Source organism: Onychomys torridus, chromosome 1 (genome assembly GCF_903995425.1).
Source record: "Onychomys torridus chromosome 1, mOncTor1.1, whole genome shotgun sequence".
NCBI classification, from domain to species: Eukaryota; Metazoa; Chordata; class Mammalia; order Rodentia; family Cricetidae; genus Onychomys; species Onychomys torridus.
In genome coordinates, this window is record NC_050443.1 from 180,497,228 (window position 1) to 180,768,006 (window position 270,779).

Sequence of the window (270,779 nt, forward strand, 5' to 3'; positions counted from 1 at the left end):
GCTTCCAGGATCACTCAGTATCACAAGTACCTGTGGTTCTTTTCCTCCTGTCCCCTACCCTCAACTTCTTTAGTTCATGGACTTCTCTACCCCAGCTTATTACTTATGACCCTCCTATTTCGACTTTCTCTTTTGTCTTCCTCTCTTGGGCCCCTCTCTCTTGGTTTCCTTTGTCCATACTGTCTTCCTCTCTCCCTCCCCCACCCCCAACCATGGCCCACTCCAATCTGCTGGCCATGTTAAATCTACCACTTTCTTTTCCTGTCCTAGACTCTTCCAGATTCCTCTGGATGAACTCTCTCTCATATATACAATAAAAACATTCCTCTCAACCATACCTTGGAGCAGTCATAACCTCTGCTTATAGACGATTGATACTAGGGAGTGGACTATTTTGCTGTGACAGACTTGACTTTTTTTTTTTTTTTTTTTTTTTTTTTCTTAAGAGTAATGTGGAAGACTTTAGGACTTATGGCTGACCATGTATGCTGGACTTAATTCATCATCCTAGTAGGAGCTTGGAAGACAAAAGTGCTAAGAGCAATATGGATTATAGAGGCTCAGCTCAAGCTGTCAGAGGGAAACAATGCAAGCCCCTGGGCTAGAGATCATTCTTTGATACTTTGGCAAAGAATGTGGCTACTTTTTGCCCTTGTCCTAAAAATCTGCCTGAGGCTGAATTTAAGAGTTTTGGACTAATTTTGTTGGCAGAGATTTCAAGGAAGCCTAATATTTACTCAGTTGTATGGGCATTAGTGATCACTTTTTTTTTTTCCCCCACGACAGGGTTTCTTTTCTGTGTTGTCCTGGCTGTCCTGGAACTTGCTCTTTGGACCAGGCTGGCCTTGAACTAAGAGATCCACTTATCTCTGTGTGGTGGTATTGTGTTCCCCGAAATATTGTGTGTTCCCCAAAATAAACTTATCTGGGGTCAGAGAACAGGACGGCCACAATATTAAACATGAGGATAGGCAGTGGTAGCACACGCCTTTAATCCTAGCACACTCAGAGGCAGAACCAGGCGGATCTCTGTGAGTTCAAGACCACATTGGAAACAGCTAGGCATGGTGACACACGCCTTTAGTCCCATGGAATGGAGGCAGAAAGAGAAAGATTATATAAGGCATGAAGACCAGAAACTAGAAGCATTTGGCTGGTTCAGCATTTGGCTGGTTAAGCTTTCAGGCTTTGGAGCAGCACAGTTCAGCTAAGAGCCATTGGGATGAGGACACAGAAGTTTGTAGTCTGAGGAAACAAGACCAGCTGAGGAACTGGTGAGGTGAGGAAGCTGTGGCTTGTTCTGCTTCTCTGACCTTCCAGCATTCACCCCAATAACTGGCCTCAGGTTTGATTTTATTAATAAGACATTTTAAGACTCATGCTACATCTCTGCCTCTCAAGTGCTGGGATTAAAGGCATGCACCACCATCGCCTAGTGATCTACAATAAAAAGAGCAATTGGAACAAAAAGAAATACAAGATATACAGTTTGTGGAGAAAGATGAACACCAGGAAATTTAATGTTGTTGCCATGGTTGTGTTGAAATAAAAAGAAATGGAATAAAGTGAGTGATGCCCTCTGGGCAGTGCCATAGCCAGCTAATCCTGCAATTTGTAAAAAGGTCTAAGGGATTAGGCCTGTTCCTAAATAGCATAGACTAATCAAAGTTTTCTTTCTTTCTTTTTTTTTTTCCAAAGACAGGGTTTCTCTGTAGCTTTGCACCTTTTTCCTGGAGCTCACTCTGTAGCCCAGGCTGGCCTCGAACTCACAGAGATCCACCTGGCTCTGCCTCCCAAGTGCTGGGATTAAAGGCATGCGCCACCACCACCCGGCTTGACTAATCAAAGTTTATGCAAATATAATTCAGTAAGGGGCAAGTGAGCAGCCAAACTTGGCAGCATTTGCCACAAGGTTCTGGCTTTGGAGTCCTGAAGGATATAGGGTTAAAAGGGTAATGGAATCTTCCTCCATTGTTAAAGATACCCACTGAAACCAGACCTGTGGCAGTAGAATTCCTGCATGGAAGCCCAGAGAGGTCATCATGTGAAACTATGAAAGTCAAATCTAATTTTGTTGGAGAACATAGGATGTTGGAAATGATGAATCCATAGAATGTCTACCAGGCAGAGCTGAAGAGAGCCCAAGAGAATGAACTATGTTGCAGTCAACAATGCAGAAAGGAGTGAGAGATCCAAACTACCATCTAAGCCCTTTGACCTCAGACCTGGAGCTATAGGATTTAGGAGTTTGCCCTGATGAGGTTTTGCTCAGTGTTTCCTTAATATGCTCACAATTCTTTTTTTGTTATGGTAATGTACATTTTGTGCCATTGTATGTTGGTGTTATGTTGTAGATGTAACTGTCTTGTTAAATAAGAAACACAGAGCCAAATACAGAGTTTATAACCAAGAGGTCAGAGCAATAGCTGAGAGCTGAAGACCTTACCCTTCACTGCTGTTGCTGTCTTTCCTCTCCACAAGAGACCTACTTCTGTGTGTCCTGTCTTTTTTATTGACTTTCTGTTCTGTTTTCTCATTGGTTGTAAACCCAGCCACATGACCTCCTTGTCACTGCCTGTCTGTATAGACCTCCAGGTCTTCTATGGTTGGTATTGAGATTAAAGGCGTGTGTCTGCCATGCTGGCTGTGTCCTTGAACACACAGAGATCTGCCTAGCTCTGCCTCCCAAGTGCCGGGATTAAAGGCGCGCACCACCACCACCCAGCTTCTGCTCTGGCTTGCTCTGACCCCAAGGCAACTTTATTAACATAAAAATAAAATCACATTTAAATACAAATAAAATATCACTATACTATGTAATTTGCTTTTTCATTTTACAGGGGTTATAATTAAGAGATTACCTTGAGTCTCAAAGGAGACTTTAGACTTTGTAACTGTATTGAGACTGAAAGGCTATAGGAACTTTAATTTGAACTAATTGTATCTTTAAATTATGATATGGGCACAAGCCTATAGGAGGCAGGGTGTGAAATGTGTTTGAATGAGAATGACTCCAGCTCATGTATTTGAATGCTTGTCCCCAGTTGGTGGAGCTGTGTGGAAGAATCAGGAGGTGTGGACTAAGGTGGGCGGGCTTTGAGGTTTCAACAGCCCATACCATTCCCAGTTAGACTTCTGTTTTGTGCTTGTGGAACAGATATAAGCTCTCAGCTCTGCTATGCAAGGCATGGACTGCTCCTATGAAACCTTGAGCCTCCAATTAAATTCTTTCTTCTATAAGTTGTCTTGCTCATATGTTTTGTCACAGCAACAGAAAGGTCACTAAGACACTTGCTAACTCCCTTTTCTACATGTTTTCTCTCATTCGATTTATATAAAAACCCCAGCCAGGTGGTGGCGCATGCCTTTAGTCCCAGTACTTGGGAGGCAGAGGCAGGTGGATCTCTGTGAGTTCCAGCCTGGTCTATAGAGCGAGATCCAGAACAGGCACCAAAGCTACACAGAGAAACCCTGTCTCGGAAAAAAACAAAACAAAACAAAAAAACCAAAAAAACAACCAACCAACCAAACAAACAAAAAAACCCCAAAAACCCCAAGATAGACATAATTACCTTCATTTCACAGATGAGAAAATAGATCCAGTCTCTTCTAAGGACTAAGGACTTTCCTGAAAACCTTACTCAGAACTCTGCTCCAACCCTGCAACTACTTGATTCCTACTGTATATTATTGGGCTTCTCCTCTAGAATCAAGAGCATGAAGTTGAGGGTTTGTTTTAATTTATTCCAATGCCTCCAAAGGCCAATCTGGCACATGTTTGGCATTCCAGGTGCTACCAAAATAATGGATAAAAGTTTACGTATTAGTCTTGCCTGCTAAATTTCAGATTCCTGAGAATGGAGCCAGCATTATCTTGTGTGGCTACAGAGCCAAATGCCCAATAAATAAATATTTGTTGACCTAAGTCATCAAAGGAATAGGAGTGCCCCAGAATAAACTGACCCAACAGTTAATGAAGTCAAAAATGCAAATATTTTAATGTCCATTTTTATACTACACTTTACATTCAGGACTTGAAGAAAATGATTATGGTGTTTTAAAAATGCAACTATCAGGTTAGACATAGTCCTACATGATTATACCTCATCAATACCTAAGAACACTGTAAGTTAATGAATACAATAAGAAAAAGAATGGGGGGAAAAAAAGAAAAAGAATGGGGAAATTCAGTTTAACACACAGAAATTCAAGAGGAGCCGGGCGGTGGTGGCGCACGCCTGTAATCCCAGTACTCGGGAGGCAGAGGCAGGAGGATCTCTGTGAGTTCGAGGCCAGCCTGGGCTACCAAGTGAGTTCCAGGAAAGGTACAAAGCTACACAGGGGAACCCTGTCTCGAAAAACCAAAAACAAAACCAAAAACAAAACCAAAAAACCAAAAAACCAAAACCAAAACAAACAGAAATTTAAGAGGAAATTTCAAGACTTTGATCAGAAGCTTTCAGTGCTGGTGCTATGTGCTACTGCATTGTAGACCATTGTAATGTACACAGCAGGCTAAGGAGAAGAATGCTTACCCTCTGAAGACATGATCTAAGAAATGGGGGACAAAAAAAAGAAGAAAAGAAAAAAGAAAAAGAAATGGGGGAACAAGCATTCTGTGGGAACTAGTTAGCCATCAACAAGTCCCTAGTAATGACAACTATGGAAGCAGCTATTGGGAGCCTGAGCCTGTCTTACAAAACAAAGCTGTGGGACAGTACTCATAAACAAGCATGATGAGGTTTTGCCATCTATAAATAATTTTCACGTTGTTGATGTTGTTGAAAGGGTTCCTGCTATGGCTCTTTTCTGGCATGAGAAGCTCTGGGTGAACATCAGCCATGGGATGACCTACTGATGGACCTTCTCAAAGTACTCTTTGGAAGCTGTTGGACTTGGCTTGATCTGAAAATTAAAATTAAATTGGGTAAGAGAGACATCATGATAGTAGTCTCAACAGTGAGCTTAGAGCTCCAGTTTTAAACTAAAATTTCTTCACTTTTGAAGATTAGCCTATTTTTTTTCAAAACCCATAGATGAAAGCTAACTAGCAGCCTGCGTAGGAACTGTCCACCTCAGTGTCACCCACCCACATGCATCCAACACCTCTGTTGGCTCCCTAGATAGATTATTCTTGAGGCAGAGAAGACTTGGAATTGGGGCCTGGTGCTCTGAGGAAAACAACATACCGTAGGGGACTCTGGTGTCCAGTTGGCAGGACAGACTTCTCCATGGGTCTCCACAAACTGGAAAGCCTTTACCAAACGGAGGGTTTCTTCCACACTGCGGCCCACCGGGAGGTCATTGACACTCAGATGCTTGATGACACCATTAGGGTCAATAATGAAGAGGCCTCTGCACAGAATTTATCCTCGTCAGTGCTAACAGAACTAGGGCCAACAACTCTCATTTCTATCCTTTTATGTCTTTGATTCTCTTTTAGTAAATTCATTAAGCTGTCAAATGCTTAAAAATGGGAGTTTTAGGGACTGAAGAGACTGCTTAGCAATTAATAGCTTGTAATGTCTATACAGAGGACCTGAGTTCAGTTTGTAGAACCCATGAAGGGCAGCACACAACTGCCTGGAACTCCTGCTCCAGGGGACTTGACATCCTCTTACAACCTCCAAGAGCAAGTTTACCAGCATGCACATACTTCCACACAGTCACATATACATAAGTAAAATTAAACCTTAAAAAGAGAAACTAGTGCTGGAAAGATGGCTCAGAGGTCAAGAACACTGGCTACTCTTTCAGAGGTCCTGAGTTCAATTCCCAGCAACCATATATGGTAGCTCACAACTATCTATAACGAGATCTGGTGCCCTCCTCTAGTGTACAGGCATACATGCAGACAGAACACTGCATATAATAAATAAATAAATCTTTAAAAAAAGAAAGAAAAACCAACCTGGAATTAGTACTATACAAAAAGTTTGTCACCTTTCAGTAATGACAGATGCTTTGATAATGTCAGGCTACCATGTAAAGCATATGTTAAGGAACATTGCAAAACTGTACCCACAATATGATGTATGTAAAAGGAACAAACTAGAAACAATAAAGACTTTTATTCAGTGACCTAGAAAACATTCTTTAGATTCCTATATCAGACTCTGGTAAAGTAACCACATAAATGTAAGAAGAAAAGATTATGTTATCTACATCCAGTGAATATTTAAAACTTTCCCTTTTGATTTATTTGTGTGTGTTGTATATGCATGCATGCAAATACCTATGGAATCCAGTAGACGGTGTTGGATTCCCCGGAGTAGGAGTTATAAGTGGCTGTAAGCGGTGCGATGTGGGCCCTGAAATTGAACTCTGTTCTCTGCAACAGCAGTAAGTATCCATAACCGCTGAGTCATCTTTCCAGCACCTCACAATTTCTTTTTTTTTTTCCTCCCCCTAATGAGACAAGGTCTCTCTACACAGTCCTAGCACTCACTAGTTAGACCAGGATGGCCTAGAACTCACAGAGATCTGCTTTTCTCTGCTTCCATAGTGCTGGGGTTAAAGGTGTATACTACCATACCTAGCTTCAAAATCCCTCCCTCTTAAAGGGATACAAGGACTTCAGTTGTCAACTACATAGGGAAAGGGCAAAGTATAGAGGAGCTTCTTCTTCTCCTGTCTGAATCCAGGCTTTGGGCCTGATCTTATTCTTCTTGTGCCTGATCTCTGAGGGAGCCAGCTACAGTTCCTAGAAAGTAGTAGAGGCAGACCTAGGAAAGAACAGAGGCCACAAACTCTAGAATCTAGAGAGAAGACTAACTTGTCAGCTTTCTCTGTTAGCCCCAGAAAGAAAATAGTAATAGTCACTACAAAACTAGAAGATCCACAGTGTGGTAGTTTGAATGTAATTCATTGGGACTGGCACTATTAGGAGGCGTGGCTTGTTGGAGTAGGTATGGACTTTTTGGAGGAAGTGTGTCACTGTGAGGGTGGGCTTTGAGGTCTGATATATGCTTAAGTCACACCCAGGTTCTCAGTTCACTTCTGTGTTCAAGAAGATAAACAGATTAAAGGGAGAGGGTGACACAGGGCAAGAGCCCACCCAGCTAAGTTTCCAACTTGTGTAAAGGAATTAAAGAAAAGCTTAGTGCTGGGTGTGGTGATGCACACCTTTAATCCCAGGACTCCAGAAGCAGAGGCTGGTGGATCTCTGAGTTTGGGGCCAGCCTAGTCTACAGATCCAGTTTCAGGACAGCCAAGCTTAGACAGTGAAGGACACCACCAAAACCAGAAAGTTGGTAAAGATGTAATTGAATGAGGGGGCCATGTTCCAGCACTAGTAAGCAGCAGAGCTTGGAAGCTTTGGCCATGGGATTCCAGTTTTAAGGATAGAAGGGTTATGGAATCTGCCTCCATGGCTAAGGGAAGCCGCATCAGACATCAGACATGGAGATACAGAGTTTGGAGTTTGTCCAGCTAGGTTTTGGTCTTGCTTTGGTCCAGTATTTCCTCACCATGCTCCCTTCCCTATGTTTTGAAATGGTAATGATTTGATTTTATAGGGGATCACAGTTAAGAGACTGCATGAATCTCACTAGAGACTTTGAACTTTGGACTTTTAAACATTGTTGAGATTGTGATAGACTATGGGGACTTTTGAAGTTGGACTAAATACATTTTGCATTATGATATTGCTACAAACTTATGGGGGCCAGGGAATGGAATGTGGTAGTTTGAATGTAATTGGCCCCTGTAAGCTCATTGGGAATGGCACTATTACGAGATGTAGCTTTGTTGGAGTAGGTATGGCCTTGTTGGAGGAAGTATGTCAATGTAGGGGTGGTCTGTCTCTGAGGTCTCATATATGTTCAAGCCACACCCAGTGTCTCAGTTCACTTTCTGTTGCCTGCAGATCAAAGATGTAGAATTCTTAGCTCCTTCTCTAGCACCATGTCTGCCTGCATGCTGCCATGTCCCACCATGATGATAATGGACTGAACCTCTGAACTGTATGTAAGCCACCCAATTAAATGTTTTCTTTTATAAGAGTTGCCATGGTTATGATGTCTCTTCATGGCAACAGAAACCCTAACTAAGACATACAGGAAGAAAACATAACAGACTACGCTTTCTCCTGCCACTGCTAACTATGGAGGAGCTTGGCTTTGGTTTACTAAGGAAAACAGTAATCTTGAAGTCAACAAGGCTGAGTTCCAAAAGGCTGCCAGCACTGAGTTTCAAGATGAGTTGGGTTCAGCTAACAGCCAGCCCTCAGGGCAACTGCGTGGTATCCCAAGGTGTAGCTCTTTTCTCCTTCATGAAGTTAGTTCCTGGGTCCCTCCTTCATTCCTGTTCTCGGAGACATCAAGATGACAGCTAAAGCCTGTGTTCTCATGAAGGAACACTCAAGAAGGCTGCATGTGAACATGGGATGGTTTAAGACAACTTTTCCCAGTCCCATCAAATGAAAGAACATAGAAAGCACAGGCTACAACTGCCTGGAGCTGTTCTCTAAACTACCTCATCAGGTTATTCCTGTATACCTACCGGAGACTCACCTTCATTTTATCTATGAGAAAACTGAGGCACAAAAAGGCAAATAACTTGCCCCAAATCACAAAGCCTAAGAAGCCAAGTTTAAAAAGAAATCAAACCCTGTCTTGTTTGGTTCCAAGGCTTATACAACACCATCTCCACTGAGAGAGAGAGAGACAGATAGTCAGATCTTCAAAAAGCCTTTCTCCCAAACAGTTCAATTGCTTCAGTGCCAGGAATAGCCATTATTGAAGGGCTCCTGGACTGTTAAAGAGAATGATCAGTGGGGCCATCAAGACACTGGCATTCTTCCCTAAAAGAAGAGCCAGGTAGTGGACTGAGCACACATCTTGGCCATTTCTGAAGACTTACAACCCTCACAGAAGCTATTTTTCATCAGTGCCTAAGTATAAAAAAAAAAAAAAAAAAAAAAAAAAAAAGGCTTTTTCAGGGGGCAGGGAGGTGGCTCAAAAGCTAACTCCTACAGAAGACTTAGGTTAGATTCCCAACATCCATATGGTAGCTAACAACCATTTATAACTCTAGTTCCAGGGGATATGACCTCCAAGGGGAGTGCTTGCATATTATGCATAGACATATATGCAGACAAAACACACCCATACACATAAAATAAAATAAATTTGTGATGTCTATTTTTGTATGTCAACCTGACTATATCTGGATTTAACTAAAACCCAAATGACTGGTTATACCCGTGAGGTTTTTTTTTTTTTTTTTTCCTTTTCTTTTCCAGACAGATTTCTCTGTGCCCTGGCTGTCCAGTAGTTTACTCTGTAGACCAGGCTAGCCTCTAACTCAGAGATCCACCCACCTCTGCCTCCAAAGTGCTGGGATCAAAGATGTGCCCTAATACTACTGAGCAATTTTTTCTAATTAAATCATTTTAAGTGGGAAGACCCACTTCTAATTCAGATCCTTGAAGTGGGAAGATACACCTTTAATCTGGACTACACCTTCTGCTGTCATCCTATATAAAGGACAAGAAAGAAGAAAGCTTGCTCTCTCTTTGCCTGCTTGTTCACTCTTGATAGCAAGTTAATTCCTTCACTGGCATTAGAGCCACTTCTTGATTCTGGAGTATACTGAAGACCAGCTGAGACAACCAACCTCATGGACTGAACAAATACTGGATTCTTAGACCTTTCATTAGTAGACAGTCATTGTTAGACTAGTTAGACTAGTTACAGACCACAGCCTATAGAACATTCTAATAAACATCCTGTAAATAACACACACACACACACACACACACACACACACACACACTGTTAAATTCTGAACTCTAATACAAAATCTAAATTAAAGAAAAAAAAGCTTCTGCTTCTGACAACGTTTTACCATCCAGGTATAGGTGGAACCAAAATGAATGCAAATTAAAGGATAGTGTGGGGCTATATATCCAAACCCTGTCTCAAAAAATCAAAACCAACAAGAAACCAAACCTGTATTCCTTCCTGAGAGTTTTACCAAAACTGACAAGCATTTCTTAGAATCTTTATAAATCCTCAAGAATTAAGATGACACTAAAATACGCAAAACCATCCCGTCTCTAAGGTACAGCTCTTACCTGAGTGCAATACCAGCACCTTCCAACAGCACTCCGTAGTCTCGGGCTATTTGCTTAGTTAAATCCGACAACAGCGTAATGTTCATGTGGCCCAAACCACCACTCTAATAAAAAGGCAAACAGGACTGGTTTTCTCAGATGGTTCTACAAGGTCTGAACCATATACCAATGTTTAAATGTAACAATGATGGTGGTTAAGTAACAGTAAACGCACATTAGAGAGTTCCGTTTAACTTCCTCCTGCAACCTGCCTAAAGTAGATACAATTATATTTGCCATTATATATATTTTTTAAGTTTACTTTTATTTTATATGTCTGGAATATTTTACCTGCATACCATGAGCATGAAGTGTCTGAAGAGGCCAGGAGAGGGCATCAGATACCCTGGAACTGGAGTTAAAACATGTTGTGAGCTGCCATATGGATACCGGGAACTGAACCTGGGTCCTCTTAAAGAACAGCAGCGTTCTTAACTGATGAACCATCTCTCCAGTTCCTATTATTTTCTTGTATTAACTGATGTGTGTGTGTGGGGGGAGGGTGTGCACATGTGTGGAGGTGAAGACAACTTTGTGGAGCTGCTCTGTCCTTCCACTTTATGTGAGTTCCAATGATAGAATTCAGGTTGTCAGGTTTGCTCAGCAAGCACTTTACCTGCAGAATCACCTCCATGGCCCATCTCCACTACTTTAATGATGAGGAAACTGAAGTGCAAAACAACTAAGGACTATTTTTCTTCAGGACTCTGCTATAGAGTCTGACTGACCTTTATCTTTTTGAGACAGAGTCTCATGCAGCCAGACTGGCCTCCAATTTACTATGTAGCCAATGATGACCTTGAACTTTTGATCTTCCTGCCTTTACCTTGGAATTCTGGGATCATAGGCTATGCAAACCCACCTAGTTTATATGGTACTGGGGACTGAACCCAAGGCTTCTTGGCATATTAAGTAAAAGCTCTAAGCACACCCTGCTCTCTTTTTCCAATTGTTAAAGCAGTTGTTGAGATGAAAACTAATTTCTCAAATATAAAAATAAAGGAGTGACAAATTACTCAAGTCATTGTTGTTAGTCCGGGATCATACCTAGTGAAATTTTGATTCTTTTTCTAGCAGATTTCTAGACAACATCACACAGAACAGTATAGCAAGCTATATGGGTTCAAAGTACAGGCCTAAGGAGGCAATATAACTAGCCATGTTCCCTGTCTTACTGAGCCTGTCTCCATTACTATTTGAACCTTGGAAAATATACATGGAATGAGCAGTAAAGACAATACAATGTCCAGGGAGTTGTTACTACAACAGTTTACAGACTGCTAAAAGGCAAGGATCTATAAATGGCCTACTTCAGGAGGATATGGCTCACCTGGTACAGAGCTTATCTAGCATGCATGAAGCCCTGGATTTGATCCCCAGGAAGACATAAACCAGGTTCTGATCCTAGCACTTGGAAGTGGAGGCTGCAGAATCAATGTCATCTGAGCTAATACATCCAGTTAAGAGGCCAGCCTGAAATACATGAGACACTGTTTTTGAAAGGAAGAAAGGGGGGGGGGGGGAAGGCAGGCAGGTAGGCAAGAAACTCACTCCAGACTGGCTATGCTCTGACAATCTCTAGGCTTTCTCTTAAATCTCTTATGTTAGTACAGGGGTCAGGGGTAGCTAGAGAATGAGGAAGAGACACTGGTCAATGATTAGTTAGATAAGAGGAATAAGTTCTGTTCTTCCGGTTGGGGATTTAGCTCAGTGATAGAAAGCGCAAGGCCCTGGGTTTGATCCTCAGCTCAAAAAAAAAAAAAGTTCTGTTCTTCTGTATAGTAGGTGATATAGTTAGAACATATTGTATTTTTTAAACTAGCTAAAAGAGGATTTTTGTTTTGTTTTTTGAGATAGGGTCTCACCATGTGGCTCTGGCTGCCCTGGAACTCACTAGGTAGACCATGTTAGCTTAAAACGCACAAAGATCCTCCTGCTTCTGCAGGAGGGCTAGGATTAAAGGTATGAACCACCCTGTCCAGCTAAAAAAGGATTTTGAATGTCATGGCCACAAAGAAATGACTGAGGAAATAGAGTACTGAAAAGCCTATTTTAATCCTTGCACAATATATACATGTATCAAAACATCACATTGTTACCCATAAATATATATAATATTTTTATTGTGTGGTCTGTATTATTTGTGATTGAGAAATGAAACCAAAGAATAATAAAATAAAACCAAGGAAAGGTGACTGTCAACCAACCTACCTTCCTTGGTGTATTGATCCAGGCAAGATGGCTAAAGTGGGAATCCACCGAAACAGCAACCACTTCACAGTTTACATCATGAAATTCGTTGGCTTTGTCACTGAAAGCAACGATTTCTGTAGGACACACAAATGTGCTTGGGGAAAAAAGAAAGTTTCATCAGATCATGTAAAGACAAAAATTTAAGACATAAACATTAAGTTGTCTAAAAACTAAATTGATTTGCTTAAGGGGTGAAAAAAGTGAAATGGGCTGGGTTGGGGGCACATACCTTTAATCCCAGAACTCAGAAGGTAGAGGCAGGAGAGTATTTGTTCAGCTTGGTTTACACATAGAGACCATGCTGCCACTTTTCCTCAACCCCCCCCCCCCAAAAAAAAAAGCAAGCTTCCTTCTTTCTAGTTGCTGGGCATAGTGGTGTGTATTTTTAATCCAAGCACTAGGGAGGCAGAGGCAGGCTGATCTCTGTGAGTTGAGGCTAGCCTGGTCTACAGTGAGTTCCAAGACAGCCAGGGCTATGGAGAGATACCCTGCCTCAATCAGTCAGTCAATCAATCAATCAATCAATCTTCAGGGATTGGGGAGGCATACTTTGAAGACTTAAAAAGGAAACCTGTACTTAAATAAAGCAGCTTTATGAAAAACTCATTTCTTATACTACTTTCTCATTTTTCCAACCAGACTGGTATAAAGTTTAAACTGGCTTAGAGAACCATTAATCAAAAGCTTGTAATACAGAACTGTGCTGTGGGATGTTCTGTATGTCAAATGTGTTGCTCTGATTGGTTAAAATAAATAAAGTGCTGATTGGCCAGTAGCCAGGCAGGAAGGATAGGGTAGGCGGGACAAGGAAGAGGAGGAGGCTGGGAACAGGAAGGCTGGGGGAGACACCACCAGCCGCAGCCATGAGAAGCAACATGTAAAGACACTGGTAAGCCATAAGCCATGTGGCAAAGTATAAACTAACAGAAATGGGTTAATTTAAGATAGAAGAAGTAGATAACAAGAAGCCTGCCACGGCCATACAGTTTATAAGTCATATAAGTCTCTGTGTGCTTACTTGGTTGGGTCTGAGAGACTGTGGGACTGGTGGGTGAGGGAGATTTGTCCTGACTCTGGGCCAGGTAGGAAAACTCTAACTACAGAACTGTATTAAACGTTGAGAGCATAATCCAGTGATGAAGTGCTTGCCTAGCATGCCCAAGGCCTGGGGTTTGATCCCTAGGACCACCAGAAAAAGAAACAGAACTATATTAAAACTCCTCCATGAGAGTCAGCAGTGGTGGTGCACGCCTTTAATCCCAGCACTCAGAAGGCTGAGGCAGGCAGATCTCTTTGAGTTTGAGGCCAGCTTGGTCTACAGAGTGAGATCCAGGACAGGCAACAAAAAACTACACAGAGAAACCCTGTCTTGAAAAACAAAAACAAAAACAAAACAAAAAACCCGTCCATTAGAAGAAAGGTCATTTCTCTCATTAAGTTCATCCCATGAGCTATAGATAGTCAAGGTCAGTGGACAAAAATCAGAAAGAATCTTCCTCTTCACTAGAAGAAAATTTCAGCGTGGGTTAGAAAACAACACCAGTTGGACATGAAAGCATTATAGAATCATACTTACAAATCCAAAGGGTAGAAGAAAAGCACCAAGTATTTCCCCTTAAAGTCGTCCAGACTCAGCTCTTTGAACTCTCCATTGACAACAGCTGTACCCTTAAAATAGGGTGCATGCTGTGTGACTGCAGGGGTGTGAAATGTGGAACCTAAAAGAGACCACACCCTTGTATGTAGCTTGTCATCCACCACATCAAGCACTGCATTTTATTTAAACTTCTTTCATTGAAACTTATCAAATAAATTAATTATGTATCAGAACTGGTGATATGTTATTAATACAACTCAACGACATGGTTCACTGCAATTGTACATCTTAGGTCAGTAATTTTCTCTTCAACAAAGTTCTAAATTATATACAAATCCAACTCAGTGGCAGGTAGAAGTGTGTGTGCACAAACACATATGAGCATGAATATGGAGAATGGAAGACACCCTCCGGTATTGATTCTCAGAAGCCATATACCACTTTTTTTTTTTTAAAAAAAAACATTTTCTTTCTCACAAACTTAGAGATCACCAAGTAGGCTAGCTGGACACAAGTGCATACTACCATGTTTGGTTATATGTGGGTTCTAATGGTCAAACTGGAGTTCTTGTGCTAGCTTACTGCCTGATTTAGCTATCACTCCAGCAATGAAGAAAAATTAAAAACAACAACAACCAACAAAAAACAAACAAACCCCCCCCCCCAAAAAAAAAAAAACCACCCTTAGTATCAAGCAGCAGGGTTGGCTCTTAACCTCAATAGAGAGAATGGAGTCTGGGTGGTTCTGATGCAGGAAGACAGCTGTTTTAAAAAAGATTAGGCTATCAGGAAGGCAATGACTATAGTTATCTCAGTGAGAAGCACTGAGGTGTGGCAGAAAGAACATCAAGAACAGATAGATGCAGGACATATTTCAAAGCTGGAGTGGGGTGGGGTACAGGCATAGCTTAGTGGTGTTTTGTGTATTCATTTTATCCAGTGATCTTTTTATTACTGAGTTGTAATTTAGGTATCTTAGAGGAATATCTTTTTTTTTTAATTTTCCAAAATATTTTTAAAAAAATTTTTATAATTTAATTTTACATATCAGCCACGGATTCCCCTGTCCTCCCTCCTTCCCCCCCCCCCCCCCATTCCCATCTCCTCCAGGGCAAGGACTCCCCTGGGGATTCAGCTCAACCTGGTAGATTCCAGTCCCCTCCTCCCAGGTTGAGCAAAGTGTCCCCGCCTATGCCCCATGTCCCAAACAGCCAGCTCATGCACAAAGGACAGGTCCCAGTCCCACTGCCTGGGAGCCACCCAAACAGTTCAAGCTAATCAACTGTCTCACTTATCTAGAGGGCCTGATCCAGTTGGGGGCTCCTCAGCTATTGGTTCATGTGTTTCCACTAGTTTGGTTATTTGTCCCTGTGATTTTTCCAATCTTGGTCTCAACAATTCTCAATCATACAATCCCTCCTCATTCTTGCCAATTGGACTCCTGGAGCTCCACCTGGGGCCTGGCCATGGATCTCTGCATCCACTTCCATCAGTCACTGGATGAGAGTTCTAGCATGACAGTTAGGGTGTTTGGCCATCCGGATCACCAGAGTAGGTCAGTTAAGGCTTTCTCTCAACCATTGCCAGCAGTCTATTGTGGAGGTATTTTGTGGATTTCTGGGGACCTCTCTAGTACTTTGCTTCTTCCTATTCCCATGGGGTCTTCATTTATCATGATCTCTTTTTTATTAAGTATATTATACAAGTTTTTCCTTTTTCCTTGACTATGGTTTTCTCTACTCATTTCCTTTCTTTCCTTGTTTTTTTCTTTCTTTTTGTTTGTTTGTTTGTTTCCATACAGGGTCTCACACTAAGGCGGCCCTATTGGCCTCAAACTTGTGGCAATCCCCTTGTGAGTACCTCCCCATTGCTGAGGTTACAGATATGCACTAACCACATCTGGCCGCCCTTTTCTTTTTTCTCTGACACAGGGCCTTCCTATTTAACCCAGGCTGGCCTCAAACTTGTGTTGATACTCTAACTGCCTGCCTCATCCACCCAAGGCCTGAAATTTCAATTGTGTACTACTACGCCTGACTTTCTCCATTTCCTTCTTTTTTTCCCCCACTGAGAAAGGGTTTCTCTGTGTACTCCTGGCTGTTCTGAAACTTACTCTATAGACCAGGCTGGTCTAGAATTCAGAGATCCACTTGCCTTTGTCTCTTGAGTGCTGGGATTAAAGGTGTGTGCCAACACCAACAGCTTCCATTCATTTTCTTCATGTTCCTTAAAGGTAGGTCTTAAATTTTTGATACTGCCAATTACTCACTGTTCCTAAACAATTCCTTATGGATCTGGCCATCTCTACACATTCTCATACTGCATTTTTAAAAGCTCTAAGGACAAGTCTCATGCACAGCCAAGGTCCAGAGTTGTTGGCATGGGTTCTCTTTGCTTGGGTGCAACTAGAACACAGTAACACTTACTGGTGCTAAAGGCAAACTTTGCTTGGGCAGAGGTAGACCACAGTATGTCTGTCAAGCAGGTTCTTCTAGAAGCAACAGGCCTAAGAACTGCTGAGGCAGAAATACCCCTGGAAATGGCACTCACATGCTGAGCAACCTGGAAAGAGAAATGCTTTCTATTAGGAAGACTTTCTGGAAGGGTGACTAAAGTCTGACCTTGCTGCTGTGGCCCTTTGTCAATGGTAGCCTTAGCTGTTCGTTTTCCCTGTGAACCAAATACCAAATCAAATTAAAAGCACATTTCCTTTTTCCTTCTTCTTCCTTAAAGACTGCAAGGCCGAGGGAATCGTAAGAACACAGCCTCAAGAATAAAAATCTCCAGATGACTCCAAAAATTCAGTAAGGCTAGGCCAGGCTGAGAAGTTAGTTAAGCGTCCCCCCTTCCCCACCCCCTCCAAATCTGCTGCACACGTGGCCCTATCAAGGTTTTTCTCAGAAAAGGTCCTTTCCAGGCTCTCAAGCAAAAAAATAGGAGAAAGTTCATGCCCTGGGAGAGTTTGGCCAGTGCTCAAGGGAAGTGTTGGCTCAACTCTGATGCCCAGCATGGCTACGGGAGAAGGTAGATACTGCCTTGAGGGGAGGATGGTTCCCAAGGGGGTAAGTAGTAGCCTGCAGTCACCAGAGAACAGCAGGTAACTGGGCAGAGTCCGGCCTGAAGTGGGAGTAGAAAGCAGCTCCGGTTACTGTAGCACTTTGTTCACATTCAGATTTAAGTGTGAGCCCACAGCTACGTCAAAATGTGGCATCACTCATTCCATGGTAAAGAAAGGAAAGCAAACTGAGGTTCAGAAATGAGAAGTTATGCCAGGCGTTGGTGCCGCACACCTTTGATCCCAGCATTCGGGAGGCAGAGGCATGCGTATCTCTATGAGTTCGTGGTCTACAAAGAGAGTTGCAGGACAGCCTGGGAGGGAAAGGAATAAGTCTCTTGCCCAAGGTCATATTTAATGACAGACCCTAGAACACGGGACCCAAAACGCTGGCCTACAAAGCCAGACCTGGCTGCTTTAGTGAGTGAAGAAGCAGCAAGGGGACCCTCGACTCAGAGAACCAAAAGACTCCGGAGGTGGGGTGGGGGGCGCACCACCCGCTGGAACTAGTGGGACAAGCTGTTCTGCGCAGGCGCAGGGGCCTCGCGGGCCTCAGGAAGCCTCTCAGTGCGTGAGGTCAGTGTAGAAGCCAGTAGACCCAAGAGGGCGTGATCCGGTCCAGGAAGAAGGTCCCGGGGTCGCAGCTGTGTCATGCATCTGCCCAGCTGGCAGCCACTCACCGAGGACCAGAGCAACCTTCCTGCAGCGGCCGCCATCTTCAACGCTGGAAGAGAGTTAGCCGGAAAAGCCTGCGAGCAGCGGGTCCACGAAGAGTGTGAGTCTTCTACGTAGGGCGTGGTTTCTGAGCGGGGCTTCCCGTCTGGGGGCGGGGCCTCGGTGGGCGGGGTTGGGTTTACAGGGTGGGGCCGAGGCGGGAAGGGTGTAGCTTAGTGGTTGAGTGAACTGGCTTAAGGTAGAAGGCTGAGAAGGACCCCTTCCTGCTCAGGGCCACATTCCCTCTTGGCCTCTTGAGTAGCTGAATGCTTGTTTTCCTATTGGTTGTACCAACCTATAAAGACCTAATGAAAGTTATCAAGTAGATACTTATTTCCCTATTTCCTGTTTATTTTGTTTTCTTAACTTTGTGTGGTGGAAACTATGTCTGTGAGAAGATCCAGTTCCCTTTCTACCTCAGGTAGAATCTTCTGGCTTCTGCATTAAATGGAATGAATTTAGTTGTTTGAGTTCTATAATAAGCTAAGTGACTTAGAGACATCAAAGCTTACAGTGCTTGTAAACCTTTGGGATTGTGTGGGGGCTTCCATTTTGGCCTGTCCTCAAAACTGGGATAATTGGGACACATTTTAAATCAATTTATTTGTTAACCGATACTGAGTGGAGGGCACGGTTTTGAAGCTGCACATCAGTCACATGGTATTCACAGTGAATGCCATCTCTCAGCTGGTATTTTCCAAACACTGTTCTGTTACTACTTTAGTTTCTCAAATCTGCATATCATCTAAGTAATATTTAATATTTTCTTTAAACTAGCTCACTTTATTAAAAAGCACAAATGATCTTATTTGACAAGAAATGTTAAACAGGAAAAACTTATAACAGTTTAAATAGAAAATAATTAATACAGTAATAAGCCTCAAGCTCCACATGGTGTAGTCTGCACGCCTTTAATCCTCCCAAGTGCTGGGATTAAAGGCCCAGCAAATCTTGTATTTTTAAGGACTCAGTTTTTTCTTTCCTTTCATTCATCCATTTTTTTCTTACTTCTTGGAAAAGAAAAGAATACTTAAAAAGTCTGTAATGATGGCACTATTCTATATGTCAGTGCATATGTCTAAACTCATAGAACTAAACACCAGGAAGAGTAAATTTTATTTTGTATTTATTATTTATGCCGGGTCTTGCTATGTATCCCTGGCAAGCCTGTAACTGGCTATACATATATAGTCAGGCTGACCTCAAACTTGCAGCAATTCTCCTGCCCCTGCCTTTGTAATGCTGAGATTAGAAGTCAGATACTGAACACACAGGATTGTAAAGTTTGAGCTATAAGCAACAGACACCTCCTATGGCCCAAGAAGTACCCCAGGAGCAAATGTCCCTCTATAATAAGTTGGAACTGGCTCCACAGATTTATGAATCCATACAAACTACACCATTTGGAGCTTGAGGCTTATTACTGCTATTCCCAAAGTATCTGCTAGATGGCATCTTCTGTTCACAGAGGAAACTCCTCCAAGGAATGGGCTCTCCAGTCACATCTGCCTGTCTAAACCTTGGGTTTGGGATATCACTCTGGCAGGGACAGATGCACAAGCCTGTAGCCTATGTATTCTACATTACTGTAAAGAAAAATGTCACTCTGTGTAAAGCTTTGTGTTTTTCAATATCTCAGATATTCAACGATTTTATTTAGAATTAACTAGCTAGCTGAGACTTCAATGAAGGAAGAAGCAGGTTCTCTTTTCTGAGAAAAAATAAAATATCCACATACCAATGGTGGCTCACTTTAGATGTGTAAAAGCTTTTTTCTAAGGTTTCTAAGATCATTAGGCCCAGAGTCTGGAGCAAGAGAAAGTTTATGTTATTGTACTATTAAGGTTGCCTTTCCACCTTGCTTCTCCTATGAGTCACTAAGGGCTTAGCCTAAGGTTCCTTTCAGTTTAGCTTGTCTCTTTCTCTTTTAGAAGCAGTTCTTTACCAGGCATGGTAGTACCTGTCTGGAATCTCAGTACATAGAAGGAAGGATGTGGCAGGAGGGTCACCACAAGTTAGAGGACAGTCTGGTCTGTATAGTGAATCCTGGATAGCTAGAGCTATATAGCCAGACCCTGTCTGTAAAAAAAGAAGACATGGGGGCTGAAGACATAGCTCAGAGGTTAAGGGCACTGGCTGCTCTTTCAGAGGCCCTGAGTTCAGTTCTCAGCAACCACATGATGGCTCACAACCATCTATAATGAGATCTGGTGCTCTCTTCTGGTGTGCAGGCATACATGCAGGTGGAACAGTGTATACAAAATCACAAATCTTGAAAAAAAAAAAAAAAAGAAGAACATAGAGCTATCAAGGTGGCTCAGCAGGTAAAGGCACTTGCTGCCAAGCAGGACCACCTTAATTTGATTCCTGAAACTCAACTGGTGGAGGGAGAGAAGACTCCTGAAAGTTGTCTTTTGACTTCCACATGCATGCACATCCATCTGTTAAAAGTATTTGGTACTACAAATAACAAGTGGACTGGTTTTGGTGAGACTAGCTCTGGTCTGATGCTGATCATAAAAAGATAATCTTTTGACAGATGATGGTCATAAAATGAGCCAGGATGATGTCTTAGATTCTTATCTACATTAACAACAACAACAACAACAACAAAAAACCCTTTTCTTTAAAAAAAAAAAAAAAAAGTAAATTACTAGAGTAAAGCACATTTTCTGCCCTGATTCTGAAAGTGCAGAATTAAGGACTATGCTTCTACTGTGTGATATGAGTATTTTGTCTCCACCAAAATGTGTTGATTGTCCAGCACTTAATGAGGTAAAAAATACTTAACTTTCTATAAACAATTTGGGGGTGAGGATCTTATGTTTCTCTCAGGTTGAAATTTGAGTTAAAACCAGCTTGTCTTGTTTCCTAGTTTTAAAGTTGGGTGACCACAGAACTACTGGGTTGATAGCAAGAGACAGCTCTGAGAACAGGGTCCAGTTGGAGAGCTGGAAGTCTGAAGAGATTGGCTTTGGCTTTCTAGACAATACAGACATTTCTATAACATTGGGAGGCTTCACTAAGCCCCACTCTTCTCCTTTAAAGTTTGATCTCACAGGGAGGTGGAGATTTAGATAGATACTTAGCATGATCTAGCTAGTCTCTCAGGCCTCTGAGAGGGCAGAAACTTATCTATATTGGTGCTTCTTACACTTTTCCACTTGGCTCCTTTTGCCCAAGAAATCTTTGGGTGACATGGGCATAAATGAATGTAAAACAGTTATATAAATCAAATATTTGCTGATAAAAATCATAATGAAGTTTCTTATGCATGTTTCAAAGCTGCCATTAGTTACTATGACATTATGATTTATCACCTTCATATTTCCTAGTGAGGACTGGATATCATAGCTCAGATGGTAGAGTGCTTGCCCCACATGTGCAACATCCTGGGGTTTTGTTTTTGTTTTTCTTTCTTTCTTTCTTTCTTTCTTTTTTTTTGTGACATGGTTTCTCTGTGTAGCCCTGGTTGTCCTGGAACTTGATTTATAGACCAGCCTGGCCCCTGCTTCTGACTACTGAATGCTGGGATTAAAGGTGTGTACCACCACCACCTGTCCAAGACCCTGGGTTCTATTCCTAGTGTCATGTAAACTGGGCATGGTGGCAGACACCTGTAATCTAAGAATTTGAGGGGTGGAGGCTGGAGGATCAGAAGTTCAAGATTATCCTGTGCTACACAATGAATCCAAGGCCAATTTGGGCTACATGATAAAAACAACAAAAAACAAAACAGAAAACAACCCACAAACAAAATGTCACAATTTAAAAAAAGTCACAATGAAACTCATACTTGGTACAACTAATAAAAAATGATAATAAAAAAGTGAGCCTACTTCAAAGAAAGGTATTAATAGAAAAACATGATGTTGCACAGCATGGCAACATTTTACATGTGAAATTTGGTGACCATGAGGTCCTTTCAGAATGAGAAAGATGTTAATGGGAAGCCTTGGATTTCCAAGATCCCTTTCAATTCTTGGAATTGTCGTGAAGCCTAAGACCATGTCTTCCTCTACTGGCACAGTCCTCTGTATATCTGTATATATCTCTACAATAACTTTTTTTTCAAGACAGGGTTTTTCCGTGTAACAGCTCTGGCTGTCCTGGAACTCACTCTGTAGAGCAAGCTGGCCTCAAACTCACAGAAATCCGCCTGCTTCTGCCTCCTGAGTGCTAGGATTAAAGGCATGTACCACCACTGCCCAGAAATCTCTACAATAAATCTTATTCCACAGAGTTTGTAGCCCAACTTGCTTTCCTGCTGGTGAAGGAAGTTCCCTGTACTCCATGCAGTGCTTGGCAAATTAGTAAACATTGAAAGGAGAGACTAAAAAAATGGAATATTTCCAGCTGTTTCCTGAGGACCTGGAAGTTGAGAGGCCATAAGGATGAGGACTCTAACTCTAGTAGGATCCAGAAAGCCTATGTAATTACTGAGGCACAAGGAATGTATACTTTAGAATGAAAATAGATTGTTGTCTTCCAGGATAGCAAATTTCTATTTACAAAAACTTTGACCCAACAGCTTTATCCATGGGAGACAGGTATCCCTGGAAGAATGAGAGTCCCTGATGCAATCCAATGTTTGTTTATTTCACTGACATTTTTTCACTGTTTTTTTTTTTTTTTTCATTTTTAGCTCAGCTGATCCTGTGTGCAGTTTGTCAGCTTTTGTCTTTCCCATTCCTTGCATCCTCACAGAAACCTCATTTGGATTTCCATTTTTGCTCTCAGCTGGCTATCAACAATTCCCTTGTTAGTTATTGAAACTTAATAGATGACTCTTCCTCAAAACAAATCAATTTTTCAAGGGGGAGACTGTGAGTTATTATTGCAGCTAATTGAAAGGAATGAAATGATCCCAGTGGAATTATAGATAGGAATAGAAAACTCCCTAAAGTCTTAACCATTTAGTCAACACCTGCTTTGTCTTCTTACAAGTTCACTCTGGCAACAAAATAGAACATTCAGAACCAAGTTGATGTGTCTAGTCTGTGCCAGGCAGAGATCAATGCACAAACTCTGATCTGTCTGCCAGGTTCAAATCTTAGGACTTTTACTTACTAGTGTGTAATCCAAGCAAATAATAAAACCTCAGCTATGTTTCCTATCTCATCCGGATGTTGTGTTCAAGTTGATAATCATGTCAAACAGCTAGCACAGGCCTGATCCCCCACTGGGTAACTGCTATCATTGTTCCATTCTTGCATTGGAATGTCCTAATTTCCTCACAAAGGCACAGATAACTTGACCTACAACCATTTATTTTGTAGGAAGGATGCATCACCCTGTAGTGGACAGAGAACTGGACAGGCTAAGACCTACTTGCTGTGTCTACTGGGACTCACTCTTCCTGGATCTGTTTCATATATGTAGAATGGAGACAGGCAGGGCTTTGCACAGCTGCAAACCAGGAATGTTTCTATCTATCAGAGAGGCAAAACCCTGGCTGACTGGGGCTGGATATAAGAAAGTACAGACTGGTGGGGTTTACAGTTAACAGAGCTTTGCTACTCAAGAGGGTGGTTTTCTTGCAGGATTGATAGAACACTGGAGTCTGTCAAAAATAGAATTTCAGGATCTGCCATAGACTCACTGATATGAAGTCACAACATGCCCACACGGTTGGGCTTGCCTGGCGGACCACCTAGTTATTTCCGGTTCAAAATAGCCATTTCCAGGTCAAAACATCTCGTGTGACTAGGACTCCGTGGCTTGGCATGGTTACGTAAAGCACACGCAGCTATGTAATCTATGCGCATGCATGAAGTAGCCACATGCGTTCCTGTACGCATGCGCGGCCCACTCTTTAAAAAGCCGGCGCCATTTTGCACAGGTCTCCTCTCTTCTCTCTCTTGTCCTTTTAATCATGTGTGTTTCACACAGGCCTGTCATGTCTTCTAGCCTCTCTCAATAAAAACTCTTCTGTGGTCTTGTCCTGTTCGGGACCTTTCCTCGCAGGGTAAGAACGCCGCCAAATAACTAACACATCTTAATTTTAATCAGAATCTGCATTATTAAAACATTTCTAGGACTGGTAAACACAGGAAGTTTGTGAACAGGTTACTATGTGAAAGCATTTAAATTTAGTTATTAAAAAAATGTTATGGAGCCAGGCAGTGATGGCACACACCTTTAATCTCAGCACTGGAGAAGCAGAGGTAGGCAGATCTCTGTAAATTCAAGGCCAGCCTGCGCTGTGGATATCGCTCTGTGTAAATAAAGTTCTGATTGGCCAGTGGCCAGGCAGGAAGTATAGGCGGGACAAGAGAGAAGAGAATTCTGGGAAGTAGAAGGCTGGAGAGAGACACTACCAGCTGTCGCCATGAGAAGTAACATGTAAAGACACTGGTAAGCCACAAGTCATGTGGCAAAGTATAGACTAACAGAAATGTGTTAACTTAAGATAGAAGAAGTAGATAACAAGAAGCCTACCACAGCCATACAGTTTGTAAGCAATATAAGTTTCTGTGTGTTTTCTTGGTTGGGTCTGAGCGTCTATGGGCCTGGTGGGTGAGAGATTTGTCCTGACTCTGGGCTAGGTAGGAAAACTCTAACTACAAATGGCGCCCAACGTGTTGGCAAGAATTTCCACCTAAAACCTGAGAAAAAAGATTCTAAAACGGAGCTAAAAACAGCTTCCTAGTTGTCTCTCTCAAGTTAGCTGCAGCCTGCCGGTTTGAGCTACTATGGTGGGTTCCTGGCGTGTGCATCTGACCTGCCGTGTGGCAGGAATGAGGAGTCTAACAAGCGGTACTTTACTCTGCTGCATGGTGGATTTAGCCTTTGCGAGTTAAAAAAAAAAAAAAAAAAAAGGGGTTTCTGGGCTATGTGCTGCTTTGATAGAACTGCTTCTGATAGTTGATGGCTCCAGACCCAGAGCTGGCGGTAAACTGTGACTCCGCCATGTTGGGAAGCAGAGGAGGGCAGAGCCAGCAGCCACAGTGGCGTTTCAGTCTTACAAAGATGGATATTACACAGAGAATCTGGTTTATGTTGTTTTTGGGATTTTTAACTGCAGAAAAAGATTTGATCATAAAAGCTGTTGAGTTAAACAAGTATGTAAATTTTAAAGGTACCGTGACTTCAAAATTTGGATATAAGGATATGTTGCTTTGGAAAGGAGTCTCTGCTTTTGTTTCCACAGAAAGCCAGAGGCTATGGATTTGTTCCAGATTAAGATACATCAGGTTTGATCAGCCAAGACCACCTGAAAGGTCTCCGATGACACCATGGCCCAGATGATCCAGAATGGTTTCAAGGCAACTGGATCAGAGGTTCACCCTAATGGATTACTCCATAATCCTAAAATTTTCTTTGTGTCCCCATAAGATACAGTGCCCCTCTCCAGCAGGAAGTAGTAAGAGAAACTATGCCCACATTCCCAAAATTATCGAGCTGGCTTTGGAGATGGAATTGGCTCACTCCTTCTCTAAACCCAGACATATTGCTAAAAGAAAAGGTTAAGAGATTCTTGTGTCCCAAATCAGAAGAGCCCTCTGGTGTGGGACAGAAAAAAACCAATATTTTTATTTAAATTGGGTTGATTATAAATGCAATCTCTTTCTAAAGAAGAAAAGGGGATAGGATATAGATATAATAGGATAAAAGGGTAGACTAAGGAACTTACTTCTAAAGAGCAACAATTTGTTTAAAATGTTTTACATTGGTATAGACTTTAGTCTGTTGATACAAACTTAAAGTTAATTTTGTTATACTGTGTGCATATTTCTAATCATGTTTAAGGTATTATGTTTATATAGCTCATTTTAAATTGTAATGGATAATTAAAAGTAGATTAATAATTAGTCATCTATGATAATCATACTCGTAGCCATGTTACTTAAATCTTCTACATATACATAGAGATATTTCAGATAGATAGGTAATCTTCAACTACTTCAAAGACCTACAGAATATGGCATTTATAATACTTTTAAAATTTAGACTTTCTGGTCAGTGAGACATGTCTGCTCCTGGCAGCACCGTTTTACATCAGAGAGGAGGATGGGCATTGAAGACACTTCATATGGAGTTTATCTTCACCTTGGCAAAAATAGCCATTTGGACATGAAACTGTTCTTGCCTGGACTGCTTGATCAACTGGACATGCAGGACCCATAGAAAGGTGACCACTAAACTTTGCTTGACAAAATGGTCCTTCAGGTTCCTGCTTCGCAGAGGAAACTGCCAGACATTCTACAGGACACTGAGAGAAGTGACCGAGAGACTCTAACCCTGTGGGCTGAAGACAAATGCCCCAACTTTACAAAGGAACATTAGGTGACTGTCCAGGCTGCCAGCTGTCTCTGTCTACTCTTGCAAGACTCCTGAAAAATGCTTTTACATCCTTCTCCCGGTTCTCAGGTAATATTATATCCTTCTGAGGTCTTTGATGTAGTTGAAGACTAGATAGTTATAATTTCCTCAGTTATGATAAAAGATAAGTTAGATATAAAACCTTAGACTCACAAATATAAGATAGATAGGATATCTTCTTTAATATTGTAACTATAATTCTTGCTTGATAATTGTTTTGTTATATGTAATTGTACTATGTAAAAGTTAAAACCTTCCTTAACAAAAAAGAAAAGGGGAAGTGCTGTGGATATTGCTCTGTGTAAATAAAGTTCTGATTGGCCAGTGGCCAGGCAGGAAGTATAGGCGGGACAAGAGAGAAGAGAATTCTGGGAAGTAGAAGGCTGGAGAGAGACACTACCAGCCGCTGCCATGAGAAGCAACATGTAAAGACACTGGTAAGCCACAAGCCATGTGGCAAAGTATAGACTAACAGAAATGTGTTAACTTAAGATAGAAGAAGTAGATAACAAGAAGCCTGCCACAGCCATACAGTTTGTAAGCAATATAAGTTTCTGTGTGCTTTCTTGGTTGGGTCTGAGCGTCTATAGGCCTGGTGGGTGAGAGAGATTTGTCCTGACTCTGGGCCAGGTAGGAAAACCCTAACTACAAGCCTGGTCTGCAGAGCTAGTTCCAGGACAACCAGGGCCACACAAAGAAACCATAGAAAAACAAAACAAGATGTTATGGAGATGAAGAGATGGCTTAGTGGTTAACAGCACCTACTGCTCTTACAGAGGACCCAGGTAGCAGGACTAGAAGTTCCAGGCCAGCCTGGGTTTTGTGAGACCTCATTTTAAAAAAAAGTGAAAAAATGTCAGTGAAATAAACAAACATTGGATTGCATCAGGTCTAGGCTCCTGACAAATGGCCACTGTAGTTGGGCTCTATGGTGATGCCCACTTTAAGAGTTTCTTTTCTTTTTGAGAGAGACCCTTTCATCACAGGTTAGGGTTCTGGGCATGAGAGTATGTAGCAAAGACTAAGCTTGGTTTACTTAGAACAGTAATTCCTGTTGTGCTTGTTGCTCAAGTTTGCTCAACTCTCTGCCTTCTGGCAAGCACTTATTAATTCTTGCAGACAATCGAGGCCCACTGACCCAAATCCAGACAATAGGAAGTGTTCATGGCAGGTATACCCACCAGGAAAGAAGACTATCATGGGCAGTTAGAACCCATGAACACATTCTGGAAATGCAGTTAGTTCCTTTACATTCTCCAGTGCTTAATGACTGTTCTCTATTCCTCTCAGCACCTCCCTACTACTTCCTGGCAGCTCTGGGAGCAGGCAGTTTTTCCTTCTTTTGGACACAGAAGCCTCAGACCTGGTTTCAGAACGGATATCCGGCCCTTAAGGCCCAAAGGAGGCAAAGGCCTCATTGTTCCCTGGAGCCTGGCAGCCCCGCCCCCAGCCTTTAGGACTCTCATTGCAAGACCCCCAGGTGACCGGAGAGGCAGTTTCCCAGGATTAGGGAGCCTTTGAGTGTAGAGGAGCCGGGACCACATCTGGAGTGCGACGTTCTTAAAGTGTAAATTTAGAGCCAAGTGCTCCAAGATAAACAAGCCTGGAATTTGAGTGCTTTTCCACTCCGGCTCTGCGCTGGCCTGGCTTGTCACTTATTAACGCGCCCACCGAGGCCTCAGAAGGTTCCTTGTGTGTTTTTAGTAATTCGAACACAATGAGTTTGGTTATAATGAGAATCATAGTGTTGCGGGCCCCGCAGGCTTGCAAAGCTGTTCTGTACTGGGGATTCCCGGAATCGCAGCCGCCTGGGTTTTGGTTCTTCTAGACACGGCGCCGCCAGGGGGCGCTCAGACTACGCGGCCAAAGACGGGCCTCCGCTGGGACGCCCAGGCGGGCGAACCCCTTCCTGCCCGGAAACAAAGTGCACCTTTGTCAGCGACCAGGCGCATGTGAGCCGCAGACGGCGGGCAGCGCGGAACCCTAGGGGCATATCTTCGCCCGGGTCTCAGTTCACACCTGGGCCTCCCACACCAGCGTCCCGCCGTCGTGGCTTGTGCTCTCCGCTTTCTGGGATCTTGGCGGGACAGGAAAGGGACCTTCCGTTCTGCCTCGGCTGAGTCGTCTTTGACTCTCCTGCTAGCAAGGTTGGGCTGCCTGGTCTCAGCGCCATACCGGCTGCACTCTCGCCCCATAGTCTCTGCTCAAAAGCGCCCTTGCCTCGTCAGGCCCCGGACTACAACTCCCATCTATCTTGCGCCCAGAGCGCGTCGTGGGCGGTGCCTCTGAGCAGGCGCCTGCGTAGTCCGGCGGCTGGAGCCTAGAGTACCACACCCCCGGGAGGGGAACGAGGGGAGGTTGAAGCATCCGAGGCATTAAAGCGTCCCCGGGAGCCGGAGGGGAGGAGAATGGAGTGACAGAGACGCGCAGAGGGTGGGGGGTGGGGGGGGAGAGTGTTGAGGGAGGGGGGGGGGGGGACACAGAGGGAGGAAGAAGCAGCGGCGGCGGCTCCTCGGTGCAGAGGGGGGAACTCCGCGGGCTCCGAGCAAGAATAATGCGGTAGCAAGGCGGGCTGCTTGCTCCCGGCTCTGGCATTAAGCGGCGTCAGCCCGAGCAGCGGCAGCGGCATCACTCCAGGCGCTGACAGCCCCGGCAGGCTCCCTCGCTGACTGCCGACTGTCAATGGAGCTGGAAAACATCGTGGCCAACACGGTGTTGCTGAAAGCCCGGGAAGGTAAGCTCGGGTGGTCCGGTGTGTGCTTGGCGCATTCGCCGCGGGCCGGGGTGCGGATGTCGAGTGGGTAGCGGTCGTGCAAGGATGCTCGCGGTGAGTTGGTGCGAGCGGTACAGCTCAGAGATCTGTTTGCAAATGTTGGGGCGCGGGGGGGGGTGGCTTCTGCGCTTGAACTCAGTAGATTAGGATTGGGGCAGAGACGGTTGCAGGGACGAGTTAAGATGCTAAAATATCCTCTAGTTTCCAGCTGAATCTTAGAGATCGTGCCATCTCCGCAGCTGTTGAAAGGCCAGTTGGAAAAGCATTTTTTTTTTCAGGAGAGAGAGAGGCAAGAAAATGTGCTAATAAAATAGCCTCTCGAGTTGGTCCGGGATGGTTTTGGGAGTGTGAACTAACCCTCACACACACCTGTGTGTGTATGTGTGTGTGTGTGTGTGTGTGTGTGTGTGTGTGTAATTAGCAGAAGCCAAGTCTTTGCTTGCACAGGCTGAGTTGATAGACTATTGGTGGGAATCATCCTCTGGGAAAATTTCTTAGGGAAATCCCACCGTTGTGTGGAAGAAAGCCTTTTAAAGGCAAAGTAAGATGTTGAGGAATTAGCCAGTTTTTAGAATAATGAAAAAGTGGCTTTGCAAATCACTGAGAAAAAAATAAAAAAAATTTCAGGGTGAATTGTTATTAACCCCATAATAGGTAATTGTTCCGTTTTGGCTCAACTAAAGGCAAGTGTGCTGCTGTTAAATGCGTTTTGTATGCAACTTACTAAATCTCCTGCATTTAACTGTTAGGAAATATCATCTAAGTGAAGTGAGTAAGGTCTTTAGTAATACCTGTTACTATGTATTTTGACTCTTTCTTGAGCTGAAAAAGTGTGTGTGTAGGGGGGTGGGGCAGAAACTTAGATGTCCTAAAAGGTTTGTGTTCCATGAATGTAGACATACGTATTTAGGAAAACTTGGGATTTATGTAACATCTCATTTGCCAATATTTAGACTCTGGTGTGCAACCTTTTTGTAAGAAGGGGAAATTTTTTTCCCTTTCCTGAGAAGAGGCTGTATTTGATATCCAGGGCAGACTGAATAAGGTTTTTTTCCTTCAAAAGGACTCTCAGTAAGCAGCCATGCCATCCCTACTTCTTAATATTTTCATTCACCCATTTTGATGAATGAAGGAAAACTTTCTGGTCAGCAATAAAATGCTTCATGTTTATCCAGCCAGTTCCATCACATTCTGGCTTCGTACATGGTGTGTGGCCAGTAATTTACAACCTTCCTTGGCCTAGGTTTCAGCAGATCATCTTGGCCTCCATGTTGCACTTTCAAGTCACTTGTCACCCTAAAGCAGCCACCTGGAAGGCTTGTTTTGGAAGTCCCCAAAGGAGGCAATGCTCTGAAAACTGAGTAGAGTTTCAAATATGCAGGTCTCTCTTCTACAGCCCTTCACTCAACTTTTTAGAGGGAGGACTATTATTACTATTACTATTATTAAGGTGACTGTAGGGTTTTTTCTTTTCTTTTTCTTTCTTTCTTTTTTTTTTTTTTTCCAGAGCTGAGGACTGAACCCAGGGCCTTGCTACCACTGAGTTAAATCCCCAACCCTGACTTTAGGTTTAAGACCCTAGATTTTGTTTTTGTTTTGTTTCCTCACCTCCACTAACTTGACATTTTTAGTGAAGTAGAGCTAGGTGTGGGGTGGAGGCTCTTCGCTGGGCCTAGAGGTAGAGCCTGGAAGCCTTTGCAGCCTGCCACCTCATGGTGGGATATGATGGCACATCTCAGGACAGGGGTTGGGCAAATTGATTATTTTGAAATTATTTTGATCATTGACACCTCTATTGATTCTAAAATCATTTCTTGGGGGAATCCCTGGGTATGATGGTACTGAGGCCTTTGCATGTTCTCCTGATTGCTCCTGTTGCTAAGGGAGTCAGCTTCCTGATTTGGTAGGTTACATATTTGTTTGTTCTTCTCTCAGGACTGACTCCTTTATATATGTTTCACTTTAAGTTGGGAAGTTTTCCCTCCTCCCCAGTTATTATTCCCCGTGTTTTTACTGAAATGAATTTACTGGCTGGTATTTTTGTGTGTCAGGTTAGAATATAGGTTTTCCTGGGATCTTAGGGAGGAGAACTGTATTTGATATCCATGACTGAAAATATATGTAGAATGATGGACTCCCATTGGGACTGAATTAATGTGATTAGAAGTGTTCAGGATTGTGCATTTGCTTTTTCCTTTTAAAGTCTTTCAGTTTTCTGTGGAGAGTTTTATAGACATCTCCTGGTGAGAAACAGCTCTTGAGAATGCCTTCCAAATGAGGCTTTGCCTGCAAGGAAACAGAGAGATTGACATGTGAATTATAAATTAATCATGCACATGGAAGCTTCATTTTAAAATTTGTATCTACTCCCCCTTTCTGTCTAAAGAGAATCTATAATTTTAAGTGCTTCTATTCAATAAAGGCTGGGATTTTATTAAAGTTTTGAGCTTATCCTAATTAACATGGAGAAATCCAGAAATATACATATATTCTCTTAAGTTTTCTGTTTAAAGTCGTCATATTGCATTTAGTAACTCTCCAAATAACTCTATTATCTAGATATTCAGAAGTGAATGTTTCAAGACATAGAATTCTTGCCTAGCATGCAAAAGACCTTGATTTGGTCCCTAGCACTCTCTCTCCATTCACAAAAAGGGAAGGAGGAAAGGAATGAAAGAAAGGGAGGGAAAGAGGTAGAGGATGGAGAAAGGGAGGAAGGAAAAGATAAAAGAGAAAGAAAAGAAAGGCAAGGATATATATACACACACATACATACACATATTGCTTAGCATGCACCAAGCCAGGGGTTAGATTCCTAGCATGGAATAAACTGGACATGGTTGTATATGCCTGGTCTCTGAGTTTGAGGTCTCTCTGGTGTACATGGAGGGTACTAGGCCAGCAAGGACTTTGCCTAGTGAGACCAGCCAACCCACAAAATAAACAAATGAACTTGCTTGTTTTCTTTTCTTTTTCTTCTTCTTCCTCCTCCTCCTTTTATTCTTTTCTTTTTAAAATTCTTTTAAGACACAGTCTCACTGTGTATCCCTGCTAATTGACTGTGTAGCCCAGGCTGGCCTCACAGAGAACTGCCTGCCTCTAATTTCCACCCTTGTGACAGTTGTTTCAAAATAACAAAATATGGAGATGTAAGTTCAAAATGCTAAACCTATTGTATTATGTTGTGTGATTTGTTTATTTGTCCTGCTTGTGTGAGAAAGTATTAAGTTGGTTTTGATCTCTCTTAAGAACTTTAGCTTTCTAGTACCAAGCTGTTTTTATTACTGTAGCTCTATAGTAGAGCTTGAGGTCGGGGATAGTGATGCCTGCAGAAGTTATTTTATTGTACAGGATTCTTTTGGCTATCCTGGGTTTTTTGTTTTTCCATATGAAGTTTCCAGGTCTGTGAAGAATTGTGTTGGTAATTTGATGGGGATTGCGTTGAATCTGTAGATTGCTTTTGGTAAGATTGCCATTTTTACTATGTTAATCCTGCCTATCCATGAGCATGGGAGATCTTTCCATTTTCTGACATCTTCTTCAATTTCTTTTTTCAGGGACTTAAAGCTCTTGTCATATAGGGCCTTCACATGCTTAGTTAGAGTAACCCCAAGGTATTTTATATCATTTGTGGCTATTGTAAAGGGTGATGTATCTCTGATTTCCTTCTCAGCCTGTTTGTCTATTGTATATAGGAGGGCTACTGATTTTTTTGAGTTGATCTTGTATCCTGCTATGTTGCTGAAGGTTTTTATTAGCTGTATCAGTTCCTTGGTTGAATTTTTGGGGTCACTCATGTATATTATCATGTCATCTGCAAATAGGGAGAGCTTGACTTCTTCCTTTCCAATTTGTATCCCCTTAATCTCCTTATGTTGTCTTATAGCTCTGGCTAGAACTTCAAGTACTATATTGAATAAGTATGGGGAGAGGGGACAGCCTTGCCTTGTTCCTGATTTTAGTGGTATTGCTTTGAGTTTCTCTCCATTTAATTTGATGTTGGCTGTTGGCTTACTGTATATTGCCTTTATTATGTTTAGGTATGTTCCCTGTATTCCTGATTGCTCCAAGACCTTTATCATGAAGGGGGATGACAGTGGGAGTAATGAAGGGCAAGGTTCGAGGGAAAGAGAGCTTAGGGGAGCAGGAGATCCCAGCTGGATCAAGAACAGAAAGGGAGAACAAGGAATAACAGACCATGATAAATGAAGACCACATGAGAACAGGAAGAAGCAAAGTGCTAGAGAGGTCCCCAGAAATCCACAATGATATATCCACTATAGACTACTGACAATGGTCGAGAGAAAGCCTGATCTGACCTAGTCTGGTGATCAGATGGCCAAACACCCTAATTGTTGTGCTGGAAGTCTCATCCAATAACTGATGGAAGTGGATGCGGAGATCCTCGGCCAGGCCCCAGGTGGAGCTCCAGGAGTCCAATTGTCGAGAATGAGGAGGGACTGTAAGAGTGTGAATTGTTGACACCAAGATTGGAAAAGCACAGGGACAAATAGCCAAACTAATGGAAACACATGAATTATGAACCAAAAGCTGTGGAGCCCCCAACTGGATCAGGCCCTCTGGATAAGTGAGACAATTGAATAGCTTGAACTGTTTGGGAGGCATCCAGGCAGTGGGACCTGGACCTATCCTTAGTGCATGAGCTGGCTGTTTGGAATCTTGGGCTTACACAGGGACACTTTGCTCAGCCTGGAAGGAGGGGACTGGACCCACCTGTACTGAATCCACCAGGTAGAATTGAATTCCCAGGGGAGTCTTGGCCCTGGAGGAGATGGGAATGGAGGGGAGGGGATTGGGGAAAAGTGGGGGCGGGGGTGGGAGTGGGGAGGACAGGGGAACCCATGGCTGATGTGTAAAATTTAAACATAAATATAATAAATAAAAAAAGGAGGAAGAAAAAGAACTTTAGCATTCCTAAGGAATGGTTAAGTAACAAAGAAATAAATTGAGACAGAATTTATGCCAATTTATGAAAATAAGCTAAGCGATTAAGCGTTTAATGAAAAAGGGACCCAGATCAAGTCTTCTATCTATTTATATATCAGAATCTTGGAAAATTGGCAGGCAAACTCCTGTTGAAATACTGGTAGAGTGAGAGTGTTTGCAGAATGCCTTTTGTGTATTTCTTTTTGGTTTATTATTGCAGTAAAAGTTCTCTCCCCACCCCCACCACTACCTACAATCTAGATCTAAACAGTACTGGGTGAGAGTAACATTTGCAAGGAATTACCTTTCCTTTCTTCCCAGACTATTGGTCATAGTCCTATCTGATCAATAAAGACCTTGATTTGGTCTTTATTGAATATATGTTTTTTTTCTTGAGTTCCTGGCAAGTGCTGGAATGTCATGACTCTGCTGTTTGTCATAATTTCTGAAAACCAGAATGTACAAGAAACCTTTCCTAGATAAGGCTGTGACTTTTTACCTGTATCTGCCTCATGATCAAGATTAGGGACCTGGGAGAAGGTAAACCTTGGGGCTGGGAGATGCCTGGGAGGAAATGAGCCAACATCTAGAGCTGGGAGAAGTAGGCCTTGCTTTTGATAGGCTTGGCATTCTATGGCAAACCAGAAGCCTACTTTCCCCTTGTGTCCTTAGTTCCTGTGAAACATGGTTGGTTGGGTTAAGTTGTCAGAAGTCTGGGTATTTCTGAAGCTTGTAGTCCACAAGCACAGTTCTTCTACCCAAAGCTTCTTTCTTTAATCTGAGGATGCAGAAGAGTGACAGCTTTCTCCCCGGTAGTTGGCATGTGTGAAAGCAGTCTGGCCTATTAAACACAACACTGTTAAGCTGTTAAATGAAACTGCCTCTTCATTTAGTTTCTTTTTCAATACCTACAACATAGAGATAGAGAAACCAAAAGCAACATTCAGAAGGCCTGCCTTTCCAACAGAAGACTTTCAAATGATGATTATGCTTCATCTAGCTGCCTATTTTACCAAGCATCAGATAAAGGCCCACAAGACTCTCATCTTTCAGTTGTTTAGTTGCTGCTTGTCAGATCCAAACTATAAAAGATCGTAACCTTTCAGTGCCCAAACTAATACTTGCTTAAGTTATGTCTTCAAAGCCAGAGCTATTGTAGTAGCTTGGTAAATGATGGCCTTTGGGCCTGCACTGTAGGCTTTAAGAAAGCCCAGGTGGATTTCAGAAATGAGTTCTACATAAGACCGACCACATTTGCCTTTTCCATGCATTGTTCAACTCTCAACCCATGCCTGGGGATTGTTAACATTATGAAACTATCTAGGCCTTTAGGCATATTTAAAGTCAAGGCAATATTTATTTTCAAAAATTTTGTGGCTCAAGATAAAACATAATATCTAGACTTTTTTTTTTTTTTTTACAGATTTCCCTGCAATTCCCTTTGAGCCCAGGCTGGCCTCAACCTTTCGGTAGTCTTGCCTTAGCCTCTCAAGTGCTGAAATTACAAGTGTGAACCACCATACCTGGTTATAACACCTAGCTATTTCTAGTGAAAAAGTGCTATGTTTGAGATTTATTTTTAGACAAATGAAGACAATGTTGTTTCTTTAACTATTATTCAGATACCAGAGGGCACATTCCATTTGTATAAATCATACTACTTTTTAAAAAAGAAAGCAATCACTTCTCGGTTGAATCTTGCTCCCATACTCATTCTTAAGAATACGTTTTTGAATTGTCTTCCGAACACTTATAAGAGTTACATTGCTGTGTACATTCATTCATGAATTATTATTTTAAGGATGCTTGGCAGAAGTGATGTTTTGGATATCAGCCTTGGATAAATACAATTAGAGATGGGTTAAAAGAGATAGTTGGCTCAAAGGTAGTGTGCATGTTTTTAATCTCAGCACTCTGGAGGCAGAGGCAGGCAGATCTCTGAGTTAGGCCATCTTAGTCTATGTAGTGAGTTTCAGGCCAGCTGTATAGTGAGACACTGTCTCACAAAAAAAAAAAAAAAAAAAAAAAAGACAATTTGAGCATTTGGTTTATTTTGGTTGTGCTTGGGATTGAACTCGGGGCCTTGTGCTTAGGCATGTACTTACTCTACCACCGAGATACATCTCAAACCTTTTTAGGCTCTTTAAACTAGAAAACTAGAAATGAGCAGGACTGGATGTTTTCTTTCCCCCAAAGAACTGAATGTAGTGGGTAGCCATTCCAGCTTTGACCTGGAAGTTCCAACCCCCATTGAGGCTTTGGTAATGGTCACGCCTACAAGGTGGGGCTGAGAGAGGACGCTGAAGACCCTGAAGACCCAGGATCCAGATGTGCAGACTCTCTTAGTTCCTGGACCCTGGATGCTGGAGGTAGACCGAGCAGAGTTCTCCAGAGAACACTGCTGGACTGCGCCACACCTTTCCCAGACCCTGTAAAGTGTCTCTTCACTTCTAAGTTACCCCACAAAATAAACCTCCCTTTTAACTACGTGGAGTGGCCTTAATAATTTCACCAATAGTTGAAGGTGATTAGAGTGCCAACTGCAGCTGAGTAGACTGTATGGACTCTGTTGTGTTTAGACTTTAAACAATGTCCAGAAGGACCTATATGTAATTTAAAGATGAATTTAACACCAGGTGAGGCTCATGTCTGTAAGAGAATTACCATGAATTGGACCAGCCTACACTCCTCAGTGAGATTCTGTCTCAAAAAAACAAAAACAAAATCCAAGTTTATGCTTGAAGGATGGTCTTGAAACTGGAAGGAAACTGCTGATTTTTCTAGGATGTAGTGTTTTCATCAGGATCAGTGGTGGTGCATGTCTTTAATTTACTACTGGTCTACATAGAGAGTTCCAGGGCTACACAGAGAAAGCCTATTTCAAACAAGCAAACAACAACCAAAATCAAAACAAAAGAGTAGTTCTTTCAGATAGATACCACCAAAAACAAAACAGGAAAACCTTTTGGTAGAGGATGGACAAGGTCTTGTGGATATGCTGTTTGCAGTTCTAGACTGAAAAGGTAGAGGCTGCCCTCCTTTCTGGATTTCTGTTGGGATTAAGTTGTGTGCTCTGACTTGATACTGAAAGGGAAACAAAGGAGAGAGTGGACTGGCCTTCATCCAGGTAGATGTGTGGAGCTTAGGACTGACTCAGTTTATTTAGTTCAGGAATGGAGATAATGGTAGTGGTGAGCCACCATATTCCCCCAACCCTCTTCATATCTTGTTGGGAAATTTATCTAAATTGAGCAACTGTCTTTCCTGATTTAAATGAAGAGTATGGTATAAACACATATAGAACCCCATGTTCCTTTAAAGATTTTTAGTTTATTTTCATTATTGTGATAATATCTTACTATGTAGCTCAGGCTGACCTCAAACTCGTGATCTCCCTTCCTCAGCTTCCCAAGTGCTGGGCTTCCTGTGCCATACCCGACTCCATGTACTTTCTTGAAATTTCTAATTTAAAAAAAAGAGGAAAGCCGGGTGGTGGTGGTGCACGCCTGTAATCCCAGCACTCGGGAGGCAGAGGCAGGTGGATCTCTGTGAGTTAGAGGCCAGCCTGGGCTACCAAAAGAGTTCCAGGAATGGTGCAAAGCTACACAGAGAAACCCTGTCTCGAAAAACAAACAAACCCCCCCCCAAAAAAAGAGGAAAAAATACATTGTGTAAAGTGTCTTAGTTATTGTTCTATTACTGTGAATTGACACTGTGACCAAAGCAGCTTATAAAAGCATTTAATTGGTAGCTTGCTTACAGTCTTAGAGTGTAAGTCACTGACTGTTATTGTGGGTAGTATAGTGGCAGCAGGTAAGCATGGCACTGAAGCAGTACCTAAGAGGTTTTGTTTGTTTGTTTTTAAATTGAGGAAGGGTCTCACTATATAGCTCTGAATGTCCGGGAACTCACTATGTAGACCAGCCTGGCCTCATACTCATAGAGATCCGCCTGTCTCTGCGTCCCAAGAGTTGGGAGGTGTGTACCACTATACCTGGCAAGAGCTTACATTTTTTCCACAAACAGCAGGCAGAGAGACTGGGTCTGGCATGGGTTTTTGAAACCTCAAAGATACCCCCAGGGACACACCTTTTCCAACAAGGCCACATCTCCTAATCCTTCCTAAGCAGTCCAGCAACTGAGGACCAAGCATTCAAATATATGAGCCTATGGGGGCCAGTCTCATTCAGACCACTATGCAAGGACAGAAGGGAAAAAAGGGAAACTTACATAGATTTCAAAGAAGTGATCTAAAATGAGGGTGAAAATGGGGCAAAGCAATTGAAGGGTTTCTACTTCTTCCTAACAGTCTAGACTGAGAAAATATAGAAGATAAAGATGTTAAAGTCAGCTGGGTGGTGATGGTGAACACCTTTAGTCCTAGCACTTGGGAGGCTGAGGCAGGTTGATTTCAGTGAATTCAAGGCTAGCCTGATCTACAGAGTGAGTTCCAGGACACAAAATGGCCTACTGGGCAAAGAACTGCCATTGCCTCAACTGCTGACAGTATGAATGTTGTCCTTTCTGGACAAGAGGGACACAAGGAAAGCAACCACTGTACTCTGCCGAGACAGGGTAAGATGGTCTTTCAGAATTCCTGCTTCTGAAAATGGTCTGTCAGATACTCTAGGCCTGTAGCCAATTTGAATGCACCAATGATGCTGAGAAACATTAGGTGGCTGTCCAGGCTGCCAGCTGTCTCTGTCTACTCTTGCAAGACTCCTGAAAGTTGCTTGTGTCCTTCTCCCATTTCTCAGGTCCTTGATGAGATTGAAGACTAGCAGTTATAGTTACAACTTTATATGTATATATATATATATATATATATATATATATATATATATATATAATCTTAGATAGAATATATTAAGTATTAGACTCAGGTTCTTTAGGATAGGACACCTTTTGGAATGATCTTTGTAACATGCTACCTACCCACGCTCTAGACTTCCTTGGATTTTAGTATGTGTTTCTTGCTTGATATTGTTTGCATTGACTGTAGTTCCATCTTATCTAGGTCATTATCCCTCATTACTCCTGGACAATATTTGATAACTATTTCTTTGTATATAGTCTTGTATTAGGTTAGAACCTTCTTACGTAGACAAAAAGGGGAGATGTAGTGGGTAGCCATTCCAGCCTTGGCCTGGAAGTTCCAACCCCCATTGAGGCTTTGGTAATGCCTAAAAGGCGGGGCCAAGAGAGGATGCTGAAGACCCAGGATCCAAATGAGAAGGATTTCTTGGTGTCTGGACCCTGGACACTGGAGGTAGACTAAGCAGAGTTCTCCAGAGAACACGGCCGGACTGCACCATACCTTTGACAGACCCTACAACCTACTTATCCCTTCATTTGTAAGTTATGCCACAAAATAAACCTCTCTTTTATCTACGTGGAGTGTCCTTAATTTTACCAATAGCCAGGACTACAGAGGGAAACCCTGTCTGAAAAACAAAACAAAAAGGATGTCAAAATCAGCTTGTGCTTGTAACTACTTCACAGTGATTTCTCCCTAAAGACTGTTTTTGAAACCTGTTTAACAATGACTCAGTTGGGGCATACTTGCAAAGGAAGGAAAGCATTTGAAACAATAAAACAATTAGTTACTTTTTCTCTCTTATCTGAAGCAAGGAACTCTATTTGAAATGGTGCCAGAGTTAGCCGGAAGATCCTCCTGACAGAGACACTCATAAATGTGGCCACTTTTGATAGGGCTCTCTATGGCTCTAGGAACTTATACTCTGTGGAAAAATCAATATTTTTTAAAAAGACAAGGATGAGATAAACCTCTGAGGACAGCTTCCAGGACCTGTTCAGAAAGCAAAAGGAAAGAAACAGTAAGAACATTCCAGCTTGGGTGTTAGAGACTGTCTTCTGTCTGCCTGTTTCCAAAGAGAGGTTACTCCTGGCTTTATCTTTGAGTAAACCAAGAGGCAAGAAAGGGCATTACTGGTCCAGAGTCACTTGACCTGCAAGTGTACCCACCATATTATTCCAAACAAATCTTTCTTCTCTTCTATGAAGTAAAGCCAGACTAATTTCTTAGGGTGGTATGTTTCCTGTTTGCTCCCTCTTCTCCCCACACCCAAATGGTAGTGAAAGCTGGCCTTGAACTCAGATATCCACCTGCCTCTGCTTCCTGAGTGCTGGGATTAGAGGTGTACACCACCACCACCTGGCTGCTTGGTTTTTTTAAAGAAGCTCATGCTTGGCTTCATTGATTGAAGAAATTAAAAACAAAATTACACTTCCTATGTGTGTGTGTGTGTGTGTGTGTGTGTGTGTGTGTAAGTGTGTAAGTCAGAATCAGTTCTTTCCTTTTACTATGTGGGCCCTGGTGATTAAACTCAGGTTGACGGGCTTGGTGGCAAATGCCTTTACTGGCTAAGCCATCTTGATAACTCAGAGTTTTTTGTTGTTTGTTTTTTGTTTGTTTTTTGAGACATGGTTTCTCTGTAGTTCTGGTTGTCCTGGAACTCACTTTGTAGATCAGTCTGGCCTCTAATTTAGAGATCCACCTGCCTGTGCTTCCTGAGTGCTGGGATTAAAGGTGTGTGCCTCCACTGCCCGACGTTTTTTGTTTTTGTTTTTTAATTCTTATTTTATGTACATGGATGTTTTCCCTGCATGTATGTCTGTATATCATGTGTCATGCCTGGTGCCCAAAGAAGCCAGAAGAGGGCATAAGATCCCTTGGAACTGGAGTTACAGATGATTGTGAGCCACTATATGGATGCTGAGAATTAAGCCCAGGTCCTCTGGAAGAGCAGCTAGTGCTCTTAACTGCTGAGCCATCTCTCTAGCCCCTAAGGTATGTTTTTAAAATGTAAATGCCCACAAGGTTGCAATGGTAACAAAAGTAGGTCTTGCTGAAGAAAGGGACAAATGGGAACCATAACTTCCCACCTAGACTTTGATGTCAGTCAAGTGCCAATTTGAGATTACCTAGGTCGAGTTATTCATTTTAGGTGTTGAATGGCCAATGGGGGAATCTTTGAAGTAGGTGATTCTAGCTGAAATGTATAACTGAATGTTAGAAAGGTGATCCTGTCATGAAAGTGCTTCCTTCATATGCATGAGTACTAGAGTTCAATACTAGAACCCACATGACATTGTCATGTGTGAAGACATGCACTTCTAATGTCAGAGCTGGGGAGATACAGACAGGGGAAACCCTGGGGCCTGCTAGCCAGCCAGTCTAGCCTAATTGATTAGCTCCAGGCTTAGTGAGACCCTGTCTCAAAGGAGATGGATATTGTTCTAGGGATGATACCCAAGGCTGTCCTCTGGCCTCTATATACACAGGCACATACATGTACATGCATTTGTAAACACAGATGCTAGCACATAAATAACCAGTAAAAGTATAACTCTATCACCTTGCCAGGGGTAGTATCTGTGGTTGAAGAGTGGGTGGGATATGTATAAGTATCTACATGTTCATACATGTATATGTCTATGTCTATGACTCTACCTATGTTTTTCCTCAGCCTGTGTCCTGCCTAGTCACACTTGAAGTTATCAAATATAGCCACTTCGTATTTTTCTTTCTCCCGGTGGGACTAGTTGTGAAAATTGTCCCTAAAGAACAGGGTATCAAAGCAGATGGGGGCAGTGATAAGAGGGCTACATCACTGGCAGTAGCATATCCTTAGCAGAGCTGGGAGGTGGGCAGTTAGCTAGTTAGCTGGTGTGGGCCTACCCCAGTTCTGCACCTGCCCTGCACACCTTTACTACTTTTTAGGTCATGCTTGTCTGTAGACTCTGCTCGAGGGTGACATCTTAGGCACATGCTTAGGTTCCTGCAGTTTTCTCTAATACTGCAGAAGTGGAAGCTGAGTTGGGGAGGTGAGTACCCACTCTCATTCCTGAAACTGGAGCATGATGTGGCCTTTCCCTCAGCAGAGTTATTGCAGGGTTAAGCCCTTTTACTCTTCATCACTAACTTTATGAGTGCATACAGAGTCTTTGTCAATCTTCCTCCTTCCTTCCCTCCCTCCCTCCCTCCCTCCCTCCCTCCCTCCCTCCCTCCCTCCTTCCGTGTGTGTGTGTGTGTGTGTGTGTGTGTGTGTGTGTGTGTGTGTACTCTTTGTTGCCATCCTTGGGGGTAGCTAGCTACCAGATTTAGAATCCTAGCCAGAAGAAGTATGATGTCACTGCTTAATAATGAGTAACAGGAAGCCTTGTATTTACCTTTGATTTGCTATGGAGGTGTAGCTCTGAATTTACGCACCTCAGGCATGGGAGAGGAGAGGGATTACCCAAGTATAGGACAAAGGGAGCCTGGCCAATGTACTTGGCCTGGCTAGTTGATAAAAGATACTGTGAAACATCATATGAAATGGAATTCTATCTTGGTGGAATCTTGGCAGCACTTTTGAAGTGGAAACAGGCTGAGAAGAGTCACCAAGTGGCCCGGAAAAGCAGCTTTCAAGGACTGGTACTGAAATATGTTCTGCTTTGTCCTAATGCTGTCATTAATGTGCCCAGAACAAGTTCATTCGGTCATGCAAACAACATCTGTGAGAAGGAACCAAGCTCTAGGAATAGTGGGGAAATGGAGTGAGCACAAAGAATTGAGATGTTGACTTGATTAGCATAGGTTACTTCAGTGTCTTCCGTATTCCTGGCCTGAGTGTGGATAGATGCACATAGGCCTGCATTCATGTTTGTGTGTGTGTGTGTGTGTGTGTGTGTGTGTGTGTGTGTGTGTGGTATTAAATGAGGCTGTGCCTGCATTGTTATTGGTGTTCAAAAGAATTTCCAGAATAAGTTATGGTGCTGTGCTTCTGTTGTGGGAAGGAAAACCAGAGAGCAAAGCCCCTAAAGGAAGTAGGTGCTAGGGTTGGGGGGATAGTTTGCTGTGCAAGATGAGGATTGGATTCTCAACCAAGAACCCATGTGAAAAATGGTGAAAACCTAGGTGAGTAGTGCTAGAGAGCAGAGACAGGCAGGTCTTGGGCTCACTGGCCAGCCTGAGCTTAACCCTGTCTCAAAAAAACAAGGTGGACAGTCTAGGCATGGTGACACACTCCTTTAATCCCAGCATTTGGGATGTAGAGGCAAGCAGATCTCTAGGAGTTGCTGGTGGCTAGCCTATTCTTCATAAAGAGTTCCAGGGCTGTAGTGAGATAATGTCTTAAAAACAACAACAAGGCTTGTTGGTGGTGGTAGCACCATTAATCTCAGCACTCAAAAGGTAGAGGCGGGCAGATCTCTGTGAGTTCGAGGCCAGCATGCTCTGCAGAACTAGTTCCAAGACAACTAGGGCTATTACATAGAGAAACTCTATCTGGAAAAACAAACAAACAAACAAACAAACGTAGTTGGAAGGTTTCTCTGATCCCACCCAGCCCTATCACGGTCTGCATTCCTCCAGTCATACCTGGTCTTGTGATCCCTTAGCCACTTATAAAATAATCATTCAGAGGCTTAATATTAATTATCAACTGTATGGCCTATGGAAGGCTTCTTGCTGTCTTTTATAACTTAACCCATTTCTCTTAATTTGTAAGTTGCCACATGGTCGTGGCTTACTGGTACTTTCACATGTTGCTTCTTCTGGCAGCAGCTGATGTCTCCCTAGACTCTGCCTTTCTCTTTCCTGTCTCTCTTCTTGGATTTCCCACCTGCCTCTAAGCTGCCTTGCCATAGGCCAAAGCAGCTTATTTATTAAACAATGGGAACAACATATATTCACAGCATACAGAAAGATATCCCCAGCACATCCTCTTTTCTATCTAATCAAAAAGGAAGGTTTTAGCTTTAATATAGTAAAATTATATATAACAAACAGTTATCAAGTAAGAATTATAGTTACAATATCTAGTCTATTTGTATTTGGCAAAATTAAAGAAAATATTTTATTATCTATCCTATATTTGTGAGTCTAAAGCTTCATATCTAATTTACCTTTTATCATAACCAAGGAAAATTGTAACTAGTCTTCAGTTACATCAAAGACCTCAGAAGGATAAAATATTAACTAAGTAAACAGGAAGAGCATTGTAAGCAACTTCCAGAAATCTAGAATGACAGACAGCTGGCTGCCTGGACAGTCCAAAGTTCCTCTGCAATGTTAGGGCATCCATCTTCAGCTTATAGGAGGCCTAGAGTTTCTCAGTTGTTTCTCCCTATGTCCTGCAGAATAGGTGTTTGTGAGGTGAGGTTTGCTTGTGGCTTTTCCTATTTCCCTGATCTCTCAGGTTTTCACCCTCATATCTGGCTCCATGTTTTTTTATTTAATAAGACCATTTGGCAATTTGTGTACAAATAACACCCCAAAACAACAGTAACAACAACAACAAAAACCAAAACAAAAAACAAAGTAGATGGCACCTGATGTTGACCTCTGGTCTACACATACACACACACACACACACACACACACACACACACACAGAGATATACATACACACACACACTAAAAGACTCCATGTCACAGTATAGTAGATGATAAATTAGTAAATGCTTCACCATGGCAAAGAAAGATTATATAAGGGTAGAAGGCCAATAGGAAAATGTTTTCCAAATGTTTGTCTTAACTGTGAAAAATGTTTGGCAAGCTCACCCTTCCCCCTGAGTTGGAAGTGGTTTGTTTTCGTTGTTTTCACAGAAATAAATATTTGCATTCGACCAAATGTTCAGGGCAAATAGTTGTCCCTGGTTCTGAGCTGTGTTAATTGAAGGAGTTGCTTCATGCTGACAATCTCATCTCTCTTTTGGCCAGATCAAAGGTAACCTAGGATGGATCTTTACATGCTTTTCATGTCACTGCTAGAATGAGACTGAACAGAAAGGAAAGAAAATAGGAAGCTAGGCAGTGATTCTGCTAGAGATAGGGTGTCTGAGACCTGGTATTTGAAGGATGGCTTTCTGCTCACGGGCAGCAAGGCTGGATCCAATTAAGACAGGGAAATGTATGCTAACTCAGAGGAAAAGTTTCTAAACAGTCAATTCTGTAATTTCTCTGAAGAGGAGGCCAGCATGATGGAGCTTTATGGATGATGCCAAACCCTGTGATATATAATAATTAGTAACCACCAGTTATTCCACCACATACTCATTCCTCAAACCACTAACCATTGCCTGGGATGGAGTGCACTGGCCCTAGATACTTGCTCCAGATGTCTTCCCATCAGTAGTATTCAATTAGAGGGAATAAACAAACAAACAAAAAACAAAGCTGGGTTTAGCTTTTTAATCTCAGCACTTGGGAGGCAGAGAGAAGCAGGCAGATCTCTGTAAGTCTGAGACCAGCTTGGTCTACATAGTGAGTTCTAGGACAGCAAAACTATATAGTGAGAGCCTTGTCTTAAACAGACAAACAAATGGAAAATCCAAACCCAAAACAAAACACAGAAAAACAAAGCTTAGTTCTCTACAACAGATAGCAAAATGTCAATTCAGGAAGGAAAAGCTGGATGTCCTCAAATGACTGAATGTGTTACTAAGGTGAGGATGAGTCTTTGGATACTATTGAAGCACATTTCTTGGGTTACTCTTTAGTAATTGAAGGGGAGCTGATGATTTTATATCATGGTGTTTGGTGTTCTTGCTAATTATTTTCTTTTTTGTCAGTTTAAAAACATTTCAGGAATGATTGCCAAGGAGATAGGGTTTGAGGGGCTCAAGTCCTTCCTTATTAAGTACTGATAAGTGAACCTTGGCTGTTGTGGGTGGGCCTATGTACACTAAGTACCTTCCTAGGATAAAAAAGCAGGAGGGTAGTGGAAGCAGAGTTCTGTGCACTAGGCATCATTATAGCTTCCGAGGGAAGGAAAGAGTGGACAATGGAATTGGCTTTTTTTTTTTTTTTTTTTTTGGGCCGGAGCTGAGGACCGAACCCAGGGTCCTGCGCTTGCTAGGCAAGTACTCTACCACTGAGCTAAATCCCCAACCCATGGACTTGGCCTTTCTAAGACGTCAACCCACACATATTTATTGGTTTTATTATTATTATTATTATTATTATTATTATTAATTAGTAGTAGTAGTACACCATGTGGAAGTCAGAGGACAACTTAGGGAAGTTCTTTCCTTCTACTCTGTGGGTCTGGTATTTGAACTTTGTTGTCAGGCTTGGTGACCAGTGCCTTTATCCTCGGAGCCTTCTTGAGAGTCTAGGGTATCTTCCTTCTAAAGCAACTTGTGAGAATCTAGAATCATCTAGGAGACAAATCTCTAGGAATGTCTGTAAGGAGGGTTCTAGGTTAGATTAATTGAGGTGGGAAGACCTGCCTACTTGGGGTGGTACCTTGCCATGGGCTGGAGAAAGCGAGCTAAGTACCAGCATTCCTCTCTCTCTGTTCTTTGACTGCAATGCATTTTGATCAGTTGCTTCATAGTCACGACTTACCTACTGATATACTACTGAACTATGAACCAAAGTGAACCCTTTCTTGGGCTGAGAGTGTAGCTCAGTCAGAGTGCTTGCCTTGCATACACAAAGCTCTGGGTTTAATCCCCAGCACTGTATAAAACTGAATGTGGTAGCACACACCTGTAATCTTCCACTGAGGAGGTAGAGGCAAGAGGATTGGAAGTTCGATGTCACTCTTAGTTACACAGCAAGTTTGAAACTAACTTGGACTATTGTAAGGTCCTCAAATTTGAGACCAACTTGGGCTATGTATGACCCTCTTTTAATAAACAAGCAAACAAGAACAAACTCAACCTACCAACATCAATAAACCACCAAACCCTCCTACATTAAGTTACTTTTGTCAGGTATTTTTGATAACAGCAATGAGAAAATAATTAAGATTCTATTATTTGGGTGGTGGTGGTGGCACATGCTTTTAATTGCAGCACTAGGGGTCATGAGTAGACAGTTGGTTCTCTGAGTACGAGGCCAGCTTGATCTACAGAGTGAGTTCTAGAATAGCCAGGGCTATACAGAGAAACCCTGTCTTGAAAAACAAAAAACAAACAAACAAAAAACCCAACTCAAACCAAACAAAATTACCAAGGCCTTTTTGACCACTGTTTTTGTTCATCTTTTCTGTTTCATGAATCTTGTGATTTACTTTTCTCCATTCTTACAGATGAAGACTCAGGCTCAAGAGGTAAATTATTTATACCAGAACACCTAGCTAGTTCATAGCCTGGAGTCTGTGCCTTCATGTCTGATTCTCTTTCTGTATTGTCACAGCTGCTGTTCTCAGTCACCTGTCTAGCTGTTCAGGACATCAGCGCTACCCTAAATGGGACATTAAACATTGAATCGGAGTATATAGTTGTGACTCACTGTGTAATAGCCATTCCAACTCATTTTTAAGGTTTTAGACAATACTTGCTTTCTTATGAAAATTTAAATGAGGCAAAACATCAATGAGGAATTAAAACTTATCCTATGTGCACCTGCTGTCAGTCCCACCACTCAGGCCACTCAGAGGTGATATGAGGTAGCTTTTATTTTTAAAAAATGTGTTTTTTGAGATAGGGCTTCCCTGTGTAGCTTTGGAACCTGTCCTGGAACTCACTTTGTAGACAGGCTAGCTTTGAACTCACAGAGATCTGCCTGCCTCTGCCTCCTAAGTGCTGAGATTAAAGGCATGTGCCACCACAGCCCAGTCTTATTTAAAACATTTTTTGATTGAATATATATTTATATATGTCAGGTCAGCCTTGGGTGTCATTCCTCAGGCATCATCCACCTTGGTTTTTGGAACAGGGTATCTCACTAGTTTGGGACTCACTAAGGTAGGCTGGCTGGCCAGAGAAGAATCCTGGTTATTCTCTTGACTCTTCCTCCCCAGCCCTGGAATTACAAGTGTTTGTCACTGTTGTTAGCTTCTTTCTCCCTCCCCTCCCCACTCCCTTTCCCTCCCTTCCTTTCTTCTTTATTTCTTTATTTATTGAGACAGGGTCTCTCTATATGGCCCTAGCTGTCCTGGAATTTGCTGGCTTCAAGCTCACAGGAATCTACCTGCCTCTGCCTCCACCTCCTCAGTGCTGGGATTAAAGGCAGGAGCCACCATGCATGGCCTTTACTGGCTTTTTAAATGATGGGATCTGGGGATTGAATGCCAGTCCTCATGTTTACAAGGTAAGTACTTTATAGATGAAATTATCTCTCTAGATCCCCTCCCCCAAAGACAGATTTTTAGATGGTCATGTTCTCAGCTCTCTGTACATAGACACATAGAAGCATTCAGTAAGAATATTGAGATATTTTTCATGCAAATGGTTTCTCCCATTCATGCTGTTCTGTAGCTGTTTTCAGTAAACAGCATGTTGCAGAGACTTCTCATTCTGTGTTTACAATTCCTCATGAAATGAGTGGGTGTTGGGAAAAACTGTCTTCAGAATCTGAGTGTTTCAATGGTGCTGGGTATTTTATGACAGACCCTTTAGGGGTTATCCATTTTTAAAGAAGTGTCTTTGGTTGCCTTTGACTGGTTTTGTATCTAAACCCCCATTTGGGTTTTTCAAATTTCAGTATCAGTAGTGTAGGAATAGCCTACCTATTGTATCTTTCAGCATTTATTTTAAAGATTTATTTCCCTCTCCATGGGAATTCCTGTCTAGTATCATCCTCTCCTATGGGAAGAATAGTTATAATTTCTGTAATGGAGTTAAGTGACCTGAGAGTTGTTCACAGCACATTTTCTTATGAGAAAGGGGAGTGATACCTGTGATGTCACATTTTTGAGAGCTTTGGGATTTAACATACCTTACCTCTATATAATTAGTCATCTTTCCTTACAGTATTCAAAGCTTGGATTAGAGAAGTCAAGGTTAAGTCAAAAGACTATTTGCCCATGTCTTTGAACATGTAAACAGACAGGAAATGCAAGCTTGGACAACAGACCCACAGCTTTCATTATTTCATTTTATTTGTGTGTGTGTGTGTGTGTGTGTGTGTGTGTGTGTGTGTGTGTGTGTGTGTGTAGGAGAGAGGGAGGGAGGGGGGGAGGGAGGGAGGGAGGGAAAGAGAGACTGACTGAGACTGAGACTGACTGCCACAGTGTGTTCATAGAAGAGGCAGGGTGTAGTTGGAGTTTTCCTGCCTGGCCCACAGTCAGGACAAATCTCTCTCACCCGCCAGGCCCATAGACACTCAGAACCAACCAAGTAAACACACAGAAACTTACATTGTTTAGAAACTGTATGGCTTATCTACTTTTTCTATCTTAAATTAATCCATTTCTATTTCTCTATACTTTGCCACATGGCTCGTGGCTTACCAGTACCTTACATCTTGTCATGGCCGGCGGCTGGCGGTGTCTTTCTCCACCCAGCCTTCCATCTCCCAGAATTCTCTTCTCTCTTGTCCTGCCTATACTTCCTTCCTGGCCACTGGCCAATCAGAACTTTATTTACACAGAGCGATATCCACAGCACTTCCCCTTTTCTTTTTTTTTTTTAAAAGGAAGGTTTTAACTTTTACATAGTACAATTACATATAACAAAACAATTATCAAGCAAGAATTACAGTTACAATATTAAAGAAGATATCCTATCTATCTTATATTTGTGAGTCTAAGGTTTTATATCTTTTATCATAATTGAGGAAATTAAAACTATCTAGCCTTCAACCACATCAAAGACCTCAGAAGGATATAATATTACCTGAGAACCAGGAGAAGGATGTAAGCATTTTTCAGGAGTCTTGCAAGAGTAGACAGAGACAGCTGGCAGCCTGGACAGTCACCTAATGTTCCTTTGTAAAGTTGGGGCATTTGTCTTCAGCCCACAGGGCTAGAGTCTCTCGGTCACTTCTCTCAGTGTCCTGTAGAATGTCTGGCAGTTTCCTCTGCTAAGCAGGAACCTGAAGGACCATTTTGTCAAGCAAAGTTTAGTGGTCACCTTTCTATGGGTCCTGCATGTCCAGTTGATCAAGCAGTCCAGGCAAGAACAGTTTCATGTCCAAATGGCTATTTTTGCCAAGGTGAAGATAAACTCCATATGAAGTGTCTTCAATGCCCATCCTCCTCTCTGATGTAAAACGGTGCTGCCAGGAGCAGACATGTCTCAATGTTCAGAAAGTCTAAATTTTAAAAATATTTTAAATGCCATATTCTGTAGGTCTTTGAAGTAGTTGAAGATTACCTATCTATCTGAAATATCTCTATGTATATATAGAAGACTTAAGTAACATGACTACGAGTATGATTATCATAGATCATAGATGACTGATTAATCTATTTTTAATTATCCATTACAATTTAAAATGAGCTATATAAACATAATACCTTAAACATGATTAGAAATATGCACACAGTATAACAAAATTAACTTTAAGTTTGTATCAATAGACTAAAGTCTATACCAATGTAAAACATCTTAAACAAGTTGTTGCTCTTTAGAAGTAAGTTCCTTAATCTACCCTTTTATCCATATTATATCCTATCCCCTTTTCTTCTTTAGAAAGAGATTGCATTTATAATCAACCTGCTTTAAAGAAAAGTATTGGTTTTTTTCTGTCCCACACCAGAGGGCTCTTCTGATTTGGGACACAAAAATCTCTTAACCTTTTCTTTTAGCAATGTGTTTGGGTTTAGAGAAAGAGTGAGCCAATTCCATCTCCAAAGCCAGCTTGATAATTTTGGGAAATTGGGCGTAGTTTTTCTTACTACTTCATGCTGGAGGGGCGCTGTATCTTAAGGGGACACAAAGAAAATTTTAGGATTATGGAGTAGTCCATGAGGGTAAACCTCTGATCCAGTTGCCTTGAAACCATTGTGGATGTCGGATCATCTGGGCCATTGTGTCATCGGAGACCTCTCAGGTGGTCTTGGCTGATCAAACCTGATGTATCTTAATCTGGAACAAACCCACAGCCTCTGGCTTTCTGTGGAAACAAAAGCAGAGACTCTTTTCCAAAGCAACATATCCTTATATCCAAATTTTGAAGTCAAGGTACCTTTAAAATTTACATATTTGTTTAACTCAACAGCTTTTATGAGCAAATATTTTTCTGTAGTTAAAAATCCCAAAGACAACATAAACCAGATTCTCTGTGTAATATCCATCTTTTTAAGACTGAAACGCCACTGTGGCTGCTGGTTCTGCCCTCCTCAGCTTCCCAACATGGCGGTGGTACAGTTTACTGGCAGCTCTGGGTCTGGAGCCATGTATACCATGAACTATCAGAAACAGTTCTATCAAAGCAGCGCATAGCCCAGAAACCTTTTTTTTTTTTTTTTAAACTAGCAAAGGCTAAATCTACCATGCAGCAGAATAAAGTGTTGCTTGTAGACTCCTCATTCCCGCCATACTACAGGTCAAACGCACACGCCAGGAACCCGCCATAGTATCTCAAACTGGCAGGCTGCCGCTAACTTGAGAGAGACAACTAGGAAGCTGTTTTTGGCTCTGTCTTAGAATCTTTTTTCTCAGGTTTTAGGTGGAAACTCTTGCCAACACGTTGGGCGCCATTTGTAGTTAGAGTTTTCCTGCCTGGCCCACAGTCAGGACAAATCTCTCTCACCCGCCAGGCTCATAGACGCTCAGAACCAACCAAGTTTATAAACACACAGAAACTTACACTGTATGGCTGTGGCAGGCTTCTTGTTATCTACTTTTTCTATCTTAAATTAATCCATTTCTATTTCTCTATACTTTGCCACATGGCTCGTGGCTTACCAGTACCTTACATTTTGTCTTGGCCGGCGGCTGGTGGTGTCTTTCTCCACCCAGCCTTCCACCTCCCAGAATTCTCTTCTCTCTTGTCCCACCTATACTTCCTGCCTGGCCACTGGCCAATCAGAACTTTATTTACACAGAGTGATATCCACAGCAGCAGGGCCTCTTGTTTCTGCAGCACTGTGTTCTCTAGCCTACCGGGCCCATGAAATTCTGCCAAGTCTCTTGCCTTGACTCTTATCTTGCAGTAGGAATACAGGGGTTATAGGTGTGTGCACATTATCTTTTTTAAGGAGGTTTTGAGGATTTGATTGAGATTGTCAGACTTGTGTTACCTGGTAAGTCATCTCCCTGACCCTGGTCCCACATCTTTTCATGGTGGTCCAACATACATCCCTTGTTTATTTATTTAGACAGAGTTTTACTGTGTAGCCCAGGTGGCCTTGAATTCTACATAACCTCAAACTTGAGATGTTCTTGCTCTAGCCTCCACCTGCTAGAATTATAGGCATAAGCTACCATATCCAATTTGTTTATCTCAGTGTTGATCATCACTACCATCCTGTGAAGTATACCTGGGAGCTGTGGTTGGTGTTAAAATTCCAAGCTGAAAGCCAGGTGTGGTGGCACGCCTTTAATCCCAGCTCTTGGAAGGCCAAGACAGGTGGATCTCTGTGAGTTCAAGGCCAGCCTGGTCTACAGAGTGAGTAGGCAGGGCAATCAGGGCTACACAAAGAAGCCCTGTCTCAAAAAAACCAAAACCAAACCAAACCAACCACCAAACAAAAAGCAAGTTGGGCTGGGTGGTAGTGCATGCCTTTAATCCCAGCACCTGTGGGGAGGGGAGGAGGCCGGGCAGAGGCAGGCAGATCTCTGAATTTGAGGCCAACCTGATCTACAGAGCAAGTTTCAGGACAGCCAGGGCGGCACAAAGAAACCCTGTCTTGAAAAACAAAAAATAAAAGAAACAAAAAAATTTTTTTCCAAGTAGGGAAGGAAATTAAGCTCAGAGAGGTGAAATGATTTTCTAGGATTACACAACTAGGGTGTCCCCTTCTTCCTCCAGTGCAGTGGTTCTTCTTTGAGGGTCGAACAACCTTTTCACAGGGGTTACCTAAGACCATTGGAAAATACAGATATTTACATTACAATTCATAACAGTAGCAAAACTACAGTTATGAAATAGCAACGAAAATAATTTTATGGTTGGTATCACCACAACATGAGGAACTGTATTAAAGGGTTGCAACATTAGGAAGGTTGAGAACCACTGCTCTAGTCCTAACCCACTTCATGGTTCCCACCTCACAACCCTTGTTTTCCCTGTGTGGTTCGCAAAATAAAAGTATCATACCTGGGATTAGAAACTGTCTCAAGGATTGGGTGCCTTTTCCTAATCCTCTCTGAGATGTTCATGGGCCTGGTGTAAGCTCCACTTACATCTTTTATGCCTGACTTAATTTGTATAGTATTTTCTTCTCTGGGATTTTATGGCTGTTCCATTGCTTGTTACTACTTTGGTTGAAAGTTTGCAGGCAAGGGTGATAAGATTCCCACCCGGAGAATTAAAAGCTTGGCATGAGGCAGAGGCTAAAGCCTAGGTCTTTGATAACTCTGTAGCTGTTGGCAGGAGTGACACTTTTTTCCCAGAAGCATTTGTTGGCATGTGAGTTAGCACTCTGGCACTCAGTAGACTATGTGGAGAAAGGCCATGGATGTGGTGTAGACCTAATGTCACCATTGAATGCAAGAAGGAGCCCAGCATTGCAGCCAGCACCTTTTCTCCCTAGAGAGGGATCTGAGGTACAAAGCAGCCCATTAAGGTGGCAATGCCAAGACAGAAGCAATCTCAGCCAGGTTCTAAAGCTCAGTGTCTGCCACCTAACCAATTCCTGGGCTAGGTTGGTCCCCCTGGAGCTTCTGTGACAATGGATATGAACAGGCAAGTTAGAACAACAGAAATGTATTCCTGCACAGCTCTAGAGACCAGAAGTCTAGTATCAAGTATAGGCAGGCCAGCCTTCCCTGGAAGGTGCTAGAAGGATCTGATCCAGGCTTCTCTCCTTAGCTTGTAGATGGCCATCTTTTCCTTGTGACTCTTCCTATGACCTTCCTGTCTATCCAGGTATCCCCCTTTTGTAAGGATACCAGTCATATTGAATCACAGCATATCCTGAATGTAGTTAGAGTTTTCCTGCCTGGCCCAGTCAGGACAAATCTCTCTTACCCACCAGTCCCACAGTCGCTCAGACCCAACCAAGAAAGCACACAGAGACTTACATTGTTTAGAAACTGTATGGCCATGGCAGGCTTCTTGTTATCTGCTTTTTCTATCTTAAATTAACCCGTTTCTGTTAGTCTGTACTTTGCCACATGGCTTGTGGCTTACCAGTGTCTTTACATGTTGCTTTTCATGGCGGCGGCTGGCGGTGTCTCTCTCCACCCAGCCTTCCACCTCCCAGAATTCTTTTCTCTCTTGTCCCGCCTATACTTCCTGCCTGGCCACTGGCCAATCAGAACTTTATTTACACAGAGCAATATCCACAGCACCTGAAGACTTCATTGGGACTGCTGGTCTCTGTAAAGGCTATAAAGACATTGTTGGTCTCTGTAAAGGCTCAATTTCCAAATAAGGAAACATTCTAAGGTTCTAGGGGTTAGGAATCCAACACATGACTCTTGTAGGAACATAGTTGAATCCTTAACACAGGTCTTGCTCATGTACTATGTTAGAAGCTATTGGAGAAACCAGGTACCTGTGTTTGACCCCTCTTCCCCCAGGGTGGTTCTGTGAGGAGCCACTACCAGGGAACCTCACAGCTTGTCACTCTGTGACTATTACCTGAGACCCTCCTAGAGCTTCTGATCCAGCCTGGTCCTATAGCATGACTCTGCTGTGCACTGAGAGGGCAGCTGGTGCCTGCTGTCTGCTTATACCTTTCCAGTGATGTGAACTACACCCTCTCCCAGCAGACTATCCCTTTGTGAGCTCCTGGATTAAAAAAATAAAAAACCTAATGCTTTACCCAGGAAATTGCAAAAAATTCCCTGAAGGCTGGGACTGAGGCTTTACAAAGTATTTATCTCTTTTGGCCTTACTAGGTACTAAAGATGTTCTGCCTGTGAAGTCTGCCTGTGAAGGTCAGTTATATACCAGGCACAGCATCAACCATTAGGTTTTGATTCTGTTCTTTGGCAACATGGCAGGTGGCGCTCTATCTACCCTTTACTGAGGATACCTTCTAAGAGCAGACACCTGCCATGTCTGCTGCAGGGAAGACTGAATAAATTACTTGTTGTCATGACAAAAATATCTGATAGAAGCAATGCAAAGGGTAAAAGTCTTTATTTTGGTTCAGGGTTTGACTTAGGGTACAATTTGTTATGATGGGAAAGCTGTGACAGAGATGGTTGAGTGTATGGCAGGGATTATACATCCTGATGCTGACACTTATTTAGCTACCTCCTTTCCCCTTTTTTATTCAGTCTGGGCCTCAACTCATCGAATGATGCCACCAACATTCAAGGCAGATCTCCATACCTGTTCAGTTAATCCTCTTTGGAAATAACCTCACAGAGGCTCCATAGGTGTGCCCTTAATCCTCAGGCCATTTCTTTTAAAGTTTTTATTTCTTTTTATCTATCTATCTATCTATCTATCTATCTATCTATCTATCTTTTAAAGTTTATTTAGTATGTATAGTGTTCTTCCTGCATGTACACCTACACGCCAGAAGAGGGCACCAGATCTCATTACAGATGGTTTGTGAGCCACCATGTGGTTGCTGGGAATTGAACTCAGGACCTCTGGAAGAGCAGCCAGTGCTCTTAACCTCTAAGCCATCTCTCCAGTCCCAAGGTTTTATTTTTTTATTGATATGTGTGTGTGTGTGTGTGTGTGTGTGTGTGTGTGTGTGTGTGTGTGTGTGTCTGAGAGAGAGAGAGAGTATGAATATGAATATGAATATGTATGTGGGTGCCTGCAGAGGCCTGAAGAGGGCATTGGATTTTCAGGAGTTGGAGTTATAGTTGGTATTAAGCCACCTAATGTGGGTTCTGGGAATCAAACCCTGATCTGTAAGAGTAGCAAGTATTTTTGTTGTTGTTGTTTGTTTTGTTTTTTCAAGACAGGGTTTCTCTGTGTAGTCCTGGCTGTCCTGGAACTCACTCTGTAGATCAGTCTTGCTTCAAACTCAGAGATTCACCTGCCTCTGCCTTCTGACTGTTGGGATTAATGGTGCCACCACACCTGTACCGTGGATATCGCTCTGTATAAATACAATGCTGATTGGCCAGTAGCCAGGTAGGAAGTATAGGTGGGAAAAGCAGAGAAGAGACTTCTGGGAACAGGAAGGCTGAGTCAGTAGCAACATGTAAGATACCAGTAAGCCACAAGCCATGTGGCAAGGTATAGAGATTTATAGAAATGGGTTAATTTAAGATAGAAGAACTAGATAACAAGAAGCCTGCCATGGCCATACAGTTTGTAAGCAATGTAAGTCTCTGTGTATTTACTTGGTTGGGTCTGAGCGGCTGCAGGACTGGCAGGTGAGAGAGGTCTGTCCTAACCATGGGCCAGGCAGGACTGTAGAAAACCACCAGCTACACACCTGGCCTCTTATTTCTTCTTCCTCCTCTTCCTCCTCCTTCCTTCCTTCTCCTTTCTTCTTCCTCTTCCTTTTTGAAACAAGGTCTTTCTACACAGACCCACCTGGCATTTCTTATTCCAATCAAGTTGATAGTAGAAATGAATAATTATAGGGACTAAAGCTAGAGCACCTGTCTCCAGATACCCAGGCTATGGTTTTACTGGGTACCACTGTCCATTAATAAACACTTTCATTTTAGGACCATAATCTGCTGACGGTGGGAATGGTGGTGTCTGGTAAGCTCAATAATGTGGGGGTTTAATAACTTGACATAAGTGGGATCTAGACACCCACTATTTTTCTTTTTGAGGTAACATGGCATTTTTTTCCTGTTAAATATACTCAGCTAATATATTTCGATTCCCACTGAAAGTATTATTGATAGCTCTGTGAAAATTTGAAGATGGGAGAATGTGCTATCAACATGATGTTTGTCCATAGGCATACAGCTTCAGTTCTCTGAGCCAAACTTATCCCAGTCCTATAATGTGCATGTCAGTCCTAGTGGTCTCTGGGGCTCATTTTACTCTTCCAGTCCTGAGAATTGTTAATCCAAATTCACTGTTGGCACTTATAGTAATTTTTTTATTAAATTTAAAAAATTTTATTTTATGTATATTTACCTGGTGTTTTTCCTGCATGTATGTCTGTGGAGGCCAGAATAGGGTGTCAGATCCCTATTGGAGTTAATAGCAGATTTGAGCTGCCAAATGGTTCCTGGAGCATTGACACCCCTTCCTCTAGAAGAGCAGCTAGTGCTCTTAATCACTGAGCCAGATCTCCATCCCTCACTGATAGTAATTAAACTGTAGGTATCTCCTAATAGAATTTGAAGAGCAGGCATTATACATGAAAATAAAAATTATCCCTGAGGACAGAGAGCTATGAGGGGTTACATGTGTAATAGAAACAAACAGGATAAAAATCTACTGCTGCTAATTTAACTGCCACCTGCACTCTAAGAAAGGGCAGTGCATAATTCTTGTATTTTCTTTAGTGGATCATAGAAGGAAAATTAAATAAAAATAAACAGTTTGATTGTTCTGTACTGTATTATTCTAATAATCTGTCATCCTGGAAAATTTAAAAATATACAGTCCTTAATCTGGTTAAAGAAAACAGTAAGTAAATATTTTTTAAAAAAAATGCAAGAATTTTCCATCCAAACACAAGCAATGGAAATATTGCCATGTGAACTTGAAGACAGCCCCCAAAAACTCAGATAAAGAGGTAATGCCTGCTTTTCAAGTTGTTTGGGAACTCTTGTCACTCACAAGACAAAAAGCAAGAAATTTGAATGGTTCTATAGAACACTCTCAAGGCTCTTGGTATCCTGCCTCACCCCCGCATAGGTTGGTCTAGACACTGCCTTATATTGGCAGGTGGTGCTAGACAGTGGTGGTGCACTCCTTTTATCCCAGCACTCAGGAGGCAGAGGCAGGCAGATCTCTGAGTTCTAGGCTAGCTTGGTCTATAGAGTGATTTCCAAGATAGCCAGTGCTGCACAGAGAAACCCTGTCTTGAAAGACCAAAATCAAAACAACAACAAAAACCACCACGAAAAAATCCCAAAACAATCTTGGGGGGTGGCACAGATTTCAGTCCAGGGCTTTGGACAGAAAAGTTGGTGCTCTTTTACATAGTTCTTTGCAGCTGGAAGTTGTGGTTGGAGATCACTCAGTTCTGGCTTTTTTCAGTGACATGCCTCAGGAAGGCTACAGGCTGATGGCACAGCCTCTCTTGTCTTTATCATCATTCAGGGATAAGGCCTTGTTGATTATAGACATCCAATAACAACAATAGGGATGAAATCATCTGGATTCAGACCCAAGTGGTAGTAAAAGTTTAGCATAGAGTAACACAAACATTTCAGATCTTCAAGATGTGAGCAAGGACTGTCTTCAGCATTTTACCATGGGAATGTTATACAATCATTTCATCTCTTCTAAGCCAAGGATTCAGGTAATCATTCTTTGGTCTCACTGTTGACTACCTGGGTTGATAGAATGTGTGAACAGGCCTTTATACTTCAAATGTTCACTTGATCTTTGGGAAAATCCTTTATTGAATGAATGAATATTTTGTGTATGTGTATATGTGTGTGTGTGTGTGTGTGTGTGTGTGTGTGTGTGTGTGTATGACCATGAGTTTGTGTGTACCACAGTGTGCATGTGGGGATCAAAGGACAACTTTTGGGGAGTTGGTTCTCTCCTTCCCCAGTTTGAGGCAAAATCTTCTGAGGTAGTAGGTATTCTAGGCTAGCTGGCCCACAAGTTGCTGGTGCATTCTCCTCTCTCTGCCTCCCATCTCTCGGTAAGAGTGCATAAGAGTGATTATAGGTGCATAACCCCATATCTCGTTTCTTATGTGGGTCTTTGGAAATCAAACAAAGGTCACCAGACTTGCGTAACAAGTATTTTTATACTCACTGAATAATTTTCCCTAAAATTCTTTATTGTTTTTCTTGATGCATAAGGCAGACAGAAAATTTGAAACTGGTGAGTGGAGTACAATAAGGAAGAAGGGATGGGACCTGCACAGGGTCAATATTGCCTCCTTGGCACTCATTTGTTAGGTTGGACTCCACTTGGTGTGCAGGTACATGCTTGCTTTTCTGTAACCAACATCACACTTTATTTTATAACAAAAATGACAGTTAGTAGGAGGTGAGCACCAACTCTTCAGTAGAGCTGGGGAGCTGATGAAGAAAGAGTGACATTTAGAAACTAGAATGTGCCATAGAGAATAGGTTCCTTGAGTGCTATCTAGGAAACATAGGAATGACTGATGATCAGAGATGCTTTGGGATGTTGAAGTGAGATCTAAAAATCATGCTGATAAGATTTAAGGTTTTCTGGTTATAAACACTGGAAAAGCACTTCAGGAATGCTAAAACAGATACTGCCCTCCCCTGCAGACATTCCACTCTAATTGAAGCATAGACTCTAGTCACAAAGGCTGACTTGATAAAGGATAGTAGTCAGCAGAGGCTTCATCAGAAAAATGGACAGCAGTGGCTGGTGGCAATGATGTACTATCCACAGTTCTGCTACCAGGTGCATGAACAAGGAAGGCTTCATAGTGACAAGTATGAATTTCCCTACAATTTGATGTACTAGTGATCATTGAAGGTCCATCAGAGGCTGAAGTGCTCTCTCAAGGTTTGAGCTTGGGTGTGGCTCTCCAGGCTGTGAATGGGCAGATTCCAGAGTGAAGTAACTGGATGTAGTGTGGTGGGTAAAACAATATGGAGGTAACTGGGGTTATAGTTTGAGGTAGCTTTGTTGCCCTGGTATGTGGGAATAGTTCAGGGGGACAGGGAGTGGGCAGGCTGGAGAAGAAGATGGTCTCATGGGGAAGCCTTCTGAATGGCAGGCTGAAAAGTTGGGAGTTCCTATTTTAGGCAGAAGAGAGTCTTTGAATGCAGAAGTGTGATATTCCCTAAACTTGAAGACAGTAGATCAGATAGCAGAGGCTCTGGATTGTAATGAGCAGTGAGTTCTGAGAAGCATCTGGAGGTCCAGGCTCTACAGAAGAGGACTGAGTCAGTGAGAGTAGCTTTGGGGAAGTTGAATCTACATAACTTGACACCTTTGGGACATGGAGGTAGATAGAAAGACAAACTATGAAGAATGGTTTAAAGATGTTGCTGGCTTTGGGGATAGGCGTAATCTTGATTTGGGTCTCTCTGAGTGATGGGTTGACGAATGTGGAGCTTAAGGTATGTGGGGTGTTCAGGGCAGAGGCAGGAGCATAACAGCAGCTCCCAATAATCTATGAGCACCCAGCCTCCACTGCTTTTCTGATAATAGAACCTTCATTTTTTTTTTGGAGGAAGTACTGCCCTCTTCATACTTAATCCACAAGATTCAGTAGGGGTGACTTCTCATTGGCTCCATCAATGAGCATATGAGCCAACTCTGACCAATCAGAGCCTTGATTCTTGGATTTCCCATAGGGATTGTTTCAGCATGAGGGTATATGTGATTACTGGGTCAGGGGCTACTCTTTTGCTGAGAGCACTATGTTTTCTTAGGGACATAACAGAATAAAGGTAACACCATACAAATGTAATCAAAGGCTGATGGATTGTGGGAGGATAGAAAGAGAACAGCGAGATAATGGTGAGATTGAGACTCCTTATCACTGATTGATTTTGGCAGCCAGAGGTGTGTCCATGGCTTCTGGATGGGCAAACTGATGATTTGATTATAACCAAAGAGTCTTGACTCCAGGTTATAAGTTACAGGCCAAAATCTGATGCCAGGCCCAGAGGGGTAGTATATGGCTAGGGAAAAGAAAAACACCTGAGTCCAGGAAGGCTAAGTGAAAACATGGGTTGTAGGCTTTGCATAGGTGCAGTTTTGTTTCCCCCAAACAATGTAGTTCCTAACTTGGTTGCCCATATTGGATTTTAGTTGTAGAAAAAAAACAAAACAAAACAAAACAAAAAAACCTAAAACAGAGTATAGGTAAACAACATTCCAGTTGCCATGGAAATGTGAACCCAAAGTATTATGAATGATAGCTGTGTGTGAGTATGGAAGTGGGTTCTGTCCACACACTGGTCTGATCCTAAATCTGTTTCCTCATGGAAGCCTGGGCATGTCCATATCTCATTATATATCCAGCTCCTCCAGGGTTGGTGACACCTCCTGTCAGCTTCAGTTTTATTATCACTAGAAGAGCCATAAACCAAATCTGCATTTGAGGCTGCTTTCTGCATCCCTTTGGGCAGATGCTATTTTTATCTCAACTGCATGTTTGAGATAATGGAGCTCATAGAGGTTCCATAACCTTTCCAAAGCTGCAGTAAGGAACAGATGAGATGGAATTTGAACCCAGGCCCTTACATCTGTGCCCTTTTACCATCATGGTTGACTACATCATGTTGGTGAGAAAACATATCAATAAAAGTAGTTCAGGGCTGGGGAGATGACTCAGTGAGTATTGACATGAAAGCCTGATGACCTAACCTCTGATCCCTAGAACTCACATGAAAGCTAAAAGGAGTCACATATACAACTACTGGGAATAGGAAAGCTATTTTCCTATTGGAAATAGGAAGCTGAGACAGAAGAAGCTCTGAAAGCTTGTGGGCCAGCTAGCCTGGTATACAAAGCAGTATAACGGGAGAAACTTCTTCAGAAAAGGTGAAAGGTAGGGATCAACAGACGCTCTCTAGTCCTTTAACCTCCACATGTGCACTAGTGCCTACACTCACATACAAACACACTCATATACACACAAATACACTCGAACACACGCAAACACAAACATTTGTATACACACAAATAGTTTTATTTTACATGTCTTTTTATTTAGATATATTTAAAAATTTATGTGTATATGTCTGTGTGAGTGTATGCCATTTGTGTGGGTATCCTTGGAGGCTAGAAGACAGAGTCAGATCTCATGGAACTGGAGTTAGAGGCAGTTGTGAGTTGCCCTATGTAGGTGCTGGGAACCAAACTTGGGTCCTTTAGAAGAACAGCAAGTGTTCTCAGCCACTGACACATCTTTTCAGCCCAGCCTTACATCTCTTGCTTCAGTTACTCCCTGCCATAAACCATCTAGGTAGGTTCAACTGGCTAATCTCATTTTATAAATGAGGAAACTGAGGCATGGATAGTTTAGGAATCTTCCCAGATTCTACTGTGGGTAGGAAGCAGAAGTGTTATTTTAGGATTGTCTTTTTTCAGCTGGATTTGAAATGCTGAAGTGTCTTCAGCTTAATTTAGAAGGCTAGGGTGGGTGATAACTGTGATTTCTAAAGCAGGCTTCAATCAATCTCAGTGTTCTTCATGTATAGATTTATAGTGAAGCACCAGATTGGCAGACACTGGATGCAGAATAATGGCAACTTGATTTGTCTGTATCTTGGAGTTCACTAGTGTGTAAGGAATTGGACAGTGTTGAAAGCAAAAGGTTTAAGAACAAATTCATACCATCAAGTCTATGCAAACTGGTTTCTCAGTGAAGAAGAAACCAAATGTACTACTGTTTGTGGGCTGTCTACATGTGTTACAAATGCTTTGCAGTGGGAGTATGGGACTTTTTTTTTTTTTTTTTTTTAAATCAAGGGCTCTTTACAAGATACACTTCAGATGCTTTAGTTCCTTTAAGCTTATGAATTGATTCAAGAACAAAAAGCATGAATCATTTTAAAGTGAAGGTGCTGGGATGTCAGCCCAAATCATTTCTGATGCTGTTTTTTTACATACTTTTTGAAAACATGTTTTACATCTAGTATCCTACTATGAGTGAGTACATGCCATGTTTGTCCTTCTGAGTCTGGGTTACCTCACTCAGGATGATTTTTTTCTAGATCCATCTATTTGCCTGCAAACCTCATGATGTCATTGTTTTTCTCTGCTGAGTAGTACTCCATTGTGTATATGTACCATATTTTCTTCATCCATTCTTCAGTTGAAGGGCATCTTGGTTGTTTCCAGCTTCTGGCTATTACAAAATTGTCGAGAAAGAGGAGGGACTGTAAGAGCATGAATTGTTGAGACCAAGATTGGAAAAGCACAGGGACAAATAGCCAAACTAATGGAAGCACATGAATTATGAACCAAAGGCTGTGGAGCCCCCAGCTGGATCAGGCCCTCTGGATAAGTGAGACAATTGAATAGCTTGAACTGTTTGGGAGGCATCCAGGCAGTGGGACCTGGACCTGTCCTTAGTGCATGAGCTGGCTGTTTGGAACCTTGGGCTTACACAGGGACACTTTGCTCAGCCTGGTAGGGAGGGGACTAGACCTGCCTGTACTGAATCCACGAGGTTTAAATGAATCCCCAGGGGAGTCTTGGCCCTGGAGGAGATGGGAATGGAGGGGAGGGGATTGGGGAAAAGTAGGGGCGGGGGTGGGAGCGGGGAGGACAGGGGAACCCATGGTTAAATTAAATGATCTGTAAAATTAAAACACAAATATAATAAATAACAAAAATAAATAAATAAATAAATAAAAAGAAAACATGTTATATGTAGGATTTGCTGTTCAAAATAATCTGGATTTGGGGTCTAATGACATATAAGCTTCGTGAGAAAAGTCTGTTTGCTTATTGTTGTTGTTTTTAAGATTTATTTTACTTTATGTGTTTGTGTGTGTGTGTGTGTGTGTGTGTGTGTGTGTGTGTGTGTGTTTGTGTGGGTCTATCCACATATAAGTGCAAGTGCCTGTGGAGTCCTGAAGAAGGCGTTAGATGTCCTACAACTGGAGTTATAGGAGGCTTTATGTTCCCCAACATGGGTACGGGGAATAGAACTTAGCCCCTCTGCAGGCGCAATGCATGTTTTTAATATGGAGCCATTTGTCCAGCCCTTCATTATTTACTTTATGCTTGTATGTAGTAGGCACAAAAATAAATCTTTAAAAAATAAACAATGCTGGGAAGTAGTAGTGCATGCCTTTAATCCCAGCACTTAGAAAGCAGAGGCAGGCAAATCTCTGTGAGTTCGAGGCCAGCCTGGTCTACAGAGTGAGTTCCAGGATGGCCAGGGCTACACAGAGAAATCCTGTCTTGAAAACAAAAGAAAACAAAAGAAAACAAAACAAAAGGATGACCCCAATATCACCTATGTTCTCCCCATAACAAGTCTTCTCCCTTTCTGGGAGGCTCTGGGGGGCTGGAATGTAGTTAGGGGCTAATGAGAGCTACAGTGAGGATTCAGCTGGTGGAGGCTCTGGTCAGCTACACAAGGTGGCCAGTATGGAGGCCAAACACTTGCCCCCTGAGACCTGGTTCTTACCATCTAGACAGAAAGGCCAAAAGTTCCTTTCCTCAGGAAGAGCAGGCAGCAGGCTCCAGAGTCAGGAGTTGTCTTAGTTCTCCTAGAGCTTTGTGGCATTGAGACACTTCTTTCACTCTGTTAGACCTCCAAGTCCCCCAGGCCTACACTGAGAAGGGCTGTGTAAATCCAGTTCCATTTTTTAACTGGTTCTTTGAAGAATGTTTGCTGCACAGGTTACTTTGTTCCCCTCGATGAGTTTTCATATTCTGTTGAGAGGTGGTGGAAGTAGTGCAGCGTTTGTCCTTCAGCATGGAAGGCTTTATTTTTTTTTATTTCTAACAGGGGATTATGTGTTAACAGGACCCTGAAAATGGCTCAGCAAGTAAAGGCACTTGCCAAGGAAGTCTCTAGACCTGAGTTTAATCCTCAGAATCCATGTAAAGGTGGAGAAGAGAACTAACTGTACAAAGTTGTCCCTTGACTTCCATATATACATTCCTGCCCACATCATGCATATATACAATAATATATAGGCAAAATAATTTAAAAAATAAAAAAAGGGATGGTAAGATGGCTCAGTGGGTAAAGGCACCTGCCACCAAGCCTGACCATCTGAGCTTGATTCAGTGACCCACAATAGTGGAAGGAGAGAACTGATTCCCACAAGTTGTCCAATGATCTCTACATGCATGCTATGGCTCAAGTACCCATAAAAATTTTAAAGCAAAAAAAAAAAAAAATGTGTTCACATTACCCCTGTTTTACTTTGGAGGAAACAGTTCTAGAGAGGTGGCAAATGGCACAGTACTGTGAATACTCTCAGTTATCAGAAACCAAGCACAGATATAGGACTGCCTGTGTTTTTGTTTTAAGACCAGGTGGACCTCAAACTCCTGGTGTTCCTTCTTGATTTCACCTTTGAAGTGTTGGCTTTACAGGTGTGTGCCACCAAGCCCTGTTGGAACATGACTAGTACACATCCTTTTCTTTTGCTTTTTTTTTTTTTTTCTTATTAGCTCTGTCTGGGACCCACATCCTGGTGTGAGATTTGGGAGGAAGGTGTAAGCTTTTGTTTGGTAGTCCAGTCTGCCTGAATTACTGGTTTTGCTCAGTCATTGGGTTCTATGAGCTGCTGGAGAGCTTTGTGCTTAATGTATCTTAGTATTTTTACTGAGAAAAGCCCACTGCCTGTCATATTTCCTAGAGATCTATTTCAAAAGCTGGTTGTGAAGGGAAGTTTTGGAATGTGAATGGGAGTGAAATTAATTCAAGTGAAGTGAATCCTATTTTTATTTTATTTCCAGCCTAAAGAAAGTAAGATTGACCCCAGAAAGGATCCCAGGAAGCTGTAGCCTTCAGAGGAGTTGTGGACCAAGGCCTTGTTATTCCCATGACTGTCTCCCTGGGCCATAGATATGCTCCTGGGACAGTGTTCACTATGCAGTTGTTAACAGTACCTTAAGTGGTAGTAGGGGCTTCTTATAGTTGTCTAGCCCAGAGGATATGAATTTAGAAAATGTAAAATCAGAAATTTTCATATGACCTTTCTGATTTACAGTGTTTCAGAAAATTGGAGGTTTGGGCAATTTGAGGTGCTATTTATTTATTTATTTATTTATTTATTTATTTTTGAGACAAGATCTTTTTTACATGTCCTGGTTGACCTGGAACTCACTATGTAGACCAGACTGGCCTTGAACTCACAAGATCCTCCTGCCTCTGCCTCCCAAATGCTGGGATTAAAGGCATGCACCACTATACCTGGCTCATCATTTTTATTTTATTTAGATTTTTCTCCTTTCCATTTTTTTCTCTATGTTCCACCCCCACTATTTCTTCCCCCTTTGTGTGTTCTCCCTCTCTCTCTCTCTCTCTCTCTCTCTCTCTCTCTCTCTCTCTCTCTCTCTCTCTTTTCAAGACAGGATTTCTCTGTTGATAGACCCAGGCTAGCCTTGAGCTCAGAGATCCACCTGCCTCTGTCTCCCGAGTGCTGGGATTAAAGGCCTGCACTCCACCACTGCCTGGCATGTGTTTTCTTTTTTAAAGCCCACTGAGCAAAAAACAAACAAACCCACTGAGCCAGTTGGGTGGTGGTGGCACACACCTTTAATCCCAGCACTTGGGAGGCAGAGGCAGGTGGATCTCTGGGAGTTTGAGGCCAACCTGAACCACAGAGCTAGTTCCATTACAGCTAGGGCTACACAAAGAAACCCTATCTCAAAGAAGAAAAACAAAACAAAGAAAAAAGCAAACCAAAAAACAACCTCTCCCCTCCCTCTCCTCCCTCCCCCCCTGCAAAACAAATAACAATAAAAACCTCACTGAGCCCACTAAGTGCTACATGTATATACGTGAGTGTGGGACAATATACTAGGACATGGGCTGCACCCTTGAAGAAAACTGACTCTTCTTCCCATAGCAGTCTCTCCTTCTCAATGTATTTACCCAGCCTTGAAAAGGTCATTTCTGTGGTTCTCTGACATAAAGAATAGACCTAAGCCCCATATGGGTGCTTAGAGTCAGGATATAAGGGTGGAAGGGACACTAGCTATTCCCTGGGGCCTTCAGCAGACCTAGAGCGGCTTCCTTCAAGGCTGAGCTACAGAGGCAATGTGCATGCACACACGTGTTTGAACTCTAGGTGTACAACGTATAGAGAGGGACGAAGTGAGGCTAGAGAGGGTCCTCCTATCACTTATGACTCCCCCAACATATTATGGCAAAGGAAGCTGAACAATACCCATATTTACTTAGTTGGAGGGGAGCTCTGTACAGGTCCTTACAGGAAAACCTTCACTGTCTGTGAGGAACATATGGCATGCCAGCTGAGTTAGGGGTAGAAATAGAGCTTTGCCTCTTGAATTTCCTGTTGCTGTTTACAGTCTGCATGAGGCTTAGAGGCCTGGGACCTGGTGCATGAGGGAAAGAAGGTGTTTTGCTATGTGTACACATAGGTCTGGTTTGGGTTCTGAATTTCTAGGTCCAGAGAGAGCTTCCTGGGCCAAAGCAGAGGGCATGTCCCAAGGGTTCTGCAGGGGAGCATCAGGCTTTGCAGTTTACTGGGTGGAAGAGACTGTACCAGAAGGAGGGGACCCTGGCCCTGTAGATTTCAATTAAACTTCAGACTAGCTTACCCAAAAGGTGCAATAATTTCCTTTGGAGGTTTAAAACAAAGAACTGAGGTTGGATTCCCTCTGGAACCAGGGCTGTGGACCCGTTGGTGCTGGGGTAGATCCCGTATCCCCAACCTTTTTTGTTCAGATGTTAGACACTCTATTCCTCACTGTCTGTCTGTCTGTCTGTCTTTCTGTGTGTGTGTGTGTGTGTGTGTATGTGTGTGTGTTTGGGGGTGGTGGTAGTTCCCAGGACTGAAAGGCTCCTCCTTGCTGCTAGAAAGCCAGCATCCTACCCCTTTGGTGTTTAAGGCAGCAGGGTTAGGAGATACTCTGCAGTCTGCAAGCCTGCACACTTGAGTGCCATTGTCCCCATAACAGCAAAGAAACTGTCACTTTCTGCAGCTGCAAGCTGTAGATATATCCCAGACCTGAGAACCGTATACCCTACTCACTGTTTATAGTGGTAAGCCATATCTGGGCTAGGCCCAGAGATGACCCCAGAGCAGGTGTGTGGTTTACAACTGTATAAGGATTGACAGTGAGCCTTTTGCTATTGGAAGAGAGCCTGGTTCCCATAGTACATTATGTAGCCATTTCACTATGAAAGAGCTCAGCAGAAAACTTGATTTTGGTAGATGGGGGCAGTGAAGCTGAGGCATATGGAAAACATCATTTTCCATTTCAGTAGACAAATATATCTGTTTACTTCTGTGTAATCTATATGAACACAGGCAACTTGCAGAACCTTGCTCCTTACTGGGAAGAGAGGAAATTTTGTTTCGGAGAAACTCATTTTAAAAACAAGTAGGGGCCAGGCGGTGGTGGCGCATGCCTTTAATCCCAGCACTTGGGAGGCAGAGGCAGGCAGATCTTTGTGAGTTCGAGGCCAGCCTGGGCTACCAAGTGAGTTCCAGGAAAGGTGCAAAACTACACAGAGAAACCCTGTCTGGAAAAACCAACCAACCAACTAACCAACCAAACAACCAACCAACCAACCAACCAAACAAACAAACAAACAAAAAACCAAGTAGGATATGAGAGCTGTCCCTGTTGACAGAGACTAGCAGCCTTGAGGATGCAGAGTCAGAGGCTGGTGGCTGCATATTTGAAGCTGAAGAATGCAGATATCCAGGCCACAGGCCCAAGGATATAGGTAGCAGGACCATGCCAGGTCCTCAGTCTTTGCCTGTGGTCCATTGGTGACCTCAGATGACTACAAAGTGTCAGGGTTAGGGATTGAAGAAATTCCTCTGTGTAGTACCAGATGCCATTTCCTGCATAGCAGTTCTCCTTTGGGTAGCTTATCTATTAAGACCTGTGGTGTTGGCACTTGTTCCTAGGATGTCTGTGCCCTTGAAGGGCTTGCCCTTTGACCCTGGGGCTTTGTTCCTATGACTCCCAAGCTCCTTCATGTCTGGGATGTGGGACAGATGTATTATAGTATGCTTTGTTCTCGGCCTAGTCAGCAGTTGATGTGAGGCTTAGCCATAGAGTTCAGCTTGCATTTTTTTAAAAAAACAAACAGGTTCTTTTGGGCAAATGTTGGAGGCATATAAGAAAGCAGTTATATGCTGGTGAGGTGGTACACACCTTTAATCCTAGCACTTGGGAGGCAAAGGCCCACAAATTTCCAGGTTTGAGGCCAGCTTGGTCTACATAGTGAGTTCCCAGACAGCCAGGACCACACAGAGAAACCCTGTCTTGAAAACTAAAATTAAAAAAAAAAACAACAAAACAACAAAAACAGTTACATATATATAAATTCCATTAAGTATCACAAGACATAGAGATTGACAGATATGTAGATGATCTAATACATCTTAGCATGCTAATAAGTTATATCTTATTTTCTATGTTTTAAGTTCCAATGTTTTCCAAAAAATGTTTTCCAAATCAAAGATATGTGTGTATAAACATATATACATACCTTCTCACTTTGATGTAGATATTTTGTTTTACTGTATCAAGGTGTTCAATTGATTTTGTTCATTTTCTATCTTGGAAATCTCCTTTCCTATTTTTCATATTGAAATAAGTATCTGTTCAATGTGTTTTTAAACATTAATGTTCTTTCCCGTCAGTCCATATGTTACAGAAAATATGTATTTCCATGTAGTTATAGTGAGTATGAAGTCTGTTTAATAGTTTAAGTAAGGCTATTTGACAATATAGAACAGAATCTAAAATAACACACATGTATAGAATTGTAGTTGGAAGGTTTCTCCAGTCCCACCAGGCCCTTGCAGTCCCGTGGCCCACTTATAAAATAATCACTCAGAAGCTTAATATTATTTATATCTGCTCGGCCATTAGCTTAGGCTTATTGTTGATTAGCTCTTACACTTAAATTAACCCATACTTCTTATCTATGTCTAGCCACGTGGCTTGGTACCTTTTCTCAGTTCTGTCTTGTCATCTTGCTTCCTCTGTGTCTGGCTGGCGACTCCTGACTCAGCCTTCCTCATCCCAGAATTCTTCTTGTCTGCTCACCCCGCCTATACTTCTTGTCTGGCTACTGGCCAATCAGTGTTTTATTTATCAACCAATCAGAGCAACATATATTCACAGCATAGAATCACTTTGCATTTTTTAACATGGGGCTGTCTTCGGATTCTGCCCCACACTGCTAACCACAGGTTCTCTGAGAACACATTGCTTGCCAGGATGAAGCTGGCAGAGCTGTGGCAAGCAGCCTTGTTGGGAGTGTTATATTTAACTTTGAACATGACACTGTGGCTGGCTCCTTCACTTACCTAATGAATGTATGTTGAGCCCTCCACTGGACTCAGGCACTGGACCAGTGAGGTAAGAAGATGAGCAGAAATGCATGGTAATTGACTTGATCATAGAATAGCTCTCCTTGAGGGGAGCCTAAAAATGGAGTGTAGAGAGAAACTGTCTTCTACTTTCTTAGGTTCAGAGCCTAGGGGCTACAAATTAAAATAGTTAAAGCCAGATTAAGGATGGGAAGGGGACAAGAAGTGAAGGGAGATTTTTATTTAATTCGCATTTAGGCATAGCAGCTCACAAAGAAACATGGCCCAAGGTGGTGCTTAGAATTTGGAGTTTATATACCATTTTAGACCAAGTAAAGGAAGAGGGTTTGGGGCTTCTAGGAAGGTTATTAAAGGAAATGCATAGCAGGTGTGTAAGGGCTGTGTAATAAACCAGTCATATCAGGTGCTCAGTGTTGACTGGTTCCCTGCTGTGAAAGAGGAGAGAGATCTTTACAAATGGATATTCATGCCCAGCTTTTAGGCAGAAGATGGGAAGGCAGAGTGCTAATTGATTTTAGCTCAAAATAATTCTCTGCCAATATGGAGTGGTGTGTTCTGGTCTCCTGTCTTTGATTTAGCACAGAATAGAGAAAGCTTCACTGCCCTGTGGGGAGCAAATCTGGCACAGAGGCAAGGCTCTGAGGGATAAAGTCTGGACAGGGGAGAAATGGAGTAGGTTTGGTGTAACAAGCTGGCATAACCTGTGTCCTATTAATACTATAAGGCATCAGTATTTCTGAGCATTGGTGCCTGACTGATTATGTGAAGTTTCTTAAGTAGCTGGGTCTTGGCTAGCCGGAGGTGTTGAGTACCAGGACTGGGCAGATAGCAATGCCTGCTACACACAAGATAGACTGCTTCTGGATGATGGCACCAGGTAAGGCTGTGTTGGGGTCAGCAGGCAAGGGGGCAAGTTAGGTTTGTTCCATCTGCCAGGTTTTGTATCTAGTGAAAACAAAAATTATTTTAAAAATATCAAAACAAATTTTAAAAATAAATATTTAAAAATAGTAAATAAAAAAAATAACATGAGCTTTTAGTTGCAAGGAAAGAACATTAACAAATTCCTATCCAGGTGTGATGGCGCAACCTTTGATCCCAGCATTTGGGAGGCAGAGGCAGGTGGATCTTTGAGTTCAAGGCCAGCCTGGTTTACAGAGTGAGTTCCAGAACAGCCAGGGCTACACAGAGAAACCCTGTTTCTAAAAAACTCTATCGTGTTGCTCAGAAACACTTTGGCAGTATATGATAGAATCCAAATCTAATTAGCTTAAGCAAAGATGAGAAGCTGTGGACTTGTTTCTGAGAATCTAGTTCATTCCTGGATTCTACATCCAAGGATTCAGAGAATGTCTAGTCTCTTCTCTCAGTCCTACTTCATTTTTGGTTGGGTCTAACAGCTAGCTTAGAGATTCTAAGGCACTCCAAGGGTCTTTTCTGAGGCTAGCAGAACGACTTATAAAGGACTTTTTAGTGACATCTCATCATGTACTTGCCCCTGGCTGGAGTTGGAGAGAAGGGAAAATAGTTGGGGTCATATGGAGTGGGTATGACTGAAGCAAAGGATGATTGTGACATAATCTTGCCCTTGTCTGCCTCATCATAAAAGAATGAGATGCCAGCTGGGCAGTGGTGGCACATGCCTTTAATACCAGTACTTGTGGGGCAGAGGCAGGTGGATCTCTGTGAGTTTGAGGCTAGCCTGGTCTACAGAGTAAGTTCTAGGACAGCCAGAGTTTTGAGAAACCCTGTCTCAAAACAGAGATCCATTAGGCTTACCTGCTTGGGTGGCAGGAAAGAATGTGCATATGTGTCTGCCTCCCCAGCACTGGAATTATGGGATTACAAGCATGCACCTCCATGCCTGGCTTTTTAAGTGAGTTCTGGTAATCAAATTCAGGTCTTCTGCTTGCAACCATTTCCCCATAAAAGAGTAACCTGTTATAAAATTTATTTTACATACATTTATATAGAGAGTAGTTTTAAACAATGAGCTCTACCCTCTTAAGTGTTGTGACCTATAGTCTGAAGTTTTTATAACTAGATACAACACTGCATCTTCTGCAGCTGTGATTAGGTAAATATTGAGGCACCCTGAAGCTTGGGGATCTGTGTGACCATCCTAGGTCATCCAATTCCAGGCCCAGGAAGGGCGGAAACTCTTAAGAACATTCCATTTGAGTAAGATGCATTTAATAAGTGCAATGGAAAATAGCAAACCTGGTCAACTTAGGGAGAAGGAATGTGCTCTTCCATGCAAAACAAACAAACAAACAAAAATGTGACTCTGAATCTTCCAACACATAAAAGGACCTGGAGCCTGGATTTAAAAATTGGCATTGAGGAAAATCTCATTTCCACAGGGATCCCTCCAGCAATGCTTGTATCTGTGGGACAAACCAAAATAACTTCCAAAATGAGAGTTTGTGCAGTGGGGATGGTTTTGCCTGGACCATAACACCCCAGATGAAAACTTTGTGCTTAGTACTAATGACTTTGATTCTAAGGTTGATGGTGTCTGCAGAAAGCTGGATCACACAGTGCAATTAAAAAATTACTGAAGATAGTAGAAGAGAGTTCTAGCTGTTTTCATCTCTTGTTATACTGCCTGTTTGCTTTCCCATCTTGGAAGAATGTCTTGTCTTGTGTAATTAATTGTAAGCAGCTTTTTCAGATTGGGGTATATGCAAAAGGGCTCAGAGCGCTTCAAATATATTCCTAGGTTTTATGGCTAGAAAGACTTTTTTTTTTTCTTTCTTACTATACAAGAAAAAAGAAGGATTCATTTGGGATAGAGAAGACATGAAAGTCAGGGTTGCATGCAAGCACAGATACAGGTCCCTCTGCCCCCTAAGGCTGTTGAAGTTTGGTGGTATGCCAAAATATTGAGTGTTTAAAAATGTGAGAAAATGTGTGTGTATGTATGTATGTACACACACACACACACACACACAAACACACACACAAAATTAGTGTCTGTTCATTTGTGCATGCATGCATGCATGTAGTACCGGGTATGGAACTAGAGCCTCAGACATATCAGGGAAGTCTTTTTCTCTTTTTCTTTCATTTTTCATTTTTTTATGTTCATTGGTGTTTTGCCACAGAACTGAAATTACAGACAGTTGTGAGTTGCCATGTGGGTGCTGGGAATTGAACCTGGGTCCTCTGGAAGAGCATTCAGTGCTTTTAACTGATGAGCCATCTCTCCAGCCCCAAGTTTTTTTTTTTTTTTTGTTTTTTTTTTTAAGCAAGGTCCCTGTCCCTAGCTTTATTTTTAAAAATATCAACAGGGCTCTGATGTGTGTATTGATAACAAACTTGCTTTTTCCCACTTAAATGTACAAAACTCTATCATGTCATCCTGTGTGTACATTAATTTTACTGTTGTATAGCATTCATAATATGGATTCATAATTAATCAAACTATTAATTTCCTTCTTTTTCACCCTCCCCCATCTTTTTCTTTCTTCCTTCACTAGAGATCAAACCCAGGCCTCTTCACATGCTAGTTGAATATTCCACCATTGTATTACTTTGGCATCTCCGTGACCATAATACTTCCCTCCCGTCACTCTGTCACTTCTTATTTATTTATTTACATTTTTCTTTTATTGAAAATTTCTCATACAACATATCTTGATTATAGTTTCCTCTTCCTCTACTCCTCCCAGTTCCTCCCTACCTCCCCTCCCCTCTGGATCCACTCCCTTTCTGTCTCTCATTAGAAAAGAATGGGCTTCTAAGATATAACAACCAAATATGACAAAATAAAATAGAATAAGATAAAACAAGATGGGTGGTGGTAGCACAGGCCTTTAATCTCAGCACTTCAGAGGCAGAGGCATGTGGATCTCTGAGTTCAAGGCCAGTCTGGTCTGCAGAGGGAGTTCCAGGACAGCCACAGCCACACAGAGAAACTCTGTCTCAAAAAAATAGCAACAAAAAATCCAAGCCAAAACAAAAACAAAGCAAAAACTATCATGTCACACTGCAACCCAACAGGAGGAAAAGAGCCCCAAAAGCAGGCATAAGAGTTAGAGACCCCTTGTTCTCACAGTCAGGAGTCCCATAACAGTACTAAACTAATAGCTGTACTGTGTATGCAGAGGACCTGTGCAGACCCATGCAGGCCCTGTGCTTGCTGCTTCAGTCTGTGAGCTCACATTGATTTAGAGGGCCGTGTTCTCCTGGTGTCCTCCATCCCCTCTTATAATCTTTCCACCTCCTCCATGGGATTCCCTGAGCTCTGAGGGGAGGAATTTGATGGAGACCTCCAATATATAGACTGTTTCTCTCTGCATGTCTGGCTATGGGTTTCTGCATCTGTTCCTATCTGCTGCAGGATGAAGTCTCTCTGGTGATGACTGGATAAGGCACTATCTATGAGTGTAGAGTGTAGCAGAATATCATTAGTAGTCATTTTACTGATTTTTTTTTAATAGACCAGTAGTGTTTGGTTTTACTCTAGGTCTCTGAACTGTCTAGTCTTTGGTTCTTGGTTACCCAAGCAGTATTGGTTGTATGTTTCCTTTTGTGTAGTGGGCTTTAAGTCAAATCAGACATTGGTTGGCTACTCCCACAAATTCTGTGCCACCATTGCCCCAGCATATTATGTGGGCAGGACGGGTCAAAGATTTTGTGGCTGGGTTGGTGTCCACGTTTCTCTTTTCGTAACCCACAGAGTACCATGCTACACCAAAGAGAAAGGACATAGGGGTCAGGGCTCTGTGTAGGCACCAACTTGACTTCTCCATGTTCAATGTGTTGTGTGGGTATTGTACTCAGCAATAGGGCCCTGCTGTCAGTTTGCAGAGGGCAACCTTTTGTCTTAGCAACAGCCTATGTTGTTTGGAGATTTCTATGGGACCCCCCTTGACCAACAACTCAACCTAGTCCTGCCACTGGAAGTCTTGCCTGGCTACAAGAGATGGCCAGTTGAAGCTCCATATCCTCTATTATGAGTCCTCATTAGGCTCACCATCATAGATTCCAAGAATTTTCCACTGCACCATTTCTACACCACTCCCAAGTCCCCCCACCCCAGTTCTAGCTGTCTTTCCCTTCCCTCTCTTCCTCCACACCATCTTCTCCATTACTTGATGCTGTGGATATCACTCTGTATAAATCAAGTGCAGATTGGCCAGTAGCTAGACAGGAAGGATAGGGTAGGCGGGACAAGGAAGAGGAGAAGGCTGGGAACAGGAAGGCTGGGAACAGGAAGGCTGGGAGGAGACACTGCCAGCCGCTGCAAGGAGAAGCAACATGTAAAACACTGGTAAGCCCCAAGCCACGTGGCAAAGTATAGAATAATAGAAATGGGCTAAATATAAGAGTAAGAGCTAGACAATGGTGGGCATGAACTAATGGCCAAGCAGTTTAAATAATATAAGTGTCTGTATGATTATTTTATACATGGGTAATTGGACCGCGGGGGCTTGGTGGCACCTGGAGAGAAGCTCTCCAACTACAAATGGCGCCCAATGTGTTGGCAAGAGTTTCTACCTAAAACCTAAAAAAAAAAAAAAAGATTCTAAAATGGAGCTAAAAACAGCTTCCTAGTTGTCTCTCTCAAGTTAGTGGCAGCCTACCGGTTTGAGCTATTATGGCGGGTTCCTGGAGTGTGTGTGTGTCTGACCTACAGTGTGGTGGGAATGAGGAATCTACAAGTGACACTTTACTCTGCTGCGTGGTAGATTTAGCCTTTGCTAGTTAAAAAAAAAAAAAAGTTTCTGGGCTACGCACTGCTTTGATAGAACTGCTTCTGATAGTTGATGGTACACATGGCTCCAGACCCAGAGCTGGTGGTAAACTGTACCACCGCCATGTTGGAAAGCTGAGGTGGGCAGAGCCAACAGCCACAGTGATGTTTCAGTCTTACAAAGATGGATATTACACAGAGAATCTGGTTTGTCTTGTCTTTGGGATTTTTAACTGCAGAAAAATATTTGATCATAAAAGCTGTTGAGTTAAACAAATATATAAATTTTAAAGGTACCTTAACTTCAAAATTTGGATATAAGGATATGTTGCTTTGGAAAAGAGTCTCTGCTTTTGTTTCCACAGAAAGTCAGAGGCTGTGGGTTTGTTCCAGATTAAGATACATCAGGTTTGATCAGCCAAGACCACCTGAAAGGTCTCCGATGACACAGTGGCCCAGATGATCCAACATCTAGAATGGTTTTAAGGCAACTGGCTCAGAGATTTACCCTCATGGACTACTCCATAATCCTAAAATTTTCTTTGTGTCCCCGTAAGACACAGCACCCCCCTCCAGCAGGAAGTAGTAAGAGAAACTATGCCCAAATTCCCAGCTGGCTTTGGAGATGGAATTGGCTCACTCCTTCTCTAAACCCAGGCATATTGTTAAAATAAAAGGTTAAGATATTCTTGTGTCCCAAATCAAAAGAGCCCTCCGGTATGGGACAGAGAAAAACCACTATTTTTATTTAAAACAGGTTGATTATAAATGTGATCTCTTTCTAAAGAAGAAAAGGGGATATGATATAGATATAATAATATGAAAGGGTAGATTAAGGAACTTACTTCTAAAGAACAACAACTTGTTTAAAATGTTTTACATTGGTATAGATTTTAGTTTATTGATAAAAACTTAAAGTTAACTTTGTTATACTGTGTATATTTCTACACTTGTTTAAGGTATTATGTTTGTATAGCTCAGTTAAAATTGTAATGGGTAATTAAAAATAGATTAATAATTAATCATCTATGATACTCATACTCACAGCCATGTTAGTTAAGTCTTCTAGGTATACACAGAGATATTTCAGATAGATAGGTAATCTTCAAATACTTCAAAGACCTACAGAATATGGCATTTAAAATATTTTTAAAATTTAGACTTTCTGGACAGTTAGACATGTCTGCTCCTGGCAATACCCATTTACTTCAGAGAGGAGGATGGGCATTAAAGACACTTCATATCTTATCTTCACCTTGGCAAAAATAGCCATTGGGCAAGAAACTGCCCTTGCCTGGACTGCTTGATCGACTGGATATGCAGGACCCATAGAAAGGTGACCACTAAACTTTGACAAAATGGTCCTTCAGGTTCCTGCTTTGCAGAGGAAACTGCCAAACATTCTACAGGACACTGAGAAAAATGACTGAAAGACTCTAGCCCTGTGGGCTGAAGACAAATGCCCCAACTTTACAAAGAAACATTAGGTGACTGTCCAGGATGCCAGCTGTCTCTATCTACCCTACAAGACTCCGGAAAGTTGCTTGCATCCTTCTCCTGGTTCCCAGGTAATATTATATCCTTCTGAGGTCTTTGATGTGGTTGAAGACTAGATAGTTATAATTTCCTCAGTTATGATAAAAGATAAGTTAGATATAAACTTTTAGACTCACAAATATAAGATAGATAGGATATCTTCTTTAATATTGTAACTATAATTCTTGCTTGATAATTATTTTGTTATCTGTAATTTTACTATATAAAAGTTAACCCTCCTTTTTTAACAAAAAAGAAAAGGGGAAGTGCTGTGGATATCACTCTATATAAATAAAGTGCTGATTGGCCAATAGCTAGACACGAAGGATAGGGTAGGCGGGACAAGGAAGAGGAGAAGGCTGGGAACAGGAAGGCTGGGAACAGGAAGGCTGGGAGGAGACACTGCCAGCCGCTGCAAGGAGAAGCAACATGTAAAGATACCAGTAAGCCACAAGTCACGTGGCAAAGTATAGATTAATAGAAATGGGCTAAATATAAGAGTAAGAGCTAGACAATGGTAGGCCTGAGCTAATGGCCAAGCAGTTTAAATAATATAAGTGTCTGTATGATTATTTTATACATGGGTAATTGGACCGCGGGGGCTTGGTGGCACCTGTAGAGAAGCTCTCCAATTACAACTTGATTCCCCAACTCCCATCTCCACCTGCCCCCAGTTCACCCATAAAATCTATTTCATTTTTCCCTTCCAGGGAGATCCCTGTGTCCCTCCCTTCAAACCCCATTCTCTTTACCTAACCTCTCTGGGTCTATGGATTGTAGCTTGGTTATTTACTTAATGGCTAATATCCCCTTATAAGTGAGTACATACCATATTTATCTTTTTTGGGTTTGGGTTACGTCACTCAGGATGATTTTTTTCTATGGATGATTTTTTTCTATGTGACCATAATACTAAACAACTTACATTGGCTCACAGTTTTCAGAGGGTTTTAGTCCATCATGTTGGAAAGACATGTTGGATACAGTTCATGGAGGTAGGAGCACCTGATGAATGAAGATGACTTCTCATATCACAGTGAACAAGCAACTGGAAGTGAATGTAGTGGAAGAGTAGGGCCTGGTAAAAGCTTCAGAGACCCACTCTTAGTGACCTTCCAGCTATCCCCTACCATCTAAAGGTTCTATAGCTTACCAAAATAGTGCCACCATCTGAAGGACCATCATTCAAAAGATAAACCTGTGTTGGGTCATTTCAGATTCAAACCATCACTGAGTCATATCCCTAGCCATATCTGCTGGCAGTCTCTTCTTTCCTTTTGCTTTTAGATGAATAATGATAGCAAGAAATGGTACATGCACCAGTGCACTGACTGCTTGGTTTTGAAGCAGAACTTCCAGCGAATGATCTGAGCAGGATTTGGCACACTAGCCCTTCTGGCCAGGTCCACTATCCTCATGTTTTTGTATGCCCTGAAAGGTGAGAGTGAGTTATTGATTTTTAAATGGTTGTGACAATAGCAAAACCAATTAACAGTAAAGTTTTCTATGCATGAAATTCAGAATTAAGCCTCATAAGTAGTTTGTTGTGACAAAACCACATTTACTTGTTGATATGTTGTCTTGTGAGTTGCAGCAGAAGGGTTGAGTGATTAGTATAGAGACCACATGGCCCACCTATACCATTTGGTTTATTGTAGAAAATATTTGCTGACTCCTCACCTAGGGTAAATTAGTACTTGTAATTTAGTATTAATTGTCAACTGGACAGAATCAAGAATTACCTGGGAGATGGGCCTCTGGGCATGCCTGTGGAGGATTGTCTTAGTTGTATTTGTCTTTGTAGAAAGACTTGCTCATTGTGGTTGGGAACATTCCCTTGTGGGAATTGTAGACTGTATAAAGTAGAGAGTGAGCTGAACACTAGGATTCATTGCTCTCTTCTTCAGATTGTCAAACATGTTCATCACCAACACCCAGAAGCAGTCCTGCTGGTGAATAGCATGTTGGTAGGTTCTGCAGACCCCTTTTTCAGATCTTTTTCAGAGATGGGATCTGACCTCTATCTGACTCTTCCAGACCAAAGTTTCCCTCAGAACCTCATGCCCAGACTTTGGGTGCATCTCCCGAAAGTGCTTTCCTCTAGCTGAACTTTTGCTTAGCCCCTGAAATCTTAAAAACATTTACAGATGTAGAAACTGAGGGATTCAGAGAAAATGAGCTCCATCGAGGCCTGGAAGCTAAATGCAAAAACTGAGTGTGTGGAAGGGGGGTTGTGATGCTTTCTACTCCACCCACCCTGCTTCCAGAAAGGTTCAAGAAGGTGTCAGACATGATACATTTCCCATCTGCATAGTTTCCAAATCAGCTTGATTTTGGATCTTGATAACTGGGTCAAAGCCATGTGAAAAAGCAGAAGTGAATATCAGAGGGTGTGGCTTAGTTCTTTCCCCTTGTTTTGAGTCAAGGGAATTTGGAATGGTTCATATTGCTGTGTTTTTTTGGATCCCTCCTCCCCCCATAGTCTGTGCTGCTCAGTCATGCCGAGAATGATGCTGTTGTAATAGATAACCTTCTTGAGGGAAAAGGCTATTCTTAGGTTTGTCCCCATGCCCTGTCATAGGCCTTTTCAACAGCCCTTCTTGTGCTCCAATGGCATGTCTACAAAACAAATTTCCCCCACATTCCTGACCTTGGGCAGGAAGGGAAAATGTTTCTGAGTTTATGTGTACTTTCAGAGAAGAACATTTGCATTCTTTCCTCCTCTTTCTCTGTCTTTTTTTTTCATGATGATATTAAGAAAACAACAAAATGTTACTTGCCCTGTCTGAATTTTAAAACTTGGGCTCTTAATTTGCATAGACAGTAGTTCTCCATGTGGCATGCAAAACATTTGATAGAATTTCCTGGAGGAACAATGTACCATGATTCCCTGATTAAAGCCACATTAAAACAAAAAGCAGAGTACACCCTACACACCAAAGACTAGTGCCTTATTTAATCATATTCTAAGGGCAATGTGGACTGTGTGTTGCTGGCATCATGGCCATTCTGGGTCCCTCGGTTATTAAGGGCACCTTTGGAATGTCAGCCTAAGCCTGTCTACATGCTTATCTGTTTCCCAAATGGTGAACCTTTCCTTTTATGGATCAGCCACTAAGTCACTGTAGCAGAAAAGCTAGCACTCCATCAGGTCCTGAGTATTCATTTGCAGTTGTAATTGTTATACTGCTATGCTATTTTCTTACTATCCTACAGAGATTGTTTTAGTCAGCAAAGTACTTGCTGTATTAGCAAAAAGACTTGAGTTTGGATCTCCAGTACCCATGTAAGCCTGGCATCATGGGTCTGTAACTGCAGTGCTGAGAGGGCAGAGACAGGCAGATTCCTGGAGTTAATTGCCAGCTAGCCTAGTCACTTGATGAGTTCCAGATTCAGTAAGAATCCCTGTCTTAAAAAGTAAGGTGAAGAGCCATGAAGGAAGATACCTGCTATTGATTTCTGGCCTCTATAATGCAAGTGCACATAGTTTACTTTCACATACATGAATACAGACACACACACACATACATACATACAAATACACAATCATATAAGCATACCACAAGACTGTTGTAGAGACCATGTCTTATGAAGGGAAAAATCGGGGCAGGGTCTTTGTAGGGGAGCAGGTTGAGCCTGGTTAATCCAGATGATGTTCAGGAAGTGTCATCAGTTGATGGATTTTTATACTTGGACTTTTTGCTGCCCTGGCCTCTTTTCAGTGAAGATATTCCACTTTATCTTTTTTCTGATTCACAGCTAGAAGTGTTCTGGTAAGAAACAGGCATGTAGACCTGATGCCTTCACTTTTTTCCTGGCTCCGACTTGGGGCATTGGTGAGGGTCCATCAGTGACCACTGCTTCATGGTTGTGGGGCCCCTGGAGGAAGTTCCAGTAATAGCATTCTTCTTCCCAGAACACATCAGGAGATGGGAACATGGTGGGAGGTAAGGATTAGGAAAGCTGCCCAGATTTATCTGGCTAGTCATCTTCTTCTCCTGGAGCCAGGGTGCCAAGTATCCAGAAGCATAGGAAGCCAAATGGAGAGTCCTCAAGGGTTACAATTAATGTGGATTACAGAGACTCCACCCCTCATAAGTTGTGTGCTACCTGACTTTCCCTTCTCTGTGCCCTGGGTCACTTGCCTGCCGAGGAAGCTATGACTTCCTTGGCCATGTGAGTCCAGTACCAACTCAGGGGTGACACCACAGTCGACACAATGGTGTCCCTACTCCTAGTACTTTTTGAGCACAGCTCTGGGAGAAGTATTGAGATTAGGTAGCCCTGACAAGAGTTCTACAATTCCAAGAGAAACATCCATGGTGGATGTCAAGTTCAGTATCATGTCAGGCTACTGATCTTTTTTTTTTTTCTGTACAGGGGCCTTCATATTCTCTGGACTTGGCTGTGCCCATGGCTAGGATTAGAGTTAGGGTTATCTATCTGTTCCCCTTACTTCTTTTAATTTTTATCTTTTCTTTTTTATTTTTAAGCTGGAAGCTTGGACACATTAATGCAACTGCCCCCTCACTCCCTTTTGTTCTTATTTTTTAGAGACAGGGTTTCTCTGTGTAGCCCTGGCTGTCCTCGAACTCACTCTTAGACCAGGTTGGCTTGAACTCAGAGATCTACCTGCTTCTGCCTCTTGATTGTTGGGATTAAAGACAAGTGCCACCACTGCCTGGCTAGCAACCACACTATTTTTATGCCCAGTTGATCGAAGCTAGACCTAGATAAGTTGGAATTACAATAAATGCAAACAATATCAAGCAAGAAACACATACTAAAATCCAGGGAAGTCTAGAGCATGGGTAGGTGACATGTTACAAAGATCATTCCAAAAGGTGTCCTATCCTAAAGAACCTGAGTCTATACTTAATATATTGTATCTAAGATTTTATATATATATATATATATATATATATAAAGTTGTAACTATAACTGCTGGGTTCGTGCCCCATGTTGGGAGCCAGATATTGGTGAAATTATTAAGGTCACTCCACATAGTTAAAAGGGAGGTTTATTTTGTGGGGTAATTTACAAATGAAGGGATAGGTTGCAGGGTCTGGGAAAGGTATGGCGCAGTCTGGCGGTGTTCTCTGGAGAACTCTGTTCGGTCTACCTGCAGCTTCCAGGGTCCTGGAACCAAGAGAAGCCTCACTATACAATACCACCACAGTGAATTTCTTCCACTTTTCTTTAATTCAGACCAAAGCATGGTGGGAGAGGATGAATCACATGTGGGGCCTGCTAAAATGATATTCCTGTAATTCTGAGTGACTTGGGGAACTACTTCCACAGTTATCTTGTGTCTTGAGTTGGAGGGTCCCAAAGGTCATTGTGGCTTCTAAGCCCATTGTAAGGAAGGAGAAACTGAGGGAGCAGGAGACCATGACTCATTTAAGGTCATGGTCTTGAGTCATCTCTTGATGTCCAGGAAGGATTGGTCTCATTTGCCCACCTTTTCTTTACAGAACGTATATTGCAACGGGTTTAGATAGTTACTGCTTTTGTTTGTTTTTGAGTTAGGGTCTCAGGGAGCCCAGCCAGGTCTTGAACTCTCTACCTAGCTGAGGATAACTTTGAACTTCTGACCCCCCTGCCTCTGTCTCCTGAGTGCTGGTATTACAGGCATGTACTACAACACATAGTTGATTTTTTTAAATTGATTTTTGAGTTTATAATATAATTAATTTCTCCCTTCCCTTTTATCCCTTCAAATCCCTCCCTGATCTCTTTCAAATTCATGACTTCTTTTTTTTTACTTATTGTTATTGCATGCATATATGTATATACACATATATTCCTAATATAGCCTGTTCAGTCTGTATAATGTTACTTGTATGTGTGTTTTCAGGGCTGACTATTTGCCATTGAACAACCAATTGGTGTATTCTTACCTGTGGAAGACTACTTCTCCTGTACCCAACTTTCCTCAGTTGTCTATAATTCTTTATGTAGGGTTGACTTAGGGGCTTTTCCATGTCCAGTCTGGCGTGTCTATTGATGTCATTCTTATTCATCTCATGTTTGAGCAGTCATGTTGGTGAGACTTTTTGTATGTAGCTTCTGATGTTACTAGAAGATACAATCTCACAGCAAACTCTTGGATCCTCTGGCTCTTAATAATCTCTCCACTGCGTGTTCTGCAATATTCTTGAAGCCTAAAGTATGGGAATGTTTTGTAAATATATCCATTGGGACTGGACTCTACAACTGCATTTTGATTTGTTGTGGTTTTCTGTAATGGTCTCTGTTGCAAAGAGTAGTTTCCTTAATGAGGGATGAAGACTATACTTGTCTGTGGGTGTAGGACAAATGTTTATAGATTGTTGATAGGGATAATGCTGGTTTCATAAATTAGAGGTTGAGGATTCTCCTCCAATAACGTGATCGCAGTAGTGTTGAGTACTAGCTAGGTTTCCAGTACTAGACATTGTTTCCCTCTTGTTGAGCATGTCCTAAGTCTGGTTTCTTTCACTCCACAGAGCATTTGTGGTTGGCCCCAGTTGTGCCCGCAGCTCCTTTTGGATTCGGAGTGGTAGTCCATTGTTTATCTCTTTTCCAGTTGAAAGACATTTGGATCATTTCCAACTTTTTGGTGATTATGAAAAAAGCTGTTACAAACATTTGCAAACAGCATTTTGTGCAAGCATGAGTTTTTATTTTGACTGGGTAAATACTTAGGAGTGGGATGCTTGATCAGTTAGTAGGTGGATGTTTAACTTTGGAAGGAACTTCCAAGCTGTTTCTTTAGGAGTTGTGTAGTCTGCATGCCCATCAGAGATATATGAGATATATCTTTTACCTTCCTGTTTCCAAAACTAAGCAGAACCAACTTGTATTTGGTTATTTAGTTTCAAATACAAGATGCACTCTGTCTACTATACCTGTTTAATTTGAATTTCTCAGAGACAATCATTTGAATGTTAGTACTGTGTTTGGAGGTAATATCCCAGGAAATACAGTAGGGGACTGGAGAGTGAAGGAAAAGAAAGGATGCTAGTAAAGGGGGTATGGTATAATCAAGTGTGTTAACTTTTTTGGTACCTGTCACTTTAGTTCCCTGGGAACTGAGAAATAACTTCAGAGTCTTCTCCCAACCTAGGCCTAGTCTATGGACTTTGTTCTCTGTAAACCAGTCCCCACTGTTGTCAGCTGAGGTGGCTATGGAGCTTATTCATTCATCCTGTGTAAGGGTGGGATAGCTTTGGCAACTGGTCACAGTTGCAAGTCTGGCTCAGGTGTAGTGGGACAGGCCCTCTCCCAGGTTCTAGATGATTCCCTTTACCTGCTGCTCTCCAGGCTTCCTCTTTTATTGGTGCTCTGTCCGCTAGTGCTTCCTCATCATCTCTATTTTTTATGTGTCTCATCCCATGCTCCCCTTGCCAGCTAATTGACTATTTCCCATGACTTTCCCAAGGGAGAATCAGTGGATGGTAGTCCTTTCTCATGGTAGAGCCCTTAGTTGATGTCATCTGTAGCCACAATGGGCCATTGACTGTGACCAGGGAGCTATGCCATAGAGCTAAGAACAGTGCTGTCTTAAAAGAATCTTTAAAGATGATGGAATTTTGATAGGTTTACCAGCTATGAAAAGAAGGATCCAAAATTCTTTTTTTTTTTTTTTTTTTTTTTTTTTTAAAGGCAGTCTCACTCTTGAACTCTGGAGCCTTCATCCTACAGGCAACGTGCTATCAGGCCTGGGTCAACTTTTCTAACTTAAAGTCTAGTTGCCCTTGGTCAAGGACGATGTTAAATTTCTTTTGGATTAGGCTCTTAGCCTCTCATCTTCTCTCTTTGTTCCTCCTTTTTCCTAACTCTCTCAAAATATTCAGTCTAATGGATGAATTACTGTGGGTCTTCTCTTCCTTCATGGGCATTGTGAGAAAAAAGACAGATGGCAGGAGGGTGGCAAGTCGAGAAAAGAGGCTTATAGCATTGCTTTCTCAAAATTGACAGGCCCGTGTAGGCTCTGTAATGCTGTCAGGATGAGTTGCTTTTATGAAGCCTCCTGTATTCACTATGAACACCTGCATCTTGTTTCTGTGTCAATTCACAGCCTGATTTTTCTGAAGTCCAGCAATTTGACTGCTGGGTAAAGCTTGTCCCTGAGAAGTGATAGGAACTCAACTCCAGCTGCCTTCAGTAAACAAATAACTCTAGGGAATTTGGCTCCTGGTTAGTTGTGGGGGGAGCTAGTGATGTCATCTGTTGTCTCTGGTTTCCCCTCTGTCTCCTGAGAACTCCTAGCTCTGCTCCTCTGTAGTGTTGGCCTTTTTCCCTCCCACCCCATTTTCCTCATGGAAAAGATGGCCAGCTGTTGTATGTCCTTAAATCTTGACCTTGGATTCCAGCCTCTGGAATTGAGAGCCACAACTTCCTGTTTTTTAAGCCCTGGTGACTAAGGCAGCCGAGAGCTGAAGGACACTACCACTGGAGTGCCTGAGTTCTGCTGAGCTAGAAGTGTGGGGTCTCTGGTCCATCAGGTAATTGTATCTCTAGCAGATACAACAAGGCACCGATCCTAGTCTGAAGCACTGGTCCCAAGTTCTCTTTGCTGCTTGAACTGCCAAAAGGTCTCTGAAGATGTTTTGGTATCCCTGTCTAGGACTAAAGTCAGGGATCCTGCCCTTAGATGCTGAGTGGCTTTGAGGCCCTTTTCTGGGCCCAGCAGGGAGGTCCTCTGAGGCTTTCTGGCCCCTTAATGAGAGTGAGACCACCTGGAGACAGGGCAATTCTAGTGGTGGTTTTAGGGAAGTTTATTTCAGGGTGTTGTGTGGCTCCAAACAGTCTGATTTCTTTTAGGGGGAGGTTGGAATGGCGGATGAGACATGGTCTCATGTAATTCAAGCTGGCCTCTAATGGACTGCAAAAGATGACCTTGAATTCCTGATCCTCTTGTTGTCTGTCATCTTCTAGGTACTGGGATTACACAGCACCTGATTCATAAGCAGTCTGATTTTTATCCTTTGTTAAAAACAAAAAACAAACAAAAGACACAGAGACTAGTTAATTATGAAGCTTAGCCTTAGCTTAGGCTTGTTCCTAACTAGTTCTTATATCTTAAATTAACCCATATCTTTTAATCTATGTTCTTCTACGTGGCTTAGTTACCTTTGCTCTGTACTACCCATCCTGCTTCTCCATCTGGCTAGCGACCAGCTTTCTTTTTCCCCAGAGTCCTCTCTCTGCCTTGAAGTCCTGCCTATACCCCCTGCCTAGCTATTGACCAGTTAGCTTTTTACTAAACCAATCACAGCAATACATTTTCACACAGTATACAAATATCCCACAACATTTCCCCCCTTCTGTCTAAATAAAAAGGAAAAGTTTCATTGTCAATACAGTACAATTATATTCAATAAGGACAATAATCAAGTAAGAAATACATTTACAATGTCTAGTCCATTTGTATTTGGTAAATTTAGAGAAACTACTCTATTATCTATCCTATCTTGGTTAGTCCAAAGTTTGGTATTTGAAGTTTTTGCACTTCAAAACATTTTTTTAGATAAACAACTTAAGCTTTCATGTCTCTCAACATTATATATTTTATACTTCTTTTGTGGGTTTCTTTTTTGAATTTGGAACAAGGAAAACTGTAATTATAATTATCTCATTTTCAACTCCATCAGAGACCCAAGAAGGATATATTATTACCTGAGTAAACAGGAAGTACAGAGCAAACAACTTCCAAAACTATAGAAATGACAGAAACAGCTGGTTGCCAGGACAGTTTTCCAAGGTTCCTTTGTAATGTTGGGCATCCATCTTTGGCCTACAGAATTCAGGCCAATTCTGACAGACTTTTCTGTGAAGCAGGAATTTTGAAGGAATGTCCCACCTTGTCTTGGCAAAATTTGGCAGATGCTTTCTTTTATGTCCTACTTGTCCAATTTGAAAAGCATACTATTAGCAGTCAAGGCAAGGGAATTTTATTGCCCAATGGCTGACTTTTGCCACAAAGAAAGTAAACTCCATATGGAGATTCTTTGATGCCCATCATCTTCTCTGAAATAGATTGGTGCTGCCAGTAACAGATGTGTCTCATTGTCATGAAAAGCCTTATGTTATTAAAACATTTTAAATGCCATATTCTGTAGGTTTCTGAAGTGTTTGAATACCACCTGTATATCTAAACTATATCTCTATATGACCTTGAAAACATACCTAACATGATTATAAGTTTGATTGTTGTGGTAATATATTATATACCCTAATAAAATTTGCCTGAAGAACAGAGAACAGAACAAGCCACTAGATTAAACATAGAGGCCAGGCAGTGGTGGCACAAACCTTTAATCCTAGCACGAGGGAGGCAGAGATTGTAGCAGAAATCTTATGGAGTCTTATTAATAAGATCAAACTCAGAGCCAGGTATTGGGGTGAATGCTGGAAGATCAGAGAGACAGAACAGGTCACAGCGTCCTCACCTTGCCAGTTCCTCAACTGGTCTTGTTTCCTCAGACTGCAAGGTTCTGAGTCCTCATCCAGATGGAACTCAGCTGAACTGTGCTGCTCAAAGCCTAAAAGCTTAACCAGCCAAATGCTGCTAATTTCTGGTCTCCATGCCTTATATATTTTTCTGTTTTTGCCATCACTCCCTGGGATTAAAGGCTTGATTCTTGGGATTAAAGGCATGATTCATCATGATTGGCTGTTTTCCAATGTGACCTTGAACTCACAGAGATCCTCCTGGCTCTGCCTCCCAGTGCTGGGATTAAAGGTGTGTGCTACCACTGCCTAACCTCTATGTTTATTATTGTGGCCGTCCTGTCCTCTGACCCCACATAAGTTTATTAGCGTGCACAATATTTTGGGGAACACAAGTTCAAAGGCACCCTAGACTATATGAGATTGACTCAGTATAGGAGAGAAACAGAGCCAGGCAGTGGTGGCCCACACCTTTAATCCCAGCACTAAAAAGGTAGTGATATGATGGACAGAGAAAGGTATATAAGGTATGAGGAGACAGGAACTAAACCTTTTTGGCTGAGGAAGCTCATTTGGCTAGAGGCTTTTTGGCTGAGGCTTTTCAGGCTGAGGAGTTCTAGAGGTAAGAGGTGGCTTGTTCCTTTGTCTCTCTGATCTATTGTGGAAGTATCAGCTGGGGCATGGTGGTCCACACCTTTATCTCAGCACCTGGGAGGTAGAAGCAAGAGAATCAGGAGTTCAAGGTTTTTTTTTTTCCCAGCCAAAAATGATGTGGGAGACTGTCTTAGGGTGTGAAGAAATACCATGACTATGCCAACTCTTATAAAAGAAAACATTTAATCAGGGCTGACTTATAGGTTCAGAGGTTTAGTCCATGATCATGATGGGAAGCATGGAGGCATGCCAGAAGACATGATGCTGGATAGTAGCTGAAAGTTCTACATCTTGATTGACAGGCAGCAGGAAGGGAGAGCAACATTGAGCCTGGCTTGGGCTTCTGAAACCCCAAAGCCCACCCCACAGTGACACACTTCCTCCAACAAGGCCATACCTTCAATAATATCACTTTCTATGAGCCTATAGGGGCCATTTTCATTCAAACCATCAGAGGCCTATGTGGGCTACCAGAGATCCTGTCCCCAAAACAAACCAACAAAACCAAACAAAAACTAAACCAAAACACAGAGCTGCTGCTTCACAAGAAGTGCTCTCAGGAAGAATTGCATCATTTTAGGTCCCAAAGAAACCAGGGCTGAGATGCCTATTAACATCAAAGCAGACACTGGCTTCTAGGCTCTCTCAGGTAGCAAGTACCTGTTACAGAGTCCTGGCTCCTTTCAGCACTTCTCACTGCTGCCCCCTACCCTAAACTTCTCCAGCCTCTGAGTTTCACTTTCCTTCCTCCAGCTTCTGATTCCTGTATAATCCAGCTATTTTGGTCATGCACTGTCTTGGTTCTCTTTGCCCTCTTGGTCTTCTTTTGTTTTCCTTTCTTTTTTCTCCCTCTCTCCCTCCCCTAACCCCTTTCGGCCTGTTCTATTCTGGCCATGTTCAGTCTGGACCCTTTCAGATGCCTCTGGCTGTTCTTTCCCTCATATCTACAAAAACACAACACAACACAACACAACACAACACAACACACACACACACAAACCCAACCATATCTAGGAGCAATCAAGTCCTCATTTTCATTCACAGCTGACATGGTTTTGCAGCCCTGAGGGAGAGGCTAAACTTTCTTCACTGGTACTAATCCTAATTGATTGGCCTCTCTGAGCCCTTACAAGTTTTTGGATCTGTGGGTGTATCACCTGGTGGTGGAGAGGTGGCATTCTCTCAGGCTTTGTTCCTAATAGTCTCACCTTTACTCATGTCCTGCATCCCTGTGTGCCTTCAGGTATTTTTGCCATCTGTGTTTGTCCCATTGTAGGGGGAGTTTTTGCAGGAAATTAGGTGATTTGACACATACTCCTATTGTTGAGGTGTTGAAGCATGTGGCCTCTTCTCTCACAATTAGTGCAACTTGCAGAACAACAAACAATGGTGGAGTGGCATCCTGTGAAAGAGAAGAATGGGTGCAGGTGGGTGGCCATTGTCCCCAGGAAAGTGGTTTCCTAAGAGCATCCTGTGCCATTAACATGTGTGCCAGGATTCCTCAGGTAATGTAGTGACATGTGTGTTCAGCTGGAGGCTTCCATGTTCTAGCCATGTTCACATGGCATTATACTTTAATTCTGGAGAGGCTGCCAGGCTGACAGGAACTGCCAATTCTGTTCTCCAGATCTCTTGTCCTAGTCTGGGGTATTGACTGCCAGCTGACCGATGCCAGCCTTCTGTTTTGTCTGTTCCTGCCATTAGCCTTTGAGTTCTTTGAATGTGCTCAAAACCCTCCTTTCCACCTGACTTCTCATTTTATTGCTCACTGACTTGCATGGGTTGACACAAATATCCCCCTTTCAGGGATATTTACACTGGCATGCTAAGTAGCCCAGCCTCTTTATTCTTCCTTGTAGCCCCCTGTTCCTTTCTTGTCCAATTCTGAGTTCCACATTGTATATTCCCTTTTGTACTTGCTTTCTTCCTCCTAACTCCCCAATTCTCAAATAAGCTGGGTTATTTACTGTTGGGTGTGGCTTGCTTCACACTACTCATAATCTGCTTTACTGAAGATCTTCAAATGCCAGGTATTTGGATATGTAAATTGGTTGGTCTGAGTCTCTAGGAGATTTCAACAGTTTATTGGGGCAAATTAAATGTAGATTAGGTGAAACAATAAACCTTTTTCCTATAGCAGCCCAAACAAGAGTATTATTGGCATAGTTTAAAAAAGCCCCTTTAGCTCTTAAGAAATCTCTGGAAATTATATCTATGTTTTAGTGAACCGGCATGCTGGGCCTCCAGAGGAGTGTAACTGTGGAATTTGAACTCTCTCCTACCTCAGGAGAGCCAGGCTGAAGGAGAGAGCAAAATCCCTTGAAATGTTACCAGTGTTATTATTAGTCATAATCTTATCTTTGTTAATAATAATAAGACCCACCTAAATGGTAGACAGAAACTTCCGTAAGCTACACCATTTAGGTCAGATAGCACCGAGGACCTGGGGAGGCGCCAGGGTGAGGGATGGAGTATTTGCAGGAAACCCCACCCTACCCACACTTGTACAGCTACATCCTCCACACCCTTTGGGGCACTGGTCATTTGAAGCTTGGAGCTCCAGCAGGCACTTACACAGTCTTCTGGAGGCTTTCATCCTCTCTGTTTGAGATAAAATAGGATCTGTAGGTTTGGGAACTCCAGGGTAGTTTCTTGTGAAGAGCTCTCTAAGGCCGTTTCCCTTCTATTGTATGTGGGCCCCAGAGATGCCTGAAACAATGTGTTTCCTACAGATTTTGTTTGCCTGCTCTGGCCTTTTTGTTTTGCTTTAGTAAACAGACATTTAGCATATACAGATCTGTATACTTGACAAAAGAAATCTGGAGCCCTGGACAGGCAGCTATACTGAGTCATTTATTCCTTTAACTTGAAAACCTTGGATGGTCTAGAGCTTTGTAAATGACTCATACCATGAGTGCTGAGCTGGGTGTGGGGCTTCTGTTGCCAGCTGCAACATCAGGGGGATGACAAGCCTCTGATTAGTCAGGGGAAAAAGATGCTTGTGTCCTAGGTTATGATGAGGCACAGCTTATGAACCCTGGACTTGACTTTCAAGAATTCAGGTCTGTACTTTGTAAGTTGTGTGACTTTGCAGAAGCTGCTCATCTAATGAATATTCTTGGTGAAAACACAGCTAGCCCTGTGAATTGCTGGGAAGCTAAAGATGATCATTTGGCATGAGCCTACTCTTCATATCTGTTAAGCTCTGTCTTATGTGCCTCCTATGTCTAGGTGATTTTGCTGGAAAGAACTGTCCTGAGTACCCACTTGACTCAGAATGGAACCTGGGTATCCATCCCTGTAGGCTGATATGATATGTATGGATGTAGTAGTGTTGTCCCATTCATCAGAAATTCATCAGAAACATCAGGTTCCATATGTTCTGGACATGGGGCTCTGTGCTGGTTTAACAGGGCAATAGCCAAGGATACAGATACCAAACTGAACAGACCTGGTTTTTCACACAGGTTTATGTCCCCTCTAGCTTTATGAGCTAAAGACTGGCCACTTAACTTCCAAGGGTATTTCTCATGCAAGATTTATTTGTCAGAACACGATCAAAATATCATACAGCCCTTTCCTCTTTTTGTCTAAATAAAAAGCAAAAGTTTTAACTAGCATAATAAAACTATGTACAATAAGTACAATAACTATATACAAATACATACAGGTAAGAATTACACTAACAACATCCAGCCCATTTGCATTTGGCAAATTCAGAGAAAATACTCCATTATCTCTCCTATCTTGGTGAGTCCAGAGTTTTGTACCTAATCACTTTATAACCTTACTTGCATTACCAACATTCTACAGGACACTAAAAAAAGTGACCAAAGACTCTAGCCCTGTGGGCTGAAGACAAATGCCCCAACTTTACAAAGGAACATTAGGTGACTGTCCAGGCTGCCAGCTGTCTCTGTCTACTCTTGCAAGACTCCCGAAAAATGCTTGTATCCTTCTCCCAGTTCTCAGGTAATATTATATCCTTCTGAGGTGTTTGATGTGGTTGAAGACTAGATAGTTATAATTTTCTCAGTTATGATAAAAGGTAAGTTAGATATAAAAGCTTAGATTCACAAATAAAGATAGATAGGATATCTTCTTTAATATTGTAACTATAATTCTTGCTTGATAATTGTTTTGTTATATGTAATTGTACTATGTAAAAGTTAAAACCTTCCTTAAAAAAAAAAAGAAAAGGGGAAGTGCTGTGGATATCGCTCTGTGTAAATAAAGTTCTGATTGGCCAGTGGCCAGGCAGAAAGTATAGGCGGGACAAGAGAGAAGAGAAGATGGGAAGTGAAGGCTGGGGCGGAGAGACGCTGCCAGCCACAGCCATGACAAGATGTAAGGTACAGGTAAGCCATGAACCAAGTGGCAAAGTATAGATTAATAGAAATGGGTTAATTTAAGATAGAAGAACTAGATAACAAGAAGCCTGCCACGGCCATACAGTTTATAAGTAATATGTCTCTGTGTGCTTATTTGGTTGGATCTGAGCGACTGTGGGACTGGTGGGTGAGAGAGATTTGTCCTAACTGTGGGCCAGGCAGAAAAACTCTAACTATAAGGGGATCCTGAAAAAAAATTGAGATAATTGTTAAGACCTGAGAGAGCTAGATGTATCATTTGTTGTCTAGTCTCCGTGTAATGGGAAAGTATAGGACTTATCTCAAGTCCTGGCTGGAGTAATCTGTGAGGCTGGATCATCTCATCTAGCCACCTTGAAATTGTCCTGAGCAGTTTGTAGTCCAAAGCTGATCTTTGGGTGGTGTTTGTCAGCATAGAGGCATTACCCCAATCCAGGTGGAATTGTTGTGGAGACTTCGAAGGTCACTGATAGGCATGGTCATGGTTCAGTGCAGAAAACTTAAAAATTTTAAAAGTCATATGAGCATATCTCAAAGATGTTAAAGGACCATAATTTGTTATGTACATCCCCAGTACAAAAACTTAATTTTTAGTTACCTGATAGAGACTCAAACCCAAAATCATGTACAGGAAGCTAGATGAAGTCTTTTTCTAGAATTAGTTCTCTATATGACCATTAATATCATGAGAAAAAAGTTGAAAAAATATATTAATTTTATAAATTTTGAGATATTTATACCTTAAGGAAAGTTTTAAAGAGTCAAAATAAAGCCAAAGAACTATGAGATTAGTGGCAATAGAACAAACAGTCCTTTAATTTTGGTTTTTCTTCTGTCCCATATTAGGTGGCTCTTCTGACATGAGACAGAGATTTTGGATTTTCCTTTAACAAGCATGCTTGGGTTTAGAAAAGGAAAGAGTCGTGCCAGCTTTAATTTTTAATTGAACTGGGGCCATAAAAAGACCATTTGCCTTATATGTCTGTAGAGAATATCAGAAAGAAACATTTGAGAAGATTTATGAAATTTTATCCTGTTGAAAATGAAAAGCATTTTTTTAGTCTTATAAGTTAGGTTTCTCATCCATTCATCTATGGGTGCTGATTTTGCCTTTAAAGGCCTAATCACCATTTTGCATTCTGAATTAGCATTTCCAAAAGCAAAAGATTCAATTAATATTTATCTAACTTGTGGATCTGTTATCATTTTCTTACAGCTGAAGTCAATCTTGGTAAAAATATCAGTGAAGGTTTCTTTTGGATCCTGTATAACTTTAGTAAATGACTCAGTTCTCTTTCTGACTACTTCAACTCTGTCCTAAGCATTCAAAGCTTCTGTACGGCATAGAGCCAAGAATATAGACTTTGTGTATCAGCATAATTGCCCTTTCCAAGAAGTTTGTCTTGGGAAGTTTCAATACCTCTACCCCTACTTCATTGTTCAATGGTCCTAGCCTCATCTTTCCACCAGGTCTTCCACTGTAATTGAGGACCAGGTTTCAATACTGCTGTAACCAAGTGTCCCCAGTCTTGTGGGATAACTCTGTTACTAGTTGCCCATGAATTTAACATCTGCCTCACAAAAGGTAAATGCATACCATATGAGACTATCACTTCCTTAAATCTCCTCACATCTAACATTTCCACAGGAATCCAGTGAGCTCTTCCAGAATCTTGGGGATACTTGCCATTTGGCAGTTGTTCTTGTATGTAGAGTAGGTAAATTAAGGTTGAACTTTTTATAACTTTGGGCTGTTCCTCTCTAATTTCATAATGTAATTGTGAGGTTGGTTCTCCTTTAAATTACTCTGTGTCTGAATATCACTATTATTTGTTTTAATACGTTTTTCTAAGGCTTATAACTTAACAGTCAAAATTGCATTATTTTCTTTCATAATTAGTTGTAGGGATTGCATATTATCAGTAGTAACCTTTCCTAAGGCCTATATCTTATGAATAGCAAGTTTTTCTAAGGTTTGTATCTTATCAGTCAATTTCTCGTATTTGGCCCTGGTATCAACCGACTTTTTTAGGGAAAAAATAAGAATTACCAAACTGATAATGATTATAATTGACACTATGTAAATCCCAGCTAAGTTAATTATCCTCTAATTTAATTGTTCTAATTTCAAACCATCTATTGTGGAATCAATCATACAGAGACCTAAATCCCTGCATTGTAATATTGTTTCCCATTTTTAACATGGGAAAAACTCACTCTCTCTCTCTTTTTGACCAATTTCCCCCCTTTAAGAATTCCCCTTTTTTCTCTTTCTGCTCTCTTCCCTCTTAGCGTTCTCTCTCTCCCTTTCTCTCTCTCTGTCTCTCTCTGTCTCTCTCTGTCTCTCTCTCCCCTTCTCTCTCTCTCCCCCTCTCCCCCTCTCTCCCCCTTTCTCTCCCAATAAAGCTCTAGAAAGGTTAAAAAAAAAAAAAAAAAAAAAAAGAATTCCCAGTTGTCTTCCCAAATCTGCTGGTGATGACAGTGAAATGTGAAGGTGACCATCCTCGAAGTAGCACAAGCACAGTTGGGCAGAGAACACAGGTGGTGCACAGCCTGGCTGAGGGCAGCTGCAGCTGAGTGTGGTGGTTGCAACAACAATAGAAGCCCCAGTGGGTGTCAAGTGTGGCAGCAGCCTGAGGTCCAGGGGAGCCCACCACCCATGGGTAGAAGGAGCCAGCTGTCTGAAAAACAGGGATCAGATGAAACACATATGGCAGGAGCTGCCTGAAGGCAGAGCCAGCTGGTAGTGGGTGGGTAAGTCCATTGACTCTTGGAGCCCAGGTGCCTCTAGAGTTTGTGGCCTGTGTGTGGTTGATATATTGTACTCCCTAATAAACTTACCTGGGGTCAGAGAACAGAACAGCCACTAGATAGACATAGAAGCCAGGCATGGTGGCACACACACCTTTAATCCCAGCACTTGAGATCTCATGTCTTGCTTGGGAAAGACACATGCCTTTAATCCCGGGAAGTGACAGCAGGAAGCAGAAAGGTATATAAGGCACGAGGACCAGGAATTAGAGGTCTTTTTAAGCTAGTAGGCTTTCAGCAGCAGTTCAGCTGAGATCCATTTGGATGAGGACTCAGAGGCTTTCAGTTTGAGGAAACAGAATCAGCTGAGAAGTTATTGAGGCAAGGTTAGCTGTGGCTTGTTCTGTTTCTCTGATCTTTCAGAGTTCATCCCAATACCTGGCTCTGGGTTTGTTTTTATTAATAAGAACTTTTAAGATTTGTGCTACACTTGTGGAGTTTGGGTGGCAGCTGGAAACTGTTGTAGAGAGGCTGCAACAGAAAAATCCCATAATTTCTCAGAGGGCTTGGAGAAAGAAAGGAAAAGCCAGCAGGCATCACAGTGGCTCTGGTGGGTGCAGCTCTGGGGGCTCCTGGCAACTCTAAGGCCAGGGGCAATCGGCTATCTTGAGAATTCGTGTCCGGAGCTGGATATGAGGTGCAGCCTTAACTGATTATTCATTATCAATAAAAAATTGGGAGTCAAATATTGGGATAAGAATATGAAAGATCATAGGAACAGGGGAGCAGCAACCAGTGGCTTCCTACCTCTTCCTTTCCTTTCTCCAAAAAGGGCTGAGATCCTTTCTCAGCCCTGCCTTACTACTTCCTGTCTCCTATCTGTCTATAGTCCTCCGACTTCTATAGTTAATTTTTGTCAGCTAGGGCCTAGCTCCACACTCTGACTCCCAGCAAGCTTTATTTGTCAGAACATAATCAAAATATCAAAACATCGAGAGCCCTCTTCTCTGAGCAGCTAAGAGCATAACCCACAGCATTCATTGTATGGGAGGTGCTTGAGCAATGCTAACATGAACCCAGATCACTGTGATGGGTGCTGCCTCAGTGATAAGCAGGAATTGAATGCCTCAGAATCTGGAGGGACAGCAGACTGATGACAGACAGGTGATTTTGTCCCATATTCAAGATTGTGTATGTCATTTTTGGTCCCATGTATAGACTCCTAAAGGCCTGCTTATCTGGAGGCCTCCAGCTATCTAGCTAGAGCTTCATGGAGGAGCCAGGTAGTGACAGGAATGTAATGGTCCTACTTCTATGAGCTTAGTGTTTCTATTGCTGTGAAGAGACACCATGACCATGGTAACTCTTTTTTAAATTTTACTTATTCTATGTGTCTTTTATATCATGTATCTTGATCCCATTCATTTCCCTGTCCCTTTGCATCCACTCTCTGCCCCTGCACACACCCCAAATAAAACAAAATTTAAGAGAAAAAATGAAAAAGAGAAAAATAAGATAAAATAAAAAATAAAGTAAAAAGGGAAAAACTTAAAAATCTGGTCACTAGGTTAGATTTCTCTGTCCCCTTGACAAATGGGCTCTCAATTCTCAACATTTTTTTAATGGATCCCAAAAGCATGGAAGATCCAGTTACTGTGCCTAAGGACCTGTGGATAGGTTGGCTTTCTTCTGTAAAAAGAGTAAAATATTTTGGGAGCAGTTTATCTCCTGAGTGGCTAGTGATACTTCAGACAGAGGCACACTTTTGTATCTCATGGTTTCATAGCATTCCAGGTCACCAAATAACCACATTTATCTGGTATACTTAGAACATCTGTTGGGGAATATTATTTTAAGGTGTTTTACTTTTGTTTATGTTACATTTGTTTAACTCTGTGAAGATGTGTTAATGTGCCTGTCTAAAACACCTGATGGTCTAATAAAGAACTGAACAGCCAATAGCAAGGCAGGAGAAAGGCTAGGCAGGGCAGGCAAACAAAGAGAATATATAGAAGGAGAAATCTGGGAGGAAGAAAGAAGTAGATGGAGGAGGAGAAAGACATTGGGGTCAGCCACCCAGCTACACAACCTGCAATGGAGTAAGAACCAAAGAAAAGTATACAGAAGTAGAAAAAGATAAAAAAGAAGCCCCAAGGCAAAAGAAGATAAGCTAATTTAGGTTAAGAAAAGCTGACAAGAAACAAGCGAAGCTAAGGCCAGGCATTTATAATTAAGAATAAGCCTCTGTGTGTGATTCATTTGGGAGCTGGGTGGCAGCCCCCCCCCCCCAAAAAAAAAAAAGAAGGAAAAAAACCTAACAGCAACAAATACCTAAAACAGAAAAATCAAGGACTCCTGTTTGCCTTGGTTATTAGGATTTCAGTTAAATGTGTTTCTCTAACCAAATAAAGCAAATATGTCTTCATGTGTCCCTAAAAAGGGACTCCCTAAAGAAGATCTGTTTTGAGGAGCTGCCCTGCCATTTTCTTTCTAGAATGTGGTGCCTGCTGCTTGACTGCAGAGTGGAACTTGCAGGCTGTCTCTCACACTCAGGTCTTCTCTGGAATTGGCCTCAGCACAAGGCTCTGCCCTGTCCAGTCTGATTGGTATTCTCATGTTGCTTGCATTTGGGTCAAATTATTTCTTTCATAACATAACACCTTAACTCCCTTCCGTGGGATTCAGAGCACTTCTTGCATTCATGACTCCTTGGGAAGTAATTGCTCCTTCCTGCCACCATCAAGCAGATCTTTTGTGTATGGCCACTGTCCTCAAGCCTGTCTTACTAAATAGCTGGTTGGCTGTAACATGTCTTTCTGTGGACTGAAATCTTGGCTTTAACTTAGGCTTGTTCCCAACTGGCTCTTAAAACTTAAATGAAAACATTTATATTAATCTACATTTTGCCACATATCTTGTTACTTCTTCTCATACCATATATCCAACTTCCTCCACATCTGGCTGGCAAATCTCCTGCCTCAGATTTTTTTCCTAGATTTCCTATCTGTGCCTGGAAGTCCCACTTATCCTCTTCTGCCTAGCTACTGGCCATTCAGCTCTTTATTAAACTATTCAGAAGTTGCCCTAGGCAGGTGAGGTAAAACAGAGACACATCTTCATACAGTGTACAAAAAGATTATCCCAACAGTTGGCAGTTTCTGCCTTGAGCTTTTTTGCTCTTCAGGTATATGGAACACCTGCTTACTGTGGTGATGCCAGTAACTGCTGCCTGTATACAAGCCTCTGCTTACTATCACTATCCCCCTTGGTGCCATCTTTTTCACAAAGAGGAATCTGGTTAGCCTCAGGTGTTAGTATGCTGAGGCTTCCATGTTGGGAGACTGCTTTGATCCCTGGGGGTGGTTATTGGCTACCTCCTCACTTTGGCTACTGCATGTTTGGAAGCTTGCCTTTTATTGCTTCAATCCCTGATTCAGGCTGTCAGGTCATCTGATCCACAGAGCAGGTTGAGAAGCCTGCCTACTTGCCCCCACCATGAACTGGTATTGATGGGGAGGCAAGCAGCTGGTCATTGAGCTTTGTCGACAGATTCAGCAGAGACTAACGGGTTGCCCCATCATAGTCCCTTATTGCCTAAAGCTGGAATCTGCAGCCTCTTGTCTTAAGCTCCTGCTTAAGGATCACTCACATTGGTGACCCTTGTCCATTGTCCCTGTCCATCCCTGACTTGCCCCTTATCTCTTTATTTCCTGTTTCCAGTATGATTTACCTACTCTACTTTGTCCCTTAGGATTTGCCTTGTCCCTTAGCACCATTGTTTTCTCAGCCAACGCTGGGCCTTGTCTCTAAACTATAGACTTTATCAGTAGGAGTTGATTGAAGCCCTCTCCCCTCTGGATTCAGCTCTATCGTCTGGTGTAGGAAAGGCTGGCCCAGGTGGTCCTTTGGAGCAGTCAGTAGGGTCCCAGAGTCTTTTCAGAGGTCCTGGAGTAGGGCACTTTGGGTTTTTTTCTGTGAGCCTATGAGATACAAGTGTCACATCTGATAGCTGTGTCCTTATAAGACAGCAGGATTATGTGAGGCATGGTTGTCCTGGATGGGCTCTTTCGTAAAATTGAGTTGTATGTTGAGGTCTCTCCAAGATGGTGAGAGGCTTGGCCTGCTTCTGATTTTTTGGTTGGTTTCAGGTCATCACTGTAGCTGGAGTTTCCTCCAGTCCTACCTGGGCCCTCAGCCGCTCAGACCCAAGCAAACACACAGAGACTTATATTATTTATAAACTGTATGGCCATGGCAGGTTTCTTGCTATCTAGTATTTATATCTTAAATTAATCCATTTCTATCAATCTGTAAATTGCCACATGGCTTGTGGCTTACCAGTACTTTACATCTTACTTCTCATGGTGGCGGCGGCTGGCAGCCTCTCCTGACTCAGCCTTCTACTTCCCAGAATTCTCCTCTCTCCTTATCCCGCCTGCACTATCCTTCCTGCTTGGCTACTAAACAATCAGCATTTTGTTTATCAATCAACTCAGAGCAACACATTCACAGCATACAGAGCAATCAATATCCACAGCACATCGCTTATTTTTTTTTTAAATGCAGGGATAAGGCTATAATAATACAGTATTTTAAACTAGTAACCTTTACCAATATGAAACTCTCAAAACAAAAACTACTTAGTAAGATAGTTTATTCTAGCCACAAAGTGATGATAGGATACTTAAGAAATCCCAACCCTAATGTGTTCCAGGCAGGGTGAACCTATGAGAGGACACAAGTGCTCCCTGGACTTGCAGCGCAGGTAGTTCTATTTAGAGATGATATGGAATATTCACATCTCCCCCTTCCTACACCTCTACTTTTCTTCCTCCTTTTCTGGGATCCAAGGTAGGGGCAAGCCACCAGCTGCTACTTTTTTGATTTGCCAGGTCTCAGAAATCCTCATTCTTGTTATGTGCTCATAGAGCCTCAGGCAAAAATGGTCCATTAAAGCTAGGTATGATAACTGCACACTTGTAATCCAGCATTTGAGGAGTAGAGCCAGTAGGATAATAAATTAGAGACCAGCATGGGGTGCTTAGTTAGACCTTGTCTAAAAACACATTTTAAAAAAGCTAAATCAGGTGGAAAGATGGCTCAGCAGTTAGAGTGTGTAGATTTTAACTGTCTTGTTAAATAAGAAACACAGAGCCAATTGCAGAGTTAAAAGCCAAGAGGTCAGAGCAATAGCTGAGAGCTAAAAACCTTACACTTCACTGCTGCTCTGTCTTTACTCTCTGCAAGTGACCTACTTACTTCCTGTGTCCTATCTTTTTTATAGATTTTCTGTTCTGCCTTCTCATTGGTTGTAAACCCAGCCACATGACCTCCTCGTCACTGCATGTCTGTACAGACCTCCAGGTCTTCTATGGTTGGTATTGAGATTAAAGGCATGTGTCTCCATGCTGGCTGTATCTTTGAACACACAGAGATCATGCCTAGCTCTGCCTCCCAAGTGCTGGGATTAAAGGCATGCACCACCACCGCCCAGCTTCTGCTATGGCTTGCTCTGACCCCAAGGCAACTTTATTAATATACAGATAAAACCACATTTCAGTACAAATAAAATATCACTATAAGAGTTTATACTGCTCTTTGCAGAGGATTTGAGTACAGTTCCCAGGACTACAGCTAACAACTACCTCTAACTCCAGCTGAAAGAGAGAGAGAGAGAGAGAGAGAGAGAGAGAGAGAGAGAGAGAGAGAGAGATCGTGTTCCAATGCCTCTTGCTTTTGTGGGCACCTGAATTCATGCACACATACCCACACACACAAAAATAATTAAAATCTTAAAAAAAAAAAACAAAATAGTCCTATTACCAGAGAGGCTTATCCTTGTGGTGGAGCTAGATCAGATGCCATTGGGCTCTGATGCTTTGCTAATGGCTTATTTGTTACTTGGAAATCATCAAGGCCACTACAGGACTGCAGGCTGGAGCTTGAGCCTTACTTCCTAAAACATGGATTTTTCAAGTCACACAGGTAATAGCAAAGCTAAGATATGAACCTGGTTCCACAAGGTATGGGTTGTTGATGATTCTGTCAGAAAAATATTTCAAAGAACATCTTTGTGACCCTAGGATGAAATGGACCTGACATATTCCTACTGGGAAATTGAAGCCAGTAACTGTGGCAATTGTGCTAATCTATGTGATGCTGATCCCTTCCCCCAAATAAGGCACTTTGATCCCCCAAGGGCCAATGAGAAAGGAAAGCATAGCTAGAAAAAGAAACTTTCCCAGCATCCAGGGAGCAGATGGAGTGGAGGTTCAGATCCCAGAGTTTATATGTCAGCTGCTGTCTAGACCAGCACTATCCAACAGAAGTTAATGTGAGTTCCTCTGAAACTAAAAAAAAAATTTCAGTAGCTACATTAAAAAAAATCAAACAGAAACAGCTGAAATCATTTTAATAAACCATTTTTTTTACCTAGCACATGCAGATGATTATCATTTTAACACATCATCAATATAAAACTACTAATGAGGTAATTTATACTCCCTTTTTCATGCTAAGTTCAAAACCCAGTGGGTACTTATGGTTTTGCTTTATGTGCAGGGAATAGAATCCAAGGCCACTCACTTGCTAATACTAAGCCCATGTTATGGTACTGCACCTCATTCCCAGCCCCACCACTTCTAGCACCATCTAGAGCTCATGTTGAATGTTAACTGAATTTTAAACACTTAATGGCTGCTTGTGTCCATTGGCCTTGGCATTGATTGGTGTCAGGCTAGTCAATGGGTGACTCTTAACATTGCTGTTTTTTAGGAGTTAAGGGGAGCCCCAAATATCAAAAAGCTATATAGAGAGCCCAATTCATGGCTAATGTTTGGAGTGAAGTCATTAGGTCCATCAATCAAAGGGTCACAATGGGGGTTGCCTCTTAGGGCATCTCGGGCTGGAGTGACTAGAAACATTGGTGTGGGAGTGGGCAGTGAATAGTAGTGTTTTCTCAAATGGATGCTGAATGAAAGAGGTTAAAAAGATTGGCTAAAACATTCTAGGGCTTTTTTTTTCAGTTGTAAATGGGTGGTGAGAACAGAGGCCCCCTACTCCCTGAATTGTGACAGAGATCTAGAGAATCTACAGCCAGTCCCTAGCAAGACCCTGCCAGACAAGGTTCTAGAGAGGTGAACTGATATATAACAGGGGATGCATTTCATTCTGATTTGATCTTTGTACTGGAACCATTGGAGTCTGAGAAAGGTTACAACACAGTAAGCACTGCCTACATCTGAAGATCCAACATTAATGATGGATGCTGGACAAACAGCCAGCTGCACACAGCTCAAGGGCCCAAGGATACCACTCTTACAATCCAGCACTGTGATGCAGATATAAGTGGAGTAGCATGGTCACAGAGTCTAACAGGTAACATTTCACACTGTAAACAGCAGGGATCAGGGAGTTGCTGAGGGCCAGAGCTGGGGCTGGGCTGGGTGGGATTGAGTTAATATAGAAGGCCCTGGAGTGAGAGTTTAAGCTTTTCTGCATGGCTTTCCAATGGGACTCAGCTAAGGCAGAGTCTCTGCTTCCCTATCTGCAAAAAGGGACCAGTGGTCCCTGTTTCTCCTTTTTCAGATAGGACACATTGAAGTAGTTACAGAGAAAGTATCCCCATAAGCTCAGGAGGTTATTTTTACTAACTTCACTGTATTTCAGGTTTAGTCACTGTATAGACTCTAGGAATGGTTGTCTTTTAGGATTTAGAAAGCTTTTTGTGGGGCTGGACATGTGACTTAGTTGGTGAAATGTTTACCTAGCATGTATAAAGCTCTGTGTTCAATCTCCAGGACAGCCTAAAGTGGGAAGGTGGTCCATGCTTGTGTCCTAGCATTGAGGAGGTAGAGGCTCAGGTACAGCTTGGCCACCTGGTATCCTGTCTCACACAAAAATTATTTTTTGCTGGCTCATTAGATAAAGGTGCTTACTGCGAAAGCTTGGTTTAGTTTAATACCTATAACCTACTTAAAGGTTGAAAGAAGAAGCAACTTCACAAATTGTCCTCTGACTTCCATAGCATGCATACTCACACATAGACATCTCTGTCTCTGTCTTTCTCCCCCCCAATAAACCAATCAATTAATCAATTAAACAAACTATAAAAAAGATGACATGGCCATTGGAATCCTGAGCACACAGTAACTGTGGCTGCATACATGTGACTTATACCAAAATGAAAGAAAGTAGGAGGGAACTCCTAGTTTAGAAGAAGAATCGGGTTGGCATGAGTGGGAAGGAGAATAAAAAAAGGGTAACAGGAGAATATAAGCACAATACATTGTATACATTGATGAAGTTGAAATAAAAGAGTAAGAGGAAGGGGAGTTTGTTACAATACTATTCAAATAGCCAAGATGTTGAAATAAATTAGGTGTCCATCTAATGATGAATGGAATATTGCCCACATACCATGGAGTACTTCTCTACCATAAAAACAATGAAACCATGCCATTTTCAGCAATGTAGATGATAATGTAAAAGATAATGCCATGATTTTGTTTATTTCTCTCATGTGTGGAAGCAAGAGTAGCTAATCAGAGGCAGCAGAAATTGGTTACAAAGGGTGTGTTGGTGGGGATGGAGAGAGGCTAAGAAGCACAGGGTACAGCTTGGCAGGAAGCATAGCTTCTGCTGTGATATTGCATAGCTTAATGCTAGTTGGTGCTCCCTCTCCCTCCCTCCCTTCCCCCCATCTGTGTGTGTGTGTGTGTGTGTGTGTGTGTGTGTGTGTGTGTGTGTGTGTCTGAGAGAGAGAGAGAGAGAGAGAGAGAGAGAGAGAGAGAGAGAGAGAGAGAGAGAGTGTGTGTGTCTCACGTGGCCCAGGCTGGTGTGGAACTTACTATGTAGCCAAGGCTGGACTTGAACTCCTAATCTTTATGCTTCCACCTCCCAGATGCTGAAATTACAGGCATGTGCTACCATATTTGGTTTGACAACAGTTGTTTTAAGAGAGCCAGTGCAGAGGGTTTTGAATGTTTCCAACACATAGAAATGGTAATAAATGTCTTGTTGCATATGCTAATTCTCTGATCTGAGCATTACACACTGTGTCACTGTATTAAAATGTTGAATACCCTATAAACACACACACTTATATGGCAATTTCAATATAGTTAAGAAATTTAAAAATAAAAGTAATAGGATGGAGGGAAGGATCAGGAAGGGAGAATGAGAGAAAGAAAAGCATTAGTAGCTATCCATTAGTAATTTGGCAGAAATCTTTCACTTAAGGATAAGGAAACACTACTAGAGAGTTCCTCTTTAAAATGCTAGTATCCTCTGGCTTGGAGTCTCCATTTCTGTTTTTCTTCCTGTAGAGGTTTATTACCAACCTTAGGACTTTGTTCAAATGACTGAGCATCTTTTAGATGTTTGGGACTTTGGCAAGATGCTCCACTCCTGTGTGCATCTTACCTTGGTCCTCTGTTTTGGGTCCTTTCTCTGGATTGAGTTGTCCTCCTGGGGAAGGAATGGCCTTTTCCTGTGATCTCAGTGCTTTCCTGGTGCTAGGAGTTGAATATCTGTTGTACAGTTGTCAGATGTGGGTGCCTCCTCCAGTGCTGGCTGGTGTTAGAGTCAGCCATGTGGATCTGTTTCCTGCTTTTGGAGTTCACATACCTGTGGGGGCAAGGACATGGCTTACCTAGTTCCTCTGATGGCTCAGAACACATTGGCAGCCAGCAAAGTTGGCGTAGGGACTAGTACAGCAGGGAAGGGAAAGGAAAAAGCAAAGGGGCTCTGAGCATCTACATATCAATCTGTGTAAGCTGCATTTGTCTGTCTGCTTGCTGTACTTCCTATTTATTTCAGGGGTTAGAAAGCAGTAGGTGCTTCATAAATGTGTTGAATAGATAGATGATCTGCAAACTCTATACCCTACTTCCCCAATATTGGCCTGGTTGGGGTCTTGTACTATAGAGAGGTGGATGGGCCAGGCCAGGATCATCCAAGGTCCTGCCTGAAGTAGACAGCTACCCTACTGCCTCTCATTGTGTCCTTCCCTGATGACATGATGCATTTCTGCCTGCCTGGGACAGTCCATGACCTCTCCCTTGTCATGAAGTATCTTCATCACAGACAGTGTTCTGGTTGCTCCCACTCTTCTTGGCCCTCTTCAGGCACTGGGCTTGGGCTTCTCCATCTCCTAGACATGCAAGTCCAGTCATGGGAGGAGACCACATTGTTTGTGTTACTAATCCATGCTTTGGGTGTGTCCTTAACCTTTTTTTTAAAACAAGAGTTTCTATCCCCCAGCCTTCCTTTGGGTCACATTCCCAGAGAGTTTGCTGATGAGGGCCAAGGCTGTTTTTTCACAAAGCATACTCCCCCCCCACCCCTCCTCTGACTTTAACACCCTCCCCACCCCCAGTTGTATTTTTAACTTCATGAGAAAATATGGGAATGGAGAAGATTTTATTTTCAGAAACTATCATTTTTCCAGTTTTTTTTTTTTTTTTTTTTTTTTACTTACAAAAACAGGTTCTGGGGTAGAGTGAGAAGACTGACTAAGAGTATGTATTAGTTACTCTTCTTGTTGCTGTGACAAAATATCTAACAAAACAACTTAAAGAAGGAAGGGTTTATCTTGACTCACTGTTTGAGAGCACAGTCTATCATGGTAGGAAAGGCAGCAACTTGAGGCAGCTGGTCACATTGCATCCATCCACAGTCAAGAAGCAGAGAGAGATGAATGCTGGTGCTCAGTCTGCCTCTTCCTTTTATTTAGTCCCAGACCCCAGCCCATGGGATGGTGCCCTTTTCTGTGTCTCCTGATCTCACTGCCCACATTTAGGTTAAACCTTTCCTAGACATACCCAAGAGACCATATTTTTTTATAGTGATTCTAAGTCTAATGAAGTTGGCAGCAACTATGAATAATCAAAGGTGTTTGGTTCTTATTCTGATGTTACCCAGAGCTGTGCTGTGGGTATGTGTCCCTGTCTACTGCTCTTCCACAGCTTTCTTCATCTCTGTGTTTGTGGTTGTCATGCTTATTGTCACTATGGAGGATTTCTGCGTTTGTTGATACGTTCATTTGTTCCTTCCTATCATTTCTTTTTCCTTCCTTCCTTCCTTCCTTCCTTCCTTCCTTCCTTCCTTCCTTCCTTCCTTTCTTTCTTTCTTTCTTCTTTCCTCTGTGACAAGACAGAACTTGCTCTGTAGACCAGGCTGACCTTGAACTCAGAGATCCTCCTGCCTCTGCTCCTGAGTGCTGGGATTAAAGGCATATGTTCTGAGCCTTCCTTTTTTCTTAAGCCCTAGGACTAGATTAGGCCCACAGAGGTCTGGAAGAAAACATTTTTAACTGTTGCATTAAGTACTTATTGTCTTTGTATTTAGGTAGAGTGGAGGAAAGTCTGAGGACCAGAGAGGGCTGATAACCTGGCCATAGTTTCACAGCTATTTGGGCCATGATAGGTGGAGTGGAAAAGAAAGGGCTTCCTGTGTCCTTGGCCTTCTAGTACTTATCTTCATGTCTTCCCTGAAGGCTGTTTAAGAACCAACCACTCTAGATTGACCCAGACAGTCTGGGTATGCTTCTTTTTGTTTTCTGTCTATGTAGCCAGATTCTTGTTTAGCCTTTTCAGGGCTTGGGAGGTCACACACCTGTGTTTCAGGTTGTTTTCCGAATTTAAAAACTTGGAGCTTAGCAAGGGTTCATGGATGAAGAGTGACCTCGGACAGTTTGTACTTATCAGAGAAGGGGGATTGTGAGGGACAACTTCCCCGGCTCAGCTGTCCCTGTAATTGGTGTCTCCTCAGTGCTTTCTATCCCATGTCTTCTTTGGTCTTGGCTCATGCTTTTCCCACCCATACATTGAGCAATGTCCCCAAGGTGCCCTCTTTACTGAGCTTGCCAATACCCCGAGGCTTTTAAATCTTCCTTGACTTTGTCTCCCTCCCACACAATGGCTCCATCATCTTCTCAGTCTTCCTTCTCCTTTCCAGGTTCCCTGTAGTCCAGGACTCTCAAGGTCCCTGTGATGCACATCCATTTACCTGTCCTTCAGGTGCCACTGAAATCTTCTTGTGGGGATGCCAGTTATCATCCCAACTCTAGTGGGACTTACAGGCTTTTGTTAGCCATTGCTCTCTTGTTTACTATCTGTATTGAGCCTTTCTGGGGTGAGCCACTCCCTCCTTCTGTTCCTGGCAGTGAGAGTAAGGCTATTCTCTGAAGGAGAATGGGGTAGCAAAGAAGAAGGGAGAAGGTGCCCAGCCATAGCAATAGGAGCTTTGCAGAAGGTTGATACTTGGGTTGACTTTTGCAGAATGAGTAGAACTTAGCTTGGTTTTGGATGGGAACAGAAGACCAAAGTGATGGAAACGCCTCGCCTGGCTATGGGCATATTGGAATGAGGCAGCTGGACTGCAACTAGGTACCACTTTGCTTCTATGACTTTCCAGTTTCTCTTGAGATTTCTGAAAACTGGCATTGGAGGCACAGAAAGGTTCCTTGGAGCTTCCGAAATATCACTAACATAGCCAGAAGCTCAGTGAAGTCTCTATCCCATTTTAGCAACAGCAGGCATCTGCACAGTACATATCCAGGCACAGGGTCCTCTGAGCTGCTGGGGTTGAGACAAAGGTTACCTTGTCTACCATGGAACCTGGTACTCAAGTATACTGGTGGGCCCTGAGGTTCAGAGCTGCTCCTGCCAGGGAGTCAGGAAGCAGCTGCCTGCTCAAGGCATGTCTCCTTCTCCTTAGCTTCATCACTTCACCAGATGTCTTGGCTCCAAGGCTTACTTACCACCCATTGTATTTAGGTTGGTAGCTGTTTGGGAAGTCTTTTAGATAATTCTTTAAAAAAACAAACAAACAAATAAACAAACAAAATCAAAACTAAAACACCACCCTAAATCTACTTCTTACTCTCAGGGGAAAAGATTTTGAGCTTGTGCATAAACTTTTGGGCTGCGATTTGTTAGACAGGTTGGGGTTAGAGTATTGTTCTCAAGTGCTGTTGGTGATATGGTCAACAGGCAGCTTCTGATTACCTGGCCTGGGTGTCCCTGAGTTCCCTGTTGCTAGAGCTGTTAGAACCCTGGTCAGAACCTGGGCCTCAGCATCCTTAAAAGGCAGAGTGCCTGTTTGCCCTTAATAAGGACAATTAAAGAGACAAGCAATGGTGAAAAGCAGAGAAAAAGAAATTATTCAGTTTGGCCACATTGGAAAGAAGTCCAATGACTCCTGAGCCTACCTTTGGGTTCCTGACATGAGGTATAGGTTTAGAGAAGTGGGCCAGGGGTATGTCTAACTGAGCAGTCCTGGTCAAGGTGTGGTCCCACCCATTACTGCTCCGTTATTATCTGGCTCTAGTCTGTCCTGTAAGATGGTCTGACAAGTTGTCAGACCTGAGTGAAATCTTTTTCTGGGAGACAAGCCTCTCCCTGCAGCTGGCACCATGGCTCAAAGCTTTCCCTTTTCCAGAATTCTAATCCCTAGGGACCATTGTCTTCATAGTCTGATAGCAAAAGGGAGGGGCACAGTGTCATTATAGAATATCTTCATTCTTCTTAAGATGGTACCACTTAGGCCAGGCTCTTCTCTGGTCCCAGGGTGAGCACCTCTTTTCACCTTCTAGAAGTCTCATGGACAAGAGTAAGCCCATTGTATAGTTGAAGAAATTAAGTCCTGAAGAAGTCATGTTCAGTGTTCAAGATGATGGTATTATATCGCTTCCTCTCTCTAAATATTACTTTTACCTTGTGAATTGTGCAGGGATGTAGTTTTATGTCCCATTTAGCAGGGAGAAGTCAGAAGTACACCCATTTTACACCTAGGCTGTGATTTTCACTTTTATTCTGTGTTTCTTCTCCCTTTTCCTGCTTCTTTTCTGTCTTCACACACCCCCCCCCCAATGTAATTCAGGGTCTTGTGTATGCCAGGTGACTGCCTTCTGTTACTGAGTTGTCCCCCAGCCCTAGGCTCCTGTCCTGATCAGAGGCTGTATGTACCCTGCATATTGCATATTTTATTGTCTGATTACATGCCAAGCTTGTCCTGAAGTAAGTCAACAGAAGTACAGTAATGGGTGCCTAGCAGACATACTATATATTCAGTGATGTTTATCAGCCACCCATCTTCCTTTTATCCTATTAGTATTCTGCCCACCCACTGTCATCGGGTGACCATGGGTATTGTGGGCCAGTGTCAGGTGAATCTGCTTCTTTCTGGATCCCATTTCCTTGTTGACAGGAAGGTTTGGTGTTAGTGTCACATGGGAATGTGTGATGGCCTAGAAGCTGGGCAGTATATCTTTTGTCTAGAGGAGCATTTAGTTCTAGAGGGATACGTGTATGTGACACTCATTAACTCATTAGCACTCTGCAGAGTGGCAACCCAGAGAGGGGTGGGGACAATACTCTATTGTTACATTAAACCTGAAATAGACAAGATATGGATGAGTGTATGTGAATCTATCATGGTCTAATGGTGTCAAAAGTATTTTGTCTTTTTCAGAGGCTTGACAAACCACCTGCTAATCCACTAGGGTCTGGGAGCTGAGTACCCAGCCTTTCCTCTGTAGGTGGAGCTGCAGCCATTGGAGGCAGGAGATAGCTATTCCCCTTGCTCACCGCTTGGATGTAAAGTGGTGCATTTGCTCTTGACCCTTCCTGGGGGTAGGAAAGGGCAACTGGGCCTGGGTAACTGTGTGTAGTGTTACAAAAACCCTAGGTGCAAATTGTAGCTTTGTCCTCAGGTACATTTTATTATTCATTTTTCTCTAAGTCTCTGTTTCTTTGCAAATTGAAGCCATGCCTGTTTTGAATGGCTAGATCTAGGAGATGGCTTGGACTCTAGGCCTGCACACCCTTCCTCTCTACTGGACCAGGCATTGAGGGATGGGCTGGATTGCAAGGAGGCTTTTGAAGGTGAGGGGTGTGGGAGTTATTCTTTTTTGCCTCATGGAGGATACTCACATGTTTCCAATCTGAGAGCCCAAGCTCCAGGCTCTGCTCCCTTGTCACTCTAGTTCTTGGAAAAATGCCAAGACTCAACTGTAGAACACCAATTAGGAATGACAGAGGAGCTGGGTTTCAGACTTGTCAGGGACCTAGATGTCACTTTAACTTACAAGGCTACTGTAGAGGGGTGGGTCGAAACTCAGAGAAGTTTTAGGAGTTTTGAGAATATAGGCTGGGATGGGCCAACTATGGCTCTCAGACTTGATCTGGCTCAAACCCCTTGTTTAATAAATAAAATTTTATTTTGGCACATAGCTGTGCCTCTGTGTGTTGTCTGTCATTGTTTATTCTACAGTAGAGGTGAGTCATTTTGACAGAGACCATGTGATCTTCAGACAGATGCCCTTTACAGAAAGTTTGCCAACCCTTGATTTAGACCATAACCCTCATAAGAACAGAGAACTTGAGGCTGGGGAAGTAGTTTAGTTGGTACAATGTTTGCCTAGCAATATAAGAAGTCCTAGGAAGCCAGGAGGTGGCGGCACATGCCTTTAAACCCAGCACTTGAGAGGCAGAGCTGGGCAGATTTCTATGAGTACAAGTCTTGGGTTTAGTGCCCAACATGGCATTACATAGGCCTGGTGTTACATGCCTGTAATTCCAGCACTAAGGAAGTAAAGGCAGGGAGAGCAGAAGTTCAAAGTCATCTGTAGCAGGAATCTTAAAAATTCTTATTAATAAAATCAAACCTGGAGCCAGATATTGGGGTGAATGCTGGAAGATCAGAGAAGCAGAACAAGCCACAGCCAACCTCACCTTGCTAGTTCTTCAGTTGATCCTGTTTCCTAAGACTGGAAGCCTCTGAGTCCTCATTCAGAATGGATCTCAGCTGAACTGTTGCTCAAAAGCCTAAAAGCTTAACCAGTCAAATGCCTCTAGTTTCTGGTCTTCCACACCTTGTATACCTTTCTGCTTTCTGCCATCACTTCCTAGGATTGAAGGCTCACTTATTGGGATTAAAGGCATGTGCCTCCAGGTCTGGCTGTTTCCAATGTGGCCTTGAACTCACAGAGATCCAGAGGGATTTCTGCCTCTGGAATGCTAGAATTAAAGGTGTGAGTGCCACCATTTTCGAGCCTTTGTATCTACTGGCTGTTCTGTTCTTTGACCCCAGATAAGTTTATTAGGGTGCACAATATTTTGGGGAACACAATACCACCACAGTCATCCTTAACTGTATATCAAGTTTGAGGCTACCATGGGCTACATGAGATCCAATTGAGAAAAAGAGGAAGAACATGACCATGACAAAGAACATATCTTATTTATAGAGTTCTAGACAGCTCCAGACTGGGCACAGTGAACTCCTGAGATAACAGTTGAATGAAACAGCAGAAAACCTGTCAGGATGATTTGAGCTTCAAAGAACAGAGCTGGAATACAAATGATTTAAATAGTAACAAATACTAATCATCTCTTATAATACAGTGTGGAGCTGGGTAATCCCAGGACCAGCTCAGTAGTACTGTCCAACCAGCAGTATCTTCAAGGCATTGGCTTGGTCTTTAGATGTCTCATCTTGTCACAAAATGACCACCAGTTCTAGGCATTACATCTACTCCCATTTGATGTCTAGCTGGAGAAGGGATGCCTTTTTTTTTTTTCTCCTCTGATTTTGTTATGAGGAAGCTCCCCAGATCTTCTTCCATTCCAATTCTCACTGGCTAAGAACATAACACAGTCTGTGATCTAATTGTGAAAGAAGCTGGAAAATGAGTGTTGGGCTTTTTCTGACCCTAGTACTTGAAGTGGACTCTGTCTACGAGGATGAAAGGCAGATGAACCTCTAGTTTTTGATGTCTACAGAAAGTCTCACATCAGCCAGAAGAGATAGGCAGCTCTCTTCCCTATCACTGGTGAGTGGAAGAAGAGCTTTGTTGGAGAGGCCCCAGGATGATCCACCTCAGACCAAATCACCATAGGGGACCATGGAATTTTCCTGACCCAACTGACTGTCCCACTCAACTTTTTAGAGTAGGAATCTAGAGTTCCAAGAAGTGAAGTAACTGTATGAGTGTGGGTGTAAGGCCACTCCATCATGCCTTTACCTCCTAAGAGGAAAGGCACCTGTTTTGTGGGCAGCCTCCTGACATGCAAGAACTGGATTTTTTTAAAAAGATTATTTTATTTATTATGTATATAGTGTTCTGCTTGCATGTATGCCTGCAGGCCAGAAGAGGCACCAGATCTCATAATAAATGGTTGTGGGCACCATGTGGTTGCTGGGAATTGAACTCAGAAGAGCAGCCAGTACTCTTAACCTCTGAGCCATCTCTGCAGCCCAAGAACTTAACTTTTTGTTAGCATCTTGTGACCGTGCTTTCAGCCAAATTATCATGTCAAATGCAAGTCACCTGGACTCTGTGTAGAGTAGGCATGGTCCAGCCTCCTAAGGGAGTCTTTTAGGCAGTGCCAGGGGCTCCCAAAGGTACTTGGAAGAGTATATAGGACTCATTCCTTTAGCATGCTTCACAGTGCTTCTGTGGACCTAGCTATAGGCTTTGAAGTAGAAGCTGCCATGGGCTACCTCATTCTTCCTGGTATGTCACTGTTTGTTTGTTTTAAAGATTTTTTTAATTTTTAAATCATGTGTATATGTGTATGTGTGTGAGACTGTGCACATAAGTGTAGGCACCTTTAGTTCAGAAGAGGCTGTCAGATCTCTTGGAGCTGAAGTGACAAGCACTGGTGAGCCACCTGATATTGTGGGATAATCTTTTTGTACATTGTGAAGATGTGTCTCTGCCAAGGCACCTTCTGATTGGTTTAATAAAGAGGTGAATGACCAATAGCTAGGCAGGAGATGATAGGTGGCACTTCGAGAGAGAGAGAGAGAGAGAGAGAGAGAGAGAGAGAGAGAGAGAGAGAGAAACTCGGGGGAAGAATCTGAGAGACTGGGAGTTGCCAGCTAGACATGGAGGAAGTAGGACTCATGGTACTGAGGAGAGGTAACAAACCATGTGGCAGAACAAAGATTAATATAAACAAGTTAATTTAAGTTTTAAGAGCTAGTTGGGAACAAGCCTAAGTGAAGGCCAAGCTTTCATACTTAATAAGAAGTCTCCATGTCATTATTTGGGAGCTGGTGGCCTAAAGAAAGTCCAACTACAACCTATGTGGGTGCTAGGAACTGATTAGGTCTGTGCAAGGGCAGTATGTGTTCTTAATACTGAACCATTGCTCCAGCCCCTGTGTATCATTTTAAAGACACAGCAAGAAGGTGAAATGTTTTACTGATGTGATGTTGCCACAAAACAGAGCCTAGCATTTAGAAAGTGCCTAGTTAACAGTAGGGCAGTTGTTCCTCCTGTTATCCTTGCCACCGCCACCCCAGTGACATCAGGGGAAGCCTGGTGGCCAATAGCAGCACGAGGATTCTGGCTTCTCTCCTTTGCAGAGGGCAGCCATCTATCTCTTGTGATCCATAGTCTGCTCTGGTGACAAGCTTCCTGGTTGAGCCTATAGGGACATCTCATTCTGACTGCATAACCTCTCCACAGCATTTGACGATGACAAGCTGTCTACATAAAACCTGCTTATTTCCTGGGGCCCCACTGGGGCATCCTTTTACATCTCTAGCAGGTTTTTGTTTGTTTGTTTGTTTTTGTTTGTTTGTTTGTTTGTTTTTTTAGGATGTTGGCTGTCCTGAGCATGGCTTCTCCTCTGTCATGCAGTGTTGCAAGAGATACTTGTAGCTTACATTTATTGAGCAGTTACTCTGTATATGTCAGGGGGAGTACTGCATCTATCTTGTTTAGCCTTTCACTGTAGCCAAAGGCAGTACTATTTGCTCAGTCATTCACTCATTCTTTCATTCCACAAATTCCTGGTACATGGTACATGCCAAGCATAATTCCAGAGGGCTGAATAAGGCAGAGGGCTGAATAAGGCAAGGTGTTGTTGCCTCTGGGAGCCAATAGCTAATGGGAATTAACCAATGTAAAGAGAAACCAAGGGAGAACTGGAGCTTTTTAACTCCCATCTCATAGGCATACCATACCATGCAGCACTCCACCTCCAGTCTAGACCCAGACCTCTGAGCATCCTTAGCTTATTCATGTCTCAGGCTTCCTGAATTTAGCATTAACTCTTGCTCTTTTTTCTTTTCCTTCCTTCTTTCTTTCCTGGGTGTATGTAGTACATATGTGTGTGCATATGTGCACATGCACATGTGTGTGCTGTGCTTACACATGTGGAAGCCAGAGGGCAATGTCGTGTCTTCCTCTTGTTCACCACTATATATATATATATATATAAAGTAGAATCTCTTACTGAACATGAAGATTTCCATTTTGCTTGGTTAGCAAACTTCCATGATCCACTGGTCTCTGCCTAGCCAGTGCTGGGATTGCAGGGGTACACTGCCGTACCTGACTTTTACATGAGTGTTGAGATCTGAACTCAGATCCTCGTGTTTGCATAGCAAACTTTTACCTACTGAGCCATTTCCCTGGCCTCAATTTAGCATTTCTAATACAGCTTGGGTTTTGGTCTCTCCACTCTCACTCTTCTTCATTGGCTCTCCACAAATGGCCTGGAGGGTAATCCAGGCACCTTCTCCTTTAGTTTCCAAACCCTGTTGCCCAGAACACTTAGTCCTGTTTCCTTAGGATACCTCTGGAAACTCATCTACTACCCTGCCATGGTTCCAGACCTTTGCTTTCTGGGACCCCTTCCTTACCATTTTTGGAGGGGTGGTTGAGACAGGATCATTCTATGTAGCCCTGGCTGTCCTAGAACTCACTATTAGATCAGGCTGGCCTTAAACTCATAGAGATCTGCCTGCTTCTGCTCTCTGAGTTGAGGGATTAAAGACATGCATCACCACACCTGGCTCCTTATCACTTTTTGAGCTAGAGTGTGTTCAGCCTCACTCTTGGTTATGGAATTCTTGTACATGCTGTTCCCTCTGCTGGGCATCCCATTTGCCCCAGCCACTCTCTGGGGACTCTCATGGACACCACACTTCAAGAGTATGACCTCCTAGATGCTGGCATGGCTGCCTCCAAACCTAAACCCAGAGCATAAGGACCAGGCTGTGTCTCCCTTCTCATTATCAGTGCCTGGAATAGCAGATGTGTACTGATGAAAGGAACAAATGAATGAAGACCAGAGCACTTATTTGATAGAGACCAACTTTTCCCTGAGTACTTGTGTGCACTGAATCTTCCCCATGTTTTCTATTATTCTTACAATTATGGATTGCAAAGTCAATGTTTTCTTACCATTTTATGGATGCAGAAACTGAGACTTAAAGAATTGTTTACTCAGAGTTCACCAGCTAGTAAGCAGCTGAACTTACCTGTGCAGCACTCACCCAGCTGCAATGGGGCCTACTCTCATATTGTTTACCTGGGGTGTGCAGATGTCCCGCTAGAGACACACTGTGCCCTTGAGGTGGTCATCCTGAGGCCCCTGGAAACTTGCAGAAAGAACAGTTTCTTTAGAGAGAGTTGTTTGGCAACACCCCTTTTCTCTCTCTCCCCTTTACCCCCTCCCCTCCCTTCTTTTCCTCTCCCTCTATATTTTTTTGTTGTTATCTCTGGTGGACAAATCTTTGGGGAGTCTTGATAAAGGATCCAGGGCCTGGTGAGAACCCTAGGAGCTCTGCAGCCCTGCCTTCTCCATTAGACATGGTAGAAGGCTTTCAGTTGCCTGGTGTAAGGGACAGCTCATCATCCTCCACCTGCGCTTTTCAATGGAACATTGAAACTGGCTCCATCATCCCCTTGTTCTTTCAGTTGGGGATAGTGAGACTTCTTCACCAGGTTTGGACCAACTCATTGAACTTCTCAGGGTCCAGGGATAAGCATCATTCTAGGTCACTGTGTCTGTTTTTCTTTAGCAGGGAACATGAGTAGTGTTTTGTAAGAAGGTGTTAAGTATCCACATTTTCTATACCTCATATTGGATGTCCTAGGCTGACAGCTAACCACTGAGTCCTTGTGGGGACAGGATATGGGGCACTGGGACTTTGCCAGGGTGGTGTGATCCCTCACCCATGTCCCCTACCCTGAATGTAAACCTGTGGGAGAAGAAGTTGCTTTTGTCTTATTCAAAGTGTGCCCCACCCGAGTCCTTTGCCTCACTTTTTGTAGGTATAGTAAATACTAGTTGAGAATTCAAATGAGTGAATGACTGAATGAATGGATTAGTGAGTGAATAGATGAGTGGACTGACTAATGGCTGAATGAGCAAATGAATGAATGGATAGGTGACCAAAGATTATGGATGTGACTGAATGAATGAGTGATTGAATAAAAGAATTGAGTGAAAGGATGAATGATTGGATAAGTGAATGGAAGAGTAAATGACTGAATTAGTGTGTACTGAGTACATGTGCTGCTCTTAGTCTCCTCTGATGTTTCTCTTGGGCTTAAGGCCTCTACTGACTATCAGAGGAGCTATTTGCCACCTGTGGTCAGGGAGTTTGCGCTGGGGTATGCTGAAATACACAATATACTCTAGATTTTTAAAGACAGTATAAAAACATGTACAATATCTCATTTTATACCTATTTTATGTTGAAATGGTAGTATTTTAGATATGTGGGGTTACATAAATTGTTATTGAAATCAATTTGTTTTTTTCCTTTTTATAATTTAGGCCCCTGTGGCCCTGCATTATGTTTTGATTAGACACTGAGGTCTTGGAATGTGATATTTGCCTTTCAAGGTTAGATAGAAATGAGTGGAATCCTGGCTTCTCTGTTCCCAGCTGTTACCAAAGGCAAGATTTTGAGCTTCAGTTTCTTTGTCCAGTCAGATCCCTGAGATAGAGTTCGGTGAGCTTGTATGTAAAGTTCTTGCTGTTACTGCAGGAGGTTGGCTGTAAGTTCTGGATTGAGCACAGAGACTGAAAGTGACTGTGCATCAGGAAGCAAACATGCCACAAGGACAGAGCGTGCAAAGGGATGCTTCCTTCAAGAACTGATGGACAGGGCAGGCACAGGATGTAGGGATGGAATGGCTGCCACCCATCCTGGGGAATGCTGCTTACCCTTGCTTCAGTTACAGCCTGGGCTTCTCTGTGGTGGCACATGGTCACATGGGTGTCTGTGAAGTAGTCTCTGTGTCTGAAGAAGCTCTGAGTGTATAGCAGAGAAAATATGGGTATGGAAGTGTGTCAGCATGTGAAAGTGTGGGTATGTGCCTGTGTGTATATATACATGTGTGACTGTAAAAATGTGAAAATATGCTATAAGGCAGCTGAGGCTACTTTAAAAAATAATTTCTGTAATGAGTCTTTCTTCTGTCAGCCAGCTACCAAATAATGACATGGAGACTTATTAATTATGAAAACTTGGCCTTAGCTTACTAGTTCTTATAACTTAAATTATCCCATTTATTTAAATTTATGTTATGTCATGTGGCTCATTACTGCATCTCTCCACACTGCTCATGCTGTTTCCTTCATTCTGGCTGGTGACTCCACCTTCTTCTTTCAGAGTATTCTCTATCCCTGGAAGTTCTACCTAAACTCTTCCTGCGTAGAGATTGGCCATTTAGCTCTTTATTAAACCAATCACAGCAGTATATCTTCACACAGTGCACAGATATCCCATAGCATTTCCCCTTTTTTTGTCTAAATAAAATAAATAAAAAGGCAAGATTTTACAGTATAACATGATAAAACTATATATAATAAGAACAATTATCAAGTAAGAATTACATTCACAATGTCCAGTCCATTTGTATTTGGTATATTCAGAGAAAATACTCTATTACCTATCTTACCTTGATGAATTTAAAGTTTTATGCTTAAACCATTTTCTATCATAACTTGCATCATCATCCAAAAACTGTCTTTTTAGACCTAAAAACACTTTCTTAGATAACACTTTATGCCTCTTTTGTGAATTTCTTTTCTGAATTTGGTAACAAGGAAAACTGTAACTATTACTATCTAGTCTTCAACCCCTATCAGAGACCCAAGAAGGATAAAATGTTAACTCAGTAAATGGGAAGTATAGAGCAAGCAACTTTTAAAACTAAGAAACAAAAGAAACAGCTGGCTGCTTAGACAGTCACCCCAAGGTACCTCTGCAATGTTGGGGCCTATGGGCCTAGGTGTCTTTGGCCTACAGGCCTATGAATATCTGGCAGACTTTTCTTCAAAGCAGAACTTTTGAAGGACTGTCCTACATTATCTTGGAAAAGTTTGGCAGTTGCCTTCTTTTGTGTCCTGCTTGTCCAATTTGGACAGAATACTGTCAACAGTCAAGGCAAGGGAAGTTTCTTGCCAAGTGGCTAGCTTTGCCACATAGAAAGCAAACTCCATGTAGAAGTTCTTCGATGACCATCATCATTTTTTGAAGTAAATTGCTGTTTCCAGGAGCATATATGTCTCACTGTCATGCATGTTATTAAGCCTAATGTTATTAAAAACATTTAAAATGTCATATTCTGTAGGTCTTTGAACTGTTTGAAGACCATTACCTATTTAAAATATATCTCTGTTTGACCTTGAAAACATACCTAACATGACTATAAGATTGATTGATATAGATAACTACTAACCTGTATTTCTTTGTTATCCTAAATAGCTTTTAAGAACTAAAACTACACTTTACATTTACATTACAAATGTAATGTAATCTGTTTGGGTTTCATAGGTACAATACCTTAAACAAGAGTAGAAACATATGCACAATATAAGAAAAATAACCTTAAAATTTGTATCAGTATACAGAAATCTATAACAATATAAAATATTTGAGACTAGTGGTTGCTTTTTTAGTTTGAAAGTAGATTCAGTAATCAACCCCTTTGTCTTGTCATTTCTATATTCCCCTTTTTCTTTTCACAATGAGATTACTGAATCTAATTTTCTTTGTTCAGCTTTTTTCCTGGCCATGACCAGTAACAACTTGTAACCAACCCCCATAAACAATGACAAACATCCATAACCCACTAAATGAACAGAAATCACCCACCCCACCTCTTGGGAATGTGGGCATCATGTTCTCTAGATAGCTTCCTGTTGTCTGGGGGTGATGGCATCTTTAGGGGACCCTGAGAAAATTGGAATAATGATCAAGTCCTGGGAGAGTGAGCTGTATTATTTTTTGTTTAGTCTCTATATGATGGGAAAGTGTAGAACTTATTTGAAGTCTTGACTGGATAGTATATGAGACTGGACCATCTTAGCTAGCAACTTTGAAGATGTTCTGGATGTAGAATTTTGAGGAAACTGGAACAGAGGCATTCTGTGAGGCTGGATCACCTGGGCTACTTGTCTTTATTGGTGTCTAGTTCTTTTGTTCTGAAAACACACAAACTCTGTCTGTCTGTCTGTCTGTCTATCTATCTATCTCTGCATTAACATAAGTATGGATTGTGCAGTGTGCACAAGTCAGTTAAAGAATTTTTTGTTTTATGTTTGAGCAGGTAAAAGGCATCTGTTAACTTTATGAGTTTGTTTAGATTGTATAACCAAACCTCTATCCATGCCATATGAAAGTATAACACAAAATGATAAGTCATGAGGACTCTGTAGCCAACAAGATTTATCATGTCTCATCCAATTTCAGAGCTGTTCCCATGTTGAGGGATCATCATATACATCACCTGTCCTATACTCATTTTTGGCTTTTCTCTTCAGGTCTACAGCTAAGATCCTCAGGTTGTCTCTACCAATCAAATCTGATCTTTATTGATTTTGAAGAAAACTGTAACTTTTTGACCCCAACCCAACATATTTTCTGACTTTCCTTTTGAAGTTAAGACAGTCTTAAAATACATAAGTTCATTTAATTTAGCAGTTTCCATAATCCAGTGTCTCTTTGTTTTTTGTATTTAGCATTTTAGCTATTGTTTTTTATATATTAGCATTTAAAAAATTCAAAGTTGGCCGGGCATTGGTTGTGCACACCTTTAATCCCAGAGGAGGCAGAGGCAGGCAGATCTCTGTGAGTTCGAGGCCAGCCTGGTCTCCAAAGCGAGTTCCAGGAAAGGCGTAAAGCTACACCGAGAAACCCTGCCTTGAAAAAACAAAAACAAACAAACAAACAAACAATTCAAAGTCAAAGTACCATACAGAATCCAGATACCATTTTAAACTATTTTTTAGGGATTATCTTTTAAAATTATTTTTCTTATTCATTTTACATACCAACCACAGATCCCCTTCTCATCCCTCCTCTCACTCCTCCCTACTTTCCCCCACCTTCATCCCTCATCCCCTCCTCTAACAGGTTAAGTTCTCCCATAGTGGGGACAGCTAACCCTGGTACATTCAGTTGAGGCAGGACCAAGTCCCTCCCCGCTTTATCAAGAGTGAGCAAGGTGTCTGACCCTAGGTAATGGGATCCAGAAAGCTGACTCATGCACCAGGGATAGATCCTGATTACACTGCCAGGGGCCCCTCAAACAGACCCAGATATACAACTGTCTCCCATATGCAGAGGGTCTAGTCCAGCCCCATGTAGGACAGTTGTCAGTCTAAAGTTTGTGAATTCCTTTGAGCTTGGTTCAGTTGTCTCAGTAAATTTCCCTATCATGGTCTTGACCCCTCTTGCTCATGTAATCCCTCTTCCCTCTCTTCGACTGGACTCCTGGAGATCGGCCTGGTGCATGGTTGTGGGTCTCTGCATCTGTTTCCATCAGTTATTGGATGAAGGCTCTATGATGACAGTTAGGGTAGTCACCAATTTGATTACCAGGGTAGGCCAGTTCAGGCATCATCACCACTGTTGCTAGTAGTCTAATCTCCTTATGGATTTCTGGAAATTTCCCTATCACCAGGTTTCTCCCTATCCCCATGATGTCTCCCTCTATCAAGATACCCTGTTCATTGCTTTCCTACTCCATCCCTCACCCAGCTCGACCATCCTGTTCCCTCATGTTCTCATCCTCCATCCTCTACCCTCTATTGCCCTCAACTCCACTTATCCCCAGTTTACTCATCGGGATGTCCTCTGTTGCCCCTTTCCCAAGGTGATCTGTACATACCTCTTAGGGTCCTTCTTGTTTTCTAGCCTCTCTGAAGCTGTGAGTTGTAGCTTCTGTAAGGCAAAGGACATAGTAAATAAGACAAAATGACAGCCTACAGAATGGGAAAAGATCTTCACCAACCCCACATCTGACAGAAGGCTGATCTCCAAAATACATAAAGAATTCAAGAAACTAGACAGCAAAATACCAAACAATCCAATTAAAAATGGGATACAGATCTAAACAGAGAATTCTCAACAGAAGAATCCCAAATGGCCGAAAGACATTTAAGGAATTGCTCAACATCCTTAGCCATTGGGGAAATGCAAATCACAACAACTCTGCGTTACCATCTTACACCTGTCAGAATGGCTAAGATAAAAAACACTGATGACAGCTTTTTCTTTTTAATTACTCTAAACCAGCCACTGGGCTCTGCTCTGGCAGGTGTCTCCATCTTGCTCAGGTCTGTTAGAGCCCAGCCTTATGCCGGCAGCACCAGCAGCATTTACTTGCTTCAGCTCTGGGGATTTGCTGAGCCTGGGTTGTTTCTACTCAGTGCACTGGCTGTTCAAGTACTCACTCTACAGCAGCCATGCCACTGTAAGCCCCAGGCACTGGGTTACTAGAAAGCCGTGTCCAGTTTCTTTTCAAGATTTCTCGGGTCCTATGTGGAAATATGTGCCCCATGTTGGGTGCTAAATGTTGAGTCTGTCTCTCCAGCTCACTCCCAAATAATGACACGGAGATTTATTATTCATTATGAAAGTTCAGTCTTAGCTTAGTCTTGTCTCACTAACTCTTATAACTTAAATTAACCCATTTATGTGGTGATATATTGTGTACTCTAATAAACTTATCTGGGGATCAGAGGACAGAGGCAGCCACTATATTAGACATAGAGGCCAGATAGTGGTGGCACACACCCTTAATCCTATCACTTGGGAGGCAGAGATCCTTTGGATCTCTGTGAGTTCAAGGCCACACTAGGAACAGAGTCAGGCAGTGGTGGCACACACCTTTAATCCCAGCATTTGAGATTTCATGCCTTTGTTTGGAAAGTACACACACCTTTAATCCCAGGAAGTGACACATGGCTGGGTGGAGAATGGTATATAAGGCATGAGGAGACAGGAACCAAGCAGCAGTTCAACTGGGATCCTCAGGGGTGAGGACTCAGAGGCTTTCAGTTTGAGGATTGGTGGAAACAGGATCAGCTGAGGAGTTGGCAAGGTGAAGTTGGCTGTGGCTTCTTCTGTTTCTCTGATCTTTCAGCTTTCACCCCAATATCTGGCTCCAGGTTTTCTATTAATAAGACCTTTTAAAATTCATGTTACCCATTTATTTTAATCTTTTTTCTGTTGTGTGGCGTATTACCTCATCTGTCCATACTGCTCATGCTGCTTCCTCTGTGTCTAGCTGGTGACTCCACCTTCTTCTCAGAGTCCTCTCTGCCCATGGAAGTTCCACCTAACCTCTTGCCTAGCTATTGGTCATTTAGCTCTGTATTAAATCAGTCACAGCAATATATCTTCACACAGTGTATAAATATCTCATAACATTTTTTATGTTTTCAGATTGTAATTATAATTACATAGTTTCCCCTTCCCTTTTCTCCCATCAAATCCTTTCATATACCCCTCCTTATTCTTTTTTCAAATATATATGTATGTGTGTGTGTATACTATACATAGACCTGCTCAGTCTATGTAATGTTACTTGTATATGTGTTTTTAGGGCTAACCACCTTATGGTCAACTGATGTGCTCTTCCATGGGCAAGACTATTTCTCTTACTCTCAGCATTCCTTAGGTACCTCTTGTTCATTGTGCCGGGTTGATGAAGCTTCCTGAGCTTTTTCTTATCCATGTTGGCATGTCTATTGGTGTCATCCTTGTTCAGCTCATGTTTGGGCAACTGTAGCATGAATTTTTAGAAGGTCTTATTAATAAAAACAAACCTGGAGCCAGGTATTGGGGTGAACGGTGAAAGATCAGAGAAGCAGAACACGCCACAGCTAACCTCACCTTGCCAACTCCTCAGCCAATCTTGTTTCCCCAAACTGAAAGCTTCTGTGTTCTCAACCAAATGGATCTCAGCTGAACTGCTGCTAAAAGCCTAAAAGCTCAACAGAGGCTCTAGTTCCTGGTCCTCATGCCTTATATATGTTTCTGCTTTCTGCCATCACTTCCTGGGATTAAAGGTGTGTGTCACCATGCCTGGCTGTTTCCAGTGTGGCTTCGAACTCACAGAGATCCGGATGGATCTCTGCCTCCTGAATGCTAGAATTAAAGATGTGTGTGCCACCATTTTCTGGCCTCTATGTTAATATTGTGGCTCTTCTGTTTTCTGACACCAGATAAGTTTATTATGGTGCACAAAATATTGGGGGACACAATATCACCACAGGCAACCACGTTGGTGAGACTTCATGGATGTAGCATCTGACATTCCTAGGAGACACAGTCTTACAGCAAACTTCCTGTTCCTCTGGCTCTTATAGTTTTTTCAACCCTGTGAGGCCACTTTTTATAGGTTAAGTTTTAGTGGAATATAGCTGGCTAATATGTTGTCTCTGTGACTCATAGACTTGTTGTAACCCTTTACAAAGAAAGTTTACTGACCCCTGAGCCACAGCAGAGTCCTTAAGTGGGAGCATACTCAGGAAATTGAAGAACAGTGAGAAGAAGATGCTGGTGTGGAATGATTACCCACAAGTGGGGGTGGGGGGGTGAGGTATGAGAAATAGTAGGCTATACTTTACAATACCTGCCTGACTTCTGTGACACATTTAGCAGTGTTGGAACAAATCTGGACATCATGATGATGGAGTGTGTACGTGTTGGGGCAGGGGGTAAGTTTGAAGTAGGGATATGGTAGGGACATGGATAAAAATGGAGTCAGAAAATTTAATTTGAGATCCAGTGTCTGTCTCATATCAGCTCTGCATCCTTGGTTCTGTCATTCACAAACAGCTTGATCAGATAGTGATAGAAGTGAAGTAAATTGTGATGGTAATTAGAATGAGAAGGTGATGATGGTGTTGATGATAATGATGGTCATTGTGATGAAGATGATAGTGATGGTGATGATGGTAGGAAGGGATGATGGTAGTGGTGAAGGTGGTGATGATGGGTATGGTTGTGATGGAGATGGTGTTATTGCTGGTGGAGGGGGATATTGGTAATAATAGAGGTAGTAATGATGGGGATAGCTGTGATGAAGATGGGGATGGTGTTGACTGCTACAGAGTGGTACCTACATTGTGCCAGGTATTTTGAACTTGAGGTGCTGGTTCACAACACAGCAATGCAAGATGGTAGCAGCAGTGTCTGTGTGAGGAAAAAACACTGAGTGACTTAACAATGGTAGGCTCAGCACAGTGGCATCATTTATATTTCGATTAAGAAGCTGTGGGACAGCTGATGTGTGACAAGGATGCCCAAGGATGCATCCTCCACCACCAGCACCATCCAAGGGTTTGCTGAGGGGCCATCCTCAGCTGTGCATCTCTTCCAAGTTGTTCCAGAATTTTCTCTTAGGCACAGTGTGCTAGTGCTGAGGAGGCCTGTCTCCTTGTCCCCATAGTGACCAGTTACTAGGCCTTGTGTTGGTTTTGGTTTTTCTAATTTGAAATTGTGGGATCTCCTGGTGTGGCTGAGGTTTTTATGCTCTGGAAACCCCAACTGTGGTGTGGCCATGAGGTTGGGCCTGGAGATGTTGGAACCTGCTACAGACCACAGGCCCCACATGCCCTGGGCAGAACACCATGCCTCTCCATGCTCCACTCGGGAAGTTTTGGCTTCTTCTAGCTGGAAACTGCGGCACCATGGAATTTCCTGGGGTCAGAACTGTGTGTCTTTGTCTCACCACATCCAGTCCTGCAGAGGCAGGACTGCTGGGAGGCCTAGGGTGTGCTGAGGCTCCTGGCCCCATCACAGCTTGTCTTGTCTATTCATTAAGTGAGATCTTCTGTTACTACAGAAGCCCTTGATAAAAGTGTCAATAAAACAGCCAACTAGTAGACATACCAATTGGCTTAGAAATAGTCTCTTCTGCCTGTTACTCCTCTGACTTCTCACCACCTGCCCCATCCCTACCTTATTGAGTTTTGTCAGGCTGCTTCCTGGCCTGATTCTTAAATATCAATGGAATGTGAATGACCTAATCTTACGTGACTTGGGCCCCTTCCTGAGTCTCTGAGTTGGCTTTTCTGGATACCCAGTGTGGGCCCTACCATGTGATTCAGTTGGGATCAGGTTTTTAAAGGCATATTGAATAGGATGCTGCTCTGTGTCCCCAGACCTTTCTACTTACATATCCTGCCCATCTCTGGAGTCATATGCCTAGCTGGAAAGGCCCTCAAACACTCAGACACCAAGATAATGGTGGTTTGAATGAGAATGGCCCTCATAGGTTCATAGGTTTGATTACTTGGTCCCCAATTGGTGGAAATGTTTGGGAAGGAGGTATGGCCTTGTTGGAGGTATGTCACTGGGTGTATGGGCTTTAATATTTCAAGACTTAAAACATTCCCAGTGTGATTTTTCTGCCTCATGCTGTGGATCAAGATGTGAGCTCTCAGCTGTTCCTGCCACCATGCCTTTGCTCTGCCATCATGAACTTTCACCCTCTGAAACTAAACCCCAATTAAACGCTTTCTTTTTTATATTGTCTTGGTCATGATGTTTTATCATAGCAATAGAAAAGTAACTAAAACAAAGGCCATGACTTCTAAAAGCTCCTGGTAGTCCTTGCCCAAAGGAGAATGGATTTTAGCTACCCAGAGTCCATGGCCTATAGTTGCTCAGGAGATTATGGTACACATGTGCCTTTGACAGCTCCCTCTGTGAGGGTTTCTTCTAAATAGGTTCATCTGGGGTAGTAATGATGCATGGGTAGCTGAGTCTTGAGAACTCACCTGAGTGTAAAGAACTTATCAGAGTCTAGCCACACATACTTCTCAGGCAGCATTGCAGCACTGCCGTCTAGGTGTTAGCCAAGAGCAAGTAGGCCATTGGCCTTTTGTGCCTGGAAATACAATGGAGTGACCTATGACACAGTCATTAGGACATGTAAAAGTCTCTCAGACCATGGTTAGAATGTCTTGAGGACATCTCTGATTTCTACAGCTTTCCTCTCTTGTATGTAGTCTTTTATAATAGAATGGATTAGCATGATGAGAATCTGTAACAAACGTGGTCCCTTGTGTAGGCATAACATAGACCTTACCAAACCATAGGCCTTTAATTCTTGGATGGGGTCCCAGCAGGAAGTCTTTGGGTCTGTATACCCTGGGTCTCTATCAGCAATATTCCAAACAACTTTAGAGGATGAGCTGATGGCTTCTGTGGCTCTCCTATGTCATCTCTAGTCACACCTGCCACCACTGGTACCTTTGTTCAAGCTTGGTTGCATGGCCTCCCTTCCATCCACCATATTGAAACCTATCAGACTGTCACAAACTTCAAGAAAGACTATGATGCATAGCCTCAAGAGAGAAGATGAGCCAGCAGGTCAGATTTTTTCCTCAGGGACATTACAGCCAGGGCAGGAAGACAGAAAGCTGGTGAAAGGTTGTGAGAACTCTGGATTTGATAGTGGCCAAATATCACATGATACAAGGCAGGCAAGAGTTGGAAAAATGGGACTGTTGTCATGATGAGTCAGAGCCCTGATTACAAAATTTTGGAATTGGGAGGAATATTTTCAGCAAACATGTCCAAATTCTTGTGTTTCTACAGATTCTCTTTAGAAGTAAGTAGGGTGATGAGAAATCAAAGAATGGGCTTTCAAGAAGTTCAAGTGGTTATCCCATATCTCTGGTGCTGCTCAAGGACTTTGTATCAGACTCACAGGCTTCTGGCTCCTCTGATTTCAGCAGTGGAAACACGAATTTCTTTCTTTTTTAAAAAATGATTTGTTTATTTTATGTGCATTGGTGTTTGACCTGCATCTATGTCTGTGTGTATTGGATCCTTTGGAACTGGAGTTATAGACAGTTATGAGCTGCCATGTGGGTGTCAAGAATTGAACCCAGGTCGTCTGGAAGAGCAGTCAGTGCTCTTAACCACTGAGCTATCTCCCCAACCCAGGAAACATGAATTTTTAACCAGGCTCTTGTGCTGCTGCCCCAACAAGTGCCTTGAGAACAATAGAAGAGCAAGAAGAAAGCTCCTTTCCACAGAGCTTTTCTTAACTGCCCCAGAGAGGAGATGAACACCATCCTGAGAGTAAGACACCTGAGCCTTGCTGGAGTTGTGAAAGGCCAAATTGTCTAATGTTTGAGGCTCTTTCCTTCCTGTGACTCTAGTTCCCCATCTGCAAAATGGATTCAATACCTAGGATCTATCACTAGGGTTAGATGATGAGTAAAAGATGGGTTCACCTTACCACGTTCCCTGGCCTTGAGTGTGTAAGAAACACCACATTTATTTTACTTCCAAATCAAACAGGTGGGTGTGGCAGCACATGCATCTAGGAGGCAGAGGCAGGCCCACCTCTGACTGAATTCAAGACCAACCCTTAGAGAGTTCTAAGCCAGCCAGGGCTACATAATGAGGCTCTGTTTAAAAAGCAAAACACCTGAAGAAAGGAAAAGAGACAGAAAGGGTGACGATTGCTACTTGTCAAGTCCTGTACTGTACTCACTGCTGGGGCATGCCCTTCCATTGAAGCATTCATGCTTTTCTTGGCCCCATCCCTCTTCCTGCCATTCCCTAATCAGAGGGCACCTGTAGCAGTGTCTCCAGAGACTGCACCAATGAAGGAGCTGGCTGAAACTTGAAACTCCTGGCTCAGGAGACACACATACTTCCCTAGTGTACCCCTCCAGGCTTTGTCCTGTCCTCCTTCCCATTCAAGCTTAAGGTCTAATCTCTTGATCCTTTGGGGATTTCCCTTGAGCCATGAGTGAGTAGAGTTCAGCTGGCACCTCTGTCCTACATCCTATCCCTTCCTTATTCAGTGGCAGGAGCCATCCTGCCTAGCTCTAGGCCATCCTCCTGTCTGAAACCACTCTCTTTCATCCCCTCTCTCTCTCCCTGACCACTATTCTCTGATATTCCTTGAGCTTTGATGCTTGGAATGGGTTATTACCTCCACACTGACAGAGACTGGGTTGTCTTTACAGGCTCTTCAGGCTACAATGGAGCAGTCAGTAAAGCCAGAGAGGATCAAGGCTGCTTACATCCCTGGATGGCTGTGAGCTAGTGCATGCAGTTGTGACAGTGTCAGTTTTCATCTGTGAGTGGGACTCAGGGTACAGCTAGTGCAGAGGCCTGCAGCAGAGGAAAGGTTGTCACTAATTCCTACAAGTAATCATTCATTTTCCTGCTCAGCTGAAATGAAGAAGGCTTGCAGTTACCAGGTATTGTGTTAACTGAATCATTGTCTCCCCTCACCCCTTTGAGGAGGCTGAGGGACAGACAGGACTTTGCCTTTCAAAGACACCATGGAAAAGGGGGTATTGGAGCTATACTGAGAGGCCAGGTAGGGCTTTGGCAGATAGAGGGGCAGGAAAGACTGTTCCTGGTAGAGACTTGAGTCTGCAAGAAACATGATGTGTGCAGGTGCCTGAGACAAAGCACACATTCCATCTAATAAGCAGGCACTGAGTATTTACTACAGACTTAGAGAGAATGGTAGAAAATGCAAGACTGGGTCTCTTCTACTTTATGCCTGCTGTCAGTTTGGGCAGGTACACCAATGCACAGAATGATATCTATACATTGTTGTAACATGAACTGCTAAACAGTCTTATTAATTTAAAAAACAAAACAAAACAAAACCCAGAGCCAGATATTGGGGTGAATGCTGAAAGATCAGAGAGACAGAATAAGCCACAGCCAACCTTACCTCACCAACTCTTCATCTGATCCTGTTTCCTCAGACTGAAAGCCTCTGAGTCCTCACCTGGAAGGGATCTCAGTGGAACTGCTGTTAAAAAGCCTCTAGTTCCTGGTCTTCATGCCTTTATATACCTTTCTGCTTCCTGCCATAACTTCCTGTGATTAAAGGTGTGTGTCCTTCCCAAGCAAAGACTCGAGATCTCAAGTGCTGGGATTAAAGGTGTGTCTCACACCACTCCTGGCTCTGTTCCCAGTGTGCCTCCCGAGTGATAGGATTAGAGGAGTGTGTTTATAACTGTCTGGCCTCTATGTCTAATCTAGTGGCTGGCTTTGACCTCTGATCACAGATAAGTTTATTAGAGTACACTATTAGGGTACACAATATATTGGGGTGCACAATATATCACCACACATTATGAGCACAGGGCTGACCACTAGTGGTCACTTCACATGTAGTGCTCAAATGGGTCAGTGGAAATGTGCTGAGAGAATGAATGAGTGATCTGTAAGCTGATGTGCATGTTCAGGAGACAGACTGAGCAAACAACCAAAGCTCCACAAACTCTGCCAAGCCATGTGAATATGGTGGAAAACAGATGTCCTTCAGCTGACCAGGTCAGAGAAGGCCTCCAGGATGGTGGTACAAGTTGAAACTGGAAGCAGGAGTGAGAAACTGTGGTGATATTTGTAATCTGAGAAATAAAGCTTGCCTGAAGATTGGAGGATAGAGTCAGCCACAGAGTTGGCAGTGGTGGCATACACCTTTAATCCTAGCACTCTGGAGGCAGAGATCTGTCTGGATCTCTGTAAGTTGAAAGCCACACTGGCCTACATGAGATTTGTCCAGTCTAGGTAGTGGTGGCATACACCTTTAACCTCAATATTTGGGAAGCCATTAATCCCGGCACCAGAAAGGTTGAGATTGTAAATAAAATGACTGGGTGGAGAAAGGCATATAAGTCATGAGGAGACAGGAACTAGAGACCTTTTCGGTTGAGGTCTCAGGAGCATTTAGTCAGGGGTTTCGTGGAGTTGGTGAGGTGAGAAGTGGCTGTGGCTTGTTCCTTTGTCTCTCTGATCTTTCAGCATTTACTCCAATATCTGGCTCCGGGTTTTTATTCTAAGACCATTTAGGATTCGTGCAACAGGAGACACTAAGAAAACAGGAAGTGGGTATTCCTGGTAGAGCAGTGCAAAAGCCCTAAGATTAGTTGTTGAGAGGAAAAGAAGGCTAGGGAGAAGATAAATGTAGGGTTGAATGTAGCCAAGGAAATGAGTTGAACCTGTGGGTCCCTAGGTGGTTAGGCCTGAGAAATAACTAGCTGTTCCTGCTGAGGCCTATCTGGGCCCTATGAATCAGGGAGATAGGATGTAGGGCCCTAGCCCCCTTGTAGGCCTGATATCCCACTAAAGTAGTGCAGTAGGCCTAGGGGCAGCTGTGACCAGGATAATGGAAAAATTTCTACAGTAATGGGACTGAGCTAGCTTTATATCTTAAGGTACAGAGAAATAATCAAGTTCCACTGAAATAACAGTGTCAACACTTTTAGTCATTAAATGTGTAATTTAGAAACACAACAGCCTACTTGTGCTATTTGTTTAGAAGTGGTGACCTCTTTGAGGCAGGTTTGTTTGTTAAGACATTAGGCATTGTTGTAGTCTGCCCGAGTTATAGGAGGTTGGGTTTATTGTAGGACCTTTTACAGAACTAAAGGGCCAGATGTAGGTGTGGAGGTCTTTTTTTTTTTTTCATTTATTTATTTATTTATTTATTTATTTATTTATTGGTTGGTTGGGGAAGAAGCATTCTGCCCAAAGTATCCTGTATAATTTGCCTATGGTTGCTATAAAAATGATCATAAACCAAGTAGATTGAAATAACACACACTATTTTGTAGAACTAAGTAGATCAAAACCATGAATATTTATTATCATACAGTTCTGTAGTCTGGGAGTCTGACCCTTGACTCACTGAATTAAAAACAAGGTGTGAGCAGGGCAGGCTTCTTCTGGGTCTCCAGAGAAAAATCTCTGGTGTTTCCCAGTTTCTACAGATCTCCTACATTCCTTGGCTTAAGGTCCCTTCCATCTTCACAGCTCACAATGGCCAGGCTAGTCTTTTCTCATGTTTCCTTACTCACATCTGATGCTTCTTTCCTTGATTCCATTAGACCTTTTATTAGTTGGTTTTTGTTTGTTTGTTTGTTGAAATCAGATTTCTTCCAGAAACAGCATAAAGAAAGATTTATTTTTGTTCAAGATTTCATAGGATTCAGTCCTTAGGTGATTTTAAATGTACTGAAGTTGACAATGATTAGCCTATCTGAGTAATTTAAGAAAACATCTCTATTGTTGTCTGTAATTCTTTCTTTAACCTTAACCCCCTCCATGTAGTTTAATATATTCACAGATTCTCACAATTAGGACATGTTTGGGAGTGTTATTCTGTCCTCCACAGTTTGTTAGACTTGTTTTGGAAGCTGATGATGTAAGGATTAGGAAGAATTCTACCCAGCTACCCCTGGTACCACCAGGGAAGCCTGTGCCCTGTCCCTGTGAAGCCTCCATGGGGCAGAGTGTCTTCTTGTTCTTGTTTTTCTTCTTTTTCCTCCTTCTTCTTTTGAGTTTTCAAGACAGGGTTTCTCTGTGTAGCCTTGGCTATGCTGGGACTCACTCTATAGACCAGCCTGGCCTTGAACACACAGAGATACCCCTGCCTCTGCCTCCTGGGGTTAAAGGTGTGAGCCACCACTGCCTGAGTATGCCTTCTTTACCTTCTAAACTCTCCTCAAGTTTTTGGGCCCAGCTTCAGTGTTTCTTTCTCCAGGTGGCTCACTTTCCCCACCTCCTTTAATGTCCTAGACAGTTGTCCCCATAATCAGCAAACCTCCCCCACACCCTGCTCCCTTCCAAGTGCTGCCATTTGATAAAAAAGGTTTCCCCTCATTGCTACATTTTAGAGCTAATATTCTCTGTCTTGGTCTGCTGCCCAGTATATGGTGTGATGTTTATTCACACCCTTGTGCTGTATCCATCAGCTGCCAGTAGTAGGCTGTGACAATTAAGTATCTCCAGATATTTTGAGATGTTTCCTGGGACGTAGTCTTGGGGGTTGAAAACCAGCAGAGGAAAGAAAGTTTGTCTTCTGTCTTCTGTGAACATGACTACTGTGTCCCAGTACCTCCAGAAGGATCACTGCTTAGGAGATGCTCAACATATCCTGGTTGAATGATTAATGAATCTATGTTAATTTTCCCTAAGTTACTGCCTGTGAGAAGCAAATACCTGCTTTGCATAGCCCAGTTAGTTGAGAAACACCCGAGGACCCTTGGAGAAGTCACACTCTTAGGTTCCAGTCAGAGAGTGGGATCAAAATCTGGGAATTTTCATTGTTAAGGGTGCAACATCTATTCTTAAAAAAGAATTGACTTGCTGTGTGACCTAGCAACTTCTCTCCAACCCTTGGTATGTACCTAAAGGGATTGAAAATAGAGCTTGAAACAGATGCTTAGATACAAATGTCCATAGAAAATATATTTTCCTCAGCCTAAAATTAGGAGCCACTCCAGCATCCATAGACAGATGAATGGAGAAATACATGTCCAGGGGTCAGGATATAGTGCAGTTTGAAGAGTGCTTGTCTGACATGCACAAAGCTCTGAGTTCTGTTTCTAAGTGCCACATAAATTGGGTGTCATGTTGCATACCTATAATTTTAGCACTTTGATAGTAGGGATAGGAGGATCAAAAGTTCAAAGTCATATGTGGGTACACAGGGAATTCAAGGCCAGCCTAGGCTACATGAGACCTTGTTTCAAACAAAACATAAATATGTCTATATAACCAAATTTTGTTCAGCCCTAAAAAAGAATAAATTTCTGACATGTACTATGTTATGCATAGACCTTACAGGCTTTGTTCTACATGAACTAGGCCAGACACCAAGGGAAATGATTCTATTTGAGACAGAAAATAGAAGAGAATAGGGTTAGAGGAGGGAGTATGGGGAAGTATTTTTTTTTTTAACAAATCATGTTTATTATTGGGGATGACAAAAATGTTCTGGAGATGGCTAGTGGTGATATTTATACAGCAATACAAACACACTTTATGCTACTGAATTTTATACTTAAACCATCAGTTTATGCTATTTTATCTTACAAAAAGAGATTCTTCATCCCAGCATGGTGGGAGCCATATGGGCCACATGGGTTCTGATGGCCCTTTCAGGTCCTTATTAGTTGGATTGGATGTGTCTAGCCTAGGTCACCTGCTATGCAGGCTGATTTTCCTAGAGGATTGCCCTTCTATGAGGTTGCATGTACCACCCTTTGTAGCAACTAGGTAAGCACACATACAACTTTGTAGAGAGTAGACAGGCATCTGAGAGGGTGCCTAGCTGGTGGGGACAGCTTATCTGGGTGTCTTATGTCCTGTCATGGGGCAACTCTTAACTAGTTCTAGCTGGTTCTTGCCATGTGGGATGTCTGACTATGGATAAGAAGTCCAGAATGGGTTTGTATGCAGAGTGTTCTTGTGTTTAAATATTAGCACCCTGTTTGCTGAAGAGCAGGCAAACAAACCACATTTATGTAGTGATATTTTGTTTGTGATCTAACAAATAAAGCTTGTCTGAAGATCAGAGTTTGGAGCTAAGCCACTAGTTAGCCATAGAGGCCAATCAGTGGTGGCACACATCTTTAATCCCAGCACTCGGGAGGTAGAGGCAGATGGATCTCTGTGAGTTCAAGGCCACCCTGGGCTACATAATTTGATCCAGTCTAAAAGAGAAACAGAGTTGTGTGGTCCTAAATGACTTTGTTCTTCCATGTGCCTTAGCTTCCTTTGTCAAGGGGAATGTAATAGTTCCTGCTATGTAGAATAGGGGAAGAAAGAAAGAGGACACACACACACACACACACACACACACACACACACACACAGAGAGAGAGAGAGAGAGAGAGAGAGAGAGAGAGAGAGAGAGAGAGAGAGAGAGTGAGTTAGTTAGTTTTAGGCTCAGGGCATGTCCCCGACTTGATCTAAAGCCAAGAAGCTGGTAGAAAGGCTTATGGGGGTGGGATGCAGGCTCTGGAGCTTTGGGCAGCACCAACATCAGTGGCATCTTTCCATCTCTGCAGGGGGTGGAGGAAAGCGCAAAGGGAAAAGCAAGAAGTGGAAGGAAATCCTGAAGTTTCCTCACATCAGCCAGTGTGAAGACCTCCGAAGGACCATAGGTAAGGAGCACTTTAGCTGCCAAAGCTTCTGTACAACCAAGCCATTACAACTCAGCTAAGCAGACACAGGAATTCTGGCTCCATCTGACATCTTTGCTAATGGGCTAAAGATACAGTCAGTATCTGTTCACTATTTGGTGTGTGCCAGGATGAACTGTTACTTCCCTAGTATGTTTGAGGCAGGTGCTATTATTTTACTCCAGAAGGAGAAACTGAAGTACAGTGGCTCTTTAATTGGCCCACAGTATCCCAGATCAAGGGAGAGCAGAGAAAATGGGCCAGGGCCAGCAGGAGCCTCCAGGCAAAACTCCCTGCTTTTCCTGGTTCCATGCATCCTGCTCTTGGGAGGCAACTCTGTTTTAGGCTTACCATTCCTGTCACTTGGAAGGTTGGTATTCATGGAACCAGCCATCTGTTAAGTCAGCCTAGTTGTCTTTAGTCCCAACATGGCCACCTCCAATAGCAGCCAAGGGCATAGCCCCTGTAGGGACGTAGCAAACACTCCAAATAGGTCTGCTGATCACAGCTTATCTCTGCCATTCAGATGAAAGAAGTCTGCATATTTTGCTCTATTTGGGTTTATATGCTTCTTAAAAGTATAAAACATGAAAATATGAAATACAGGGATTTCTGGTTCCGTATAAGAAGGAGTAGATGCAGTGTTCTCTGTCCCTTCTACCAAGGGCAGTTGAAAACTCCAGGAAACATAGAAGATTCTGGAAGATAGATGGGTGAGAGCATTGAGATATGAAGAATAAAAGGTTTTCCTTTTTGCTTCTATTATGTCCCTGACAAGGTGTTGGGGGAAACAAAGCCTGATATGGACAAAAAGGCCCTTCTTCAACAGAAAAAAACAAAACAAAACAAAACAAAACAAAACAAAACAAACAAACAAACCTGTCCTTTTTAGAAAGGAACAGATAGGGCTGGATAGTTAGTTCAGTGGTTAAGAGCACTGGCTGCTCTTCCAGAGGACCTGTGTTTGATTCCCAGAGCCTATATGGTACCTCACATCAATCTGTAACTCTAGTTCCAGAAAATCCAATGCCCTCTGCTGGCTGCCTTAGATACCAGGCATACACATGATACATATACATATATGCAGACAAAATATCCATCACATAAAATAAATAAATTTAAAAAGTCAATGTTTAGAAAGGAGCACACAGTGCAACTGGGAAGCTGTGGGCACAGTGCAGACCTGCTTCTTTGGCTTACACCTGTACTGACAAACCCACTTAGACTTTGTTCTCATATATGTGGTCTATAGTCAGTGTAGACCACTATTACAAATAACATGGACTGAGTAGCTTGAACAGTAGATTTCACTTTTGTTTGGTTCTAGATATTCAAGATGAAGGACCGTTTCTGCTTTGTAGATGGTTTCCTTGTGTCTTTCACAGTAGAAGGAAGCACATTTTCTCATTCCTTTTCCTGTCAGCGCTCTGTTCTTATTCATAGGGTTCCTCTCTTAATCCACTGTGTTAGGTATTAGGGTTCACTTTATATACTTTGATGAGGATGCAGACATTCAGTTCATTAGCACCCTGGTCAATTCAAAGGTCAGCATCCCCTTCCTCTCCATTTCTGTTCTCTGAGGGACATGCAACTTCTCTTTTGAGGGGAACTGTCCCCACCCAGACTCCAGCTATACCCAGATATTTCATACAAGTTTAGCGGCTTAGATGCCTTCATTGTACCCTTCTCTCCTAGGAAGCTTCCTACTTATCCTTCACCCCTTGTCTCCCCTATTCTGTTTACTTCTTGTTTGGAGAGTTAGGAACACAAGATTATGCTGCCAGAGTCTCCTGAACCATGGACCCTTACCCAACAGCTCCAGCCCTATTTAAGTCCATCCTCAGGTCTCTTGGTGGAGCCTATCTATACCCATGGGTATGAGGACTGGGCCTGCCATGTGAGAATGATGTTTCAGTTCTCTGAGATGGTGTTGAAAAGCCTCTGTGTGTTGATGCAGTGTGGAAGAGGTTGGGAAAAACAGGAAGGCCCACGTAAGCTAAGGGGCTGCCGCACATGGGCCTGGGCCAGGGGTTGGGCCTTCTTGCCTGTTTATAGTCTGTCGCCGTGGTGTTTGCCCAGCCACTGCTGGGGTCCTTCTGGAAGGCTTTCTTACATAAAAATCCCATTTCTTTTCTAGACCAATACACAAACCAAACAGTGGCAAACACCAAATTTGTTTTTCTTGTGGACACATGAGCTCATTTTCTGAAGCTCCTTGGGAAGATGTCCCAGGACAGGCTCTGAAAAGGGCCCACTGGGCAGTGTGGGGTGGTGCAGTAGAAAGGCTGTGCATCAGAGAGGAGCCAAGTTCACAAAGATCCTGAGATTCTGCTTAGAATCATCTGGAACAGTAGTCACTGAAAGCCACAGCCTTCTTCTGCCTTCAGCATTGCCTTGGGCAGCCACAAATCCTCTCTATGAAAACCCCAAAATAACTTAAGAAAATGACAATTATTCCTCTGTTGCATCCCCACCCCACATTCACTTTTCTACCCTGCTTGAAATGAACCTCTAACTCTGACCTGTGGGTCGTAGGTCATAGGTAACAAAAAGCTTTGGCAGGGGTGAAGTCTAAGGACCCCTTTTCAGAATAATAATTTTACATATGCAAAATGAAATACACAGAGTTACCAAGGAAATAAATTCCTTTCAAATACAGTTATTAAATACCTTTAAAATGTAAACATAGAAATGTATGTGAATTTTTGTTAATACTTGAAATAATGAGGTCTAACAGCTGGTTAGTAGCTGTTATGATTTTACATCTGTGGTGAGCATAAGTGGTATTTTTGGATATCTGCAGTAACTAGGATATGAGTGAATATGCTGTGTCATATTCACTGCTGGTAACAAGTCCCAGGCACTGCTAATATCACCCTGGGCATTGTCTACCTTTGTAATCAAAGGACGTGTGAATTTTTCTTCGGCAGACTTTGGTGAAAGGCTAGGTGATCTCTTCCTCCACAGGGTCCACAGACCCTTAGCAGCACTGTCTCTACCTTGCCTTCTGCAGTTCACCCTCAGTTTCCTTGGGTTACTCCCTCTTCCATTCACGGATGCTCTGGACACTTGATTGTCCTGTGACTTCCTCAAGCTTGTTTCCAGCTATATGACCTTTGCCCTTGCTATTCCCACACTTTGTTTTGCCAGAGTGCTTTATGGTCCCAGATGGAATATCACCTCCAAAGAGAAGCCATCTAAAGAAGAGCCTGCTATAATTGTGTTTTTTCATATAGAGCTGTTTATTGAATGGTCTGTGCTCATAACCCCATCTTCATTTGTTCATTTACTTGTATATTTTCTGTCTTCTCTACTGAATCAACTGTTCTGGGTTAGAAGTGGTTATATTTTACCTGGTTCACTCCCTAAGTACTACCTGGCACATACTGGGGCTTCTTAAATGTTGGTTCGATGAAGATTGACACAATTTTTTTTTGGTTTTGTTTGTTTTTTATTTTCCTTTTTTAAAAATTTATTATATTTGTTTCTTAATTTTATACATCAGCCATGGGTTCCCCTGTCCTCCCCACTCCCACCCCCACCCCCACCGTCCCCCCAGCCCCTCCCCTCCATTCCCATCTCCTCCAGGGCCAAGACTCCCCTGGGGATTCAATTCAACCTGGTGGATTCAGTACAGGCAGGTCCAGTCCCCTCCTTCCAGGCTGAGCAGAGTGTCCCTGTGTAAGCCCAAGATTCCAAACAGCCAGCTCATGCACTAAGGACAGGTCTGGGTCCCACTGCCTGGATGCCTCCCAAACAGTTCAAGCTATTCAATTGTCTCACTTATCCAGAGGACCTGATCCAGTTGGGGGCTCCACAGTCGTTGGTTCATAATTCATGTGCTTCCATTCATTTGGCTATTTGTCCCTGTGCTTTTCCAATCTTGGATTCAACAATTCACACTCTTACAGTCCCTCCTCTTTCTCGACAGTTGGAGTCCTGGAACTCCACTTGGGGCCTGGCCGAGGATCTCTGCTTCCACTTCAGTTATTGGATGAGAGTTCCAGCATGACCGTTAGGATGTTTGGCCATCTGATCACCAGACTAGGTCAGATCAGGCTTTCTCTCAACCATTGCCAGCAGTCTACAGAGGATGTATCATTGTGGGTTTCAGGGGACCTCTCCAGCACTCTGCCTATTCCTGTTCTCATGTGGTCATCATTTATCATGGTCTGTTATTCCTTGTTCTCCTTTTCTGTTCTTGATCCAGCTGGGATTTCCTGCTCCCCTAAGCTCTCTTTCCCTCGAACCTTGCCCTTCACTACTCCCACTGTCGTCCAGGTTGTTCATGTAGATCTCATCCATTTCTCTGTCATTGGGTGATCCCTGTGTCTTTCCTAGGGTCTCGTTTTCTAGGTAGCCTCCCTGGAGTTGTGTAGCAGTCTAGTCATGACATCACGAGGTTTGCATAGCTAGGACAGAAGAAAACATCATTCTTTAGCTGTATTTCTTTTCAGTGTCTTTTTTTCTTTTCGTCCTTCTGAGTCTGGGTTACCTCACTCAGGATGATTTTTTTCTAGATCCATCCATTTGACACAAAATATTTTAAATTAGGGTTCTTTTTAAAAAGTTTATGACATGTATTTTCTGTGACTAAATTTAACCTTAGCCAATGTTTTTGACTTCGAGTAAAGAAAGTTTAGACTTAGGGGTTTAAACATGCAAGTATCTAATTTAATACATTTTCCTTCTCCTATCCTCAAAGATAAATACCAGCATGGTGATAAGACCAAAGCCATAGTCTTTTTTGCACTGTTTAGAAAGGCAAGCCTGGGATCCTGGCTCAGCCCATGACCCTGTAAAGCTACAACTTGAGTACTTAGCACATAACGTTAGTAGAGAATTCATAACTCAAGGAATTTGGAACATATTTTCTAAAACCCCCTTTCCAGTTTATAGGCAAGTGGGCAGGCTCTTGGTGCTGAATGTCCCACGTAAGACAGTATAATCCCTTGGCTTTGAACTACAGCTTTCCACTACCTAGCACCATCTAAATGCAAACATTTGGGCCCTATGCTCCAACCAGTACTAAATCATGGAGACCCACTATGCACTCCAAGGAACAGAAGTTTTATCTTATCTTTCTTTATTGTGTCTTGTATATTGTGCATTACACACTTATCTACTTATTCAGTAATGCTTATTTTTGCATTTGCTATGTGCCACCCACCAGGGATGCTAGACAGATTCTTGCTCCCTGGAGCTTAATCATGGCTGAGCATAAGACAGTGACTAACACAGAGATGTGTGTGATACCTGACTGAGAACATTCCATAATGGTGAGGGACCAGTTGTTGAGCTGGAGAATAGTGGCAAACATTTCCACCCTTTATGTGAGTTTTTCAAGGGTCTGAACCACACTTCCTCTCCATTTAAATCTCTCCCTTGGCACAGTGAAGTGGATGGAGAGGACAGATGGGTGAAAGGATGGATAGGTTGATGGATAGATAAAGTGGCTGGCTGGATCTTACTCTCTTGGTCTAGACACCAGAAGTGATTGGCAGTAATCATATTAAGAAAGGAATTACTTCTTGCTTGTATATGTTTTTCATGTTAGCCCCAGATGTGACCTAAGTGATTACAGACACAACTAAATGAGAGGAGGATGGTGCCCAATTACAACTTTATTAGTTAATAGGTTAATTATTCATATATATTTGTTAGAGGACCCAAATCAAAGAAGTTCTCAGAATGCCCAAAGATTGAAAGACTGAAAATGGTAACATAAACATAAAAGATTGTTGAGGACTGCAAATATTTCCCAGTGATACAGATGGTTCTGTTGGGCAAAAGGGTGGATTTTTTTTTATTTATTTGGCTCAGGATTACTGCACACTTTCTTCTTTTATTTAAAAAAGGTAAATGGGGAGCTTGAGTGAAAGAGTTGATTATTTTACCATTTTGCAATGTTTCTGTATCCAAAAGCTATATAATAAATGAAGGCCCTCTCCACCCCCTTGCAGGAGTGATACATGTGAGGAGGCTATTGGAAGAGAATGGCTGTTATGCTTTAGTATGCTACCATTTGTTCCAGCTCTCATGGAAAAGAAGGCTGGGGGGTGGAGATGGAGTAGCCCTGTGGAGAGAGCCCTATACCAAATTGTTAACTTTTCTGAGGAGCAGCTTGGTGATATTCCCAGAGGAAAAAGATAGGTTCACTATCAGGAAAGCCCCAAACCAAACTGACTAATTTGTATTAGCCTGTTCATTGGTTATTCATTAAACATCAGTCAACAAATAATGTGAGCTGGGAGTTAGAGTGCTGGTGCTGGGTCCTTGGCTACCTGGTGAAGTGATGTGTTGCTGAGTGGAATGGTCTCATCTTTGCTGACAAGGTTCTACTTGTACTACTGCCTCCAGTTGTAGGGGCTGTAGTAAGAAGGTTTCCAGCTATGGGGGGTATAGAACAAGTTGCTGATTTCTTTGGGTTATAGTTTCTTTGTATGGAGGGTGACATTTCTGTCAACTTGGTAGAACCACTAAAAAGGCAACAGACTATCCCATATCCATTATTGTCATTTTAATCATCATGATAGTGCCGATTTAAGGACCTTTTGAGAGGACTTCTGAATTTCTCAGAAAAGTTGCACTGTGTCTAAGTGATGAATGGGGCTGTTATTTTCTGACTGACACCAATAAGTGAGTGAGTGAGTAGGTTCAGCGACCGAGATTGGAATTATCTGAACCACCTTCTTCCTAAAACACTTTTCCCATTCATAAGTTCCCTATGTACCTTCCTACTATCAACTACAGAGCATACCCCAGAAGACTCAGGGTTACCCAGATCCTTTCTTCTGGCTAGGAGGTTTCCTTGAAAGGATATATATATCTCAGAAGCCTGAGCACTGGTTACCCCTGAGGCAGGCTCATGGTGCCTCAATTTTATTTGTAAGGTAATTTAGTAGAGAAGACATGTGATTGGCATAATTACAAACAAAATAAGCACGGCCAGTCTCAGAACTCAGGCAGTAGAGGCTGGAGAGGATTGCTATAAGTTTGAGGCCAGCCTAGGCTAAGTATTGAGACCCTGTTAAAACAAAACAATTTGATGCTGGAGAGATGGTTCAGTGATTAAGAACACTGGCTGCTCTTCTAGAGAGACTAGGGTTCAATTACCAGCACCCATATGGCTTCTTGCAACTGTGTGTAACTCCAGTTCAAGGGGATTTGGTAACAACTTCTGGTTTCCTTGGGCATCTGGTGTGCATGCGGTAAACAGACATACATGCAGGCAAAACATTTATACACATAATGAGTTAATTTAAAAAGTTTTTTTTTTTTTTTTAAGAAAAAGAAAGGGAAAAAAAAGCCAACAGAATAAAACAACAAAAGTCCCCTCAAAACCCCAAATCACTCAATGAACAAAGACTGGATTCCACAGTTGCTGTAGAGAATTATTACTTTTCTCCTTGGTGACTGTGCTCCCAGAAGGGTTTGTAGGCCAGAGGGGACAATCACATGAGTCTTGCTTGTCCTTGTGACCCAGTGGCTGTCAGACTGGCAGCGACCTCTTGATTTCATTACCAGGGTAATCAAATGTCTGTGGACGTCACTGCTGACCTTGGGGTGATAAGGGTACATCACGCCTCTTGATCTGCCACTTAACCATGCTCGATAAAGCACAGCATCTGCTTGTCTTCAGAGGGCAAGATAATTTTAGATGTGGTAGGTCAGGTGACCTCTGTGCAGCTGGCACACTGTGAGGGTGAAGGTGTATCAGCTCTGGGTTCCAGGTCTTTATTACCTTCATGACAGGCTTGAAGCACTTGAAGGAACAGCAGGTCAGTTCAGGCACTCTCTCGACCATTGCCAGTAGTCTACAGTGGAGGTATCTTTGTGGATTTCTTTTCTATAAATGTGCTAATCCTTTTGGCTCAGGATCTATCCTAATGACTGCATTTAAAACACATTACTTCCATGTGCCCCCTTTTACAAACAGGGGTACATCTTGTGTTACTGGATGTGATATTATGTTCCCCAAAATATTGTGCACCCTAATAAATTTATCTGTGGTCAGAGAACAAAACAGCCACTAGATACAGAGGCTAGAAAATGGTGGCACTCACGCCTTTAATCCTAGCATTCCAGAGGCAGAAATCCATCTGGATCTCTGTGAGTTCAAGGCCACACTGGAAACAGCCAGGCATGGTGACTCACGCCTTTAATCCCAGGAAGTGATGGCAGAAAGGTATATAAGGCATGAGGACTAGGAACCAGGCTGGTTAAGCTTCAGGCTTTCGAGAAGCAGTTCAGCTGAGATCCATTTGGATGAGGAATTCAGAGGCTTCCAGTCTGAGGAAACAGGATCAGCTGAGGAATTGGCAAGGTGAGGTGGCTGTGGCTTGTTCTCCTTCTCTGATCTCCCAACATTCACCCCAATAACTGGCCTCAGGTTTGGTTTTTATTAATAAGACTCTTTAAGATTCCTGCTACAACTGGAGGCTAAAACTCCAACCTATCTTCTTGAGAAGGCTCAATTGAACCCACACCATACCTTTTCTTGGGCCCTGTGGGGTCCAAGAAAGAGAGTCTGAAAAGAGCTTGGTTCTGTAGTCTAAGGTGGCATGCCTTCCTCCCTCTTGCAGGCCTAGGCTGATATGTCCTCACAGGGCTACAGTAACATCTATGGGAGGATTATTTCCCTAGCCATGTTGCATGGTGCTTTCTCAGTTCCTCATTTTGTTGTTTTTTCAGTGATAGCAACTGGTAAGTTACTTGGCTCAAAACCATTAAACTCACCACTCAGGTCTGTCTAGCTATAGTTAAGACTCTTATTTGTTTTTAGAGACAGGGTTTCTCTGTGTAGCTCTTACTGTCCTAGAACTTGCTGTGTAGAGTAGGCTGGTCTTGAACTCAGAGATATGCCTGCCTCTGGCTCCCGAGTGCTAGGCTTAAAGTGTGTGCCACCACTGCAGGGCTCATAGTTAAGACTTTTAAGTAATGTTTTCTATCTTTTTTCTAACATTTCTCCTACACACAGTTTGGTTTACTTATTCCTCCGTTGTAGTGCTTGAGACTGACAAGGGCCTCCTGCATGAGTCCTGGCACTGAGCTATATACCTGCACACTATTCTCTGTGTATTACTTTTCCTTTTTCATTTCTCTTCCCATCACACTCCTTTTTTTGGGTATGTGTATACGCTTTGTGTGTGTGTGTGTGTGTGTGTGTGTGTGTGTGTGTGTGTGTATGTGTGTGTAACTGTTCATATGGAGGTCAGAGGATACCCTCAGCTGTTATGGCTCCTCCACTACCTCCCTTTAGCAAGCCCAGAGATCTTCCTGTCTTTCCTCTCCTACTCTCTGATTATAAGCACATACCACCACCTCTGGCTTTTTAAAAACAAAAACAAAAACATGGGCTATGGGATATCAAACTCATGCTTACAAGATAAGTGTTATACTCCATACCCCCCAGCTCTTGTTTCTCATCTTTTATCTCATCTCATCTCATCATTAAAACCTTTCGCCATTTGTTATATTTATTAGGTGTCAGTGGGAACATATTAATGAATAAAGCACAGTGTCCATGTTCTCACAGTAGCTCTTCTATAGGTGGGTGACTACATCAGTGGAGTACTGAGAACTTGCCTGTTACCTACAACCCAACATTAGTCAGATGCCCCCCTCCTTTTCTTCCCTACTGCTTATATCTTCTGTGTGTGTTCTTCAAGTTTCCTTGAATGTAAGTCTTTGGCCATGAATGGTGTGTGTGTGTGTGTGTGTGTGTGTGTGTGTGTAGGTTAGGACATCTTGAGGAATGGGTTCTCTTTCACCTTTGGGTCTCAAGGATTGGACTCAGGTATAGGCTTGGTGATAAAGTAGCCTTATTGGCTGAGCTGTCTTGATGGCCCTTCCCCACTCCCACCCCTAGTTTTGGCCATTACAGTGTTCAGATGTAGTCTTAGCATTTCACTGTAGCATTTCAGTCTTCTGCCTGATGTTCAGAAGCCACACTGATTTTATTTTCCCTTGTGGTGCTTGGTTTGTAACCCAAGGCCTTGTGGAAGCTAGGCAAATAGTGTACCATTGAGCTGCATTTCTAGCCCTTAGTGCTGTCTTTTTGAAGGCTAAAATACATTAAACTATATCAGAGTACTCTGTACAACATTTTCTCTGCTGCCCTCTCCTCCCTGGAATGTTCTGGGTCTGCAGATACCTTCACACTTGTATCTGCAGGCACTGCTAACCTGACCGGGGATAGAGTGTAAGAAGCAGATGACATGTAAATAGCCCCTGTCCCTCCAGTTTCCACCCCATCCCCTGTAGTTAGCAGGTAGGAGAAGGGCCTTCTGTGTGCTTTAGGGCTGAGACTGAAAATGGGTGAAAACAAGCTGGTTTATGCATCAACAGGGACCTCAGACCAACACCAAGGGCTAGCTGACTTGTAGTGGCCTGAGCATGTCAGTATTCTGCCCTATAAAGTGATGTTGGACCAACACTTTTAATGGTCTCTGCCCAGATTCTATTTATGGAATTTATTTCCCAGGGCCGTATGTATGACAATACCTTTACAGCATCTGCCTAAGTGAATTAAGCACCCGTTGTTCTGAACACCCTAAGCTTGCAACCAGGAGGAAGGTAGCAAGAAAAAGGGTGGGCAGATAAATATTTGGGGCATGCAGGAACTTCTGAAATTAAAATTGAAATAAATCAACCACCAGATGATCCCCTAAAAAGCTGGGGGAGGGAGCATTGGGTGCCTACTAGCTGCTAGCTGCAGCCCTCTTCAGACAGTCACAGAAAGGAAATCTATAATCCAGAGAGCTCGAGTGTTGTTTTAATTTTTTTGTTTCTCAGTTGTGCCATCCTTGTGTTCTCTTTTAAAATGACTTTTGAATGATCTTTTAATACTTTTTCTTACTATTAAAATAAATAAATAAAACTGAGCATGAGCTGGGGTTTGGTGGGTAAGAGTGCAAGCTGCTCAATCCTAACAACATGAGTTTAATCTCTGGAACTCATGAGAAATCTGGATGAGTTGGCATGTATGTACCTGCAATCCCTGAACTCCTATGGGAGATAGAAATCAGAGACAGGAGAAAGGTCCTGAAGCACATGGCCAGCTAGCTTGGAGTATACAGTGCAGCAGCAGAAACAAAAAGACCCTGCCTCAATTAGAACTCCTGAAAGTTCTGACTTCCACATGTACCGTGACATACATGTGCCTATACACATGTGTGGCGCCCCCCCCACACAAATATTAAAACATGTATCTATGGATGAAATTTCAGAAATGGAATTTAAAAAGAAGAAATTGCCAAAGCAGTAACCCCTAGTTGTATTGTGAAAGGGGAGGGAACAGCCCACTCCAACCTTAATGTCTCCTGGCCCAGAAGCCAGATATTTGTTTTTATTTCATCATATTTTACCTTTATTCAGTGGTGCAGGGCCTTATTCATGCTAAGTAAATGCTCTACTTACCCCTCTTTCCCCCTTTTATTATAAGACAGACTCTCATCAAATTGCCCAGGCTGGTCTTAAACTCACACTGTCACCCAAACAGGTCTTGAATCTGTAATCCTTTTGCCTCAGCATTCTTACACACCTGGCCAGATGTATGTGAGAAAGAGTCAGGGGATAACATTGTGGAATCAGTTCTTTCTTTTACCTTTGCTTGGGTTCTAAGAATTAAACTTGTCCCCAGGGGTGTGCAGCAAGCACCTTTACCAGCTGAGCCAGCTCCCCAACACAGAATTCTGCTTTTTTTCTACTTACTTGGACATCTTTGTTCTCCTCTAGAGAGGGAAAAATTACTTGCCTCTGCCTGGTCCTGGACTGATTGCTGAGGGATCTTGTTTTTTGTTCTATGTTTTTTCGAAAGGCCTGGGAAGGTGGGCTGAGAGAAACTGTTGCTGTCAACTCTGAAGTAGCTGCTTTTGTCAGAAATGGTCCTAGGGAGACATGTTCAGTTGTACTGCTTGCTCAGGGCGCTTGTCTAGTTCTTCAGCAGGCATCAAGGGGAGGCATAGGTGAGTCTGAGGAAAGGACATTCTACTGGCACAGCTAGGGTGCTGGGTGTTCCCCGAAATAGTGTGCACCCTAATAAACTTATCTGGGGTCAGAGAACAGACACAGTATTAAACATAGGCAGTGGTAGCACAAGCCTTTAATCCTAGCATTCCAGAGGCAAAGATCTACCTGGATCTCTGTGAGTTCAAGGATACAGCCAAGCCTGGTGACTCACACCTTTAATCCCAAGAAGTGAGCCTTTAATCCCAAGGAGTGATGGCAGAAAGGTATGTATAAGGCGTGAAGACCAGAAACTAGAAGCATTTGGCTGGTTAAGATTTTAGGCTTTTGAGTAGCAGTTCAGCTGAACTCCATTTGGATGAGGACTGAGAGGCTTCCAGTCTGAGGAAACAGGATCAGCTGAGGAACTGGCAAGGTGAGGTAGCTGTGGCTTGTTCTGCTTCTCTGATCTTCCAGCATTCACCCCAATAACTGGCCTCAGATTTGATTTTATTAATAAGATCATTTAAGATTCCTGCTACAGCTGGGTGTTGTTATTTGAGGTCTTTGGGGGAACCCCTGCTTGGAGCATCACAGAATGGCCCTACCATTAGGCTTGGGAATGCGGAACAGGGGAGACACTGCCCTGACTCATCTGACAGGTTTTGGGGATAAAAGGAATGAGCCACGAGCCAGGCCTGAGCAATGAGACTGAATGGAGGCAGCAAGGAACAGGAGCTGTCGTGGCAGGAGGCTGGGGTTTGCAATGGGCTCTGTTCTTCACTGATTACGATTAAGCAGGTGATTAAACTTCCCTGAACCTATCTTCTCTGCTTCTCTGACAAATGGGTCTAGGAATGTTGGGAGAATTAAATGACACCACGAGAGGGGAAGACTAGGTAGGCCCAGGCATGGCCAGTTTCATCCTCTACTTCACTGTTATGGTAAACCATGCTGTTCAACAAAGAGCTATGTTCCTTGCTCCTCTTGGTTGCTAGTGGTCAAATCTTGCTGTAAAGTTTGAGACCCATTTATTGATTGATTGAATGATTATCTGTTAAGCCCCTCCTTCATCCCAGGGACCCTGGGACTTACCATGTTGGCAGGGTCTGGCTTTCAGCAGTGGCTCCTGGAAACCTAAATCAGGTAACATTCTTCCCCTTTATGTAACCTGAATGGAACCCTTTCCCTCAGCCCATTTGGCTCCGCAGATCTCCATTTACTAACTCAGCAGACATGGAGGTCCTGAATGGTATCTCTAAGACCATCTCATCACCCTCTTGCTTCCAGTTGGAAGGCTCCTCATCTACTACACACATGAAGGTGATAGCCAATCTTATTCACTGTCCTGTAGCCAGCTTTTACTCTAGGCATGGTGGAGCTATCCCAGGTTGGGAAGATGAGTAGAAAAGACACTTGATACTGGGTCACAGCATGGGTAGTAGGGCAGGTAGATGTATAGTCTCAGTACTAAGAATCAGAGGAATAGCAAGGGAAAGGATCAGAGAGTTGTGAGGAGTCTAGTTGAATAAATGAGAGGACAGGGAACTGCTAGGTCAATAGTTCAGCATAGTCAGCATCATCTAACTGTGTGATTCCGATGGACCTACCCTCTCTAATCACTGTAAAACTCCATGGGTCTGAGGCCATTTTCCAGTTCTGCCTCAGGGATAAGGACTAGAGATTCAGAGAGAATAGTAAGTTGCTGAGTTGGCAGAGCTCTGCAAAAGCAAGGCCTATGTTCAAATATAACCCAAAGCAAATTCAGCTCCATGTTGGCTGTGATTTCTGTCTGGATGTGGACAGCCTTGGGCAAACTGGGAGGTCATTATCCATGCTGCTTTGGTGGACTTGATGCAGAAAACCAAGTAGATTAAAGAGAGACTGAATCAGGCCACAGGCATCATCTGTGCCTCCAGCCTGAAAGATTAGCTCAACTCTGGTAGCTTTTGAAGCTACTCTTGGGGTGAGAGTAGATAGTGCTTTAAGCAAAGCAGGCTTGACTTTCAGGACTATGAGAGATTCATTCACTCCCTTTCCGGATATTTATGATTGGCCTACTGTATGCCTGGGAGGGAGGGACGTAATTCCTTTATATAGACAGGACCACAAGTTTTCCACTTCTGATGACACTAACCCTAAGGTTCAGGGGGCAACATAGGAGGCAGAGCAGCGAGAGCCGCTTCCCACCTGCAGTCAGGCTAGTGAAGATGACACCAATCAAAGGGTGCCTGTGGCACCACCTGCCAGAAGTCTCCAGGCTAACAGCTGTTCTTGCTGCCCACCTGTCTCTTCCTTGTCCTTTCTAGGACTGACTTCTCCCTCCTCTGCTGTTTGTCCTCTCACTCTTTTTTCCCTTGAAGGGCCTCTTGGAAGATGGCAGACAGGCATGGATGTCATCCTGTCTGTTGTCTTTGCTAACTCACCCATGAGTTTGGCCCAAGGCTATTCCAAGTGAGGCCTGCATGGTGAGGCATCTTTATAAACCCCAGCTGATAGGAATCAGATAAGTGTGAGGTACAGGGGAGGCCCCTCACTTCTTATGGTCCCATTAGCTGGCCAGCCACAAGGTTCTTTCTTCTGGAGCTGGTGGTGCCCTTTGTCACCATTTGATCAAGAGAGATATGTGTCTTAGCCTCACTTACCCACTGGTATATGAATTTCCCATTTACCTCTTACCGGGAACCCCTCTTGGATTCCTGTCTCCCAGAGTGGTTCTACCAGTCTCACCAGGTAGAAACCTCAGCATTCCTGTCACTGTTGATTGGGTCTCTACTCTCTTTTCTATCTCATTGTCTTCATACTTGCCAACCTGCCAAGACTGGTACAGTAGCCTCTCCATTGACTTTCTGTTTCTAATTGCTTTTTTCTTCTTCCTTCCCTCCCTTCCTCCCTTTATTTCTCTCGTTTTTTCATGTGTGTATGTGTATTGCATTGTGCATGTGTATATGCATGATTTTTGAATGTGTGAGGGTGCACATATGAATGAGTGTACGTGTATGTGTATGTGTGCATACATGTGGAGGCCCAAGGTTAATGTTGGGAATTGATCTTCATCACTCTCCCATCTTATTCACTGAGGCAAGATCTCATTTATTTATTTATTTATTTATTTATTTATTTATTATATTTGTGTTTTAATTTTACACATCAGCCATGGGTTCCCCTGTCCTCCCCACTCCCGCCCCTACCCCCACCTTCCCCTATCCCCTCTCCTCCATTCCCACCTCCTCCAGGGCCAAGACTCCCCAGGGATTCATTTAACCCTGGTGGATTCAGTACAGGCAGGTCCAGTCCCATCCTTCCAGGCTGAGCAAAGTGTCCCTGTGTAAGCCCAAGGTTCCAAACAGCCAGCTCATGCACTAAGGAGGTCCTGGTCCCACAGACTGGATGCCTCCCAAACAGTTCAAGCTATTCAATTGTCTCACTTATCCAGAGGTCCTGATCCAGTTGGGGGCTCCACAGCCATTGGTTCATAATTCATGTGCTTCCATTCATTTGGCTATTTGTCCCTGTGCTTTTTCCAATCTTGGATTCAACAATTCATGCTCTTACAGTCCCTCCTCTTTCTCGACAGTTGGACACCTGGAGCTCCACCTGGGGCCTGGCTGAGGATCTCTGCATCCACTTCCATCAGTTATTGGACAAGAGTTCTAGGGTGTTTGGCCATCTGATCACCAGACTAGGTCAGATCAGGCTTTTTCTCAACCATTGCCAGCAGTCTACAGAGGATGTATCATTGTGGATTTCAGGGGACCTCTCCAGCACTCTGCTTATTCTTGTTCTCATGTGGTCTTCATTTATCATGGTCTGTTATTCCTTGTTCTCTCTTTCTGTTCTTGATCCAGCTGGGATCTCCTGCTCCCCTAAGCTTTCTTTCCCTCAAACCTTGGCCTTCATTACTCCCACTGTTGTCTAGGTTGTTCATGTAGATCTCATCCATTTCTCTGTCATTGGGTGATCCCTGGGTCTTTCCTAGGGTCCCGTTTTCTAGGTAGCCTCCTTGGAGTTGTGTAGCAGTCTAGTCATCTTTGTTTTACATCTAGTATCCTCCTATGAGTGAGTACATACCATGTTTATCTTTCTGAGTCTGGGTTACCTCACTCAGGAAGATTTTTTTTCTAGATCCATCCATTTGCCTGCAAACCTCATGATGTCATTGTTTTTCTCTGCTGAGTAGTACTCCATTGTGTATATGTACCATATTTTCTTTATCCATTCTTCAGTTGAAGGGTATCTAGGTTGTTTCCAGGTTCTGGCTATTACAAACAATGCTGATATAAACATAGCTGAGCAAATGCCCTTGTGGTATGATTGAGCATTCTTTGGGTATATGCCCAAGAGTGAGGCAAGATCTCTTAATCAAACCCAGAGCCTGTTAGCCTGCCTTGGGGATCCTGCCTCCCACTTCTAAGGCTTGAATCATGTGGGCTGGAGAGTCAAACTGTGGTGCCTTTTGCCACCTTTTGACTACTTGAATGCCACCAGAGAGGACAGGCTGGAAGATTTTATGGGGAATAGGAGTTTTCCTATCACCCCTAAGTGGGCCACTACACCCTCTAGGCATTTACATGGGTTTACAGGAATCTGAACTCCAGTTCTTACACTTTCATACCAAGCACTTTAACTGCTGAGCTATGTCCACAGCCCATGGCTGCGACCCCCCCCCCCCTTTTCTTCTGTTTCTCACTGTCCTTATATTCAGAAAGTTGGTTTGGGTTTTTTTTTTTTTTTTATTTTGTTTTTTTGGTTTTTCGAGACAGGGTCTCTCTGTAGCTTTGGTGCCTTTCCTGAATCTTGCTCTGTAGACCAGGCTGGCCTTGAACTCATAGAGATCCACTTGGCTCTGCCTCCTGAGTGTGTCACCACCACCCAGCTATATTCAGAAAGTTTTTTACTTCTCTCAGAAGTTGTTAAAGTGGAGACTCCTAGCATATGTAAGTCCAATGGCTGTGGTTCCTTTCCCACATACCTTATCTGCATTCTGTCTGGTTATGTCTCAGACCAGTTTGGTTGACTACTCAGCACTGGGAGCTGAGGTGCTAAGTGGCACCCAAGGAACCTTGTTTGTGTTATGTGTTACTCCTCCCCTTCTATAAGAGTCTATAGAGTGATATGAAACAGTTTGGCTTCCTCAGCCTGGTATTCATGTCCCCCAGTGAGTATTATGTGGTATGCCAGTATGGCATATATATACCTCTGTGTGTTATATGTGTGTCTGTGTGTGTGTGTCTGTGCACACTTGCCTGCATTCACATGACCATCACTATACCGGGTATGCTGAAGGCAAGTTGCTGGCTGCTTTGAGTCCCTTCCACTTGCACAGATATGAGAATAAATGATTCATACTCCTGTAACAGGAATCTTAACAGGTCTTATTAATAAAATCAAACCTGGAGCCAGGTATTGGGATGAATGCTAGAAGATCAGAGAGGCAGAATAAGCCACAGCTACCTCACCTCGCCAGTTCCTCAGCTGATCCTCTTTCCTCAGACTGGAAGCTTCTGAGTCCTCATCTAGAATGAATCACAGCTGAACTGTGCTGCTTCAAAGCCTTAACCAAATACTTCTAGTTTCTGGTCTTCACGCCTTATATATCTTTCTCTTTCTGGCAGTCACTCCCTGAGATTAAAGGCTTGCTTTCTGTGATTAAAGGTGTGAGTCACCATGCTTGGCTGTATCCTTGAACAGATGGATTTCTGCCTCTGGAATGCTAGGATTAAAGGCGTGTGCTACCACTGCCTATCCTCTATGTTTAATATTGTGGCTGTTCTGTCCCTGACCCCAGATAAGTTTATTAGGGTGCACAATATTTCGGGGAACATATTACCACCACATACTCCAGAATGTCAGCAAGGGAGGGCAGTGGGGCATTGTGGAAAGCCTGGGAGAGCCAATCTTTAGACATTTTTATGATAGTGTCTTCTGTCAATCCCACAGGCCATGAGATAAACATGCTTAGAGATTTTCCAAATATCTGTAATCTCTGCTTCCTAGCTGTTTATCTTCAACTAGACCACTCTGGCCTTTTTACACCCTTCCTTGCTGGACAAGGAGGCCTAGCAGTCATCACTAAGGAAGGTCTTTCTTCCTAGGACCTAAACTTTCCCTGGGAGGCAGAGACTGCTGAGCAGAAAAAGACAAGGAACCTCATTTGTTCCCTAAGTTTGCCTGCTTAGGGTACATGACCATTTCTGGCTTAGTCCCCCCTCCTTTTTTCTCCATGAGGGGGAGGGCCAGAATGAGCTTCCATGGGTGAGCATCATAGTCTCCCAGGGTCTTGCAAGATACATGCTATGCAAACACTTGACCACTGAGTCACACTTACCTATTGAGACTGGTAGGTGGTCTTTTCACTCTTGTTTTTACAAATGAGGCTCTGAAATTTTGCCTCAGTTGCCAATTGAGCAGCAACTGGATGGCCCCAAATCACAGTCAGTTTTAATCCGAGATTTGCAAACCCAAGCAAGCTGAAGAGTACAGCCCTTTCCTGCCTTGTGGGCCTCCTGCCTAGGTCAGACTCCATTTGCATGTGGGCCTCCAAGTCTCTGCTCCCTAGCAGTTGCCACCTACACACCTGCCTAATTATTTCAACCCCACATTTGGGCACAGGATGATGAGGTTGTATTCTCAGAGAAGTGAGTTGCTTTCTGGTCTGAACTGGTATGAACTTGCCAAATCAAACATCTAATAAATGCCAAAAACCATTTTACATGGTTGCTTCTTAATGGGCCAAGCCCATAATTTTCCATCAAAATGATTCCATTGCTCAAAAGTGGCTCTGACACAGAAGCTAGCCACAGCATCCTTGTCACAGATTACATTTTATTTGAGCTTTGCCACTTTCAGAGAGTCACCACAATTCTATGTAAGGAACATGCTACCTGATGGAAATACTGCCGACAAACATTTTTAGCTGCCCATGTGGTGCAGAATGCTTTCTGGAGGTTTTCTTTGTTTGGCTGAGAAAAGAATCCTTGTGAAGTCCCTGCTGGGTTTCACTGGCTTTGCCAGGAAGCCATGAAATGAATCAAATCTCATCACAGCAAAAGCCATTTGGGTTTCACAGATGCATTTATAGAAACAATTACAGATTCCTCCATAGTTTACTTCTAGCATGTGATTTTGTATGTGTGCACTTGTTTGTATATTCACATATGCACATGTTGATGTAAATGTGGAGACCAAAAGACATGCTTAAGAACCTCAGGAGCTCTTTTTATTATTTTTTTTTTATTTTAATTTTTTTTAAAGTCAGGACCTCTCACTGGCTGGAATTCATGGTTTAGGGTAGGTCAACTGGTCAGTGTGCTCCAGCAATCCTCCTGTCCTCTCTAGTTCTGGGATTATAAGCATTTGCCATCCACACCCAGCATTCTTTTAAAACATGAATTTTGGTGATTGAACTATCTCTGGACTCTTAGCATGTAATTTTTGATTAGGGCATAGTGGAAGAATTTGGGCAGTCTGGAATGGAATTATGCTGAGTCTTCTGTCCAGGTCTATAATATGGCTAGGCAGTAACATTCAAGCACTAACTACTGTTTAGTGTGCTCCTTGTGTTCCTGAGTATAGGATATTCACAGAGATAAGTGAAGGAATTTGTACAGTTTCCTACTCAGTGCCTGTGTAAGGGTGGCAGCCTTACCTCTTGGGGTGTGAGATGTCTTGGGGTGGTTTAGTTGTGACTGAATGTGTTATCCATTTGTTTTAATGTATGCTGTAAAAAGCAAATCACAACTGCAGCATAAGCCCTGTATGTTACAGCTAAGAAAGGCTAAGTTGAAAGGTATAAGGGGTCTTGATTAAAACTCAAAATAAAGATATCAAATCAATACCATTTCAGGTTGTTTAACAAGAGACAAGTTCTTTAGCCAATCTCATCACTGTGCAAAGAAAGAGTATGCTCTCACAAACTGAGAAGCATATATAATGATGTCTCCAGTTAAACTGTTGGTTGCCTCTTCTGTGCCAGCAGGCACCCAGGTCTCTATGTCTCTGCTCTACATGCCATTTGGTAGTGTGATCCTATGGGACCACCCTGTATGTCACTGCTAGAATCTTTCAATGTAGGACATGACCATAGTGTGACAGTTGCCACAGTTGCATGTTTTGATTTTGGTAAATGGCTCATGTGTTTCAGATGCCTGGAAAAGATGTTCAGGTGTGTCTCATGTGGGTGAGATCTTCATTGCATTATCATCTAATCCTAACGAAATCTTGAGCCATTCCTACTGTGAGCTGAGCTGAGGAAACTGAGGCTCATAGATGTGACATGACTTTCCTGGTGTGATGTGATTGTTAACTGAGAGAACTTGGATTGAATATAGGCCTGCCTAATGTCTAATTCTAAACTCTTAACCACTATGCCACATTGCATTAATCAAAGAAATGATTCTTTCTATCCTAGGATATAATCTTGGCAAGTTTCTTGGGTGAACTGAATGGTAGGATGTAGTGAGAGATGTTTGAGGGTATTATAGAATGTTCTCTGGATCCAGACATGTGGTGGTTTGAAAGAAAATGCCCCCCAAAGGGAGTGGCACTATTGGCAGGAATGACTTTGTTGGAGTAGGTATGGCCTTGGAGGAAGTGTGTCACTTTGGAGGCAGGCTTTGAGGTCTCATATATGCTCAAGCTTCAGTCAGTGTGATAATCAGACTATTTCCTGTTGTCTTCTGATCAAGATGTAGCCAGCACCACATCTGCCTGCATGCCATCATGCTCCCTGCCATGATGATAATGGCCTGAACCTCTGAACTGTAAGCTGCCACCTCAGTTAAATGTTTTCCTTTATAAGAGTTGCTGTGGACATGGTATCTCTTAACAGCAATAGAAACCCTAACTAAGACAAGACATGATTATGCCTATTGGCTGAGTAATTTGAGTGTGAGTATCTTAAACATTCTCTTCTCATATAAATGATGTCTCCAGTTAAACTGTTGGTTGCTTCTTCTGTGTCAGCAGGACCCAGGCCCCTTTGTCTCTGCTGTACAGCATGTCTCCTGGTCTAACTTGGTTGTTGAAGCTCCAGCTACCATATTGTTTCAAGGAAGTAGAAAAAAAAAAAGATACTTTCATAGTTCTTTCAACAAGAAGCCACTGTGAGAGTTTTTCTGGAAGTTGATCACCCATTTTTTCAGTTCACTGGCCACCTGATTGTTAGGGAGTCTGTCCACACAGGAATGTGAGTGCTGAAAACAAAAGACCTGCCCTTAAAGTGCTTTTTGTGGATTGGCTACTGAAGGACCCAGCAGTCAGGTGGAGAGCAAAAAAGTCTCCTGGGAACCAGGACTGGCGCTATTGAGCTCATGTGTCTGCTTTTGTTTCTTTAGGTGGGTTTTTGTGTTTCACTAGGGTATATAGCTATAGCCAACATGTCATTAGCCCCCCGAGAAGACCAGAGACACTCTTGGATCAAAATCAGTCCAGCTTTCCAGATGCCACCCTCTAGATAGCACAAGCTGGGCTTGGAACCAGCCTCTCACCTGAGCCCTGGGCCAGCTGCCACCTACTCTCATAGAACCCTGTCTTGAGTGGGAAGGTGTCCTGTGCAGCCCATGACAGGTGTGGGGCTTTGGTAGAGGGCTCTCTCCCTCTCCTGATGTGCTAAGGCCTGGGTTCACTGTGCTTCTCATCTCTGTAGTGGGTAGCCATCCCAGCCTTGGCCTGGAAGTTCCAACCCCCAATGAGGCTTTGGTAATGGTCACGCCCACAGGGCGGGGCTGAGGGAGGAAGCTGAAGACCCAGGATCAAGAGGAGAGGTCGATCTTGGTTCTGGGACCCTAGACGCTGGAGTTAGACCGAGCAGAGAACACCGCTGGACTGTGCCATACCTTTGCCAGACCTTGCAACCTATCCCTTTATTTGTAAGTTACCCCACAAAATAAACCTCCCTTTTAACTACATGGAGTGGCCTTAATAATTTTACCAATATTTGGTGTCCAACGTGGGGCACAAACCCACAACCCTGAGATTAAGAGTCTCATGCTCTACCGACTGAGCTAGCCGGCCCCCCCCCCCCCCATTTTTTTTTTTTTTTTTAGTTAAAATTATGTTAGTTAGGTTATCCAGATTTATAAATACATAGGTCAGATGGACAGGTAATCTTCAAACACTTCATGGACCTAGAGAATATGGCATTTAAATAACTTAGAATTCTGTTGACGTGAGACACAATTGCTCTTGGCAGCACCAATTTGATCCCGAGAGAATGTTGGGCTTCTAAGACATTTCCATTTGGAAGTTTGTCTTCTTGGCACAAAATGGCCTACTGGGCAAAGAACTGCCCTTGCTTCAACTGCTGACAGTACAAATGATGTCCTTTCTGGACAAGAGGGACACAAGGAAAGCGACCACTGTACTTTGCCAAGACAGGGTAAGATGGTCTTTCAGAATTCCTGCTTCTGAAAATGTTCTGTCAGGTACTCTAGGCCTGTAGACAATTTGAATGCACCAACGATGCTGAGAAACATTAGGTGACTGTCCAGGCTGCCAGCTGTCTCTGTCTACTCTTGCAAGACTCCCAAAAGTTGCTTGCATTCATCTCCCATTTCTTAGGTATTATTATATTCCTTCTCAGGTCTTTGATGAGGTTGAAGATTAGCAGTTATAGTTACAACTTAGTATATATACATATATAATATCTTAGATAGAATATATTAAGTATTAGACTCAGGTTCTTTAGGATAGGACACCTTTTGGAATGATCTTTGTAACATGCCACCTACCCACGCTCTAGACTTCCCTGGATTTCAGTATGTGTTTTTTGCTTGATATTGTTTGCATTTATTGTAATTCCAACTTATGTAGGTCATTATCCCTCATTACTCCTGAACAATATTTGATAACCATTTCTTTGTATATAGTCTTGTATTAGGTTAGAACCTTCTTATTTAGACAAAAGGGGGAGATGTAGTGGGTAGCCATCCCAGCCTTGGCCTGGAAGTTCCAACCTCCACTGAGGCTTCAGTAATGGTCACGCCCACAAGGCAGGGCTGAGGGAGGAAGCTGAAGACCCAGGATCAAGAGGAGAGGTCGCTCTTGGTTCTGGGACCCTAGACGCTGGAGGTAGACCGAGCAGAGTTCTCCAGAGAACACCGCTGGACTGTGCCATACCTTTGCCAGACCTTGCAACCTATCCCTTTATTTGTAAGTTACCCCACAAAATAAACCTCCCTTTTAACTATGTGGAGTGGCCTTAATAATTTCACCAATACATCTCTCAGGAGTTCACGTGGGCTAGCTGTCAGCAGTGCTAAGTTCAGAGAATACTTAATATATTCTATCTAAGATATTATATATGTATATATACTAAGTTGTAACTATAACTGCTAGTCTTCAACCTCATCAAAGACCTGAGAAGGAATATAATAATACCTAAGAAATGGGAGATGAATGCAAGCAACTTTTGGGAGTCTTGCAAGAGTGGTATTGTGTTCCCTGAAATATTGTGCACGATAATAAACTTATCTGGGGTCAGAGAACAGGATGGCCACAATATTAAACATAGAGGATAGGCAGTGGTAGCACACGCCTTTAATCCTAGCATTCCAGAGGCAGAAATTCATCTGTTCAAGGATACAGCCAAGCATGGTGACTCACGCCTTTACTCACAGAAAGTGAGCCTTTAATCCCAGGGAGTGACTGCCAGAAAGAGAAAGATATATAAGGCGTGAAGACCAGAAACTAGAAGCATTTGGCTGGTTAAGCTTTTAGGCTTCGGAGCAGCACAGTTCAGCTGTGATTCATTCTGAATGAGGATTGAGAGGCTTCCAGTCTGAGGAAACAGGATCAGCTGAGGAACTGGCGAGGTGAGGTAGCTGTGGCTTGTTCTGCTTCTCTGATCTTCTAGCATTCACCCCAATACCTGGCTCTGAATTTGATTTTATTAACAAGTACCTTTTAAGATTCATGCTACAACACCCCCACCTTCCACCCCAGACAGGTTCCTCTGTGTAGCCCTGGGTGTCCTTGAACTCAGAGAACTGCCTGCCTCTGCCTCCTGAGTGCTGGGATCAAAGGTGTGTTTCACCACTGCCTAGCCAGAGAGTTCTAAAATTGATTGATCCTCAGAACTGCCAGCTTTGTTCTGGACCCTGACTAGTACACACATCAAAGTTTGCTCCTAGAAAGCCTCTTCTAGAATGAGTGTTTTCACAGGGGTCTGAAATTAGCTGTTTCCACTTGGAGAGAGTCAGGATATTGGTCTGTAGGAAGAATGCTAGGAGAAGCTTGGATAGGAAGAAGCTCCTGAAGGGGGTGGGAGATGGGAAACCCACACATAGACAGTCTCCTGCGCTCTTTGTTCTGTGATTACCTCAGGGCATTTTGGTAAGGAGGTTGGAAAGCTATTTCTTGGGGCGTTAGAAATCAAATGCTATTAATATGCTAATTACAACAGGTTCATTTACCATTAAGGCAGGTCCTACAGAGCCTCCCTTTGGCAACTGTTGATGTTCTGCTTTAGAAATAGAAAGCCTGTCTTGATTTTCTTGTGATAGCCTTTACCTTGGATTTAGCAGGTCCAGCCTGGCTCTTGGCAGCGAAGGCTAGGTGGTGATAGGGTAAGGGAGGGCTGACATACTTCAGAAAGCAGTCAGTGGGAACTAGGGAGATAGCACAGCCTGTAAAAATGTTTGTTGCATGAGCGTAAGGACCTGAGTTCCATCCCAGAACCATCATGGCACCCTGGCCAGCCAGCCTGAGATCTCAGAGATTCATGGATGCTGGGGCGCTATGTTACTTGTTCCTGTCAGTGGACATCTATTTCTAGCAGTGGAATCTATGTTTAGCTTTAACTTTAGATTAATGATACAGATGCTCTTTCTTCCATATTTCTTTTGTCCTAGAATAGTGGTTCTCAACCTTCCTAATGCTATAACCCCTTAATACAGTTAGTTCTTCATGTGGTGGTGACCCCTGACCATAAAATTATTTTTGTTGCTACCTCATAATTGTATTTTGGTATTGTTATGAATCACAATGTAAATAGCTAATATTCAGGCAGTCTTAGGTGACCCCTGTGAAAGGATCATTCAACCCCAGGGATTTCAACCCACAGGTTGAGAACCACTGATCTAAAAGTACCTGGTTTATGTGAAAAACAAAATGGCAGATACCCAGTCAAGAACAGTACTAGGTTGGAAAACAGAGAGAAGAGTGGCTTATTTTCATTGAGAGTGGATCCCTGAGGACAACAAGCAGGGTTGACTAATCTCCCAGCTATCTGAGGAGCTGGGAGGGTAGAAGTCTGCCCTCTTAGAACTAGAGGGAACTTTCATTCACTGGCAAGCAGTTAAACCATGGACTGAGATTATCTTGCGATGGTCATGGGACTTTTTTGAAGAGGCAGCTATAGATTATAGGAGAATAATATATTACTAATATACTTCACAGAGCCAATAGTATTTGTCTCAGTTAGGGTTTTTATTACTGTGATGAAACACCATGACCAAAAAGCAAGTTGGTGAGGAAAGGGTTTGTTTGGCTTACACTTCCACATTGCTGTTCACCACTGAAGGAAGCCAAGGGCAGGAACTCAAACAGGGCAATATCCTGGAGGAAGGAGCTAATGCAGAGGCCATGGAGGGGTGCTGTTTACTGGTTTGCTTCCCCTGGCTTGCTCAGCCTGTTTTTCTAATAGAACCTAGAACCACCAGTCCAGGAATGGCCCTACCATGGTCTGGGCCCTTCCCCATTGATCACTAATTGAGAAAATGTCAGCTCTTTCTCATGGAGGCATTTCTTCAACAGAGGCTCCTTCCTCTCTGATGACTCTACCTTGTGTCAAGTTGACACACAAAACCAGCCAGTATAGTATTTATTAAACAATGCTATCTGCCAGAACTAAGTTATGTAGATATATTAGGGAGAATTCCAGTTACTATCACTGAATGATGGGAAGATATAAAGCATTTGTATTTTCAGTCTTTGGATTGGGAATTAAAACAGTAAAATCCAGATGTTTAATTTTCCCTACATAGTGTTTGAAATCTCAATTTTAAGATTTTAAAGCCAAGAACTGAAAGTCTAATTCACTTGCACATCTGACTGTTGGTGGATCTTCTGTACTTCACCATGTGGTCTTACCACGTGTCCTAGGCTTCCCTACATGGTAGTTGATTACAAAGGAGCATTCCAAGAGACAAAAACTAGACCTGCTTTGTGGCCTAGCCTCTGAAGTCACAGGAATCACATTTACCATGTTCTGTTAGTTGGAGTAGTGATGAGGCCCTAGTCAGATCCACAGGGAGGGGACATCCCTTCATAAAGAACATATGATATATATCAATGAAGAAGTGTAAGAGAGGGTTAGGGGATGGCTCAGTGGTGAAAATCAAATGATGTTTCAGAGGATCCAGTTTTGATTCACGGCACCTGTGTCAGGTGGTCCACAACAGCTGCTGCCCTAGTTCCAGGTAATCCAACACATTCTCTGGCCTCCAGTGGTGCTGTACTCATGTGTACATGAGTGACACATATTCACAGTGTACAAAAAGATTATTCCACAACATTTCCCCATTTTTGTCTAAATAAAAAGGAAAGGTTTTAACTCTAACATAGAAAAACTATAAATAATAAGAACAATTATCAGGTAAGAATTACATTTACAATGTCCATTCTATTTTTGTATTTGGCATATTTGGTGAAAATACTCCATTTTTATTCTATCTTGATAAGTCCAAAGTTCTGTACCTAATTACCTTTTATCATAACTGTCACTATGATACAGGAAAACTGTAACTATGACTACCTAGTCATCAGCTCTATCAAAGACCATAGAAGGCTATACTATTATCTTCCAAAGCCACTTCCAAAACTAAAAGAAATGACAGAGACATCTGGCTGCCTGGACAGTCACCCAGGTTTCCTCTGTAATGCTGGAGCATCCATCTTCGGCCTACAGGCCTAGAATATCTGACAGACTTTTCTGTGAAACAGGAATTTTTGAAGGACTGTCCTACCCTGTCTTGGCAAGATTTGACAGTCACTTTTCTTTGATTCTTGCTGATTCAGTTTGGACAGCGTACGTACTGTCAGCAGTCGAGGAAAGGCAAGGGCACTTTCTTGCCCAAATGGCTAGCTTTTACCATAAAGAAAGCAAATTCCATATAGAGGTTATTCAATGCCCATTATCCTTTTTTGAAGTAGATTGGTGCTGCCATGAGCAGACGTGTCTCACTGTCACACAAAAGCCTTATGTTATTAAAACATTTTAAATGCCATATTCTGTAGGTCTTTGAAGTGTTTTAAGATCACCTATCCATCTAAAATATATCTCTGTGTGACTTTGAAAACATACCTAACATGACTATAAATTTGATAGTTATAGATGACTATTAACCTGTATTTGTTATCTTAAAGAACTTTCAAAGACTAAAACTTTACAAACCTTTTAAAATGAGCTACATAGGTACAATACCTTAAAACAAGAATAGAAACATATATACAGTGTAACAAAAATAACCTTAAATTTGAATCAATACACAAAAATCCATACCAATGTGAAATATTTGAGATTGGTGGTTGTATCTGTTGGGACACCTCTTTTTTGAGACAGAGTTTTTTTGTTTAGCCTTGGCTGTACTGGAACTAGCTCTGTAGACTAGGCTGGCCTCAAATTCACAGAAATCTGCCTACCTCTGCCTCTCAAGTGCTGGGATTAAAGGCATGTGCAACCATATCCAACTACAATCATGTTTTTGATCAGCTCAATTACTTTTTTCTTTTTCCCAGTTACCACTCATGTTAAGTCACCCAGGAGGATTTCTTTCAGATTTCCCATCAGTAAAATATCTGTTTCAAGGCTAAACTGTCAAAGGGAAGAAAGCAGAACTAGGTAGCAGTACTCCAGCTGTGAGGAAGCTTATGGGGGGTCTAGACAGTTATGAGATATGAGGGACTCTTAAAACAGAAAGAGGCAAAGAGAAGCATGTGTTTGGGGTTCTGCCTGTGTCTGTTCAGTGTTTGTATAGCTGAGAAAGCTTTAGTCTAAAATAAGTGGTGTTTGGCAAGAAGTGGTATTGCATGCTTACAAATTGATTGTGCTCTTTTACTGAGATAAAAATGAAAATGCATGAGGCATTTTACTTTCTTTGCCTCTGATGATTCAAGTATCTACTTGGCTCCATGCAGAGAAGGCTCTTGAAAATTTATATGAGACACCTGTGTGGCATCCATTATAGGCTTCTAGACTAACAGAGCAGCTCTGCCTTGTGGTGTTCAAAGTGTCAAACACCAGGGAGGAGGCTAGAAAGCCTCCAATGGGGTCTCTGTATCAGGTTTGGGTGGGGGTCCTTGAGTGAGGATTTTGGAATTTTAAAGAGAGATTTATTTTGACAGGGGCAGAGAGATGGCTGTAAGACCTCTGGTTGCACTTCCAGATGACCCAGGTTCAATTCCCAGTATACACATAAAAATTATTTTTTAAAATAAAGATTTATTTACTTTTATTTTATGAGTATGGATTTTTTGTATTTTTCAATTTTTTAAAATTTATTTATTAGGTATACAGAAGAGGGGGCCAGATCTCTTTACAGATGGTTGTGAGCCATCATGTGGTTGCTGGGAATTGAACTCAGGACCTCTGGAAGAATAGTCGGTGCTCTTAACCTCTGGGCCATCTCTCCAGCCCCAAGTATGGATTTTTTACCTGTGTGCATGTAAGTGCACTGTGTATATGTCTAGTCCCTGCAAAGGCTAGAAGAGGGAGCTATATCCCTCGGAACTAGAGTGGTTGTAAACCTCCATATGTGTGCTGGGAACCAAACCTGGGTCCTCTGTAAGAGTAATAAGTGCTCTCAAATACTGAGCCATCTCTCCAGCCCCTTAGATTCTTTTCAAGTTTTAAAATTACATTTTATTTATGGGTGTGGTTTTCATTTGCCACTCTGCAAGTATAAGATCAGAGGACCACTTGCAGGAGTCAGTTCTCTCCTCCTACATGGATCTTGGGTATCAGATTCAGGTTGTCAGAGTTGGTGGCAAGTATCTTTACACTCTGAGCATCTTGACAGTCTGGGGATCTTGAAGTTGTAATAAAGGACATGCCCTTACTCACCTGCTGTTCACGTGGGAGGGACTCTGTTTCCTATAAGGCTGAACCTAACCCTGGCCCATCATAGGGAGAAATTTGGAATTATATTTATTAGCATGTAGCCATTCAATAGCTACTGTTGCACTGGGTTTTATGTAGCCCAGCTCAAACTTACTAGGTATGTAGCTGAAGATGACCTTGAACTTTTGATTTCCTATTTCTACTCCCCAAGTGCTGGAATTGCAGGTGTGTACCATCATACCTGTTTAATGTGGTACTATTGAACCCAGGGCCTTGTATGTGCTAGACAAGCAGCAACTCAGCTAGAACTTCCTCCCCAACTCCCCCCCCCCCCCCATACACACACACACTTTTTTAAATACAGGACTTCATACTGTACCCTAGCTGACTTGAAACTTGCCAGGTAATCCAGGCTGGCCTTGAACTCATGGCAATCTCCTTTCTCAGCTAATCAGTGTCAGGCCCTATATTATTAGATCTTAATCTGTTCATTTACTGGCTCAGCGAGTGTTATTGCTCATAGCTCCATGTCTGGCTCTGTGCTAGGTATCTGGATATGTGAGAAGTGAGGCAGCCTAGTCCCCTGCTGGTGCTGAAGCAGGCCAGTTCTGTTTATATTCCTGTCCTGTTGGCTTAAAGGCTCTCCTCCATGTTGGTCCCAGCACAGGAATGTGCCGTGAAGTGCAATTCCAATAACCCATTAAAGCCAAGCATTGACTTTGGGACACTGGGGACTTGAAGACTCCCCTCTTAAAGGAATACCAGATTTGTTTGGACAAAAGAAGTGTAAACAGGATCCTTGTGAGTAACTGTTCTTTGGGCTGCTACTGCTTTAATCAATCATGTATTGGTCGTCTCATAAGAATGTAGACTGTCCCAGGCAGTACAGGGGAGAGATAGTAAGACAGAGAGGACTTATAGCTTAGCTGAGGAGGCAAGGTTGCCTCTTAGGACAGTAGCCAAAAGCAAGAGACAAAATGTAAGTTATACAACCCTGAGTGGTTCATACTGCAGAGCTGAAGATTCAAGGAGGTGATGTTAGGTCCAGCTTTCTGTAGCAAGACTGGAGAGGAACATCTCAAATCATTCTCTTAGCTAATCTGGCCAGTGCATGAAGATGCCTGTTTGACAGCCAGTCTTGGGCAGCAATGTTTTCCTAGTCCTCATTTGCTGGAGAATGAATGCTCTGGACTCAGAGGGCAGGGGCAGCCTGTACCTACATGGACTAACAAACATCTGGATTACTTAGTATCTTACTAAGCATCATAGTAACTTTTCCTGTTGCTATGATAATAATATCCTGACAAAAGCAACTTAAAGGATAAGGGGTCTATCTTGGCTCATATTTTGAGGGTACAACCTGTGATTAGAGAGAAGACATGGCAGCAAGAGCTTTAGGCAGCTGATCACATTACATCTGCAAAAAGGAAGCAAAGAAGTAAATGCTTCTGCTTAACTTATTTCCTTCTTTTAATTTAGTCCTGGACCCCAACTCACAGAATAGTGCTGCCCACAGTGAGTATTTCCCATCTCAATTAATCTAGACAGACCCTTACAGACATGTCCAGAGGCTAACCTAATCCAAACACTACTTCACAGGCATACTGAGAGCTTTGTCTCCTAGGTGATTCTAAATCTTGTCAAGCTGACATATCACACTTTGATACCTCTTGTTTCCCATGGAGGTTGCTACCTGGTGGCATTGATGTAATGTCACCTACCTCTTAGACTCCAAGGTCCTTGTCTATTGTTACTGTGGATCCCAAGAGGCAAAGAAATGCAGGCCAGTTTTATAGTCAGCAGGAGCTGTGGTCAAACCCTAGCACTGCCTCTTGCTGGCTCCTTGATCTCATGCTGACTCTGATCATGGCTTTATTTTCAAGCATCTGAAATACAACTGGTTATAGTACCTGTCCCATAAGCAGTGAGGAAGTCTACATGACACAGGCATGTGGTGTGCCTAGCATGGTGCTTGGCATACAGTAAGGTCTCTGTTTTTTTTTTTAACCTGTTGTTGCTTCAGTTATTATTTTATATACCCAGTATCAAAATAGGAAGGCCACTGTCTGACTTAAACCTTGTGTCTTTCCTAAAAATAGTTCTGCCAAATTCTATTTTAGAAAAATCTGTATCTAAATTCTGATACCAGAGGCTGAAGAGATGGCTTCATCAGTATTGTGCTCACTACACATGCCTAAGGACCTGATCTCCAGCACCCATGCAGAAGGCTAGATGCAGTAGTGCATGTCTCTATTCCTGACACCTAGGAGGCAGAGACAAGTGGATCCCTGGAGCTTTCTGGCCAGCCAATCTAGTTGAATTGATGAGCTCCAGGTTCAGTGAGAATGTATTAGAAAATATAGTGGAGAGTAATTAAGGAAGAAAACCCGTGTTGACCTCTGGCCTCCCGACATATGCTCATTCACAAGCATGTGTATTCTCTCTTTCACACACACATTATACACACACATAAACATACTCATGCACACACAGTCCCAAACATCAGTGGATGACAACTCTAAGCAAGGTCTAGTTCCCTGCTTTCCTGAACTAGATCCTGGTAAAATGCCTTTCTCCCTTGATCCCTGTGTGGAATGTTGGCCATTGGGTAAGCTCTTATGCCTGTGAGCTAAATTCATTCTTTAGCACCGCCAAGTCCTCATGAGACGAAAACCAGGCTAATCACAGGTAGAAGGCTTGAAAGGATCTGGTCCAGCTCGAAAGGCACCAAAGATCTGGGTTGTTTTCCATCAGACTGAGTTTCATGGTAAGACTCATCTTTTTGCACCAGGTTGAGAATGAGTCCTGGGCACCCATTGGTGAAATGCCTGCCCTGAATGCACAGGCTAAGGCTGTCTGAGTCCAATTGGGAATCATTTTGAGGAAAATCATGTTGAGTGCTGAGGGACTGCCAACCCAGAGACATCAGGACTTTTGGGAAATATATAGCTGTTGGGAAATATTTGTATAGCTGTTAGCTTCACTATATACTTGCCAATGACCCAGGAAGAAGCAGGGACACCTGGTTGGGGTGGGGAGGATAGCTCAGTCAGCTTGTGGAGGCTGCTATTTGGTTGGCTTAACCCACTACTTTATGGCCTGGCCTTCCTGTAGTTTGTGTTATTAGCTCATTGCTCCAGGTGAAGCCAGTCTGGGCCCTAGAAAGGCAAAGTGGACCCAGCTTTGAAGGATACAGAGCCCCACCCTGCCTAAACTCTTCCCTAGTAGGCCTGCATAGCCAGCAGGGTGTTGTCATATTGGAGCAGCAGAAATGCTTAGAAAAAGATGAAGCTCCAAGAAGTGCAGTAACCACCGCTGGGCTCCACAGCCATCTGTGCCAGGGCTTGGCTTGGCACCCAAGAGAAATATTACCTTGAAGCTCATGCTTACAGATGTAGGAGGAGGGCAACAGAATGGGCTTAAAGGTCTCAGGGGTGGTGAACTCTCTTGGGGCTCTGATGTCACACCCACCAAGAAGACAACCTCTCTGTGGCACTATTAAAACAGGAAAGTCCATGGGTGTTGGGTTCAAGGTCATATAAGGTCAGAGGTGGGGCCAGAGGCAAAGTCCAGTTCCCTGGTCCAGCATTGTTCCCTGGGGTGTGCTTTTCAAAAAGCATCAGGCCAGGCTGGGCTCAGGTCTACTTCTTGATTCTAGGAGCTCTGCACCAGATTTTTTGCATTGGATTGAGAAAGAGTCCTGGGCACTCATTAGTGAAGTGCCTGACCCCAATGCACAGGCTAAGGCTGTCTGAGTTCCAGTAGATGTGGTAGCTCTGATTGGTATCCAGAATCCAGTAAGCCACCTGGGCCTCTTTCATTGCTGTTGGATGGGAGGCATATTAGTAACGATTATCCATCACCTAGGGCTTTAGGGTAAACTTTATTTCCAGCAGATTGACCACAGAAAGATGTTGAGGGAATGACCTGAGATTTGGAAGTAGTATTGTTATTTCCATTCGTTTGCTGCTCCATTGCTCATTTGTTTTACATATACACCTATGCTGCTGCTTGGGCCAAGTGCTGTTGCAGGTGCACAGTAGTGAGCCAGACCTTACAGGAATATAATGTTGGAACCACCTGGTAAACTTTCACAAAACATTCATTCTGCCCCAGTGTTGATATAGTCTGATTGGGTGTGCCCTGGGCATTCCAGCTTCTAAAACTGTACAGGTCTGAATGGAAATTTCATTTCTTGAAGAGGAAACAAACAAATAATCAAACAAAGAAAACAATAGAAAGAATGCCCCTGTAAGTGGATGGTATCCTTAGGATGGTGGCAGCAGGGCCCCAGGGTAGAGAGTAGCAGTCACCCTAAGCCAGCCTGTCCTTGGTTGCTCTGTGGCAGCTCTGGTCCCAAATTGCTGGGAGATTCTGCCTCAGGCTTGCAAAGTAAAAGAGTTCTGAGCACTACAAGTTTCCCACCCCTGAGCAGAATTGGACAGCTGGCAGTCACAGATCTTTGCTTTCCAGGCCCTTCATTGATTTTTCAGCTGGACATTTAGAGATGTTTCCCTTCGTCTGTGAAAATTTCCACATTATAAAAATAGAAGCAAGCACAGGTCATGCATTTGTGTGTTTCCTACTTGCACACAACATTCAAAAGAGCCAGTGCTGATGCACCAGGTGACTCTTCTGTCACCAGGTGTCATGTCCTCTTGAGTAGTTTGCAGGAGTGAGGCTTTCAGTCACTGAGAAACTTTGGGATAGAGGAAAACAGTTCATATTCATTGCTTACAACCTCTCCTTTATGAATTGGCAAGAAAGAGTCAGACTTGGAACTCAGATCCTGATTCTGTCCCTAGTTCCTCCTAGGATTCTGGGCCCATAATCCCCAGTTGTTCACTCTGCCTCTTAATTTGCCAGCTCTTTATCCCATTCCCACTGTGAGAAAATATCTAAGTTCTCTGCTTTTCTGTACTTTAAGAATGAGGAGGAGGTCATTGCCTGGCTCTGGGGTTATGGTATTTTAAAGATGCCCCAGTGGGAATGCCATATCTCCATACTCTGTCAATCTCAGCTGTAGCCCCTTCCTAGACTACCTTTCTAATGTACTTGAGAGGGTCAAGCCATGAACCTGCCCTTGCAGTCCCTGGCACCCAGTTCCTATTTCTTCAAAGTCACAGGCAGGCACTCTTCCTTTCCTCTTCCTACAGGCCCCTGAGCTCCAAAAGCTGTTAATTTTGACACATAGCTTGTTGAAGTGCAACCAACCCTATAAAATCTGGGCTTTATATTTATGATATTTCAAAGCTATGTGACAAGCACAAGGCATTAGTAAAACTAGAGGCTAGACTGAGGGGATAAGAGGCACAGGGAGATGGGGTTTGGTGAGGGTGTGTTTGTGTAATGTCCATATGTCATTTTTATTCATATAAAAACATCATTCTTGAAGTAATCAGAACCTGCTCAGCTGTTACTGACAAAATGCCAAATGTTTCCCTTTTCCTGCTCCTTCCAAGGGGCAGACTGTAAGGAGTTGCCCTTACGCAGGATGCTATCATGCCTCTCCAACGTCATAGACTATTTTTCCTCAGAAGAAAAGCCAGACTGTTTTTTTCCAGCTTTGGCAAGTTTTTTGAGAGAAAGCTGATTTCAAATCACTTTTTCTTTTTTTTGTATCAGACCTGTAATATCACAGAATGGCACTCATGGACTTTAATCCATTCTCCACATGCATTTCCTACTATCATTGGGACTGTGAGGAACTTACCTCCTTGCCAATAACCTGGTGCTTCAGGAAAACAAACTTGAATAAAGTACATTGACATGGGTATCTAGCTGGTGGAGAGCTGGCCGCAGGAATCCCTTTTAGAGGCACCCCCCACCCATTTACCATAACATGTGGTTTCATTTCAGAGGCCTCTGGTGTTAGCATTTCCATTTCCTCAGGAAGCCACATTTCATTCTTGCTCTAATTCCTGAAATGGAACGTACATTTTCCTTGGCCCAAGTTCAAGGAGTGCCTGGAGCAACAATGAAAACAGTTATAAGCAGGTTTCAGTCATGTTCACCCTTCCCTACTCCACCACCCATGGGAGTTCCTTGCTGGATTGAGAAGGATTGCTGCCAACTCTCTAAGAGCCAAGGAGGGTGTTGGGTGGCCACCAGAGGGGAGCCCTGCTGTCCTCTATGCCTGTTTTCTGGCTTCTGTTGGGAGATCTGGTTGCCCTCTAAGTGCCCACACACCACAGAGTCTTAATTAAGAAAGTATGTTCCCATTTCAAGTATGTTCCCATTTCATGTAACTGGAAAAGAATGAAAACAATGACAGCATTTATTTATCTTCACTATCAATATCATTCCTGTTTCTGAGTCTTAAAGGAATTATCTTGGTTATAAGTTTTGACCTCACACATGAGCTATTGAGAGAGTGTGGCTTCTTTCAGAGAGAGGGTTTCAATGCAAAGCAAAGCTGGTAATAGAGCCAAGTGCCCCCCCCCCCCGAATTTGAATCCAGTGGCTCAAGGACAGAGAAGTATAACTCAGCCTGAGAGCCTGCTTTCATTTATCAGAGAGTCAAACCTCTTTTCATTGGTTCCATTTACTTATATTTCTGAGCCTTCAAAGCAGTAAAAGCCATAATTTCTATCATCTGTTTTCCTGGCTGCTGTTCACACAGGACAGACCATGTGCTGGGATTGGGTGGGGTGCTCCTATGTGTTGCTAGTAGCCCTGGCGGTTGCAGGTTAATTGATTGAGTGTAAAATGGAGCAGCTGAGCCCAAGACAGCCTAGTTACCCAGGGCCACTTAGTGACTGTCAGCATTATTTCCGTAGGTAGTTGAGTAATCCTGTTATAGAAAACCTGTTTCAGGCACTGTGGTCTCTACACACTAATATCATAACCACCTGCTATGATATATATAGGTAGACCAAATCCACACCCGGCTAAGGACCTGTGAGCCAAAGAATAGAGGTAGCACCCAGATCCCAGCATATCACTAACTCTATAGGAATTCTCACCCAGTCAAGCAACCCTCTCTGCCTCTGGATTGGGAGCTTGGATATTTCTGTTGAACTTATCAGCAGTGGACACATAGTTTTTAGATCTATGCAGATCCAGCTTTGTGGTGGAGGAGGAAGCAATACTTGCTTGTGAGTGCTTCAGGAGTTTGCTGAACAGAGCACTTAAGAACAGGCAAAGATTTTGTACATAGGCTTTTATTTTGAGTCATCCAAATACTGTTCAGGACTGAAAGGCTTATTAGTCAACCCATTTATGTTGTAATAAATGGTAAGTTTTGGATCCCCAGTTATTGGATATCCTCTGCTGCCAATGTAATAAACCAGTTAAGCCAAATTAGTAAATCCAGGTTTAATCTGAGCAGAGCATTCCTGGATGGTCCCAGGGGGAAGAGAAGCCATGAGGGAAAACCACACGGGGAAGTCTTGGGCCTGACCTTAAATACCCTCCGGGGTGGAACTGCTGTAGCAGGAATCTTAACAAGTCTTATTAATAAAAACAAACCCAGGGCCAGGTATTGGGGTGAACACTGAAAGATCAGAGAGACAGAACACAAACCACAGCTACCTCATCTCGCCAACTCTCAGATGATCCTCTATCCTTGAACTGGAAGCCTCAGAGTCCTCACCTGAATGAATCTCAGCTGAACTGCTGCTAAAAGCCTAAAACCTTGACCAGGCTCTAGCTCCTGGTCCTCATGCCTTATATACCTTTCTGCTTCCTGCCATCATTCCCTGGGATTAAAGGCTCATTTCTTGGGATTAAAAGTCGTGTGTCACCATGCCTGGCTGTTTCTAGTGTGGCTTTGAACTCACAGAGATCCAGATGGATCTCTGCCTTTGGAATGCTAGGATTAAAGGTGCGTGTGCCACCATTTTCTGGCATCTATGTCTATCTAGTGGCTGTTCTGTTCTCTGACCCCAGATAAGTTTATTAAGTTGCACAATATATTGGGAAACACATTATCACCACAAGCTGCTGCATGCCGGGCTTTCTCAGGGGTGGGGTTTGGAGAGGGCAGCTCCAGGAGACATCCCCAACAATAAACTAAAACCTAAAATAAATTAGCTTAAAGATAAAAGGGAATCATTGGTTTATCTAACTAAAAAGCCCAGCAATAGAACACATGGCTTCAGGTATAGCTGGATCTAGAATTTGTGTGTTATCTGGGACACTGCTCAACTTGACATAGCTGCAACTTCATTCTTTGTCAATTTTTTCCCATGTTAAAAAAAAGGGAGGCACCAGCAGCTCCAGGTGTGTCTGTTGCTAAGCCTTTAAGATTTCAGGAAAAGAAGCCCTATTATGGTGGTGCACACCATTAATTCCAGCACTTGGGGGGTAGGGGCAGATGGATCTCTTAAGTTGGAGGCCAGCCTGGTCTACTGCAGAGAGAGTTCCAGGATAGCCAGGGCTACACAGAGAAACTCTGTCTCCAAACACACACACACACACACACACACACACACACACACACACACACACAAAAAAAAAAAAAAAAAAAAAAAAAAAAAAAAAGGAAAAGATTCCAGGAAAAGAAAAGACCAAACAGTTCCTTTTTAAAAGAGTAACTCTGCTGTCTGTGGTAACTACAAACATACTTAGACCCTCACAGCCAGTTCACATGGTGTGGATCCAGGTGCATGCTCACAAGACACCCCATATTCTATGAGTACTAGACAGTCAGGTGTTAAAAGGCTTACATGGAAAGTTGTGAGTGGTGTGAATTTATATATGTGTCTCCATACATGATGGGCTAGAAATGTAAGAGTGTTCCTCCCCTTAGGAGGGAGGAACTATTCAAAACTGGAGCAACATGTTCAGACACAGATCTGGGCCCCAACTTGGGAATTCAGATCCTGTCAGTCTGAATGAGCCTGGGATCTCCAGTTCCTAGAGGATGAAGGCATATCCTTGCTTGGAGCACCACTATCCTTGAGTGAAACTACAGTTAAGATTTTCTTATTTTATGGCTGAAGAAACAAGCTCAGAGAACTCAGGTTGTGTGACTAATTTTTTTCTTTGCTTTGGTTATCTTTATTGAAATGTTACTGCTTACCAGCAATGCAGTCACCAATTTCAACTGTATAACTAAATAACTTTTTATAAACATGTACAGTCACTTTAGTCATGACATAGAACGTTTCATCTATACCCAGAGCTCCCTCATACACCCCTGTCATGAACTCCTTGCTTTGATTGTTCTGATTTTGGTTTCTGTAGATTTGTCTTTTTTGACTTTTAGACTTATGGGATCAACTGTGCATGTGTTTCTTTTGCTTTCAGATCTTGGACCCCTACAGTGCCCCTTGGGTTCATCCATGCTGTGTTTACTGATGATGTCTAGCTGTGTGGCTTAAGTGTTAAGTGGTATTTGATTGCATGATCATGGTTTTTCCTATGTTTATTGATATATGTCCTTTCCAGGGGTCACCAGACTCTGGAGGGTCTTGGTTCCACTGGGAATGGACTTGGCTGGCTTTTCTGACTTCAGACCTGCTTTCCTTTACTGTTGGTCATATACTCAGGTTACAAGCATGTTTTCAGTACTTAGGTTTTTCAAGACAGCAGACATTCCCCTGGCTTTAGGAAGGAGGCAGCTATGTTAGAGGAATCAGGTCAGCATCATATTACATTGTAAAGGGGCTGGAGGCCCAAGGGCTTGGGAACATGGATTAGCATGTGATCAAATTGTGACCCTCCACCTTCTTTTGTAAATAAAATTTTATTAGACACAGCCAAACCTATAGACAATTCATTCAGTGCCAGGGGGACTTTCATTACAATTCCATTGTTGAACAACTATGACCCAAACCATATAGCCTTCAAAAGCTAAAATATTTACTACTGGTCTTTAAAAATTTTTGCTAACCTTTGCCTTAGATTCAGGGAGGGAGACAGACACTAGACTAGGTATTATCACCAGGGGTGGACCAAAGCAGAGCTTTGGAATACTGGGTAAAATTGAGCTTCAGTGTTGACCTTGGAGTCTGCCTTGAGATCTCTAATCATTTGTGAAACTGACAGGTAAGGAGGGCTCCAGTCTGTGAAGGGACTCTCAGCAGCTGGTCATTCTTATGCCTTTATTTTGTAGATGAAGAAACTGAGGCATAGAAATTCAGGCCCATGATTACTTGATATGATAGATGAGACTGCTTCTGCCAGTACCTTCTCTCTATAGTGCCCTTGTATTGTGAGAGGCCCAGGTCAGGAACCCAGGTATTGCTAGGAGAATGTTCTGAGGACAGGGCCTTTGGTCTTCTTCCGCCCTCTGTTGGTTGATGTCTTGGCAAAGGTCAGGCTGACCTGGGAAGATGGAGAGGGAAGAGGATTGCTGTGTGTGCTGTGTTTGAACATAGGTATAGAGACAGTTACACTTATCTCCAGGTAAATTCATCCTCCCACTCAACATGACTTAATAATGCTTGTTCCTTTGTTTCTTGCCCCTGTCCCCAAGCACCTTTGTTGTAGAATATTATCAGGGTGTGTTACTTTTGTTTATGCTCTGGAACATTTGTTTAATGATGCAAAGATGTGTTTGATTAAATAAAATTCGCCTGCAGTCAGGAGGCTGAGTCAGCAACTAGCAGACGGAAGTGGCAGGGAGGAGCCAGGTGAGAAAGGGTTTATAAGGAGGGTCAAGGAGAAGTACAAGGGTTTTTTGGAGGTCGTGAGCAAGGAAAGGAGGTGAGCTACATGCTATTCAGCCTCTGAAGAGCAAAATTCCATCATAACCTTTGAATCTTGAGTTCTTTAGAGGGAGAGAGGTTTAGTTAAGTTCCCTTTGTAGCTTTGCGAGAGTTGGCTAAGGTCCTTGCGGCCTAACTGCTGCTGGTAGCGGTGAAGTTCCAGTTGCTGATTCAGACAGCTGTGGCTTAAAAGGCAGCAACCATTTTAAAAAAGGACAACACACCTTCCACTTTCTTTAAGCCATTTCTTCAACTCTGTGGCACCCTGTAGTGGTCACTTACTCTGCCCTGAATTCAAGAAGTCACCTTTAAAATTAGGAGAATCTTCTAGTACAGAGAAGCAAGAAACCTTAGACGAGAGTATAATGGGTGAATAAAGGAAGAAAAGGAACAAAGTTGGTATGCTTGGGTGGGACATGCCAGTGATGTACAGGACCCAAAGCAAAATTTCAGATCTTATAATAGCTGGTATGTGTGTAGTGCATATGCAGTGTGCATGTTTCCCACATGTACACCTTCCCAGATTTTCCAGATGAAGAGACAGAAAAGGCTTCTGCCCTCTTGACACTTCCCAGGCAACACTGAAAACCTGATTGTGTATAGTACAGCCAGCAACTGCTATAACAGGGTCTACCCCAAGGGCACCCAACTTCATTATCATCAGACTTTGCAGGAACTATCTATCTGCTCTTCACATTAGTTCTTGCCACATTAAGAACTCTGCTTTGTACTTCCTCTTGTCACCTTCCCTTTCCATATTCTTCCTCCTATAGCCACATCCATTTCAAAGGAATCTCAGTTCCACTTGCTTTTGTAGATAAAAATATATAATCCTTATTGGAGACTGAGAACAAAGTCTAGAAAGACAATTACTGGTTCTTTGGTTTCTTCCTGGCCAGCTAGTAAGTAGCTTTCTTGCTTGGGATCTTCTGTATGGTTGGGAGAAGCAGTAAAAGGGGTTGGGGAAGGGGGTGGTCCTGACAGCTTATGTCAGAATCACATAGTGTTTATACTGTGCCTGTGTTTATATCAACCTTGTTTCCATACTGACAGGAAACACCATATGTAGTGGAAGAAATTCTGTCAGATGAACTCTTAGGGAATCACAATATAGTACATGAAATTTCATAATTGCTTTTGGAAACAGGGTTACCTTGCTCAAATCAAGTAAGAGATATTGTGCTTTTGAGCAGTTTGCTCAAAGAACAATGCATGTCTACTCTTTGTAGTTACTGTCAGATATGAATGCTCAGGCCTCAGGCTGGGCTTTAGCAGCGTGGAAGGAAAAACAAATCTCATCAGTCTTAAACCCTCAGGACTCTAGAAATAAGCAAGCCTCTTTCCAGGAAGTTCTAGAATCAGCTCCAGGGCTAAGGTCACATGCACTAACCTTAGTGGCTAGGTCTAGGGCATGGGCCACTTTCTGAACTTATGGTTGTGGCCAAGAAACAGGCCTCCAATTTGGCTATTACTGAGTCAAGTGCCCATGCTTAACCTTATCTTTGTGATGAGGAGAATGAAGGTTCTGATTGGATGGGGATGTGTCATTTGCCCATTCTTTTTTTTTTTCCCCCTTGAGACAGGGTTTCTCTGTGTGTCTTAGAACTTGCTCTGTAGACCAGACTGACCTCAGACTCACAGAGGTTGGCCTGCCTCTGCCTCCTGAGTGCTGGGATTAAAGGTGTATGCCACCTCCTCCTGGTTGTATTCACCCATTCTTGAACCTGTCATTATGTCTGGAAGACAGATGACTCTGTTTTGCTAGGTCTGAGTCACAAACCATTTTCAGAACTTGGATGGTACCAGCATCCCAGAACCAGAAGGTTTGGTGGGGATTTGTTCAGACTTGGAGAGGATGTTCCTTAGCAGAGAAGATGGGATAGACTTACATCCAGACTAATAATAGGTACCCCCTTGTTAGTGAATGGTTGTTCCTGCTCCATAACTGCTGAGGACTCAGCCCTTCCTTTCCACCAAGTTGCTTCCAGGCTCTATCAGTTTGAGGACAGCTGCAGATTAGAAGGTCAGAGCATCTGGGACAGCATGCCTCAGTGTTCATTTCCTCAAACATCCTCCAGCCAAGGAAAGCTCAAAGAAGCTTAAGTGTTATTGCTGGGAAAGAATCCTTGTCATAGCCCTGAATATGCACTTTCTCATATGAGGAAAAACAAAGAGGGTCAAAGAGAGGATAGGGTGAGCCATTGAGGTAACGAAACATCCAGAGCTAGCATTCCAGCTTCTGGCATTGGGGTTGGGTGGCTCACCTTGTTTCTTCTTCAGAACCCTCTTGGTGGCTAAGTGGCTGAAGGGTAGTCACTTTCTATTTCTATGCCTGTTTCTCTGGGAAATGCAGTTTTTATTTGAAGCATTCAAAGAGTGGGCTTTGTTCCAATAGGGTAAAAATGGAAGAAAAAAAAAGCAAAACAACTCAATGCAAAATTATATCCACTAGGATGCTTTGAATTATAAGTAATTTAGGATTTTTTTTCAAACTGCCCTAAGCATTCAGTTTTTCAGATGTGCTGTGAGCTTCAGGCAAGGTTTGGCCCAGATATCTGGACATTACCAGGGACAACTCTATATGTCGTTTTTCTCAGTTCTACTACATGGGGTTCAGCCTCATTCTCATAGTAGCTTTCTACACAAGGTTAAGGACACTATTGTAGGCACTGGCTTCCAGAGCAAAAAAGAGTACTAACTGAGTTGGTTTAGGCCATGAGCCTTACACCTTCACCCACTCACCAGAATCAGGCTCTGTTTCATGTTGTTAGGCCAGACAAGGAATGGAGCCATAATTGCCAAAACCACTGGTGTCTCCATATAGAAATCATATACTGAAAAACAGCCAGGTACCATTCTTTGTTCTAGACTTCTTTCTGTGTGTGTATGGGCAGATCCTATGAGATAATGGCTTAAGTTCACCATTTTCTTGTCTCATCTATCCAGGATTCTTGACCTAATTGTAGAGTAACAGATTGCCTTGCCTGATGCTCTACTGATCTCATCATACTTGTCTTGTCTCCAGACAGAGATTACTGCAGTCTATGCGACAAGCAACCAATTGGGAGACTGCTTTTTCGACAGTTCTGTGAAACCAGGCCTGGGCTGGATTGCTACATTCAGTTTCTGGACTTAGTGGTAAGTCCCCACCAAGTGGCCGTTGGGTCTTCTGTGATCAGCAATTGGTTTTTGTCCAGATGGTTTTGAAACCTAAAGAATCTAAACTCTCGTTGTGTGAGAAACTGTGAAAGTTCTTAATGTTGAGGTAGCTCTTGCCTTCCTCCACTGAAATTCAGGTAAAATGCACAGCTAGTATCTTTGTTTACCAGTTTACAGTCTATTTCCCCAGGGAATGCAAACTTTTGGCTTTTGAGCTTCTTGTCCACCCCATCCGGCAGTGCTCCCTGAACACACAGGCACCATCAGTAAACACTTGTTCAGTGAGTGCCCATTGGCTGTTTCAAGCCAGCCCCCACTGTCTCTGTCAGATGGCTGTGCCTGATGCTTCCAGGACTTCCTTTAGCTGGGTTGTGTCTCATTTGTTTAACAAAAGCATGAGCTTTTAGGGAGATTATGAAAATACTCAGTATTTATATCAGCCTTTGATCAGGATGGTCATGGCCCCTCAAGCTCATAGCCTAGACAACTGCCCTTTGGATTTCTATCTGTGGATGGAGATTAAGGACTCTAGGTGGCTGGAGAGAGCAATAGAGAACCCCTGTGAAGGGAGTGGAGCCAGTGGGATCTCCACTCAAGGATAGAACCATTTCTTAGAGACTTACATGGCCTCTACCTCTATTCCCCACAGGGCTCAAGTTTTTTATGTCTCTTCAGAGTTTCCCTGTTGTCTCTAGATCTATAAGCAAAACTACTAGGGTAGACTGAAGTTCCACTACCTCTATTAAGTCAACACACCATGCAGCCACTTCTTCCCTGTCCCCCAAACTCCCAGCCCTGAGTGTTCCTTGCTCTGCAGTTCCTGGAAGCTGAAGTCTTTGCAGTGCCCTTAACTCTTCCCTCTTCCTCATTCTTCCCCTGTGTTTGGGAAGCATGTGCCTCAGCTCCTTGACCTCTTGAGCCCTTTTCATCACCTGTGGGCTCTACCCCAGCCCTAGTCCTGACACAGGCCCTGGCATCTTTCACTTGAATGATCAAGCTAGTTCTCAACCATGACTGAGTATTAAAAACACCGGGAGCCTTAAAAATTACCAGTGCCTAAGCTGAAGCCCAGACTAATAAATTTGGATCTCTGAGAGTGGGGCCTGGTGATTTTTTTGAAAAGTTATTATGGAAAGTTTCAGACTATTAAAAAAGTAAAAGTCAGCTGTGTAATGTAATTAGCCCTCATGTGCCTTTCACCTCACTTCAACAGTGATCAGTCCAGACTTCCACCCTCCTCTCAGCAGTGGTTTATGGCAAGTATCAGCTATCAAAATTGTTTCATCTGTGAAGTTTTCAGTATATATCTTTAAAGATTAAGAGTTCTTTAAAACAAAATAAAACCAAAAAATGACTAAGGGTTTATGTCTTAGTCAGTGTTCTGTTGCTGTGAAAAGACACCATGACCATGGCTATTCTTATAAGAGAAAGCATTTAACTGGAGGATTTCTTACAGTTTCAGGGATTTAGTCTATTACCACCATGGTGGGAAGGGAAGCATGGCAGCATGCAGGTAGATGCTGGAACATAGTTGAGAGCTACATCCGAGAGAGAGAGAGAGAGAGAGAGAGAGAGAGAGAGAGAGAGAGAGAGAGAGAGATGGGGGCACATGCGCGCGCGCGTGCGCGCGCACACACACACACACACACACACACACACACACACACACATTCTGGGCTTGGCATGGTCTTTTGAAACCTTAAAGCCCACCCCCAATGACACGCTTCCTCCAACAAGGCCATATCTCCTAATCCTCCCAAGTAGTTCCACTCCCTGATGACGAAGCATTCAAATGTATGAGCCTATGGGAGCCATTCTTATTCAAACCACAACAGCTTAGGATTTGTTTCAGTGACAGAGCTCTGGCCTAGTACATACAAAAAGACCTGGGTTCCATCTCCAGCAATGCATAAAAACAACACATGCAAGAAAAAAGAAAGAAGGAAAACTCACACCACAATACTGTTATTACAGCTAAAATTTTCTTTATTATAATCAAATATGAGTGTATAAATTTCTGATTCTTTTGTACACTTTATGATTTGTGTTTTGCTATCTGTGGAACTGATCTGGGGAGGTCATGCTGAGAGAAGATCAAGAGTTTCATGTCATAGTCCGAGCCTCTTCAGCACTCAGTGGAGTTTAATAGACATACATGTGAAGATACTTCAAGAGAGATAGGTATCTAGATCTGGAGCTCACAGGAAGGCTTGGGCTAGGAATGGAAAAACCAGGAATAGTCACTATACAGCTGAGACATAAAGCTTAGGGCTGTGGGAGCTGTTTTGCCCAGCAGGTAGAGGCAGCTGGAGCAGCAATGATGACCAGTGTCTGCAAGTACAGGACCAAGGCTGTTCCCCATCTGGAAAAGATGAGGTGGCCACAACCTTGAGACCTGTCTGAAGAGTTGATGAGGCAGAGCAGGGTCAGGCTGAGCTGAGGAGCTGGTGGAATTTTCCAACCATGTGTTCTATTAGGTGCATCTAGTCCATGAGAAGGGAAGAAATAAAACTCAATGGATACTCAGTTTCATTCTGATTGTGTAGTCCTTCCCTTCTTACTGGGCCAGTACCAAGAGCTGTTTATTAGAAAGGAAATGGGAGTCTGTCTCTTGCATTAATAGATTAAATGCTCTAAAAACACCTGGGCAGAGCCCCCTGTTTAGAGCTGGCCTGTCCCTTAGTAAGTCCCTTTCATTGCCACCTGTTGTCATAATTAGCCTCTGGACTCCTTTTATATTTGAGGACTTTGCTGAATTTTCTGGTGCCAACATAACTTCTCATCTGAAATTATTATTTTTTTCTTTAATTTTGACTGGATGAAGGAGGTGGGAAGTAATAGCATCCTTGGCATTGCAGTTAATTAGCACACTGGAAACTTAGGGCCTTAGCCAGTGCCATCCTCAGCATTCTTACCTCTCTGTTAAATTTTCACTAAGTGGAGCTTATTAAAACTAAGTTTTCTTCACAGGGCTATGACAAAGCCCAAGAAGTGCTCTTCTGAAGTCTCATCATCTGCATTACTCAGGCCAAGTACAAACAGTGGCAGTTGTTTTGAGGGTAGAGTCCATGTGTATTACTCCTCAGATAGTGCAGCTAACTCACCCGAGTCTAGGCTGTCAAATGGCTTCCACAGTTCTCTCATTGAGAGGCAGAGTCAGTAACCTAAGTCTGACCTCTAGAAGGCAAAGAAAGGTTTGGTTATCTGTCTAGGGACTGGATGGTGGCTCAGGCTAGTGTCATCCCCACAGGCTAAGAAGATCTTACCATGAGCATCTTCAAACTAGATAGGTTGCTCCCTAAACATCCTTTCTGGAGACCTTAACCACTGGCTGGTCACGTGTGAAAAACACATTTTGACAAGATCCAAAGTTTGCTAGTCTCTTCTTGGGGTGTGAGGGAAGGTTGGATATTGAGCCTGGTTTGCTTGGCATGTATTTATTGGGTGTCTCCTACAAGTGAGACTGTCTTCTGCAGTTTGGGGCTGTATAGTAAATGGAAAAGGCAAGTTCTTTTTCAGTGTTTTGCAGTCATTATGGTGGCTGCACCTTAAGAAACTACTGTCCCAACTGCCAATTCCAACTCCATAGCTACCAGCAGAACAGCCACAGCCAGGCCAGGAATTCTGTTTCCTTAGGCACTGCTAAATCTCTATCCTGTAGAACTCAGGATTCAAAGGTTGGATGAAATCTGCTAGCTCAGAGAGGCTGAATAGCTAATAGCTAACCTTTTCTCCTTGCTTGCATCTTCCAAAAAACAGCCTTCCTTCTGCTCAGCCCCCACTAAAGAACCCATGCTACACTTAGCTCCTCCCTACCACTTCCTGTCAGTTAGTTGCTGACTCAGCTTCCTGACCACAGATTAATTTTATTTAATCAAACAAATGTAACAAAAACAGCAGAAACAAATGTAACACACCTTTACACAGTTAAAATAGTATTCCACAATACTTTACCACATTGGAGCCTAAATTTTGGGATAAAGAAAAGATCAAATATCAGCAGATAAGAAAATGTCAAAAGAAGTAAGCAGCACCAACTATAAAATTCAGAGAGCTGTTAAGAGTAGGAATCAATGTATTAGAGTAGGTCTCTGATTCTTGTGCCTGCTATTGAGGCTCCTCTTCTTTTTTTGGATTGCCTGGTCCAGCCTTGATGTGATGTTTTTTATTCATCTCATTATATTTTATTTTGCCATGTTTAGTTGTTGTCTCATAGAAGCCTGTTCTTTTCTAATGCGAGACAGAAAGGGACTGGGTCCCAAGGGGAGGGGAAGTGGGGAGGAACTGGGAGGGAAGCTGTAATTAGGATGTATTGTATGAGAAAAGAACCTATTTTCAATAAAAGGAAAAAAAATGAAAAAAGTAATACTATGTATTAGCTCATAGTCTTGTATGTTAGGAACTCTGGGATGGTGTAGAAGGTGTTCTTGGCTCAAGGATCTGGAAGGATCACACTGAGATGTTGGCTGGGTCTGCTTCCCAGTTATTCACATGGCTGACAAGTTGGTGCTGGCTATTCTCCTGACAGCTCTCGCCATGGGGTGGCTTGAGCATCTTCACACCATGGCTGGCTCTCCAGATTAAGAAATACAGTAGCATAGTAGGAGCTGCAACATGATCTCAGAGCATCCATGCTGCTGTTGCCCTGCTGTTAGCAGGTACATGAGTCAACATGAGAAGAGAATTCTCCAGAACCTGAGGCAAGAGTTGCTGAGCCCATTTTGTTAGCTGGCAGTTTCAAAGATGATGCAATAACAAAAGAAACCTCTTGTCAGAAAATGCTAAAATGTCAAGCAAAGCCTTTCATTGGCCTAGAATTACACATGAGCACACATAATTAGTGACTTTATGCCTGATTGTTTGGAATTATGTAAAATAATTTTTCATAATTCTACCTTACTAGGACAGTAAGTATTCTGCTTCTTTTTGTCTTTCTGTTACTGTTCTATTTTTTCCCTTTTTTTGAGGGGGGAGGGCAGGATATATATATATAGTTCAGGCTGGTCTCGAAAATACTGTGGATGATTTTGAGCTTCTGATCCTCCTGCTTCCAGCTCCTAAGTGCTGTGATTAAAGGTGTGCATCACCAAACCTGGTTTTATATGGTACTGGTGATTGAACCCAGGGCTTTGTGCAGGCCAACCAAGTACTCTGCCTAACCTAAGTTATATCCCCAGCCTGAAGGTCCTACTTCTCTAGATGCAAAAAGACCTACAGGAGTTGGCAAAGTCAGACCCTATAGACTCAAGGTTATCTGAAAAGAGTGCTTCTTCTAAAATGGAGTCATCTAGTGGACACTTGTAGAATTGTCCAGTCTTCTAGATGTCCTACTTCTATTTCCTAATTATATGACTGTTCCAAATGATGCCAGCCTAGACTACAGTTGATTATTAGAGCAGAGCTGAGCCTATGAGCTGAGACAAATGAAGGAAGCCTTGCTCTGGAGTCAGTGGATTGAGTGAAAGTTCTTCTTTCATAGAGTAAGTTTAAAGTAGGGGGCTATGGAAAAAAGAAAGCATCTTCAACAAATGGTGCTGGCATAACTGGATGTCAATGTGTAGAAGGCTGCAAATAGATCCATATGTGTCATTGTGCACAAAACTTAAGTCCAAGTGGATCAAAGACCTCAACATAAATCCAGTTACTCTGAACCTGATAGAAGACAAAGTAGGAAGTAGTCTTGAATGCATTGGCATAGGAGATTACTTCCTAAATATACACCAGTAGCACAGACACTGAGAGAAACAATCAATCAATGGGATCTGTTGAAACTGAGAAGCTTTTGTAGAGCAAAGGACACGGTCAATAAGACAAAGTGATAGCCTACAGAATGGGAAAAGATCTTCACCAACCCCACATCTAACAGAGGGCTGATATCCAGAATACATAAAGAACTCAAGAAATTAGACATCAAAATGCCCAACAGTCCAATTAAGAAATGGGCTATAGAACTAAACAGAATTCTCAACAGAGGAAGCTCAAATGGCTGAAAGACATTTAAGGAATTGCTCAACATCCCTAAGCATCAGGGAAATGCAAATCAAAACGATGCTGAGATACCACCTTACACCCGTCAGAATGGCTAAGATCAAAAACACTGAAGACAGCTTATGCTGGAGAGGATGTGAAGCTGGTGAAATGGATCATAGGGTAATAGTGCTTTCTACCAAGACTGATGACCTGAGTTTCATCCCCAGTTGCCACCATGGATGAAGAGAATCAATTCACAAAAGTTGTCCTCTAACTTGTGTGTGTGTCTCTTGGTCCTAGGAGCCAAGAAAGCAAAGTTTTGCCTGAATTCATTTAGTCTGAGGTTACTTTCATTCAGAGTGACAGAGACAGGCTTTTGTGTGGTGGTCTGATGAGCTTGATTGTGGGGAACTCATTCTGGGAGGTGGGGGTAGAGGAAAAGCAGTCATTGGGGGAGAGGATGGAGAGCCATCTGAGTCTGAGTTTCAGAAGAGGAATGTGGGACAGACAAGAGGTGGTATACTAGAGCTCCTCTGATGTGAGACTCTGTGATACTGGGACTTCTCACCTCCCTCTTGGGAGATCCAGTGGCTCTTTCCTCCTCCCTTCTATTCAGTACCTGCTTTAACCCATACATTACTCACAGGCTAAGGTCCAAAGGTCATTCCTGGTAGTTTTAGTTTTGCATAGCTAGGGATCTGTTCTTCCCTTCTCTCACAGATCCCATCTCATATGCTGTGTAAAGATGACACAGTGACCTGGTTGGGCTGTTCAATGAGGAACATATGACAGGCAGATACAGCTTTTGGAGTAGGCTAGATCCCTCTGACCCTGGACCTCTGAGGGTGTTCCCCATGCAGTGGCTCAGCATTATAGCTGTAGAGCAGAAAGAAAGCCAGGTTGGGGCCTACCCCCTGCAACATGGTGCAGACTATCACCTGGGATTTCCTAGGAAATGGACACTCACTTGAAGTGTGAATGTGGTTCATAGCAGGGAAGTTTACAAAGTGCACACAAGGTGAGAAGATCAGCTGGTGGACTTCCCTTCTGCTGTCACCATGTTCTGACATGCTAGGTTGAGGGAAGGGCTGAACAGGAGGCTGGTCTGTGAAACCTGGGTCTTCAGAAGAAGATCTGGGGACTGAGATGCCAAGGTGAAAGGGAGTTGAGAAAACTACTTCATTTTCACACTGTCTTTCCCTTCTATGGGGTGGAAAGGGCTTGGAGGAGCAGCCTCTGTAGTCAGCACATGCAAATAACCAGGGCTAGTGTAGGTGGACCTTGCTGTTTCTGCAGAAAGGTCTACTTGGAGTAGCACTGCTGACCAGGCATGGTACAAGCCTGCATCACAGGCTTTGGAATAGCTGACCATACCAATAATTACAGAAGCTGGAGATAGCAAAGTTTCATGGCATGTCTGACTTCATATTTCTGCCAGCGTTAGAGAAGGTGACGCTAAGTCTGCTGAGGCAAAGCAGAAACTAGTATAAACTCTTGTTGTTGTTTTCTCTTAAAGACAAAGTATACTGTATAGCCTTGGCTGGTTTGGAGGATGGCCTCAAATTCACAGAAATCACTGTGCGTCAAATGTTAGAATTAAAGGTATATGCCACCACATCCAGCTTAGATGCTGCTCTTGATCCAGAGTGGCTCCTTTGAACATGGCGGGGGGGGGGGTGGATTTCCCTGCTAGGACCTGTTTTCCTTGGTGTTTTCTGAGATGATGATGAAGTTTAAGCAGGCCCAGAGCATAAAATAGCAGGTTTAGAAGCTAGTGATGTTAGTGCTCTGGCAGCACAGATAGATGACTAATCTTTTGTTGTCTGAACTCAGCAGAGCATTTTGCTCCTTATGTCAGGGCAGCACCTGTTCCTCAAGGCCATCCTTCATTTGTTATAAATCGCAGAGAAGATGGTGAAGTATTGCCTGCCTTGTTTGCACCTGGAGTGAATTGAAAGAAGAAATAGCCTCCAAGGGCACTGAGTTATGAGCAGTGGGAAGGACTCAGATGGTCAGGAAAGAAGATGTCTAGAATCTCTTCTGCTGTGGTAGGGGACATGGCATGGCCTACTACCCACTCTGGTGGGAAGGTGTCATCTTTAGATGGAGTTCAAAGGACATTCCTTGCATTAGGTTTTCCTTTCTTGTCTTTTAGAAATTACGAGACAAGTTCTTCCTATGGAGACTTGGCTGACTTTAGAACTAGAGATTCCCCTGCCTCAACTGCCAAGAGCTAGAATTATGAGTTTATTACACAGCACATAGCTATTTATCTTCTGTAAAGTTATCATCTGCCTGCCATTTTTGGAAATTTCTAGACTCTTGGTATAAACTACTATTTGCTGCTTCCATTTTCTAGAATGAGCTGGTATAAACTAATTGGAGCTTTTCCCCACTACTGGACAGGAATATTGGCAAAAAGATGGTTTCTGGACTGGTTACAGCCTTGTGTCATGTGATCTGCCTTGAGCCCATCCATCATGGCACCTTCTCTCTTTAGGTGGCCTCTCAGGACTTGTCCCCACTGGCCCCAGCCCTCATTGGGATCATTCCAGAGACAAGACCTGTCACTCTAGGTGACTTAATCAGTGTGAAAAAACCAGCTGGCACCTTTCTGTGGTTTTCTGCCTCCCAAAACTAATGCTTCTCAAGTAGTGGTGGCCTGACATAGTCTCGTCAAAAAAGGCCTTTTGATCCAGGAGTGGGAAGGCCTGTCCCCAAGTGCTCCCAGCTGCCTTCCAGTGGAGCTTTGCTCCCATCTGGCCTCTACTGGGAGAAAGCTGACCTGAATGTGATATTATTTTCTTTTTTAACATGGCTTTTAGAACCCAGAGCAATAATATTTTTAGCTGGTCACTGAGCCTGATCAGTGAGCCCCAGATCTCCGTCTGGTTAAATAGAACTACCTTTATAGATGTATTTTGGGACAGTGCAAATTCAGTGTTCAGAGTGGGGTTTAGTTACCACAAATGGTCAGCCATTTGCCCAGGGACCTGGACCTATAAAGCAGTCTGGCTATATTGATGTGCCAGACCACAGGGTGAGGCTTCCAGGAACACAGGATACTGGGTGCTTCTTTGCTCCTGGAAAAGAAAGGTTGGCCTTAGTGTTGAAGCTCTTTTGGTACCAGCTCTGCTATATTTGAAGCTTGGAACCTCAGTGTTTTCCTCTGTATATTGGGAACAGTCATACCTGCCATGTTTGGCAAGTCTGTCATCAATGCATCATGTGGAATAAATCAATCTCAATCTCTGTCTCTGACTCTGTCTCTGTCTCTCTCTCTCTTTCTGTCTCTCTCTCTGTCTCTCTCACTCTCTCTCACTCTCACTCTGTGTGTGTGTATGTGTGTGTGTGTGTGTGTGTGTGTGTGTGTGTGTGTGTGTGTGTGTACACAGGTGTGTATGTATGTGTACCATCTGAATTTTAGGGGAGATTGTTGGGAATATAGGGGAAGAAGGTAACAGGAAGAATCAAGAAGAAATAGCTACCTCCTCTCCTTAAAGCATCTCAGAAATTCATCAGTCAAATCAAGACATCATGAAAGTTGCAGTAGTCTAAGCCTCCTTTTGCTGGTGATAAGGGATTGGCTATAGGAGAGATGTGCTGTGACCTGGTGGCACAGTGGAAATCAGGTCCTAGTGGGTCAGTCTTTACTCTGTTACTACTGGCTGTGTGAACATTGGCAAGTTCTTTGCCTCTCTGAGCCTCAGTTCTAGCCTATAAAATAAGTGGTTGAATATCTTCTAGAGCAACCACACTATAGCCGAAATGGTCATATGTTTCATGTTTATACATTGCAGAGTTGTGGATCTTGGCTCTTTTATTAGAAGATTGGCATCAAGGCAAAGGAACTTGTTTGCTTTGGATAAAAATGTGCTGCTCCCTCTGTGGACCTTCCACATGCTTCTTGACTTTATTTATTTATTTTTTTATTTCCAGGAGGGTCTTTTGGCAGGAATAAGGAGACTAGAACTTAGATCCTGAGCTGTGAGTTGCCTTCAATTTGGCAAGAAGGGCCTAGTATCTACTGTACCGTTGAATGCTTGCAGACCTGTCCACACTGGTCATTTCCCATGACTTTTTGGTCTGTAGGCTGACAAATTGTCAGGTGGTAGGTTTTGAAGTGGTTATACACCATCTGCAATTAGTTGCTTTGACTAAATGAGAAAGGCAAACTCACTCAAGCTTCTTGTTACACATTTAGCAAGTGCATTGGATGAGTGAAGGAGCCCTTCTTGGCTCAGGGAACATGTAAACTTTGATTTTCTGATTTCTTTAGAGCTTGGAATTTCCTGAATTTACCAGTGACCTGGAGTTCTAAGTCTCTTAATGGTTCCAAGAAAGAGTTTTGAGTATGGAGTTCAGAGCCCCAGCCATGCCACCTCTGGCTTCACAACTCTGGGCAAGTGGCTTTTCACTACTAAATAGTGTAGAATGGTATCCTTTGAGTCCCTGGTTCCTGATCTGTCAAAATGTGATGGATTCAGCTTTAGGCTACTGCTGCCATGAACTTCACTATGCCTTCCCAATCATGATTAAATATATTCTTTAAAACTTAAGCTAGAATAAATTCTTCCTTTCTTAATTTGCTTTTGAATTTTGTTATTGCAACACAGAAAGTAATTAAAACAAAAAAAAAGTTAGTGCTGAGAAAGGGGATTATTACTGTGATAGACCTAACCATGTGGTTTGTAGGCCTTCAGAATTGGTTGACCAAAGACATGTAGAAGAGTTTGGAGCTGCAGGCTAGAATATAGTAAGTAGAATTTAATGGGCCATTCTGGTGGGAGTTCAGAAGATCTAAATGCTGGTACAAATGTAGTAAAGGCTAGGCCCACAAGGAATCAGAGAGAAACAAATTCTATGGGTAATTGGGCTAGAGGCCACTTCTGACAAAGAATCTGGCTACATTTTACCTAGGTCTGAGATAAAATCCTATATTTTTAGTATGTTTAATGGAAGAAATTTCATTAACAGTATAGTCAGACTGTGGCCTGGTTTTTCCTCTCTTCTTTTAGTTTGATTTAAAGAAAAAATCTGAGCAAAATTAGAACAGATAGATATGAAAAATGTTGAATTTGGTGAAGGAAAGAATGTATGAGTGTACTTAAAGTTGTAGATGGGGCAGGCACAGAAAAAGCTAAGGATAAAAGTAGCTATAATTGCTAGAGAGATTAGCATCATGGAGCACAGGAACAATAGGAAAGGGGTCTTGAAGATGAGAGCTCACTCATAGAAGGCTCCAGGACATAAAAATGGAAATTGAGTTGAAAGTAAAGTGTGTGGGGTGTTTGTGTATGTATGTGGGGCGGGGGTGCCTGAGACTATAAAGCTTCCAAGGCAGCTTACTATGCTTTCCCAGAGTATCTGAGCAGACATTCAGAGACCCAATGCAGCCTTAATAAAAAGGGGTTCTGGATACATCTTGAGCTAGCAGCAGAACCTGACGGCACCTCTACATAGTGCTAACTTTGCAGGCATCCTGAATGCAAGAGTTACAGGGTCATGGAGGCTTGTACCAGGGTTCCAGGAAAAGGCCAATGAGGCCAGGAAATTTCTGACAAGCCACACTGTCCCTGCAGGGAATTCACATGTGTTGTAGTTGACAGGACTGTAGGAGTTGTACTGGTCAAGTCTGTTGGAGCTCATATGTTGTTGCCACAAACCCTAGATGCTGGACATGAAGCTACAGTGTTTGGTGCTTGCTGTGCTACATTTCATTCTTGCTTTGGTTCAGTCTTGCTTTTCTCCTGTTCCTTCCTTTTGGAATGGGAATGCTTATTCTACCACTTTATATTAGAAGAATGTAACTTTTTAATTTTTATAGGGATCACAGCTAAGAGTATGTCTTGTGTTTCAGGGGTCTCAGAAAAGCTTTTGGACTTTTGAACATGTTTGGAACCATAAACACTAAGGAGACTCTTAAAGTTGTGTTGCATGGATTTTGCTTTATGAGATAACTGAGAGCCTATGGGGCCAAAGACAGAATGTTTTGGTTTGGATGTCAAATGTTTCCACTGCCTCCTGTGTTTGAACACTTAGTCCCTAGTATGGTGATTCTGTTTGTGGAGGTTATAGAACCTTTGGGACAAAGGGGTTAGGCCCTGTGGCTGACATGGTGCTCTAGTGGCAAGTCTTGCATGTTATGGTCCAATTATACTTTCAGCCTGAGTTTTGCTTCCTGGTCTAACAAAATGTGATTAACCTGGGTCCCCATTCCTGCCACCATGAACTCTACCATGGCCTCCTCACTATGATGGTTCTCAATCTTTCTAATGCTGAGACCCTTTAATACAATTCCCCATGTGGTGATCCCCAACCATAAAATCATTTTGTTGCTACTTCACCATTATTTTGCTGCTGTTAAGAATGTGGCCCAGTGGTGGTGGCACACACCTTTAATCCCAGCTGTTGGGAGGTAGAGGCAGGCAGATCTCTATGAGTTCGATGCCAGCCTGGTCTACAGAGTGAATTCCAGGAGAGCCAGGGCTACACAGTGATACCCTGTTTCAAAAAACTGGAAAAAAATCATAATGTAAATTTCTGATATGGGACCCCCAAAGGGATTGTGGCCCACAGATTGAGAACTGCTAGACTATATCATTTAAAGTTGTAAACCTATTTCCCTTAAAAATAAATAACAGTTTTTGTTCCCTTGTCATTTTAGCTGGTTCTTTTAATGTTCTGATAAGATCCTATAGAAAACTCCCCATGTTTCTTTTTTGTCAATTTCTATTTCTATTTTCTATTAGAAAAATCAAATTTGTAGCAGAAATCTTTTGGGCTCATGGTTTCAGAGGTTTCAGTTCATGGTTGGCTGGATCAACTCCTATGGAGGGTAGAATTTTTTTATTGGACTTTGAGCTCCCTGGCCAGGTCTTCCTCTCTCTGTGCTCCTGTTCTACAGGAGGAGGGGACTGGTCAGATGGTTCCTGACCAAGAGGTTCCAAGGCTCCATAATTATTTCAACTTCAGTAGCAAAACTGTTATTTTTTTCCTTCTGTTTTAGGCAGACTATGAAGTTACTCCAGATGAAAAACTTGGAGAGAAGGGGAAGGAAATAATGACCAAGTACCTCACTCCAAAGGTAAGAGTCCTCCCAAACTTCTCATTGGGAGGTATGGGAAGCCCTGTCTAGGAATGTGGGCAGCCCTGACATACATGAATGGTGGCTGCCAGTGGTTCCCAGAGTGCTACAGTTTCCACTTTTACCCAGACTATGTCCCAACCTCATAGAGTCAGAAGTGGGTGGTTCAGGATGGACCTGGCATAGGATAGGAAACCTGGTACCTTCTTAGGATCCTCTTATTGCCCACTGCCCACAGATTTAGACAGGAAGGTGAGTCTCATTAAAATTGGGGTTGGAAGTGCACAGAAAAAAGGTCTCAGCAGAATGCAGTTCCAGTAAAATGATGGGGAGGGTCAGGGCCAGGAATGACCAGGAGGGAGAGGTCCATCAAGCAGTTTAGAACTGGGAAATGAGGGGAATCCTTGAGAGAAATTAGGGAATTCTGAAGTGTGTTCTAGAGAATACTGAAGAACAGGAGTCTACTCTGACCTTAATATCTATCCAGTTGTTGAAGAAACTAATGACACAGCCCCTACAGGCCAGGTAACCTTGATTTTCTAGTATCTGCTGCCTTTTGTTACATTATAGAAAATGTTCTTTTGAGAATAAATGACTGTTGAGGAGCCCTCATCTATTTTGTTCTCTTCAAGGCTCAGGTTACATCATGGAAGAAGGAGTGGAAAGAATGTAATATCCAAAGGAAGGGTTGGAGTGTTATGGAGCACTGTCTTTTAGGCAAGACATAGTTAACATAGTTTTTGGACTCTTTTTTGTTTGTTTTGTTTTGTTTTTCAAGACAAAGTTTCTCTGTATAGCTCTGGCTGTCCTGGAACTCTATGTAGACTAGGCTGGCCCCAAAATCACGTGATCTGTCTACCTCTGCCTTCCAATTAAAGATATGTACCACCACTGCCTGGCAGTTGTAGTCATTACCTCACAGTCACTGTAGTTACCTACACAAGATCTATAAGATGGAGCCTGTCACAAAGGAGGAAGGGCTCATGAGGCCTTACCCACTCCTCCCCAAGTATCTATAACCAGTTAATGGTTGCTGGAGGAAGGAGAAAGACACAACCTTAATGAAACTCATTTGGTGAGTTGGTGGTGGTTTATAACACTGACTTGACCCATTTAATGATCTGGTCATAGCTGTTCTACCTATTTGGTCAAGCTGCTTTAGCTGAGTGAACCCTAGAAACATCTACCTCCTCTCTCTACCACCTTTTTTTTTTTTTGTTTTGTTTTTTTGAGATAACTCACTATTCCAGGCTGGCTAAGAACTCAGTGTGCAGTCTAACTTCAAACATTTTTTAAATTTGCAGTGTGTGTGTGTGTGCGCGCGCACACACACACACACACACATATATGCCATGACATGCACAGAGGTTAAAGAGAATTTCATGAGTCATTTATCTCTTTCCACCATGTGGGACCTGGGGCTCAAACTCAGGTCATCAGGCTTGGTGGCAAGTGATTTTACACACTGAGCCATCTCCCCAGCCCTCAAATATTTAATTCTCCTGCCTCAGTATCCTACTTGGTAGGATTGTAAACATGAGTAACCATAACCAATTTTAGTTTTCCTTTTTGAAAAGTAGCTTCCCTATTGGACTCAACTGGTGCAGACCATCAACTCTAGAGATAAGAGCTATCTTTGTGAACAGTTTCTTACCCCTTGGGGCCAATGATCATTGTGTTCAGTCCCCTAGACATTGGGCACAGTTCCTCAATGGATGTCCCAGGTTAATGACAGACCAAGTCACCACATCCGCAGGACAAAGTCCTAACCACCATTCTCTCTCAATACTTAGTACCTGTTCTCAAGCAGGTGTGTTCCTCAGTGATTACAATTGGCATGGCCATATCCTTTCCATGCCAAACTCAGTGTTATAGCCAAATGTGTAACCCGTATAATTCTGCTTCTCCAAATGTCTACTGAGTGGCCACCTCTGATATATTATAAATCTCGTTCTTGCTTCTGCACTGGTTCTTCTTCCCCTTAGCTTCTATCCTAGTCACACACTTCTGTTTATGGGACCTGCAGGCATCACTAATCCTGTATAGAACCAGCAGAATTAATGCTGATAAAATGCCTCTCAAAGCAAAAACTGCCCAGCTTGCTCTGGCCAGTGTATGACCTGACAATATGGCTGCACCCTCCATCTGTGAGCCATTGAATAGCATGCTATTAATGTCAGCATACAAGTGGTTCATCCTCTTGACCCACAGACATGGCATATGAAGCAGCTGAAGGTGGCTGCACTTCTGGTGTAGCCACCATGTAAAACACAGCAAACACTCTGAGTGTGAATAGATGTCTCAAGTCTGGAGGCAATGCTCCTAAGGGGAGAAAGTATCCTGGGGGATGATGGTGACAACAGCTCCCTGGCTGAGCTTCTAGTATGCCAGGCTTCCAGATTGTACACATATAGGCAGGCAGGGCCTATAGACCTCAGAACTCATGCTGTCAGCCCATGAAGTCTTTACCACCCTCTACCAAGGCATTGTCCTACCACAAGTTTATGAAGCCTGGTCCTCTTCTTCATTTGCACCACCAATGAGGCTGCCACCTACATGTGTACACCCAAAACAATGGCAGCTGACAAGTACTGTTTATTTGCTGTTTCAAGCACTAGCTCAGAGTCCTTTTTATTATATTACTGTAGATACTCCATCCTACAGCTGAAGAAGGGGAGGCTTGCCAGCTGTCACTTCCCAGTTCACACAGCTAGAAAGTGGCAAGGCCAGGACTTGATCCTAATCTTTGTGATTTAGGAATTCTGGGTCTTTCCCAAGGAGCACCGTTTACCATTCCTCCCATTCAGTCCCCTACCTCTGGTCATCTAGTGAGGGTAGAGAGTTTCCTTTGCCCCAAAGGGAGTAGGCTCTGTGGTCTGTCTCAGTGTAGGGTATCAGAAAGCACTGGGCCTGCTCCTCTTTCTCTTTCCCTAGTGCAGAAGCCTCTGTCAGAAGACCCTTATCTGAGTCTTCAGGTTCCATACCTCTGTTCATGTTGCCTCATCTTCTAGAGACAGGAGCCCTGGATTCCCTCATCAGCTTACATGGTTTTATAAGTGCCTTGATGCTTGCCAACATTTTTTTTTCCTTAAGTGCTCCTCAATTTCTGAAATTTAAACCACACCATCTGCTGCTGTCCAAGGACCTGGGGGAGGCCATCCCCTGGGTTGAGTGTTTTCCTACAATAAATTTTGGACTGCCTTCTCAGCCTTCCCTGGAGGAGCTTTCTCAAAAGCCTCCTTCACTTCTCAATGATGCAGAGGCCCAGGTACAGGGGAAGCAAAGGTCTGGGTGAGGGTCTGATCTGGAGGCTGATGGCTTCAGTGAAGCCCCAGAGCCAGTGCCCCCAAACTAAATCATCATCGGCATAGGCCCTTCTTCAGATGGAAAGTGAGTCCCAAGAAGCTGACAGCCCAGCCAATGAACCAGGGGAGCTTCTAGGAGGCCATGTTGCCAAATCTGAAAGGGAGAGGTGAAAAAGAAGGGAAAGGAGAACATTTCATGGGCCTCTCCGAGCACCAGATACACAAGTGGTGTGCATGCATACATGCAGGAAAACACTCACTCATATAAAATGAAAATGAAATAAATTACATTAGATCATGTAACCATCACCTGAAAATTCTTATTTATCTATATCTTCATCAGTATTTTTCTCTTTCTCCATTTTCTCTCTCCTCCTCACTCTGTGTTTTGTGTGTTTGTGTGTGTGTGTGTGTGTGTGTGTGTGTGAGAGAGAGAGAGAGAGAGAGAGAGAGAGAGAGAGAGAGAGAGAGAGAAGGAAAGAAGGAAAGAAGGAAAGAAGGAAAGGAGAGGAGAGAATGAACACAAACGAGCAGAGAACTATCGAGAATGTTTATGTGGGTGCATTTACATGTGTATGCATGTGGGGAATCCAGAGATTGATTTTAGGTATCTTTCTCTGTTGCTCTTCATCTTATTTTTAGAGACAGTCTCTCATTGAACCTAGAGTTCACCATTTTGGCTATACTTGCTGGCCAACAGGTCCTGAGATCTGCCTGTTAATGCTTCCTCAGTGTTGGAGTTATATGTGCACCATCACACCCACATTTTATGTGGGTCCTGGGTATCTGAATGTAGGTCCTAGCACTTATGCAGTGAGTACTTTACCCACTGAGCCATTCCATCAGCCCTCAGTTTTCTGCTTTAACTTTATCAACCTTAGTGGGTATGAGGTGGTTTCCTGGTACAATTTTGATTTTGATTTCCCTGGTCGCTGATAATGTTTCAATTTTTCCTGTGCTTATTCACCATCTGTGTATTCTTTGAAAAAGGTCTGTTCAAATCCTCTGCCCATTTTTAAAGTTAGTTGTAAGTCAACAGCAAAAAGACAAACAAGAATTCTTTATGTTCTAGATACAAGTCTCTTCTCAAATATATGATTTGCAACTATTTTCTCCATTGTGGACCTCATCTTTTTACTTTCTTGATGGTATTATTTGAGATATTTAAAATTTTTTGATGAAATTCATACTTCATTTCTGTTATTATTTTCAAATGACTTATGCTTGCCTTGTCTTACCTGTTTTTCTAAGAAGTCCTGTGTCCCTCTGGGAACAGGGTGTATATAGGGACAAAAAGAACAAATCTAGGTGTATATGCTATGTCATGAGCCACTCTTCCTCTGGAGAACCAAAACCTTGATGTCTGTCAGAAAAAGGTCAGGACCAAGCCTGACCCTTCACAACCATTCCACACCAACATCCTCCTGCTGTTTTCTGTGACAGACTTCTGTAGCCTTTAGGTCCTTAGGAGTACAACACTGCACTGCACTGATTTCTTACAGATGTGTGGATCTTCCAAGTAACACTCTAAGAGGACATTTGTACATCTGCTTTACAGGCCAGGCAGCTAAGGTTTGGGAAGATAAGCCAGTTCAGAGTGGAGCACTGAGTAACTTGCCTCAGCAGTGCTATCTGTAGGACATTTTGCTGTGGCTCATTTTAGTTTGTCTCATGAACCATTGTGTTGAGTTTCCATTATTGAAGTCTTAATAACTAAGGCCTGCTAGAAAGTATAAGTAGATATATGAAGCTCAATGCTGATGCATAGATTCCCCCTGCCCCAACCTCCCAACAGACATATACACAATCACTGACCAGAAGCAACTTAGAAGAGGAAAGGGTTTGTTTGGTTTATGACTTCCAGATCACAGTCCATCACTGGGGGAAGTCAGAGCAGGAACCCAAGCAAGGCCTGCATGGGGTGCTTCCTAGACAGGAAGGGTAGACAGGTAGGATGGGCAGACTTGACATTAGCCACTGTAGTATTCCTCTGTGGGATGCTGAAAATGCCCAGCACAGGCAGTATTTGGAGTTTATTTTTGGCCAAAGGTCCTCAGGCAGGATGTTGTTCTCAGTGCCCTCTACAGACATAGGGTTGCCTCTTTGTTTCTATAAACAATGACAGGGTAAAACAGGGAAGTTTGTTCCTGTTATGGGGGAAGCAACGCATCAGCCTACTGTTGCACAAAAGAAATCCATCCCTAATGTTTGTTTGGCTCTCTGGGAAAACAACCACCCTTGAAAAAGAAAAGGGGTTGTATGAAAAGAAGTGATTCCTAGTTTGCTTTCTTAATTTTTCAACCCTTATCTTACTCATTGCACCCTCTTGGTGACAGGTTTTTCTGCCTCAGATATCAGCACCAGGATGTTGAGCAAGGCTCATCAGGCTGGCTCTCCTCTGGCCTCAGGGCAGTCAGCTAGCTGGCTTCACTCCTTGTTGTCAGAACCACACAGAAGACCACTCCTGATAACTTCTAGTCCTGCAAGCATCCTTGGAGCCTGTATTAGTAACTTTAACATCACTGTGATCAAATGCCTGGGGGAAACAACTTCAGAAAGATTTACTTTAGCTCATGGTTTTAGGGGGGTTCCAAGTCCATCACAGTAGGGAAGGCATGACAGAGCAGCTCCATATATGGTGGCAGAACCTTAAGGTATTCTCTATTTTTTTTTTTTCTGTTTCTGTGATAGAACACTCTGACCAAAAGCAACTTAGGAAAGGAAAGGTTTTTGTTGTTGTTGTTTGGCTTACACTTTGAGGTCACAGTCCATCATTGAGGGAAGTTGGGGTAGGAACTCAAGCAGAACTCTGAAGCAGAAACCATGGAAGAAGCTGCTTGCTGAGCTTTCCCTTTTGTTTACTCATGCTCATGCTCAGGTAACTTCCTTATACAACCCAGGATCACTTGCTCAGGGAACAGTAGTACCACTCATAAGTGGGCAGGTCCTCCAACATCAATTAACAGTCAAGACAGTCCCTCACAGATATGGTTGTGGACCAACCTGATAGAGACAATTGATTAATTGAAACTTTTTTTCAGGTATTTCTAAGATGTGTCAAGTTGACAGCTAATGTTAATTAGGAAATTCTTTATGTGGTGGAAGACCAAGAAACAAGAAGTACAGGCTGGCACCAGGACATGGGTATAACCTTCAAAGGCCCCTATGACCTACTTTTTACTTTTAGGCTCTACCCTCTAAAGCTTCCACAGCCTTCAAAATACTTCGCAAGCTACAAAACAAGCATTCAAAACATTAAACCTATGGAGGACATTTCAGATTCAAACAATAACAGCACCTTAGTTTACTCATCTGAGTGCAGGCCTGGACTTACTACCATCCACTTTCATAGTTCTCATCATATTTGCAGACCACAATTAACAATGATCAGCATTTTTCTTTTGAGTCAAATCATGTTTTAACTGAAAATAAGGGAGCTGTAAGGTAAACTAGTATGCATATGTCATAGGAATAACTGGAATGTAAACTCTGGACGTGATGAACCTTTCTTACTGTATGGTGATTAGTATGTGTCAGACATACTAGCACACTGCTGAGATTTTCTCGATGGGGTTTGAAGAAGAATTGAATAGAATAAACTTTTCTTGAGTGTCTCAGTATTATTTGTCACCCTGGTTTCTCCTAAGACCATTAATTATCTTTGGAAATGCTCTCTTCTCCCTAGCTAGTGATGCATTATGGGATGCTGGCTTGATGGTAATGAAAACAGTATGGCTTGAAACAAGGATCCCTGGACCAGGTGGCATAACTTTCTGGTATATGTAGTGTAGAATCCACAACTCATTTGTATTAGATATTTTTCCTGTTTCTGTGACCAATTCCTGGTAAAAACAACTTGATGAAGGAAGGATTTATTTTGGTTCACTGTTTTAGAGAATTTGATTCATTGTGTTTGGGCAAGAGCATCGTGGTGGTGGGAGTATGTGGCTCTTCCCCTCACATCATGGTGGACAGGAAGCAACAGGAAGGGACCAGGGCATAGCTGAAGTTTTCCTGTGTCCTACTCGGTCCACAGCAGCTCTGACTCAAGTAAACATACAGAGGCTTATATTAATTAAAACTGCTTGGCTATTAGCTCAGGCCTACCACTGACTAGCTCTTATATTTAAACTCAGCCCATTTCTGTTAATCTATATGTTGCCACATGTTCCATGGCTTTACCTATGTGCCATTACATGCTGCTACTTGGATGGCAGGCTGGTGTCTCCTGACCCAACCTTCTTCTTCCCAGAATTCTTGTCTGCTTATCCCACCTATACTTCCTGCCTGGCTACTGGCCAATCAGTGTTTTATTAAACCAGTGTACAAAAGCATTATCCCACAGCATTTCCCCTTTTCTGTTTAATCAAAAAGGAAGGTTTTTAATTTTAACATAGTAAAATTACATAGAATAGAACAGTTACCAAGCAAGAATTACAGTTAAAATATCTAGTCTATTTGTATTTTGTAAAATTTAAGAAAATATTCTATGTATCCTATATTTGTGAGTCTAAGGATTCATATCTAATTTATCTTTTATCATAACCAAGGAAAATTATAACTATCCACACTTCAACTACATCAAAGATTTCAGAAGGATATAATATTACCTAAGTAAACAAAAAGTGCATTGTAAGCAACTTCCAAAAATCTAGAATGACAGAGACACCTGCTGTCTAGACAGTCATCCAAAGTTACTCTGCAATGTTGGGGCATCCATCTGCAGCCTATAGGCCTAGAGTCTCTTAGTCACTTCTCTCTGTGTCCTGTAGAATGTCTGGCAGTCTCCTCTGTGAAGCAGGAACCTGAAGGACCATCTTGCCTTGCAAAGTTTAGTGGTCACCTTCCTATTGGTCCTGCATGTCCAGTCGATACAACATTTTGTCAAGCAGTCCAAGCAAGAACAGTTTCTTGTCCAAATGGCTATTTTTGCCAAGAAGAAGATAAACTCCATATGGAGTATCTTCAATGCCCATCTTTCTCTGAAGTAAATCAGTGCTGGCAGGAGCAGATGTGTCTCACTGTCCAGAAAAATCCAAATTTTTAAAACTTTTTAAATGCCATATTCTGTAGGTGTTTGAAGTGTTTGAAGATTACTTACCTAACTGAAATATATCTATGTATACCTGGAAAACTTAACTAACATGGCTATAAATTTGATTATCATAGATGACTAATTATTAATCTGTATTTCTTAATTATCCATTACAATTTAAATAAATTATATGAACATAATACCTTAAAAATAGAAATATATATAAAGTATAACAAAATTAACTTTAAATTTGTGTTGATAAAATAATATCCATAACAATGTAAAACATTTTAAAACAAGTTGCTCTTTAAAAGTAGATTCAATAATCTTTCATCCTATTGTATCTATATCATATCCCCCTTTTTTCTTTAGAAAGTTATTGACTATGACCAATAACAATTTGTAACCAACAACCTAAACAAAGACAAATATCTATAATCCATTTTTGGGAATGTGGGCATAGTTTTCTAGGCTGCTTCCTACTGATAAAGGGTGCTGTATTCTTATGAGGATCCTGAGAATATTCAAGATAATGGTCAAGTCCTGGGAAGACTGGCTATAACCTTTGTTGATAAGTACCATCTTTTTAGGTTCAGGAGGTCTGGCTTGATCCAATCTGATCCATCTTAACCTGGAACAAATCCATAGCCTCTTGCTTCCTGTGGAAATAAACGCAGAACCTCCTTTTCAAAACAACATATCCTTAGATCCAAATTTTGAAGTCAAGATACCTTTAAAATATACATATTGGTTTAACTGAGCAGCCTTTACAATCAAATGTTTCCCAGTAATTAAAAATCCAAGGACACTATAATCCAGACTCTCTGTGTGATTTCTATCTTTATGTGGCTTATTTTTATATTACTCTTACTGTCCCTTTAAAAGGCTATTTTTAAAGCGCTTTCTTTATACAACTGTCTATATTCATTTTCTTCTCTCTTCCAAGCCTATGTACATATTTACATACACTGTAAACCATTTAAAGTCTTGTTCCATCTGAATCTGCCTTATTGTGAATCTGTTGCTTTAAACTGAAGCATTACTAGGACTGAAATGGCAGCTTTGGCTGCTGGCTCCGACCACCTCAGCTTCCCAACATGACAGAACTATGTTTACTGCCAGCTCTGAGAACCAGGCTCACCGCCAACTATGGGAAGCAGTGGGTCTATGCTTCCATCCAGCAGCATGTAGGCCAGAAACCATTCCCCACCCCCGACCCCCCGCACTAGCAAAAGCTAAATCTGTCATGACATGGTGCATTGTGGCTTGGAGATACCATTGTGTACCATGGTGGAAATCCACCATGCTGTACTTAAGCCTGCATGCCACAAACCTGCCATAGAGTAGCTTAAGCCCACAGGCTGTGGCTGGCCTGAGAGATACAACCAGGAAGCTGTTTTTAGCTCTATTTTACAATCTTTTTTTTTTTTTTTTAAGCTTTCTCAGGTTTTAGGTCCCACATGGCCAGTAGCCAGGCAGGAAGTATAGGTGGGATAAGCAGACAAGGAGAATTCTGGGAAGAGGAAGGTTGGGTCAGGAGACACCAGCCTGCCATCCAAGTAGCAGCATGTAATGGCACGTAGGTAAAGCCATGGAACATGTGGCAACATATAGATTAACAGAAATGGGCTGAGTTTAAATATAAGAGCTAGTCAGTGGTAGGCCTGAGCTAATAGCCAAGCAGTTTTAATTAATATAAGCCTCTGTATGTTTACTTGAGTCAGAGCTGCTGTGGACCAGGTGGGACACAGGAAAACTTCAGCTACATGGAGGGTGGGGAGAGTTATAGCTTGCAAAAAGGTACTTCTAGTATCCAACTTTGTCTAACCAGGCCCTCCCTCCCACTGTTCCATCATCTCCTAGGTAGTCTGTTTAAATACTGAGTCCATCAACTAATGAGTCCTTAGGTCAGAGCCCTCATAGTCCAATTGTTCCTGGAAAAGCAGTCACAAAAACACCTAAAGGTAGATTTTCCTATGGATTTCTTAAGTCTAGTTAAGTTGACCTTCAAGATTAGCTATCACACCATCTAGCCAATCTGTGGTCTTCAGGGCAACAAAGGGCATGGAAATTACTCCCACAAAAGTACTCTCTCCATCCTCCTTTATAGACCTTGGACTCTTGACACTGGCCCTGAACATGGCTTTTCTCCTCCACTGATATTATTGGTTCTTGTCTCCCAGCAACAGGAATGAATCTTCACCCTGTTATCAAAGAATGTAATGAGTTCAGAGTCCACCTTTGCCTTTATAAGGGGTCTGTCCAGGTGACAGGCTGGGGTGGGAGGGTAGGGGAGCCATATGCTAGGCTTTTCGGCTTCTTGCCATAGTACTGGGAGGAGACTTGAGGGCAGAAAAGGATTGGAAAAAAAAAGCTTGAGAAATTTTGAAGTCATGCTCTGTCCAAGTGTCAGCAGGCTAAATCCTATTTAGCTTCCAGCATCAGATGGGATTGGACATTCCATGGGTTATGAGACCCCCAGACAACTGGAGTTCTTCAAGCAGCATCAGTGTGGATAGGCCTCTTCCTCTTTTATTTTGGGGGCAACAGAGAGGAGGTTAGAAGGCATAAAGCTATGTTTGTGTCAACTAGGGACCCTGGGGCAAAAGAAGGGGGGGGCTAATATTTATTGAGCAACTACTGCATACCCGGAACCTCACATTCCAAATTTTCTTTATACTTCATGGTAGCTGTCTGAAGTGAAGGGAAATAGGTCACCTAATATGGGTCACACTTCTCCAGGGGATCTCAGGGCCTATTCAGCAGGGTCATGAAAATATTTTCACCTCCTGATTTCCAGTGTACAGACAGACAAAGAAGATCTTCAGTGGTTAACCAGGCTTCCCTTTTGCATTTCTTTCTCACTCCCTAGGATCTGACTGCAAGAATAGTTAGAGTCCCATTTAACCTAGTTTGAAAATTACTGAGCTAAGCCAGAGTGTTTATTTCCTACATGAATAAACTGAAGCCCAGAGAAGGACTGGTCACACAGCTTGAAAGAGGAGACTAGAATCACCCTTGCAGAACTTTGCAAGACCCTGGGCTAGAAACATGGATAGATAACATCAAAAGGTACACTGCTTGACTTTGTTTTCATCTTCCACCTTAGCTGGCCTGCATCTGGACCCAGATTCCCCTCAGGCTATTCTAATGTGGGCCAGTAAGTATCTAAATGCTGTGCCATATGTAGTGCCTGAGCTTACTAGAGAAGGCAGCTGTTGAGTCACCATCCACATGTTGAATATTTTCTCTTACCAAAAGCAGATTTTCATGTTGGAGGTGGGAGAGAGAAGCATTAATTACTGTACACTACATGGGACTTCGTGCTTTTAGCTCACTCCAGCTTCCTTATAATCCTAAATGAAAAACAACAGTTGTCTCCATTATACCCTGGGCCACATTGTTTAGTAATAATCAAGAAGGGGAAACTCTAAACAGGGGCTCAAATATGTGTCTGCAAATGTCCAGACAGCATTATTTGTCATTGGACTAGAAACCAAGTGTCCATCAACATATGAACAAATAGGCAAAATACAGCATATACATCCAGTGGCATATTTAATTACACCAAATTCTGATATATTCTACAGCATGTATGAAGGTTAAAAACCTTGAGCTGAGTGAAATATGCCAGATTTAAAATTGTGTGTGCATGTACATGTGTGTGTATGTGTGTGTGCGTGCCATGGTATACATGTAGAAATCAGGACAACCTGTGGGAGTCAGTTCACTACTTTTACCATGTGGGTCCCAAGGATTAGGATTGAACTTAATTTGCAGGCTTGGTAGCAGATGCCTTTAGCTGCTGTACCATTTGGCCAGCCCAGGATAGGCAAACACACAGAAATTAGATTCAGGTTTTTCAGGGTCTGGTAGAAAAAGTGTGGAGTAACTACTTAATTCGTACAATTTGTTTAGGGTGACAAATTTTTAGGAAAAGATGATTGAGAGAGTGAACTCAACACCACTGAACTGTACACTTAAAAATGATTAAGGCATCATGTTTATGTTTTGCCATGTAAAAGTAAAAGATTAGCAAATTAAGAGTGATGCTGGGATATATAGCCTTATCCTGCCTAGGTCTAGAGTTTGGTCTCTCCATTGTGTGGTCTTCTTAGAATTCAACAAACAACAAAACTGTCCCCTGAATCAGTTTCCTGGGTGTAACTGAGTGACAAGGCACTAAGAGTGATCAAGTCTCAAGGTGGGGTGGGGCTGTTGTCCGCAGCATGTCCATGCTGTTGGACTCCCTGGGCACTAAGTTTGGGCTTGTGTTCCACCTGCAGTGTATCATTATAATTTTCTCTTGTCAAAGGCTTTCTGTACAAGTTCTTCATCCAGATAGACCTCTGACTCCTGAACAATTTTTCCTGGAAACAGAATTGTCTTTGTGTACAGCCTTTCTTTTTTTTTTTTTTTTTTTAAACTGGAGCTGAGGACTGAACCCAAGACCTTGCGCTTGCTAGGCAAGCGTTCTACCACTGAGCTAAATCCCCAACCCCCTGTCTATAGCCTTGTTTCATTGAAGCTTCTCACAGCAAAATGAAGCAAGTCCCTTAGGCCTCTTTTCCTTTCTTGTGACCTTTCTGGTCAGAAAATTGTACATCCCTTTGATACCCATAGAGCCAGTTCTGCCTCTGACCCCTTTCTTCTCTGTGTGTTTCCTGCCTAGAATTCCATTTTGGGTGTCTGCAGTAAGAGACTAGTCATAGGCTTCTTGGGCATCCTTGCCCCAGCTGTCTTGGATGGGTAGGACACTGATCCCAGTAGTACTTGTGCTTGGCTGACTCTTGTTTATCTCATCTTCCCACCCCCATCTATAGGCCTTGGGCACAGACATGACATCTAATAGGTGTAGGGATTCCTCTCTCTCTCCTTCATCTCTAGCATCCATAGATTAAAAATCTTTACTAGAAAAATATCTAGCCCACTTTCAGATGGAGACTGGACTGGAAGCTATGGAACAGGAAGACATTGAATATTCTAGAAGACAGAAAACAAGCTGGCTATGTCCTCACCTCTCACACACAAAGCCTAAGGGACTCTCCTACAGGAACGTTCTGCACCTCAGCCCCTCGGGACCAGAGTGCCAATTGCCATGAACCTGCATGTGGTAGCATTGACTCATGCAGATCAAAGCTGGCTGTATGCAAACCACAAGGAAGAACCCCTTCTGCTCCAACAACTTCTCTTGGGCTGCGAGCCCCATGTGCAAAGCCTATGCAAACATCTCTGGTTGCACACTTTGGTTCACAGGTCACAACTGGGTATTATCAAATTGACAGAGCTCAGCTGGCCTCTCATTCCATGTCTGCTGGCACACTGCATTTTGTTAATTATCCCCTTTTGCTTCCAACATAAAGGGTCGAGGTCTGGGTCAGAGTCACTGTGGTTTCCTTTCCTTCTCATTAGAGCTGTCCAGTTCCCAGGGCCCCTGGTTAAATTCCAATGCTGTTTAAAATGTTCTCTGTCTCTCTTCCCATTGCTCAAGAATCTTTCATTCTGATTTCTGTGAGGACACTTGAAAAGCCAAGAAAATGTCTGTCTAGATCTGTTGATCCCATTGAGTGTTCTCTTTCTGAGAGCCATGGCTATTTCCCAAGGGTTTTGTGATTCTACTTTGCTGATCCGAAGGGACAACTTGGGTCCCTATGGCCTAGTCAGTAGGACTTGCTCCAGCCTCTTTCTTGCCTTCAGTTCATCACCTGCTCTCAGGGTTCTTATAGGCTATCTTATCCTCTGAAAGTTGTCTAGAAATATATCAATTTTGTCCTAAGGAGAAAATGAATTCTTCTGGAACTTTAGTTTTCTGCAAAGACTTCCCAGAGCACAGACACTAGAAATGGAAAGATGGAGGGACCTCCTTACTATCTACTCAACCCCTTCACCTTTAGACATGGTCATGCCTTGCCTCATCTCTAGAGCCACCTGTGTCTGATGAGACCATAACTGTAGCTCTCCATGAGGACCAAGAAGCTGTGCACAATTGACCACCCACAGTCCTCATTGGTCTGTAACTACTGCTGCTGGCCAACTGAGTTGACCTTTAAGTTCTTGGGCTGAGTCCTGTTATGTGGACACAGGATGGACATCCAGGGATTCTGTGGCTGAAACACGAGCTAGGCCCTAGAGAGATCTCTGGAGAAAAACCTGTGAAATTGAGCATGAGCACTCTGTAGTGGAGGCAAGGGAAAGTCCAGGTTTTGTGGGGGCTGAAGCTTAAAGAATGTGGGAAATATGCTGATTTAAGAAAATGAATTGCAGTTGGGCATGGTGTGGTGCACACCTTAGCACTTTGGAGGCTGAGGCATTAGAAGCATCATTAGTTTGAGGTCAGCCTGAGCTATAAGCAAGATCCTGCCTTATGGAGCTAGATAGATAACTAAACCACTATGAGCATTTGATTCTCAGCACCCACATGGTGGCTTACACCATCTTAATTCTAGTTCCAGAGAATCTGGATGCACTCTTATGATGAGGGCAGGAGGCATGTACATGGTACACATACATACAAGCAGGCAAAATATTCATACACATTAAAGTAAATCTTAAAAAAATATTGTGCCTTAGAGGAGAAGAAGGAAGGAAAAAAGGAGAAGAGTACCATATGGGGGCTAGAAAGATGGCTTAGTGTTTAAGAGTACTTATTGCCCTTGCAGAGAACCTAGGTTGGGTTCCTAATACCTACATGGCAGCTTACAACTATCATCTGTAACTTCAGTTCCAGGGCATCTAGAACTCTCCTCTGCCCCAAGGTACCAGGCGTGCACACAGTGCACATACATACTATAGATAAAATACTGATAGAATAAAAATAAATCTTAGCTGGGCAGTGGTGATGCATTCCTTTAATGCCAGCACTTTGAAGACAGAGGCAGGTGGATCTCTGTGAATTTGAGGCCAGCCTGGTCTACATGACAGCCAAGGTTATACAGAGAAACTCCATCTTTAAAAACCAAAATAAATAAATCTTTATTTTTTTAAAGGCACATTATATACAAAAGTGAATACTGAAAATGAAACAAGAAATCACCAAATTCCTGGAGCCATCTCTGTTTACTGGAAGTGTTTTTGTAGAAATCTTGTCCACTAAAACTGAGTTTCCCTCTCCATCTGGAGTATTCTGTAGCCCTCCAGGGCAGCCAGTAGAGATCTCCATGCTTAAACTTTACTACAGTTGTTTTTGCTCCTGACTGGAGACTCCTGTTTGGCAAGCAATGAAGTTTTTCCCACAGATCTTCAGAGGCATGATGAAGGAAATTTACCTTTCTGGACTTCCCCTGCATGGCTGATAGACACCATGGTGGTGCTCAGGACTTGCAGCTGACCTGCTGGGTTAACCTTGGGGATCCTGAGTGAGGAGAGGGATATTCCTGCTGTGGATATCAACCAGTATTAGACCCGGTGTGGGGGGGTCTTTTGCTTGTGAGTTGTACTGATCTATTTCTACCTAGTGACCCAGAAAACAAAACCTTTTGCTCTTCTTTGATCTGCTCTTATTTGGCATTTGTAAATTGTATTTCCTGCCTGGCCAAAGACAGAGAGGAACTGCCCCAGATGGACTTGAGGGCAGGTGGCAGCAGGTCTAACATACAGCCCTGTGGTTTTGATTAAAAAGGTGAAAGAATGGCATATTTTCTTCTGTCAGCCAGGCCTTAAATCAGCCTCTAAGCAAGGAAATGCTCTCCGTGGGTTGCAGTCCATCAACTTTCTCCCTTGTCTTCTGGTTGTAGTTGGACAGCATGTGCAGTTTTGAGCCAGTAGTCCAGGTTGGAACAAGCCCCCATCATATCATATGTTCCTACCACTCCCTGCTCTTTCTACCAAGGTCTCTTGTTCTAGAAATTGACAGGGTGGTATCTTCCAGTTGCTGAAAGGGGAAATTATTAGAAAGCTGTAGACAGGACTCCTCATATCATCAGATGAACCTATAATAGACATGGTGGTACCTGGATTGGGCTGAAGAGCACCTGGACCCAAGAAATGTTTCCCAAAAGCAGCTCAGTCCTCCCTAGCCTTCAGCCACAAGTATCTGCCTGAAATTCCCTCTGACTTTCCATTTAGTTCTGACTAAGGAAATTGGCCCAGCTTGTTACCAAAGCAGAAGTAGACTGAATGACCCCATGAAGATACTTCTGGGGTCCAAAGAGGGATTCTTTTTTCAAAAACTGTGGTGTCATACTTGGAACCTAGGTGCCAGGCAAGCACTGTATCACTGAATGACTCCTAGCACATATATGTGCATACCTTTATTTAACAGGCATGTTGAATATCTTCTGTATACGGAACCTCTTCCATTTGTTTCAGCAAGTCGAGTCGAGAGATTTGAGGTTTGGAACTTAGGTAGACCTGAATCAAGTGTCAAGTCCATCATATCCTAAATATTTAGACTCTTATGAAACTTATGGAGTACTCCATTTTGGGAGACTGGAGTGAAACACCAACCTGTTTTTTTCCCAGCTCTCTGTCTCAGCATATATGCCCATGATCTTGGAACCATGAATTATACTTTACATTGTTCTTTCCAAGAGCAGCAGAAGTACAAATGGATAGGAAACTCACAGGAAGGGCCCCCGCACATGGTGGGTCCTCTGCTTAGGACCAACAACTGTCAAACCAGCCCTTCCCCCTGATGCCCATAGCCACTGCCTCTGTCCCTGACTGGGTGCCTGATTCTCAGTCCTTCCCCACTCCTGTGGCCAGACTTCCCTTAGCTGATGCAAACCCCCTCATGTCTAGGGGCATCAGGGTATAGCTGTAGGAGTGTTCATTCCTTATTCCCCTTCCTAAGGAGAAATGAAGATCCCCCAAAACAGCTGTTTCCATCCATGTCACATAGGACAAGCCAATCCTCTTGTTTAGAAAGAAGGGAACCACTGGGTACCCCTTTATCCCAGAATCTTTCCTCTCTGCTGTTTCACTTTTCCTGAGAAAGCTGGAGATTGCAAATAGTTTACATGGGGAATGTCAACTGCCCAAATATGAAAATATACACATCATTAAGACCTAAGTACTTGTGTCTGGAGATAGAGTGGACAGTCTCCCCAGCTGACCTTTTGTCTACTGGCAGAACCATTTCTAATGAGCACTAAGCTCCTCAGGGGGATGTTTCTGTATGTTGAAGCAAAACGTATGTTGGACATTAGATTGTGTGTCTTCATGCATGTCTGTTCATATGCACATGCATGCACTACATGTGACAGCATCATGCAAGCAGCATTGATCAAAATATGCATAATATTCCAATATCCTTTTCCAACATCCATGGGTGTCCTAGCACAGCTTGCTCTTCAAGGTCACAGTCACAGGGTTTGAAGCTTAGTTTTTAAACCTCAGCTGTGTGACCTTAGTCAAATCACTTAACTTCTAAGCTGTTTCTGCATCTGTAAACTATAGATGGTAATAACAAAACTTGCCTTGAGAGGATTAGACATAATCACACTATACCTGGCATGTGGTAAGGAGGTATTCATCATGCAACTGCCATGAGGACAACAATCATGGCAGTTAGCATTGGGGGGTGGAGTTAGGTGGAAAGCCCTAGCTGCTAAGAGGATTTTTTTTCCCTGTGGGTCCTGAAGCTTCTCTTGGATCATGGGTACCATGATGGGTGAGAAGGGTTCTGTTCATGGGATCAAGCAAGGGACCAGTGGCTGGAAGTCCAGAGCTCACTCAGGAAATGTCCAGGGCATTGGAAGAGAGCCCCAAAAGGGGAAGCAGGTCTGGAAGGGTCTTTGGGGGGCAGCTCTAAGAAGGTTGATAACCTTCCTAAAGGCAGCAAGGATCATAGATATTGTAGTGTATAGGAAAACTGCTTTGAGAGCTATGATGTCAAACCAAGGGACAAGTAATTAGCAAGAATTTATGAGGGGCCTCCTAGGAGAGACTTCTGGAAAGCTGAGTGGTAAGGTAAGATGGAGAGACTCTAGGTCCAAGGTGGCTGGATATGTAAGATGCAGACAACCTGGTTTGAGTGGACCTGATGAGGTCAAAATTGTGTCTTTCCTATGGAACTGGACCAGAACTATGAGGTTCAAGTCCACAGCTGATGCGGATGCCCCTTATCTCTACCATAAGCAACATCAGGACACTAGGGGTCTTTTCTCTCAGTTTTCTTATCTGTGTCATGATGAATTGAAGAGCAAGCACCAAGGAATCCTCCTCCAAGGGTTTTTTCTAAATGTCTCACCCCATTTGTAGGGTGTGTATTTCCAAGATGGCTCAGAGGGGGTGCAGAGGACTATTGATGACCACTGAAGAGATGAGGGGTGGAGGAGTCTGAAGATCTAAGGACACTTGCATATGTAACTGATTTCCTTTTCACTTCAACTTCTTGAAACAAGAGGCTCTGATGCAGGTACAAAGCTTTGGTTATGAGAGTCCTAGATATTTGGGACTTTTCTGGTGTTAAAATGTAGTTTTTTCCTTCTTTCTGTTGCACAGGGTCTCTAGGGGTAGTGCCCAGAAAAGCAGATGACACCATTGAGGTCATCAGTGGCTCCACTTTAAGGATGTCCTCTGCAGGCTCATGACTCTTCAGTTTCTACTTGTCCACCATTCTTTTTCTGGACTGGTCTTATTATGTAGCCTCAGGCCTTCACAAGGCACTCCCTCTTCATCCCCTACATCCTCTGTCTCCCTCGAGGTCAAGCTCTTATCTTAAACCACTCAAGGTGCCCTTCCCGAATTGACCAGTTATTCTTCTCTTTCACTGTTAAAGTAAAGGCCATACTACTGCAATGAAAGTGACCTAGGGTGACTGTTTCAAGTGTGCTCCTCTGGCCTCCTCAAACTTGAGAACAGAAATCTGACCCTGTGGTGTGTTCCGGCATTCTCCCTCTCTTTGGGAAACAGTACTGGAGGGGCTCAATAGTGCCACCTCGTGAACCACCTGTAGATTAATGGCGTTGGCTGAACTGGCAAAGGCTGAGCTGGGACTGGGCTGCTACTGCCCTTGGATTTGTGTCCATCTCTCCAATGCTGAGTGTGTAAACATCAGCAGAGGCCTTGGGTGTGGGTGTGTTCTACACATTCCTAGTTTGAATGCTGAGTAAAGTTCCAGCTGGTGGCCTTATCCTAGGGCAAACCCATGCCCCCTCTCTGCCCTCCTCAGTCTGCCTCAGTCTCCCAAATTTCCAGGCTTATTTCTGTTACAAATTAAGCACTGAAGGCTCTGTGACACCATAGGCAGGACTCTGGAGGGCCACATATTGCACAGTTCAGTTCACAGGACACTGGGATTGGGATAGGTTGCAACTTTCCACATACACTCAGCCTCCAAGCCATCCCCAGTCAAGCATGCACTTACTCCAGATCCATTACTTTACCTACAGCTTCAGGATTCCCCAACTCTTCCATCCATCAGACCACTACTTCAACTATCTCCTCTATACATTCCGAAGACTGTGGTACCTACATCAACCATGATTGGCCACTACCTCCACACTTGAGCTTTTCAGTGGCTGTGTACCTAGTTGGCATGTTGAAGCTTAGAGTCACTGAGTAGATGTCACTGAGGTGATAATCCAAAGGACAAAAGGGAGGAAGAGGCCTAGACAGAAATGAAGGGACAAGGCCATCCATTGTCAGGGGCCTGCCCTGCTTCAGAATGGCATGTGTGTGTGTGTGTGTGTGTGTGTGTGTGTGTGTGTGTGTGTGTGTGTGTGTCTGTGTGTCTGTGTGTGTGTGTGTGTGTGTGTGTGTGGTGGGTGGGTGGGGGATTCTATGCATGACAGTGCCTAGGAAAACTCTTACATGGATTTTTCTTTCTGCTTGGAGAGGTATGTTTTGGTAAACCCAGACTTTGGGAGCTGCTAAGATCCCCAAGAACAAGAAGAGGAAGCCTCAGGGAGAGTAATGGACAGGGCAGAAAAGGCAGTGAGGAACACAGCAGGAAAGTCCCCAGGAGAGTGGTGCACTGACCTGCAGGCTCCAGTCTAGACATGTCCCTTCTTGACAAAAGTTACTCCCTGAATTCACTAGAAAGAGGATTTGTTTTGAATCACTTAATCTCTTTTTGTTGACCCAGAAGCTGAATTTAAACCCATAGTTACTAAGCTAAGACATTATTATCTGTCTGTTCTGTGGCTGTCCTGCAGCCAGCTCCAAGTATGAGAATTGCCTGATGCCATGTGCACAGATGGGTTACCACTAGACTCATGGCAGTCCTGTTTTCTCTGAGAAGAAAACCCTGTTGGTTGCCCTCACCTATGGGTAAAGGCTGAAGAGGGGTGAAGAGGCTTCAGGCTAGGCACTGTTTTGATTCTGACTTCATCTTCCCAAAAGTCTTTTCCAGATGGCTCCATCCCATTTTGGTCTTTTCTTTCTATGAACTTATAGGCTGCTAGCAGACCTTATAGTGTCTTGCTCCCTACACTAGCATGTATAGGAGGGGGCCAGATGACCATTACTTCTAGTCAGATCACAGCCAAAAGTAATCCAACCTGGGTTCAAATTTCTTCTCTGCCACTTCTTTGCTGAATGATCTTAGGAAAAGTACATAGCCTTTCTAACCAACCAAATTTATCTACTTCTTAGGAGGAAACTTTTAAAAATTCATGAATTCTCAAAGTTCAAAAGATCCTTTATCATCTCTAGAGCACCCCTCTCTCCTTCTAGAGAAAGAGATGGAGCCACAGGATGGCAAGGTCAGAGGTTAAAAGTAGCACAGGCCCCTGGCTCCAGTATGAGAATAAACATCTCTGCAGGACACAGTTGTAGGTTCTTAGAGCAGAGAATGGGAAGAGGACAGGAATGAACCAGGCAGGGTTCACAGAAGGCAGAGGGAACTGCCACCACCTAAGACAGCTCATGGTGGAAAATGTGCTCTAGCTGGAGCTTGGTGAAAATGGCTTTGTAGCCATACCACAGGCCACCTTCACCAAGGCTGGGGCCTGTCCAGCCTGCTGAGTAAGGAGTCCCCAAGGGAGATGAGCCCACACAGAGGCAGGTCTGGGAAAGAAGGAATGGGTTTCAGCACTTTAAACTATAAGGAACAGGAATGTCAGCCACTTCCTTTATTCAATAGAGATGTGCCAGCTGCTATTGAATGGCCCCACCCCATTAACCCCCAGGATAGACTTCCTTTAGGCATTGCCTAATGGACCTTAGCATGTGTCCAGCCCTATAGCTACATCTCTGTAGCTGGGAGAGAAAGCAAGCCATTCATAATTCACATTCACATTCACTCCTTGCAGTTTTGAAAAATTTTCCTGTAATTTATTAAAATCTCACTTGAAGTCCAGCTGGTGAGTCAAGTCCTGGGAGCAGCCGGCAAGGGTGAATGACAGAGAAGGGATGGGTGAAGCTGGGGAACAAGACTCTGAGATGCCAAGTGACCTCCATGAAGTCATATGGCTAGAAATCTCACACTAAGTCTGGGTTCACTGCTGTCCATTCTAGTAACCTCCCTGTCAAACTAAACACATCCTAGACCAGATTTTTGTTTGTTTTTTTGTTGTTTGTTTGTTTGTTTGTTGTGTGTGTGTGTGTGTGTGTGTGTGTGTATTTAGTAAGGGCAGACAGAGGGCAGGTGGCCAAATGCTGGAGACAGGTATCTACATCTTTCTACCATCACCTGGCATCTGGCTTGTCTTTGACCCTGCATCTATGGGGCAGCTCCAGCCACCCTGTTCCTTCTTCCTCATTGACAACAATCCTTTCCTTCTTCCAGTCCCCAGTCTTCATCGCCCAAGTTGGCCAGGACCTGGTCTCCCAGATAGAGATGAAGCTCCTGCAGAAGCCCTGCAAGGAACTCTTCGGTGCTTGTGCTCAGTAAGTGTTCCACACATCAGGGTCCTCCCTCACACCCTGGGAGAGTCCTGCCTACCTGGATAGGTCATTCCTACTTGGGCAGACCTCTGTCTACCTGGGCTGACCCTTACCTACCTGGACAGACTCCCACTTATGTAGGCAAATCATGCCTACCTGGGAAGATCCCTATCTTCCTTGAAAGTGGTTTTGGTTCTATACCTGAGTTCTTGGGCACTGTATCCCATTCTGTCCTTTCTCACCTCTGAATCCTAGCCCCTCCTCTACCTCATCAAGTCTACATCTAGTCTTACTTCAGTTCATGGTCTCATTGACCATGAGTTCTAATTTAGTGTAGATCATCTCCAGGATTGTTGACTTAATCTTTGTGGTTTACTGTTTTATGTCCCCCATTTGATTATCCACCCATTCTCCTTACTTGACTACATGACCTGAAACAAATGCTGGTCCGTGGCAGGCACACTATGAATGCTTACAAGGTCAATCCAGTTTAAGTAACCATTAGCAGAACAAACAAGTCTCTGGCCAGATGTAGAGCATCCATTGCAAGGCCTGGCTTGCTTGTAGTTCTGAAAGCAGTAACCCACTAGTCTCTGCCTAGCTCCTTCATGCTGGAAATTATAACATGTTCATCTTTTTGTTACTCTGGGCTAGGTCTGTCCATGACTACTTGAAGGGAGACCCCTTCCATGAGTACCTGGACAGCATGTATTTTGACCGTTTTCTGCAGTGGAAATGGTTAGAAAGGTGAGTACCATTCACTCCTCATCTGAGAGTGTGCAAGTGTGAAAGGTAGGGTACAGAGTTCATCTGTATGATAATTCATATAGAGATCGGATACCCTCTATAAACCCTGGCAACAATCAAATTAGCCATTCTCCCATTAAGTTTTTGGGTATTCTAGAAATGCTATGGGCTTATGAAAGCAAGTACTGACTGTGTTGTGCCCACATGTAGATGTAACCGTCTTGTTAAATAAGAAACACAGAACCAATTGCAGAGTTAAAAGCCAAGAGGTCAGAGCAATAGCTGAGAGCTGAAAACCTTACCCTTCACTGCAGCTCTGTTTTTCCTCTCCGCCACATACACATCATCTTATTCATGCTTTTTTGGTTCTGTCTTTCTCTGTTGGATACTGTTCTCCTTCCCCCTCCTCCATTCTGAAGATCAAACCCTGCACCTGCTAAATACATGTTGACTATACCCCCAGTCCCGAGTCTCAGGTTTTTTGTGCTACCTTTCCTAAAGGAAAAATAGCTTTGTACATAAAACTCTGTGCACTTTTAGCAGTACACTCTCAAAAGGCACCTGATTGTAACGTGTGAGAGACTGTTCAATTGCCCTCCAAAATAGCCACCTCCAGTTTCCACCCCTGCCAGTTCCTGAGCCCCTGCTCCTTATATTCTATATTGTTCTCATGTTTTCCTCCCACTAGTGAGCAGTGGGGTATCTTTACTCTATTTTCCACCTCACTAATTATAAGTGAGATTGGGCATCTATCTGTAGTTTATTTGCTGCCTACGTCTTTCAAAGTGCTCTCAGGTAGCTCTCTCTTGGGCACATATCATGAAAGGGGCTTGACTTACCTTGTCTCTGACTACGCCAGTCAATACTGAGGGGCTAGGGGTAATATTCTAGCTTCATTTCATGATTGACAGAGCTTATACCTAGCTTAAGCATTCTGAGATAGGCTGGGAATGGAAGTGTCCTCTCAGATCAGGGGTCCCTATCTACAGAAGCTTGGTACCCCAGTGGTATGCTCCATACTCGGAGAAGAAAGCCATTTTATTCTTGTGGACTGAATATGTACAGCACTCATGGGTCAAGTCCCTTCCAGATACTTAAAGGCTATGGGCCAGGAGCCATCTCAAGGCCCCAGAGAAGCTTCACCTTCTCTGCATACTTCGGGATGCTCTGCAGGAAAACAACCTGCTTAAAGCCACTGTCTTTCTATCCTGATCAGTGAGAGGCCCACTTTTGATCATGGCATCACTGGAAACTAAGCCTTCAACATACAAACTTTGGAAGCACAGTGTTACATTCAAATAATGACAGAGCCCACAAGCAAGACACATCTAGCATAGGTATTGTCAGCTTGAAGATCCACAGAGAAGCCCTGTTCTTTATTACAAATAATGACATCTACTACAAAAGCAACTTAAGAGAAGCTTTGGCATGGATACATTTGCCTTCTTATTATATCCATTTTACTGAAGATGGAAGGCCTAGAGTGTTTGGTAGGTTAGCTCTAGACTACACAGCAAAGACCTGGCAAAGGCCAGAATCTGAATCCAAAGTCTTTCAAGTCCTTGGTCCTCAGTGTATCCAGCAGTCCCATTCTAATTGACTCTTGGCTGTGGCCACTGGCTTTCTTTTTATTTATTTGCACTAACTTCATGAAATGGACATTTTGATTACTGAAAAGTTAATTATATACCATTTGGAAGGTACTAAGTTCTTAGCACCAGTAAGATAGGATCCTTTAGGAATTCCGCCCCCCATCACTGATGGTACCCCACCTCTCCAACTTTCCCCCTCAATCATGACCTATTTATACTGTGTTATTGAAATATTAAGGGAATTTTCCCTCCCAGCGTTAACCAAGAATTTCCTAGGAAATTGCAGGACAATCATTTTTCTAGCAGAGGAGCTCTGTAGTAATGGTGACTGATTATTTATTCTCAATGTAGTATACATGGTTATGCCAACATAACCTTTTCTGCCTTTATGTGGTTGCTGTAGTAAAGGCTTCTGGCTCTGTGTCAAATGCTAGCTTTTAGCAGGCTTCTCTGGAACACTTGAGCTACCCTAGTGCTAAATAGGAAGTCAGGTACTGAGGGGTTCTGTGGCATGGTGCCCTGTGCATCTGATGGGGATCATCAGAGAGAAAAGTGTGTCTCACACATGAACTGGAGAACTGGAACCCTTGAGTTCTCTAAGTTTTCAGGGTTGTCCCAGGGGCAGTTTTAATGTGAAAAGGTAATTTCACTGAAATCCAAGTCTATCAGCAAGAAAGCTTTTTAGAGGATATGAATGTTCAAGAGTTGCTAGAGGCTTGTGGGTTCTCCTCAAACTGATCTAGTTCTTTGACCCAGTTCAGTCTTCTCTAGCCCCTGTCCTGATCGGGAATCTTAAAGGGCTTGGCTGTGTGTGTGTGTGTGTGTGAGAGAGAGAGAGAGGGGGGGGGGGGGGGAAAGAAGAAAGAAAGAAAGAAAGAAAGAAAGAAAGAAAGAAAGAAAGAAAGAAAGAAAGAAAGAAAGAGCGAGCCCCCATGCTCCAAGAGGTGGTTTTCCCATGTTACATTGATTAGTTCTTGCCAACCAGGCCAGGGATTAAAAACAACCTCTTCACCCTGGAGTTCTTGGCAAGAGCTAGATGACTTTATTTGTTGACTCCTGAGAATACCATCCATGCCTTTTGATGAGAAATCCTGTCTGATCAGACATGCTAAGTTTGTCGTGTTCATTAAACTGGGAAGCTGAAGACAGAAAATTATGGGTATTTTATCACCACCCCTTTGGCCATTCAGGGTATTCTAGTGTCCTGGATGGATGGAAATATAACAAAGCAGTGCCTATGAAGAAAAAGTTAAGAGCATTTGTTGTAAGTGAGGTGCACTAACTCATGAGTACCCAGAACAAGTTATAGCCACCTGCTTGGCAGGTTGAGCTCTACTCGTGTGGAGGGAGCTATGTGTTCTTTTGTGGCCTCTGCCACACACACACACACACACACACACACACACACACACGCATACACACACACGCACGTACACATGTGCACGCCATATGAAGCAGAGTTTTCTTTTGGGTCTGGCCACAGGCTGTGAGTTTGGGAGAGAGTAAAGGGATATTGTCAGTAGAAGAGTAGCAGCTAGGGAGCCTTTAGTTGCCTGGCTGGGCTGAATTCCTGCAGAGGGAAGTTCTGATTCAACTTGATTAAGCACTGTGGGCTTATTCTTCCAAAACTTCTTCCTGCTTTTCTGAGCAAGCTAGGGTGGCTCAGCTCCTAGCTCCCCAGTATCCAGAGCCAGAGGTCTGAGTCTCTAGAATAGCCTCAGAGGAAGGCATTGCATGTCCTTGGCTTGTTCCTTGCCAACCACCCTTACCTGTTTCTTATGGATCTTAAATCTTACCTTCAGGAGACCAATGTCAGATTCTTGATATTTTTCAGGCAACCAGTGACCAAAAACACTTTCCGGCAGTACCGAGTGCTGGGCAAAGGGGGCTTTGGAGAGGTGAGTGAACATCTTCATTGAAGGGTCTGCACCTCTTCTTCACTTCCCCACTCCTTTTAGATCAGTAGTGCTTTCAGAAGGATCTTCTTACTCTGTCCTGGCCCGTTGGTAGCAGAGAGGAAGGGCAAGGGGTCTGGCCTGGGTGCTGACACATTTATGAAAGAAAAAAGAGGGTAACAAAGCCTTTGCTGCCCTGTGCATGCAGGTGAAGTGGAGGTTCTTTCCAGCCAGCCTCAAGTGAAGGTTTCAAGGGAAGGATAGATCCTCTGGGTTGTGTTTGAGGAAGGGAAACCAAGGGGATGAGGGTACAGAACAACCTTGGCCAATGAGGTGATACTGTTAGTATTTACTAAATCTCTATTCCTGTAACAAGATACACTATCTGGTCTCAATATTTGAGATCAGCCTTGTTTCCATTTCAGAGCCAAGGAAAACTGTTCAGAAAAGATTGGTGACTTAGACAAGCTCATACAGCCAGTAAGGAGCAGAACTAGTGCTAAACTCTCAATGCTTCTTCCCATTTCTCTGAATTGTAAGGTCTTCCTTCACTGTCCCCCAAAAACTCTTCCAGCTGACAGGAAAAAAACTCAGTTTTACCTAATGGAGGGATCAGGGTAACACTTGATGCCTCTAACCAGCCACTTGACTTTATGCTATGGCCATTCAGTATCTTTAAGGCCAGGAGCCTTCTCATGGGAGGAGGAGTCTTACAGCTAGTTCATAAAGGCAGAGTCCAGGCAGCACTGGGTACAGAGCCAGATGTTCTGAACTACAGCAACCACAGGCCAAACCTGCTGGGTTTGGCTCCACCACTTCCAGGTCCAGAGACCTGACATCCTGGCCTTGGAGTTGGGTAAACCACGTTAGTATCCTATGACCTTAGTGTCTGCCTTCTACTGCAGGTCTGTGCCTGCCAGGTTCGGGCCACAGGTAAAATGTATGCTTGCAAACGCCTAGAGAAGAAGAGGATCAAAAAGAGGAAAGGAGAGTCCATGGCACTCAATGAGAAACAGATTCTTGAGAAGGTCAACAGCCAGTTTGTGGTGAGTGTTGAGGGCCCAGTCACAGGCCCACTCTTCTGATGACTGGGACTTCCTTCCCTTGCTAGGAATGATGGTCCTCCAATGAAGCCAGTCCCCACTTATGGGATCTCTGTTCTCTAAGGCCACCTTATAAACTCCTCAGTGAATAAAATAAGGCTACTCTAGGCCCAGACAAGAATTTCTGGGTTCCACAGATGCTCTCATCTGGTTTCATTGTGGTGGAGATGATCATGGTGGAGTTTCCTAGAGAGGTGCTATTTTGTTTGTATGCCTCCTGGTCAGTCTAGACTAGACTCTGCCCTAAGTAACAAATTAGCCCTAACTTTAAGTAGCTGCACACAACACAAGCTTATCTGTTAGCCATCCTCTTCACTTACTGACTACCCTATCCAAAGCCAAGAAAGAATGCTGAGGAGTCTCCATAGGGATCTCTCACTGCCTGAGCTGGACTAGCATTCCATGCTTCCACACATAGTCCACTGGTCACAGCTAGTCATCTCAAAGACAAGCTTCCTGCAGAGGAGGCTGAAGAGTGTGGAGTTGCATGGATATTTGGTAAGCTCTAAATGTTTCTTCCACATGTTATTTTTAAAACTAATATAGCACTGGGCAGTGGTGGTGCATGCCTTTAATCTCAGCACTCAGGAGGCAGAAGCAGGCAGATCTCTGTGAGTTTGAGGCCAGCCTGGTCTACAGAGTGAGATCCAGGACAGGCACCAAAACAATACAGAGAAACTCTGTCTCAAAAAAACAAAAACAAAACAAAACAAACAAACAAAAATCTAATATATGTGAGAGATAAAGTTCAAATGTCTTTCAGCCATTTGAACTTCCTCTGTGGAGAATTCTCTGTTTAGTTCTATAGCCCATTTCTTAATTGGACTGTTGGGCATTTTGGTGTCTAATTTCTTGAGTTCTTTATATATTCTGAATATCAGCCCTCTGTCAGATGTGGGGTTGGTGAAGGCCTTTTCCCATTCTGTAGGCTGTCGCTTTGTCTTGTTGACCGTGTCCTTTGCTCTACAAAAGCTTCTCAGTTTTAACAGGTCCCATTGGTTGATTGTTTCTCTCAGTGTCTGTGCTACTGGTGTTATATTTAGAAGGTGATCTCTGGTGCCAATGTGTTCAAGAGTACTTCCTACTTTCTCTTCTATCAGGTTCAGAGTAACTGGATTTATGTTGAGGTCTTTGATCCACTTGGACTTAAGTTTTGTGCATGGTGACAGATATGGATCTGTTTGCAGCCTTCTGCACATTGACATCCAGTTAGGCCAGCACCATTTGTTGAAGATGCTTTCTTTTTTCCATTGTACATTTTTGGCTTCTTTGTCAAAAATTATATGTTCATAGGTGTGCAGGTTAATGTCAGGGTCTTCAATTCGATTCCATTGGTCCACATGTTGGTTTTTATGCCAGTACCAAGCTGTTTTTATTACTGTAGCTCTATAGTAGAGCTTGAGGTCGGGGATCGTGATGCCTGCAGAAGTTGTTTTATTGTACAGGATTCTTTTGGCTATCCTGGGTTTTTTGTTTTTCCATATGAACTTGAGTATTATTCTTTCCAGATCTGTCAAGAATTGTGTTGGTAATTTGATGGAGATTGCGTTGAATCTGTAGATTGCTTTTGGTAAGATCGCCATTTTTACTATGTTAATCCTGCCTATCCATGAGCATGGGAGATCTTTCCATTTTCTGACATCTTCTTCAATTTCTTTTTTCAGGGACTTAAAGCTCTTGTCATATAGGGCCTTCACATGCTTAGTTAGAGTAACCCCAAGGTATTTTATATCATTTGTGGCTATTGTAAAGGGTGATGTATCTCTGATTTCCTTCTCAGCCTGTTTGTCTATTGTATATAGGAGGGCTACTGATTTTTTTGAGTTGATCTTGTATCCTGCCATGTTGCTGAAGGTTTTTATTAGCTGTATCAGTTCCTTGATTGAATTTTTGGGGTCACTCATGTATATTATCATGTCATCTGCAAATAGGGAGAGCTTGACTTCTTCCTTTCCAATTTGTATCCCCTTAATCTCCTTATGTTGTCTTATAGCTCTGGCTAGAACTTCAAGTACTATATTGAGTAAGTATGGGGAGAGGGGACAGCCTTGCCTTGTTCCTGATTTTAGTGGTATTGCTTTGAGTTTCTCTCCATTTAATTTGATGTTGGCTGTTGGCTTGCTGTAGATTGCCTTAATTATGTTTAGGTATGTCCCCTGTATTCCTGATTGCTCCAAGACCTTTATCATGAAGGGGTGTTGGATTTTGTCAAATGCCTTTTCTGCATCTAGTGAGATGATCATGTGGTTTTTTCCTTTGAGTTTGTTTATATGGTGTATTACATTGACGGACTTTCGTATGTTGAACCACCCTTGCATCCCAGGGATGAAGCCTACTTGATCATGGTGGATAATTGTTTTGATGTGTTCTTGGAGTCTGTTCACCAGAATTTTATTGAGTAAATGGCTGAAAGACATTTAAGGAATTGCTCAACATCCCGAATTATCCGGGAAATGCAAATCAAAACGACTCTGAGATACCACCTTACACCTGTCAGAGTGGCTAAGATCAAAAACACAGAAGACAACTTATGCTGGAGAGGATGTGGAGCAAGGGGAACTCTCCTCCACTGTTGGTGGGAATGCAAGCTTGTACAGCCACTTTGGAAATCAATATGGCCCTTCCTTAGACAATTGGGAATCCATCTCCCCCAAGACCCAGCTCTAGCACTCTTGGGCATATACCCAAGGAATGCTCAATCATACCACAAGGGCATTTGCTCAGCTATGTTCATATCAGCATTGTTTGTAATAGCCAGAACCTGGAAACAACCTAGATGCCCTTCAAGAATGGATAAAGAAAATATGGTACATATACACAATGGAGTACTACTCAGCAGAGAAAAACAATGAAATCATGAGGTTTGCAGGCAAATGGATGGATCTAGAAAAAAATCATCCTGAGTGAGGTAACCCAGACTCAGAAGGACAAACATGGTAGGTACTCACTCATAGGAGGATACTAGATGTAAAACAAAGATGACTAGACTGCTACACCTAGAAAACGGGACCCTAGGAAAGACCCAGGGATCACCCAGTGACAGAGAAATGGATGAAATCTACATGAACAACCTAGACGACAGTGGGAGTAATGAAGGCCAAGGCTTGAGGGAAAGAAAGCTTAGGGGAGCAGGGGATCCCAGCTGGATCAAGAACAGAAAGGGAGAACGAGGAATAAAAGACCATGATAAATGAAGACCACATGAGAACAGGAATAGGCAGAGTGCTGGAGAGGTCCCCAGAAATCCACAATGACTCTGTAGACTGCTGGCAGTGGTAGAGGGAGGGCCTGATCTGACCTAGTCTGGTGATCAGATGACTAAACACCCTAGCAGTCGTCTTGGAACTCTCATCTAATAACTGATGGAAGTGGATGCAGAGATCCTCAGCCAGGCCTCAGGTGGAGCTCTAGGTGTCCAACTGTCGAGAAGGAGGAGGGACTGCAAGAGCATGAATTGTTGAATCCAAGATTGCAAAAAGCACAGGGACACATAGCCAATCGAATGGAAGCACATGAATTATGAACCAACGGTTGTGGAGCCCCCAGCTGGATCAGGCTCTCTGGATAAGTGAGACAATTGAATAGCTTGATCTGTTTGGGAGGCTCCCAGGCTGTGGGACCAGGACCTGTCCTTTGTGCATGAGCTGGCTGTTTGAATCCTTGGGCTTACACAGGGATTTAATTTTTAATTTAATTTAATTTTAAATGAGTCCCCAGGGTTGTCTTGGTCCTGGAGGACATGGGAATGGAGGGGAGGGGCTGGGGGGAAGGTGGGGGTTGAGGCGAGAAGGAGGAGGGCAGGGGAACCCATGGCTGATGTATAAAATTAAGACACATAATAATGAAAAAATTTCAAATGGCACAGAAAGATGCACAATAAAAACAAATACCTCCTTCTATGGGTAGTCATTCTAGGCATGCTTTATTCATGTATAGGCTTTATTATTTTTAGCTTACAGGACCATTCTATACATATTATGCTATGATGATTTTTAGCTTGAAGTTGATTTTCCCCCCTCTGTCTATACCTAAAGCCTAGCTATTGCCTTTTAAAAAAAAAAACAACTATATATTACTGCTTTGTGTAGCCCATCTCTACAGACTGAGATAATTTTTCATCTATAAACCTCCACCAACAATGCTGTGATGTCCACTTTCAAACATTCCCTGGTATGACTTTTGGTCATTTCTCAGAGGAGGCTATCCTTTATGAAGTGATGAAGTGATAAAGTTTATGAAATGATACTCAATCAGGAAAGAAGTTTTGGTCTCTGGGTTTCTTATTCTAAGCTGTCCCAGCTACCATCTTTGTCCTTAGGGAGGAGTATGTCATTAGCAGAGAATTCAGTGGTACCTTGAAGGAAGACATGGGCAAAGCCCTAACCCTAGCTTGGTTTAGCTTGGGCTATTTTTTGTAACATAATTCTTTATTGATTCTTTGGAAATTTCACATGCACCTCAACCCCTCTCACTTCCCAGTCAGTCCCTCCATATTCACCCCTTACCCCTACAGCACCCCCCCAAAAAAAGAATCCCCAAAACCAGCCGGGCAGTGGTTATGCACTCCTGTAATCCCAGCACTCATGAGGCAGAGGCAGGTGGATCTCTGTGAGTTTGAGGCCAGCCTGGTCTACAAAGCGAGTTCCAGGACAGCCTCCAAAGCTACAGAGAAACCCTGTCTCGAAAACAAAACAAAACAAAACAAAAATCTCCAAATTCAATTAAAAACAAAACAGAAAAAACACCTCACTCTTCTGTCTTTTCAACACCTCTTCCACATATGGCTTTAACAAGCTAATGCATGCACATACTTTTGTGGTGTGTGGAAGCTCTCACCCTTGTAGACTCGCTGGAAGGCCAGGGTTCCACCTGCCCATGTCCCCTTCAGCCTTTTACTTTGAGCCACTTGTCAGAAGATCTGAGCATGAGTTTTCTGCTGGCTATGAGGGAAATCAGGCAGGGTCACTGAGAGGAGAACTCGGCATAGGGATGGGTTGCTTTGTCCCTCCCCTCTACCTCCCTGCCTTAATGATCCAAGAGAAGGGAGTATCAGTGACAGTTGCTGGACATTCCCATAGTGCTGCTCTTGTGTTCCCAGGTCAACCTGGCCTATGCCTATGAGACCAAAGATGCTCTGTGCCTAGTCCTGACCATCATGAATGGGGGTGACCTGAAGTTTCACATCTACAACATGGGGAACCCTGGCTTTGAGGAAGAACGAGCCTTGTTTTATGCAGCTGAGATCCTCTGTGGCCTGGAAGACTTACACCGTGAGAATACTGTCTATAGGTGAGCAGTGCTTCCAGAGTCTGGCTGGGCCCTTGCACCCCTCCAGCAATAGCCCAAGTGAGATAAACCTCTCTCCTATGGTATCTCTAACCATAAAGATTAGAGAAGCCAAGCTTATAAAATGATATTCTCCAAATTCCTCCTCTAAGGAGAGACTATGACCACCACCCCATCACCTAGCACCCAGGGATACTCAGTGGATCCTGGTGGCTATATTGAATCAGTCCCAGTGAGATGTGGGAAGAGTCACTGTCCATGGTACCACTTTGCCACATGGTCTGCCCCACCCTATTCTGAGCCTCTTCTAACTTTCACCTTCCTTCCCTCTTGTCTAACACCACAATGACCTGAACTCAGTAGCGCCCAATACCAAGATGCTTCTCACAGTGATCAGGGCTTCATGTTCTCCTCATAGTGCAGAGGATTTTGAAAAGCTCTGTTGCCTCTTCTGCATTTTTTAAAAAAAAATTTCTTTTTTATTTACATGTGTTTATGGGTTCATCTGTATCAGTGCCTGCTGAGTCCAGAAGGGGCAATGGTTCTCCTAGAATTGGGATTACAAGCAGTTGTGAGCCACCTTGATATGGGTGCTAGGAACCAAACTCTGGTCCTTTAGAAGAACATTAAGTACTTTTAACCACTGAGCTATCTCTCCTATCTCCCCTCCTGCATTTTGAGTGAATACTGAGTTATTCTCTTATGTGTTCAAGAGAAGGGGCTGATGTTTTTATACTGGCCAGTTTACAACACAATTCTCAAGGGACCCACTGGAATCTAATTTTTGTAGCAAAAACAAACAAACAAACAAACAAACAAAAAAACCACTTGCCGGCCAGCAGTGGCACAGAACTTTAATCCCAGCACCCAGGAGGCAGAGCCAGGTGGATCTCTGAATTCAGGGGCAGCCGGGTCTACAGAGTGAGATCCAGTACCGGCACCAAAACTACACAGAGAAACCCTGTCTTGAAAAACAAAACAAAACAAAACAACAGCAACAACAAAAACCTGTGGTAATCACCTAAAAGGTAAGGACTTCTGACAGGAACTCCACACTGGACACTGCCAGCATGGACATTGTTAATGCCCACAGTCAGTTGATGATTTTGCATGGATTTCTGGGTAAGGATTATCTTGGGAGCCCAAAAGGATTTTAGAAACCAGAAAGAATGTTCCTGAGAGCTCCTGCCCCAAATGATAGTCCCTGCCTGTATTTCTGTTTTGTTTTTATTATAGTAAGAAGTGAGAAGGTTTCCCCTAAGAGCTAAAAAAGAACCTCTTTGATTACCTTTCATTTAAAAGTGTGTTGGGGTGTCGGGGGATGCTCTAGAGTCCCAAATTCCTTTCCTCTAGGGCATCAAAGGCCTAAGGCAGTAGTTCTCAACCTTCCTAATGCTGCAATCCTTTAATATAGTTTCTCATCTTATAATGACCCCAGTCATAAAATTATTTTTGTTGCTACTTCATTACTGCAGTTTTGCTACTCTTACGAATCATGATGTAAATATCTGTGTTTTCCAATGGTCTTAGGCTACCTCTGCTTTCAAAGGGTTGTTCTATACCAAAGGAGTTGCAACCCACATATTGAGACCCACTGGCCTAAGGTATTCTTCCTTGTCTTGACTACCTGCCCTAAATTGTCTGTAGATTTGATCCTGTCTAGTGGTTCCTGGCAATCTGTTGTTTCCAACCCATGGCCACTGGTTTCTTGAGTTGAGATTTCTTGCCCTTATTTGGAATTGCTAGCACTCAAAAGAAACCCATGTAAATAATAAAAAGCAGCAAAGCTGGTTTGTAATAAAGAAGAGTATGCAAATACCCATCTCATTGGGTGAGACTGCCCAGGATTTGGGTACATGAACCACTTTCTGCAAGGACAGCTGCCATCAGTTAAACAAACAAAGCTGGCTGGTGCAGAACTGTCAGCTCTGGGATGTAAAAACAAGATACACATCACAGTCTAAGCTGCAACTTTACCCAGCTTTCACTGGGAAATCCAGAGTCTTCTGCCTGTTCCCCTTTCTGAGCAAGAGCCTTTCACTGAGTTAAGGAGACATTGGGGATAAGGTGAAGCAGCACCACCAGCAGCTGTATCTTCTACCTGAGCTTTTTCATGGGTGCTGACACAGCAGGACTTAGGACATACACCAGCCTCTGGGTACCCTTCCATAGGATCTGTCCTTTAGCCCATTTTCATCTTACAGCTTTCTTTCCAATGTTATTGCTGGTTCTCTGGCTTGGTGCCTTCTCTTAGTTTGTTTCTAGGACCTGCTCTGTGTACAGGATATTCTGTGATATCAGGTCTTCCCAGCCCTCCAGGGAGTCTCTAACCATACTAGCCAGTGTCCTCTGCCCCCATGGAACCTATGTGTGTGAGGACAAGCACTAGAATTGGCCTTTCCTATCCTCCTAGTTATGCTCTAGGAAAGAGAAGAAGCCAATGGCAAACCCCAACATTTGTGTTAATTACTGTGAAGAGAGAAATGATCTCACAATGGTCTTGAGGTGGGAGGCAGACATCTGTGGCACCTGGACCTGACTAGCCCCAGAGGGTCAGCCCAGATGCAGTGTGTCTGCTGCTTGGAATGGCCATGCTCAGATGCCTGTTGTTTTCACCTTGCAGAGATCTGAAACCAGAAAACATCCTGCTGGATGATTATGGTAAGTCTGGGGGCCTTTTCTGTTACAGTATCTGAGGCTACTGCCCCACATTCACCAGAGCAAGGGGCTGTAGAGACTCAGGAATGGAGGGGGTTGGTCCAGGACCATGGGAAGGGTTATAGGTCCATAGGGCAGAGGACCCTATTCCTTCCTGTTCCTTACTTCTGGGCCTGAGGAATGATCTTTCTTTGTGAAGCAGTGTAGCCATCTGACTCTGACATCAGAGCCAGTGTCGGTGACGAGAATGACGATCAAAAGCAAAGGAGGCAAAGGTTTGGAGGCTTTGGGTAGTGCTGTACGTCCTTGCCACTTGTCCTGCTTTTGTCCTGTTTGTGAAGCAGAAACCTCAGGACTGTCCTGGACACTATGGGGAGGACTGTGTAGTGAGGGTACTACATTACAGCCCATGGAAAACAGCGTGTTGACTCCAGCCAGCTGTGAACAAGTCATTATCTGTGTACTGTCAATGTTACTTGCCCTTGGGTATAAGCATGTGGGTAGTATTCCCTCACACAGTTCAGTCCCTTACACCTGCAGAGTAGTTTTCTCATGTACCTGACTAGGTCTTCCCATCTCCACAGAGGAGCAGATGGCATCCAAGTGTCCATCTTACATATAATAAGCCTGAGACTCAGAGGAGCCAGCCTGACCATGGCAATGATACTGCCAAGTCTCCTGCATGTTCCTGGGATACATACCCGCCGTCCTGCTTCTCAATTTGGGTCCTCCACTAGGTCCAGGCCACAGTATATTCTCTGAACTACCCACACTGAAGTTGCACAGGGGCAGTCTACTGCTGGTACTCACATATGCTCTTCCCTTTTACTGTTAGGTACCACAGAGCTGGAGGCCATCTAAGATACTCAGGCCTGACAGGGTATTTATGGACAACAGCATGTGCTCCTTCCTGAGTGTGAAATGTAGCCATGACCCTGCCTAGGTAGAGGTAGGCAGTGCTGCCTGGGCCTTGGGAGCCAGTTTGGACTCTGAGCTCAGATTCCAGACCAGGCCCTGCCCTTCTCATTTCTTCATCTCTTTGAAGGGGGAAAAAAAAAAAAACATCTCCAAAGACCAATCAGGAAGGCAGGGAGTGGCTTCCCAAATTGCTTTACAATTTTTTCCCCTTAAGCAAATTGTTGCAAAATGTTAAGAACCTCATATTTTTCCTGTGAAGCAATCCCAGAATCAGCCAGAACATTTTAAACTCTGTGACCTCAGCTTTCTGGGAAGCTCATTGGGGCATTAAATGTGACAGGTCAGCCAGTGGCCAGCCTTGTCCAAGCATCCTTCTGCATCTTTATTAATGTTTCCTTCATTATGTGCAATTTCAATCATATCACCTACACCCTACTAGGGTCACATGGTTACCCTGGGAGAACAGATTGAGGTCACATATTCATTGGACAGAGGCCTTATGAGTCTCTGTCCCTGACCAGTGTGTCTACATAGGAACTCATTGACCCTGCTCTCCCCAACAGGCCACATTAGGATCTCAGACCTGGGGCTGGCTGTGAAGATCCCTGAGGGAGACCTTATCCGTGGCCGGGTGGGCACTGTTGGCTATATGGGTGAGTAATACCTTGTGCCCATCACAACTCAGCCTCCCCAAGGTCATCACTCATAAGTCCTCCAGTCTCTTTCTTGTTTTGCTGGTCAGAAGTATTGTGCTAGTTTTCCATAGGGATGCTTTGTTGGAGGACCAATCAGTTGGGGTGGTACAATGGGACCCAAATGAGTCCTAAACTGGGTTCTCTGTAACCTCCAACCACAGCCCACCTAGGTCTCAAAGACAAGTCATCCTGGCAGTTTGGACTAGAGCCTGGCACTAACATTTCTAGAGGAGCCCTTGTTGAAGAAGGACCTACCTAGATGAGGTGTCAGGTAGATCACTCTTTGGGGAGACCTCTGAGAAGAGGGAGGTCATTAAGAAGAACTCTACAATAGAGGAGCCTACCATGTTTCTAAGCTTGTTTCTAAGTACGGACCACCCTGCCTTCTTTCAGCCTGCTCCAAGACTAACATGCTGGGAAGAGACCTAGAGCTAAACTCTTAGAATCTCCTACCAATTAGGAGCATCTTTTGCTTCCTTCTACATTCCTTTATATATATATATATATCCCCAGTTACCCTGGGATGTAGGAGCCCCCTGAAAACTCTAGGCTAGGTACCTGTTACCCTCTGATGGTGCTTCACTGTGCCCATGGGCTCTGGCAGAGGCTTCAGAACTCTGATTACGGTGAATGGAAATGTCTCCTCAGACAGTATACACACCAGAGTTTTCACTGCTTTGTCCCCAGTGAAAGGTAGCGCTTCCACACACAGGAAGCTCTGCACACATATTTATTTCAATGGAGAAGAGTGCCCACCTAAAGTAGAGATTATAGTCAATCTACCTGGACTTCCAAGAATTTCTTGGGAGCCAGGGTTGCTGTTCTAGAAGACCTGGGTTTGATTCACAGCACCCACATGGCAGCTCACAACTACAGGCCACTTCAGTTTCAGGGGATCCAACAGCCTCTTCTGGCCTTTGTGGGTACTAGGTACACAGAGGGCACACACACATACATGCAGGTAAAACACTCATACATACACAATAACAAAAATAATACTTTTTAAATCTTTTACTGTATCTTCCCTACCACTTTAACAAAATGACTCACATATTCACCATAGAAGTACAAAACAGACAGCCACTTGTCTTGAGGCCAGCTAGAATGAAAAGCATGTACACATGACATGCACCAGTGGACACATGACAGAGGCTGTGTGTAGACAAAGCAGTCAGAACTGTGTCCAAAAAAGTGAGACAAATGTGTAAAAATATTTCCATGCAGGTACATGGATAGGTCTATCTTTATCTATCTATCTGCTCATATGTCCATCCATAATCCATTCATCCAGCAATCCATTTATCCATCAATCACCCATATATCCACCATCCATCCATCCATCCATCTATTCTCCATGTATCAGATCTATCAGATCTAACTATCAGAATTCACATGGTCATATATACGTATATTCATAAAGACACATATCCCACAGGTTGCCACTGGTAACCATCTCCCTACACTCCTGGCTTCTGGTATCCACCCTACTGTACTGCAGTGACTTTCTGGACAAAGTGATATTTACACACCTGCTGGGTTGAAGTTGGGGGTTGGGAGGAAGGTAGCTCCAGTCCAAACCCTAGTCCTTTTGTGAGAATGTCATCACCCTTGGGTACTGTTAGGATGAGGAGCAGCACTGGCCTATGCTTGGGCTGCATCCTGATGCCTATTGTCCGTCATTCTCTCCTCCTTCTGTCCTCAGCTCCAGAAGTCCTGAACAACCAGCGATACGGCCTGAGCCCTGACTATTGGGGCCTGGGCTGTCTCATCTATGAGATGATCGAGGGCCAGTCACCATTTCGAGGCCGCAAGGAGAAGGTTAAGCGGGAAGAGGTGGATCGCCGGGTGCTGGAGACTGAGGAGGTGTACTCCCCCAAGTTCTCCGAAGAGGCCAAGTCCATCTGCAACATGGTAAGCTCCTGGTGAACCAGATGCTGCCCAGTGGTGGCCCTAGCCTGTGCCTAGAACATCAGATGGGCTGAAAGGACAGGAACAGTACATACAACACTGTGGGTGTTATAGCCCTCTATACCAGAATGGCTAGTGCTCCTTGATCTGGATGAGATGGTCAGAAAGGCCTCAGGGGAAGCCTGGCATATTGGGCAGGATGCCCTGTGAACCACAGAATGGGGATTGAGTGAACCCCCATGAATGTATATAGCTTTGTGCAGAAGTCAGCAAAGGACAGAGATGATGGCTCAAGTTGGTTCACAAACAAGTTTCTGCTCTTGAACTTGGGCCTCCTTTTCCCTCAGCTCTGAATTCTAAACACTGGCTTGAGGGCAGGGACTACAGGAGGGGTATTGATATATCCTTGGAGTCTTTGAACATACTCTCATATATTTTCTATTCACTATGTGGAAAGGTGATCACAGCTCAAGTTATGTATATGACAGCATCTGTGAATGGGCAGGACATACAAGTGAGGAGGATTAGACTGGCTGGAGTGGGTTGGGGTCAGATATTGGACATATTGAGCAGCCAGAAAGAGAAAGTGTTATGGGCCATAAGGTCCTCCCTGGAATGATGTCCCTCTCCTCAGCCCAGGTGGACACTGTTCCGCGGCTGGTCCTTAGGCCCTTCCTTTGACTTTGTGTTGAGTCAGGTACTTCCTGCTCCTGTCTGGCTCTCAGGTTCCCAAGTCTCACCACAAGCAGATGCCCTCTGATGTCAGCCATAGGGGGACAGAAAAGACTTGAATGACTAGCTCCACACACTTGCAAGCCCATAGACTACCTTCCCCTGGAGCCACACTTTATCTGGAGCAGCAGAGAAGCTCAGACTGAAAGAGGCCTCTCCTTTTGTTACTCTGAATCCCCAAGTGGCCCTGGGACAGGCTCAAGTGTATACACACAAATAGCCCAGGGTGGACCTTAAGGAGGGCCAGGACTAGAAACCTGAAAGGAAGCAGCTAAGCTTCTACATTTAGAGGGCTTCTCAGCTAAAACTAACAAAACAAGCCTTGCTGACAATGTCTGCTGTGTTACACCAGGCCCCTGACACTAAACTGAAAAGTCCAAAAGGTGATTCCCCCACCCCTGGGTTGGGACTTAGATACCTCACCCTTTCCTGCAACCACCCCTGCCTGGTCACTTCTGTGTCATAGAGCTATGGGAAGGATTTGTGGGTGGATCTACCATCTGATCAAGTCCTAAAGAAGAGGAAGTGTCCCTCTGCCCTGACATGTATGAAAGACATGATGAAGAATGGCATGTAACACATAGACCTTAAGCCCACGGCCTGTTAACCAACCTCAAAGAAGTACTGCAGCAGACTGTCACTGCAGTACAGTAGGGTGGATACTAGAAGCCAGGAGTGTAGGGAGATGGTTACCAGTGATCCTTGTTTATGCCATGGTCAGCTATCTATGTGGTGTGACAAGAGGATATCACAGTCTTAGGTCAGAGGCAGCAAATCTAAGAAGCAGGTCTCAAGAGACCTTGACAGGGACATGAATATACTGAGAGGATGAGGCGAACATGGCCACTGCCACTGTAGCTGGTCATTCTCCACACTGCCGGCTCTTGAATAACGACATGGGGATTTTTTATTAATTATGAAAGCTTGGCCTTAGCTTAAGCGTGTTCCTAACTAGCTGTTTATATTAATCTATGTTCTGCCATGAAGCTCATTACCTCTCCTCAGTACCATATGTCTGACTTCCTCATGTCTGACTGGCAAATCTCCCACTCAGATTCTTTCCCAGAGTTCCTATCTCTGCCCAGAAGTCCTGCTAATCCTCTTCTGCCTAGCTATTAGCCATTCAGCTCTTTATTAAACCAATCAGGAGGTGCCTTAGGCAGATGAAGTAAAACAGAGACACATCTTTACACAGTGTACAAAACGATTATCCCAACATACCATCATCACCACCTCCCCAGGCCCAGTAACCCTCCACTTCAACCCCAGACACTGCTGTCTCTCTCCTGCCCCCTTGTGGCCACTGCAGGAAAGATGTTGGCTAAGTCTTACACTCTGGTCTGTGGCTGAAAAGTAACAAATGGTTGAGCCCTCATCTTTGCCACATGGCTCAAGCTTTGCTCTGTCTTCTCTTGTGGTCTTGGATTATGGTCTGGACATACTCTTCTTTGTAATCCATAACATCTCAGTGTGGCCACCCTGCTCGACTGCAATGTCTGACTTGTAAATCATGGAGGCAGCTATACAAACAGCAGGGAAGTTGTTCTCCATTCCATCTTGGCAGCCATGCCCCTTGAGGTCTAGAAGTCCACACATCTAACTAACTTCCTTGTCCTCTGAATCTAATCCTGAGGCCTAGACATGCACCTTCCTTAGACCTCTGTTGAGTCTCTAACCCATCTCTACTTTCTCCACCCTCCCTTGTGCCCTCCAGCTGTATTAGTCCAGACCACATGTAGTCCTCCACATCCAGGAAACCTACTCTCCCACCTCACCCTTACCTTCTCTCATACTAATAAACACTTGATAGCATGCTTACAAACTGGTGACACCATAGGTGGATGTTTTGTTCTACCTGTATGGAGCATTTTTTTAAAAATGTTAATAGGCAAACTTTTCAAATAAAGAGATTTCATACTAAAAACCTGATTTTCTAGCATTTCTAGAAAGCAAACATCTCGCTTAGCCATCATTCCTGCCTGGTAGTAGCTGATAAGCAACCTAGCCCTACTTCTTATCCTTTTCATCTTCTTTTTTTTTGTTATATTTGTGTTTTAATTTTACATATCAGCCATGGGTTCCCCTGTCCTCCCCACTCCTGCCCCCACCCCCACCTTCCCCCCAGCCCCTCCCCTCCATTCCCATGTCCTCCAGGGCCAAGACTCCCCTGAGGATTCATTTAAACCTGGTGGATTCAGTACAAGCAGGTCCAGTCCCCTCCTTCCAGGCTGAGCAAAGTGTCCCTGTGTAAGACCCAGGTTCCAAACAGCCAGCTCATGCACTAAATCTTCTTATCCTTGATGATGCTACTGATCTGCCAGCACTGTGGGTTCTTGGGGCTGTATTAACAGGCTCAGCCTCTACACAGCCTTGCTTCTTTGGTGTTTCTTGGAATGGAGAGAGCATAGCTCAGTTACATATAGGAAAGAGAAACTCAGGGCCAGAGAGATGGCTCAGCAGGTAAAGCATTTTTTTATGCAAGCCTGGTGACCTGAATTCAAGTCTTGGAACCCATGTGAAAGGTAAAGAGACAAAACTGATGGCACAAAGACTCTGATCTCCACACATGTGCTGTGGCATGTACGCCCACACACAGTAATAAGTAAACATTGTAAAACAAAATAAATTAGAAAAGAGAAGCCCAGATGTGGGTACTAATCTCAGCTACCAGTATGATAATGTACTACAGGGTAACTGAGGGCATGTTTTTATAAAGCTGTGGTCTGGTGCTCACACTGCTGCCACCTCAGTTCTTCTAATTGGGGAGGTATCCCATCTAAACTGTGAGTTCTAGGGTGGCACTTGGGCGGCTATAAGAGAGATACTTGGGAGAGCTATGGCTATAGACATTCCTTTGCCCTCTGTCCTCTGGGCAGATGGAAAGGCCCAACCACATAACCTCATGGGACTCTCTTGTCACAGCTGCTCACCAAAGACTCGAAGCAGAGGCTGGGCTGCCAGGAGGAGGGGGCTGCTGAGGTCAAGAGGCACCCCTTCTTCAGGAACATGAACTTTAAGCGTCTGGAGGCTGGGATGTTGGACCCTCCCTTCGTTCCAGATGTGAGTAGCCACATTTGCTCCTAAGAGCTCTAAAGTCGTCTCTCCCAGACATGCTTTCTAGCAGACCCAGAGTTGTGCCTCACACAATGCTTCAAGTCAGCTAATCCAGCTGTCCTCCTGGAGTACTAAAGACTGCCCACTGTCCCTTCCTACACTATAGCTATTTTGTGGCAGATCGTGTTGTCAGAATATACAGTTGGGGTGTGAGCCCTAGAGCTCCTCATTGGTTGTCCAGAGACTTAGGTACTCTTTCCAGTATTGGGGACCTAGACAACCTTCAGTCATCTCACTTGTCCAATGAAGTCCAAGACACCTCTGCTCCCTGAACCTGCCAGGTACATTAAAGATTGAAATGACCTAAATAGTAAATGCTATAAGGAGTATTGAGGACCACCACACCCAGTTCAGTTTAACTGAGCATCTATTGTCCAGTTAAATTAGGGTTTTCCTTGAAGAAGCTCTATTGGGTCTATATAGCCCAGGCTCACACTTAGCTCACACTCACAAAGGAGTCCCATCCAGCAAGCCCTTTTTGTGCCTCTGTACTTTCAAAGTCCCAGCAGATTGAGGACCCTTGTTGGGGTCTGGAGAATGGAGCCAAGGACTGTGGAAACTATAGGAACATTGGAGATGGGAACTAGCTTGTTTCAACTCATGAAAGTCGACAGATGTGGTACACATCTCTTCCCAGCCTTCTGCTCAGTCACCTCAGGGCAAGAGCCTGCATTAGACCAAGATGGGAATATTGGTACCGCAGCAACTAGCAAATAAATACAAATCAGAGCTTTCAAGACCCTTTCCCAGAACCAGTTGTTAACCATTTGTTGTCACAGCCCTGAGAAAGTGAGGAACAGTCCTTGCATATTTGGCAAGGTAAAGATTCCCTGATCACCAGGGTAGGAGGGCAGCAGCAGATGTGGGGAGCTAGGACTAGCTGCTGGATGCTGAACAGTGTCCATGGTCACCCACTGAAGACCTCTGTAACCAGATGTGGCATCCACATCATAGGTCTGATTAGGGAATGTTTTTGACATTAGAAAGATTAAGTCAGTAAGTGCTGCAAACTCCACATGAGAGGAGGTTCAGCTGTTATTGCAGGAAATTCAAATTATAACAGTGACTCTCAAAAGTGGTTGCCCATTTGGAGTCACCTAAGGAGAAAGAAAAGTACTGATCCTGGTCTGTGGATGTAGTTCAATTGATAAAATGCTTCCCTAACGTGTATGGAGTACTGGGTTTGATCCCCATCACTATATTAATCAGGTGTGTGGATGTACATCTTTAATCCCTTCACTTAGGAGATGAAAACAGAAGGATCAGAAATCCAAGATCATCCTCAGCTATATAGCATGTTTGAGAGGCCAGCCTAGGCTACATGAAGCACTATCTCAAAAATGATGGAGAGAAGCTAAATAGATAGCTCATCAATAAAGTGCTTGCATTGCTAGCATGAGGACATGAGTTCAATCCTCAACACCTACATGAAGTTGGATGCATTGATATGTGCTTATATTCCCATCACTGAGAAGGCAGACACAGAAGGATCTCCGGGGTTTACTGACTAGCCAGTCTTGCCTAATAGGGAACTCCAAACCAATGAGAGGCCCTGTCTCAAGGGCAGTGTATAGTGTTCCTAAGCATGACACCCAAAATTGTCCCCTAGTATCCCACCCCCCAGGAAGTAAGTATTAATCTTGTACCGAGGTCCTAAATGGTCTTGGACCAAGACTGGTCCATCAGAATTTTTTACATTTTGTTTGTTGTTTGGTAGATATTTTTAAGTTTGTTGAGAGCTATGATACAGCCACTGCTCAGCATCCCTAGAGACTGTCTATAGTAACAGCAAGGATACAACAGTTCTAGGTTGGGGCTGGCCTTTGGGCTGCCTATTGCTATGGTGATGGGATGAGATCACTCATGACACAGGATGTATTTCTCAACCTCTCCACATGTTCTAGGTTCTATGCCAGGATCCAGGGGATGCATGATGAATAGTGTACAGGCTTATTTCTGCCATGGAAATCTCAGTTTGAAGAAGTGAAATGTCAGCAAACACTCCTAAATAAAGTAGGGCTAGGAGTCACAGGAAAAGAATGTGACATGGGAGGGGAGGGGATGTAGTAGAGGCATAGTCAGAGTACTAGCTGGGCATGGCCGAAAGAAGAATCTTCCAGGCCATAGAGTGTTGTATGGAAGAAGCAGCTCTGTTAATCAGTGCAATTAGCCATCTAGGATTGTCCTTGTTTTAGCATTATAAGTCTTATGTCCTGAACAAACAGGGACAGTTGATCATCCTGGGTATGAGAATGCCCCCACCAGGCTTCAGAGCCCCTAAGTACATTGCATAGAAGTCAACATTCCCTACCCTTGGTTTCACAGTACCCTGTGGTCCATGTGGCATATGTATCCTGTTCTGGGCAGCGAAGGCCCTTGGCATATTACTGGGGTAGGTAGGTGGTGAGGGAAGATTGTAGGTACAAGAAAGTGAAGCCCCCATGAACTCCTGAAGATGACCTGCATCCAACCTGTCTACCCTCTGCCCCCAACCACCCATTCATAGTTCTTTTCATATCACCTTCAGGTTGTAGCCACATTCATAACCCATAGGCACTATTACTGGCTATTACTTTTTTACTTCACTTGACTTTTTTCAAAACCAAAATAAATGTATTTCAGAAGAAAACTTCTCTGAGAAAATAATAGCCATAATATGGTAGGTTTTGGCTTGTTATGATAAATTTCTATCAGTGCAGATCTTTTTAAATTCCCTTAAAAATATTTATCTGAATATCTTTCAGGGTTAACATACCTCCCAGGGCCTGAACACATCCCAGGGCCAGCTACATGAGCTTGACATGTACAGCCATCCTGGCCCTACTTGGTTCACTGCCCCATTAACTTTTGTCTTAAAATTCTAATACTTTGTGACCAGAGGACCCTGTGTTTTCATTTTATCTGTGCCTTGTAAATAATGCAGCTGATCCTAACACCACCTGATCTATTCCCCTCTGCCATGGAGACTGAGAGGGAGAGGTACAGCTACACAGTGAAATCCCCAAACCTACCTCTACCACTACTCACACACCCTTCAGCCCAGGGGTTTGCTTTGCTCCTGGCTGTGTAGCTTCAAGCTACCTGCTCATGCTTTGAGCAGTAGGTCTCTGTAGATAAAACGAGAAACCTTAGAAAATGCTGAGGCCTAAGCCCAGGGCTGGAGCCTCCTAAGGAATCATAGTCTCAGTCAAACTTATGTGCTAACTTATGACCCTTGAATTAGCTGGTGTCTATGTTGGGCCCTAGGCCAGGCCTGAGGACACTGCATAGAAACAACCTCTATCTCCAGATAGACACATTTTGCTTAACCTGGAGTCACCTCTAAAGCTCACATTTCCATACCTAGTTTCCTACAACCCTGGGGCAATCATTCTACAACCTGCCCTCCTGGAGGGCAGAACCCAGCCAAATTGGCTTCTGTGGGTATGTGGAATAGACACCAAGCTGCTGCTGAATGGACAATTGAGGACAGACAGGGCTACCATTGTCACAGCAGCTCATACTCAGCCCAGCAGCAACACTCAGCAGCAGTATGGTCTAGCTGTTTTCATTATCCCCATTTGTGGGGGGAGAACTAAGGCTCTGAAGATACATTTGGCTTTTTCCAAGGCTCCTAAGTTTCATGTGGGGACTACTTGCTAAAGAGTTTGGGTTAAATACATGGCGTATTGCCCTTCATGAGGAGCTGGAATGTATTCCTGCCAGGACTGTGGAAGGCACCCCCATGCCATCTTCTGTCTATGGCACTATGCTCCAAGGCAGAGTCCCTCTTGTGCCTTTGCTCTAGTGCTAGGTCCACAGCATCCATTATCTCTGTAGAGGAATAGACCACAGACCCCCAAACTGTAACCAGTGCCACCTCTCTTCTGAAAGAGAAGGTATTTGAAACAGTTCTATCTTACTGATGGTTATGGGCTTCCTGGCAGCAAAGACAGCTGATGGGTGAGGTGCCCAGAGATTCCAGGGAGCATGAACTTAGGGACAGAGGTAAACTCTTAGCCTCTTGGACCTACTTAGAAAGAGACCACAGGTCTGTGGTCTATGTGAGTAAGCAGTGGTAAGAAGGAACTCTGGACTGGGCAGCTAGGAACCTCCAGCTCTCATTTTACTTGAACCAGGTCCCCTTGGTGGACCTGAGAGAGGGAAGCTTAGGTTTGAGGACTCAAAGGGTGAGAAGCTCATGAAGGTGTTCCCACTGCTCTCTATCAAAACCTAAGGGCCAGACTTGGGGACCTGGGGCCCATGTGATGGAGCTCTCTGTCTCTTATAGCCCCGGGCTGTGTACTGCAAGGATGTGCTGGACATCGAGCAGTTCTCCACTGTGAAAGGTGTCAACCTGGACCATACGGACGATGACTTCTACTCTAAGTTCTCCACAGGCTCTGTGCCAATCCCATGGCAAAATGAGGTGGGCAGGGCACGCCTCCAGCTTTTCTCCAAGAGGGATGGGTGGTCAGAGAAGATGGAAGTGCAAGAGAGATAGAAGGGCTACTGGGTAAGGCAGCAGAGATGGGCCTGGGTTGGGTGTGGAAGCCAACATGACAACAGCAGGTGCCTCCCCAGGAGGTCTACTAGAAATGGGGAGAAATTGGGCATTTTCTAGAAGTACAAGCATTAATTGAGGAAGTCAGCTGGTCAGATGTGGTAGGAGTAAGCTATAGGAGATGGTTCGGAGGTGGGAGAGTGTGCCTCTGGTGGGTTTTATTCTTAGTGGAGTCCCCCAGAAAGTTACAGAGGAGCCCTGTTGGAGGAAGGGGCAAAGCCAGTAGGGCAGGGATAATGTGTCCCAGGGGGAAGCCCCACAAGGTGACAGTGTTGTTTCTATTCTGCCTTTCCAGATGATAGAAACAGAATGCTTCAAGGAGCTGAATGTGTTTGGACCCAATGGTACCCTCTCACCAGACCTGAACAGAAGTCAGCCTCCAGAACCTCCAAAGAAAGGGCTGTTTCACAGGCTTTTCAGGCGTCAGGTGAGAGAGCCAGCGTGGCCAGCCTGGCCTTAGTTCTAGGACTCCAGCCCCCTTCCACACACCAGAGATTCAGAATGCCCCTTGCCTGTGTGGCCTGGTAGCCTGGAATTCTTAACCTGTCCAAAGCCCCAGCACCCCCTGTTGGTGAAGGGACCCCTGGGGGCAGAAGAGACAGGGTCCCACATCAACATTGGTGACACAGGGAAGCTGATTCTTGTCACAGGGCTGTGCCAGTGAAGGATGTTGGAAAAACATTACCACCCTCTGCCCACTAGACACAGAGGAAGAAACAGCTCAGCACCTCTTCTCCCTATGGACACTACTAAATGTCCCCTGCATGCCAAAACCACGACAGACTGGGAAACACTGTCCCATTGTTCAATCCCCCACACTAGCTGGCAGCCCAAGGAATTTTCCCCTTGGGAACAGACTTTGTTACCTCAAAGCTTATCCCTGAAGGAAGAATTGGTATGGACCAAATGAAAGAACAGCCCTGGGGAAGATTTGACAATCCAGAGTATGAGAACCCAGGAGCCCTACTCCACAACTACAAAGGCAGCTGCAGTGGCACCTCTCTTGGCCTAGCCCTTCAAGAATCTGGAGCCCCAGGGTTCCCATCTTAGAGCTTGGGAGTCTTTCTATACTTGTCCCTCCTCCCCTAGGTACAGCTGTGTTTGCTTGACCTGAAAGCTTACCTCTCTCCCTCAGGATGTATGGATGAAGGTGGTTATTTTCAGAGATGCATTATGGATGAGGCCCTGGGCTGTGTACTTGATATCCACATACCCCAGCTTCCATCCAATAACTCATTCATTCTACCACTACATCTTAGGCACCTCCCATCTTAGGTACCAAGAGAGGAGCTGACTCACTACCTGTGGGCATCCTGGTGAAGTGTGAACACATGTGTGGGCTTCCATTGCTCTATTTCAGTTAAGGAAACAGACTGAGAGAAGTCAAAGAACTTAACCCTAGGTCACATACCTGGTGACCCCACAGGATTATCTGTTATCACACAGGGCAGGAAGCATCTTCAGGCTCATGGGAAGTATAGACTGAGCCCCGCCCCTACCAAGTTTATGTGTTTTCTATAAGAACTTCATGTAAGTTTCACATCCTACTCTGTAATATTTTTGTGTTTTTATAATACAATGAAATGTTTAAACATTTCCATCAAGTAAAATTACAAGTTCTAGAAAGAAATTACCCTTTCCCTCTGCTCACAGATTTAGGCTTTCTTAATTCCAATGGCTTTTCCTGGGCACCAGATAAAACCCTCTACTCAAGGACTCAGGTCTACTGGGGAAAATGCAAAAAGCCAAAAAACAAAGAGAGGAAAGTTGGAACGTTCTGAATTCTACTGCTCCAACTTCCAGAGCCACCATGAATGTGTCACCATGGACTGTGAATTTACCAAGAACTGACTGTCTTCTTCCCTCTCCCCAGCATCAGAACAATTCCAAGAGTTCACCCACTCCTAAGACCAGTTGTAACCACCTCGTAAATTCAAACCACATCAGTTCAAACTCCACTGGAAGCAGCTAATTTCAGCTCTGGCCTTGAAGTCCAAGGTGGAACCAACTCAGACCCTTCTACTTGGAAGCAGAACTTGTAGCTTCCACTGTGGCTGCGTAGCCAGGAGAGCTCCCCTGGGAACTGGGATAGGATACTGTTCACCCCAACAACAAGCCTCCAAGTTTCTCAAAGAAATTTCCACTCAGGTCTGTTTTCCAAGGTGACCCCAAGCTGGGGTGGACTAGAATTGTCCTCATTGAGCATTGCAATAGAAACCCAGTGAGATATGACAGCTTGCACGGATTTTAATAGCATCCTAACTAGAACTGAATTTTGTCTTTATTATTTTTAAATGAAAGTTTTGTAAATTTCTCTATCGTCTCCGTTTACATTTTGTATATTTGTATTTAAATGAAAGTCAGACTTTAAGGGTGTATATTTTCTGTGTAGCCACTGTTAAGCCATGTGTTTTAAGACATTTTAGATGGGGGGGAGGGGTTTACAAAAAATGTGACTCTAGACTTCCAGAACATCAAAAGAGAAAATGTTTTTATTAAATGTAGAAAATGTTTCACCTTTTACCGTTAAAGACCTGATTACATCTCCCTATATCCATCTCTTTAACCTTTCCTCAGTGTAGCTATCACTCTCTTGTTGACTTGTAATAATCTGAATGAAATGCCAAAATACACTTGGGACATCCCTCTCCTAAACGCTCTTTGTGGGGTAGGACCTCAGCATTTGACATTGCAGCTTCTCTTGTCCTCCTGCTGTTGGGCATCTAGCATACAAGGCAGGGAATCCTAAGTCATTGGGCTGCAGATCTTGGCTGCTAAAGCCAATAGTTTTCAAGAGGTTTCTGTTGTATTTTGGGATTTTTATTATATATTATTTTTAGCAGTTTGTACTGATGATAAGAACCAGTCTTGGAAACCCAAGTGTTCCCAACCATGGGACTATGGAGAAGTATGAATCGGGGGGTCCATAATGAGTGACTACCTATGTGCCTGTTTAGGCCTTGGCTGGTCAGTAAAGTGATCACCAGATCATGACACCTTCATGGGCCCCCACAGACATTTTGGCTCGTGTGACATGAAGGAAGTCATCTTTCCAGGCAAATGGGATGCCTAAGAAGAAACTCAGGTACCTGTGAAGTGCAAGACAATCTCATTGTCACTTCCCAAGGAGAGCTGGGCCAGAGGCTGGTTCTAATTAGGCATCTCAGAGTTACAGGCACAAGTCACTCCTGGAAGATTTGACAGACTTACCTTTCCAGCCCTAGGGAGTTGTGGCCCAGCCCCTGAAATCCCAGGAGGTAACAAGGTACAGATTTACCCTCACCTTCTCACCAGGACAGGGGAGCAGCTAGTCTCACTGCTCCTCTGGGAGAAGGAGGCTCTGAGTATTTGTCTCAGCCATCAACTACTGGGGTTTCTTACAGGGTGAGCCAGGTGCTACCTGAATCAGCTCCTATTAAAATACAGATTCCTGGGCCACACCCCAAGCCTATTACTTGCTGATCTCATTTTATAGTTCAGGCTGGTCTCAAATTAAAAATCTTCCTGCCTCAGCCTCCTGAGTGCTAGGATTAGATTGCAAGTGCACACTACCATGAAATCTGCATCTTTCCTAAGCTACTCAGACCCTTCTGATGCCCCATAGTATGAGAACCATCCCCCAGGCCTGTGGATATGGCCATTCCAAATGTGTTTTTCTGACAACTTTGGAACTTGAGCCTGTCAGGAGGAGAACCCCAAGCATATAGATCTCGTATCATTGAATCCAAGCTCTCCCAGGGCTTAGTGCTAGAAAGGAGCCTGGTTTTGGGGACTAATTATCCTGAAGTCAGTTAACCATGAAAGAGGAAACAGCCAGGCTCTATGGAACATGATTCACCTCAAGCCTAGCCCCCTGGCTGATCCTAAACCTTTCTTGGGCAGAAAATGAAGCAAATGCAAAAGACCATATCCAGGACACTTGGTACTTCCAGATCATCAAGCTGTTGCTCATGCTTCTTCCATGCTTTTCACAGGATTGTTTCTAGTTCCCCACTCACAGCCATATAACCCTTGTCAGGTGGGTAACTGTTAGGGAACAGTTTCTCCTTAGGCCTCAAAATCAAGGCAATGCCCATTTGCACAGAGAATCCCCAGGAAGCTAAACAGACAGCACAAGTCTGGCTACCATGTGTTCCCATCATGAGGTCCTGAAAAATCTGTGCACTGAAATGTACCTGAATGCCTGTGGGAGGTAGGGGTAGTCACATGATTCAGTCTTTTAGTTTGTTTTGGCCTACTCGTGGCTTCATAACAAGAAACAGTGCCTAAAAAGTGGCCCTCCTCCCTGACTGGGTCTTCCTTCTGCCTTTGTTAGCTGCATTTTTTAAAAGATTTTTGTTTTTGTTTTTAAATGAAAATAAACCCTCTCCCCTTTCCAGGAGAAAGCGTATGTGAACAATGATGACTGTTGTGTATGTGAGCTCTTGATTTTCTGGGGATGATATTCAGGGTTGTCCCCCGACAAAGGGTTTAATGGACAATTTTAAGTCAGAATGATTATAGCAGAGACAACCCTTCCAGGAAGATGGTGTGTATCCTCTACTCATTCTTGAGCCTGAACTGCAAGGCTCCAAGTTCACTCACCTGCCTAGGGGCTGAGTCCGGCTGCAGCCATGGAGCTGGTCTCTGAAATGTGGTGTTCTCTGGGAGGGCCAAGACAGCAAGAAGCCTGCCATGTAGACCCAGGCAGGTAACTCAAGTAATAAGCATGTCTGACAGGCACTGGCCCATGATGTTTCTGATGAGTTTGTGTGCATGCCACTTCTTTGCTTTAGAGGCACAAGTAAGATGCCTGCTTCAGAGCTAAGGCCAACCACTGAGAAAGCTGAGGCTGGGAAGTGTCCATGCTTTTCCTAAGAATATAGCCCCAATATTGAAATCTATTATTTTCTTCTGGACCAAGTACTTTCTTGAAAGAATGGCTCTACTTTCCAGCAAATTAACTGAGCTACTAACCTCAACACAGAGCAGGCAATGCAGCCTCCTGGAGCCTGGTATTCTAAGCCTTGACAAAGGGAATGGTGACAGTTTCTTGGACAACTGGGGAAGAAAAAGCTGATCCAAACAACCCTGAGATCTTCTATTGGGCTATTGTGTGTCTGCTTTTCTGGTTTTATCCTCATTCCCTCCCAAGTGTCTCCCATCTTCATAACCCAATACCCTGAAATAGGACCTTTGAACTTGGGTCTTGCTATGGAAAGGCAATATAAAGTCTCTTCCTCCAGACTATAGTTGGAAAGCCTCACCCTGGCCCACTTTCTGTACCTATTGGTACACCAGCCACACAGGTAGTGAAGCTGACAGGTTTGTAGGCCAGATCCTGCACAGGCACATAAAGTGCCTCCTCTGGTCCAAACTGAAAAGTCTTGACTCAGGACAATGATTTAACATGTGACAAGCTAGCTCGCCCTAGGAAAGAAGTATCATTCATCCTAAAGGAAGATGCTGGGCATTGGGCATTTTTTCCAGTTCATCAGCCCACCATTCCTATAATAGATCACAAGTAATGTCCATTAGAAGGGCATTGTGGCTACTGGCATTGTTATAGTAATAACTCTAGTATCCAAAGGTTCCCATTTTTTCCCCAGGGATATTTTAGCATTAATGAATGAACGTGGTCCCATCTTGGAGGTTATTCTCAATGATAACAGCTGCTGTTATACTGCTCTGAACCTCTCATGTTCTGTTCACTTTGTCACAGTGCCACCGTGTCTAGCCACAACCACTGTTGTTTTATAAAGAACAATAAATAAATTCCTTAATGAATATAACATTGCATTTCTTTCCTTCTGTGGAGACACTGACCTCTTTCATCTATGTGACAATTGCCTAAAAGATGTTCATGCTGACTGCTGTGGCCTCTCAGTTAACCTTTTCTCAAGATAGTTCCACCAAACCCAAATTTAGCCCTCACACTGACCACACCAAGAACTGCCATCACGTGGCTCAACTCTGGTAGGCAGTACATAAGGAGGCCAGCAGAACTCTTACCAGGCCATCAGCTTTTGAACCAAAACCCAGCAGTTCTAGCCATGGGGACAAAGTAGACTAGCACCAGAATTGCCAGGAGGCACTCACACTTCCTGAGGAGCCTTTTATGAAAGAGGCAGGCTCTTTAGAGAGCATTGTTCAGCTTTCATGTATGATAGCCAAAACTAAAGCCCAAGACCTTTTAACTACTATGTGGTCTTGAGCAGGCCACTGTGGGCCTTCACCTGCCAGAGCTATACCAGGTAGCTCCTAGAGTACTCAGTGAGGATGTGGGATACTCAGAATCCAAACCTATGCCCTGGAGGACCTGGTTCCCTGGCTGACTCTGGAACCTTTTTGAGATGGGTGAATATGATGGCAGACCCCACATTTGTTCACACACCCCATGTGAGAGCTAGGTGTTTCCTCAGCAAGAGTATGGTAGAAGAGAGTGGATATTTGAGGCTCCTGTCTCTCAGCATGAGCTCTTGAGTCCATATGCCCCATGGAAGACTTTAGTTCCCTCGCTCCTGGAAGCAGACACCTTTCCTAATTGGAGTGACAAATTGAGATGAAAGTTCTCTGTAGGTGCTGCCTGACAATGGGATTGGATGGGGAGGTTCATCTATTGCTGAGAAGGGGTCTTTCCTAGAATGAGAGGAGAGTTGCTGAGCTGCAGTACTGAGGAAACAATCAACAGGCATGTGTGTGAAGACTTCCAAGAGTGTGGAGGGATCAAGGAGAGGAAGGAATCTCACTAGAGATAGTGGGAATCTTCCCTAACCCTTTGAAGGCTATGTATTATCTTGGGGACTTTTATCAATCTAGAAAGACCACTGCCCTGGCCAGCCTTCCAGGCCAACAGAAGCAACTCGGGTCCTATGGTCCTGCTCACCAAGGTTGTTTATCTCATCACACTACTCTGTCCAGGCAGACAAGGAGGATAGATGAGAGGAAGTACTGATCCACCACCTCTATCACCCTCTTCACTATAAACAGCTGTGCACAGTAGATGAGGGCATTGAATGGTCTCCATTCAGTCTATGCCCAGAAGAGGCTAGAGGTGCTCTACCCCCACCCTTCCCTCTGCCCCTCCTAGGGACACCAGGGAGTGTCAGGCTCTGGCTGAGGTCTACCTAGACCCTTGGAGATGGTAACAAGCAAGAAGGTTTGAGTGTTGGGAACCCTCAAGTCACAGCAAGCTCTTGTACCACTGTGCACAGGGCTCCCATGAGCTAAATAGTGGCCAGGCCTGGGTTTTGTTGCCTTGTGGGTGCAGCAGGAAAGAGGTCTGCTCAACTTCCTGGAGGCCAGCTGTGTTAGGGTAGATACACTAGGGCAGAGAGACAGAGACAAGATCCTGGGGCTCGTTTGCCAGTCTGACTTAAGCTTCAAGCTCCAGGTTTAGTGAGAGATCTTGTCTCAAAACTAAGGAGATAGGAAGAGTCACTTGCTGTGACTGAGGAATATGCCTGATGTCAGCCTCTGGCTTCAATGCATAAACAAACACGTATTAAACACAAAAACAATTTAAACATTTTTAAAAAGTAGCTGCTTATGTTACTATTTCTTCCATTTACATCAAATTTCTTCTTGATAATTCTACAATATATACAAAAGTAGAGGAGGGGAAAGGCTTAGGGATTACTCTGAAGAAGTCTAAGACAAATCTGCCAGGCTACCCCACCTCCTCAGTACCCAGGGAAGCCCAAGGAATCTGCATCTGCTACTTGAGCCATATATTCCCAAAGGGCACAGGATAGGAGAGGAAGCAGCAAAATTCCAGGGTCATGGCATCCCCACCCTGCACCTCATCAACACCAGAGCCAAACATGCGGTACACTTGCCCTTTGGTAACTGGCAGCCTGTTTATTCAGATGAGGTTCTGCCGAAGCCACTAACAAACCTCCTTTCATGTAGCAGAAACTTGGACAGCAGAGCGGAGAGGAACTCCTCTCCAAAGGGCCCAACCCTGTAATGAAGGCTTCTGGCCTGGCTTGTGCCCTTAATCACTTCTGCTGCTACTGTTTCATGGGGGTAAAAGTAGGGGGTGAAGGAGAATGTAACTCCTTTTAGAGTTGTCTACCATAGGCTGGTGCACTTTAGGTAGTAAGCCCAGTCTCATTTGAAGTGGTCTCTGGGTTTGCTATCCAGTGACCTTATTGGACAAAATCCACAGGAGGAACTTTGAGATCTGGTATTTCCTCTATAAGCCTTCTGGCATTCAGAAGTATTTGCCTTTGGTTGATAAGCAAACCATGTGTTTATTTTAGCTTTTTTTTTTTTCCTCCACAATCAGTTAGTTCAGCGTGCAAATTCTATATCTCTAAGGTCTAAGTTCAAATCCTAGTTTTTCAATTTACACCTCTGGGACAGCTCATCCAAGTTGCCTACTTGCTCTATGTCTCAATTTCCTAATTTGTACAGAGGTCCAGTAACCATTCATTTTCATTAGCAATAGAAGGACTTTGATCATTCACACAAGTTGTCTATTAAAGGCCAGGGAGATACTGAGTTGGTAAGGTGTTTTATGTGCGAATATGATATCCTAAGTTCAATTCCTAGAAACCACCTGGAAACATTGGTTAGGCGGTGGCATCTACTTATACCCCTGTAGTAAAGAATCAGAGACAAATGAGCATCCTTGAAGTTCACTGGCCAGCCAGAGTAGCCTACTTGGTTATCTCCAAACTGGTGAGAGACCCAGTCTCATAAAACAAGGTGGGTAGAACATGAGGAACACCAGCTAGTGTTGACTTTCTGGTCTTCACATGCATACATTTGTACATGTACACACATATCCATATATAGCATTCATACCCAATAACATGTCTACCTGTGTTTGGCAGTTGGGAAGCATTCTGAATGAGTTCCTGACTACTACACATTAATGTCAGAATAGATTAAACAAAAGGAAGCCCCCCTTGAGCAGTGTATTTTGGTGAGTAGGCCCCTCTACATTGTGTAAATTCAGTCCCTTCAGAAGGTAAATGCTGGGACCCCCACTTTCTTCTTGTGTTTGTCTTGTTTGTGAGTCTGTCTGTACAGTAGGGTGGCACATACTTTTGTTCAGGCTTACCTAGTGTTTCCATATAAGGGCTGGACCCTCAGGAAACAGAACCACAGTCTATTTTTAGTTGTGTATGTGTGTATATGTATGTATATGTGTGTATGTTTGTGAATGCATACATGTGCTTGTGGGTTATGATGCCCGGAGAGATGGCTCAACAGTTAAGAGTGCTTCTCCAGAGAACATGTGGGAACCTGATCTTTGGATAAGAGTTCTGTTCCTGTCCAGAAAAAGGGAAGTGGCCTCAGGAGTAACTCTCCAATTGTTTGTTATGCCCATTTTGTTGACTATAATTGCTGGCCTAAAGTCATCCTCTACTGAGGAGGTCATTAAGGCCCACAATAAGCACTACCAAGAACAATGTGACACCAACTTATCTATCACCTTCATTCCATCCATGACTGATCTTTCTTCTGCTTCTACTGACAAGGAGACGAATGAACATAAACATAAAGTAATAAAAAGGGATGGAAAGAAAGAAAAATGCTTGCAGCAGCACACAAGCCTATACCAGCAGCCCCTCTCAATGCTCCCCCCATACCTCAAGCAGCTATCCCCCCCTGCAGTATCCACTGAGTGATTTGCCTGGATGTCTGCCTGGTGAGACAGCTGCTCCGCATACCTCCCGGCCTATTCCACCTATGGTGCTGCACATGCCCACTATGGCATTTCCAGTTAATGTGGGCCCTGATGTGGCCAACCAGCCATGCATACCTGCCCCTCTTGCAGACCTGTCTTTGTTTCATAAGGCTGCTAATGAATCAGGTCCTGACTCTGATGTATTTTGAGCAAGTCCTACAACAATGGGCAATACATTTACAGACTTACTATGACTGATATCATTTGATGAAGGCTGTTTTGGAGCCTGTGGTCTTCCTTAACTGGCACACTGCCTATGATGACCAGGCTGAGGCTCAGGCTTGTTTTAATATATAGTACAACATTGCTTTTTCTCTTGAGATGTTCACAGGCCAAGAACCATATGTTAACTCTGTCACATAAGCCCAAAGTGGACAACATGCTTATTTACTTGCCTCAGGAGACACAATTGCCCTTAGTGCATTGGAGGGATCCCATTACTCTTCAATGGCAACTCCCTGCTCCCCTATTAGTCCAGGGGCAAGGATATGCTTGCATTTTTCCCCAGCATACCACCACACTGATATGGGTACCCTCCAGAGATGTGTGCCCAGCAACAGACCAAGAGACTTTGGTCAAAGAAGTGTCAGAGGGGTAATGTATGATTTGATCCGCTACTGTGGCATTAGTAAAGGTCATGTCATCACTGGCATGTGACCCTAGATATAAAGCAATTGCCCCACCCCCTGCAAGGTCTTTAATACATCATCAGAAAGATTTCTATTGGCACAATAAATATGACTAGGGTCCCATCCATGTCCTTGAGACTGAAATTTTGACTAATCCTTCTCTTGTTCAAATATCTCCTGCAACAGGTTCACCAGCAGAAGGTGGCCACAAAGGCAACCCTACAGGTTTTATTGGCTCTCAGATACCTAGATCAAAGTCCTCCTAGAGAGATAATGCATGCATGACTCACTGAGGTACAGAAGGCTACTGCCTAAAGCCCACCACCCGGACAGCTCTCCAGGATTGATGCTCTTCCAGGGCTGGTGATCAATGATGGATAAGAGCTTGTTTGGTAAGCCAATCTAAGACAAGCACAGTCCATCATGCTGAGCTCTCCTGAGGTGGGGTCAACAAGGTTAGGGCAATGCACCCTAGCTTCCATTGAGCATGTCCTATAAAATAATAAAAAGGGGTGGGTATATGGGATGACTCATCCCTAACAGGCTTGAGGGCCAGCCTACCCAAACAAGTAAAAAGATACTTTCTGGGTCTGCCTAAGGGCCTTAGCAACAGCAGCACAGGACCTTGCCACGGTGTTTATTTCATTCTGAGTGTAATATTGCCATTTTATATCTTAATAAATTCTTGAGATCCTTAAACAGACACTTGTGGGTTTGCATAACAAGTGGCGCCCAATATTTGTGGCTAACAGAACGGCTGCCTAAACGGGGCAGCAGCCAGGTGCCGTACCTGCTGTGTGATCCTGGTGGAAACTCTGTCTTTTGAAATTCTTGCCTCTCTTACCATGTACCTGCCTGCATTCTGCAGCACCAGGACCTGCGCTAATCCGCAAATCACTTGGTTCCAAGCAGTACCCTCTCAGCACCCAGGTTCCATTGTTGCTTGGTTCTGCCTGCCCTATTTTCTACAATCCTTACTCTCAACTTGGCATAGCTCATCTGTAGCTGCCCAAGTGATCCCAGCTTGGGCTAGCTTATAACCCACCCACAAATGGCTGCTCTGTGCCCCATCTCAGGAGGCCAGTGAAGTTGCCTGACCCCTGCTCCCCCAGGAGTGGTGGCAGGATCACACAGACTTGCTTCACACAATGGTGGATTGAATGCTGCATTGGGAGGTTAACCCACCCACTTGGGTTGCACTGCACAAGTAGCAGCAGACCCAGTGCCTACACACATTATGCAAGTGCATCCCTGAGTCCCTAGGTGCCAGGAGCTTCATGTCCTGCCACCACGATCCCCAGCCTGCCTGTTCCACAGCCTCCAAGCTGGCATGGGGGGGTGGGGGTGGGGGGGCATGTGCATGCCAGAGCTCCCCAAGTGTGCCTGTTCTGCAGTCTGGGCACAGCATCATTCTGCTCCGCCTTAAGCACTGGGGCCCACAGAGGCCAACAGCTAGCTGCACTCAGCTGCACTCTCAGTTCCCAGTTCCCAGCTCCGAGCTCTGGACTCTCAAGCTCTGCTCCCAAGCTCCCAAGATCATGGTGTTCTATCTATGAGTGCCTGTATGTGACAGCAACCACACCCTTCACTCTCTGCTCATTTCAATTCTGCTTAGAACTCACAGGTCAGCCAACCTTGGGAGCACAAAGCCAGATCAGCATTCCAGAACATTCTTTGGTGCCACACCTGTGACACCTGATGGACAAACATGGTTCTTACATCCTAAAATTCTTACACAAATCAGGAATCCAAATTTGTGGGTTAAGTAAGAGGTTTACACCTAGGACAATCTTACAACGATTTTAACTGAGGTAACTTGCTTGTGTGTGTGTGTGTGTGTGTGTGTGTGTGTGTGTGTGTGTGCATGTGTGTGTATCTGTGTGCGCATAACTGATAAATATAGATAGATTTTTTTTTACAATTTGTAAACTTCTTCCATACCAATGGCTGATAATATCACCATGTATGAAATTTAAAACTTTCTCATTTCTGTTATGGGTGGATTTCTAGAAGAGATATGCTACCTGGGATGTACACATTTTTAGCTATAATTACTATTAGTCTAGTGATTCACATCATAGTCCTAAAAAATGGTTTGATGACAGTGCCAAAAATGAAAAACTGAAATGATACAGATTTTGCATGAAAAATTAGATGAAAAAATACATTCCATGGAGAATCATAAAGAGAAATTGGCAGATAGAACATTAGTTTTGGAAGACAATATGCATGCCATACAGATAATCCCTAAGGATGATAAGGTAGTCTTGATGGATAAGATGAAATCTTTAGGGTTATATATGAATGATGAGAACAAGAAACTTATTGCTAAAATGAAGTCTTTAGAAGCATTCACTGTTCAGGAGCTTCAGATCCTACAGAAGGCAATTCCAAATAGGTTCCAAGCCAAAGAAGAACTTGTTAAAACTGGTAAAAAGAACATTAAGACCCAGACAAAAGAGGTTAGAAGGGAATTAACCTCACCAGTACCTTACAGATTTAGAGAGGAGCTGCCTAGAGTGGTAAGCACACCTCTATGATTTATCCTGTTACTGTTTGTGAAAGGCCCTCAAATAACAATTTTCCTAAAGGATATTCAGATTGCAATCAGGAATTTATCTTTTCTTAAAAGATATTAAGGAAGCAATAGTTTCCTATGGGATGCAGTCAACATATGTAAAGCAGATGCTGAATACATGGTCCTCTAGGAATTGAATTATTCCAAATGACTGGGATCAATTAGTCTCAGAAGTATTAGAATATAGTCATAGTTAAAATGAAAAAGCTGGTTGAGAGAAGAAGCTAAGGCCTTTGAACAGCAAGGTAAGATTAGAGGCTTTGAGAGTTCTCAAAATCAAATACTTGGCAAGCACTGTTTTGCTGATGTAAATAAGCAGGCTAATTTTGATGAGCACACCTTGTCCCTATGCTGTAAGGCAGCCTTAAAAGCTTGGGATAAGATTCAAGAATCGGGAAAAAGAACTGAGCCATTTACTAAAGTCATGCAAGCTTCAAAAGAACTCTTCACTGACTTTTTGCAAAGATTGATAAAAGTCGTAAATAGAATGATATCAGCTCAAAAAGTTAGATGAGTACTAGTTGAATCTTTTGCTTTAGAAAATGCTAATTTAGAATGCAAAAAGATAATTGTGCCTTTAAAGGTCAGATCAGCATCCATAGAATAATGGATCCAACACAGAGACAATATTGAGTCTCATAACTATAGTGATGAGGCTTGGATAGGAGAGGTGATTTACAATGGCCTGAAGAGACATCAAAGTGCCAAATGTTTTAATTGTAGTAAATTTGGCCATCTAAGAAGAAATTGTACACAGCATGTTCCTAGAAACATGGTTTCTTCTAGGAATGACCCAAACAGAAGGCCCCAACCTTCTGGACTATGCACAAGATGTGGCAAAGGCTGACATTTGACCAACAAATGCAGATCAACTGGAAACAAAGAAGACAACCCTTTATCATCAGGAAATGCCAGGGGGCGGCTTTTGAAGGCCCCCAAGTGAAATGTGGTCCAGTCACTCCCAGTCACTGTGGAGGAAACTCCTTCCCAGAACAATTAGAGGATCCAGTGCCTATTGTAAAAAACCATACTGCTCTGGATGATAGAACAGCTTTGGAAAAATGAATCAAAATTTCCAGGAGAAAACATAAAATATTTTGGCAGACTTCTATAAATGATAAAAGACCAAAGCTAAGGGAATGAATAAATAACATTATAATTGAAGGTTTATTGGACACAGGTTTATTGGAGTGGATGTGACTATAATTACACCAGAATCATGGCACCTGAATAGGCCTCTTCAGGAGGGAAAGTTTAGTTCCTGGGGATTGAAACCCTATCTTAGGTAAAACAAAACATGAGATGGGTTGAATGCATGGAGTCAGAAGGACAGGGAGGAAAGTTGAGGCCATATGTGGCTAATATAGCAGTGAATCTATAGGGTCATGATCTATTACAGCCATGGAATACCTAGATTAACATTCCTCCAATCTCAGAAATAGACCATAAACCAATTCATGTTTCTGGGAAGAATATTATAAGGCACTGTAAAAAAGTCACCAACCATGCAGGCTTTAGAAAAACAGGGCACAACAACCATTAATCTCTCTGAGGTACCAATGACCCTACACTTAAAATAGATAACTGACAAACCTGTCTGAATTGGGCAATGGCCTATTACTCAGAGAAACTACAGGCTTTAGAATAGCTGGTTCAGGAGCAGCTAAATGCTCAATATATTGAAGAATCTACCAGCCTTCTGAATTCTCCTTCATTTGTTATTAAAAAAGAAATCTGGAAAATGGAGAATGCTGACAGATCTGAGAGCCATTGATAAAGTAATTCAGCTGATGGGCTCTCTACAGTCTGTAATGTCTTTGCCTTCTCTGTTACCTAAATAATGGCCTATTATAGTTATTGACTTAAAATACTGTTTTTCCACTATACCTCTACAAGAAAAGGATAGGGAAAAATTTGCCTTCATGGTACATACTTACAATAATTCTCAGCCTGTTAAGAGATATCAATGGAAGGTTCTCCCATAGGAAATGTTAAATGGCCCCACCCTGTGCCAATATTTTGTGCAAAAACCATTTGAAAAAAAAATGTGTACAGTTTCCATAATCTATAATTTACCATTATTTGGACAATATCTTGTTAGCTGATTCAAAGGTAGATACTTTAGGAAAAAAATGTTTGAAGAAGAAAAGAAAGTTTTGCCTCACTGAGGATTACAAATTGCTCCCGAAAAATCACAAAGAGGAGATTCTATTAATTACTTAGGATCCAAAATAGATCTACAAAATGTTTGACCCCAAAAGGTACAAATCAGGAGAGATCATTTGCAGACTCTTAATGACTTTCAAGATTGCTAGGAGACATTTCCAATTTAGAGCCCACTATTGGGATGAGTAATTTGTTCAGTACCCTATATGGGGACAGGGACTTACATAGTCCAAGAGAATTATCAGCTGAAGCTGAGAGGAAATTGGTATATGTCTCTTGCTTGATGTTGTTCTTATTGGTTGTAATTACATTTTTATTCACATCATTACCTTTTCTTTCTTCTAGACAACACTTGATAATTGTTCTTATTGTATATAACTTTGTATTGGGTTTAGAACCTTCTTATTTAGACAAAAAGGAGGAGTGTTGTGGGAATTCATTCCATTCAATCAATGGCTTTTTGGGTATCTGAGCTGATGGACATGGTCTTGTTTGTGTATGTGACCACTTAAGAGGAGAGATAAAGGGGTCATCATGCTCTCTCTTGGGTAGGGAAGTCCAGATCAGGCAGTGTGAAGTAGCTTATAGCTGGTTCCCATCACCTTTGGGTGGAATGACAACAGCCGGATAAGTGGTGGTGGTTATTTTTTCTGTATCTGTGAGTGTATTATCCCCATTTTATATAATAATAAATTCTTGAGATTCTTTAACAGACTCTTGTAGGTTCACATAGCATAATATAGACTTTAAGACAAAATTAGTGCATAGAGGAAAAGGTCATTTCATAGTAATTAAGGGAATAATGCACTGTGAGCACATAACAACTTTTATTATTTATTTATTTATTGCATTGAGAACCTGATAGTATGAATTCTCACTATCCAATCTGAGGTAATGTCCATGTGTAAGTGTCTGCTCACATGCAATAAAACAGTCACTGGTCCCTGGAACTGTCCCCAGAATGGTTTATTTCCTTACCTTTTACCAATCCAAGGACATTGCTATTTTGACAGGAGACACCCAGGTAATGGTAACACTTACATTCATGAAATGTCTTTCTTTTCTATCATTTCTGGTCTCAATGAAATAAAAGTAATGATCATCAACAAAGAGAAATGGCAGATCGTGTAAAAACTCATGGAAATTGAAAAACATTATTGATTGATAAATGGCTCATTAAGGAAGTCAGGAGAGAAATTTAGAAGTTAATAGAATCAAATGAAAGTTTAAAAGCACCATAATAAATGTGTAGGCATGAAAATAAATTAAATTGTGAAGTTTATGTCAATAGGTGAATTCATAGAAAACTAGAGATATCCCAAAATGAATAACTTAATGAAGTAACTTAAAAACACTAATAATCTAAACTCAACAATAGTATATATATTAGTTGCCAGTAAATAGATTAATGAAGTGGAAAATATATTTTTGAAATATTAAAAATTAATGACATAAGGGGCTGGAGAGATGGCTCAGTGGTTAAGAGCACTTGACTGCTTGCTTTTCCAGAGGTCCTGAGTTCAATTCCCAGAAACCACATGGTGGTTCACAACCATCTGTAATGGGATCAAATTCCTTCTGGTGTACATGAAGACAGAGCACTCATACACATGAAATATATGAATAAATAAATCTTTAAAAAGTTGATGAATTAAAAAAGCTGGTGGCCATGTCAGAAGAGCAACAGGTGGCAACTGAGCTTCAGAAAAATCGCCCCCCACCCCCAGAAGCAAGGTGCTGATGTATTTTCTGAAGCTCATTTGCCACCTGATATTCCTCTGACATGGCCACCAGTGTCTCCTACAGGAGAGAGTGAGAAGGAAGTCATCAGGAAAGAAAAGGGAAACATAAGGGTAGAAGAACAGAACAGAAAAAGAATATGATAGAACAGCAACACAAAGAATAATAAAAAAGAACTTTATCCCTCAGAAGTATGTGTTTTTTCTTTCCAACTCTGCATCTTGCCCCTGGTCTCTCTGATTTGCAGAAGGCTGGACTCTCTATATACTGACACCCAGAACAGGAACCTGGGTACATAGTATTTTGAGATTGTCCTGGATGAAGTAATTCTCTGATGTTCAGTACAGATGGATTCTCACTTAAGAGGGTCTGTACCTCCTCCACCACTGCAAGCTGGGTAAAGGCAGGTGAGTAATCCGGTTGTTTTTCATGCCTTTTCCTCAAAATGAGATGAGAAGAATTGAAGGACAGACAGTTCTTTATCATTATGATTAAACACACACTTAGAAAAAGAATTAAGATTAGCACTGGTCAGCTGACTGATTTTCTCTAGTTTGTGCAGTTAGCCCCTGCTTTCCAGACCTGGGAACTTCAGTTGTAGAAATTTGGGATACAGTGGGGGTAGATATTAAGAACTAGTATACAGAGAATTGAGAAAAGGACATGAATTCTACAGCATTTTCTATTTGGAGTGTTCTTAGAAAGTCATTGGCAGGTGATAAAGAGCGCTTGTGTGCTCCAGAGCCCTCTGAGCCACCTCCTTATGAGGGAACACCCTTCTTGTTATCTCATTTAGAATCTAAGAAAGAAGCAACGAAGTATCTTTATCCTAATTGATCTCCACTTCAATGCATGACTGTAAATCACTCTGCAAGAACCCCTGAGAAATGTAAATAGGAGCTGGTGGGATTTGCTGTCACTATAAATCAGGCTCACTAGCAAGGTGATTCATTGGGGAAAGACAAGAAAGAGTTAACTTGCAAAACAGTTATAAGCATAGGAAATGACTTAGAGCAGCAGCTGCTCAACTGAAACTAAGAAAAAAAGCCTCACTGACAATGTCTGCTGTACTATGCCAGGCTTTTAGCACTAAATTAGAAATCCTAAAAGGTGATGCCCCAACCCTACCTTAATCTCAGCACTTGGGATACTAGTTACTCATCTACTCATCTGTTTTCCCCTCTTTCTGCTCTAACCACTTGTCTTTCCCTTCCTGCTGGGTATCACTACAGAGTTCCCTGATTTGTTTACTTTTACTAGGAAAGCCACACCAGTGTGCCAGGAAGCTTCCTCTAGCTGCCCCACCATTTGGAAAAGGATGTCTTTCATATGTGATTTGGGGTATTTCTTTCTGACAAGTCTTTCAAGTTCATTTGGAGATGTCCCAGATTGAAATTCTTGTTACCAGGACACTGACCCTCTCTGCTTCTACATAATTAATCTTATCTCCCTCCTGTAACTTCCTTACTTCCCCCAAGAGTTGCCTGAATTCTCCAACCTCATTAAACCCTGATAACTTTTTCCTATCACTTCTCTTACATTCCCAGGAGGCAGCCTTAACAGTTTGGAATAAACTTTTTCCCTTCAGCCATGGAGCAGCAATTTTGGTTTCTTTACTGAACTCATTTTCATCGTGGTGCACCATAGAAGGATTAACAAAGTTAGTCACCCTAAGGATTGTATTTATGATTTAAAAGTTTTACTTCAATACTAAAAGAACTTCAATTCAAAATTATTAATTTTTAAGGTGAAGCCCAACAGGGATAAAACATAAATTCCTAGTTTTGCTGGGTATATTAATCTAGGCTGGCATCCATGGTCTCTTAGTATCTGCATTACATTACATTTGTTCAGGACCTTCTGGGTTTCAAAGTCTCCATTGAGAAGTCAGGTGTTATTCTGATAGGTTTGCCTTATAAGTCACTTGGCCTTTTTCCTTTGCTGCTCTTAATATTCTTTCTTTGTTCTGTATGTTTAGTGGTTTAATTATTATGTGGTGAGGGGACTGTTTTGGGGGCTCTAGTCTGTTTGGTTTTCTATAGGCTTCTTGTATCTTCATAGGTATTTCCTTCTTTAAGTTGGGAAAGTTTTCTTCTATGATTTTGTTTTATATATTTTCTGTGCCTTTGAGTTGGTATTCTTCTTCTATCCCTGTTATTCTTAGATTTGGTCTTTTCATGGTGTCCCAAATTTCCTGGACATTTTGTGTTATGACTTTTTTGGCTTTGATATTTTCTTTGACTGACAAATCTATTTCCTCCATTGTATTCTTTACACCAGAGATCCTCTCTTCCATCTCTTGTATTCTGTTGGTTATGCTTGCAACTGTGTTTCTTTTTTATTTGCTCAAATTTTCTATTTCCAGCATTCCCTCTGGTTGTATCTTCTTCATTGTTTCTATTTCACTTTTCAGGTCTTGAACTGTTTCCTTCACATGTTTAATTGCTTTTTCATGGTTTTCTTGGCTTCCTTTAATGGATTTATTGATTTCTTCCAATTTTTTGTTTGTCTTTTCCTCAATTTCTTTAAGGGAATATTTCATTTGCTCTTTAAAGGCCTCTAGTATCTTCATGAAGTTATTTTTAAGGTCACTTTCTTCTGCTTCTACATTGTGATGTTCAGGTCTTGCTCTTGTAGAAGGGCTGGGTTCTGGTGATACCATATTGCTCTTTATGTTGCTGTATGTATTTTTGCACTGGCATCTACCCATCTCTTCCTCTAATAGGTGCAAGAGTTGCCTGTGTCTGCGCGAGCTTCTTTTTTTCCAATCTGTGCTTGCTGTGTCTGTCTCAGGTGCCCCTCTGGGTCCAGTCTTAGCTCTTGGTCTAATTGGAGCTGGTAGATTCTGTACCTCAGGGAGCCACTCTTGGTCTTATCAGGGCTCTTGGTCCAGTCAGAGCTGACAGGTTCTGTGTGGTGGTATTGTGTTCCCCAAAATATTGTGCACCTAAATAAACGTATCTGGGGTCAGAGATAGAACAGCCACAATATTAAACATAGAGGATAGGCAGTGGCACATGTCTTTAATCCTAGCATTCCAGAGGCAGAAATGCATCTGTTCAAGGATACAGCCAAGCATGGTTACTCACGCCTTTAATCCCAGAAATCGAGCCTTTAATCTCAGGGAGTGATGGTAGAAAGCAGAAAAATATATAAGGCGTGAAGATGAGAAACTAGAAGCATTTAGCTGGTCTCAGCAGCAATTCAGCTGAGACCCATTCTGGATGAGGACTCAGAAGCTTCCAGCCTGAGGAAATAGGATCAACTGAGAAACTGGCAAGGTGAGGTAGCTGTGGCTTGTTGTGTTTCTCTGATCTTCCAGCATTCACCCCAATACCCGGCTCAGGTTTGATTTTATTAATAAGACCTTTTAAGATTCCTGCTACAGTTCTGTGTCTCAGGAAGCCTCTCTTTGTCCTATGAGAGCTGGCAGATTATGTGTCTCGGAAAGCCACTCTTGATCCAATGAGAGTTGGCGGATTCCATGTTTCAGAAAGTTACTCTTGGTCCAATGAGAGTTGGCAAATTCCGTGTCTCAGAAAGTTACTCTTGGTCCAATGAGAGCTGTCAGTTTGGTTTCTGTGTCTCAGGAAGTTACTGGGGTCACAGGCAGATGGGTATTGGGGTGGGGCATAGAACTTGGAGATTACAGGGTCCGATGAGGGGTTTGGGGGGGCTTTGCCCAGTTTTCTCTGCTGGCTGGCAACTGGGGCAGAGTTAAGTAAGGATTCCCAGGGACAGGGCTCCCCACATCAATTCTTTAGTTCATGTGCTTTGCTGGATTTGTACCACTTTCGTCCTCCCCGGCTTGCTGCAGAGTCCCTGGAGAGGAATGCTGGCATTTGACTCCCAGGGAGCTTCAGGGGCCTTGTTAAAGTCCTCTGGTGGAGGACACTGAGGTGCCCAGACCGAGCACCATTGGGAACTGCCCTCTGATGCCTGGAGAAAAGTTGGAACCACTGAGTACTCACAAGAGCTAAGAATGGATCCCTTTTTTTGTTTTTGATTTATTTGTGTATCTGCAGAGTCCAGAAGACAGTGTTGGATCCCCTGGAGCTAGAGTTACAGGTAAGTTGTGAACTGCCAATAAAGGTACTGGGAACCAAACTCAAGTGCTCTGAAAAATCAGCAAGCTCTCTGAATGTATGCATCATCTCTCTAGGCCCCAAAGCCTCTTGACTGGGCTTTTCTGGGGTTGTACTTCCAGTTTTTTCAGTCTTAGGGTGCATGTGCATCCATCTGTGTGCACTTAGATGAGAGTGATGCTGAATGAAACCAGGAGAACATGTGTTCTTCCAAGCAACTATGTTTACTTTCCTCAAAAAAGTGGAGTTCCTGATTGCTGAGAAAGGCCTATGTTCTTCTTAGGAACTGTGCAAGATGGAAGCGAGTCTCCACTTCTCTCACCATAGGCACAGTCCAAAGTGTAACTTCCCAAGGCCCTGACTCAGGACTGTCCTTGGTAGGAAAACTCTCTAGGAGGGACTTTCTAGTCAGAAGGAACAGGGGCTCAGAGCTCCAAGGCCACAGCAAAATCACTTGTCTGGAGTCACCAAGCTGGAGTTGGAAATGGAGTACAGTGGGTATATCCCAGGTCAAGGCTGTGGGGCAGCACCTCCTCCAGGCTGAGACCCCAGGGAAGAATGGCTCCAGACTCTGTCCTGTGGCCAAGTGGGAAGAGTGCTGCACTGGGTCACCATTGTGGTCCTGACTTGCTGCCTTCCTGGGCATGGTGAGAGCTGAGGCAGCACCCCTCCCAGATGGGATACGAGCCTCCTGCAGGGGACCTGTCTTTCCAGGAAGACCTACTTTTGACCTGCTCATTGTGTGACCTTAGTGCAGCATTATTTGAACTTCCTGGTGTGGTAGTATTGTGTTCCCCAAAATATTGTGCACCCTAATAAACTTATCTGGGGTTAGAGAACAGAACAGCCACTAGATATAGAGTCCAGAAAATAGTGGTGTACATGCCTTTAATCCTAGTATTCCAGAGGTAGAGATCCACCTGGATCTCTGTGAGTTCAAGGCCACACTGGAAACAGCCAGGCATGGTAACAAGAGCCTTTAATCCCAAGAAGTAATGGCAGAAAGCAGAAAAGTACATAAGGCATGAAAACCAGGAACTAGCCTGGTTAAGCTTTTAGGCTTTTGAGCAACAGTTCAGCTGAGATTCATTCTGAATGAGGACCGAGAGGCTTCCCGTCTGAGCAAACAGGATCAGCTGAGGAACTAGTGAGGTGAGGTAGCTGTGGCTTGTTCTGCTTCTCTGATCTTCCAGCATTCACCCCAATACCTGGCATCATATTTGATTTTATTAATAAGAACTTTTAAGATTCCTGCTATAGCCTGTGCTGTGGTTTCATCAACAGGAAAATGAGACAATTCTAATCAAATGTGAAATTGATTGTCCTAGTGTTTTCCAACTGCAACATACCTTACTTGGTTTCTGTACAAGGTAGAGGGGGTGGGTGCTGTGCTGGTGTGTACCAATAGCCCTCACCACCCCAGACCACTACACAGACATGAGCCTTCCTACGAGTTCTTCCCTGTGCCCTGACAAGATCCAGCTAATAACTTCATTTCACAGCTAAAAAATAGACCCGATAGGGGAAGTGACTTTTGCCAGGTCACAGAGTTAATTAGGTGGAAAAGCCAGGAAGATGTCTCACTCCCTGTGATAATCCTATTTACACTGAGCCTTCAGATCCTTAAAGTTTTTCTTGGAGAAAGTGCAAAGCAAGAAGTGCCTTTTACGGTGATGACCTCTCTTTGTCCCTTGGTAATTGTGACCTTGGAGAGCTGAAAATGAGTGGCCTGTGGAGTAATTTCTGGTAACAAAGCATCTTAGAGATGAATCAGAATTGGTTTTTGGTAGGGGGAGGTGGAAGATCCAAGAATAAATCACTGCAGATTCAGGGTCAGTTCCTCCATGCGCTAGGTCTTGCTGTAATTCCTTCTGGAAACATGGAGCGCCTTAGTAATACCACTGCTCTGACCCTTGTACTCATTGCTTGTGTGCACTTGTGCTCACCTTGGCCCTGAGTCTTGGACAGCTTCTGCTTGGGTAAGGGGCACACCTTGCCCTAGAGCATGGGGAGTGCAATTAAAATCAGTGATTCTCAAAATGTAGATGAATTAGAAAATTTTCTTAAATTGCCCAAGGAATTTCCTCTGAAAGTCAGCTGTTAACTTTTTGGTCTTATTGCACCTAATGAAAAGCAAAGGTTATCCTTGTTGATTTTAGTAGTTTCTTTGCACAAAGAAATGATTCATGATCTGGCCAGAGCCTGAGCCAGCGAAGGCTCAGAAAAGTTCACTCTGAAATATAAGCAAGGACTGTCTATAGACCAAGAAAGTATATGGAAACATGATTGCATACAACTCACTCACCTTCTTTGGACATTTTAGGCAGTGTGCACTTGTAATGGACCACACTTGGCTATTTAGCTATTTGTCTAAGAATATTCTTTCAGTTAGGCTTTGTTGTTGGAGTACTAAGGTTACAGAATTCTACACACACAGGCAGCTAAAGGCTGACTTAGCAATCCAACGTTTCTATGGGGGGCTGCTGCTCAGTTTAAAATGAGCTGAGGCCTGGGCACCAGAAGCACTTTCTGTGACCATAGTCATGGTCAGTTTGGTCCAGTTATAGAATTCATGATGATCAATAATGGATTAGTTAGGTAATTTTCTATGCCTTCTTCATGTTTTTAACTGAAGTTCAAAGGCTGAATGCACACAAACATCTATGACTCACGGGAACCCAGCAGGTAAGGGAGACTGTTATGATAGTTAACGGGTGGTCAGGACTCCTTAACAGGTTTCTTCTGGGACCAACCAGATCAAAATCAAACAATCCACACTCACATAATAAGAGCAACAGTGTTAGAGTGAACTCTCCACTGCTTTTGTCTAGACTCTAGAGCACAATGGCAGTTAAGACCTTAACACAGACACAAATTCAGACAACTTTATACTAACAAAGGGTTAGTGTTCTCCTTTTGTGGCACCTCCAGCCCATTTTCTTCACTCTATATCTTAATTTGGATCCCTTATTTTTCTCTTCATATGTATTTTAGAGCTATATATTTTATTTTACATGTATGAGTGTTTGGCTTGCATATGTGTCTATGCACCACAAGTGCACTTTGTGACCTTGGAGGTCAGAAGAGGTCATTATATTCCCATAGAACTGGAGTTACAGATGGTTGCAAGTTGATTTTTGAGTGCTGAAAATCAAATCTTGGTTCTCTGGAACAAGTGCTGAACCACTGAATCTGCTCTCTAGTACTCTTTATCTTTTTGATTTTTCCATACCTCCCTGTTTTCTTAACTTCTTTAAAAAAAATTAACCATATTATCATAGGATTTCTAAATTGCCTTTTACACCTTTTTTACTAGTTATGGGGATGGTATAGTATTTGCTCCTGGTTTTACCTATTTGTCTGGTTTTCTTTATCATTGTTACTGTTTTTTAAAATCTTCTTTATCGACATAAAACTCTACACTTTATGTATTAGAATCACTGAGCTCTACCCCAGGCTAGCTGGGAGAAGTCTGATCTTTGAGTTCATAAGTATAACACAGAAGTCTTGGCATAGACACTGAGGATGCAGAGCAGACTGCATTCAGTTGTTGATTACACAATTTTCAATTCTTTCCCCACTCTTGCTTACAGTGAGCAGCTGCTGCAAGAGCAACAGAAAAGGAGGATATACCAAAAGGATCTGAGTGTGGGTAGCCCAGGCTTCAGGTACCTGGCAGATATTGCAAGAGATCCAGGCAGACTGCAGCAATATGCAGAAAAGCCAGTGATTCCTGAAGTTCTGGTTCTTCTTTCTCAGAACATTTTGCCTGCCTTGCTCTTCAGTATACTTTCATATGGGCCTTCATGGGCCTAACCACTCTGCAAGGAAAAAAAAGAGGCCTGCACAGGAAGGCTAGAGGAAAAGTTTACTTGGACTCATGGTTTTGGAAGTTCTAGTTGATCATGGTGAGTAGGGCACAGGGAGACAGAGCAGAGCAGTCCATGCCAAGGCAGAAAGGATCACAGAGTGAGACAGGAAACACACAGGAAAGATAGACCCTCAAAAACACTCCTCAGGAACATTCTAGCCTTATTTTCTCCCATGAAAAATGAAATCCATTTTTCCTTTTTTAATTATTAAAGAATTTTCTGTTCATTTTACATACCAACCACAGATGTCTCTCTCCTCCCTCCTCCTGTCCCCCCAGCCTTCCCCTACAACCCACCCCCCATTCCCACCTCCTCTAAGGCAAGCACTCCTATGGATGCTTGAGACAGGGCCAAGGCCCTCCCCCTGAACCAAGGCTGTGTAAGGTGTCCCACCATAGGTACTGGGCTCCAAAAAGCCCACTCATGTACCAGGGACAGATGCTGATCCCACTGCCAGGGGGTCCATTAAACAGGTCAAGCTAAACAACTGTCTTGCCTATGCAGAGGATCTAGTCCAGTCCCATGGATGCTCCACAGCTATTGGTCCACAGTTCATGGGTTCCCACTAGTTTGGTTTATTGTCTCTGTAGGTTTCCCCATCATGATCTTGATGCCCCTTGCTCATTAGGACCTCTCTTCTCTCTCTTCACCTGAACTGGAGCTGGACCTGGACCTGGTGCTTGACTGTGGATCTCTGCATCTGCTTCCATCAGTTATTGGATGAAGGCTCTATGATGACAGGATATTCACCAATCTGATTACTGGAGTAGGCCAGTTCAGGCACCTTCTCCACTATTGCTAGTAGTCTAAGGTGGGGTCATCCTTGTGGATTCCTGGGAACTTCCCTAGCACCCTGCTTCTTCCTGTTCCCTTGACGTCTCCCTCTATCATATCTCTTTCCTTGCTCTCCCACTCTGTTCCTGTTCCAGTTCGACCATCCCATTCCCTTATGTTCTCATCCCCCATCCACTACCCTCCTCTGCCCCCCCCCCCCCAGTTTGCTCATGGAGATCTCATCTATTTCCCCTTCCCAGGGCAATCCATGTGTCTTTCTTAGGGTTCTCCTTAAATTATAAGCCAAACTCTCATATTTACAAGGTACTGTTTTTTATTTATCCATATATATGGGTTGAATGATCATGCAAACATTATTAAACTAAAGGACCAGCAATTTGATATTGTTAACTTAGTATTTATTGTGACCTCTGCCATACATACCTACATGTTTAAAAACTTTGTTTTGGGTCTTCCACACTCTAACAGGATACATTAGCTTAGCCTGATCTGGGATCTGGGGTTTGTGGAGGTAAGTGACTGTTGGAAAGTGGAGTGCTCATCTTCAATTCCTGATGCTAATGCTCCCACCTGCAAATGCTCATTAATTTTCAAAGTTTTTATTTGATACTGTATATGTATTTTCAGATGAGTATGCATTGTACATTAGTCATATTCTCCTAAACAGAATGCTATTATCTTCCCTTTTCTAACCTCTATCATTTCTTTTTATCACTGGACAGTTTTAGTTTACTCATGGCATATATATATACGCTTTTACATACCAATACAAAGTGTAGGAACACACACTCAGACTCAGTAATACAAAATAATTTAAAAAATGCATAGTGCAGTCCTTTTGTTCAGTATTCATTAGCATATGATTTTACTCTGATTTTTTCTACAATGTATGTATAATTATTACTGGTCAATCAGCTTTAAATTTTTCCCTAATGTTGATAATGACTTTTTCTTTGACATTCTTCGGGTTTTTAATCAATCTTTTCATACTATTTGCAGATAAAAATGGTTTATTGCTGCCTTTATTATTCTTATATCTCTATATTAGTAAGTATCAAAAAATCCTTCAATATAACATTGCATGATAGAGTAGGGCACCTAAGCAGTGTCTTATCCCATAGTTGCCATAAGGACAAGCATACTTGCTCTACAGTGAGATTCATGCTCACCCCTCAACCTGTGAAAAGTCCAAAGATCTTTCAGACCCATGACAATGCTAGGGAATTTAGGGTACTGAATATCACTGGACAATTCAGGCCAGTGTCTTCTCTCTAGTCCAATGGGACACTGTTCTCCAAATACCTAGCTAAAAGTTCTCACTCTACAATTCATGTCAGATATTGTAGTAGAAATTCAATCATTATCCTGAATTCCATAAATGAATGGCATATTTTTAAATTTATTTATTTATTATGTATCCCTGCATGCCAGAAGAGGGTTCCAGATCTCATTACAAGTGGTTGTGAGCCACCATGTGGTTGCTGGGAATTGAACTCAGGACCTCTGGAAGAGCAGTCGGTGCTCTTAACCACTGAGCCATGTCTCCAGCCTGAATGGCATATTTTATAATGAACTATTAGGAAATTAATTTTTGTGGCTGTAGATCATCAAGAAGAAACTGATTGCCATGGTGGTGCCCACTATTAGTCCCATAACTCAAGGAGGAGGGCAGAGTCAGGCAAACATTTGGGAGGAGAACACTATGGTACACTGTAGTTAGAATTTTTTGGGGGGGCACCAATAAAGACATGGAGACTTGTTATTAATTATGAATGCTTCGCCTTAGCTTAGGCTTATCTTACTAGCTCTTTTAACTTAATTTAACCTGTTTCTGTTCATCTACATTTTGCCTTGGGTCTTTAACTTTCTTTCATTCTGTATGTTCTACTTTCCTGCTTCCTCTGTGTCTGTCTGTCTGGCCCTTGGCAGCTCCTTGCTGTCTCTTTTTTTTTTCCTCCTACATACTCTCCCTGCCCATAAATCCTGCATATATCTCCTCCATCATTATTGGCTATTCAGCTTTTTATTAGACAAATCAAGTGCCTTGGGCAGGCAAGATAAACCAGTAACACATCTTTACATAATTAAACAAATGCAACACATCTTTACACAGTTAAAGAAATATTCCTCAACAGTATCCACAAAGGGCTCCAGGCTGAATACAAACAGAAAGAAACCTTCTCTTCCAAGATACAGTTTTCAGTAATTGGCACCTACATCACTGCAGATATTATAGTGTTGTTTCCCTTCTGGGTATGGTGTAAAATCAACATTTATCATGCCAAGATAACATTCATGACAAATTAATAATTGGAGCAACCAGGACAATAGGAACAGAAATAATCAAGACAATATAAAAATGTAAATCTAACTTTTACATATGATATTTTGAAAAGCAAAATGATTGACATATTGTTAAAAAATGAGTAGGTTGGGAAATCTACATGTACTTTGTATAGGAGTGCAACTGTATCCATAAACACTATTTTGCATATATAATACTTGTTCTTGGTAAATCAAGATACTACAACGTCTTTTTATTTGGAAAATTCTAACAATTCCATATCGTTGAGAATAGTGTAATTTGTAGGACAGAACTTCAAGCAAAACAACATACATTCACACTCAATGATAATATTTTTGAAAAATAACCTTGTTTCAAAGGTTGCCATCCCTTGGGTATATGTTCAGAAGTAGTCTTAAGGTTATGGTGAGCAACTTTGTCTACCTTTTCCTGCTGTGGATATCGCTCTGTATAAATAAAATGCTGTTTGGCCAGTGGCCAGGCAGGAAGTATAGGCGGGACAAGAGAGAAGAGAATTCTGGGAAGTGGAAGGCTGGGGTGTGGCGGGGAGACATTGTCAGCCGCTGCCATGAGAAGCAACATGTAAAGACACCGGTCAGCCACAAGCCATGTGGCAAAGTATAGACTAACAGAAATGGGCTAATTTAAGATAGAAGTAGATAACAAGAAGCCTGCCACGACCATACACTTTGTAAGCAATATAAGTTTCTGTGTGTTTACTTGGTTGGTTCTGAGCATCTATGGGCCTGGCAGGTGAGAGAGATTTGTCCTGGCTGTGGGCCAGGCAGAAAAACTATAACTACATTTTCCCATCAAACAATTCTTGCTATTTAAATGAGGATATTTCTGTGGTGTTTGGTGGTAGGTTATTCTGACTGGCTGCATGGTTCTGACATTCTATGCTCTAGTTGAGTAAAGAAGATCTCCAGGATTTTTGCCTAGGTTAGTGTTTCTGAACCTACATAATGCTGTGATCCTTTATTAGCATTCTAGGTATTCATATGAAGGTGTGGTATGAAATAATGAAATTGTACACCATGAAGACCTGTCTTTGCCAAGGCACCTTCTGATTGGTTTAATAAAACATTGAATGGCTAATAACTAGGCAGGAAGAGGTTAGGCAGGACTTCTGGGCAAGAGAGAGAAAGGAAGAGATGAATCTAGGTCCAGGAGAGACACCAGAGAGGAAACAGGGTGTGCAAGATGGAAGGGAGGTAAAAAGGCACAAGGCAAAACATAGATTAATATGAATGGATTGATTTAAGTGGTAAGAGCTAGTTAGGAACAAGCCTAAGCTATAGGCCAAGCTTTCATAATTAATAATAAGTCTCCATGTCATTTTATTGTGAGCTGGTGCCCCAGAGAAAAATCCATTTGCATATGAGAGGCAGGGATGGTGGGGATGGGTGGTGTGGATGAGTGGACATGTATATGAGGTGAGGGTGGGGGTAGGAGCCAAGCCCTGAGGGGCTCTTCTGGCACCAAGTGCCCACTCTTGGGTGTATGACCCACTCCAGAGACAGTGCCAGGTAGGGAGTTTACCTGGGGCGGTACACCTGTCAAATGGTAATGCAGGTGTCCTAAGATAAGCTATGATTTTCAGTACAAATACAGACTGTGAAGGGAAGGCTTACTGGGTAATGGCAGCCAAGTGTTCATAGCAACTTGCTTTCAGCTCCTTCAATCTCTGCTTTTCCTATCATGAAGTAGAATTCACAAAGCATTAGATGGTTCACCCACTAATAGGGAACATGAGCTGGGTTTAGATCATTATAAGACAGATTAGTTATACCTTACTGATGACACAAGCCTAAAAATGCAGTGGTAGAGTCCAGAGTGGACATGATCAGACTGGGCTGTGCCATGTGAGGAAAGGGGAAGGAAAGGGGAGAAGGGCAAGAGGAGAACCAGGTACAGCAGAAAAGAGGGCAAAAGTACAAAAGGGGAGGGTAACCAAAATGGCTGATTTATATAGGGAAGAGAAGCCCAGTCCCCTGGGCTGGAAAGTTTAGGGTAGAGTGAGGGGTATGCAAACCAGGAGGACCTATAACAGGTAGAGTCTGAGGGATGCTGGGAGAACCTGGCAGCCACGTTCACTTTGATTTGTTAAATAAGCACCTCAGCCATTTAGCCCAGGGTTTGAGATTTAACATTTAATTTTCTCTGCTTGCTCATTTCCCTGATGTAGTTTCATTTTCTATTCACACAAGGTCCCCAGACCATATTGGGAAATTAGGAGGAAGGACAGGCAAAATTAGGGCCAGAAGGAAGGTTCTTCATGTTAAAGCCTTGGTGAAAAGATAGAAGCTATGAACTGGGTACCAAGTCTTGGCACCAATGTAATGATATATCAGCAGAAAACAGGGTACCTCAGGTGGCCCTGCCAAGGTGTGCTACTAAGAGAACAGACACCCAAAACAGATTAATTGTAAAAGGGGAGAGAGTGAAAGAGCAAAAGACCATCTTTGAATGGGGGGCATGAGAGAGGCAGACAGACAGACAGAGACAACAGCAAGAGGAGGGATGTGATGGACTGGCACTTTTAAAAGGTGTGAGTGTCACATAGGCAAGTAGGCAGCTTGTAGCTGCCCTTGGAAATATGCTGCACCTGGTGGCAGGTGATGATGTGGCCAGTGCTGTCCACTAGCTCCTTCTGTCTCTTCTAAAGGGCTATTTATAGGAATGCCAAGGGGTGGAGCAAAACACCCCCCCAATCCCTTAGAAACCATGAGCACGGTCAAGCAATCCTCTAATGCATCTCTGCTAGGTAAAGCAAGCTCAGGTCTCACTAGGAAACTTTTGTGGGCCTCCACATAATGTTCAGGCAGCTGGCAGGAACTAACATCTAGGACTGTACACGGGCCCATTTGGACAGACTTCTTTCTTCCCAAGGCATGAATTACATACACAAAAGGAGAATATGTCCCAACATAAGAATATGTCCCTTTCTTTAGCCACACTTGACCCACACATAGTCTTCTACCTATATCCCAGCCCATTTGCCCTTTTCCAATGTTTACACAATAAAAGATAGATAAATGTTTCCAATTAATTTGTTTATTGACTTTTAATTTCATTTAAGTTAGATTCCCCCTCAAACACCATCCCCAACCACTCACTGCTAGCTCCTGGTGTGTCTGTGTCTGTCTCTGAATCATGTGAGTATGCCTGTTGGCCAGAGACCACAAGGAGGATTTCAGATTTTTTGGGACTGGAAGAGCAGCCAGTGCTCTTAAATTTGAAGCCATGTCTCTGTTTGCAACTTTTCTGATTCAGTCATGATTTCAGTGTGAATGTTTTAGAATTCATTGTCCTATGAGGTTGTTGCATCGTGACACAACTCTCCACATTGCTCAAACTCAGGGCAGCCCTGCCTGCCAACTAACTGAACAAACCAGTACACTCATACCTAGGTCTTTAAAAATGCAATGTGTGGGACATTTACCCACCAACCCCACAGTTCCCCAGAGTTTTCTTGAGTGCAAGCAGCAGGAAATATTAGAAGGATTTAGATTGTGGAGATAAACAGATATAAAATAAAGAATAGCCTTGAGAGGGTCTGGAACCGATTCCAAAGAGCTGTGCCTCTGCCCCAGGGTATTTATAGAGACGCCAAGGGGTGGAGCAAAAGACCGCCCCCAGCACAGTTAAGTGCAGACCATCTCAGACACCTGCACTCAAGCCCATGATCCTAATCATCCTCTATGCAGATCTGCTGAGTAAAGCCACAAGGAACCTGAGAACGGGCTCCCACCGGTCCCCCTTTCTTAATATATAAAAAATAACTCGTTATTGATAGCATACAGCAATCTGCACAGCTGTTACACCTCCCAATATGGGAGTAGAGGATGATAAAGATGGCATTTCTCTTTTGAATTGGGTCCAAGGTGACTACAGCAGTCTTTAGCTGCATCCAGCCCTTTCTAAACCAAAAGCTCCTAGTGTAATTGCAACCTTAAAGAATCCCTTATTTCATCACTAGTAACAAGTTAACAAATATTGCTGTCTATAGTTACAATTCTCTCAATCTTACATCTTTAACTCTTAATAAAATCATTTGAATTTTTTGCTAACAGAACATAGGAAAAACTTCTGATATATTCACATCAAACTTAAATATTTCCTTAACTCCACCAAACCAGGGTGCATTAATATCAATAGGTTAAACATAATTTCTGCAAGCATACATTCAACCTTAGTTCACTCATAACTCCTCCTTTTCTTTATAATTTTTTATAACAAAATCTCGAACCTAGTTAGAAAAAAACCAAACTTATACAATTCCTACAAACCCATATTAAAAAGCAATATTCTCAATCTAGTCATTAACACTTGGAAAACTTTTAGCAAAACATCCAAAAGCAGTTTCTTAATAAAACTCTTTACACTTTAAAAGTAGTCTCTTAGTATACCCCATTTGCGTTTCTTACTAACAAATATGACATTAATCCACTCAAACAACAATTTTTTAAATTAAATAGACTAAGGAATATTAACTCTTTCTTTATAAATTTTTAAGCAAAATCTCAAGCCTAGTTAGGAAACCCAAACTTTTCTGTATAAACAGTTCAATTTGTAACACAAACCCAGTTCCATAAGTAATTCCATTTTTACATAAACAGTTCCATAAAACAATTCATGACTCACCAGTTAATAAAGTATATATACATACACAAAATTGCATCTTGACTCTAGGTAGAAACAGTAAAATTCTTCATTTAAACAGTTCCATTTTTAACACAAATAATTCTCGAAAACAGTTCCCAGGTCATTACTATAATTAAATTCAAAATTATCCCATTGCAATGAAATCACTATTGTTCATTTCATTTCTTAAGTCCCAAAATTCAAATACATTCTGGCACTAGCTTTCCAAATATGAAGAAATCCATAACCAAAATCTTTTTGTAGTTTTATCTAATTTTTATTCAAAAAGTTCAAAAAAAGTAAATTCGGGTATCAGACTTTCACTTCAAATATAAAGAGATGTTTTACAACCAAAACTTTTGCAGTTAACAATTTTAGTTCCAACAAACATCTCTGCAATTTTCATTCTCAAGTCAGAGACCTTCTTAGTTACAGTAATATTTTAAACTGCACCGTTTTTGTTGTTAGCTCAGGTTTTTCTGTACTGCATTGATTTTCCATGGATCTCAGCTGTGGATGCCTTGTGCTGGTTCTGGCGTCCACCATTTTTAGCTTTTTAGCTGTTTCTCGAGCTTTTGAAAACCACTCAGACTGCCTGCTTTGCATTCTACTATGACACTGTCTACTGTGTCTCAGATTTTTTCACCATATACATTAAGAATAGACTCACACTTAACATTTACACTGTTTTACAAACTCACATATAACATCTTGCAAAACATTTAGACTCACATTCAACGTTTACATTTTTTTTTACAAACTCACATATAACATATTTATATACTTCTTATTTACTTATATCCTTAAGGAAACTCTATAAGACTACCTTTGTAGTTAGAGTTTTCCTGCCTGGCCCAGTCAGGACAAATCTCTCTTACCCGCCAGTCCCACAGTCGCTCAGACCCAACCAAGAAAGCACACAGAAACTTACATTGTTTAGAAACTGTATGGCCGTGGCAGGCTTCTTGTTATCTACTTCTATCTT

The 270,779-nt window shown here is 43.0% G+C and overlaps 2 protein-coding genes across 5 annotated transcripts; one reads left to right on the forward strand and one right to left on the reverse strand.

Annotated features, from left to right (window-relative positions):
- Positions 1 to 4,392: 4,392 nt before the first annotated feature.
- Prdx3 (peroxiredoxin 3) lies at positions 4,393 to 17,829 on the reverse strand. Its single transcript, XM_036184874.1, has 7 exons — positions 17,703 to 17,829; positions 16,394 to 16,529; positions 13,947 to 14,088; positions 12,329 to 12,464; positions 10,079 to 10,182; positions 5,190 to 5,355; positions 4,393 to 4,905 (listed from the first exon to the last, which is right to left on the reverse strand). Exons 1-7 carry the CDS (start codon positions 17,736 to 17,738, stop codon positions 4,852 to 4,854), a joined length of 774 nt encoding a protein of 257 aa, XP_036040767.1. The 5' UTR covers positions 17,739 to 17,829; the 3' UTR covers positions 4,393 to 4,851.
- Positions 17,830 to 27,944: 10,115 nt separating this feature from the next.
- Positions 27,945 to 243,069, forward strand: Grk5 (G protein-coupled receptor kinase 5). Of its 4 annotated transcripts, none has more exons than XM_036174650.1 (16): positions 27,945 to 28,795; positions 134,005 to 134,100; positions 176,807 to 176,919; positions 189,920 to 189,997; positions 212,010 to 212,110; positions 212,762 to 212,854; positions 216,281 to 216,344; positions 217,247 to 217,387; positions 222,543 to 222,733; positions 225,354 to 225,391; positions 226,870 to 226,959; positions 228,704 to 228,912; positions 232,564 to 232,701; positions 237,026 to 237,163; positions 237,594 to 237,725; positions 239,172 to 243,069. In XM_036174650.1, exons 1-16 carry the CDS (start codon positions 28,744 to 28,746, stop codon positions 239,268 to 239,270), a joined length of 1,773 nt encoding a protein of 590 aa, XP_036030543.1. In that variant the 5' UTR covers positions 27,945 to 28,743; the 3' UTR covers positions 239,271 to 243,069. The 4 variants fall into 4 exon arrangements, with proteins under 4 accessions (XP_036030543.1, XP_036030551.1, XP_036030561.1 ...); XM_036174658.1 differs by having other exon boundaries at positions 28,548 to 28,795; positions 238,952 to 239,239; XM_036174668.1 differs by lacking the exon at positions 134,005 to 134,100 and having other exon boundaries at positions 28,548 to 28,795.
- Positions 243,070 to 270,779: the final 27,710 nt, after the last annotated feature.

Coding starts and splice junctions, on each gene's coding strand:
- Grk5 (XM_036174650.1), top strand. CDS start 28,744: ATGGAGCTGGAAAACATCGTGGCCAACACGGTGTTGCTGAAAGCCCGG. Junction 222,734..225,353: donor CGTGAGAATACTGTCTATAG/GTGAGCAGTGCT, acceptor TTCACCTTGCAG/AGATCTGAAACCAGAAAACA. Junction 232,702..237,025: donor ACCCTCCCTTCGTTCCAGAT/GTGAGTAGCCAC, acceptor TGTCTCTTATAG/CCCCGGGCTGTGTACTGCAA.
- Prdx3 (XM_036184874.1), bottom strand. CDS start 17,738: ATGGCGGCCGCTGCAGGAAGGTTGCTCTGGTCCTCG. Junction 14,089..16,393: donor AAAGTTTGCCTTTAGCACCA/GTAAGTGTTACT, acceptor GGTCTCTTTTAG/GTTCCACATTTCACACCCCT. Junction 12,465..13,946: donor TTCTTCTACCCTTTGGATTT/GTAAGTATGATT, acceptor TTTTTCCCCAAG/CACATTTGTGTGTCCTACAG.